Source organism: Pseudochaenichthys georgianus, chromosome 9, assembly GCF_902827115.2.
Source record: "Pseudochaenichthys georgianus chromosome 9, fPseGeo1.2, whole genome shotgun sequence".
Classification (NCBI taxonomy): Eukaryota; Metazoa; Chordata; class Actinopteri; order Perciformes; family Channichthyidae; genus Pseudochaenichthys; species Pseudochaenichthys georgianus.
Window position 1 is genome coordinate 36,542,318 of NC_047511.1, and position 221,363 is coordinate 36,763,680.

The window sequence follows — 221,363 nt, forward strand, 5'->3', positions numbered from 1 at the left end:
CCTCTTGGATTGATGTGTGTGTGTGTGTGTGTGTGTGTGTGTGTGTGTGTGTGTGTGTGTGTGTGTGTGTGTGTGTGTGTGTGTGTGTGTGTGTGTGTGTGTGTGTGTGTGTGTGTGTGTGTGTGTGTGTGTGTGTGTGTGTGTGTGTTGCAGCATCTGATATTTAAGAAGTGTGTTACATTTGAAATGGCAGAAAGTCTTGTTGCAATTTCCAGATATTAAAAGAGGTCCCTTGAGTTTCTCTGGTAATTATCAATAGTAGCAGTTAAGTGAATACTGTTCAAACAATACTGTTGACATGTGGTTTTGAGAACACAGGAAGATGGGGGAGGTGAGGGTTTGACTTACAGTCAACTCAGATCTAGGAGATAATGAAGCTAAGCTACTGTGATTGGGGAAACTTAAGAAGTGAGGTGTTGGTGATATTTGGGCAGCCAATCACGGAGGTCTGGAAGGGAGGCTCAGATAACTCCTCCCATTGTAAGCGATGTATTAGACAGGAACCACGCTGTGTTCAGTCTCTTTCCTCTGGCTGGATCATGTGAGTATCAGGTAAATATGGGATCCCAAAGATAACTGTATTGAATTTGTAGTGTATTGCATTGTCATATTACCATTAAAGTAGATTATTGTTAAACGGTTAATTGTATGCTCTGGATTCCTTCCTGTATGATACATACTATGTATTGTTAGGGACGCGCAGAGATTTGGAAAGCGGACTAGTAATCCCTTCAAATTTCTAACAGTGTGTGTGTGTGTGTGTGTGTGTGTGTGTGTGTGTGTGTGTGTGTGTGTGTGTGTGTGTGTGTGTGTGTGTGTGTGTGTGTGTGTGTGTGTGTGTGTGTGTGTGTGTGTGTGTCATAATTGCAAATGAGACACTTCCTGTAGCAGAACTACCACAGAAGAGGTTTTCAGGAATCAACCACATGTTTCTATATCTGATTGGCTGTGAGCAGTCACTGTTATAACGCCCCAACCGTGAAAGATGCAGTCACAAAACCTTATGTTTAAATAGTGTCAAAATTAAAGTTGACTTTAAAAGAGGTTGCATGATCAAAGTGAAGGCAGAGTTCGAAGATGGGTGTGGTGCCAGAAGTAGTGTGGGTGGTGTGATCTAATATCGAGATTGCCTCTATTTTTCTTTACCTTATCTAAATGCTTTTGTTGTTTTCTGTGAAAGCAAACAAACAAACGCCTCTCCTTCTTTTTACTGACGAAGTATACTGAGAGAGCGGCTGAGTATGTAGACAGATCTACGATGCTTTGTGTGTGTGTGTCTTTATCTAGTCTAAAAGTATTTAAATAAATGATACTTCATATTCATTAAGGTAATACATTTCCTTCTTCACTGGTTTGTGTTGTTGTTAAAACTGCATGGCCCTTTCTCCTCGAATCCTCGGTAGTGACCCGGAAATGGATTTCAGCCTGTCATGTTGAAGGACATCTAATTTCTCTAAATGCACTTCGAGGACCGAGGATTGAGCATCGAGGAGGCTCTATAATCGAGGATACACTGATGGGTCCTCCGCGCCAGTTGTATTTCCGGCAACAGAGATGTTTAAAAGAGTCGTGACGCACGGCCGGACTTATCTCAGCCAATGACAGCTCTGCAGCTCTGGATATTATTTTATTAACTGGTTTCATCACCACGGTGTTTACAGTGAGAACAGCTGTGAGGTCCGTGCAGAAAGCAGAGCAGTGTGTATAATATATATCACTCAGTATAACAGGCCTACATTACTCTCTTTATTTGTATGCTTTAGTTTAGTAGATATCTACAAAGAGTCGATATTTGTCTAAAACCATTTCGTGCTTCGCATAATAAAATACAGAACGGCTGTATCCTGATCCCTTAGAGAAATGAGAAAGGGCCCATGTCATCACACAACGAGGTGTTGTGTGATGACGTTGATGTGATGATGTTATGTTGACATGTTTCCCTACCCTCTGCGACAGCATTGCCATGGACTACACGCAGAATTAACTGCCAGTGTAAAGCTGAATCATGCAGCCTGTGCATGCCACCAACACATTCCTACAAATACCTATGGTCAATACCACAAACTATCTAAAGCTTTTAAAAGTACTAAACATTACATCCTTAAAATATGGCTGTAATTACTGAACAAAGAAAGAATTTTTTTTAGCGTTTGTCAAAGACATCGCTAAAGATAGAAACAAATTCACACACATGATATTTTTTAAACTCACAACATGTCTGTTTTTTCTGTATCATTTGTGACAGGCTCTGCTGGGTCATAGGTATCATCCAGCCCATCTGAAGCCACCACGGAGAAGCTGCCATCCTCCTCCTCTTCTTCTTCTTCTTCTTCCTCAGGGTCCACACGACATCTCTTTGATGGTCTCTCTGTAGGGGTGGATATAAAAGAGGGCGCTGCCTCGAGAACATTTGATGTCCATACATCAAAGTTGCTGGAATCTATAGTCTGGACAGCTGTAAGATAATTGCATTTTACAATTAATAAATAATAATAAAACAATCATTGTAATTGCAAGCACAACAACTCAAGGCAGCAACACCAAACTTAACCAAAACGTGCATATAAGACAGCTACTAACCAGTACTTCGATATGGATGACTAAAGGTACGCAAAGACAACTGTGTGCGAACTGTACGTTTGTGTAGAATGTCGGTCTGACAAGCAGCATCCCTCCTTCTAGGTAACTTTTGAAATTGGCTGACCTGTTACAAGGAAACAACAACATCATCTCAATTTTGTATTCATGATTAGTAACTGCAATGTGAAAATCACTTGTATTCTGACGTCCCAAAATGTTTCACAACATAGATGCAAAAACTGATATTTCCCTGAAAATCTGTGTTGTTGGTTGTTGTTGCTGGCGTTAGTCCTCACCCTTCCTCTCAAAAAAAGCCCGGTCTTTGTTTACATAATCTGGATGCTTGGTCTCGAGGTGCCTCTTCAATTTGGCAGGCTTCATCGCCTCATTGGCAAGACACCGCAGGCATATCAGACATTTCGGTTTCCCTTCCACTTTAATAAATCCATATTGGAGATACTCCTCATCGTATTTCCTTACTTTTGTTTTTCATTTACTTCATTTGTAGCCGTAACCGGTCGTTTTAAAAATCTGTCCATCTTCCTAGTATGCTAGCCGTGTTATATCTCTATGATGCTTGCAGCGGCGCTCTCTGACTGACGTAACAGTTATTGTTGTTTCCACGGTAATGGGTGACACGCTTGATTTTTAAATGTATCTATTTGTTAGATTAGAACGTAATCTATGAACTATTTTAGATTAAAAAAAATATATATTATTTGTTGAAAAAAAAAAATGGAAAAAAAATGATATGATAATTTAAATGAATGAATCTGAAAACTTTTCACGGACCCCCTGGCAGAGTGACACGGACCCCACTTTGAGAACCACTGCTCTAATGTACAGAGTAGTGTTAGCTCGGAGTGTAAGGGATACTTGCTAATGTCAATACACGCCAACCGTGGTAAATTTGGTTTTATATTGGACGTTGGATATTCGACACATTCGAAAAATCTATTTAACACTGGCTTCGATGGACGAATTTTTGTCAAACCAACTTTGATGTGTTAATACAAGGCCCGCCTATATAACACAAAGCTTTATTTTTCAAAAAACCCACCTTTTGATTTTATACTATTTTTTTGTGTTAAAAAATCCTATAAATCTATTATGCGGCTTGACCTTTTCACCTACCCATGTCAAAACACATCTGATGAACTCAGCTAACTGCCCTACACTTAACACAAAGCTTTTTTTTCAAAAAACCCACCTTTTGATTTTATATTATTTTTGTTGTGTTAAAAAATGCTATAAATCTATTATGCGGCTTGGCCTTTTCACCTACCCATGTCAAAACACATCTGATGAACTCAGCTAACTGCCCTACACTTAACACAAAGCTTTTTTTTTCAAAAAAAACCCACCTTTTGATTTTATACTATTCTTTTAATGTTAAAAAATGCTATAAATCTATTATGCGGCTTGGCCTTTTCACCTACCCATGTCAAAACACATCTGATGAACTCAGCTAACTGCCCTACACTTAACACAAAGCTTTTTTTTTCAAAAAACCCACCTTTTGATTTTATATTATTTTTGTTGTGTTAAAAAATGCTATAAATCTATTATGCGGCTTGGCCTTTTCACCTACCCATGTCAAAACACATCTGATGAACTCAGCTAACTGCCCTACACTTAACACAAAGCTTTTTTTTCAAAAAACCCACCTTTTGATTTTATATTATTTTTGTTGTGTTAAAAAATGCTATAAATCTATTATGCGGCTTGGCCTTTTCACCTACACATGTCATAACACATCCGATGAACAAAGAAAAGTACCCTCTGCATGAGAAAAAGCAAACACTCTGATTGTTAAAATGTTCCTCATCATCAAAATTGATAACAGTTCTTTGTTTTTGTCTTTTTGACCATGTTGCAATATAGGACATATACAGTGTTTTCAACTGTCAGTTAAAAATATCCTCTTGCCTACTATTTCTGAAGTCCTTATATTATATGGAAGCGATTTAGTAATATCCGAATTATTGTCGTCCTGAGGTGCCTTTCTGTTGGCATATCCTTGAAAATGCTTAAATAATAATTAAAAAAAGTAACTTTCATTACTATTGCCTGTGTTAACCTTTGGTTGTTTTATGTGAAGATGTATATTTAGCTATTGTAAGTCATTTAAAGAATTCCATGTAGCCTAATCACCTTCAAAAATGTTAAGATGAAAAGGCCAAGCCGCATAATAGATTTATAGCATTTTTAACATTAAAAAAATAGTATAAAATCAAAAGGTGGGTTTTTTGAAAAAAAAAGCTTTGTGTTAAGTGTAGGGCAGTTAGCTGAGTTCATCAGATGTGTTTTGACATGGGTAGGTGAAAAGGCCAAGCCGCATAATAGATTTATAGCATTTTTTAACACAAAAAAAATAGTATAAAATCAAAAGGTAGGTTTTTTGAAAAAAAAAAACGTTGTGTTATATAGGCGGGCCTTGTATTAACACATCGAAGTTGGTTTGACAAAAAATCGTCCATCGAAGCCAGTGTTAAATAGATTTTTCGAATGTGTCGAAACATCATCATCATCATCTTTATTTAAAGAGACTCTTGGTCCATTATTACAAAACATACAACACTCAAATACAAACTAATATCCAATATATCCAACGTCCAATATAAAACCAAATGTACCACGGTTACACGCCATACTACTGCCAAAACAGGTGGCGCATTGTTTCTGATACAGCACATAACTTGTCTCTTCAGTGTTTAGAACAAAAACAGTGCCATAATATATCAAAACTAAACTCAAAGTCCCTCCCATAGAACATATGGTCTGAGTGTTAGCGATGCATGCTAACGTAAACAAAAGCCACACTGTGCCAAGTCATATAATGATATAGTCATAATGTGCATATATCCAGCGTTGATTCTGAAATAAAGTATAGCATGAACATCGTATCTTTCTCGCGGGCGTGCCACATCAACAGTATTATTACCAGTAACTTTACTGAAGCTGCCCTCCATGTATCTTGTGAAGGCAACTTACATCTGCTGGCTCTGAAGCTTCTAACACATGCCAAACAACATTACGTCTCACAAAGGCAACATGAACACAACGTTATACATATCCAGCACACTATTGTCACACAACGCTAGCAACTTAGTTAGCCCGGTTAGCACTGTGGCAATGGCTTAGCAGCCCGAAAAACGTTTACACATTTAAACAGTCGTGGTAGATACTTTGTTTGTTTTAAACATCACAAATACACAAATAACAATGCATACTTACAGGTTGTGTAACCAAATCTCCCGCTGGTCCAGACAAAGTAGGAACAGCATCGCCCTTCAGTACTAGACGCATTGCATATCTGGCTTCAACCTGTGCAAGGTTTGTGAAGCTATCGTCCGAGAAATGCCGAGCACACAGTACAGTGTGATTTCGAACCGTTGAAGGAACATTGTTAAAAATAAATTTCAACCACTGACTTCTTCGTGGTTCTGCATTCGGTAAGGTAAACAATCGACATTTCCCCTCACATTTCAGGACACAGCCTCTTCTAGTTGGCATGACTGGGGTTGCAGTCGAATGGTCCTATAAACTATTCCTTGATCTCTGTGTGAAACGTCACGGGGTTAAGGAACAGTGGATATGAGAATTCAAAAGGATTTAGGAAAAGAGACTGCAGTGCTTTGAGAATCCGACTGCATTTACACTATCGCACACAGCGGACGTCATAACTGTGCGTCTGTTGTGGGGAAACTACAGTTTTTTATACCACGAACTACATGGATGCATAATAAGAACTAGTTCAAATACCAATTTCTGATTGTTACGACTTACGAGTTACAATTGCATTTGAACTAGTCAGAATACCCATTTCTGATATCAAGAATTCAATTTCAACAACTAGTCGAAATGCCAATTGTTAATATCAGGAAATACAATTTGAACTAATTCCAAATCCTTTTTTGATATCAGGAATTCAGTGGTTACTAGTTATAAATAAAAATTGAATTATAACAATTGTAACAGAAATACACATGAGTAAGAATTTAATTTTTGATATCAAGAATTTGCGTTCTTACTAGTAGAATTTCTTTTTTGATATCCTCCAGAAATGAATAATCTAAATCGGCTTGCCATATCTAGACACATAGAACACTTTGCACCGTGCTCTTATGATGTTGTGTTATGCTTCTTGAGCGTGGACAACAGAGAAACATATACTGTATTCTTCATGACCAAGCAAGTTTGGAATTGAAATAAAAAAGTAAAGTGAAACTTAAGTTTGTCACCCTCACCCTCCGGTCCAAACATATTAATCCACATGAATCATCCTCTACTGATGGTATATAATAATAATAATAATAATAATAATAATACATTTATTTTGGAGGGCGCCTTTCATAACACCCAAGGACACCTTACTATCACCTTCCCCTTATAGGGGAAATATAGGGAACAATTAAAACAGTGGATTTAGTGAAGTATCAGCCGGGGTAAGACAAGACAAACAACAGGAAATGGACTATAGAAGGACACAGGGTAACAGGTTATAACGATATTGCCCCTATGCTCCGTAAGGTGTCCTTGGGTAGTTATGAAAGGCGCCCCCCAAAATAAATGTATTATTATTATATACCATCAGTAGAGGATGATTCATGTGGATTAATATGTTTGGACCGGAGGGTGAGGGTGACAAACTTAAGTTTCACTTTACTTTTTTATTTCAATTCCAAACTTGCTTGGTCATGAAGAATACAGTGGGGCAAAAAAGTATTTAGTCAGCCACCAATTGTGAAAGTTCTCCCACTTAAAAAGATGAGAGAGGCCTGTAATTTTCATTCTAGGTATACCTCAACTATGAGAGACAAAATGAGAAAAAAAATCCAGAAAATCACATTGTCTGATTTTTAAAGAATTTATTTGCAAATTATGGTGGAAAATAAGTATTTGGTCAATAACAAAAGTTAATCTCAATACTTTGTTATATACCCTTTGTTGGCAATGACAGAGTTCAAACGTTTTCTGTAAGTCTTCACAAGGTTTTCACACACTGTTGCTGGTATTTTGGCCCATTCCTCCATGCAGATCTCCTCTAGAGCAGTGATGTTTTGGGGCTGTCGCTGGGCAACACGGACTTTCAACTCCCTCCAAAGATTTTCTATGGGGTTGAGATCTGGAGACTGGCTAGGCCACTCCAGGACCTTGAAATGCTTCTTACGAAGCCACTCCTTCGTTGCCCGGGTGGTGGGGTTGGGATCATTGTCATGCTGAAAGACCCAGCCACGTTTCATCTTCAATGCCCTTGCTGATGGAAGGAGGTTGTCACTCAAAATCTCACGATACATGGCCCCATTCATTCTTTCCTTTACACGGATCAGTCGTCCTGGTCCCTTTGCAGAAAAACAGCCCCAAAGCATGATGTTTCCACACACATGTTTCACAGTAGGTATGGTGTTCTTTGGATGAAACTCAGCATTCTTTCTCCTCCAAACACGTCTAGTTGAGTTTTTACCAAAAAGTTCTATTTTGGTTTCATCTGACCATATGACATTCTCCCAATCCTCTTCTGGATCATCTAAATGCTCTCTAGCAAACTTCAGACGGGCCTGGACATGTACTGGCTTAAGCAGGGGGACACGTCTGGCACTGCAGGATTTGAGTCCCTGGCGGCGTGGTGTGTTACTGATGGTAGCCTTTGTTACTTTGGTCCCAGCTCTCTGCAGGTCATTGACTAGGTCCCCTCCGTGTGGTTCTGGGATTTTTGCTCACCGTTCTTGTGATCATTTTGACCCCACAGGGTGAGATCTTGCGTGGAGCCCCAGATCGAGGGAGATTATCAGTGGTCTTGTATGTCTTCCATTTTCTAATAATTGCCCCCACAGTTGATTTCTTCACACCAAGCTACTTACCTATTGCAGATTCAGTCTTCCCAGCCTGGTGCAGGTCTACAATTTTGTTTATGGTGTCCTCTGACAGCTCTTTGGTCTTGGCCATAGTGGAGTTTGGAGTGTGACTGTTTGAGGTTGTGGACAGGTGTCTTTTATACTGATAACGAGTTCAAAGAGGTGCCATTAATACAGTTAACAAGTGGAGGACAGAGGAGGCTCTTAAAGAAGAAGTTACAGGTCTGTGAGAGCCAGAAATCTTGTTTGTTTGTAGGTGACCAAATACTTATTTTACCGAGGAATTTACCAATTAATTCATTAAAAATCCTACAATGTGATTTCCTGGATTCTTTCCCCCCATTCTGTCTCTCATAGTTGAAGTGTACCAACGATGAAAATTACAGGCCTCTCTCATATTTTTAAGTGGGAGAACTTGCACAATTGGTGGCTGACTAAATACCTTTTTGCCCCACTGTATATGATGAATAGGAGTGGACCCAGTACTGACCCCTGGGGGACATCCAGTGAAATAGATATTTATTGTGACTTGCAGATAGGCAGGGCTTTGTCTGGATGTTTGCGATCAACCACCACACAGCGTTTGGTGATAAAATAGAGTTTATCAGGACATGCTGGACACTGTCCAGTATTCCACAGTGTACACATTTGGTGTAAAAAAACTGCTCGCCAGTCGATAATGACCCAGCTATAGTCTTGGTAATTTGATGTCATCCTTTAGTTTAAACTCTGCCAGTGCCGCCTGATTTAATTGACGGTTGAATGTTGTAGAATTGACCTCCTATGCTGTCATATCCCATTGTTGTTGGCACTGGAAATAAATTATTTCCTTCATGATGCTACAACATTCCAATAAAACACATGGCATTGGCAACCCTGGCTTTCGCTTGATTATTTAAAGTGCACATTTTAGCAAACAGTGAAGCAAAAACGTGAACTGCTCAGTATTTAATCATTCATTCACAGTTCAACATAAATAGAAAATAATACATTTTCTAAAATCTTCAAATAAAAGACAAAAAATGCATGGTCAGGGGAAATCACCATGTGTGCATTTTCTACTACCTACGCAACAAACACCCTCTGTAAAAAATGACAAATAAAAACAGTGATTTATATTGTGAGACATTATATTTAGAGCCAGGTTGTCGAATTCTTTTTTTCCTTCAATGAGAAAACCATTTGGAAACAAGTCTGTATTTAAAAGGAAATAAAGAAGAATGTCCACTGTTGGGTTTTTTCCTCGTAGAAAGCATTTTTTTCTAAATATAAGAGATAGCTAAGATAAGATAACCTTAACAAGATGCCTGTGTGCTTAGTACCAGGCTGTTGAAGTCAATGGGGAGAGAAAGATTATCTTTCGATCCCGATTGAATTGTGCCACGAAATACACATATGATGTTTGTCAATTTAAAAGAAAATGTTGCTAGTCAAAAAAATAAGAATGTGTCGTAAAACTGTGAAGTAACACAGTTTTTGTGTGAAACACTTAATGAACTACATCTCTGGTCTCGCAGACTCTCACAACAACACAAGTCACCAAGATGGCCGTCACTACTGTCTTGTCAAAAAAGTGATTGACTACCCTGACTACCCTCACTATCAACACGTCCAGAAGAATGTCATGCAAAGCTGCTTGCCTGCCTTCCTTTGATTCTCTCTGAACTGCCTGATCTTTTTAATGTTTAATGTCAACCATTTGTGCAGATAGCATGAAGTAGAACAGATCGCCGGTGCTAATGTAGCGTTAGCATTTCTCCCCCGGGCTTAAATGGTGTATGATAGAATGATCAACCCGGTGTGACAGTACTCTTCAAAGGGTTCACCAAATATGATGACTACTACTCTTACTGTTTAAAATGTTGGGTTACTTGATGTTATTTCATGTTAAGGCTAATAATAATGACAAGGCTAAGACTGTAATGCTAACTAACGTGCTTGCTAATAGTTAGGTAGCTAACTTGATCCAGCCACTCTGGTCCTTTCATCAGACAAGAAGCAAAAGAACGAGCAAGACCCATTGCTGGTATGATTGTGGCACAAATCAAACGGGATCGAAAGATAATCTTTCTCTCTCCATTGACTTCAATATATAATTTTTCCAAAATAAGGTCCCATTCTTTCACACACAGTGATGTCACGAGCTACCCACAATGCAACACGCGCCATATATATATAAATACGCCATTTTCCTGGAGGTGCTAATATCCTGAAGGTGCTAATATAAACAGCTAGCTAAAGTAGCAGGCAGAGCACACTAGGTTTTTTTTCTGAATTAACGACCGAAGAAATCGCTGCATGTCTTCGGATTACATCTCTGGACTTGAGGGGTGTGCTCTAGGTCGTTACCAGCGTAAACTAGAGCTGTGTGGGTTGTCGGATTGCCCTTACAAGTCTGCCTGCAGATGTATGGAAAAACGAAACTTGAAAGTGGCCTTCGTCGATTTTGGCTGCATCTACGTCTAATTTCTGGAAACACCAGGTGAATAGTACGGTGTCACACTCGGCCCAATACCCATATGTGTGTGTGAAAGAATGGTGCTCCCCCGGAAGGGGAGGGACTTCACCACTCTATTTGGTGGAGGAAAACAATTGTGCCATCAGTTATGACATTACTTACGCGACTCTGGGATTTGTAGTCTTTCTAGTTGCGTATTTGTCATAGTCTTATATTTCAACAGTTTTACGACAAACTGACTTTTTTGACATGGAAATGATTTTTTAAGATTGACAAACATCATATGTGTAATTCATGGCACAATTCAAACGGGATCGAAAGATAAGCTTTCTCTCTTCATTGACTTCAATTAGGGATGCTCCGATCGCCAATATTGGGGCCGATCGCCAGAATCAGTATCAGCCGATCCGAACAAGTGGGCGGGGCCTAAATGGAGGATTTAAACATAACTTTAAATCTTCCATTTAAAGTGATGTTTAAAACTCAGTTAATGGGCTCATTCACTGGAGCTTCCACAAACAATCAACTTAATTATTACATTCAAATGATGTACATTATTGAAGTTTACATTCACTTTGGTTAATAACACGGGAGAAATGAGCGGAAGCGCTCTCTTTTCCTCTCTCCCCCTCTCTGCCTCTCCTGACAGCCTGTCAGTATCTCATGCAGCTCACTGATCCAGTAACTAATGATGAGTGACCCGAAAGTGAAGAATACATATATTTATAACTAGTTTAGCTTGTTCCAGAGGTAGATAAAATAGCTAAGTGTGTTAGATCTAACTCTTGTGCGTTTCGCTCGCTCACCGGTCTGGCGGGCGGAGCTGCAGGAGTTCTGCTTCACACAGACACACACACGTTGCATACCGCTATTTTACTGTCTTTTTCAGACACCTTAAAATAATGCCAGAATGGTGAAGCCATTTTGGCGAGCTTGTTTTGCCGCGCACAGAGAAAAGTGTCATGTATTTTACGTAATGCGATTGGCTCTCGCAATCGGCATGTTTATAGAGCACCGATCGATCGGTAGAGAGCGAGTATCGGCCGATCTCGATCGGTGACCGATCGATCCGAGCATCCCTAACTTCAATACATAATTTTTCCGAAATAAGGTCCCATGGACCGGAAGTAGATTTCATTTCATTTCAAACCTTTATTTAACCAGATTGGTCCCATTGAGATCATAGATCTCTTTTTCAAGGGAGACCTGCAGCATATAGGTTCCACATGAAACCTAAAACAATAAAGGACATTATACATTATATTTACAGGATACATAGTTATAGACATTTACATGTGCCCATAGTATCAGCAAGCATTTCATTTAGCCTAGCTTTAAAAACATGCAGAGGAATGAGATTGCTCAGTTTCAATTCTTGCTGAAGATTGTTCCAAGCAAGTGGAGCTGCGCACATAAAAGCTGTCTTACCTAAAACAGTCCTTGCTCTTGGCACATCTATCAAGACTACATCATGTGACCTCAGACAATAGCTGCTTGCAACTCTCTGTGTTATCAGAGAGCAGATATAATACGGGAGTTTACCCAACAAAGCTTTATAGATAAACGTGTACCAATGACTGAGCCTCCGTACAGAGAGTGATGGTAAACCTGCCTTGGTATACAGTGTACAGTGATGTGTAACCGCTTTACAATTTGTGACAAATCTCAGAGCACTGTGATACGCAGCATCCAATTTGCTCAGGTAATTGGCAGGTGCATTCATATAGACCAGATCACCATAGTCCAGCACAGGTAAAAAGGTCACAGTGACTAGCCTTTTCCTGGCCTCAAGCGAGAAACAGGACTTGTTTCTGAAAAAGAAACCTAGCCTAACCCTCAGTTTTTTAAGCAGGTTATTGACATGAAGTTTAAAAGAGAGACAATCATCAAGCCAGATACCAAGGTATTTGTAACAGGCAACAACTTCAAGTTTTGTTCCTTGCGTAGTTACAATATCTAAAACAGGCTCTGGTGTCTTTTTTGCTTTTGAAAAGAGCATTACCTTGGTTTTATCCACATTTAAAAGAAGCTTTAATTCAGAGAACTGAGTCTGAATAGTGTTAAAAACAGCTTGTAATTTAACAACAGCCTCTTTAACGGAGGGACCTGCACAATACATCACAGTATCATCCGCATAAAAATGTAAAGTAGCTTCATCCACATTATCACCTACGCTGTTAATATATATGGAGAATAAAAGTGGTCCTAAAACAGAACCTTGTGGTACACCATTAGAAATGTTTAACCATTCAGAAGACAGTCCATCAAAATGAACACATTGGGACCTTTCAGAGAGGTAGTTCACAAACCACCCCACTGCATTGCTGGATATGCCAATACTGAGTAGCCTCTGCTTTAAAATGCGATGATCAACGGTGTCAAACTTTGGAAAGGTCAATAAACAGAGCTGCACAACTCTGCTTATTATCTAAAATAGTAGTAATGTCATTTATCACTTTCATTGTGGCAGTGATGGTGCTGTGTTGCTTTCTGAATCCTGACTGATGTTTAGACAGGATATCATTTATACATAAAAACTCCTTTACTTGTTCACTCACTAAGCGTTCGAGCACCTTAGCCAGAACTGACAATTTAGAGATTGGCCTATAGTTATTTAAAATAGTTGCCTCCCCTCCTTTCAGTAAAGGCAAGACATAAGCAGACTTCCATACTTTTGGAATTGTATTTGTGCTGAGGGAGAGGTTAAAAAGAGAAGTAAGAGGTGGAGCAATAAAAATCTGCAGCTATCTTTAAAAAGAAAGGTTCTACGTTGTCCGGGCCAGCCGGTTTCCTAGGATCTAACTTGGATAATGCTTCATGAACAATACCAATAGTTAAAGGAGTAAAACTGAAAGGGTTTTCCAGACCACATTGTTCAGAGTCAAGGATTGGAGCGTTCACAGGAGCCACACATCCAAACAGAGAGCCACAAGACACAAAATGCTCATGAAAGCAATTTAGCATAGTAGCCCTGTCTGATATAGTGCCAGATGCTGTGGTAAGGCACGGAGGTAGCTCATTTGGGATATCACCAGTGGAAATCGATTTTATGGCTTTCCAAAATTTCCTAGGATTATTCAGGTTTTCTGTGGTAACCGACAAATAGTACTTTGATTTAGCACTTTTTATTTGAGATGTGAAGCTATTTCTTAGCTGCCTAAAATGTAGCCATTCTACCTCCGAGCCTGATTTCCTAGCCTTAGCCCAAGCATTATTTCTCTCATGAAGGAGACTAGACAGCTCAGCAGAAAACCAGGGATTGTTTCGTCCCTTCACTCTAAATTTACGCAGAGGTGCATGTCTATCTATAATTTTCATAAAACCAAGATAAAAATAAGACCATGCAGTTTCTACATCAGCACACAGATTGATTTTACCCCAATCAAAATCAAACAGATCATGTAAAAAACCCTGCTCCACAAAGTGTTTTTTGTCTCTCTTTGTGATGATACGTGGTTTAACCTTTTGGACCTTAGTGTCCCTAATTGTGGCTACAACACAGTGGTCACTCACATCATTAGCAAATACTCCCACAGATGAGTATTTATGTGGAACATTTGTTAAAATTAGATCAATTAAGGATTTATTTGGGGACTTAATATTTGGATGGGCATCCGTTTGAGTTTTTCCCGTGTGAACGCAAACCGAACCTTCTGAAAAATGAAACAATGTAACAAACTGTGGTCTGGTGCGCACCAGAGAAGCAGACTATTAGGACCCTATGCACCCTAATGACTTTGCATGCTGCAGGGTAGCTTGTGAGTTTACTCCAGGTGTGACTAAAGTATTTTTAAGTGTTGATTATATTTATTATAGTATATATATATATCGCATCATTTAATCTGCAGCTGCTGAATCTATGAAACATAAATAATCATGACACATTTTATAGAAACTGTAAAGCCTTTATTGTCATAACTCCAAATGGAAGTTAAAACTGCACAGTGTTTTACCTCATTTGTCCCACTTTACAACGTGTCTCGGTCATCTACAAAAAAGGTTCCTTTAACCCATAAAAGAATACATGTAGCTTTAAACACATCAAAAGGTAGATGTTTTAGTGATCTTTTGACCGAGCAATTCTTGCAGGCGTAACCAGCAGTATCCAGCCTTAAAGGGTTTTATGAGCGGGTGCTATAAGGCTTCCTGAGACGCAGGATCAGAGTCATCATTCCTTCCTGTGTAGTACTCAGGATTTGCAGTTTCCTGAGCCCCAAAACCTTTATGCAGGATTCAGAAAGCCTCTGTCTTGACTTGGGTGACAAAGCTTTCAATGACCTCCTCCTTGACAGGCCGTTCGTCCTGAGCACACAGGTCCTCTGTGATGGTGACCTTCAAAATCTCCTCTTTGAATGGTGCCGGGTCCACAAAGTTTTCATCAAAGATGAGGGCCATCAAGTCATCAAGGCAACCTGTGCAAACGTTAAAAAAAAGGAATGTTTCGTTTACACATTGGATTTCTGTATTAAGGGTCAACGGTAGGGGTGTAACGGTTCTTTCGGTTCGTTACACGTGTGTACCGAACGAATATAACGGTAAGCGTAAAAAATTGAGAACGTGAACAACTTTTTGGAAGAAATCTCAGGTGCTGTGTCGCAGCATTCAGAGTAATTTGCTCACATTGGGTTCAACGTGTCATAGAGCGAGCAAGTAATTTCATTGGACGAGAGGCATACTATGAGTATGTATTTGTTCTTAAATGTCGTTTGCTTTGAATCTTTAAAGCACTTTGAATCGCCACGTGCTGAAAAGTGCTATTTAAATAAAATGGCCTTGCCTTGCCATGAGAGCTGGTCACAGGGATGCGTTCAAATGTAGTCAGTAATTTGAGGAACTGTCGAAATGGCGAACGCAGATAAAGTTGAGCTCGAAAATCCTCCAGCATCATTGAAGTCTCCAGTTTGGGAAAATGTTGGTTTCGCAGTTACGTACAAGGATGACGGACAAAGACAGGTGGACCGAACCAAACTGTTTGGCGGCATTGTTCAACTAAAATTGTATACGCGGCTGGCAATACATCAAACTTGCACACTCATTTGAAAAGGCATCACCCGAACGTGAATATCACCGGTACCAAAAGAAAAAAGACTGAAGTGCAAACCCAACTCCCACTTGCATTTAAGCCTCCACCACTCGCAAAAAGTTTAGACCGAGCCAAAGCTATTACAAACGCCAAATGTCCTTATGTTGCCATGTTAGCAAAGCGCTACCTCTGTCCCTAGCGAGAGGGTGTTCTCCACAGCAGGAGACATTGTTAGTGCCAGCAGATCTGCCCTTTGGACAAGTTAATTTTCTTTAAAAAAAACATGAAAATACAATGACAAGCAAGTCATAATGTCAAACTGGCTGCTTAGGTACTAGTAGGCTACAGTACAGTTCAAATACAGATTATTTCAGCTCGTCGAAATGCTGCACATTAATGTTTATTTTTATTATATTTTGTGTTTATTTGAGTGAATACATTATTCACAGTTTAATAATAATTAAAAAAAACAACAAATATTTTATGTTTTGTGATAATTTTTTCTGCTGTACCGAACCGTGACCTAAAAACCGAGGTACGTACCGAACAGAAATGTTTGTGAATCGTTACACCCCTAGTCAACGGTGAGTGATAATGCAAACCAGAGTCACACCATGCTCCTGCAACAACGCCAGACCCCTTTCCAGACCTTCTTTTTCCATCTGACAGCTTCCACCAACCTCATCGCTCTGTCAGAAAACATATACGAAATATACATAAATAAAGACATTTTATTGAAATGCATGACATGTGCAAACCGTGTGAAACTAAACATAAAAAAGGTTTATATTTAATTTTCCACTCACCTTAAACAACGGGATGTCAACAACATTGTTGGTCTTGAGGTCCATCGTGGTGTGGCTGCCTGACCTTTCAGAGTGGCCTGTGAAAATAATTGTACAATCTTTACATTACTCTGTATGATGAATACTATTTCTGATTGAAGTGTGGGGCATTTGACCTTTCCAATGTTTAGAATATAATTACCAGGAGAGTCTGACCTCAAGTCACCGCCAGGTATTATCTTGTCCTCTTCACTGAGCCGCCGAAGCATCATTTCCTGTGATGTCTTAAAGTTTGACACGATAGCTGGCTCGATGAACATTTTGGCATGCCTTAGGAAGGTGTCGTACTCGAAAAGCTGTAGGTTTATTGCTTTCAAGACCTAAAGGGGGTTTAAATAAAGGTTTCTGCAAAAGCAGTTCATGGATTTTCATAGAAACAAGTCTTTACATAATTCAACAACATTATTTGACATATTCAACTATTTAAAAAAAACGTATACCTGTTGTTTATTTACCTTTTCAAGTTTGAAGAAAGACTCTCCATTGATGTACACTGAAGTGGAAAGCTGTAGGTTCCCAGCTGGAGTACTCCGTACAATAGGCTGGCTATTCCACAGTCTTGAAAACTGACAATGAGGGCACAGCTGCTCCACTGATAGAAATGTACCCATCCTTCGAGTTTGAACATCACACACTCGCTGGCACACAGGACACATTTCGAAAAGCTCCATGATGCAGGTCTCATACACTATGTATGTCTTGATGTTATAGGGAATGTGTTCTTTACCACTGTAAAAAAAAAAAAAGAGATGTTATGCCCCATCACACAGCTTGGGCCCTATAGAGCAATGCACCTTACTTCCTCTTGCATTGATGGGTGTGTGTGTGTGTGTGTGTGTGTGTGTGTGTGTGTGTGTGTGTGTGTGTGTGTGTGTGTGTGTGTGTGTGTGTGTGTGTGTGTGTGTGTGTGTGTGTGTGTGTGTGTGTGTGTGTGTGTGTGTGTGTGTGTGTGTGTGTGTGTGTGTGTGTGTGTGTGTCATAATTGCAAATGAGACACTTCCTGTAGCAGAACTACCACAGAAGAGGTTTTCAGGAATCAACCACATGTTTCTATATCTGATTGGCTGTGAGCAGTCACTGTTATAATGCTCCAACCGTGAAAGATGCAGTCACAAAACCTTATGTTTAAATAGTGTCAAAATTAAAGTTGACTTTAAAAGAGGTTGCATGATCAAAGTGAAGGCAGAGTTCGAAGATGGGTGTGGTGCCAGAAGTAGTGTGGGTGGTGTGATCTAATATCAAGATTGCCTCTATTTTTCTTTACCTTATCTAAATGCTTTTGTTGTTTTCTGTGAAAGCAAACAAACAAACGCCTCTCCTTCTTTTTACTGACGAAGTATACTGAGAGAGCGGCTGAGTATGTAGACGGATCTACGATGCTGTGTGTGTGTGTGTGTGTGTGTTTTTATCTAGTCTAAAAGTATTTTAATACATTTCCTTCTTCACTGGTTTGTGGTGTTGTTAAAACTGCATGGCCCTTTCTCCTCGAATCCTCCGGTAGTGACCCGGAAATGGATTTCAGCCCGTCATGTTGAAGGACATCTCATTTCTCTAAATGCACTTCGAGGACCGAGGATTGAGCATCGAGGAGGCTCTATAATCGAGGATACACTGATGGGTCCTCCGCGCCAGTTGTATTTCCGGCAACAGAGATGTTTAAAAGAGTCGTGACGCACGGCCGGACTTATCTCAGCCAATGACAGCTCTGCAGCTCTGGATGTTATTTTATTAACTGGTTTCATCACCGCGGGGTTTACAGTGAGAACAGCTGTGAGGTCCGTGCAGAAAGCAGAGCAGTGTGTATAATATATATCACTCAATATAACAGGCCTACATTACTCTCTTTATTTGTATGCTTTAGTTTAGTAGATATCTACAAAGAGTCGATATTTGTCTAAAACCATTTCGTGCTTCGCATAATAAAATACAGAACGGCTGTATCCTGATTCCTTAGAGAAATGAGAAAGGGCCCATGTCATCACACAACGAGGTGTTTATGTTTCCCTACCCTCTGCGACAGCATTGCCATGGACTACACGCAGAATTAACTGCCAGTGTAAAGCTGAATCATGCAGCAGTGCAGCCTGTGCATGCCACCAAGACATTCCTACAAATACCTATGGTCAATACCACAAACTAGCTAAAGCTTTTAAAAGTACTAAATGAACAAAGAAAGAATTTTTTTTAGCGTTTGTCAAAGACATCGCTAAAGATAGAAATGAATTCACACACATGATATTTTTTAAACTCACAACATGTCTGTTTTTTCTGTATCATTTGTGACGGACTCTGCTGGGTCATAGGTATCATCCAGCCCGTCTGAAGCCACCACGGAGAAGCTGCCATCCTCCTCCTCTTCTTCTTTTTCCTCAGGGTCCACACGACGTCTCTTTGATGGTCTCTCTGTAGGGGTGGATATAAAAGAGGGCGCTGCCTCGAGAACATTTGATGTCCATACATCAAAGTTGCTGGAATCTATAGTCTGGACAGCTGTAAGATAATTGTATTCGACATTAAAACAAAAAAAATAAGATAAAACAAATAGACTTTACAAAAATTACAAGCACACAAATGCAAGGCTACAACATCATAATGTCAAGATGTATCCAAAGAACATTTTAAAAATGTGCTTCCAACCTGTACTTCGACGTGAACCTCGAAGAGTGCTCAATGATAGCTGTGTACGAACAGTACGGTGCTTCGGTGGGTCAGTCTGACATGCAGAATCTATCATCACAGGTAATCTGCAGCTAGTATGTGAGGTGCTGGCCTGTAAAGAAGAAAACATAGTTAGAAAAAAATCATCTCAACTTAGTATTCAGGATGAGAAAATACTATTTAGATAATTATAGTCTGAAATCCCAAAAGATGGGGGCTAAAACTGTCTATTTAGCAAAGCTCTTTGCTTATTCTTTTCCAATCTGAGTTAGTTTTGAACCGTAACGTGTTCTAGAGGGGCTGAGTTTACAGTGACTGTAATGAGTGCTAGCCACTAATTAGCCTGTTGCTGGAGGTAAGGCCCCGTCAACAACAACAAACCAACGGTGCTTTAGCTCGGTTTTACTCGTGGTGTCTCCCCCCCTTGCACACATACACACTGTTGTACACACTGTTGTATCCTAACAGTCGTGCGCGCGCGCGCGCGCACACACACACACACAAATTAATGTGCGCTGACAAGTATACACACAAACGTTTTTACATATAACGCTGCAAAAAACGGCGTGTTTCATTAGTAGCGTAGCTTACAGATCGATGATATCTGATCATTCTTACAGACTACAATCATAAAAGCTTGTACATAACGCTGCAAAAAAAGGAACTTAGCTACAGAAGATTACGTTTGTTATTATAAACTTGCTTTATATGATTTTAGAGGATACAAAATACTAATAAATACGAGAATAAATACTTGTATTATCTGCTATGGCGTGGCTTTACAGCCTTGACACAGATCGCCATTGCGGCAGTATGTCTGAGCATGTTAGCAAATGCCTGATAATTAAAATAAAAGCAAAGACTGCGGAGCGTACAAAATAAAATAAAATGTTACAAAAACATATAAACACCTAACCGATTACTGTTTGGGTTTTAGGCGACATTGATACGGCAATGCTACATGCTACAAGCTAGAATAGCTTTATCATGAAAAACACCGCTAAATAAAAACGTACAGCTTCCAAATTGGATGTGGCCTCACTGGCCTGGTCCTGGATGGTGGGTATTGCTCCCGGTTTTAGCCTTAGTCTGGAGGCATATCCTTCTTTGACTTGATTTAAGTTCATAAACATGTCCGGGGCAAAATGTTGTGAACACAGAAGCAGACATCTGCTGGAGTCTTCTGGCACATGTCCCTGGAAAATGAACTCTAGCCACAGATTCTTGTATTTTTCCAGGGATGGCATTGCATGCAGTACCTTGCCCTTGTCCCGATTTTTGCAACCAACAACAGCACAACGTTTAACTCCCTTAGACATCCTTGTTAGAGCAGGCAAAAACACAGATGTGACTGGGGGAGCTTTTGCCTGAAGCAGAGCCCTGAAGTAGATGGGCAAGTCACGCCCATCTACTTCCGGTCCATGGGACCTTATTTCGGAAAAATTATGTATTGAAGTCAATGTAGAGAGAAAACGTATATTTCGATCCCGTTTGAATTGTCCCACGAATTACACATATGATGTTTGTCAATCTTAAAAAATCATTTCCATGTCAAAAAAGTCACAGTTTGTCGTAAAACAACTCTTACTGAGACCTGGCATCAGCCAGAGGCCTTTTCAGTCCTAAATGAAACCTGTCCTCCTGGCTATAATTACCTGGAGAAAGCCCGCCGCACTGGTCGCGGTGGAGGCTTAGCCGTAATACACCGCAGTCAGGGCCGTATCCAGGATTTCCTAAATACCGAGGTCCAAACATGCTAGGGGGGTTCGGGGGTATACTTCCCCGAGATTTTTGGGATTTTCATGATCTAGTTAGGTGCTTTTTAAGTCCTGTGGGGGGTCACAAATTGGATACTATATTGATTTCAAACCATGTCAGTGGGCTGCAGCATCAATTCTTTTTAAAGTGTAATGCATAACAATCAGTTGAGTGTTACTATTAATGATCTGGACATGCAGAAGAGGCTAAAGTGATCACACAACATTGTCAACATTCATTTTCCATGTCTCCCTCCTTTCCATAACCTGCAGCCTCTCTTCCATCTTCTTTAGTCTCTCTGTCTTCTTCCTGTTCATTACTCTCTCTGTCCTCTACTCTTTCTCTTTGTTCAATCTCTCCCTTGTTGCTCACTTCTTGCTCCTCCTCACTTGTCGCTCCTGCCAGTGAATTAAAATCAATTCAGCAATTTAGTTCATTTCTACGGAGCCCCTAAAGGGACATGAAAAAAAAAAAAAAAAAACAGAGGGAGAAAAAAAAAAGTCAGGATAACGGGTTAGTATCTCGTGCGCACGAGAAACGAATCCGTTATCCTGACTTTATTTTTTTTTGAGAAAGTTACCGATGCACCAAGGAAGTGGAACACGAGACAACCATGTCATTGCAGACTGTTATGTTTACGTGGGGAAATGACAGTGCATACATTATTTGAGATATATATCGTACTTAGACTTCACTTTAAGGACATTTCGGCCAGGGGTGTGTGGTCACTCCAGGAGGCAGCGGGAGGTGTAACTCAGAGAAGAGCAGCACCAGCGCTCAAAGAGCTTTTACGCACCGCCTACACTGTGTTTACTTTCATTGAACAGCTATAAATCATGGGCGGACTGGGACTAAAAATCAGCCCGGGACTCGCACCCAGCCCAGCCCACGTAAACTGTCAACGGGCAGCCCACTTCGGTACCGGCCCAATGGGAAGTGTGTGTGTGTGTGCAACACGTTCTCACTCCCATCCCGTCACATATTGACGGACGGTCAGGGCCCCTCCCCGTCGCTATATTACGTACAGGGTACCCCTTTCCCGTCATTTTCTACGGGCAGGGCGTCCCATAGACCTTCATTGCGGACACAGCGGACCCCTTGCCCGTCAGGCTTCTACGGGCAGGGCGTCCCATGGACCTTCATAATGCCTATTTTAAGGTTCATTTGGCCATTAAAATGCGTTTTGATCTCATTTTATGCGAGTAATGAGTTTTTATTTCTGATTATTTGTGCATTATTTTTTTTTTCATGTCCCTTTAGGGGCTCCGTACATTTCACTTGTTTGTTTGCATTATTTTTTTTAACTTTAAATCAGTTTTGTTTGATTCTCAAAAGAGAACAAAGATGTAAGCAAATTGTGTTTTATACAATTGTATGTTATTATGACATCATAACAAAGATGTTGTTTTAAAATTATGCCTATTGTCTATATTCTAAATGAAGACTACGTTATAGATAGATAGATAGATAGATAGATAGATAGATAGATAGATAGATAGATAGATGGGGTTATTAAGCCTACATTCGTTTGTGTGACTATACCTGCAGTTCCTCCCTGGCTTCCATCACTTTCTCTCTCTCTCTTTCTCTCTGCCTGTCCTGTCTCTTCCTTACCAAAACTGAGCTTCGACTGACGTAGTCTTTTCATTATATCTGAGTCAGTGTGAAAAGAAAACAATACCATGTTATATCTTCAATGTTTTACTCAAATTGAAATGAAAGAAAAGCATTACAACGTTTGTTAAAAGGTAATTAAATAGCTCTCTAGCTAGTTTATTCACACAATTTAAACTAAAGTATAGCCTATAGCTGCAATATAAGTTAGTGTGCATGTTGTCGGACGTCCACTGACTAACGTAGAGCGTTCACACAGGATCTGCTGGTCATATGATGTCCTGATGAACAGAAACACAAGCAGCCCGCTGGACTCAGATCTCTAGATACCTCATCACTCCTCCTCTGCTCCGGTTCAAATCCGGGCTGCGGTGCGGTGGTTTGTTGATACATGTCGTCTTCTTCTGTTTGCTTTAATCGAGGCTATGTAGTTATGCAGCGCCCCCATCGGCAGTAAATGGAAGTACTACAAAGAATCCCTTTTACTGCAATTATATCACACATTTTTTGTATACACAGCTCGGAAAAGATTACCGAGGTCCGGACCTCGGTGACCTCAATGGTGGATACGGCCATGACCGCAGTGACCTGAAACTGACCCCCTTGTCTCTTCCTGACCTATCCTCCTTTGAATGCCTCGCATTCAAATGGAAACCCCCTTTCCCCATGACTATTATTCTCATACCGGCCACCCAAACCAAACCCAGCCTTCCTCTCAGAGATAAATGAACTTCTCTCTTCAGTCTGTACCACGTCTGCAAATACTGTCATACTGGGGGATTTGAACATCCATGTTGACACCCCCTCCCGCCAACCTGCAGCTGACTTCTTGCAACTACTGGATGTTCTCAACCTCAAACAGCATGTTGATGTCCCCACACACACCAGGGGGCACAAGCTTGACCTGGTTATCACTGACTCGGCCCCCATCACAAATCTGTTGGTGTACGATCTGGGAGTGTCGGATCACAAGGTTGTTTCAATGGAGTTCAAATTGTCTCACCACATCAAGCCCAAACGTCAAATCTATTTTAGAAATTTGAAACACATCGACACAGACATCATGACTTTGGACCTGCAGTAAATCCCCCCCTCTGCAAACTTCACTACAGTCAGTGAATCAGTGGAATACAACAAAACCTGTACTGTACTGAGTACTGTCCTGGATCTCCACGCCCCACTGAAATCACGAACAGTCAGCTTCTCCCGCTCAGCCCCTTGGTTCACTTCAGAGTTGCGTAGCATGAAGGCAGCTGGGCGTGTACTCGAGCGGCGTCTCGCACGATCTGGACTCACTGTTCACAGATTAGCATATCAGGAACATCAAAAAACCTACTCCAAGTCACTCAAAAAAAGCACAGTCACAATTCTACTCCGACATCATCAGTACAAATCCTGGAAACTCCAAGCAGCTTTGCTCTACTGTTGATCATCTCCTCAAGCCACAAACTCCCTCACACATCGACACTACAGAAGAGCAGTGCAATCATTTTGTTACTTTCTTCAGGACAAAAGTTGCCACTATTCACTCTCTTCTCTCCACCCCTTGCGCTGTGTCTGTCCCTACTGTTAACCCACAGCATGGGATTTTCCAACTGCTCTGCTGCTTCACGGAGATCTCTCAGCAATAGGTTGAGGACATCACCTGCAAGATGAAACCCTCCACCTGCACACTAGACCCTCTACCCACAGCCCTTGTCAAATCGAACATCTCGGCTATAAGTCCCATGATCACCTACGTCATCAACAGCTCCCTCAAGGCTGGTCATGTTCCATTGGCTCTTAAAACTGCCGTCATCAGTCCCCTTCTCAAAAAACCCACCCTAGACCCAGATATCCTCGCCAACTACAGGCCCATCTCCAACCTCCCATTTCTAGCCAAGGTGCTGGAAAAAGTAGTTGCCGCCCAGCTTCAGGACCATCTACAATTAAACGGCCTCTTTGAAAAATTCCAGTCCGGTTTCCGTTCCGCCCACAGCACTGAAACAGCTCTGGTCAGGGTCACAAACAACCTGTTGATGGCGGCTGATACTGGATCCCCATCTCTCCTCATCCTCCTGGATCTGACTGCAGCATTCGACACTGTCGACCATAACATCCTCCTTCAGCGCCTCGAACACACCATCGGACTCTCTGACTCCGCCCTGAGCTGGTTCTAGTCCTACCTGTCTGTATAGGAACAGAGTACGTCTCCTTGGGAGGTGCGAGGTCCCAGACACACACTGTCACTTGTGGTGTCCCTCAAGGGTCGGTCCTTGGGCCCACTCTGTTCACCCTGTACACTCTGCCCCTTGGCCGTGTCATCAGCAAGCATGGAATATCATTCCATTGCTACGCTGATGACACGCAGCTAAGACAGACTCTATCCCACATGCTTCCTCACAGTCACCATCATCGTCACTGCTCCCATCAACATCCCTTAACACCTGCATTGAGGAGATAAAGGCCTGGATGCGAGAAAACTTCCTGCAACTAAATAGCTCCAAAACAGAAGCTATTTTAGTTGGCACACCAAACCAGGTCCAGTCATCCCCCATAACCCACATTACCTTTTCTGGACAAAACATACCCCTCTCCACAGCAGTTACCAACCTGGGTGTAAGATTTGACAGACATCTAACCTTTGACACCCACATCAAACACCTGTGCAAAACCTCCTTCTACCACCTCAGGAACATTGCAAAACTCCGTCCCACACTCTCCCTGTCAGATGCTGAACAACTGGTCCATGCCTTCGTCTCCTCAAGGCTCGATTACTGCAACGCTCTCCTCATCGGGACTCCTAGTGGGAGCCTTCAGAAGCTCCAATATGTACAGAACAGTGCCGCTAGGATCCTGATGAGGGTGAGAAAATACAACCACATCACACCCGTTCTTCATTCCCTCCACTGGCTTCCTGTCTCTTTCAGGATCGAATACAAGATCGCACTACTGACCCATCAATGCATCCACGGGAACGCTCCTCCATACCTGAAGGAACTTCTCACATCTCAAACCTCCACACGCAACCTCCGCTCCAAAACTAACCATCGGCTTCGCCCCCCGAGGTCCAAACTCCGCACAATGGGGGATCGGGCTTTCTGTGCAGCTGCTCCTCGTCTGTGGAATTCTCTCCCAGACCACCTGAGGACTCCACAGACCACTGACGCCTTCAAGAAAGGCTTAAAAACCTTTCTTTTAAAAAAAGCTTTTGATTAAACTTTTGTTTATTTTGTTTGTTTTTATTATGCCTCCTGTAGCACCTTGCGATTGCTGTGAGCAATGAAAGGTGCTTTATAAATCGAATGTATTATTATTAAAACTGTTGAAATATAAGACTATGAAAAATACGCAACTAGAAAGACTACAAATCCCAGAGTCGCGTAAGTGATGTCATAACAGATGTCACAATTGTTTTCCTCTGCTAAATATAAGAGATAGCTAATATAAGATAACAAGATGCCTGTGTGCTTAGTACCAGGTTGTTATCATACCAGCAATGGGTCTTGTTCGTTCTTTCGCTTCCCGTCTGATGAAAGGACCAGGAGTGGCTGGCTGGATCAAGTTAGCTACCTAGCTAGTAGCAAGCACGTTAGTTAGCATTACAGTCTTAGCCTTGTCATTTGTATTAGCCTTAACATGAATTAACCCAAAATGTTAAACAGTAACTAAGAGTAGTAGTCATATTTCTTGAACCCTTGAACGGAAGAGTACTGTCACACCGGTGTGATCATTCTATCTATAATACACCATTTAAGCCCGGGGGAGAAATGCTAACGCTGCATTAGCGATCTTTTCTACTTCATGCCATCTGCACACATGGTTGACATTAAACATTAAAAAGATGTAGCCTTCCCTGCCCTGAAGAAGAAGTGATCCTTCCTAGTGCCTGACAAGTTTTAAGCTAATAGCCTATAAAGTTATGGATATTAGAAAGTTATTTTCATCGAAGCAGGCGCCACAAGCTGCAGCAGCAGCAGCAGCAGCAGTATCAGCAGCTGACAACAATGTCATCACCAGCAGTGAAGAAATGGATGATGTTTCAGGTTTGTGAATCTAATGGTGATATCTGCACTCTGGCTGACTGAGTAAGAAGTGAAAAAGAGTGATGTACTGCAGGGGTGGCCAACCCGCGGCTCTCGAGCCGCATGCGGCTCTTTGCCTAGTTTCATGTGGCTCTTCAGTTCATATCATAGACTGTATATATAAATGGACGTAGGGTCCGTGACGTCACCCATAGGATTCTGCAGAGTTGCCGTGAAGCCCTTAGTAGGCGGAGTCGGCCACTAACGGCTCGACAGCGACGTCAGAGTCTAACTCCCGCCTTCTCCCGCCTGCTCCAAATAAGGGCAAAGAGGCGGAGCTGAGGCGGAGCCGAGGTTGGACAGGGCGGGACTTGCTGCCACCGAGCGTGACGTTCCAGACCTAGCTCAGGCTAAGAAGCTAAGCTAACATGCTCTATTCAGTATTAAGCTAACAACCTATGCTAACAACCCAGCTTGAGGTCACTGCTCCTCGTTCCCGGCATATTCTGAAGGTAAGATACCCTGTAACTTTACAAAACTTGATTTAAATGTTCTTGAACCTACACTATACAATTGTTTTTTAAGTGCTTCACCGTTTTTCAAATATAAATGTCATTTGTAACTAAACTTTGTAAACTAGCAGAGATATGGCCAGTGTTGCGTGAATTAAATGTGATTAATGAAATATGACTGTAGAAAAAGAAAGGTGCTTTTATATTGATTAAACCATTTTTATTTATTTCAGCATTAAGAAAAATGAAGATGGCAACCTCCTCCACGCCAAACTGCACAACCTGTAAGTTGATGGTCCTGGCTTACTTTACATGACTTCAGATGGTTGACATTACACACAAACATACTATACATATACATGTGTGCACAATTGTAGATAAACAGCACACAGTATATACATATATATATATAAACTGTGTGCTGTTAATCTGTTTTTTGAGGTTTTGCTCTCTTGTTACTTTTAACCATACAGGTGTGATTTCATAGTTATTTTGCATGTTATTGTCAAAGGAACAAAATGAGAAACCCTTTATAATTGATTTGATATTCCTCATGATCTGAAGCATTTGTTGCTCTCATTTATTTTCCTCCCATAGTGACTGTATGGATAATCGGAGACAGCTATGTCCGGCGTGGAGCCCAGAGAGCTACAGAGACCATCAGCAGCAACCTTGGCCTCGACCTGAGGGTGTGCTGGTTCGGTTGGGGTGGACTGCGCTGGAGAGGTGTCCTCCCTTTCTTTTCCTACTCCCTGCGAGGAAGAGCAGTCCCGGATGTCCTCCTCATCCACTGTGGCGGCAATGACTTGGGGGATGTGCCCAGTGTTCAGTTGCTGAACCAGATGAAGGAGGACCTGCACCAGCTTCACCATCGGCACCCTGGCATGAAGATCATGCTCTCCCAGATGAACCAGAGGCGCCGGTGGAGGGCTGGTGCAAATCCTGTCAAAATGGACAAGGCCCGGAAGTTTGTTAACAGTGTTATGGCTACTTTTGTTCATAGCCTAAATGGTGCCATTGTTGACCACTCCAACATTAGACATGACAGTCCTGGGCTGTTTTTGCGAGATGGAGTTAATTTCACCCCTTGGGGAAATGATATTTTTTGTAAAGTCACTAGCCAATTGCCTGAAAGACCACCTCCAAAGACTGTGAACTGCTAAAATGTCAGTATCACTGTTTTTGGATTTGGCCTTTAGAGTGTGTATTCTAAGGCCCTTGCTAAGCCCAGACTGTCATGGCTAATGTTGAGTTAGATATTACATCTGTAGCCATAACACTGTTAACATGGCTGCTCTTCCTCTTCCCCACATCCCACCCCCCCCTCTTCCCCCAATGGACTCTGCAGCTCTCCAGGCCCATGCTGGGCATGGCTGTCTGTCAAACCTTTTATTTTGTATTTGTTATGATGTTTTTTGTTATTTTATTTGTTAAAATAATTATGTATTTATGTAAATATTGAAAATAAATTACATTCATATTTTCACTTCTTTTGTCTACTGCTTACTGAAAATGTTAGCTATCACATCCAAATGGGACTATCAAATGAAAGGATAAGCTTACCATACAATACAGAAAACATTACACATTAAGGCTCAAATCTTTTCCCAAGCCGGAGCAGTCTGAAAAGAGTCCCAAGTTTAAAAACACAAAATCTTGACAATGAATACTACACTGTCATTTGTCAGTGACAATGCAAACAACAGGAAGGTCTCCCCGAGTCCCATGTATGTTGGCATCAATGTCATAAGCATACCATAGAATGTAATTATGAAGTGCAATACCCACAATCCCTACAGGGTCGTACCGTCATAGAAGATAATACCTTTTAGAGTTTCTAAATTGTTCAGTATGCAGATAAATATTTGTTTTACAATAGAACATTTTTTCTCTATAAATGTTCCCACATGTTGTGAGCATCTACTTTAAATCTTTTGTCAACAAATAAAAAACATCTTAATTTCCTTTAGGACAACATTTTGTTCATAACACCACTACATTAACAATAAGCATAGGAAAATGATAACTGTCAACATTTAAAATTGTGCTTTTACTCTTTATTTAATCAGATCTATTTACATTGAAAATGTGATAAATACACAAGCCACATTGAAAGTTAAATCTTGCATTTTATGAAAAGTAAAGGTTTCGAATCATTGTATGACTTAAAGGGATAGTGGAAATCCGCAAATTTTGGGTTTAACTTATGTATTTTTATTAAAAATAAGCATAATAAACCATTTTTTTTTAATTTCATGCGCCTAGTTTCATTTTATTTTCAATTTTACTGCTCCCGACCACGCCCTCTCAATGAAACGAAATACTTGGGGAATCTTCGGGTGATGACGAAAACAAAGGAAGACGGGCACAAACATTGGACGAGGCACGAGTATTTTATTATGTTTTCTGGCTGATTTAATGCATCATTAGCCTGTACCATTGTGTACAACGCCATGTATTGCCTGTCGATTAGGCGACCGGAGGCCTCGTCATCCGATAATCCGGTACACAGTGTCGAATGTGTACACTACAGTCATCATATAGACATGATAGACTAACAGTACTGTGAGTACAGCCTACACTTGACAGGCAGCCTGGCTAGCCTAGGATTAGGACCATACTACGTCAAAAGACCGATTGGCTCTAGCTGTATATCATGCTAGTATACAATTCATTTAAATGTATTCATGTAATTAATGCCCATAAGGCTGTTACATATACAATAATAAATGTGACAAGATAATTTATGTGAACCTGACCCTGGTATGTTATGAAATGTACCCTACATGCAGTCATCCTCGGGCATAGCCATAGGCCTACAGTGCATGCATGCCAACTTTTGCAATATATAATATAGCGCCTAGCGTGAGCTATGCTTAGGGACCTACCAGTCAAGATTATTTGTGCGTAGGGGTGCATCATCTGGCGCCTGGTCCTGGTCATCCTCGCCATTGCCCATGCCGTGAACTAACTCCATCACCTCGGGCTCGAACAAATAAGGACGTAATGGTCCATCGTCTGGCTCAATATTCTCACCATCGTCGCTTACTGAACCGGATTCAGATTCAGTTCCTAAAACTACATTTTCGCAGGAAAGCCGAGAGGATGTTTCTGACTCGCTATCATCACTGGATACCTCGTACAATCCTTCTTCTTTGTCTGGTATATTTGCCCTTCCACGTTCATTCTGCATAGACGCCATGGTTTGTTATTGTTTCGTCTTCCTGAGTTTTCCTCACTTCCGGTTTGGCTGACTCGATCATTTCGTTTCTAAAAAAGTTCGGGGAAGCTGCAATAAAGTGCTTCTAACATGCGTAAGGCAATTATTATATTTTTTTAATCAGGTGTGATTGTTTTGGTACGTAATTATGCTTGTATATAAATTAAAACGAAACTATTTGGGGTTCAATTTCCACTATCCCTTTAAGTACACTACAAAATAAATTAAAGATGTGCAACAACTGTATCAGTAATTAAAATGATATAACTTATGCACAGGCTTGGGAGGGCTACTTGCCAAAAACACAACCAGTAACTTCATGTGAGTATCAAGATATAAAAGTAATGTAACCTGATAACTTTCTTTTTGTTTTGGATTACTTCAATATCAAATGTAATGCAAATAAACACAGGAGAGAAGAAATATGAATATGATTTTTTTTACTTAAAATGTATAATATAATACCATAAAGCAGATTCAGGCAGTAGGTGTAGAGATTCACAATTAAAGTATTATCCTCCAGAACAGTACGGCTTCCAGAGAAGAGATACCATTTGATCATTTTACAACAACCACTATCTGCTCTTTTTAGGTTTTGAATAAGATTGTAATCCTGAGTTTCCCTATTATTAAAAAAAGTAAAACTAATCCGATTACATCTCTTCCTATGTAACTAAGGATTACACTTTCATTTTTTTCTATACGATCTTGATTCGTGTTCGATGTAATCCATTACTATCTAAGCCAATACAAGTCATAACTTTTGGAAAATTGTCTCAAGTTATAAGTGATGCCTTCAATCTCTTTCACGTGGAGAAGACATCCCATTGGCCGAGGCGTTGCAACTTCCCTCAAGCGTCCTACATGAAAGAAAGATCACATGTTAGAAATGTGTGCACAAACTATTCAGTATGACCCGTCTTAGTTTAAAGCCCAAGTGTAAGAGTGAACAGAGGCGGAGTCTGCCTGTTTTCCAATTTGTTTTGTTTGTTGGCTGCTGCTGCCCAAACCAACACCCTCCTCACAAGCATTGACTGTTGGAATGTCATTATGCTCCACATGTGGAACAACAAAGGCTTCTTCAGGCATGCCTTGTATCATAATGATATTGCTCTGATCAGCAGCAAGACTGTTTTCACCACTACCATGGTCTACATCTGCAACCTCCTCATTGCTATTAACAGTCGAACTAGGAGTGTCACTGACCTCGTCATTGTTACTCACCCTGCTTTTCCTTCCAGGCTGTTGTTCTTTGCCATTGGTGAAATAGAAAATGGTGGGCACTGCAGTGTTTTTCAGGCATCTCCTTCCCTAATAAAAATAATAAACAAAAACACATAAAATAACTTTTTGAGGTCTGTAGATATTCAACTTTCTTTTGAATAATGTTGTTTTAAATGTAAGAGTGCATTATAAAAGACAATAGAGGGCCAACATGTTAACTATGCAGTTAATCCATTCAACAATTACGTGTTTCCAAGATTCAGATTCAAAGGATTTATGTCATAGCACATAGGCTACAGTGTGGGAATGGCAATGAAAATCATCTGTCCCGAGCTCCTCCAACAATGCAACAGTTATATAAGACATAAAACAATAAAAGAAATTCAAAATTAAATTAAGAATAATAAATTAGTGCAGGCAGAAATCTATATACACGTAAATATAATAAGACATATGCAAGAACAGAATGTAAAGATAAATATTGTATAGTAAAATTAAATTAAATCATTTTTTTTTTACAGTGATAGCTGTTAAGATAAATAAGTTATAAGATGACAACAGATGAATGAATGTTGCTATTAAAATAATGTAAAAAAAAGGTAATATAATTCATCTGTTTTTAACATAGAGTATGTGGGGGGAAATGGCAATTCTCTATCTATGATAAAGAGTCTTTGCATAAATTGAAGAGAAATGTGATGGTTTGCAAACAAATCGATTTCTATTTTTCTTTACTTAACTGGCAAAATCTTAATTTGGCCTTTAATAAAAAGAACATTACTCATCACTGATGTGCAAGCTGTGCCATAACAATTATTTAGCATTGTATAATGTATAACATGTATTTAATTAGTAACAACAATTTACACTCACAAATGGAACCAAGTTATTTTGATGGAAGGGATGACTCTCAAAGTGTGCACTGCACAGGCGAGAAGAAACGTTGGGGGTCCATGTATTCCTCCGGATGTTCAGCACCCACTGGTCCAGCCTGTCTGGATCACCGAAAGGAAACCTTTATTCAAAAATACATGAAAACCGACCCAAAGACAACAGGAGGGTTAATGCCATATTCACTTAGTAACGCATGAACAACTTTTACAAATATTTCTATATAGTCTGTGTTGGTAAATGTAATCTAGGTTGCACATTTCCTGCTGAAATACATGCATGGGCCTACCAAGTTACTGCGTGGCACTTTGGTTTTGATAAAACAGTGTAGTTCCACTATATAAACGTTACATTCATAATCAAACGAGATAATATGCAAGATAAATAGCTATTTGTTGTTATTCTTAATGCTTGTCATTCACACGTTAATAAAATAAAATAAGTACCGATACATAGCAGAACAATTGTGGCGATGTTCAGCTTAATAAGCCTTGTTCAACATCATTTCTTTAGCTAATACTATAGCGGGCTGCAGGCGAACCAAGTCCGCGTTTCGCTGCATTCCTTGATCTCTAGTTATAACGCCGGGCTCCGCCGCTGGCCGAAGCTAACGGAGCCGCAAAGGGCTAGCTACGGCTCCGGCTAGCTACGGCTCCGGTTAGCTCCGGCGGCGGACTCCGGCGGCCACCACTGGGATAATTGGGTCCCCTTTTAACATTTGCTCCCATTTAGCATTATGGGCGTCATAGCCATAGACTATAAAAGTCTTACCCAAGGCTGAATCATAAACTAAACTGTATATATATATACACATGCATAAAGGGTTACGTCCTTATCTAGCTACATAACAAGCTAAGCTAACAAGCACACAAACACCTGCTAATGGGGTTAACATGTATAATATTATCATTTTACTCACCGAAAAAAGCTGTGAGTAGACTTCTTGGAAGTTCTGTTAGTACATTCAAGCGCACAGCACGACATCTTAATTGTCTGGTATATCACCACGAACACGGCTAAAGCTAAAGGGTCAAGTACAGTACTATGACTAACTAACGTTGTAGCCTCTATGGTTGTAGCCTAGCAGAGTGGACAAGTTGCTGTTAGCTGACAGTGAGGCACGTATCTGTCAATCAAAGTGACCACGCCCTAATATATGCACAAACTTTAAGACCTAATATAAATAAAAGGGTCGCGTTAGAAAACAATTCACTCACAGATCCATAATCATGAAGGTGGAATCTAACTATATCGATAATAAAATGTATGGAGCCAGGGAGAGAAACATGTTTTTTTTCGCTGTAAAGTTGGGCAATTTAACATGGGGGTCTATGGAAATTGCTCCTTTCTGCAGCCATCGCCTATGGGCCAATATATGAACTGCAGTGTGTGGCACTTCCGTATTGGCTTCCCGGCTCTTCCCCAGAGTTTGCCGCTTGGTTCATATCGAATTTTATATGTGTGAGTTTGGGGGAGAGACACTGACTCCTGACTAGTGTTGCACGGTGTACCGATACTTGAAAGGTATAACGCGATACTCTGCCATTACAAACTTTACGATTCCTCCGTTTCATTAGTATCGGTACTTTAAGAATGACGGGGGAAAGTACTCCGGTGAGAAAGCGCCGTTTTAATAAGAGCTGTGTGTGTTCAGCGCTCTGCTTCCACTCCCTGCACTGCAGCGGTGCCTGCAGTCCCACCCCTCTCAAGCACGATCTAAGTGCCTCCCCTCTCTCGTGCACGCGCTAGCTGCCAGAGCATGTGAGAAAGCGAGAAGCATGGCTGCAAGTGGGAGTGCAACTGCCGCTGTGCCTCGGCTTGTTGACAAAAAAGACGCCAGAAGCGACATTTGGAAGTATTTTAGCTATATCTCTGACAGTGAGGGCAAGCCTACGGACACCACGAGGCCTTTCTGTCAGACATGTATTAATTTTATTTAATACGAATTCTTGTCATTTATTTTATTTATTGTTCTCATTGTTTAAAAGTTTGTGTTATGGTTCTGGTGTGAAATAAAGCACAATAATTACATTTAAGACCGTTTCCCTCTTTTTAAGAAAAGTATCGAAAAAGAATCGGAATCGCAATTCTTGACTTGGTATCGTGACAACACTACTCCTGACAGTTAAACCTGATGTTAAGTATTGCATGCTGATAATTCTGACATAATTTGGCCGGTCAAAGTTGTTGGATAAAATCGCTCTGTTACTTTCGTCCCGTGTTACTTTCGTCCCGTGTTACTTTCGTCCCGTGTTACTTTCGTCCCGGCTCCCGGTGTGTATATGTGTCGTGTCAGGTGTCAGTATGAGAGGATGACAGCGCATCTAATTTTGATGTGGCCCAAGAGCCAATCACAATAATACCTGCGATGCAGTGAAACACCTTTGAGGGGGGGAAAACCTATCATTGATTAAACACTATCCAGTGTTTGCCCTACCATTGTCTTGGATTGGAGGGGCGCTGCGCCCCGCCGACGGAGCCCCGCGCCCCCCCCTGAAATTCAAGGTGTTTAAAAAAAAATATATATATATATTATTATTATTTTTTAAATATATATGTAGCACCAAATTGCAAATAATCTATGACTACTGTCACTTTTCACATTGAATATGTGCTCTTTTATTAAATAAACTAAATTCGCTTTCATTTTAAGTTGTGAGTTTAGTGTTTTTGACCCTAACGGAGCGTCCACACTACAGCTTCAAAAATAGCTTGGAGCTGGGCGTGTCTGGAGCTTGGGGATTTTATTCAAGCAACACGACCAACAACCAATCACATGAATCGCCCGCCCCCGACATACAAAGCAAAAACCCCCGAGGATTTTATGCGAGCAATATATATATAAACTCCCCAAACAGGCGAAAACCTACCAGTTTCCCCCACTGTCTCTGCCACCTCCCTCCATGCCTGGTTCCTCCGGTTTGTATCCCGGTAGGTGAAGAGGGTCTGGTCATACAAACCGGGTGATTTGCTACGGCGATAGTTAGTTTCTCCTCCGACTTTTTTTGAAATATAGAAATGAACGGCGGGATATCTCTCCCAGCTTAGACGCGGTTTGATTGGCTACGGCTTCAGCTGTCAGATTTTGCTTTATATAGCACCTTTCAACACAAGGCAATTCAAGGTGCTTTACAAAAATGAAAGACATTCACAAAGGCATTTAAAAACAGTAAAAGATAATAAAAGAAACATTAAAAGAAAAAATACATGAATAAAAAGTTACAGTGCAGTTTAAGATATGAATAGTTCACACAGAAGTTCCCCTTTACTGATGAACACAACGGCTCAGTTTCAATTAAAAGCAGCGACAAAAAGATAAACCACACTAAGTCAATACCCTTATATGTTAGTATGTATACAGAACATGACTAAAAATTATTCTAAGATGTAACGTTAACCCTTCATACCTCAGTCTACTTTTAAGACACTAAAATAACGTATTCCAATTTTTATGTTGTTTTCGCGCGTGGAATTATACCGGCTCTCGTTTCAGTACACATAACAACGGAACCATAGCAACGGAACTGACAGGCAACACTCTGAATCCGATTGGCTGTGACTGCATCCACTCAGAGTGCCCGATTCAGAAACGTGACTCTTACACTCTTTACGTCACAAACAAAGATGGTGGATGAGAATAGATCTATAAAACGATAAGCAATGCACAGTGGATCGGAAGAGGACGGTGTGTCGGCGTTGTTCGATAGCGGTGCGGTAAGCTAATGGACACACGCCAAACATGCTAAATCATATCAGAAGGCATCACCCAGATTTGCCAATCACCGGAGCCCGGCAAAAGACAACAGCAGTTCAACAGCTGATCCCCGCTGTTTTTAAGAAGCCAATAGACATGAAAGCCGAGAGACCAAAATAAATAACGGAAGCTTTTGGCATATTTTTTCAACGACTTGAAACACTTTCTTATTATTTATGATGTAATATTTTCAAGACATTCTTTTTAGTTTTACAGCTTGATGAAACCTTTTTGTTTGACATCAGCCATTATAGATACTATGGCCATCTGAGTGTGTGTGGTACTGTTTGTGGTTTGTTTTTAACTGTTTAATACAGTTAATTATTCAAAATGTCAGAGTTCCTTATTTTTAAACTGAAACTTGCACTACTGTTCAAAAGTAAATAACAACAAACCTGGAATTATGCATTTGGGACTTTTTTTTGCTTTTTCTTGTTGTACCGAACCGTGACCCCCAAACCGAGGTACGAACCGAACCGTGACTTCTGTGAACCGTTACACCCCCCCGGTGTTCCAGGGAACTCACCAAGTGTCAGAAAACACAACCCTCTCTCTTTTCCTCCATACCCAAATCTCTAAAAACGGGGCTGCAACGGATCTGATACAGACTGATCTTGAATTATTTTCTACGTCACAGAAGTGGTGCTCCGCTTATTGGTCAATTCTCTACCTATCAAGGGAATGTGGGGTTGGGCCACGGCCGGCCATTGCGCTGGAGATGTTGTAGTACATATGCCAGGCCTGTAAGTGGCGCTGTAGTCTGCCACAAAAGCAGCGAAGAAGACTGTTGCTCTCAAAGTGCACCAGATTGATGCTTTTAACTTCAATATTTAAAAAAAATTCTTCCCGGGGGGAGCATGCCCCGGTGTTCCAGGGAACTCACCAAGTGTCAGAAAACACAACCCTCTCTCTTTTCCTCCATACCCAAATCTCTAAAAACGGGGCTGCAACGGATCTGATACAGACTGATCTTGAATTATTTTCTACGTCACAGAAGTGGTGCTCCGCTTATTGGTCAATTCTCTACCTATCAGGGGAATGTGGGGTTGGGCCACGGCCGGCCATTGTGCTGGAGATGCTGTAGTACATATGCCAGGCCTGTAAGTGGCGCTGTAGTCAGCCCCTGCAAAAACAGCGCTGGAAAGAGCAAATAGAGCGAAATGAGGCATGGCTAAAATGCAGGATCTGTTTGGTATTTTGAAAGAAAAACTATTTATATAGGTATGGCCAGTGTGAGAAAAAGTTTTTACAGAGTACTTGTCCATGGACAAGTGAGTTTGGCAATTTACTTGTCCGAATACATTTTTCACTTGTCCAGAATGGACAAAAATGTGGGGCCACTGGAATCTTCTTCTTCGCCATCGTATTTTACATTTTCCCACGGTTTTTACGACACCGCTAACGTAAGTGAGCGGTAAGCTTTTAATGCATCACACATAGGGTTGGGTATCGTTTGGATTTTAACGATTCCGGTTCTGCTTTTCGATTCCGGTTATTTTTGTTTCTCGATTCCGGTTATTTTTGTTTCTCGATTCCGGTTCTTTGAGAGGGTAAAAATAAGTCCCATGACAAACTGGGAGAAAAATATATTTATGAAAACATTAAGTAAAATCTGTATTCCTATTTACAAATCACTTCATACTGTTTAATTTCTTTCGGTTATTGAATACAATTATATAAAAATAATCTCTGCATTGTTTAGTTAGTTCTAAGTGGTGCAGTTTGAGAATGTACAGTTGGCCCAGTCTCCTCTGATGTTACACTGCAACCTGCCTGTGAGACAGAGTCCAACCACACATGTCCAACACATAGGACATATAATAATAATAATAATAATAATAATGACACATTAGATGTATAGCCTAGAGGCCTAGCGCTTTTCTACAACTCAAAGACGCTTGCACGCTTACACATGTCCTGCAATCAGGGCCGCTATTATTAATAGAAGTTGTTTATTTGCATTAATTATATTTTAATCTTTTTGAGAATAGTATTTGGCAGGAAATGCAGACGTATTCACCTGTAAACGCATACTGAACGACATACATGCACAACCATTTACCTCACTGCATAAAAAAGTGTTGATAATAATAATAAACAGGAATTATATTTATATTATTATATTAGCCTACTTTGTTTCGAAAAAAAAAAAGTTAACTCCTGTCGGTTGGGGGGGGGGGGGGGGGGCCTCATCTCACAATGTCACTTGGGGCCCCAAGTTGGCCAGGGGCGGCCCTGCCTGCAATACACATGCTGCAGCTGCTCACTGTTTGTAAAAGTAAATAAATAGTATTTTCATTTCAATAATGTACTTTCTATACCCTGCTTCATAAACAATACTGACATCCCTGTGCTCCTCCGAGTCTGGGGGTCCGGGAATGTGAGGACAGGGCGAGGACACAGACAGGGAGGCTACTTCATAAAGGAAATGGCGGGCAATATTAACAACATAGGAGTTAAAACGCTTAATAACCTTCATTATGTGTTAGAGAAAGAACATAAGAAAGTTTGACAAAGATTAGGCTGTTAAACGGGCAGAAAGAGTGTGTGTAGAAAGAGAGAGAAAGACGCTGAGCTGCACGCAGCGATCAGCTGATACGGAGCATAGAGAGAGAGAGCTGCGGTCCGCGGGGCTCGGCCTCGCCTCCTGTCCTCACAACTCTTATTAATCCCGGTACCGGACAATTGTTATTTGTTCCCACCCCGCTCCGCCCCGCCCCCGTCTAACTGTACAGAAAGCGGCGAGATGCATTTCCTTAGGAATCGACAAGCAGAACCGAAACTAACATTTCTAAACGAACAATGGCGGGCACGTACAATTTGCGAATGAGTTCTGCCTTTTGTAAACTGAATGTATCAATAATTTGTCAATAAATCAGGCCGAAAAGCGTCACTTGTCCGCCGGACAAGTCAATTGAAAGATCTACTTGTCCGATATTGTAAATAACACGTCCCGGACGGTGGGACGTGTACTTTTTCGCACACTGTATGGCCCTACAATATATTGTTCAAATATAGCATGATATGTCCCCTTTAAGGTATTATTAAGGTAGGGTTAATGTTGCTCTCAAAGTGCACCAGATTGATGCTTTTAACTTCAATATTTAAAAAAAATTCTTCCTGGGGGGAGCATGCCCCGGTGTTCCAGGGAACTCACCAAGTGTCAGAAAACACAACCCTCTCTCTTTTCCTCCATACCCAAATCTCTAAAAACGGGGCTGCAACGGATCTGATACAGACTGATCTTGAATTATTTTCTACGTCACAGAAGTGGTGCTCCGCTTATTGGTCAATTCTCTACCTATCAGGGGAATGTGGGGTCGGCCATTGCGCTGGAGATGCTGTAGTACATATGCCAGGCCTGTAAGTGGCGCTGTAGTCTGCCACAAAAGCAGCGAAGAAGACTTCCCGCGCATGGTTGCCCTTCTGTTTATACTCTGCTCTGGCTCTTTTTCTCCCTCCCTGAGGCAAGCGTTTGCTCCCACTGCTGTAATTCAATGCAATCCCTGCCTCGCTGTAATTCCCTCCGGTAGTCCACCAGCAGATGACAAACACCCTCCTCTCCGGCTCTTCCAAGGAACGAGGGGACCGTGCGGCAGAGTTTCAGTTATATTTTTATTTCGCCGGTCAACATGTCCGTTAAAGTTTAAATCTTCCGGACAAAATTTGAAAAGTGCCGGTCAAAGGTCTTCTTTGTTATTTATTGAGCTTTAAAACAAATGAATAACGACTCTATATAATAATATAAGAATAAAACGCGGAGGACGGAGATCTCTTTTTCTCCCCCTCTTCTCCCCGCTGCAGCCCAGCAGCTGATCTCAGAGCACGCGCCCCTCTCCTACAGGGGGGCGTGGTGCAGCTCACAGAATCAGCCCCCTGCAAAAACAGCGCTGGAAAGAGCAAATAGAGCGAAATGAAGCATGGCTAAAATGCAGGATCTGTTTGGTATTTTGAAAGAAAAACTATTTATATAGGTATGGCCCTACAATATATTGTTCAAATATAGCATGATATGTCCCCTTTAAGGTATTATTAAGGTAGGGTTAATGTTGCTCTCAAAGTGCACCAGATTGATGCTTTTAACTTCAATATTTAAAAAAAATTCTTCCCGGGGGGAGCATGCCCCCGGACCCCCCTAGAGGAGGCGACGACCCCCCTAAAGGATGTTTCGTCCACCCCCCACTTGTAAAAAATATAGCACTTTACCCCTGCACCCCCCCCCCCCCCCCCCCCAACAACTCCTGGGCTAAGCCCCGGATCTCCTACAATCCTAAATCCGCACACCATGTATACATCACTTCAGGGGACATTACATTGACTTACATGCATTTCCAAAATTAATGATTCCCCTCATGAGGACCTCCAATTTGTCCCCATAAGGGAGAAGAGTCCCCACACGTGACTGTGTAAACAGATGTAGGTCCCCACAAGTATAGTAATACACAAACACACACACACACACACACACACACACACACACACACACACACACACACACACACACACACACACACACACACACACACACACACACACACACACACACACACACACACACACACACACACACACACACACACACACACACACACACACACACACACACACACACACACACACACACACACACAGGACTCCAGTGCACTATAGAGCACGCACAAAAGCGCGAGCACATACACACACACACTACAAAGATGTAACATATTATTTTACCAACAATGTGGAATTTACAGTCATTGTTATAAGTAAGTTAAATCAATCAAATGTAGGTCAATTATGCTTTTTACTTGAATATGCTTTAAGAAAACAACCTCCATCACAGTCACAGGTCTCAATAGGGTTTCATTTGTTTAGTTGGCAGCTTATTCCTTAAAACAGGAGCCTCAGATTGCTTAATAAGAGGAAATATGAAGGGTATATTTCAAGTTTGTTATACAAATAAGTTATTGGGCTATTTTCTTATCAACTTAGATTTGTTAGAAATTGTTTTAAACTTTAATGACTGAATTTATTCAAAAAAAAATGGCTTATTAACACATGAGTAGCCTACTACAGAGTAATATATGTTTATATATATATATATATATATATTACATTTAAGAAGTACAATATATGACAAGCACAAGTTTAATTTGTGGGCCATATTTCATTATACTTTTTGAATTCGATGAGGGCCAATTATAAATGGCTCACGGGCCGCATTTTACGCCCGAGCCGTAGTTTGGACATCCCTGTTGTAGTAGTAAGTAGTAAGTATTATATTTCACATCACATCATCATTTAATCTGCAGCTGCTGAATCTATGAAACATAAATAATCATGACACATTTTATAGAAACTGTAAAGCCTTTATTGTCATAACTCCAAATGGAAGTTAAAACTGCACAGTGTTTTACCTTTTTTGTCTCTCTTTACAACTTGTCTCAGTCATTGTGACGCTGACAATTGAGCGGCCCGACCAAGCAAGGAGGCAGAGGCAGAACGTCCAAAAATATAACCCGGTGTGGGCATTTATTGAACTCGAGCACGGGACACAGCCTCAATCTTGCTGTTCCCGTGAGCACAGTCACCAGCCACAAGGATCTCACACACTCCCAGCCATCACAGACAGGGAAACAGAGCCTAAATACCACCCTAAATATCTGCTGTGCTCCGTGCGCTTTGAAATCTAATCAAAAGTTGTTTACCTCAATTCTTTGGCGTTTCTCCATCGCCCGGCTCTTTCGTTCTTTCAGTGGTTTGTTGTGCTGAAATATGGAGGGGACGGCTCCGGGTTTCAGCCTCCGATGTACTATTAATGCTTCTGCACCAACAGACTTGATGATAGCAGGATCAACGTCGTATGCATCACACGCGAAGTGGTCAGAGCACAACTTGCTCCATTTTGTCGGTTGCCAGCCAACACGATTCACTAAAATAATCCATTTTTGGCGGATGATTTGGTCTTTGGGAAATGCATGGAAAACTCTCCCAGATCCCGCACCGTTCGTACAACAAAAAGCACAACAATAACCCATGTTAATTCCGTTTTATTTTCGAAAAACATGTGACCGAGACTGCCGAGACATATTTGGTCCAGAGACTGTTTGGCAACAGTGACGTCACGCGCGCGGAGGCTGCTGGGAATGTCATGTCAGAAATTCAGACGGCTTTGGGTCGAGTTTTGCATCAATAAAAAGCTTTTTTTCGGGGGTATTATCTCGATTTAAATAAAATAAAAAATATAGGCAGTCTTAAAAACAACATTTCTATACAAATTTAGGATATTTGGAAGCTTTGCATTTGATCTTTAAAGGGTTTTGTGAGCTGGTGCTTCCTGAGACGCAGGATCAGAGTCATCATTCCTTCCCGTGGCGTGTAGTACTCAGGATCTGCAGTTTCCTGAGCCCCAAAACCTTTATGCAGGATTCAGAAAGCCTCTGTCTTGACGTGGGTGACAAAGCTTTCAATGACCTCCTCCTTGACAGGCCGTTCGTCCTGAGCACACAGGTCCTCTGCGATGGTGACCTTCAAAATCTCCTCTTTGAATGGTGCCGGGTCCACAAAGTTTTCATCAAAGATGAGGGCCATCAAGTCATCAAGGCAACCTGTACCAACGTTAAAAAAAGGAATGTTTCGTTTACACATTGAATTTCTGTATTAAGGGTCAACGGTGAGTGATAATGCAAACCAGAGTCACACCATGCTCCTGCAACAACGCCAGACCCCTTTCCAGATCTTCTTTTTCCATCTGACAGCTTCCACCAACCTCATCGCTCTGTCAGAAAACATATACGAAATATACATAAATAAAGACATTTTATTGAAATGCATGACATGTGCAAACCGTGTGAAACTAAACGTAAAAAAAGGTTTATATTTAATTTTCCACTCACCTTAAACAACGGGATGTCAACAACATTGTTGGTCTTGAGGTCCATCGTGGTGTGGCTGCCTGACCTTTCAGAGTGGCCTGTGAAAATAATTGTACAATCTTTACATTACTCTGTATGATGAATACTATTTCTGATTGAAGTGTGGGGCATTTGACCTTTCCAATGTTTAGAATATAATTACCAGGAGAGTCTGACCTCAAGTCACCCCCAGGTATTATCTTGTCCTCTTCACTGAGCCGCCGAAGCATCATTTCCTGTGATGTCTTAAAGTTTGACACGATAGCTGGCTCGATGAACATTTTGGCATGCCTTAGGAAGGTGTCGTACTCGAAAAGCTGTAGGTTTATTGCTTTCAAGACCTAAAGGGGGTTTAAATAAAGGTTTCTGCAAAAGCAGTTCATGGATTTTCATAGAAACAAGTCTTTACATAATTCAACAACATTATTTGACATATTCAACTATTTAAAAAAAACGTATACCTGTTGTTTATTTACCTTTTCAAGTTTGAAGAAAGACTCTCCATTGATGTACACTGAAGTGGAAAGCTGTAGGTTCCCAGCTGGAGTACTCCGTACAATAGGCTGGCTATTCCACAGTCTTGAAAACTGACAATGAGGGCACAGCTGCTCCACTGATAGAAATGTACCCATCCTTCGAGTTTGAACATCACACACTCGCTGGCACACAGGACACATTTCGAAAAGCTCCATGATGCAGGTCTCATACACTATGTATGTCTTGATGTTATAGGGAATGTGTTCTTTACCACTGTAAAAAAAAAAGAGAGATGTTATGCCCCATCACACAGCTTGGGCCCTATAGAGCAATGCACCTTACTTCCTCTTGCATTGATGGATGGGTGTGTGTGTGTGTGTGTGTGTGTGTGTGTGTGTGTGTGTGTGTGTGTGTGTGTGTGTGTGTGTGTGTGTGTGTGTGTGTGTGTGTGTGTGTGTGTGTGTGTGTGTGCGTGTGTCATAATTGCAAATGAGACACCTCCTGTAGCAGAACTACCACAGAAGAGGTTTTCAGGAATCAACCACATGTTTCTATATCCGATTGGCTGTGAGCAGTCACTGTTAGAACGCCCCAACCGTGAAAGATGCAGTCACAAAACCTTATGTTTAAATAGTGTCAAAATTAAAGTTGACTTTAAAAGAGGTTGCATGATCAAAGTGAAGGCAGAGTTCGAAGATGGGTGTGGTGCCAGAAGTAGTGTGGGTGGTGTGATCTAATATCGAGATTGCCTCTATTTTTCTTTACCTTATCTAAATGCTTTAGTTGTTTTCTGTGAAAGCAAACAAACACAAACGCCTCTCCTTCTTTTTACTGACGAAGTATACTGAGAGAGCGGCTGAGTATGTAGACGGATCTACGATGCTTTGTGTGTGTGTCTTTATCTAGTCTAAAAGTATTTAAATAAATGATACTTCATATTCATTAAGGTAATACATTTCCTTCTTCACTGGTTTGTGGTGTTGTTAAAACTGCATGGCCCTTTCTCCTCGAATCCTCGGTCCTCCGGTAGTGACCCGGAAATGGATTTCAGCCCGTCATGTTGAAGGACATCTGATTTCTCTAAATGCACTTCGAGGATCGAGCATCGAGGAGGCTCTCTGGAGGAGCTATAATCGAGGATACACTGATGGGTCCTCCGCGCCAGTCCGCGGATCCTCCGGATGTATTTCCGGCAACAGAGATGTTTAAAAGAGTCGTGACGCACGGCCGGACTTATCTCAGCCAATGACAGCTCTGCAGCTCTGGATATTATTGTATTAACTGGTTTCATCACCGCGGGGTTTACAGTGAGAACAGCTGTGAGGTCCGTGCAGAAAGCAGAGCAGTGTGTATAATATATATCACTCAATATAACAGGCCTACATTACTCTCTTTATTTGTATGCTTTAGTTTAGTAGATATCTACAAAGAGTCGATATTTGTCTAAAACCATTTAGTGCTTCACATAATAAAATACAGAACGGCTGTATCCTGATCCCTTAGAGAAATGAGAAAGGGCCCATGTCATCACACAACGAGGTGTTTGTTAGTTTCCCTACCCTCTGCGACAGCATTGCCATGGACTACACGCAGAATTAACTGCCAGTGTAAAGCTGAATCATGCAGCAGTGCAGCCTGTGCATGCCACCAAGATATTCGTACAAATACCTATGATCAATATCAAAAACTATCTAAAGCTTTTAAAAGTACTAAACATTACATCCTTAAAATATGGCTGTAATTACTGAACAAAGAAAGAATTTTTTTTAGCGTTTGTCAAAGACATCGCTAAAGATAGAAACGAATTCACACACATGATATTTTTTAAACTCACAACATGTCTGTTTTTTCTGTATCATTTGTGACAGGCTCTGCTGGGTCATAGGTATCATCCAGCCCGTCTGAAGCCACCACGGAGAAGCTGCCATCCTCCTCCTCTTCTTCTTCTTCCTCAGGGTCCACACGACGTCTCTTTGATGGTCTCTCTGTAGGGGTGGATATAAAAGAGGGCGCTGCCTCGAGAACATTTGATGTCCATACATCAAAGTTGCTGGAATCTATAGTCTGGACAGCTGTAAGATAATTGCATTTTACAATTAATAAATAATAATAAAACAATCATTGTAATTGCAAGCACAACAGCTCAAGGCAGCAACACCAAACTTAACCAAAACGTGCATATAAGACAGCTACTAACCAGTACTTCGATATGGATTACTAAAGGTACGCAAAGACAACTGTGTGCGAACTGTACGTTTGTGTAGAATGTCGGTCTGACAAGCAGCATCCCTCCTTCTAGGTAACTTTTGAAATTGGCTGACCTGTTACAAGGAAACAACAACATCATCTCAATTTTGTATTCATGATTAGTAACTGCAATGTGAAAATCACTTATATTCTGACGTCCCAAAATGTTTCACAACATAGATGCAAAAACTGATATTTCCCTGAAAATCTGTGTTGTTGGTTATTACATAGGAGAGTTATAACGTTGTCACTGAATCATAACTATTGTATTGGATCGCCTGTGCAGTGTTATGTCTGAGCAGAGGTGGAAGTACTCAAATGATCTACAACTTATTATCTATGTAAAGGTAGCAATACTACAATGTATCCGACTACTTTAAACATATTCTCTTCAGTACAGAGTTGTGTTAGCTCTGAGTGTAAGGGATACTTGCTAATGTAAATAAACGCCATACTACTGCCAAAACAGGTGGCGCATTGTTTCTGATACAGCACATAACTTGTCTCTTCAGTGTTTACAACAAAAACTGCCATAATATATAAAAACTAAATTCAAAGTCCCTCCCATAGAACATATGGTCTGAGTGTTAGCGATGCATGCTAACGTAAACAAAAGCCACACTGTGCCAAGTTTTATCCAAATATGCATATATCCAGCGTTGATTCTGAAATAAAGTATAGCATGAACATCGTATCTTTCTCGCGGGCGTGCCACATCAACAGTATTATTACCAGTAACTTTACTGAAGCTGCCCTCCATGTATCTTGTGAATGCAACTTACATCTGCTGGTTCTGAAGCTTCTAACACATGCCAAACAACATTACGTTTCACAAAAGCAACATGAACACAACGTTATACATATCCAGCACACTATTGTCTTAAAGTCCCATATTTTGGCCATCCTTCCTAACCCTAACAAAACGCCAGCAACTTATGTAGCTCAGTTAGCACTGTGTCAATGGCTTAGCAGCCCGAAACACGTTTAAACATTTAAACAGTTGTTGTGTTAGACACTTTGTTGGTTTTAAACATCACAAATACACAAATAACAATGCATACTTACAGGTTGTGTAACCAAATCTCCCGCTGGTCCAGACAAAGTAGGAACAGCATCGCCCTTCAGTACTAGACGCATTGCATATCTGGCTTCAACCTGTGCAAGGTTTGTGAAGCTGTCGTCCGAGAAATGCCGGGCACACAGTACAGTATTTCGAACCGTTGAAGGAACATTGTTAAAAATAAATTTCAACCACTGACTTCTTCGTGGTTCTGCCTTCGGTAAGGCAAACAATCGACATTTCCCCTCACATTTCAGGACACAGCCTTTTCTAGTTGGCATGACTGGGGTTGCAGTCGAATGGTCCGATCTACTATTCCTTGATCTCTGTGTGAAACGTCACGGGGTTAAGGAACAGTGGATATGAGAACTCAAAAGGATTTAGGAAAAGAGACTGCAGTGCTTTGAGAATCCGACTGCATTTACACTATCGGACACAGCGGACGTCATAACTGTGCGTCTGCTGTGGGGAAACTACAGTTTTTTATACAGCGAACTACATGGATGCAGAACTAGTAAAAATACCCATTTCTGATATCAAGAATTCAATTTCAACAACTAGTCGAAATGCCAATTGTTAATATCAGGAAACACAATTTGAACTAATTCAAAATCCTTTTTTGATATCAATGGTTAGTTATAAATAAAAATTGAATTATAACAATTGTAACAGAAATAAACATTATTATTAGTAAGAATTGAATTTTTGATATCAAGAATTTGCATTCTTACTAAAAGCTAAATCGGCTAAATGCATAGAAAACTTTGCACCGTGCTCTTATGGTGTTGTGTTATGCTTCTTGAGCGTGGACAGCAGAGAAACATATATTCTTCATGATCAAGAAAGTTGAAATTGAATGGAATTGAAATAAAAAAGTAAAGTGAAACTTAAGTTTGTCACCCTCACCCTCAGTCAACCTCTGGTCCAAACATATTAATCCACATGAATCATCCTCCACTGATGGTATATGCAGGGCTTTGTCAGGATTTTTGCGGTCAACCACCACACAGCGTTTGGTGATAAAAATAGAATTTATCAGGACATGCTGGACACTGTCCAGTATTCCACAGTGTACACATTTGGTGTAAAAAAAACTGCTTGCCAGTCGATAATGACCCAGCTAATTTGATGTCATCCTTTAGTTTATACTCTGCCAGTGCCGCTTGCTTTAATTGACGGTTGAATGTTGTAGAATTGACCTCCTATGCAGTCTTCATCCCATTGTTGTTGCCACTGGAAATAAATTATTTCCTTCATGATGCTACAACATTCCAAAAAAACACATGGCATTGGCAACCCTGGCTTTCGCTTGATTATTTAAAGTGCACATTTTAGCAAACAGTGAAGCAAAAACGTGAACTGCTCAGTATTTAATCATTCATTCACAGTTACAGTTCAACATAAATAGAAATAATACATTTTCTAAAATCTTCAAATAAAGACAAAAAATGCATGGTCAGGGGAAATCACCATGTGTACATTTTCTACTACCTACGCAACAAACACCCTCTGTAAAAAATGACAAATAAAAACAGTGATTTATATTGTGAGACATTATCTTTAGAGCCAGGTTGGAGAATTCTTTTTTTCCTTCAATGAGAAAACCATTTGGAAACAAGTCTGTATTTAAAGGAAATAAAGAAGAATGTCCACTGTTGGGTTTTTTCCTCGTAGAAAGCATTTTAAGAGGGGGTCGCGAACGGTTTGATGAGACCAAGATCCATAGCTTTGACCAGGCATGTGCGCGCCGCATCGATGGCCTGCTGCCTCTTGGGATTGTTCTCTGCCTTGCCAATCACTGACAAGATTTCCAGCAGCTCACACTCGATCAGCTTCTTGGCCAGCTCACTGTTGTCTGAGTCGAGCATGTTGTAGACAATAACAAGGGCACGATGCTGTACATTGGGGTTGGTGTGGATACACAACCTCTGCAGAATCTCAAGCCACTGCGTGGTCTGTCAGGAAAGAGCAATCAGTTACACTTGTAAATTATGCGAAATCTTTGTCAAAAATGTTGTTTAGTTTGGATATGATATATTTTGTGTAATTCTTAGCAATGGATTTATGTGTAAAATGGTGTGGTATGACTCAGCAAATGTTATTTTCCGTTGAGGGGATTTCCCCTGATTGACACTTCAGATACACCATCAGGGAGTAAACTCTGCATTCTGAGAAGTTTTGTAACGTGTGAGAAATGTCCCAGAGATTATGTCATCAGCTTTGTCTTAGCTTGGTCACGATGATGACACAACATGTGAAATTGAAGTTATACTTTTCTTTATCCTACAGTACTACTGAATGCTATGATACATACCACAAGGGTTATTTTGTTGCAGGCCTTCTTCTGAGCAGTAGTGAGCATGGCGAGAGCTCCAGCTGCAGCGATCTGAAGATTCTCGTCCTCCTCGCCACAAAGCAGTACCAGCAGCTTCAGTCTATCATTGCCATCGGACACAAAACGCTCTTGGACCTAAGAAACAAAAGTTGGAAACTGGTTTCCTACGTTGATGCAGCTATTTTACAATGAAAGGCTTTTAGCTATTTTTTCCGTCCTCACCTCTTTACATGAAATGAGGTTGCACATGCATTCAGTAGCAGCCTGTCTGATCTGGTCATGATCTTCAAACATGTAGTTTTCAATGTCACTGATAGCTTTCTCTTTTAAAATCTTCACTCTATAAAACAGATGAAGTCAAGGTTAAAGGTCAAAATAACACAAATTGTTCAAGCTGTAGGAAATTCACTTGTAGGAAATGAGCTAGTGACATCACAGTGAACATAATAACATGTTACCTTAGTTTTTCACTGAAACCAGCCAAGTTGGTGAGGCTTCGCAGAGCTTCATAGTTCTGCATCCCGTCTTTGTCTGTGTGAAGGAGGCCGACTAAAGGCCGCACCACCTCATACACCTGACAAACAAGAAAGTTGTATGATTGATTTTTAAAAAGTAATTTGTTGAACTACGTATAAAGGTCCCATGTCATGCTTTTCCGGTTATTACCCGTCCCCTTGTGTGTTATGAAGGTTTTTATGCATGTAAACCGTCTGCAGAGTCAAAAACCCTCAAAGTACACCCTGTAGGGAGTAAAACTCTAACACAGAAAAGACCTCCCCAAAACGCCTCGTTGGAGATTTCTCATTTTCCAATGTTTTCTTCCTGGGTACTCTGACGTGTGAATACCCAGAGGCCACACCCTCTGCCAGCCTTTCACGAAACAAAGCTTCCCAAACCTTTCAGCGATTCATGCCAGATATGTACAGCGTAGGGCACTGAAGAACGATGCTGTTCCCACTTTGTTTGGACCAGCGGGAGATTCGGGTACACAACCTGTAAGTATTAATTGTTGTTTGTGTATTTATGGTGTTTAAAACAAACAAGGTATCTACCACGACTGTTTAAATGCAAACCTTTTTCGGGCTACTACATTGGGATCGCGGAGAAATGCTCTCCGCAGACCCATTCTCACAGCGTTATAAACCTTTTTCTTACTCAATATCAAGCCACACTTATTGTTTTTACTTTGGCTGTGAGTGTTTGTGTGTGCTCAGGATGAGTTTCGCTTGTTCTCGCTGTATCGCCAACCCGGAAGCCTGTCTGCTCCTCGCAGCAGCCCGCAGCAGCCCGCAGCAGCTGCGAGCAGCAACGAGCAGCAACGAGCTTCAACGTCCCGACCAATCAGAGCACACTGGGCTCACAGGGAGGGGGGGGGGGGGGCAGGAGCTCCAACAAGCCGTTTAGGACAGAGAGTGAATACCGGTGAATACACATACTTTACAGAGATGCTGTATGAGAAACCAATGTGAGTTTGGAAAATTGCACAGTATAAATCTATTTTAGTATACCTCAACAATGGAATTATGATCAGTAGAAATGGCCATGACATGGGACCTTTAATACCAAATCATGCATAGTACATACTGAATGTTAGAACAAACAACTGTCATTAGTTATAATAAAATATACCACCAACAGCAAGGTTCAATATCCCAGTAATTGGAGAGACAAAGAATCATACAATGTCAAAAGTGTAAGAAGTGTGTAGTTAAGGGGAGACAATATAAAATGTTATCTCAAATTGTTGTTCCCTTTCCTTCACTATTATATCAAGGTGGACAAACAAGTAAATGTTGTTCTTACCCTCTCACCAGGGAAAGCAATTTCTGGGTTGGAAATAGCTGCAATCCTGGCAATGGCGTGGCTGGCCTTTGTCTTCCCAGCCTCTGTCCCTTCCAGAGCAAGTGGTATCAAAGCCTAGGGATAGAGTAAGAGGTGAACAACAGTGGGATGTTTTGCAACAAGCAGTTTATCCAATGCTCAGAAACATGCAAACATAAATTATTTCATGGTTTCGATTGATAAACCTATGACTCACCTTTCCACCACCTTGGGCTACAATAGCACCACGATCTTTGGGATCATCTGTCAAAGCCAAGAAAACTCTAAGGACGAACAAATATATAGAATTGGCTTAGTTATCATTTATTACAATATATCCATTTATGGAGGCATCAAGATGAATGTTAACACTTGTGTTGAAAAGTGCTATATAAATAAACTTGCCACCCACACACACACACACACACACACACACACACACACACACACCACACACACACACCACACACACACCCACACACACACACACACACACACACACACACACACACACACACACACACACACACACACACACACACACACACACACACACACACACACACACACACACACACACACACACACACACACACACACACACACACCTTGACAGCATCTCCTTGGTCTGGTCGGTCAGGATGGAGTTGTCTGCCTTTACCATGACAGCAAGAGCTGAAGTGATGCCAGCCTTCAGGAGCCTTTTCACTCTCTGATCAATAAAGTCCTTCTTGTCCTGGGAACAAAAAGTATGCAAAGTGTGTACATCTGTATTCATATGTGTTTCATAACCTGCTCTACATATGTCAAATGATATGTTCTGATCTTCTGTGTAAGACAATGGTTTAGTTGACTTTTCTCCCTCTTTTACCTTGGGGTGTTGCTCCGGCACATGTTGCTTTGAGAACTTTGCTAGTTGAACCAGCTCAGGTAGGATATCCTTCTTGTCATAGCAGTTGGTGCAGTTAACCAGGGTGCAAGCTACTGAATAGATGATTGTCTTGTCTGTAGACTAAAAACACAGTGAATGGAGAGAGGTTATTTATCTGTAATCTGATATACTGTATTTGTTTTTCTGTCTTTTTGTTTCAATTTGTTTACCTTTGACAGGTCAAACATGGCCTTCAGTGCAATCTCGTCCTCAACAAAGTCATCTTTCACGTCAGCATCATTGGTCAGATAAGCTAGACCCTCGATAGCCCACTTTCTTGTTTTGGTATCAATCTTGGGATTACAGAGCCACCTATAAAAGTTAAAAAAAGACAATTTAGTTGGTTTATTTTGTGAGTTTGTTAAGTTAAGCCCCGAGCCTGTTTTTCATTTCTAACAAATGACCATATCTTCCCTTCTAAAAGGGTTAAATTAATAATCTTTTTTCTCAAAGCAAGGTTACACCTGTGAGTTGGATGTAGAAGTGTCAGAATCAATATAGATGTTTTTATTTTAAAGTAAATTCAGATTGAACACAGTAAAAAAATTTAAATTATTGTGTCCGTCCAAACAAAAAAAATTACTTATAGTGAAAACCCCCCTTGAATGATGGGATGGTAGACTAAAAGCTTTAGGAATCCAAACTATAACATATAATAAGTACCCTGAATTAAGATTGATGCAAAACAAGTGAAATTTGACCTTTTTAGAGAGATTTAGCAACAAAAAAAACACTTCTGGGGTCATTTGGGTGGATTTTACCTATCTCTGACCTATTTTGCTGATTGACATCTCTTTCTAACCGTCAGAGCCAATGGAATCGAGGGGAACTCCCACATACTCCTTATTTGGTAATGTGTGTGTGTGAGACTGACGCATAGCCAAAACCGGAAGCTGCGATAACTCTGGTGGCTACCATTAGCAGCTCACTTTTACTCTCCGATTTGTACATACAAATTTAATTATGGATTATAAATAAATTAAAAAAAATTGTTCCAGAGAAACATTATCAACCTATGGATTAACCGATTCAGCCGCGTTTTTTCTCGTTTTAATGCCATTGAACAAGTCTTTTGATCAGATTGACAGCTACGGTGAGAGGATCTCCCGTAAAAGCTACGTAAAGGTACGTGTCGTGATGTCTGAGTTTGCTTCCCCTGTCGCAAATTCGGATCACTCAGTGATGATATATATACCTAAATAATCTGTGGAACCTCAGCTTTAATCGGATATCTTGTATGTGCAGCTACGATAAGTAATAAGGGTATCTTTTATCTTGAGTTCTGTGCCAAAGTGCGTTAGCATTTTTCGCTCAGGGGTCATTTAGATGCTTCTTATGAGACTTGTGTTTTGTTTTGGTAAAAATGGTTTGTATCGTCAGTTAGCTGAGATTCTTCCCGTTAATCTGGTATAACACATTAATAGGTTCTTAAATATTAAGATGCCCTGAGACACAGTGTCGTGAAAAAAAACAAAAAACAGGTGGGGCTTAACAGGTTCGATTGCAAGCTTGAATGACTTTCTGGTAGATACATATTGTAAGAATGTATTGCCATGAAAATGTGATCTTTAGGAATTTGGCATTTATTTGTAAGAGTTTAATATTCATTTCATCATCATCAACAGCCCAGTCACTTTAACAGTGTGTTTTTGAGTACTCACTTTCTGCATTGCTTGGCCAGTTTCTCTGTGGAGCCCTCAGCAAACTGCCTTAAACTGTAGTCATCTCCTCCAGCTGAACCCAGTTTACACAGACCCTGAGGGGACATGGACATGAGTATGCACCAAAACGCAAACAGACAAAGTCTATTCTCTAAAAGTCTAGTTATCTATCTAGGACTTCTGTCCTTTAATCAATAGTTTAGAGTTACAACTTACAAAGCCCTTCTGTTAAAGCTTTCAAATTACCTCACATCTCTTTTTCTCATTTAAATATAGAAGTATTAACTACTGTACCTTGCACGTTTTTTTTATTTAGCTGTTGCTTTTATCAAAAGCTACTTACAATAGGTTCAATCAACCAAGAAAATATTCATTCATAAAAATGTAATCCTGCAAGTACATGAGCCACATCTTTGATAGATTTAGGTAAACAGTAACTACAGATATCCTCCATGTATCCTCAAACTATGGTCTTCCAGGCTCCATTTCCTGATGTTTCTGAGGTTTCGCATGTGTCCTGTACAGTTTTTTCCCCTTGTGTTTCTGTTGTTGGGTTTTACTTTTTTATTGTTTGTGTCCGTGTGAAGGTTTAGTGTTCACAGTTCTCTCTTGGAAAAGTGATCTTAATCTCAATGAGACTAATGGAATAACTAAATAAATAAACTGTAGATGCTCCCTGTGTTTCTTTCACATTACTGTCTAGTATTGTTTATACTGTGATGTCTTGATGCTTGTGCTTTTAGAAAAGAAGAAAGGAAAAATAGAGTTTTTTTCTCTGTCCCAGGGCACACTCACCACCAGAGAACGGATTTTAATCTTCTCATTCTTGGTCTTCTTGTAGAGGTCCTTGAGAAGGGACACGCCGTTGGTGATGATGAAGGAAGCACGGCTCATCTTGGAGGCGGAGTGGATCAGCGCCTCCACAGCAACCATCTGGTCCACCTCACGTTCGGAGGCACACAGTGCCACCATCATCTCCATTATACCTTGTCGTCCAACAAGGGCGTTACCGACATCAAATGGACCCTGAAGCAGGCCTGAGATGACGTTGATAGCATGGATTGTCCTGTCCATGTCGTTGGGATCAATTTTGGAACTGGGAAAAAGGAAGACAGATGCAGAGATGGTGTGAGTTATGTTGGTTTGGTTTCCATTTACAAATGATTGGCTACAACACTGGTTTCTCTCTATGCTATGGTCGTACTTGATATATTCATTGCAAATCTCCCTGAAGTTGTCTCTCTCAGGGTCACATGAGAGCTCGTCGTAGAGCCTGGTGAGCAGCACGCTGGCAATCAGCTGTGTGTTCTCCGTCATGGGCAGCTGGTCGGGCAGTTCAGAAACCTGACCACACACCTTGAGGATCTTCTTCAGACCTGGAGAACAACCCCATATATATATATGATATAGACATATGTTGAATACACTTTATCGAGGAGTCTGGGATGCAGCAAAATATTTTAGCTCAAACTATGTAGTGACTGATGTAGCTGTGTGGCTCACCGTGATCAATAGTGAAGAGGGCCTTGGAGTTGTCTTTGGATTTCTTTACAATGCGAGGTACATTCTTGCTCAGGAGATTCAGTGCCTGGTCTCTGCCATGGCCAGAAACCTTCTTACTACCAACCATCTCCACCAGAGCGAGGAGAATGGTTTTCAGGTCTTTGGACGCATCTGCAGATATAAAAGAAAGTCTCAGTCAGAATTGCTAAGAGAATACTAACAGCAGCAGCATAGGCCCAGCCATTTTGTTTTTTTACATTCTACCATTGCTTTTTTAATCAAGCTTTGAGGATATATTTATAATAAAATCTACTTTTTGTTACAGATAAGGATGATTTGATTCTGTCTCACCCAGAACCAAGGCCTCTTCTTTGCCATAATCCTTTTTATCTTCACCAGTGAGGGAGTCGTTGATGCACTGGAAGAGGTTGCAGGTTGCAAGCACAATCTCCTCATTGTCGACAGCCATAATGCTGCACATCTTATCGACGCCCACCATCTGAATTATGGCCATGGCCTGTATAGTGGTAAGACATACACAATACACTTTGTTAAAGAAATTGAATAGCAGATCAAATGATTCTTATTTCAAATGGCAAAAGATACAGTATGTTGAAGATGTACTTTTGAAGTTTGAAGGCTACATAGTTCACTTTGAATATGCTTTTGTCTTGAATCATTTTTAGAGGTAAGCTTACCCGAGCTTTGTGTCCTGTGCACATTCCTGACAAAGTACGAACAGCAGCCAGGACCATCTCTTGTTTGCCCGTCTCTATCATGGTGAGCAGCAGAGGCACTCCGTTATTCTGGAAGATTCTCTCTGCTCCGGCGTCCTCTCTTGACAGCACAATCAGATTGTTGGCAGCCTATACATAAAAGAAGAAGTAGCAGAAGTGAAACCACAACTACAGTATGTGCATCTACATAAAGTGTTTTTTCACAGGGAGGATGCCTACCTTTTCCCTTTTGTCCTTTTCCATTTCCTCATCAAGGAGAATATCAACATGTTCTGCACTCTTGAATCTGTGGAGATGTTGTCTTGAGCTGTGGACAAATTTCAAAATGAAGCGTTCAACCTTTTCCAATGCTGACATGTCCAAATGAAAGATTCCCAAACTATCATAAAACTGTATTTCTAATGGCACAACCAAAGCTATATGCTGATTTTGATAACCAAGCAATTATTGTTGAATACATGTAGCACTGCTGAATTCATTTATGCAAAGTGTTTGCATTCTACATTAACTTGATAATGCCGACCTTGGCCTGGATTTCTGCTCCCAGTCTGCGGAGAGTCTCCAGGAAAGTCTGGTTCTTTGGTCGATGGTGGCACATCTCTGCACATCTTTGAAAGCCATGTCAAGCTTTCCTAATTTCTCCAGAGCTTGGCAACGCCGGTACAAGGCTTTAATATCTGCTGCGTCTACATCAATGGCTGTATAGGAAGAAGAACGGATTAGATTGTGAACCTTGTTTGCTGTTGTTTGGTTCGCGTATTACTCTACCTTTAGATGCATCGGACGCTGCGTTAGCATAGTTTTCCTTTTAGAAAAACAGAAACATCAAAATAAAAGTGTGAATTTCCCCAATAATTTTTAAAGAAATCTATTTGGTATGTGTTTATGTTTTATGCTGCTTAGCCAAACTGCTTACCTTCTTTAGGTAGCATGCAGATCTGTTCCTGTAGATGACAGCAAGCACTTTTTTGTCCTTGCATCCCTTAATGGCTTTGGTGTGTAGCACTCAATGGCATTTTCGATTTCTCCTGCCTGGAAGTGTTTGTTTCCCTCATCTTTTAACTGGATTGGGTCTCCCATCTGGTAAAATCAGGGGTTATCAGTTATGACATAGATTCTATGGGTCACATAACTTTGTAAATCAAACCTGACAGTCAATGCTTCAACACAACAATTTCAGAGGAAACCACTCAATCACATGTACATGCGGTATTGTAACTATAGTAAGATTCATACCAAGAGACACATTTGAATAATATAAACAATTCCCCAATTAAGGGTAGCTTACCTAATAATTCTAAATAGGTATAATTGATGCAAACACTAACATTTCAAATAAGCAACAAATTCAACAAATAAGCAGTTTTACACATTTCAAAAAGTAAAGAGAATTAAAAAAAAAAAAAAAACAGCCCCATATTTCACAATCAATCCCACAGATGACAATAGTCTGTCAGCATACTAATGTTATTGAAACTGCTGTAGCATTACAAATGTTTTTGTTCTTACCATTGTTAGTAATGAATGTCCTGCTGACCTGGGTCTTTCGTAGCAAATGGCCATGCACATGTTATCTCTAACTTTAAATGGCTTCCCCTCAAGCCTTATTTGGGCACAGTCTCGTACCCCAGTTGGAGCCTTCGAACATGCCACTTTCCCAATGGACAGACACTATCTCCAATCATGTAGGCACAATCTTCCTGCCTACCTATACCAAGTACTGTCTGCATACCAAAATCAAATAGATAATAAAAAACAAACAAGCTGTACAGTACCTTTAGGATTGTGTGCTGTGTCTCTTGTTCTGCTTAGATGATATAAATCTCTAGTCTGTAATTTTTGTGACAAACTTTTTTGTCTCACGAAACTTCCCCCCACGAACACTACATTTATATTTGAATCTCAATGAGGTGGGACAGAACCAAGGTGGACCATCCATCACACATAGGGGTTGAATGCTTGCACTCTAATACCTCAAAGAACAACTTTGATTCAAAAGTCATTATAAACCATGATGGCTTGGTTTGCAAAGAAATTATTGGTGTTTTTTAAATATCCGAGGCTCTATGAATAACAAATATTTTCCATTCAATACAATCTGTGAGAGGGACCCCCCTCAAAGGTGGTCTGCTCCTGATAAGGTCTATTTAGGGCACAGACAGCTGAGAAGTCACCAGCAAATGCCTGTTACCAAAGTGGCAGGAGGGGGTTTAAAGGAGGTGTGTGTATGGAGATAGTTAGGTGGGGGGGCTGACAGCTGCAGGACCACAGAAGAACCTGGTAGCTTCTAGAAAGAGAATGATCTCGAGCCCAATCATTTGGGTTCAGTAGTGTGTGTGTGTGTGTGTGTGTGGTGGTGTGTGTGTGTGTGTGTGTGTGTGTGTGTGTGTGTGTGTGTGTGTGTGTGTGTGTGTGTGTGTGTGTGTGTGTGTGTGTGTGGTGTGTGTGTGTGTGTGTGTGTGTGTGTGGTGTGTGTGTGTGTGTGTGTGTGTGTGTTGTGTGTGTGTGTGTGTCTGTAGTATAACACAGGAAATCAACCTTATACTGTGGAAACACGTTGACCCTACCAGATCTTCTACCAGACAAGCAGGGTAAGGTTGAAAACCATACAGTTTTGTTAATTTCGTCCTATTTCTGGTACGGTTATGATAAAGTAACACACACAAAATAAAGAGAGCCATTGGCCCTGGTGCCACCAGGTGGCATAAACCATCCACTACAATAAGAGCAACACTTAAAGTGCTGAAAGAAATGTTAAGATGATTTACTTATGGGGAAGTATTATCAGCAATGTATGAATTATATGTCCTTACACAAGCAATATTCCTCATAATTTATACCTGCTTTACAATCCCTATTTTTTAGACTGTTCGCTTTCTTTGGTTCTTCTTCTTCATGCAATGTAATTCAAGATTGCACATGTCAACTGGTTTTATTTTGAAAAATACCAGACCGGAAATGCTTTGCTCGTCTTGGTAGCTACTCAATGCTAGCTCATTCTGTTGCCTCTGCTGCATCTTCCTGCCCGACCAAAGACGGCCAAACACAAGAAGTAGCTGCATTTACCCGGTTCATAATAAGTATTTAGTCCTGTTTCTGATCATTTAAAGTAATGTAGAATGGCGTCGTGTTTTGGGAAGATCGTCGTTGGTACTTATGTGGAGATAAAGCGCAGTGATGGTAAGTTCCTTTTCTCCCGGTCGCACAAGTTGTTGGGATCTTTGTTGCTGTGTTGAATGCAGCAACCGTTGTTCCTGTGGAGCGTAACGTTAGCTGCACGAAAACATTAATATGAGCTGTCAGGGCGGAGGGCTTCAACATGGCCAAAGCCTTTGAATGAGCTCATACCTTTGTTAGCTAGCTTCTCTCGCCGTTTGTTTCCACTTCAAATGTTTATATAAAACCAAGTGCTTCCAATTTGAAATTAAAGAATTTCAAACACTAACATTACCGTTATGTTTTTCTCCATCATGGATTTGAAATGTAAGCTAAGCTAAATAGCTAACCAAGCTATCGTTAGTTCGATAGACAACAACATTAGCTTGCGGCTAGCTAAACGGCTAACAGTAGCGTTACCGGCTTTATTGCAACAGTGCCGCTGTAGTGAAACCATAGATTATATATAAAACCAAACAATTCTCATTTAGTTGGTAAACAGCTTCCCCGTTTGCCTGGTGTTAATGGCCAATGTAATGGATTTACTGAGGTTTTTAAATGTTTACTGAACTTACGCCAGTTGTGATGTAAACCCTGTAATGAGTGAGGAATATTTTTACATTGTTACTTTTTTACTTCACTACATTTTGTAGGGTAATGTTGTACTTTTAATTCCACTACATGTATTTTACATATTTAGTTGCTGAGCATACTTCATGTGTTAATTAATACAAAGTATACATTGACACACATTTGCAGTATTGCAGCTTTTACTAATAGTACTCTTCTACTTCTGCCTATAATTGTTCAAAATCAAGAATCGATAGTTATTCAGCATCTGACATGTTATGTATAACTAATAACACCATGGACTGACTGTCCCAGTATCTTATTCATTACAATGGTTATTTGTAGAGAATGGTCGTTTTTGACACTTTGGATCACCTTATATAACATCTTATAACAAATAAATTAGAGCATGTACATCATGCCAACATATTGTTAATTATGTAATAAAGTCAAACCATTATTAGTTAATGGAACAGCTCTGTGCCTACTTTCTTACACATGCATACATACAGGCATTGTGCACACTGTCATCAGGGAAGAGGCTGTGATTACAATACACTCACTTAATCTATTCCAAGGGTTAACAGAGAAGTAGACAGGGGAAGGGAGAGGAGGCTTGTTGTGTGACTCTTTCTATGTGAATGTCAGCTTTATTATGCCTGCTCTATGTAGCTACACAGCATTTCTTCAGGGCCATGCAGATGACAACAACAGTTTGAGCCACTCCTTCTGGCCCTTTACAGAGTTGAGCTACACCCAGTTTCGCACAACTTGAAAAATAAATACTTTGAACAAAGTACTTGATTGAAAAAAAAAAAAATGGTTCCAAGCTAGTGGGAAGGGTGTGTTTTTAACTGTTGAATTGGTTGTTGTTGATGATGATATCCTCAACGTTCTCATCCCGAGGGCCGAGGCATTAGATTACACAGTCCTCCTCAGTACTCTCAAGTCAGGGGTGAGATGTGAAAAAAACCGCTTGGGAGGCCTAGAGAGAGAGAGAGAAGCTGTTCAGTCGATCCATTTCCCTGCTGGTTGGTGTAGCATCCTGAGCAGGGATTGCCCTCTCTCTTGGGGGTTGGTGCCTGGGCTGGTTCAGACTCAACCCAGATTGAGGCCACCACCCCATCTGTTGCAGCTCCCTAGATGCTGCCAGGAGCTCCCCCTGCGTTTATCCTTTCCACAGTCAGTCCTGATGGGAGCCAAATCTCATAGAGAATTATGTTGTACTATTCTGTAGGTGAAATACATTTGTTTTGTATGCAATTTAATGCCATCTTTAATTCAATGTTTCATATTGGACTTAGATTTTCTGTTATTATCTGGCATGAATTGTTAGTGAAACATGGCAGTGTGCAGGAGAGACATATGTCACCTACATGCTTAGCGATTATGGACTGTCATATTTCTCAGTCTGTGACATGTCAACACAGTTTCTTTAGTTTTGTAGTGAAACAAGTTGTTTTTTTCTTGGACTTCGAGCACCCCCTCTTAAGCCCCTCAACTACTAGTAATGTCAGCCTCAGTCAGCCAGGTCTTTTGTATTAAAGTGGGACAATTAATTCAGTTACTGAATGTGTGTGTGAAAGTGAGGAAGAGGCGGGCAGGCCACTACTCCTTTGGATAGTGAAATGAAAGGTTTTTATCATCAGCAAAGTATACAGCTTCACACCATTGTGTGTTGTTCTTGTTGATAAAGTGTCTGCCACAAGACAAATGATCTTCCCTTTTTAAACTAATATAAATTATAATCTAAAGTGATCACTTTTTAATAATATAAGTGACTAACCAATTACTGACACCAAATATTTACTTACTTATTTGAGCTTGGACTTGGTAACTGTCATCAGGTTAATATATTTGAGAGGCTGAAATAAAGGTAGAAACCTTTTTTAAGAAGTTTAATTTCTAATACAACATCATTTTCAGTTTCATCCTGTCACATTATGACACTCTGCCTTCTCTGGGTTTGGAGGAAGAAAGTTATTTTTTATTGTTAAAAAATGCTGTGATGGTGTGGAGCTCCATCCCTGGCTCTCTCGGCCCTTGGCTGAAACACGCTACACATTAGCATTGTGGTGTAGGATGTTACTGTTGCCTCTATTCAGGGTATATCGTCTCTGTGCCACCGATAACTAAACATTAAATACAAGCAGCAACCTAGCTTAGAATGCCTTTCCATTTGGAAATTGAGAATTGCTGTTACTTTCACATTATACCATTATACCATTCAACCACAGTCAGTATTAGTTGGTGTGTCTCAGCATGTCAACCTGTCCTGGCATTCACATTCTCCACATCATTAGTCATGTGGCTTCCTTTAGCCAAAAGAAACAGCAGTGATTTGGAGGGACTTGCCTGTCTCTCTGTTTGGCTGCAAACCCTCTGCTGAGTGATGCACTTACTATTGCAGCATGGTGTGCTCTCAACACTGTCCTTCAGTCGAGGTGTAACCCCACACACTGCCACGGGCCTGTCCCCGCATCCTTCACCGTTGCCAAAGCAGTTGGTTCCCGACCATGTCACAGTTGAACAGACCAGACATATTCGCAAAATCATAATTGAAGTACACAGAAGTAATAAAAAAGGTCTGACTTTACAGTCAGAAGAAACTGAATAAGTGAGTTCAGAAACACAGCTATTGCAGATGTCCCCTGACTGAATGAGATATATAGTGAAGGGAATCATATGATCATGGAGTCAAGGTCACCAGATCTGCATCTGATGGGAGATGTTGGACTGGTTGCAGAGAATTAATGCCAAGCTAATTGAAGCTGTTTTGAGCAAAAATGTTTTTAAAGGAAACCAATCCTTTTGTAGTTTGTTGAAATGAACTGTTTTCATCTTTTAACGTTAGCCAGTTCAAGTCAATGGGTTTGAAAGGCTGCATGAGCTCCTCAGTGTTTTATTAACAAGAAGCCTATTTTTCAAACGCTTGTCTCTGTAACATGAGCTCTATAACAATGGCAGAGATGTATGGGGGCCATTTCTGATGGAGGGTAGAGCGAGATAGAAGATTGATGTCTTAATTGTTCATTACTTTTTTTATGGTAGTGTTATTTATTACATAATTGTTTATGTATGTACAATCTAAATTATTGTTGATTTTGGAATTTGTGACTATTTTAAGTCACAATAGTCACATTTTTAGTCAAATGTACAGTAATGTCATAATTAATCAATTTTCATCGTTTTAAATTAAATGCATATCATAATATATGGGATATGTCGACCTTTGTGCATCCAGAGAGGTTCTGATCTTCTGAGTAGCCAACATTTCCCGTGAACTCTGTTTCAAGCAATCTACATTTTCTTTTTGCATTTGCCAAATGAAAACATTATAAGGTAAAACCGTGAATTGTTCAGCAGCTGCGAACGCTAAAAGCATCTCTCCTCGCTAGCTGCCGGTTCTCTGAATAATGGATACAGGAACATGGCGTTTCCCTGGATTGTATTGGGAATTTACAGCCTGCAGTCGGATCCACATAGATGGGGGTCTGAGGCGTCTCTTTACAGCTGTGTTTATGACACTGCAGACAGGGAGGCGGAGAGAAACACAGACGCTCGCTGCAGCAGCAGTGCTTGTCTCCTTCACCAGTGATTCTCCCCAAACAGGTCATAATGAAACCTCGTGGACCGATCGGAAGATTAGCCTGACCTATTTGCTGCCGTCTGATTTTGTTTATTTGTTAATTTGAAAATAAAATGTGCTATTAGTTGGTGAATCTGTGAAAAGACATGATTTAAATGTTCATCTTTTTCATTGAAGTGTTTCAAACCAGGGTCCCTGCGGATCCTTAACAAGTCTTAAAAGTCTTACATTTATTTTTTGATATTCAAGGTCTAAAAAGGTCTGGAATTTTAGGAGGGCAGGTATTAAATTGTATCTGGGGCAGAATGAATGAGTGCAGGGGGGATATTGGTTTCCATTGGTCGACTGCTGCCATACAATTATTTTGTTGTTAATGCGAAGGCAACCATGTTGGGTAATGTGCACTGAATATTTCCCGTTATTCAAATGCAATTAAACTCAGTAACGGTTTATACTGTTGTCTAGTTCACCGATTGTTTTTGTATTGGTATTATTTTTTCCTTTTAGAGGTCTTAAAAAGGTCTTAAAAGTCATTACATTTGCACTTGAACAATGTGCAGATACCCTGGTTTAGTGCCAGGTGATTTGATGGGCCTTTGTAAACACTGCCCTCACCTCTCAGTGTTTGTCTGCCTATCTTATGCTTCCCTGTCTGTGCTACTTCCTCAGGACGTATACACCAGTCGATGGTGACCTCACTGAATGAGGACAATGAGAGCGTCACAGTGGAGTGGATAGAAAATGGAGACACTAAAGGGAAAGAGGTAAATTACGTTTTATTACCACTCGTAGCACAAGCACCAGCCGGAGTATTCTTTCCTTCCCCACGTCAATAAATAATGCATTCAAAAAGACATTCAGGCGCTGTGGTGATTACATAACCTTCCTGCATGAAATACAGTCGCAGCAGACATCGCCCTCTGTACACTGGTGACCTCACACAGCCTGCAGCACAGTGTGCAACAACACAGCAGACTTCTCTTGTTGCTTTTTTACATTTGTATTATATATTTGCTGTACATCCCACTTATATATTCTCTTACATTCTGATATTGCAGTCATTTGGATTTATTTGTAAATCAGTACTATTTTCCATCATCTCAATCTGTCTCTGTTTTCACTTTCATCCTGTGTTTTCGGTTTAAAAGACGAATGGGGTTGGATAATGCTAACGTACAGTTATAACACAAACATTATCCCATTACGCTGTTTTGGTATCTAAAAACCATTGTAGTGTTGACAGTAAGTTCACTCACTTAGTTAGGACTAGGATCTCTTGTGTGGTCGTTGAGAATCGATGCTTTAGATCCTGTATGGATAAATGACACAGTTTGATGCACAATGCTCACAGACAACAGTCATTGGTGCAGACAATCAAAGATGCCGGTCCAGTGTTTCCCCTACCATTGTCTTGGAGGGGCGCGACGCCCCGCCAACTGAGCCCCGTGCCCCCCCTGAAATTCAAGGTGTTTAAAAAATAAAATAATACTTTTTTTACATGTATATATAGCACCATATATATCTACTGTCACCTTTCACATTGAACATGTGCTCTTTTATTAAATAAACTAAACGCTTTCATTTTAAGTTGTGAGTTTAGTGTTTTTGACCCCAAGAAACAATAACAATCATCCACAGCTCCTTTCTCCTTTTAAAAAATACATATCCCAATGCCCCCCCCCCCAAGGCAGTAAACCTAGGGGAAACACTGAAGTCTGTTATATTTTATTTAATCAAGTCAACATTAAAGTCATTAGATTATGATTCAAGTCTGATTTGTGTCTAAATGACTCAATACTTCAGATTCACACTTAAAATAACACTTAGAACTGAGCTGTACTTTAAGGGTTCATATGCAGTATGAAAAGTAGTCACTTGATTCATGTAATTTCCACGTCTGGATAAGTATAATGTAAAGTTTACGGTTAAAATATATATCTTTTTGAACTCGGATGTCATTTACATTCTGAAAATAAGTTAAATTAGAGTTTTGAAAAAAAGATGCAAACCTTTTACTATGTCGAAGTAGTACTCTCCCATGTTTTACAACATTGAAAGGTGGATTTTATTCAGCTTCTTTGACTCTTCAGCGATCAATATATCCATCCATCTTACTTATTTGTTAGTTAATTGGTATTCATGTAATGTGTTGGTATTAATACTCTTCTGTTTCTGGACAGATCGACTTGGAGAGTGTATTTTCACTTAACCCAGATGTGGCTCCAGAAGAGGAAATTTCCCAAAGTCCAGAGACTCCGCCCCCCCCCTACACCCACATGTGTAAAGGTCAATAAAATCGCAAAGGTAAGAACCTGAATGCCAGCCTGTCTGCCAACTACTGTAACAAATGTTTGTTATATAATTTAAACAGTTTGAACAAAATAGTAATTTAATTGATTTTGGTTGGTTTCTATCCATGTGAGGGAAAGTCTGTAAAGTGCTCCGACTGGTTCAGGTGTTTATGATGCTGCAGTTTGCTGGACCTTCATATAGAACAGGGATCCTCCTAGGGAACCATCTAATTGGTCCTGTTAAGTACACAGTATATAAGACATTGGATTAGCAGGTTAACACTAGCATTCTTTTGGGTAAATATTCCAGGTTTGAATTCATCTGACTTACAGTAAAACATATAAAACATTTAACGTGGAAAAAAACGTCAGGCAATGTAAAACGAAATGTTTCTTGGATAAAAAATAGTGCAGTTTAATTGTTCAAATTTGGGCTAGGATGGTGTCATTTTGGCTTTTAACTATTTTAAGTTACTATTTAAGTTATTTTTGGTTGTGTACCTCTATCATCTGTAAAGTACACCCAGGGGTAAAGTAGACCCATAACCTGTACAGGAATTATCCTCACAAAAATGTAGAGTTACAGCCTTTTGTGATTTGGACAGGGTCTACTTTATTCCTTTTTTAAAGATACTTTGACATGAGTGCTTTGGCAGTGTCATGTCATCTGGGAGATTAGTGTTGATAAATGAGGCCTCTGTACTAATCTGACTCAGGCTTTGTCTATTTCTGTATCTCTACATTGGAGGCAGGCAGAGGAGGTTGAAAACTAAATACAAAAAAGGATGTTCCCTTTCTCAAGTCTCAGAGCGGCTATTGCATATGTAAAAGTGAAATTAGGAATCTTTGAACCCAATTCTCTTTTGATTTTTCTTGCAGAACCGTCGGACGATAGCGCCCATAAAGAATGACACTCCGTCCCGGGATAATCGAGGTTTGTTTCATGCATTTCCCTGGGAATAGATGCATTCTCTTCTCATGGCTTGCTCTTAAATCTTGAATATGAACAAAGGGAATCTTAGAAAAAGCACTGTTTCATACGTATAGGTGTCCAGTATTATCACATTACTTAGAATACCTAGATAAATGCTTTCTGGGGTAAAAGTCACTCAACATTAATCAGATTTCAAGTCATTTTAAGTTTAAAACAGTGGGTTCAGCTTTAATAGAAAGTCCAAACCCGTTTTGTGAGCAGCACGCGACTCAATCTTTTTTTCTAAAACATTGTGCTTTTGTATTTTCAGTGATTCCGACGCGGGCCAGACAAGCCCCGCCTCCACAACCAGAGCCGGCCCCCCCTCCCCCCCCCCTCTCTGCAGCCCGCTCAGCTCACTCAGGCTCAGACTGCACAGCAACTGCAGAACGGTAACATGATCCAAACTGTTTTTTAATTAACCTTGACTGTGATCTCACCTGCGACCTTTCTTCAGAAAATAGTTATTTTAGGGAACCAGTTTTAAGCAATTGGCTTTAAGTGAACTTATAGAGTGGTGCAGGGACGACGTGTTTTAACATGCTAACTCACGTCCGGGTTTTAGGACTCGTTCCTGCACCACTCTGTTCTCTAGCAGTTGAGCATCTGTTGAATTGTAATGTCTCATGTTTCTGTTGACCACGTGTTCATCACAGAATCCTCTCATCAGCCGATTTCCAGAAAGGATCTCGGACAGCTTTGTATGTATCACCTGCATGTTACCCGGCCCTCAATGTCTCATGGTGATTCGAATAGCAGTCCCCCAATAGAAACTGAGGGTCCTCTAGTCAAATTGTGTGTCCAATACAATTTGAAGCTGTGGTGGTAAAGTAGCACAACCACAATCCATCCAGCAGACAGGCTTTTCTGGGTATTAGACGGGGAGAACAAAATACTGTTGGGCTGCTGGTTGTCTGCGCTGTCTTCTTTCCTGTCTGATCTCTGCTGAGGCACACACATGCATTAGCCTGTTCCTCTGTGCGATGCTCCTCGAGGCTCAGGCAGCAACAATAACCCTTTTATTCATCCTCTATTCCCTCCAACTGTCATTTGAAGAACTCAGGAGGGGAAGGTCCTTGTTCCCCCCCCTCGTGTTAGAGAGGGTAACCCAGACACAGCGATGGATCCCTCTTATCTCGCCCTGTCCCGGTGCCGACCCAGCTCCTCTTCTCCTCCCAGATTAGAGCAGATTATTAATCCCTTTGCTCTGATATTCTGGGTCCTCGGGGAATGCAGCCAACAGGACTGTTTTAGAGAGCTTAGCTGTGCAGCGTGCCAGGGCCAATCAGGTGGCTCTGTTTCTGATCATCTCTGCAAGCAATCAGAACTTTTACTCACACGTTTGCTGATTTCTGTTCTTCTTAATATTGTAACTAAACCTTTGTGATTGACCTGGAACCAAACTAATGTGTGGGTGTGCTTTCCTGGGAGATTCGGAATAAGCTTCTGGTTGATTATTGATCACACCTGATTTGAAACCACCTCTAATTGTAATTGCAGTAAAGATCATATCTCAGATTGTGAGTGATGTGCATATCAGTTTTTGTGGTCCAGTTGTGTTGAGATGCAGATTGAAGGCATGTATGAATATTTGTAAACATACTGTGGAGGCCTTTTGTTTATATCTAGAGAAGGAAGCTAGTGTTGTCGTGGAGGGACTGTGTGCCAGCCGCTGCATCCTGCTCCGTGCCTCGGCACTTCTGTATTCGGCTTTGTAGGAAACAGCCTGAAGTCTCCCTTTTTGTTTGAAGGGTTACCATGAGACAGGAAAGACTCAGAGAGATACAGCTCAAGCCGCGGAAAAGGACTGAGGAAGTAGAAGAAAGAAAGAGGAAGAGACCCTTTTGCTGAGAAAGGCTTACCCTTTGAAAGGCAGTAGAGTGACTGTTCCTTCCGTTGTCTTGTCTTTATGGCAGCGAGGAGGAAGTCAAACTGCGTGAAGGAGGTGGAGAAGCTGCAGGAGAAGAGAGAGAGACGCCGGATTCAGCAGCAGGAGCTACGAGAGAAGAGAGCTCAGGTACATCTACATTCATGTTGATGACCTCTTAATGTAGTGGACATCGAGGAATGACTTGGCTATGGTTATTAAGCTGGCCCCTCACTGTTTAACTTCCTTCAGGAGGTGGATACCACCATCCCTAACTACGAGATCATGTACATGATCAGAGATTTCCGAGCCAGCCTGGACTACCGGCCCCTGACCACGGCAGATCTGGTGAGTGGATGAAGCTTCTCATTCTCTCTGGATTTGTAGACATCGACCCTTTAATAAAATGTCCGTCTTTGTTGCACCGTCCAGATTGAAGAGCACAGAATATGCGTTTGTGTGAGGAAACGTCCACTCAACAAGAAAGGTCAGCTCTTGATTCGGAAACCACATGTTTTGTTTATTGTTACGGTCTGAATGATATCGAACGTCTTGCCTCTGCTGTGTTCCAGAGTTGGCCATGAAGGATTTGGATGTGCTCACCGTCCCCAGTAAGGACGTGGTGATGGTTCACGAACCCAAACAGAAAGTGGACCTGACCCGCTACCTGGAGAACCAGACCTTCCGCTTTGACTACGCCTTCGACGACAGCACCACCAATGAGATGGTTTACAGGTTTGTAACAACGAACCAAGAGACACGGAGCCGTTTCATTTGCTTTGAAACATGGATGATGCAGAACTGAACTGACGTATTTATTAGATTGTGTGCATTATGTAATATCTTGCATTGGATCAGTGAATACATGTGTGTTCTGTCTCATCCTGCAGGTTCACAGCCAGACCGCTAGTGGAGACCATTTTTGAGAGGGGCATGGCCACATGCTTTGCCTATGGGCAGACGGGCAGTGGAAAAACACACGTGAGTTACACACCAAGAGGGGTTACTACGGATCAGACACGACAGCTACTGTTAAGAGTTGCACCCTTGGAAATGATTTGGAATTACCTATATAATATAATATTACATCAATGTACACAATATCTTGTTTTTTTATTGCTGCACATATTTTATTCCAAATCTATTTCAATCTAAATACTGCTATATTTTTTAATGTTATTATAGGTTTTTTTTTAAATAGTTTTCTATTTTGTGTTTTTAATTTTTGTTTTACTTTTATGTATGCACCACAACACCAAGTGAAATTCCTCCTACCTGGTAATAAACCTGTTTCTGTCTTTCAGACTATGGGGGGGGATTTCTCTGGGAAGAACCAGGACTGCTCTAAAGGAATTTATGCATTAGCTGGTAAGTCAGCGGTTGGGTTTCCCGCTGATTTAATGTTTTCTAGTTGATTTAATCGTTTATTTGGCGGGGACAATGCACAGTGGTGAACACCTAAAACATTCAAATGTATCGAGCGTAACAGTGCCAGATTTAGCTTTGAGCTCATTTCCATCCGCAGTCCCTCACATAAAACATTTTTAAAAATTTACATTTTACAAACATAGCAAAAACAAAATACATGATATGCAAAAAGTGCAAAAGCAGCATTCATGAGTATTTACCACATGGCAGTACAAAATAGCAACAACGACGTGTAAAGTGCAAGAGGAGATACCCCTGTGTTAAAGTGCACTTAGCGCTGATCGCATGTCTGTTTGTTTCTCAACCATTGTTTGAGTTGACCTTTAAAACTATTGAGTGGGACAACCCCGTATCTCAGTTGGGAGGCTGTTCCACAAAGAGCTGGCTTTAATGGAGAGTCCATTTTGTCCAAAAGTGGTCCGTTAGTTGGTAAAAGTGTAATATCTTTTATTATGATGGGTTTGACTTGCTCGGGTGACATGTAAGATCTCTTGTCTCTTCCATGCAGCTCGGGACGTATTTCTCATGTTGAAGAAACCCAACTACAAGAAGTTAGATCTTCAAGTGCACGCGACCTTCTTTGAAATCTACAGCGGAAAGGCAAGTGATGAGTCATCATTTGTTTGTGTTTTTTACCCCCAAAATAAAAACAATTCTGAAGATGTAAATGTTTTCTTAGGTGTTCGACCTGCTGAATCGTAAAACTAAGCTGAGGGTGTTGGAGGATGGGAAGCAGCAGGTGCAGGTTGTGGGACTTCAGGAGAAGGATGTCAAGTGCACAGAGGAGGTCCTGAAACTCATAGAAGTGGGCAACAGCTGCAGGTACCACAGCAGGAACTGTCCATCTGGTTGTTAGTGGTGTGAGACTTACTAGTTGGTCACTAGGCTGCAAATGTTTCTTAATCGTATATGTGACCTGCTCTATCGAGATCAGTCACATTGACCCGAAGACACATTTTGAGTTGTATACACTGCTGGAAAGAGGAGATTCCTAGCTTTCTAATGATATCAGGATTGTTGTTGTACTCCAAATATTAAGCAAAATATGTCACGTTATATAATGACTGTCACCGAGTCATCGTTTTGAGAAAAAGGACTTCAAAGTTTTCTCTTCTCTGGAATCCATCGATCTGATTCATTATTAGCAAATGATCAAAATACTACGGAGGGAAGATATTTTCGTTTGGATTGCTGGTCTGGGGGAAGCTTGCGAGTGTGTGTAATTTTGCGTTTGTGTGTATTGTGTTTGTTTCCCGGGGAAAACCCTCACGAGAAACACCGGCTGTTGTTGTGCCTGCTGTGACGTCAAGTTACTCCGTTCTCCGCTTGTAATTAAGCCGAAGCTTCAAAGTTGTATTTATCATCTGAATTTGCCGAAACAAGTTTAATATTCTGAAAGCCAAGACTTTGTTTATTTGAAATCAGATGAAAACAAACTGTAACGGACCCTGCCGTGTTATCTATGATTACTATAAGCCTTACATTCATAATGTCAGCCGGAGGGAGGGGGGGCGGCGCTGCGGAAGAGCAGATTGCGAGTGAGAGCTGTCATCTTCCCTTTACAAGTTTCAAAAATGTATTTATCGTGTGATTTTGGAAATAAAAGTTCCATATTCTGAAAGCCAAGACTTTGTTATTTAAAATCAAACAAAACACCCGAACCCCGGAAAAATAGTTTTTTACGCAAATCCACGTTTATTTTGAAATGAGCCGTTGCGACTTCCGACTGATTTCGATAGAGCGGGTCACATATGACATCATAGTCCATGATAACTGAAAAGAAAGTCAAGCGCATTTTTCACATTTTCCCTCTTCTACAATTATTATGTAGTGTGCGCTCTTCACTCTTCCTTGCGCCATGTTAATATGTCTGTATCCTTCCTCTCCCTTCCAGAACCTCAGGGCAGACATCAGCCAACGCCCACTCATCTCGCAGCCACGCCGTTTTCCAGATCATTCTCCGCAGGAAGGGCAAGATGCACGGCAAGTTCTCCCTCATCGACCTCGCCGGTAACGAGAGGGGGGCCGACACATCGAGTGCTGACCGCCAAACCCGTCTGGAGGGGGCGGAGATCAACAAGAGCCTGCTGGCCCTCAAGGTTTGTCGGTTAGACGGCTGCTGCAAAATTGCACTGATTCCAAAAAAGTGATACTTTCTTTACCAAACAATGTGTGTCTGCTTTTGCTTCAGGAGTGTATCAGGGCTCTGGGCCGCAACAAGCCGCACACTCCATTCAGAGCCAGTAAGCTCACCCAGGTCCTGAGGGACTCGTTCATCGGGGAGAACTCACGCACATGCATGGTCCGTTTGTTGCCCTTGATTCATATCCAAAGTCCGCGTGTCTTCTGGATGGGATTCATTTGAATAATTGGTTACGTTCTCTGCACAGATCGCAACAATCTCTCCTGGAATGACATCCTGTGAGAATACCCTCAACACACTACGCTACGCCAACAGGTGGGAATATTTACTGAGTCCAGTGATTCACACAAAGCTTTATTGTCACGGGAACAAACAGCAATGTTACGACATGATAGCTCCGTTGAATGCCTCTGGCTCCCAGAGGGTTTTGTATAGATAGTTGTAAAATGTTTTTTGTACATTTCTCTGCCTACTCTATTAGTTCTGTCTGACTCTCTTGTATCCCCTCTCTCCTCTCTGCTTCCTGCTTTGTTTCCCTCTGTGCCCTGGTGTGTAGAGTGAAGGAGTTTGGGATTAGTCCGTCGGACATCCCCTTCTCTCAGGGCGGTCGCTCTGAGCTCTCGCCTACCAATACCTTTGAATACGATGACTTTGCTGCTACCTCTCCCAGCAGGTCAAGAACCCCCCACAGCACTGCACACATAAACACACACACACACACAATGCATGCGCTCCCTCCAGGTATTTATCCCGCTCTGTACATCCATGAGCTCTTCTTAGCTGCTTTCATTCTCTTCATCTGCGGTTCACTGTCTCGTCCGTCTCTATTTCTCATCGGCATGCCTTTTCATCCTCCTCCCTTGCTTTGACTCCCACTCTTATCTTTGTCTTAGCTGTGTCAATGTTTTTCTTTTAAATCCTGTAGAAACAATACATCCGTCTGCCTGTCCATGTGGGTGTGTCTTTTATTTGCTCTGTGTAACTGTCACTGTGTAAGCTGTGTGCGATGACTCTCAAAGAATACATGGCATTACACAACGTGACCCAATAGGGTATTAGCTGCTGTCCATATTGACACTGCAACGTTCATAGCTGTGTGAAAGCACAAGAGGAGTTCAAACCCTCAGCAGGTAATCAAATAGTCCTGATTAATTAGCGCTGTAAGCATGTCTGTTATGAGAATACCACTTTTCTGAATTATATTAGGCTTCAAATCATCTTTCTACATGCATGATGTCACCGCTGTCATGTTGCTGCCATCCTGTGATCCTTTAAGCCCCAAGTTACCGTCATAACGCAGACTGGGTTGAAAGATACGCTCCAACCCGGCTCAAAGTCCTTTTCTCTGCAGGGTGAAGGAGCTGTCAGTGGACCCCAACCAAATGATGGACGGGGGCCGACCCAACATCCACGCTGTAAACCAGCTGGAGCTTTTAGACGACCACTGGTTGAGTATCTCGCCGCAGAGAGACGACCTCAAACTGCTCTGTGAGCAGAATGTAAGCTAACGGGGTTGTCTTTCTAACTCATTGCCATAGCAATATAGCACCTGTCAGCAAACGTTTTGGAAACGGATTACAAACCTGCTATTAAAGGGCTGTGTCCAACAATTCAGGTATACTTTACATAGACCTTGTTGCTTTTGAGAAATGTGCATTTAAATTGGATTTATGTTTTAGCTATTTCAGAAGTGTATTTGTGAATATTCGGTTTCTTTCTCTTGTTGACCCTGTAACTATGTTCCCAGGAGGAGGAGGTGTCCCCCCAGTTATTTACCTTCCACGAGGCGGTGTCTCAGTTAGTGGAGATGGAGGAGCAGGTCCTGGAGGACCATCGAGCTGTTTTCCAGGTCAGAACATCAAAGAAAAAACCCAAGACTCTTGCTCATCATTTTTATGTCATGTTCTGTTTAGGTTCATTTGAATGCTATGCAAATACAGTGATCTTCACACTGACAAGTTCTAAACAATAAATAAAATCAGTTTCCTGTAGGTAAAAGTCAAACTTGCATTGGTAACCTCTGAATGTGTGTGTCCTCTGCGAGCAGGAGTCTATCCGCTGGTTGGAAGATGAGAAGGTGCTGCTGGAGATGACGGAGGAGGTGGATTATGACGTGGAAACATACGCTACTCAACTGGAGCAGATCCTAGACCAGAAGATAGAAATCCTCACTGAGCTCCGGGGTATGGCAGAAACACGCGATGGCCCGATGAAGACTAAACGCCCTGCTCCAGTAAACACTAATCACTTTTTCATTTATTTCCCTCTCAGATAAAGTGAAGTCATTCCGCTCTACACTCCGAGAGGAGGAGCAAGCCAGTAAGCAGATCGTTCCCAAGAGGCCGCGTGCTCTCTAGAGACTGAAGATTTTTTTAGTGGCACCTTCGGAAGCATAACCACTTGATGTTCGGCACGACTACATGTAGTTTACAAACTCTTACTAAGTAATAAAGATGAATGTGCTTAATTTAAAGGACTTTTGTGATGATTAGAAATGAATAACTTCCAGCAAGAGCCATCTTCCAACACCTTTGAGTAGAAATGGTGTGTGTTATGAAACCCATGTACCCGTCACTAAAACATCACATATTTCCTCAGATATTGGGCTCGACATTTAAACATACTTACACACTGTTGTATTAGTTTTTCATTTACATAAAACCACAGTGACGACGGCTAGAGAAGCTATGTGTATTGTATCCATGGTGAAAGCTGCTACCGTTTTTATATAAAGTGACAAAGGAGGTTCACCTTTCAAAGGTGAGTCTGACAGGTTAAGGGTCTAAAATTAACTATCTGAAAATCACACAATGGTATCTGATCAACGGGTAGTGGTTGAAGTTGTAATACCCAGGGTGGCCGATAGAGGTCACCATTATATTTATGAAACACAGGATTATAAATGGCTACCTTTTTCCTCTTTATTGCATTTTAGCACCGGACGGACGTACATTTGAAAATATCGATGTTTTTTTGGGGCAAATTAAACTTTCCTTCCGCGTTATTTTTTGATAAATGCAAGCAGTTGTGTTTTGAAAGGGTCTCACCGGAAGCGCTAATACGGATCGAAAAATCGCTTTTCTAAAATGTGCTACTTGTCATTGTAAATGTAATTTATTTGATGTTTTGCGCTGATATTCATCACATAGGGCTACGGGAAATTGTAATTGTTTTTGTTCAATTATTTGACTTTCAAACGAAACTATATCCTATTAAAAAAAAAACGGATTGAAGAGAAAGTGATCAATCGTTGCAATCTGTAGCTACATTTAGTCTTAGTGAGTAAGAAAACATTGACACGGAAAGAAACGTGGACAACCTGAAATTATTTGTAATAGACTGCAGACACTCATAAACCTACACGGTTAAATATTTACCTTTTCCACAAGGAGGTAATTCTTTTCAAAACAAAATGTAGATTTAAGAATATTAGTATATAACAAACACACTGGCAGGCTCTAGTACAACCAAGAGGGCTCAAACAGCTTCCACCTGACAACACATGCCCAACTCATTAAGGCAGAATAACACACTCAATATGAGCTCTTAAAAAGTATCCTACAATAATCTTTGAACATTTCCTCAAACTATTTCAGCATTTGATGTTCAGGTCCTCCAAGCAAAGCACTTTCCACTCCTCTCGTTATAAAGGCAGGACATATGAGTCGTAGCACTAGTTCGCTCTGCCATTTAAGTAAAGTGGATCCCTGCTGAGTTGAATGCATGAAGCAGCCTGAGGATGAAGGAAAGTCATAATTAAAAACAGGTCAAAACATATATTTATTTCAGTAGATTAGATAAATAAGATGTTCGACTTACACCATGAAGTCATCGATGTCCATGGTCCGGGCTCTCTTCTCACCGAACTCAACCCCCTGCAAAACACTCTCAACCTTCTTGGTGATGCTGAAGTCAGCTGGGATTTCCTGTCAGGATTAAGAACAGGACTTTAGATTCAAAAGTGGCCGAGGCGTGGTTTTGGCAGAGATGGCAAAAGTACACACATCCTTTACTCAAGTAAAAGTAAAGAAATATGGGCTTTAAAATGTACTTAAGTAAAAAGTACCCATACCTAGTATCCCCAATAACTGACCTCCCTTTAGTTTAATTATATTAATAGAACAATAATGTCATTGTTAGATAGTTAATGTTTCGGCCACTAAACGCAGATTATAACTAAAGTAACGAACCCGTTTTGAAAATGTGAGAAGTATTTGTGTGAAAAATGTAAAAGTAAAAAGTCGTCAGAAAAAAGTATTTGTACTCCACTACTTCCCATCTCTGGATCTTGGACATTTTGAAAACTCTTGAGAGTACAACATGCGGGACAAAGGACACTATGACTCACCACATTGTTTACAGAGCAGTGAATCCTGTAGTTCTTTTCCAGCAGCTGTTCAACCGCACTGGACCTGGAAATATGAATCTATATGATTACACGTTGTTTTTGACAGAAAATAGATTTGGCCGGCGGGGCAGTGTGTGCAGAAAGCAGGTACTTACTTAAAAGCTGCATTGAGGGTTTTGTTCTTCCTCACAAAGGCTATCCTGACCAGGCCATCCCACTCCTATTCAAGAGAAGAGAAAACAGACTTTTAAGTATTTAGAACAAACAGCATTATCACATCATTAATTGTTAATAGAGCCAAACCTCACCTGGAAGTTGACTGGAGGAGGAGGATTCTTCGGTTCTATCCTGACAACACTTGACTCCACTTTTGGAGGGGGACGGAAATTATTCTTCCCTACCTGATAAAGGGAAACATATCATACAGACAGTTGTTTATTGGAATAACCTTGAATGAAAGCAAGACTTAATCAAAAGACTGAATCAAATACTTTGAATTTCCATTCATAACACTGACATTCACATTTTAAATCCTCATTCTGCGGCACAGCCTTTCTTTGTGGATTCGTTCCGTTTAAACCATTTTTCCAGCAAAGTAGCAGATAAAGATGAGGGTATGATACTATGATAAGTGTTATACTATTTGAGAATAGGATGAAGGGCTGGATGCGTAGGATTTTTTCTGACTTGTGTAATCCAACGATTTCCAGACAGTACAGAGCGTTTCTGAGTCCAAAGACATTAGCCGATTAGCACCATATCACCACATTAACAAACATATCCCCTATCCATTGTCTTAAGAGATGAGGTCATTCATTATGATAACAACTCATTAAAGGCTCATTACAAAAGATGATGGTTCTTACACCTTTTCCAAAGTCAAATTCAAGCACTTTTCAAGGTGCATTTTCCAGCTTTTCAAGCATCTTACAGCTGTTGTAAATTACATATTTATATACACATACTCAAATGATTATTTCCCTACCTCACATTAAATCAGATGTTCTTTATGCTATAAACAACCACATGTGTGTTTCGTGATAGCCTTCTTCACGAGGATGACAAATTAAAGAAAATAAAACTAAGTTCAATATTTCAAAATTAGTGATCTGTACGTAGACTGGGCCTCCCATATAACCTGGCTGAGCCGATATAAAACAATCAGCCAAATAACTTTTCAATACATTATTGATGACTATTGTTGAGGTACTTTTAGGTTGGCAGTAAACACAAGTCATAGGTAAATGGTGTACTTTTACTCCACTACATGTATTTAATCCCTTTAGTTACTTTACGGATGTGGATGATTGATGTGAAATATAATCAAGTGTTGAATCAGACTTTAGTTCCACCTGGAGTAAATCCACCAGCAGCTACCCTGCAGTATACAAAGTCATTCAGACTAGCTGCACCTTCACCAGCTTTGAGAACACTTTCATGATCAATCATTATAAAAATATCATATATATTATTCTGAAATGGACCAATCTGCACAACGACTACTTTTACTGTCGCTACTTTCACTATATTTTGATGAGAATACTTTTATACTTTCACTTGAGGAACATTTTGAATGCAGGACTTTTACTGTAACAGAGTATTCCTACACTCTGGTACTTCTACTAAGTACAAGATCTGAGTACTTCTACTTTTACTACAAGATCTGAGTACTTATTCCACCTCTGGTATAGTCTGAATTGTAGCCATAAAATCACGCAAAGCTGCGTAAAAATAGACTCACAATGGTAACAAGTGGAAAATAATATGTACAAATGTGTACAATGATTTTAGGTAATGTTGACTACTCAAGACACCTGACTTATACATCTTCAAAGGAAGACTGTTCATTCTACAATTACATGGGATTAAAGCAAAATGTAGTTTTACTTGTATAATACTTCAATTTTATATAAAAGACAGTTTGTTTGAATCTGTTTTCAAATGAACAAAGTATTGGCTTTCAGAATATTAAACTTGTTTCGTCAAATTCAGATGATAAATACAACTTTGAAGCTTCGGCATAATTACAAGCAGAGAACGGACTAATGTAACGTCACAGCAAGCATAACAACAGCCGGTGTTTCTTGTGAGTGTTTCCCCGGTACACAAACGCAAAAATACACAAACACACTCCCGAGCTTCCCCCAGACCAGTAATACAAACGAAAATGTGTCTTCGGGTCAATGCAACTGATTTCGATAGAGCAAGTCACATTTGGTTTAGGCACGAAACATACCACCAGTAGAAATACATTGCTCTCAAAATCGCTCTGTGTCGAATCAATAGATTATATTCCGTGACAATAACACAAAATGCCGTGAGTGCTTCATCCTCTGAACACCACAGGATGGCGACTGTAACGCACATAACATAGGTTCGCTCCTCTGAAATGATTGTCCCATGCAATTATTATTATCCCTCATCGAGTTCGCTATTCAGCTCGCTAACGTTAGCTTAAACAAACGTAACATGCAACTTTAGCCTAATCTAAAATGCTCTTCTACGGCGTACATTTCATGTGGCTCGTCAGCGCAGACTATCCCATCGTTATTTTTGCAGGAGGCTACTCGTGGGCTTGACCCTCGTCTTAGCCATGTATTTGTCTTCTGCTAGCCAACGCTCGTTGAAACGGCAACCTCCTGGCACACAGTCATCTATCAATCATCAGAATGCCCAGGTCACACGTAACTAGGGTTGGGTACCGAGAACCGGTTCCGGTTCGGAACCGGTTCCAACATTTCGATTCCAACGGTATCATTTAGAAATGTGAATTTCGGTTCCGCTTTTCGATTCCTGAGGAAATGTTTCTCGCCGCTCTCCGTAGCCTACTGCATGACTGCAGCGGGGCGGGAAATGTAGCGTTGTACCTACACTTCCTACAGTGTAACCTGAGACCAGGGCCGGCCCGTCGCACTGGCATTATAAATGTTCGCCTAGGGCGCCAGATCTGTGGAGGCGCTGCGCTGACAGCTCTGGGAGAAAAAATAAATGTTTTGACCGTTGGTGCTCATCCTAATTTTCGGCCTTGATGTAACAACATTCATAATTAAGTAAATGTAACACCCTTTTCATCCCGGTTACACTTTTCATTTGCCCTGTACGATGGGCGCTGCAAGTGATGAAAATGGGGGATGTTGGCTTATCTGGCAACCGCAGCTCACGAGGGTGCACTGGAACCGGCGCTGTTGTTATTAGCATCTGGTGCTAGCTGCTCTAACGGAAGAAGAAGAAGATGTTTCTACAATGATGTGGAGGGAGAGTCCTCTCCAGTCAGACTGAGAGGCTGATAACTTCAGCTCAGTGAGGTAAAGGACTCTGAGTGTTTAGATAGTTCACTTTAGTCTAAGTTATCTCAGTGGGTCTCAAACGTTTTGATCACAATTTATGTAAACACATATTTCCAAGGCACTCCTTTATAATTATTGGGATAAAACAGGTTTGAAATCATTCCAATGTAAACTATAGGACAGTAAACCAGACATATCGTTTTAAACTGGAGAGATAAAAAAATATGCATAAATAAAATAGTAAAATAAGATATGAATGAACAACAAAAATAAAATGCATTACATGTAGGCTATTTGTTATTTAATTATTCAAATGTAAACCGATCTTTTTCATATGGGTGTTTGGAGTTGTACCCCCTAGATCTAGTCTCTAGTAATTCTGCGTGTGCACCAGATTGAAGCATTTTACTTCAAAATGTTCAAACATTTCTTCCCGGTATGCCTGAGAGGCAGATATGCTTGTTTTTCTCAACAAGAACTGTTTTTAAAAGTTGGACTGTTGTAGCTTCAGGGGTTCTCAGGTTAAAGTTACATAGCAGTGAATATAAACAGACTGATTAATGTGAATATTACTTTAAACTAACCTGTGTAAAAGTTTCTCGAATAAATGTAATTTTTTTGGTGGAAGAAGCATGTATCATTTTTTTACCCTGCCCCTCAAAGAATCGGAATCGAGAACCGTTAAGAACCGGAATCGAAAAGTAGAATCGGAATCGGAATCGTGGAAATTCAAACGATACCCAACCCTACACGTAACACACTTGCAGGTTGCGCGCATAGTGCGGGAAGGCCGCAGCGGAGCTGTTTTATGTAGAAGCGAAGCAATTCTTTTCTTTTAATCTAAAAAGCGAACTATTCAGTCAGACAGCAATTTATTGTAAAAGTAAAGCATTTACATTTTCAAGCACTTTCTCAATTTCAAGCACCATTCCCAAAATTCAAGCACTTTCCCAACCTTGAAAACACCACGTCAAATTTCAAGCATTTTCAAGGATTTCAAGCACCCGTACGAACCCTGCTTTTTTAACAAATCAACTAAATCTGTAATTTGCTTTTAGACATCAGAGGTTACGCACTGACCTTCATGAGATGGTCCACACGGGCCAGTAGCTGTGTGTTGATGGACAACCTGCAGAACAGCTTGTCTCCAGGTTGGGCAACAAGTCGCATGGCAAACTCTCTCTGGAACATCAACACGGCACACCTGAGCAAAGGTGAAACACAAGAGAAATGCTGAACGCTCAACATGGACATACACAGTGTCCTCTCGGTAGCCATGGGTTATTTCTTACCTGAAGAAAGGTCGATGCAGAAGGAGCTTAAAGACAAATGGTGACGAAATCTGCAAATTGAGAAGAGTTGGGTTTAAAATCAAATGCAGGATTGTTTTTGAATGACTGATGATAAAGTGATGCAGAGTGGAAACATGTATTTACCTGGTAAGGTAAATTAGCCACACAGACGTCAAAGAAAGGCAATTCTGTTTTTAGCACATCTCCGATTAATATTTGAAGTTTGGCCTGCATGGGTCTGTAGGAAAACACAATGTTTTTATTAATAGATCATGTATTTACTTTTTATATATTGCAGATGCTTAGGTTTACATGTATATGTGGTGTAATCATGCCGCCCTCTCCACTCACGTGCACTGTACTCTTTTCTGAAGTTCAGCCACTAATCTGCCGTCCAACTCACAGGCCACCACCTGCAAAAATAGACATTTCTGTAATGACTGCACACTGAAACACAATTACTGTAACACTGCTGTGGACAAACACAAAGAAAACAGATAAAAGCAAAAGATGAAGGACAAATGTAAGCTGGAAGATGTGGTTAAAATGTCAGTTAGCTACATGTTAACCTTTCTAATGCACTGTCCAATTAGATTGTTAAAAGCTGTTGAATACCTCAAACCAAAGAAATAAAAGGTGATGGAAAACCACGTTTCTATGAGGCTTGGATACAAAAAAAAGGAATAACCCTGACAACATTCGATCCATGAAACACTGATGTAACATTCTGTTCAAATGCATAGAGCTGTGGTTCTCAAACTGTGGTCCGCCCCCCCTGCAGGTGGTCCGTGGAAAAAAACTAAATAAAATCCACTTTTTATTATCAAGGATTTTCGGGGACTTATTTGCAATGACGTAGCTCAAGCATTTATGCAACTTGATTTGAAGCCTGTGTGTGAGGGGCAGCACCCAGGGCTGTATCCACCATTGAGGTCACTCAAGTCCGGACCTCGGTAATTTTTTCCGAGCTGTGTGTTTAACTAAACTTGTGAAATAATTGCACTAAAAAGGGATTCTTTGTAGTACTTCCATTTACTGACGATGGGGGCGCTGCATAACTACGTAGCCTCGATTAAAGCAAACAGAAGAAGACGACATGTATCAACAAACCACCGCAGCCCGGACTTGAACCGGAGCAGCGAAGGAATGATGAGGTATCTAGAGATCTGAGTCCAGCGGGCTGCTTGTGTTTCTGTTCATCAGGACATCATATGACCAGCAGATCCTGTGTGAACGCTCTACGTTAGTCAGTGGACGTCCGACAACATGCACACTAACTTATATTGCAGCTATAGGCTATACTTTGGTTTAAATTGCGTGAATAAACTAGCTAGAGAGCTATTTAATTACATTCACCCAATGTCAGAAGGATTACCTTTTAACAAACGTTGTAATGCTTTTCTTTCATTTCAATTTGAGTAAAACATTGAAGATATAACATTGTATTGTTTTCTTTTTACACCGACTCAAATATAAAAAAAAGACTACGTCAGTCGAAGCTCAGCTTTGGTAAGGAAGAGATAGGACAAGCAGAGAGAAAGAGAGAGAGAGAAAGTGATGGAAGTCAGGGAGGAACTGCAGGTACAGTCACACAAACATAATGTACGCTTAATAACCCCATCTATCTCTATCTATATATATCCATCTATCTATCTATAACTTAGTCTTCATTTACAATATAGACAATAGGCAAACAAACAAACAAACAAAGAGAAAGAGTAGAGGACAGAGAGAGTAATGAACAGGAAGAAGACAGAGAGACTAAAGAAGACGGAAGAGAGGCTGCAGGTTATGGAAAGGAGAGAGACATGGGAAATTAATGCTGACAATGTTTTGTGATCACTTTAGCCTCTTCTGCATGTCCAGATCATTAATAGTAACACTCAACTGATTCTTATGATGTATTGCACTTTCAAAAATAATGTATGCTGCAGCCCACTGACATGGTTTGAAGTCAATATATTATCCAATTTGTGGCCCCCCCCACAGGACTTAAAAAGCGCCTAACTAGATCATGAAAATCCCAGAAATCTCAGCATGTTTGGACCTCGGTATTTAGGAAATCCTGGATACGGCCCGGGCAGGACCGTGTGTGTGTGTGTGTGTGTGTGTGTGTGTGTGTGTGTGAGAGAGTGAGAGAAAGAGAGAGTGCGTGCGTACTTGTGGCATTGTTTGGGATGACCTAATTAAAATAGCGTCCGCCGTCCTCTTTGAGAAACATACACAACGCAGACAGACACCGGTCACACGTGCGACAAAAGTATCAGATAGGCTTTAATTTACTTTTGATTGTCTATAATTAACTATAACAAAATATCGGTGTTTTAACACTACGTTTATATATGTACTTATTTTTACGGTTTGAATATGAGGTGGTCCTCGAAAATCCTTGATAATAAATAGTGGTCCGCATAAACAAAACGTTTCAGAACCCCTGGCATAGAGGCACATGGCTAAATTAATGATATTGAGTTGACTCCTTCATGCTCTCACCTTCTTGGCTTTTTCCAGCAGCTTCACGGTCATGTTACCAGTACCGGGTCCCACCTCCAGAACCACATCCGTTGGCCTCAGGGCAGCCTGAACATCATGAACCAAGAGTAGGGTTTAACAACACTGTATATCGTGATCATCTTTGTAACATTAGAGTCTTTGTTCACAAATAGTCGTGTATGTGTGTACAAAAGTAACTGTACGTTGCACCAGTACCTTCTCAATTATCCCATTGACAACCAGTGGATTCTTCAGGATGTGCTGACCGATGCCGGTGTTAAACATAATCCCTGCAACAGACAAGATGAGACACGTTGTACTGGGTATGTGTGATGTAGATTATATATAGGTATATATTTACATCCAATTCTAACTGAAGGGCTCTTGCATAATTTAATAACATTAAAATGCTTTGTCCGAAGAGTCAGACTCTCATAAAACGTGGCGAGGCTGTGAGTCGTTGTGTGAGCACATACACAAACTCCCAGCCAGGCTGCGGGTGTGTGTGTTTGGGCTGGGTTTCGCTGGCCACTGGGCTCATAGGGAGGGAGGGAGCAGGAGCTCCAACATGCCATTTAGGACAATACACATAGTACTATACAGAGATGCTGTATGAGAAACCAATGTGAGTTTGGAAAATTGCACAATATAACTATTTTAGTAGACCTCAATAATGGAATTATGATCAGTAGAAATGGCCATGACATGGGACCTTTAAGAAGCCAAATAACATGAACATATGATTTGGTGTTAATATAATGTAAGAGCTTATGTAACTATGACAGAAATGTACATAACATTACTTTTGCGACTGAGAACTTAATTGGCATTTCCCCAAAAATGAACTGGTTAATTGGGGTACATCTCTATGATAAGATGGACCTTTATTGATCCCTGCAGTGTAGGGAAATCAGGAGTTATAGCAGAATAAGAGAAGAACACAGGTAGTACCCATGAGAATATAGAGGGGGACAATGACAATTAAAGTTAAGAAACGAATAAACATGTGAAACAACTAAAAGGCACTCGAAATGTTTAAAGTATTTTTACAACACTGTCTGTGAATTTACATTGACAAATGTTGCCACGTTAAATAGCGATTCACTTTGGTGTGAGTCTCACAAAATGTATTGAGCGTTAGTAAACAGATGTGTACTGTAAACACATGCGGAAGATTTGACAACCCCAAATACCAACAATGTGTTGTTTATAAACCGGTACTGGAGTAGTAAACTGCTCAGTATGTGTTGCAGGGATATGAAACAAAGAGGACATTTAAAGCCCATTCCCTCCATCAGCTGACAGTAATGTTTGCTAATTGCTCTCGTGCTAACGCTAACTCCACCTGGAGAAACATACCTTGGTTTTTCACCTCTTGGTGCTGCCTGCTCCTCCTCTCCGGCTTGACTTTCGGCATTTTTTATTAGTTGTATTCGAGTTAGAGATCCAGAAAACCAAATGTTAAACAGTTATTCAAAGTATATTCGTCTTGGGGGCTGTAAACACGTGTAGCCTCACTTTCTTCTTCACTGACAGGATGTGCAGAGTGAGGCGCATCTATCTTTGCTTCCGGTTTCGCCCTCTAGTGGCTGCTGGACGTCTCTACATTACCTTTACCATAAATCACAAGAGTGGTTTGAGTACTTTTATTGATTCTTTATTTGACAATACAATACAGACACGTATAAATATAAGATACATTGATTTGTTTTTTAGTCAGAGAAGGGCAAGTCCTCCAGCGTCATGGCGATGTCTCGAAGTTTGGGATCTTCCATCCAGTTGACTCTGCAGGCCAAGATGATGCCCTGAAGAGAAACATTTACTTAATACAAAAGCTGCATATACTATTGAAGTCATTGTTATTGTAGGGACAGATAGTGTATTTTCTTATTTTATATTGAATACAAATTGTTAAATGGTTTCTGTATCCTGGGGGACAGGCTTTGTCCATGTGTAAAATGTATGTCATTACCATGGTCATTACATTGTAAATACGGCATAATATACATTGGTTTAATATTGGTCTTATAACAGTGCAATATGTTTGTAATAACAGTGTAGCATGGGTGTAATACGGGTGTCATAATGGTGTGACATGGATGTAATGTAACATGGGGCATAATAACATGGGAGTAATAATATTGTAATAACAGTGTAATATTGCTTTTATATGGAGTGTAATATGGGTATAATAACAGTGTAATATTGCTTTTGTATGGAGTGTAATATGGGTATAATAACAGTGTAATATTGCTTTTATATGGAGTGTAATATGGGTGTAATAACGGAGTACTAGTGGTGTATAAGGGTTTATTCATGTACAATAAGGGTGTAATAACAGTGTAAATAGTGAATGCCCATTTAAGAGTTAATATAAGTCTGGTGTGATTTGTTTACCCTGAGGACGTTTTGTGTCATGACGCTCAACTTTCTGTATTTCTCCAGGTTCTCCTGTCCTTTCTCCATCGCAGCTTTGTACTTCTCTGTAATCCCATGCTCTTCCTTGGACTTCAAGTCTTCCATCTCTTTCATTTTCTCATCAATGAGCCGCTTCATTTCTACACACAAAACAATGATTGCTAAAAAGCTGCGGAAAAACTCTAATTCCAAATATAGTTGTAATTGTTTTAATCGTAAACCATCATAAGTACCAAGCCTTTTCTTCAGTACTTCGGTAACTTCATCTTGAAGATCTTTTGACTCCTGTTAAGAAAACAGAGGGAATCTGGTTCAGAATGAATCATCTCAATTTCAATAATCACTGTTGATGCTGTACTTTCAGGTCAATCTTTATTGTGTTGTGTATAAAGGAAAACAACCTCCTAGACCCATCCTCTAGTCCCAGAAAACAACCTCCTAGACCCATGCTCTAGTCCCAGACAACAACCTCCTAGACCCATCCTCTAGTCCCAGACAACAACCTCCTGGATAACAAGGTCATAAAGAGGGGCGGTTATAACTACTGTCAGCTTTAGTATCTAAAACCAGCCAGTTCCAGTTTTCTCTCCCCTGCTTATCAAGTTATTAGGGTTTAATTTAACATTGTTTGGTCTGGGGTTGTATGAGAGACTTATCTATAGTCAGTGTATTCCCTACACTAGATGACACCAGTTTGGACAAACAGACAGGAGTACGAGCAAGGAAGCAAATGAGTGAACTGCTGTATCCATTTAACACAACTAAAAGGAAGGTTCATGTTTGAGTGTAGTCTTACACTTTTTCACTTTGCGCTCAAACAGAAAACACACTTTATCTATGCTCTTTATATAAACACCAGACTCCATTTACAGTAACAGATCATGGACGTTTCTGGTATTTTTCAACATCTATCTGTTAGTTTGAGTTATTGTGCGAGTTTGGCGAGTCTAAACTGACCCGTTAAAACCCCAAAGTGGCTTTGAAGAGAGCATTGATTAATATGACATCTCCACCACCCTGTAAGGATGGGCTGTCCGACAAGAAGGCAAAGCAGTGAAAATATTAAAAATATATAGCGAATACTTGATTTTTCTGGTGCCTAAAATAAGTTTTTACAATTTCCTGCTATAATTAATTCATACATCTCAACTTGTGGCAGTAAACATGTACGAGTCGATCCGTTCTCTCAAATCTGAACATCATTTGAAAGACATCTTCCTTAAAAGCATCAAGAACACAGTGATATTGTAACATGTATTAGGTCAGTGCTTCTCAAACTTTTTTCAGTAATGTACTCCCTTTGAAACATTTTCTCAGCCAAGTACCCTCTGACCGACCCCGAACATTTTTGATATAAAAAGCCTATAAATAATTATAATATAGTGATGTTCCATCAGTGTGGATTTATTAACTCCTTCATGCATGAATTACAACAAACTAAGCATATTTTCATCTTTATGCATGAGAACGAAAACATTTGATTTTTTTAAATATCCAAGGAGTTTTTCAATTGAAGTAATATATGTTTAACAAACCAATGAACAAATTGATTATGCAAAAACTATAAAATACAATACATACACACATTTGACATATGAGGACCCCCTTAGTGGTTCTAGGAATATTTTATATACAATTGTGTTTTCTATTTAACTTATTGTACTAAGATTATTTTTGTAATCATGCATGGTGTTTTTTAATTAACCTTTTTCTTTTGAATCTCACGTACCCCCTGCAGTACCCCAACGTACCCTTAGGGGTCCGCGTACCCCCATTTGAGAATCACTGTATTAGAGGAAGGGATAATAAAAACTGATTAGATCATACAAACGCACTGTACTTAAAGCAAAGTAACATTAACAGGAAGTATATTTCCAGTGCCTTTTCAAGTCCAAAGTGGGGATTTCTTTGTGGAAACTTTTTGGAAGTGAGCGGTTGGCAGTGGTGTTGTTATTACTTACTCAAATTATTTTACAAAAACCAAATATTGCTTTCCAAATAGTTTTACGAGGTAATTCGCCACCATATACCTGTCTGACCAACATTCAATAACTCTCCTGCTCAAACAAGTCTCCAACAACATCAAGGAAATACAAAGTACCATTTTATCCAATTGAATATTGTATACACAATGATTAGGGTGCTTACTTGCTGACATTGTTTTATTTGTGAGCAAAGAGCCATGCAGCGATCATTCCCAGCTTTCAGGGCACTGAGAGAAACATAAAGACACAGTCGTTCAAATAATCAAACATAGTTGTATACGAGTTGTTTTAACATGTTGTAAATGTACTTACACCGCCCCTGAATAATTCCGTTTCACTGTTTCTCCAATAGCGTGCCACATCTGCATTCTGAAAGAACCAGTTCAATCATTGATTGATCAAAGTTTACTGCTTCTTTATTCAACTTGTTTGTGCATTATATCGTGGACATTGTAAATGATAAGGCGTCGGTTTACCTGTGCAGTGTTAACGTGCTGTTAAAGTTAAGGGTCTTGACTCCTTCCAGCTCTTTGACATAAACTGGCCTGCAACATTTCATTAGAAAAAGACATGGCAACAGTAAATGTTGAAATGAACACTCATCTTAAATGTGGCTAACATTCTAGGTACACTTAAAAATGTATATTTCAAATACTCACAAATCTCTTTCAGCTTCAGATGTGCTGCATGATCTCTTACTTTTTCCTGTGACAATAAACAATGTTAGGCAAGGCAATTTTATTTATATAGCACTTTTCAGCACGTGGCGATTCAAAGTGCTTTACAAAATAAAAACAAAAGACATTTAAGAACAAATACAGCATAAATACATTATTAAATGGCATTTAAAAACAGGCATAAAAAGCAAAGATAATGAAATAAAATAAACACAGCATCAGGTACAGAAGACATGACTAAAAGGCATACTGTAGTGTGAGTATGGGCAGCTCAATTAAAAGCAGCGGAAAATAGGTGCGTTTTTAGCAAATAGGTGCGTTTTTAGTCTGGATTTAAAAATAGGAAGTGTTTCGGCGGACGTGCATGATTTAGGCAGTTTGTTCCAAATTGTTGGGGCATAATAACTAAAAACTGCTTTTCCATGTTTAGTTATTCTCGGAACAGAGAGCAGACCCGACCCAGAAGACCTGAGACTCCTGGATGCTTCATAGTGATGGAGTAGGTCGTCTATATACCTCGGTCCTAAGCCATTTAGTGATTTAAAAACTAGCAGTAGTATTTTAAAATCAATTATTTGGCAGACTGGAAGCCAGTGTAATGATCTCAGAACCGGAGTGATGTGATCCACTTTTCTAATGTCAGTGAGGACTCGAGCAGCGGCGTTCTGAATCAGCTGCAGCTTTCTGATCGATTTTTTAGTGAGACCTGTGAATACACTATTGCAGTAGTCGAGTCTACTGAAAATAAAAGCATGGACAAGTTTTTCTAAATCCTGTTGCGACATTAGTTTTTTAATCCTTGATATATTCTTCAGGTGGTAGTATGCAGACCTAATAACTGTTGTAATGTGACTGTTAAAATTCAGGTCTGAGTCCATCACTACACCCAGATTTCTTGCTTTGTGAGTTACTTTGTAGTCTGCCGACTGAAGCTCTGTGATTACTTTTAATCGGTCCTTCTTTGCTCCAAAAACAATGTTAAGCCTTTTTTTTTTTTTTATTCTACACTTCATTGAAACTCAACATGATGGAACAAACACACAGTTGTATTTGGTACCTGCTTGGAGCTGTACGGCCATCTCAAAGCACTGGTTGGACATCTGTTGATTCATTCTGAAAACAGTACATGTAACAACTTTAAAGATTCTAGTCATTGTTTTATGATAAGAGGTAATAGAGGTGGGGTGTAATACATTGTTAAATGATGAATGATAGACGTGTTAAAGCAGAGGTGGAGGGAGAACCTCAGCATGTCTGTAGGCGGGGTGTCTTTCTGTGCGTTGGAGCTGTCCGCAGCAGGATTCAGGGCCACAGCCTCCACCATGAGGTTCAGGTTCCCCTTGCCATCAGACAGGTCCATCGCAGAAGAGGGAAGGTGCCTGGAGAGACAAGTCACCTCAGAGATATCAGATCATCTGGGTTTAATCCAAGGAGATTAACCAATGTAGTAGCAGACAGTGATTGAAAATAATGAATTTAAGAGCTATTGAATTTACTAATAAATGCAACTTAAATGCAAGCATCATGCAGACACATTACTGAATATTAACCCTCCTATTGTCTTCATGTTCCCCCCCTTACTTTGGTGTTCGCGGTCAAAATTTACCGGTCCTGTTTTAACTGCTATTACATTAACACAAAAACCATTAAATCATCACCAAAGTCCATTTAACACCCTTTCAAACTACTGGTCTGGTATACATGCAAACCTGCAGTAAATATACAAAGAATAGACACTGAACATGTAATGCGTGTGCCAGGTGAGATCCATGTGGGGGGACGGGCACATAAAAGCGGGAAATGTGTCAAATTGTTCCGTGTGTGCGTGTGTTTTGAGTGTGATTCACATGGGGGGATTGGGCACATAAGGGGACACACACATCTAGAGTATGTGTGTGTGTGTGTGTTTTATCTGATCCGGATGGTTACTAATTCCAAGTTTTCTTTATGGACCGGGAACACCATGGGTGTTACAAAGTTGACTAAATCATCCAAAATTCAATGAAAGTGCTGATCAGCAATTTGATATGTTCAAATGTCTACTGTGAAGGATATCATAACGCCTTAATGCAATCGAATGTAAAACAAAAAGGTTATGATTGATGAAAGTAGTAAATCGGTCAGATTTGACCCGAAGACAACAGCAGGGTTAAATGATAGGCTAAATATGATTCTTACAACAAGATTAATATGCAAACAAGTGTAAATATAATTGTCAGCAAGTAATGCACTAGTCTTTGTAAAACGCAATAGTGACTCACCGGGTAAAAGTAATAAAACAGCTGGAGAAACAGTTTAATAATAGGTTTATAATCCAGCCGATTTACAGTTATTCTTGCTTTCCTCTGACAAGGAAAAATGGTTTAGTTTAGGATTAGTATGTTTTCCCAAAACTCAACGCAGCAGTGTATGGGACTATGAGACAACAGCACACAATACAGTGTATCGTTAGTTTTATTTTGTCTTTTGGTACACTGGTTGACATTCTTGTTTGTACAGCATATAAATAGACTACGATCAACAACATTCATATACTCTTTATATCCAAACATCACTCATAATAAATAAAGTGCTTCAAATACAGGAGTCAAACTCCAACCTCAGCATATTTCTATATAGCAATACTGGTATAGCAATTAAAACAGGAGTTTATAAACATATGTTACCTTATTTATGAAGCGTATCGTTGCCAGTTAAACAAAGTGTAATAAAGATACCGTTTCGTTACCGTAGTACGACTCTAATTATATGTTATTTGACATAAGAAGCATTGTTTACAAAAAAAACCGTGTCTCTCAATATTTCGGTCACTTGTTTTGTTTATATCCGTTTTTAAAATCCCGCCAGGAAGTGACGTCAGATTGATTCTACCAACACTCTGAGCAGCGCCCTCTTCAGGCCAATGGCAGGAGGTGCAAGATAAGATACAGCTTTCTTTGTAATGCACTGTAAACCTCCAGACAAAAGTGCTGTATAGAGGAATAAAATACAAAAATCACACAGCTCACCTCTCAAACCATAAAATAAGTAAAAAAATACGAATAAAAAGGCAAACACAAACAAGAATAAAAACAATAACAGCCATATAGTAAAAACAATAGACCATTTAAAAGCAATTATTTTGATAGCACCAGTTTAGTGGCCGAAAGCACGGTCCCCTCTGAGCTTGGACTTTATTCAGGGCACATTCAGGACTCAGGAGTACAGATATTTTATGTGGAAAAATCAAGTTGTGCCAATGTAGTTTTTTTGGTCTTATTTTGAAAATGATTAACTAACCAGATGCATAGCTCAAGGTTAGATAATGCTGTTTTCGAGGTTAATAGTGTCCAAAGGTGAATTGATTGGTTATATTAGTGCCAGTGTCCAAACCTTTTGTTTGGTAGGCTAGATGGCACCAACAAAAACATATATATATATTAAGTGTTAGTCTTAATGTAAAGAAAATATAAATAACTGTTAATACAGTATGTTATGAAGATTGACTTAGTCACTTTTCTGCAATTACAGCATCTTCAATTCTGAATAGTCAAAACATTTAATAACACACCTGACACAAGTACACGTTTGTCAAGTTCAACCAGGATAACCGGTCCAGTATTATTATTTAGGCTATCATTAAACGTATACATAATAATAATACGTTGAATTAATGCTATAAAGTATTATAAATATTTTTATTTTTTTGATGAAAAGAAAAACAGACACCAAGATGTGTTCAACACAGTCTTCTTTTATATGGCTGGAGGAGGCTATGTTGAGAATTGTTCATCAGTCTGCTGGATCTTTTGACGAAAACCCAATTTATTCAAAACTAAAATACATTTGAATTACATCGAATTATGCTCTCCTTTTAAGCGGAGGGCCAGCAGTCTGTAATGCATGAGACCTCACTGCTCACTGTAGTATGTGGTTTCCTGAATCTCGTGAGAAGAGATTACAGTGTTCTCTGTGACGCTGCTCTGAGGATTGCGCAGGGGCCGGCCCCCACACACGGCGGCGTGCGTTGCCGCTTCAACGCTTCAACGCTTCTGCCCATTCACTTTGAATGGGGTGACGTCACGATTCGCCGAACTGCATTGTGTGAGCAAAGCGTAGCTTCTCTCGCGGCCCCTACACACGGCGGCGTGCGTTGCCGCTTGGCGGTGGGCGTGTCTTGAGCTTGGGGAGTCAACGCGAGCAGCCCGACCAACAACCAACCACATGAATGTCCCGCCCCGGACATACAAAGCAAAGCATTCATGCTACATCCATGCTGGCTAAATATACTGTCTATGCTTGCTAGCTGTCCATTCAAACGAAATACACTGGATATAAACTCCCCAAACAAGGCGAAAACCAACATACACCCGGTCCCGCGTATGCACATCTGACAGTACAAGCGCTAGCCAATCAAACCGCGTGTATGTTGGGAGAGCCAGACCGCAGTTATTTCCCATATGTCAAAAAATGGAGGAGAAAATGATCGTGGCGGTAGGGAATCCCCCGGTACTATATGACCAGTCCCTCTTTACATACAGGGATACAAACCGGAGGAGCCAGGCATGGGGGGAGGTGGCAGAGACAGTGGGGGAAACTGGTAGGTTTTCGCCTGTTTTGGGGAGTTTATATCCAGTCTACTTCGTTTGAATGGATAGCTAGCAAGCATAGACAGTATATTTAGCCAGCATGGATGTGGCATGAATGCTTTGCTTTGTATGTCCGGGGCGGGACATTCATGTGATTGGTTGTTGGTCGCGTTGACTCCCCAAGCTCAAGACACGCCCACCGCCAAGCGGCAACGCCCACCGCCAAGCGGCAACGCACGCCGCCGTGTGTAGGGGCCACTCTCGCATTTCAGCGGGGGGTGCACGGAGAACTGCGCGGAGAACTGCGCACAGTAGCTGAGGCCCTCTGGGCACGGCGGCGTGCGTTGCCGCTTGACTTCGAACATGGAGAGCAAGAAGAGAAGGGTGAGTCAGTTTGCACAGCCTTATCGGTCTATTTGTCTAATTTCCATTTCAAATATTGTCTTAACACTGAAAGAGTGTGGGCTCTTCTCAACTGTACTATACCTGGTATATTATTACTTGCACTCTATTGTGTGTTGCACTGTTGGAGGAGCCTGTGACCTATGCATTTCATTGTCATAACTACACTGTATGTACAAATGACAATAAAAGCCTTGGACCTGAACTTGAACTTGAGCTACATAAATGAGGATGTCCTCAAGCAGGGTGCGAACTGGAGGGGAGCAGGGGGAGCTATGGCTCCCCTAGTGGTGACATGAGCTCCCCTGGGAACATGGTTTGTGACATTTGGGGGGAGCTCTCTAAAATACTGATATGATGACCAAATAAATTCCATTTTGGGCATGTTTTTTTTTTTCAAAGGTGTAAAATAAGTGAAATAAAATTATATTTGGAGTTTATGATTCATGAAAAAAGTGTCGCCTGCTTGCACGCTGCCGGCAGCTCCACCCACTACCCACTCACTCGTTTAGTTAGCACTGCATGTTTACCAGGCATTGTTGCTGCTGTCGAAAAGAAAAAAACAACGTACCTTGGGCAATTTCTTTAAAAAGACGGCTAAACAACCTGATCAAGAAGACCAACCGAATGTAGCTGGTGGTAGCACATACGTTGTGACTGCTGCTACAACAGAACCGAGAGAGGAAGGAGCTAACGTCAGTGCTAGTGCTAACTTGACAGCTAACGTTAATTTGGGGGCTGAAGACACAAGAAGACGAGTCGTTGTGTGTGTGGCGTCGCGTTTCTCCAGGCAGTGAGAGGGTTGTGTTGTGCTATAGCTGTATTATTAATATTAATATTGTTCATGGTTGGTGCCGCTGGCTGCTCTTATCGCGTGTGTTCGGCTCTGTGTAGGCTACAGCCATAATAGGCTATAGCCCATGTGAAACAATGTAGCCTGTCTTTGAGTCATTTTAAATTGATTTAATTAAACAGTCAAACGTTACATTGGTGGTTCGTGGATTATTTATTATCAAGTTGATTGAAGTTTGCGTAGCCCATACATGCTCTGGAAATCTGTTGACATGAACATGATCCATCGGGACGTTTCATGTAAATGTAGACCTGTGGCACCACCCCGTGTGCAACAGATGTTCTCTTTATAATAGGCCTATGTCTGTGCTGTTGCTATTAATGCACGGATCAGCATTTACCCCCCCACCGCAAAAAAAACAAAAATCCCGGCTCCCCCGGAGACCGTGGTATAGTTCGCACACTGTCCTCAAGGCCATATTTAATTTGAGAGAAGAACTAAGATGTATTTTTATTAGTGCTGTCAAAATTATCGCGTTAACGGCGGTAATGAATTTTTTGAATTAATTGCGTTAAAATATTTAACGCATTTAACGCATGTGCAGAATGGCCCGCCCCTACGTGCCACCAGTGGCAGCGCCAGGGTATGGCTGGGGTAGGCTACACCCATACCAAGAAATGGCTTAGCCCCACCATGAAAAATGATGATAAAGTAAGCAAAATAAAGTCTGCCAACTCGCGCGGAGTAAATTGCACAGACAGCAGTTAGTAAGATTGATTTCAGTAGCCACGGTTTTGAAAACTTTTGTCACGTAGTGATCGTCTTCTCAATAGAACATCTTTGATAACGGCGTGGTGTTGTTGCAGGAAGTCCCGACGCAGAATACTTTTGCTGTAGTACAGGGCAGAGCCATATCATAGTAATAATATGGCTCTGGTACAGGGGTGCACATAACTGGTACGCAGGTTATGTGCGTAATCTGAAATGCGTACCGTCACTTGTGTCACAAAGCGCATTTGCGTACCGACGTACTTGTGAAGCTTTTCCAGAAGGCGGTTAGATCACCGGACGACAGAGTCGGTCTCCGTGTGCACAGACAGGCTGCTGTTAACGTCGGTCTGTACAACGGAACTGTGCCAAAACTACGGCAACCGGCTGCGGAGGGAGACTCCCCCCTTCACTGGAGAACTGCGCTAAAACAGCTGATCACAACGTTCACACTCTGTGGTCACGAAGTACTCCACTAGCCCCCCCCCTCTGTCGACTTTCCTGAAGTACTCCCCCGTTGATAGAAATCTACACGTAATGAATTAAGACCCCACGGTTTGATGATTGATAGGTGTGTGGGTTGTCTTTCATTTTGACATGCAGAACAATGTTATAATAAACATAGATACTGTATGTTAAATGGATATATCCGCCTTTTTCATTTATCTTTCCATTCCCACAACAATATACATAAATAAATGGCATATTTTGGACATAGTTCGAATGGTGATTAATCATGATTAATTAATTTTTAAACTGTGATTAATCTGATTAAAAATTGTAATCGTTTGACAGCCCTAATTTTTATATATCATATACTATGAATATCTCTCTGCACTTTACTGCTTGTTTTGCACTTCTCTGCACTTCGTTGTACTTGTACTCTGTGCAATGACAATAAAGTTGAATCTTATCTAATCTAATTATGTTAGCCTTGGATAATTCAGACTTTTTATTCACTTCAAGGCCGTCCAGTGCATGCCCAGCTAGCGGGGAACGTTCTCACAACTTTGACTAACGTTACCTACAGGTTCTAATAAGGTTTTAAAGAAACGTTTTAATCTGATGTTTAAAGAAACTTTTTAGGATGTTTATTTTTTCAAATAATGTTCCTATAAGGTTTAAGGTTAACTAAGACATAACGTTTTAACTGCAACATTCAGAGGATGTTCTGAGAATGTTATTAAGGCCTGAGATGACAGAACGTTTTTTTATAAAATGTTCCTTTAATGTGATATGTTAACAAAGATGGAACGTTTTAACTCCAACATTCTACGGATGTGTTTTGGACGTTGCTGGGTAACACATTAAAGATGTTCTTTTTATAAAATAGTCCCTCAATGTTACATGATAACCAAAGAAGAACATTTTGAAAGCAACATTTGGATAATGTTTTCAGGAGGTTATTCTTTTTTTTATAAAACGTTCCTGTAATACGAAATATTAACACGGTCATGGTCAACGTCAGATTTATTTGTAGTGTGCTTTAAAAAATAAACTTGTTGCATTTGTTTGAAAAGGATGTTTAAAACAAATCTGATGTCACCACATTTTCCTTTTTAAAATGTTGTAGCCTGAGAAAGGCTCAACCATATCAAAGAATACATTTATTAACTACATTATCTCAGTTAGCTGTAGCTTTTATAAACAACAAAAAATACATAGGCCAATTGACCAGTTGTTGAACCAGGGACCCTGCGGTCATGAGTCAACTGCTTTCCAGCTGAGCGACAGCACACACACTAAATCTCCCTGAAAACACTGCACGATATTTATTCCTGTATTTATTCATTTATTTATTCATGTTTTTATTCCTACATTTATTTATGCTTGTATCTATTTATACTTATGACATGTTCCGACCTCTATATAAGTGAGGGTCTGAGCTCTCTTGATTCCATCGTGTCACCGGGCCCGGGTACAGGAGGGGTAATATGGTTCTTATTATACATCCATGGGTATTATGAGCGTTGTGGTTCAACGGTTCAACCGATCTGAATCGCTTCCTGAAGCAGTCACGTGGTATCGACAGGCAGCGAGGCTTCGTTTGTCATCGATGACGTCACTGGCCCAAAACGATACAAGCCTCGATACAGGCTTCACAAAAAGCTTCGGGGATTACTCGACACACGCTCCGAAGCCTCGGCGCAATACGTAACATCATACTGTTTCCCACTGCTGCCATAACCAACCTCCACTCCCAGCTCCCCTTTTCTCATAAACAAATGTTACGCTCACCAACTGATTCCGAGTCATCCTTTTACATGTGTTAATAGTCAAATTCTAATAGTTAAGTAAACTATCAAAATCATCCTAATGACCACAGTGGTCAGTCTACTTATCAGGAATTTTGAGTTGAACAATTACAGGAATATTATGTCTTTATGTTCTAATAATGTAAACATATTTTAGTAAATTGTTACCACAGAACATTTGCATAATGTTTTAAACAAAGCATGTTATCCTTCACTAAAATAATAACATTCTGGCAACATAACAAATCTAACTTGCAGGTGAAAACATTGTAAGAACAGTATAGGCATAATGTTCTAACAATGTTATCACCAAGCATTTAAAGAATGTGTTTAGAGAACGTTATCCTACCTTTCAGAAGAACGTTCTGGAAACCAAAAGAAAACTTCCCGCTGAAAACATTCCTAGAACAATGAATGTAACATTCTGAGAATGTTTTTAGAACCAAACATTTCTAGCTGGGTGCCTGTCACTCTCTTGGCAGGCTAATTAACAAGCTCCCAGACACAACAGACAACACAGACAACACAATATGTTTCATGCATTACATTGAGTAAAAGTTTTAACCAAGTTTTCTTGCCCCATGTTTTTTGACTGCATTGTATGTACGAACTAAATATATAGCTGATTATGTGTCAGTTCATGGAATCAGGCACTAAATGCTCAGAATACATTTTGTGAATTAATTAAACAAAGAAGCCTGATAATGGTTCATTTCAATTCAGCAAAATGTATTTGGCATCATGTGTGTGTGTGTGTGTGCGTGCGTGTGTGTGTGTGTGTGTGTGTGTGTGTGTGTGTGTGTGTGTGTGTGTGTGTGTGTGTGTGTGTGTGTGTGTGTGTGTGTGTGTGTGTGTGTGTGTGTGTGTGTGTGTGTGTGTGTGTGTGTGTGTGTGTGTGTGCGTACATTCAGGGTATCTTGGAGCGCCTGGATGCTGGCGAGGTGGTTGTAGGAGATGGAGGTTATGTGATGCAGCTGGATCGCCGTGGTTACGTGAAGGCTGGGCACTGGACACCTGAAGCAGGTACATACAGCATGTGTTACCTACCCTGGTGGACAATGTATTCCAGTCCCAAAAGTACTAATACCACCGTGAATAAATACTCTCTCACTGTGTTATCACATTTTGTAGCGTAGTAAAGTACAACATTTGCCTCTTGTATGCACATTCCTCCTGTAGTTTGTCGATCATGTGGAGGAGGCGGTGTGGGCAGTGGAGGTGCTGAAGACGAGCGGTAAACCAGTGGGTGCAACACTGTGCATCTCGCCTCACGGAGACATGGACGGAGTCCCACCTGGAGAGTGTGCTGTCGGGCTGGTCAAAGCAGGTACACTGACCCTCTGGGATGTGGCACAGAGGACAAGTCTGACACGTTACAGCTCCCTCATCTTATTTTTTTGATGTGTTCCCGTGCAGGAGCGGACATTGTCGGGATAAATTGCCACTTGGATCCTCTGACGTGCGTCCGTACGGTGAAGTTGATGAAAGCAGGATTAGAGAAAGCTGGACTGAAAGCTCATCTCATGATCCAGCCGCTGGGCTTCCACACACCTGAGTGCAACCTGGGGGGATACACCAGCCTTCCTGAGTTCCCCTTTGGTCAGCATTATTATATAATCCTTTTGAGCAGAACAAAAAGAAAACACTCATTCAATAACATTCCATTATTTTACATTGATTTAATGATGTAATCTATATGTTGTTTTGCACTATACAACAAACTACAGATGTGTTTAAGGAGATCAAAACAGCATGCAATTGTAAAAAAAAAAAAAGGAGTAAGGTGACGATCACTTAAATCCTTCATCCTCTTAAAATATATTAATTTGAAAGACTTTGTGGCCTAAAACTGTTTTAGTCAGAAACTCATTTTGCTGACGCTGCACAAATGCAGTCAGGGCCATCACAGGTGACCAAACAAAACGTTGCCCTAATTACATTTACTGATTTCTTTAGGTTTAAACATTTTTGGAAACATGAACAATTGTTCAAAACTTAACAAAACATATAACATCTACACGTATTTAGACATTTTCTAGGGAAAGATTAAATGTTATAACTTTAAATATGTAATTTGTTGCCTAAAAAAGACAATATATACCAATTTGACCAAACTGCCTCTGGAATTAAATAACTCAACCATGAGTGAAGCAAACTGTAAGCAGAGTAATTGGAAACCAAAAGAAGCTGCAGGAGACCGACTTCATGTCCCACCCTGGAAGATATGGGAGCTTGGCCAAGGAGAAAGAGCATGAGAAAATCAGCTGGATAACAGAGATGTAGTGTCCACCACCATCTACCCTAAAGGTCTGGCTTTTCCAGGGTATTTGTATTGCACTAAATGTACTACATATACTGTTAGGGATTAATTTAGTCTTAACTTAAGATATTTGACCTTTCGGCCTGTTGACATTTACGACGAAGCCTAAGTCTGTTATCTGTCTTAAGGAATGGGAAGTCTCAGCTATTGCTGACATTATCAGAGTGTAACTCTCGGTCACAAGAGCCATAGAGTCAAATAAAGTGATTCAGTGTCTCCAGGTGTTCACGTATACCTTCCCCCAATATGCTGATTAGCTCTCGGTAAACTAGTTAAAGGGGCTACCAAGATGCGAGGCTGATCAGAATTGACATGACAACCCACCCATGCAGTCAGAACATTTTGCTGCTGTGACTTGTGATATGAATCCTCCGGCCGATGCTTGTAATAAACTACCAGTGTTTGACATCAGAACTCCTGCTCGTCCTGTGTCTCCTTCATGAGTCGGTGACTCCCACTGCATTGCTACACAGAAGTTTCCCTTACATCTACCAGATACAGCCATCTTCAGGTGGCATGAGGACATTGAACCGTAAGTAAAAGTGTTCCTACTGGCACAGACAAGCCAGCAGTATCATCTGCTGCTGAATTAAAGCAAAGGGCTTAATGTCATCCAATAAGGTCTAAATGCTCTCATAGTATGTTGTTAAGGTGTATGTCTGCTCTCCCTTTTGGATCCACTGTAACTCGTATCTAACAGCTGTTCTCAGTGGGCCACTCTGTTGTGTCTCATAACTTAATGGGAGGAAACTAGAAATCTTACTATGTGGTGCTTGAAAAGGAAATAAATCAATTATTCCTAATCCCCATGCACTAACGTAGGGTGAGTGTAGAGTGTACAATTCGTGTTAGCTTATTCAACTCCCTGTATATGAAATGTCAAGATCATTATAACAAAATGCTGACATTTTACTCTCCTCTCAGCACTGGAGACCAGAGCAATGACCCGCTGGGACATACATAAATATGCGAGGGAGGCTTACAATGCTGGGATTCGTTATATTGGTGGCTGCTGTGGATTCGAGGCCTACCACATCAGAGCTATAGCAGAAGAGTTGGCCGCAGAGAGAGGATTCCTGCCTCCAGCCTCGGAGAAGCACGGACTGTGGGGAGCTGCTCTGGAGATGCACAGTAAGCCCTGGGTCAGAGCCAGGTAAGACTGAACACAACAGTTGCCGCTCTTTTCAAGTCAAACCTCACTGATTTACAACCAACTAATCTACCAAAATCCTATAGGGCTCGTCGGGAGTACTGGGACAACCTTTTGCCTGCTTCTGGACGTCCAAAATGCCCCTCCATGGCCACACCAGCTGATGAATAAGAGGGAAGATCACCAATAGCTCAAACTTAACAACACAATCGCCTGTCTTTATTGTGCAAAATCATGAATGGTAGAATTTGTCTCTGCTGTCTTCTGATCAGATGTTTAAATCTGTCTGCTGTTTGCTATGACTGAAAATATTAACACCTTATATATATTGCCTTCATACTTTGTAAAATATTCTCACAAGTTTGTCCTATTTGTTGTTAGAATGCTGAAATGTGCTATACAATTGTTCATGTTTAATAAAAAAAAAATCTCATGTTTTTATCATTTTAATTTGAAACAAAGTAATAATAACATATGCTTTTTCTGTTTGTGATTACCGGCCTCACTAAGGGCAATGCAGACACATTTTAACATTTAGGAAAGCAAAGGGCAAAGTCTTCCTCTCCTGCTGTGCCTCACACATGGATTATTTCACGTGGTAATCATTATCAGCTGTCATTGTAACACTGAATCAGGGTGAAAGTCAGTGTGGCGGCTCAATCCCCATTACGTTTGAGTCGCCGAGAGGCTAAAATTGGCTATAAACTGTGACGCGTTTTCGAAGAAAAAGTCCATAGTGAAGCAAGATAGTTTTAGGATATTTAATAAACAAAATCACAACATAGTAACTATGGACAAAACGGTCAACAGAAAAAATGACCCTCTGTCATCCGCACTCGACATCAAACAGGTGACTTATATAACCAAACCACACCCATGTGACAATTACCGGAAGTAATCAACAAACAAATAAAAGTGACGGAAACAAATAATAATAATACAAATAATGAACTTGGGCTAAGCGTTATGGCACCTAAAGTCAGGTTATGTCAAGAGACAGACACCGGCCTCATGAATCTGAGTTCAAAGTCAGGTCAGGTGAGGAGATAGTCACATTACTTTTATTCCGATATTGCCATAGAAATGTAATACAAATTAATATAATAGTTATGATTACGTTAACATTTTGAAATGGTGCCACTGCATGTTGTAGCCCTCATTTGCTCCTTCCTTTTTTTGTGATCACATTTTTATTGAGATTAATGCACAACATGTACAACCAAAAGCACAACAAAATGTTCTTTAATTAAATTAACTAAAAGTAAACAAGAAAAAGAAAATTAGACAACAGCAATTACTTACAAAATGTACAAAATGCAGAATAATCAGTCATTTGTTCCTTCCTCCATTTCACAACCCCTCCTCTCCAGGCTTGACGAAAGGTTGTCTAACCTGTTAAACATTTACGAATTATGTAAAAGCAAAGAAATGCAGGATGATCGCGGAAAACCAACTGTGTTTATAACACCCAGACTCTCTTATCGGCTTCAGTTTTCTGTTTTGCGGATCTAATATTTTTGGCCATAACTTCTGTTAATTCTGAAAACCTGCGTGACCCCAGTTAGATTTGGTCTGGTTACTTTAGTCTGAGTTTGATACTAGTTTCAACTTGTTCATGACAATCCACAGTAGTGTTTTTGTAGACATATTGTAGTTTGATGATTATGTATTCATTCAGAGCTTTGTCTAATTGTAATGACATACTGTGGATCACTCTATACTTACCAACAAATGCAGATTCTTCTCAAAATCACGAGGTTCCACCGAGACTTGAACTCGGATCGCTGGATTCAAAGTCCAGAGTGCTAACCATTACACCATGGAACCACATAAATCTGTCACATAAAATTAATACAATCAAATACATTTAAAATCAAATCAGACACAGAAAAAGAGTAGGAGCTCTCTGGAAGGTTTATTGAGAGAGAGAGTTCATTAAAGTTATGCAAATTTCAAGCAATGTGTAGAGACCATTTGTAGGAGCCAGTTTATGGGTGTTGTTGGTGTGTCAGTTTATTTAAGTTATATGTATAGTGCAATATTATTTTTGAACACTTGGTGGCGGGGTTTAGCTGCACCGGGTGTATATAAAGAGGTCATAGGTGACAGGAGAGGGGAGGCCGGCAGATGCTCATCACAACAACTGGAACTGTATAATTAACCATGGTATGTAAAGCTGAATAAACCTCATTATAAACTGCAACAAAGGACCGGAAACTCATCTGTTTGTGTCTGCGTCTGGATCACTCTTCAGCCCTTCTGTGACGTAATGACAACAATATATTGGACATAGGAACAGGAAATTGCCATTACACCATTAATGTATGAAGTGTTTTTGATAGCATTTTATTTACAGTAGACATATTGAAAATTTACAAAAAGAAGTGAAGGAATTTTGGTAGAACTTTACTTGACAGGGAAATCTTTTTAATTAAGTTATTGTTTAAATATAAAGCTCCATTTATTTCCTCAAAATATGACCGTGAGGTTTAACTATAGCTAATTTAGATTTATGAAAGTCAAACTGTTCTAAAGTATATTGATGTGGATTAAAAAAAAACGTTTTAAAAAAAAAATTGTTTTAATTGAGTGACAAGAGAAACATCTTTCCCCAGTGAACGGGTATGTGTATATTTACAAAACAGACAATGGTGTAAAGTAACTAAATATATTTACTCAAATACTTGTCAGTGTCATTTTTATATTTAAAGGTCACCTATTATGCAAAATCCACTTTTCATGTCTTTTATACATTAACATGTGTCTGTGTACAGAGATTCTGAAAGTTTCAGGAAAATTAAAAAGAAAAAACTTCGAAACAAAACGGTTATCTCGATTGGGAAATTCGGGCTATGATCATTTCTGAACAACAGCCCAATGCTGTGGCTGAGAGGAAGAGCTGCTGTCTTTGAGTCAGAAGGTGGTGGGTTCAATCCCAGCCATGCAGTTATCATGTTGATTTATCCTAGTGTGTAGTGTGCTGCTTGTTACATGTGTGTGTTATCTCACTGCTGGAGAAGAGCTTCAAAATCAAAGACCTCAAACCTGTTAGAAATCCCATCCCTTACACTCCTGTTACTGAGTTTTATCTAGTAGAAAAAATATTTAATAGCAACACAATTTTTGAGGCTAAAACATATTTATATCTGGCTCTGGGGGGCCTGAAGTGTACTTCTTACGCCAAAGACATCAATAAAAGTAAATATAAGTTTATGTAATTAGCCCAATATCATAAATTGTACTTTTGACTCAGGGGGATTTACAGTTTATACAGAACATGAATACACATATTTCCGGTGCTGTAAGCTTTTAAAATATGTATAGAAGAGAGAAGAGTCACTTTGTTTCTCCTTGCACTGTGTACAACTTAAAAGTGGGACGGGTCAGAGGAAGTGAAATAAAATCTTATAGCAACCCAAAGATATTGTTAAAGACACGTGCATTTGTTGAAACTTTCAGAACAATTGAAAGTACATTTGTTATAAATGTTGCTATATCCACATAATACAAGGCTACCAAGCAAAACAACATTATGTTAAACACACCCAGACATTAATAAATATATGTATTATATACATTAATACATATCTTTATTATATACATTAATACAAATATTTATTAATGTCTATATTATTATTTTATGTTTTTCTGGTATTTATTGATGTATTCCTGTATTCATTTATTTGTTCTTGTGTTTATTTATTCCTGTATTTATTTCCACATACATTTTTTTATTTCAATTTTGTTCCCATTCTTTCCATTCTTGTATTTTTGTATTCCTGTATTTATTCTGTATTTATTTATTTGTTATCTGTCATGTTCTGCCCTACTCAAGCTGAGACACTAATGTTGCCTTTAAATGTTCCTCGGACTTAAACAACCTCGATCTGCTCTTTGCAGTGTTTCGCAAGACTACATGCAGCTTAATTGTAGCTAACTTTTTGTTTAGCCAGTGATGATACCGTTTTCTAAACCGTTGTATAGCAAGAAAAAAGGTGAAGGCTATTAGAAATGTATAAAACTGTCGCACTAAACTTTGATTGCTGTTTCTTGCAAGCTGCATGGAAATTCCGATCTTTTTTGCAGCACTTGAAGCCAACGTTATTATTTTGCGTATGTGGTCTTGTTTGGCGAACGATGGAGATGTGATGTTATGAGTTTGGAGACGATGCTAAGCTTTCTGAAGAGACAGTGCCTTGTCACAATTATTAATCGCCTCCGTCTGTTGTATGTAAACGAATCGATGCTGTTTTTGGATCCGGCTGGTAGCATACTCTGTGATGAGAAAGGATGTCTGGAGCCGAGGTATGGAGAATAATGGGGCACAGCTGACGTTGTAAACACTGTCGCATGTTATGTGTCACACTCGAGGCTAATATGCTCGCAAAGCTTAGGATACAACTATCGGGTTGCAGGAGGATGAAATAGGAAGTCAGATATCTGAGTTTGTAGCCAGGTGGGCCAGAGATGGGAAGTGACATCGCACTGCTCCAAATTCATCCGCTTGTTGTGCAAAGGAGGATAGCCCTCCAGGCAAAAAATATCCTCAGAAGACAAACACTTTTTGGTGATTTTAACAACGTAAAAAACGGCGTTATACTAAGTTGCATCCACAGTACCGACGCAGGTTTAGCTGGATCCAGCATTGTTGTTATTGTTGTGCCCTCACTTTGCAAACATGTCCTTCACAATGGAGGATAATTTCGAGTCGGGCTGGGTAGCTGTCCGCCCGAACGCCTTTGATGATAAGGAAAAGCACAAATTTGTTTTTATTGTTGCATGGAATGAAGTGGAGGACAAATTTGCCATTACGTGTCACAACAGGACGGTGCAGAGGAGAAGCTTTGGTAGGGACCCACTGGCCGAGGCCACTGGCCAGGATGGAGACAAAACAAAATGGCCCGAAAGTCCCACCAGAGATAAAGTCTGGAGTCCAAGCAAAGGAGTCTGCAGCCCTAAAACCAAATCCGTCATGGCACCAGCAATGAGTCCTGTCAAAATCCCTTCAGTCAGTCGTGACACTGAGGTGTTAAAACCTCTCAGAGAGGACCAGCTGTCCCCCTCTCTGGACCTCTTGGATCTGGAGGAGCTGGACAGTCTGAGCCGGGAGGACTGCAGCTGGGCCGGGCTTTTCTCCTTCCAGGACCTGCGGTCGGTCCACCAGCAGCTGTGCTCGGTGAACTCGGACCTGGAGCCTTGCCTCCCGGTGTTTCCGGAGGAACCAGCCGGGATGTGGACAGTGCTGTTCGGCATGGCAGAAGTACCCGAGACAGAAACGGATAAGCTTTGTTACAGTTTGCAGAGGTACCTGAGCCACTCACTCGATATCTGTGGATGGAAGATCCTGTCGCAGGTTCTGTTCACGGAAAAAGACGACCCAGATGAGTACTACGAGAGCCTGAGCGAGCTGAGGCAGTCTGGGTACGAAGAGGCACTCAACCGGGCAACAAAACATCTGCAAGAGGTGAGAGTTTTGTCCATGACTTAATCAGCTTCAAAACTGAAACAACTGAAACGTTAACTTTAATTAAATGTATCATGTCAACAGATTTCACATGACTGTATGAGGTTAGTTCAAAAGCAATACGTTGAACCTAATATTACCGAATAGTATTGCTTTCAATTAACCTCATACTTATGGGAAATCTGTTGACATAATGCATCTAATTAAAGTCAAAGTTTCATTTATTTCAGTGTGGTTTTTGTCTGCCACTCGGAAGAAGTACTCACATCTTATACTTAAGAAAAAGCAAGTACTATTATAAGTAAAAGTCCTGCAATCAAAATTATACTCAAGTAAAAGTACAACAGTATTACCATCAAAATATACTTAAATTACCAAAAGTACTAATTAAGCAGATTGGCCCATTTAAGAATAATAACAAAATGTTTTGATCATAATTGTTGATGCATTAGAGTGTTTTCAAAGCTGTTAAAGGTGAATTACTTTGTATGCTGCATGGTTGAATTTGACCCCAGGTGTAACTAAAGTCTTATTTTAGTGTTGCTAGTAAGTAAAGTACAAGAACCAGAAAATGGTCAGAACATTTAAAGAAAATAATTAATGTCTGGAAGAAAAAGAGGTCACAGTCTGAAACAAGGCATACCACGATCTAACATCCAAAAGCGTTGAGGTGTTACAAAAATAAACAGGCCTTCCCTAATAGCACAGCGGCGAGACAGCTGAGGTATTATCATTTTATTACTATGAAAAAAGTACCTTGAGTTAAAAGAGGACTTGTAAAAAAGTCCTGTGTGGAATATTATACACTCAGAAAAGCTGCTGTCTTCTGTTTACACAGCTGTGACGGTCAAGTGAACACACACATAAACACATTTCAAGCACTTCTTAAGAATGACCCTGTTGATGTAATGAGAAAAGTCATGGTTTGTGAATGCTCTCAGACAGAGGTGGGGCGTTTAACCAAACATGCATTTCCTAAACCAACCAGTTAGTCTGCCGTCTATTTTACCACCAAAGAATACTGCTTGAAAACACCTCTGATCAAGCATATATCTCATTTTCTCCATGGTACAACCCAAGACCAACACATTGCATCCAAAAGGTCTGGGTGATCAGACTTTGCCATGAGGATCGCTGTTTTTAGTGGGCCTTTCTTGGTTACTTATATATTTAAAGACTGTACTAACTTGCTATGGTGCCATTTTTAATGATGCAGAGTCACTTGCTTTAATATCAGAATTCATGAATCCCATTCCTTTTTGTGTCATTCTTACAATGTTAATGTCACACCTTGTGGCAGGAAATAAAGAAATACACACAATAGTATGGATAACATGGTTATAAACCAGCCAGACATGTGTATGGATTTGAAAAAAAAGACAATTATTGATTTTTGATCTGTGTTATTGAATATAAAGTCAACCTGTCTTTAAAAAAATATTTTACAAAAGATGTTAGAATATTAAAAGAAGTTATAATATAAACACTAACAGACATTTCCGGGAAACTATTCTGTATGTATAACACATAACCAAAGACCAGCGCCAATATTTTACACGATAGACTCAGTTCTGCTTTGTGTCTATGACTTGGCAGAGTGGAGATAAACCAGACACTCCTGGTCGGCTCCTTTTACACATCAGCAGCAGCTAGTGATTGATTAACTGCTCTTAATATAAACAGACATGTTATTGATAGTCACTGGCTCTCACTTTGTGCTGCTAATCAATGGGGTTATATTAATGCAGCCTTGACTCATAGAGCTGGAGAGTGCAAGTCCTCTGAAAGACGGTGAGAAAGAGCATTAATGGAAGAGAGACATTTTAATAACATCACAGTGTTACTCCGGTCCATTATCGTGCGTCAAATTCCACTGTTACCTGTATTTACATAATATATATATTTTAAATACATTCAATACTGACCAAGATGGATATGCCATTACAGTTGAACCAATTCCCTAATACACACATATTCCTTGTGATTATAATTGTTATTAAGATGGTGAACTTTAAAGATTAATCAGATTTGCAGTGTCAATGGTAAGATATATAACATTTTATATTATTATTTATACATCTAAATCAGCAATTATTTGGTTTAAATTATTGTGATTGAACAAAATCTAAATATTAACAAAAAAATTGGAAGTAAAGTATATTTTACATATTATACTGTTAGTATGTTTACTGTTAGAAAAATATCACCCATAATTCCTGTTACGTACACAGCTACGTAGGGCCTTTGTTATCATGTGCTAATCTGATATTAGAAGAGTACATTCAGTATTTTCCCAACATTTACTATCTTTGCAAAAGTAAGACTCTATATTAGTCAAGATCTATGTATAATGCTGTGTTTGACCAGAAGGCTAAGGCGTTTCCCCTTTATGCAGTGAGACTATGAGAACAGCAGAGTCACACATGTCAGTCCCACCCACGCACGCACGCACGCACGCACGCCAAGTAAAGCATACAGAAAAGCAGACACAGGAAACGTTGGCTTACTGCCCTTCCTGAGCAAGTAAAAGTCAAACAGCAGAGCCATCAGTTTCACAAAAATGCTCACACAACCATCCCAAACTGCACCACTCTGACTAATTAAATGCCTGTCGCTGTATGTGATATATAGTTTACTAAAGGTGTATTCAACCTGAAAATAGAGGAAGAGCGCTGTACAGAAGTTCACAGACACACACACACACACACACACACACACACACACACACACACACACACACACACACACACACACACACACACACACACACACACACACACACACACACACACACACACACACACACACACACACACACACACACACACACACACACACACACACACACACACACACACACACACACACACACACACACACACACACTGGTTTATTGATCCTTTCACTCCATTTGAGGGCTTAATGGGTATTTCAGTGCTTGCTGGTAGCCTGTAGGATTGCTCAGTCTGCCAACAATGTGTGTATTGATCTTATTCCCAGCAGCAGCAGCAGCAGCAGCAGCAGCAGCAGCAGCAGCAGCAGCAGCAGGGAAGGCCTCTGCCTGCTCTGCCATAGTCTGTGCAAAGCTCCTATTATTTATAGTTACACTAAGTATCCTCAGAGATTCATTTTTGAGTGCCCCTTAAAGATGTTTTTAAGTATGTTCTTCTGGCTTCTGTATACATGTAATGGGTTCACAGACTTTCTGACATGCATTACACTACACAGATAATTACAACAGATAACAAACAATTACGGTATACACACATGTTACATCAACATTGCAGCCATCTATAGTATGTTAAATGGGTGTTTGACCATTTTTCAATAAACTTGCTTTCCACTGTATTAATATTAGGAATTTTCGTGGGTTTTGTCTTCTTTTGAAACCAGTTTACAACTTTTAATATGGATACTGCAAATGCCTCATTAGCAAGGCCTTGCCGAGATTTTAAAAGGAGCTATATATGTTTAACTGTTTTAATATTCTGAAAGTTGTTTGTGTGTTGATGACAATATCATCCTGTGTGTCTTTGTGATGCAGCTGCTGGACAAGCACAAGACCATTGACAATATGGTGGAGCTGTTGAAGGTTTATGAGGAGGAAGACGAGGCATATGGAGGACTGCTGGAGGCCTCCACCCAGCTGTACCAGTACCTGCTGCAGCCCTTCAGAGACATGAGGGAACTGGCAATGCTACGCAGACAGCAGATCAAGGTAAAAAGTTAAAGTCTGCAGTTTGAATGTACAGTATATACATGTGTGCAGAAGATTGTAAGATGTCTTTCATACTTGTTAGCGGAAATTGTCTTATTAAATTACATTATATTACATTACATTGCATTTAGCTGACGCTTTTATCCAAAGCGACTTACAATAAGTGCATTCGACCAGGAAGACACAACCTTGAAGAAAACAGAATCATATAAGTACATCAGGTTTCATAGAGCCAAACATTTCAAGTGCTACTCAACTGGCTTTAGATAAGCCAGTCCTTTATTAGTATATAAGTGCTCTGTTAGCAGTTCTTTGTTAGTAATTCTATCATTCGAGGTGGAGTCGAAAGAGATGAGTTTTCAGTCTGCGCCGGAAGATGTGCAGGCTTTCTGCTGTCCTGATGTCAATGGGGAGCTCATTCCACCATTTTGGAGCCAGGATAGCAAACCCACGTGATTTTGCTGATGGGAACTTGGGTCCCCCTCGCAGCGAGGGTGCAGCGAGTCGTTTGGCTGATGCAGAGCGTAGTGCACACGCTGGGGTGTACGGTTTAACCATGTCCTGGATGTAGGAAGGGCCAGATCCATTCGCAGCATGGTAAGCAAGTACCAGTGTCTTGAAGTGGAATCTAGCAGTTACCGGAAGCCAGTGAAGGGAGCGGAGGAGCGGCGTGGTGTGGGAAAATGTAGGAAGGTTGAAGACCAGACGAGCCGCTGCATTCTGGATGAGCTGCAGAGGTCGGATGGCACATGCAGGTAGCCCAGCCAGGAGGGAGTTGCAGTAGTCTAGGCGTGAGATGACGAGAGCCTGGACCAGAACCTGCGTCGCTTTCTGGGTCAGCTGGGGACGTATCTTCCTGATGTTGTAAAGCGTGTATCTGCAGCAACGGGTTGTAGCAGCGATGTTTGCAGTGAAGGACAGGTTGTTATCTAGGATCACACCCAGATTCCTTGCAGTCTGAGTCGGGGAAACAACAGAGGTGCCGATGTTGATTGTCAGGTCAAGAGTGGGACAATCTTTTCCCGGAAGGAAAAGCAGTTCAGTCTTGTCAAGGTTGAGCTTGAGGTGATGAGCAGACATCCACTGAGAGATGTCAGCTAGACAAGCAGAGATGCGTGCGACGACCTGAGTCTCTGAGCGGGGAAAGGACAGAATTAATTGGGTGTCATCAGCGTAGCAGTGGTATGAAAAACCATGCGGGCTAATGACTGATCCGAGCGAGTTTGTGTAGAGGGAGAAGAGGAGGGGACCAAGAACAGAGCCCTGAGGGACCCCTGTAGTTAATTGACAAGGGTTGGACTCGGACCTTCTCCAAGTTACCCTGTAGGTACGGTCTTTGAGGTATGAGGTGAGGAGGGAAAGTGCAGAGCCTGAAACTCCAAGTTCTTGGAGAGTGCGAAGGAATATCTGATGATTCACCGTGTCGAATGCAGCAGACAGGTCCAACAGGATGATGACAGAGGAGAGAGATGCTGCTTTGGCAGTGTGCAGTTCCTCAGTTCCAGCAATGAGAGCAGTTTCTGTGGAGTGACCTGCCTTGAAACCAGACTGGTGCGGATCCAGAAGGTTGTTCTGATGGAGATAGCAGGAGAGTTGTTTAAAGACAGCGCGTTCAAGTGTTTTAGACAGGAACGGGAGGGGAGAGACAGGCCTGTAGTTTATAACATCAGACGGGTTGAGAGTGGGTTTCTTTAGGAGAGGGTTTACTCTTGCCTCCTTGAGTCTGTTTGGAAAGTGACCAGAAGTTAGAGAAGTGTTCATGAAATGGGTGAGAAACGGTAGAATATCAGGAGCGATAGTCTGAAGGAGGTTTGAGGGGATAGGGTCCAGAGGACAGGTGGTAGGGCGGGCAGAGGTAATGAGGGTAAGAACCTCACGTGGAGAGAGAGGGGAAAAGGAGGTTAGTGTGTGGGTGAAAGGAGGGTCTGGTGACCCAGCGGTGAGTAAAGGTGAGTCAGAAAAAGAAGAGCAAATATCATCAACCTTTTTTTCAAAGTGGTTAACAAAGTCGCTTGACAGAAGGGAGGAGGGGGGAGGGGCTTTGGGAGGGTCCAAGAGGGTGGAGAAGATGGAAAATTGTTTTTTGGGATTGGAATATGAAGATTGGATCTTATCTTGAAAGAAAGTCCTTTTTGCCTGAGAGATCGAAGCAGAGAAAGAGGAGAGGAGAGCCTGATAGGTTAGGAGGTCGTCACGGTGTTTGGATTTCCACCGTTTCCGCTCTGCTGCCCTAAGGACGGTTCTATTAGCATGCAGGGCGTCATTTAGCGAGGGAGCAGGAGGGGACTGACAAGCCTGCCGAGATGTGAGAGGACAGAGAGAGTCCAGAGAGGATGAGAGAGTAGAGAGGAGAGTTTCTGCAGCAGCGTTTGGAGGCAGGAGTTGGAACGAGTCAGAGGAAGGGAGGGCTGAGAGCACCGATGAGGCAAAGGTAGAGGGGGAGAGGGAACGGAGGTTACGGCGGACAAGTGCAGGATGCGAAGAGATTAGTTTGTTATGTGTGGAAAGGGGTAAAGAGAATGAAATGAAGAAGTGATCGGATGTGTGGAGCGGGTTTACAGAGAGGTTAGAAGTAGCGCAGTTCCTTGAGAATATGAGATCAAGGACATTGCCAGCTTTATGAGTCTGTGGGGATGGAGTCAGTGAGAAAGCAAAGGCGGTTAACAGAGATGTTAGTTCGTCTATCTTCCCTGTCTGGAGGTTGAAGTCTCCGAGAAATCCAGGTTAATACAGAACTTGGGCCCAAATATGTTGACCCAGCAATTTGCAACAACTTCTTTGGTGGGAATCAATGCAGATGTGGAACGGTCATAAAACACAATGGAAAGTCACAGGAAATGATCATGGCTCATAGAATAGAGTTTGGTGTGTGTGTGTGTGTGTGTGTGTGTGTGTGTGTGTGTGTGTGTGTGTGTGTGTGTGTGTGTGTGTGTGTGTGTGTGTGTGTGTGTGTGTGTGTGTGTGTGTGTGTGTGTGTGTGTGTGTGTGTGTGTGTGTGTGTGTGTGTGTGTTATTTATATATATTTATGATTAGCAAAGCAATATGAGGGTGGTGAGATGTATCTTATTCCAAAGAGAAGATGGAGGCTGGTGAATGGATAAATGGTGGAAATTATTATTTTAGTGCCTATTTATATTTAGCTCAATGACTCACATCAGTAAATGACTGCAGTATCACATTACTACAGAACATTCACCAATACAAAAGCAAAAATATACATCTATTGACAACCTTGAAACACCTTCCTGTCAGTGATGTCCTTCTCCACAGTTTCTGGAACACTTGGGATGTGGCTGTTGGGCGTTGAGTGACATATTGTGAGCTGGAGCGGCATGGATCTCAAATTTCCTGCAGTCTCACAGAGACATGAATAAGTCATGTTGTGTGCGGTCCTGTAGGTTTACTGCGGGTTCATGGTGACTCCGATACACTGGGATCCGCAGCCATGCAGCAGAGATGAAAAGATGGAGTGGGGGGGGGGGGCTGAAAAAAACTAGATTTGATAAAGATAAGTGCAATTACTAAAGCTAATTAAGTCCAAATTACGCAGACTGACCCAACCCAAAATGTGTTAATATTTTGAATTATTTGTGATAACTGATTATTTTCTTGCATTTTATTTATTTGAAGGGGATAATTTTTGAAAGAGCCTACAAGAATAACATCTGAACTGCTGGACTATGTGAAACATGTGTTGGTAATCAAATACTACTAGTTGTTATCGTTAAATAAATCAAAACTATTTAATTTGGAGCCAATTTGATTCCAAATAGACTATTCAATTCCTTATATTGCCTTATCTCCCATTTTGCATTGCTTAAGACATCTGCTCTGTTCTGTGGAGTTAGTAGATTTAAGAATCTAAATGAATATGAAATCAACTTTTTTTTATCTAGCATCTTTCAAACAAAGTTGCAAGGTGCTTTACATAAAGACAGAACACATTCTACACATTTAAAGAATGACATTAACAAAATAAATCCCTTTTTAAAACATAGAAAGTAAAACAAATCTTATTGAGTAATTAAATGTGAAACAATCACATAAAAGCAATTCTAAAAAGCACTCCTCTGCCCCGACAGCAAAGGCTCTGTCTCCTTTGTGTTTGCACCTGGACCTTGGAATGACCATGAGAGACGCTTTTGAGGATCTCAGGGTGAGGGAGGGTGAATAAGGCAATAAAAGGTTGGATAAATAGCTCCGACAAGGGCTCTCAGGGCTTTGTAAGTAATCAGTAACATTGACCTGGTTGACATGGATTGAGGGGTAACACTTTATGGTCAGGGTATATGAATCATGCATGACTTAATGCATGAAAAAGCATTCATTCATGTAGTACTTCATGAACATATCAGTAATGTACAAGGATTAATAGTATCTCATGCATGACTTAATGCAGGAACACTACCTTAATTAATGCATCAACTCAGGTATCTCAATCATCATGACTTCTGAGTTATTAATGATGTTCATGTCTTCTTCATCTGCAGTTAAAGTGACAGGCCAAACAATTGACCAGTCACAGCAATTCCAAGTGTTGTAATCATGATTAATTATTTTGTCATTACTTCATCATGTTTGTGCCCCTTCAAATAAAGTCTGTCGGTCACAGCAGTGCATGTATTCTGTTGAATTAAAAGTGTTGTAATCATGATGAACTACAAATCAATAATTTGGCGGCTTAGGGGAAACCGAACTGAGAAACTTTTGAAAGAACATCTTGCAGTTATAGAATGGACTTACTGGCTTGGAAACAGGCATAAGAAAGGACCTCTCGGTCGTTGGCTGAAGGACATTCGGGTCATGTTTCCCTGAACCACCAAGAGCTCACGGACTTCAGATATGAAGAAGATGGACGTTTCAAGATAGCCCCTGTTCGTGCCTCACATCTGTTATCATCACATATGAGTCAGGAGTTTTTTTCTGAAAGATAAATCCCTGATGATCTATAAGTAATTTCAGTGCATTTGATCTGTTGTGGTTAAGTTAAAATCACAAATAATTCAACAACATAAACATGGTATGATTTACTATTGACTTACTATTGCCATGTATCTTGTGTCTTTGCCGACATTTTTTATTGCTTTGTTATGTGAAAATGTGATCTTGTTGTCTAATTTGTAATATTGCCAAATACATGATGCCTAAATAAACATAAGGGCTGACTTTATTTGAGGGATCACAAAGATGGTTGATGCATGAGCACCACATGGTTAATAAGGTGATTTCACATGGGCCATTCATCATGTTATTTATCGGTGTAAACCACGGAACAGGTCACCACTTTATTTGAAGGGGCACAAACATGATGAAGTAATGACACAATAATGCTTCGTTAATCATGATTACAACACTTGGAATTGCTGTGACTGGTCAATGGTTTGGTCTGTCCCTTTAACTGCAGATCTGTATGAAGAAGACATGAACATCATTAATAACTCAGAAGTCATGATGATTGAGATACCTGAGTCGATGCATGAATGAAGGTATTGTTCCTGCATTAAGTCATGATGATTCATGTACCCTTACCAAGTGTTACCGATTGAGGTAGCCAGAGTGAGAAAGTGAGGATCGGTGTGATATTGTCATATCTCTAGACTCACTTCACAGTTCAGAAAGCTGCAAAGATAAACCTGCACACTGTACATGTAAGTTTATAGTATGTTATAGAAGTCAGGATAACCTTTACCTCTAAACCTCAGCATACTTATTAGGTCAAAGTTCAGACCAAATCCTGTCTTCATAGCCCAGTTTGTTGTGTCGAGCTATTTTCCTTTCCGTCGTTATTGTTAGTGCAGTTCTAGTTATAGCTACATTACAGTGGACCCCTGAGAGAGTACCAGAAGAACTCAGGTCCCACCGAGATTTGAACTCAGATCGCTGGATCCAGAGTGCTAACCATTACACCATGGCACCTTGTACAATCGCATGTTATTGGGGGGAGGGGGCGATTCTTGAATGAACTGATACAACCGGGTCTATTTATAGCCTTCAGTGTCTGTAGGTCCAGCACAGCATGGCTCAATGTGGCTCTTCATCTGAATTCCTGTGGTTGTGCTGGTCCTTTTTTAAACGTTTGTATTCATTTGGCATCATTTTTCACTGTTTCTGTTTTTGAAATACTCTGAGCTACAAATTGTTCTATTGAACGGTAAGAGGGAGCGGTGTAACGTAGTTTTTTCTCACTTTACAGCGATATGTCACATAAAAAATACACAAATCTAATGAATAGTTTAAGTGAAAAAGGATGATATGGGGAAAGAGAAAATACTAAGAGAAACAAGATTACAGTATTGTATGAGTTGGAAAACAGTCATTGTGGTCACTGAATACAAAGAAAGGACACAATTGTTCTAACATAGCTTTAAATATTGATAATACACTTTAAAATACAAAGAACAAATATTTGTCATCCTATTTATTAGTCATGAATCCTACACACATACATGAGTCTCAATGTCTCCTCTAATGTTGTGCATTCAGAAGGGCAAAACAAGGCCATACAGTAAATCTACATCGTTGATACATGTGTGACTAGTATGTTTCAGATGGCAGGTTTTCAGGTCAACTATATCTCACTAAGATACACAGTAATATAATCATACAATGTGAAGCCAACAGGTATTAAATTACACTATGTAGGGCAATGCAGGAACAAATCAAAAGAGTGAGCACTGGCAACCAGACAGCAGGAAATTGCAGTGTTAGATGATACTGGTGCACTGCTGAGTAGTGCCGATCAGTACGGCCAGACTGAGGTGCTGCTCTGTAACCTTTGCTGCTCACCCAATGCTGCACAGAAAATGCTGTGTTTCCTCTAGGAAACAAGGGAGTTGTCTGCGCAGGGAGACTTAGCAGTATCATACTACAATTATTTTGTATTTCTACAAATGGGTATGTGTGTATACTGCTGGATTATTATGGGTTTTAATAGCTTTTTAGGTGGTTATAAATGGAGAAATGATTAGCAATATTCCTTCTAATGAAAAAAGTGAGAAGGCATTTTCACGGTGTTCAATTGTCTGCACTATTAATTAAAAGGTTCCATCTAAATGGTGATTATGCTGTTTTGAGCAGTTGAAATAGCCTTTTATTAAATAATTGTGTTTGCACAGGTGCATGTGTGTTTGTGAATCACATGGTACAAATACTGCGTATTGTCATTGCTGGCATGTGTGGGAGTTTGGCTCCCTCTCCAGGCTGGCTTTCTCTGGTGAAGCCATCGAGAAGGACTGCACATTTTGTACCTATATTAAAGGGGCCCTATTATTCTCCTCTTCAGGTTCATATGTGTATGTTGTGCCTCGACTGTGACATGTTTACATGCTTTAATGTTCAAAAAGCTCTTTATTTTCAGCACCTCTTTTCACCCTCTGTCTGAAACCAGAGTCCTGTCTGCTCTGATTGGTTTGCTGGCCGGCTCTGTTGTGATTGGTCAACCGCTTAGAGATTGGGAGAGAAACTCCCTCTGGCGTGAACTTTTGGATTTTAGCCTTTGCAGACCATTTACATGCACACAAACCTTTAACATTACAGGAAAGGGAAAATCAGAAAAAAGCACAACAGGGCCTCTTTAATCCTCACAGCATGCCGCCATTTAAGACAGACACTCTTGCACTACAATATGTGTAGGGTAGGTTCCCTGTTCTTTCATGTAAATCACAACCAACTGTCTCTTAATTATCACAAACATGTCCTTCTTTTAGTTGACCAACTTTACTGTTGCCCCTTTATGGCATTGATGTATGACATTTGGAGTTCCCACCACCTCTGGAACTCAAGTAATGCCACTTTTCCTCTGTTTGTATAAAATGTTGTATCATATGTTTCTTCAGAATATATTATTCACCGTTAACATCTCTCTCGTAGTTCTGAGCCTTGCTGACAAAAATGTGTTCATTCTCCCTCGACAGATTTCCTTGGAGAATGACTACCTGGGGCCGAGGCGGATTGAAGCTCTAAAAAAGGAGGACTCTGACTGGCAGAAAAAAGCTCAAGAGGCCGTCCTCAACATACAGGAGTTTACTATAAAATACTTTGAGATCACGGCCAAAGCCCAGAAAGGTACAGTCTACCGTCACTGTCACTGTCAAGTCAATAAAGCAGCAGACGAATGACTTTGAATAATCACACACACACACACACACACACACACACACACACACACACACACACACACACACACACACACACACACACACACACACACACACACACACACACACACACACACACACACACACACACACACACACACACACACACACACACACACACACACACACACACACACACACACACACACACACACACACAGGGGTCTGCTATTGACCTGTGTGTGGCTCTGAACACCAGGGCTAATGTGATTTGGTGTTAATGAGGCAGCACACACAGCCATGGTTTGACAGGACAGGAAGAAACGAGAACAAGCTATCGATCACAGCGCCCTGCCAGCAGCGTGTCTGTGCGGGGTTACTCCACAACGGGTCCCTGCTTAGCCACGTTTTTCCTCCACTGCTGATTGGTCCATTTATTATCTGACACTTATTAGATCAAACTCGACATAAGTGAGTGGCTTCAAGTACAAACTGGGATGTTATGTGTAATGTGCACATGTGGCCAATAGATGTCTCCCTTTACATTATAGTAATAACTTAGTCATCACATTCAAAGAAAAGACAGTGGGTGAAAACAACTCTTGATCGTGTCGGTGACTCACTTTTACCAAAAGAACACCTAACTATAAGATATGTGCAGTGGGGTTAAGTAACTAAGTACATTCACTTAAGTACTGTACTTAAGTACAATTGTGAGGTCATTGTACTTTACTTGAGTATTTCCATGTTATGTTACTTTGTACTTCTACTCCAGTACAATTCAGAGGTAAATATTTTACTTTTGTACTTTTACTTGAGTAACATTTTAAATGCAGGACTTTTACTTGTAACAGAGTATTCCTACACTCTGGTACTTCTACTTTTACTTAAGTACAGGATCTGAGTACTTCTTCCACCTCTTGACATGTTGAGGTGTCATTGCCCTTTGTTTGTTTTTGTGGACAGGGGTGTATGAGCGTATGAAGGTGGACCAGCGCAAGTTTGGTAAATCCTCTTGGACGACTGCGGTGGAGCGCATGGAGAGACTCCGCTACTCTGTGGCAAAGGAAACTCTGCAGCTCCAGAGAGCCCGGGAGATCTGTCTGGAGCAGAGGAAGCACACACTACGAGAGGAGGTGTGGAAGGAACACTCAACAACACCATACAAAAAACACATATAGACCTTTTTATCACCCTTTTATTTATTTTTTATTTTTGTATTGCTTTTTTATTAATTCTACCGTGTTGTGTAATGTTTATTTATACTGTTCATGCTCACTACTTGTAGCACTTCTGGATTTGAATTCAAATATGAAGTGCTTTATAAATGGAACCCATTATTATTATTATTATTACATATGCACAGACATAGAGATACGCAGATTTGTTTTGTCTAAGTTTTTGTATCTTGTCCCCTCAGATGCAGAGTCTGTGTAGCAGTGAGAACGCCATGGCCCTCTTAGACCACATGGAGACACAGTACTATGAGCGGCAGCTGCAACTGTACGACATCCAGGCGGAGATATTACAGTGTGAAGAGCTGCTTCTCATCGCGCAACTAGACAGCATTCACAGGCAGATTTCTGGTATTTTGGCACAAGAAACAACAGCATAGAAAACAGACGGTTAAACACACGGACAGGTTGTACTACAAAACAAAAACAAAATCATGTTTTGTTGATGATCTAGTGGAGTAAAGTTATTTGAAATGTTTGGTTTAGTCTACTACCTCCCGCAGAAGAGGAAGAGGATACAAACTTACCACGATACTCCTCTCTTTCTTCCTCATTCTTCCATAAAAAGTTCTGTCGAGGGTTTTTGCTTGCTTGCAAAATCCTACAGTTCCAGACTGAAGGGTGAAAAAGTTAAAACACTCATACATTGTTTTCTTTGCAAGGTTTATGTTGGCTGACACAGAGGCCACTAAGTTACCTCAAATATAAAATTACTGTGAGTAAAAAATATACTTTTTCTCATCTTAGAGTCCAGAAGATATTTAAATGAGTATTTTTAGTATGTCAAATATTCCTTACAACACACTACATTTTACAGACTGTTCTGTACTGTTGGCTGTGCATGGACCCGCTACATGACAGTCTGAATAAACACTATGAAGTGTCCTTCAAAAACATGAAGTGTGTGTGTGTGTGTGTGTGTGTGTGTGTGTGTGTGTGTGTGTGTGTGTGTGTGTGTGTGTGTGTGTGTGTGTGTGTGTGTGTATCAGAGCGTCAGGAGGAGGTGGTGTACTATGACACCTTTCAAAGTACAGATGATATAAAGCAGGATGATCCTGCCGAGAGGGAAGAGCTGCGCAGACTTCAGGTCAGCGCTCGACAGCTGGAGGCAAGAAGGGGGCGCATCACTGCCAAGCGCTCCTATCTGAGGAACAAAAAGGTGTGTAAACACCACAGTCACACTTGTTTTCATGACTGAGGTGTATCCTTGATTATACATACTTCTGCTGCATACTATTCAATGTCTAGAATGGAGTGTGTATTCCATTTAATTGGACTTTATAGTTATTCTTGAAAAAGTGTCCTGTTGTGTTTTTTTTCTTTACCCGAATCCTATTTATTAAAATGAAATGCATTGTAATTGGTTGTAGTATGATGGATTCTGTGGGGATGAGTGTGTTATGTTTTGTTTTCCTCTCATCTTTCTACAGGAGATCTGTGTATCTAATCACACTCAGACACAGCAGACACATCTAGCCCTCCACCAGGACTCCCATCAGGTCTTACAGGTAGATGCTCTATTATAATAATGGCTGATATTATATCACGGTACAGTTTTGTTGTCAACTCTCTCCTCCCGTCACTTCTACTTTTTCAGCTAAAAGATGAAGAAGAGGAAGACGAGGAGAGGAAGAATAGCAGAGTTAGTCAGGAGAGGCAGAGAACTCTGGACAGACTACGCACTTTCAAGCAGGTATGTGCCCTCCTATAAAAGTAAATGTGTTGCCAGTCTTTTATTTTTTATTTTTTAAAAGGCCAAATATTGTCACCTAATCGTGACCTCTGTAGTCAAGGAAGTATAAAAGACTACAATTCCCATGGTGCCAGTCTCTTAAGAGATGGGCACCCTGTGCGAAAGACGTGGTTGAGACACAGTTTTAACCATTAAGTTATATTATCCTACACAACGTAAAGAAATAAAGACGATCTAAGATGTTTATAATTTTATTTGAGTTTTGTTTTGATTTGTTTGACTATTTTCTTGCTTGAATGTGTTTGGAACGTTTTTTATTTAATTTTGATTGAACGTTAGTCGCACAACATCAACACGTGATCGGGAGCCAAACAAGTCATCACAACTCTCAGCAAAACGAATAAACGAAAGATAACGTGTTAGAACGGTCTGTTTAGGGCAGCTAATTGGCTTGATGGAAACAAAGGAAGGAAGTCGCGACATATGTCAACATTTTTCTTTTCAACCATCTAACTGTTCGTCTCCCGTCTCGCTGTGTCTCTCTCCAGCGGAACCCAGGTCAGGTGATTCTGAAGTCCATCCGGCTGCGCGTCACCAGAAGAAAAGGGCACGGCAGGAGCATGGAGATGAGTAGTGTGTGTGAGAGGGAGGGGCGGGTGCCCTCGGTGTGTGTGCAGGCGCAGGGCCACCCGCTGTTTCTCAGCACCAGCGTGCAGACGGACCCCAGCTCCACCCTCACCACCCAGCCCGTCACGGCCCTCACAGCCTCCCTCCCTCCGCTGCCTGTGCACAGTCCTGCAGACTCCTACTGCTCCCCCTGCTCCCTGTCCTCCCTACTGTCCTCCCCCATGTCCCCTCCTCCTCCCCCTCCACCTCCGCCTCCCCTGCCAACAAAGGAGGAGTTGTCACCTACTGCTAGCCCAGGTCCGCAGAAGGTCAAGGTGAAGATGGGAGCAGCAGAACAGCTCTCCCCCCTCGGGCCGTTCATCCCTCGCTTCTTTGACAGCAGCCAACTGTTGAGCGCCCGCAAAAAGCTGAGGAAGACTCCGGAGTTTGACTCTGCCAGCAGAAGAGGTACTGACACCATTTAGCAGCATAGTAGTTTCTATTAGATTACACACTTACAGTAGCCTATCTTACTTACTTACTTCCTTCCTTCCTTACCTCCTTACTTACTTACCTACTTACTTACTTACTTACTTACTTACTTACCTCCTTACTTACTTACCTACTTACTTACTTACTTACTTCCTTACCTCCTTACTTACTTACTTACTTACTTACTTACCTACTTTCTTCCTTACCTCCTTACTTACGTACTTACTACTTACTTACTTACTTACCTACTTACTTACTTACTTACTTACTTCCTTACTTCCTTACCTCCTTACTTACTTACCTACTTACTTACTTCCTTACCTCCTTACTTACTTACCTACTTACTTCCTTACCTCCTTACTTACTTACCTACTTACTTACTTCCTTACCTCCTTACTTACTTACCTACTTACTTACTTCCTTACCTCCTTACTTACTTACCTACTTACTTACTTACTTACTTCCTTCCTTACCTCCTTACTTACTTACTTACCTACTTTCTTCCTTACCTCCTTACTTACATACTTACCTACTTACTTACTTACTTACTTCCTTACCTCCTTACTTACCTACTTACTTACTTACTTCATTACCTCCTTACTTACTTACCTACTTACTTACTTCCTTACCTCCTTACTTACTTACCTAATTACTTCCTTACCTCCTTACTTACTTACCTACTTACTTCCTTACCTCCTTACTTACTTACCTACTTACTTACTTCCTTACCTCCTTACTTACTTACCTACTTAATTACTTCCTTACCTCCTTACTTACTTACCTACCTACTTACTTACTTACTTCCTTACCTCCTTACTTACTTACTTACCTATTTACTTACTTACTGTTGTCCCTGGACAGATGTTTTAAGGAACCCTAAATACAATTTATTTCAAAATAACAACTATATACACACGGTACAAACATGCAACATGGCTTAAAATACTGAAAATGCTAATAAAAAACAATAAAAGGTAAATCACAATCTCCCTTTTTGTCTTCCTGTATGCAGAGAGCTCGCCCATGGACGAAGTGCTAGCCTCCCTGAAGAGAGGCAGCTTCCATCTGAGGAAGGTCGACCAGCGGGCTCTTCCTCCCTCTACGGACGACGACGAACCCAACACCATCCTGGCTCAGATTCGCAAAGGGGTCAAACTGAAGCGCATCCCCAGGACAGAGCGAAAGGACCAGGGGGAGCTGCCGGCTTCCACCGACCCCCTGACCAGGAGCATCTATGAGGCGCTGCGCCGCATAAAGGAGGCCTCGCCGGAGTCCGACTCGGATGAGGACGGGAACGACTCGTGGGATAGCTAGGGCTCGGCTCAGACGCAAGAAATACAAAGCACACAGACGCCTGCACCTTCTGGCACTGCACGCACCGTACTGTACTGTATAAAGCTGCGTGGCACTGTACACTTATAAACAGTTACTCATTCACACACACACACACACACACACACACACACACACACACACACACACACACACACACACACACACGCACACACACGCACGCACGCACGCACGCACACACACAGCCCAGTCACACATGTACCTACCTCGTGACTATGCCGGGGCCTGAGTCATGCTGAAGACCACCAAATGCTCTAACATTCAACATCATGAAGGACTTCTGTGTTTTTATCACTAAATATGTTACTGTGGTTTTACTTCAGTAATCAGATCATAATGTTGAATAGCCATGCACTGGCATTTTGCGGCTACATTAACTTTTAGAAGTTGCAAATAGCACATTTGACACCAAAACAATGCAATGACAGTTATTTGTGAAAACCTCATCGTGCTGTGAGGTGTGTGGTTGTATTCCACACGCCCCGTAGCATTAGAAGTGACTGTCACACACATATGTAAAGGGTATGTTTGATTATTTGTGGTGTCATGTGAGGGATTGAAAACAAGAGTCGATGGTGAACTATTACACGATCACGTCTGCTGACACTCTCTATTACTGTTACCAAACCAGTGTACCGTGAAGGAATCCCACGACTGTGTTCTGCACAGTTGGTTTTCTCTCGTCACATGTGGGTGTGTTCGTGTCCGGCTGTATGATGACCGCTGCTCGTCTCATCTGACATTGCACAAAGACCATAAATCCTTAGTCTGTCGCACCATTTCCGATCCCCACCCCCGCTTCTGTCCTCTTCCGACCTTCACTACCCCCAATTCTCAGCCCATCTCTGGGTGAGGGAATATATATCGACCCATCTGTTCCACTGCAGCATGTGGCCAGGCTGGTGGGAGATACGGAGGTTTATCATTTGGTTCTGAAACTACCAACGTTTCTGAGCAGAAGCTGGTCACCTAGCGTGGGGGGGGACCGGTTGAAGGGTCCCCTGCAGAGTTTCATTAGCGAGGTGGAGGTCGTGCTTAGTGTCAGTCATTGTTGTAAAGTGAGGGCGGACGTGGGTTGGTGGTTTGCGAACTTCGTATGTGGGATAGTCACGGCAGAGCTGAGAAACCGTTTGCACTTGTTCTTATGATGGATGGTCTGGGGGAGGCTGGGTTCTCTCCGCGGGGAGTCACTGTGGGCTGTGATGGATGTGGTTTCGCCTGCCATCTTATTCACGTTCTCTCTTCTAATTTCTTTTCTCTGCACTCAGTGGGCAGAAGCACACAGTAGGAGGCCTGTTACTCACAGAGCTGGAAGTGAAAACATGCTCATGCACGCATGGACTCACTCACTAATAGCCAACATGTGCACCAACGTTTTACTGGCGAGTGATTTTTCAGATTTTACTTCCATTTTTTTCTTTCCTTAAAATATGTTTTCAGCACTTTCATGATATATAGTATGACTTATGTATCACTTTTTATGTACAGTAACAACTTGTTTTATAATCACTGGTGAAACATTGTGTCTGTAGTAGATGAGTATGTTTTAAAGCACTGAACAACATGTATAGAAGTCATGGAAGGTCGGCAAGAGAGGACCATGGGATACTTCAGAGGAATTCACGCTAAGAAGAAGCAAAGCTATGTGAATGTATTTGTGCTCTTGTTCTTGTGTTGAGAGCAGGCGCCAATGTAGAAAAAAGCAGACTGCAAGTATATGTCACTTCATGCAAGTATATGTCACTTCATGCAAGTATATGTCACTTCATGCAAGTATATGTCACTTCATGCAAGTATATGTCACTTCATGCAAGTATATGTCACTTCATGCAAGTATATGTCACTTCATGCAAGTATATGTCACTTCATGCAGCTTGAAATTAGTTCAATGCCGAGGAGTTTTTTATTTTCCTGGCAGAGCTAACCTGAGGCACATCTCTTCTTCTCACACTGTTCGTTCATGGTGCTCCCATCATGTAGCATGAGACAGAACTAACTCTAACTCTTAAATTAAGCTTAGCCTACACTTCACCTGACTTGATGTGACTTTTATCGACCGGGGCAGTTTCCCAAACTATGTTAGCGCAAAGGTTTAAGTGGCTTCACGAAACAATCAGTAGCAATGTGCTTAACACTTTTGGGAAACTGGGCTCAGAATGTGACACGTTTGCCGCGAATCACCTATCCATCACCGTACTGATGTTTAACACTGATCTATGTCTATAAATAACCTCAACACGTGTTTTTCCAGCAAACTGTAATTTTACATTTCATTCTATGGCTTCGTTTGTATCCTGTTTTTATTGTTTCAGAACGATTTCCAGCCAAATGTGTGTTTGCTTCTGAGTTCCCGATGCAGACGGGCCACAGGCTGACAATATGACCCGCTGTCTGAATAAGGCAGTCAGACACTTGAGAAGTGCAATATCAAAAAGGGAAATTCAAGAGACAAATTAAACAAGTGAATGGGGGATAATGGGTTCAGAGGAATTGCCTAAAAATAAAGGACGTATTAAAGTTGCAGTTGTTTTAACACAGTAGCATGTACACATACTATTCCAGGAATATCTCTCAGCCTTTAGTCCTATCGTTTTCATGAATCAAACCTTTCTTTTGTATTATTATTCACAGCCTTGCCCCTGCATTTGAATAAAACCTTGTAAAGCAAATTATTAGATTGTCTGTTTCATTGTTTAATGATTTGGTAAATATTGTCTTTGTTCAAAAAGCAACAACTGAACAAAAGCGATGTGCAAAAACTGAATTCTGCCGTCACTGTATTTGAATATAAAACATAGCATTTCTCATTCACAGAGACCTGGTCGGGCTTTCTTTGTTCGAACCCAACAAAGGATTACATTTGGCTGAAGCACCAACAGGTGTCTCTCCTGATCGCTTTTCACCAACATTTGGTAAATCCTTTCACCTGCAAACACACAAGTCTCACCAATCTGCACACATCATTAGCCTGAGGTACCTCTTTAATATCATGAGTTCAAAATTACTTTAAATAGTCAAAAATATTGCCAGTCTTCTCATACCTCTAAATACAATAGTAATACCTACATTTAAATACCATAAGTTACAAAACAGGAGAATGAAAAGCTTCTTATCCACTACTGTACAAAGGCATTCATTAACAATAGCATTAATATCAAGGTTTTCCATCTCGGTCTCCATTCGCCTGTCAAAGTGCAACCAAAAGAAAGACAAATGGGTAACTTCCTTTACATGGGTCTTATTCCCGTGTATTAACCTGTGTAACTACTTACTATATTTTAAGTACAGAATTATGCTGTGCTAGTATTTAATGCAAATCTCTTGATATATAATGTAGTTACAACAGTGTAATAACATAGTGCAAACAGGGTGCTCAATTAAAAAATACCATAAGCAGCATTTCATGTGAGAATATAGCTTTTTAGAAATGTTATGATTTTTGAAGAAAGCGATTTAAAGATGCGGTTTTGGATTTTACCGGTACAGGAGCTGCTTCAGAAGTTTTGGTACACTATGTGTTTACATTGTGTTGTATGCATTTAAAAAATATATTGAAGAGGTTTCATTGTTTACCTACATACTGGATACTCTATAATAGTAACTAAGCAATACTTTTCCGTGGGTTAATACACAACAATAAGCCGTTGCAGGGCGTTACTGCGTTTGAGTTATCCATCCATTCATTTACGATGTCATGAGTAGAAAGTTGTCTTATGCAGTTCAATTATATCATTAGTGTTATATATCCTGTGTACAAAAAAAAGGATAGAAACTGAGTACAGTTCTATATTCACCCGTGAGGAGTGAAAATCTGTGGCCAGCTTCACTGAGGGTGGAGATTTACGAACACGTGGATGACACTCTGTAAGCCCTTCACGATGTCGTCTTCCACCAGACAGGGCTGCCACACAGGATCGCGGTCAACAGTAGTTCACTTTCCGTCGGACAGGGGGGATCAGCTGAGCTGCGTTTTGACCTATCTGCATGAGTCCACTGAGTAGAGTACCTGATAGAGTTAGATAGAGGTGTCATAAAGAGCCTGTCTGGTATTGCTCAGTGTGTGTGTGTGTGTGTGTGTGTGTGTGTGTGTGTGTGTGTTGTGTGTGTGTGTGCCTTGATGTCCAAAAAACAGGGCCTTTCTCTCACAGCACAAATCACACACACATATTATATACAAACATGTGTCCACGCATATGTGCTTTGAAGGCACACGTTATGTCGAAGGTCAGGCCTTGTTGGGGAACACACACCACACTGAGTTTGGCAGGAAGACAGGTCAGGTGTAACGGTGGAAGCAGTCTGGATACAATAATTTCTCTAATGTAACATGGGTGCAAGCCCTCTAAAATTTCTGTGTGGCATAAGCAATGCCTCTGGAAGATCCAATAACCATCTATCATGTGGGGTTTTTAAATAGGGTGTGGATATACAGCTGTCATTGCGGGTTGGTAGACCAAACTTCATTTCCCAGCAGCCCTGTGTGTCCTGGCCAATAGGTAAGAGTGACGACTTTGTTGAGAGCCGTCCTTTAATTCTCTGTTTCCATTGATGCTCCGCTGGCAGCCCGAGCTCCAACTCTCTGTTTCTCTGTTCAGCACTTCTCTGTACAGTAAGTCACTTTGGATCAAAGCATCTGCGAGTTTTAGAGGACAATATTTTGGGGGGATTTGGCAGCTTTGGCGCAGTTCTCTGAGTCTTAACAGCAATTATTTCCACATGAAGTTCAACATTCCCCTTGGGGGGGCAGTTTAGAGAGGAAGGAAAGGGGCTTGTGTGTGTGTGTGTGTGTGTGTGTGTGTGTGTGTGTGTGTGTGTGTGTGTGTGTGTGTGTGTGTGTGTGTGTGTGTGTGTGTGTGTGTGTGTGTGTGTGTGTGTGTGTGTGTGTGTGTGTGTGTGTGTGTGTGTGTGTGTGTGTGTGTGAGATGCTGCAAGCTGTGATGCTGCCCTCCCGGTCAAACAGCAGATGGCACTGAGGCACAGATCTTTAGTTTCACTCCTTTTAGAACGTGTGTGGGTGGGTGGGTTCAGGGGGCAGTTGCTGAATGCCAAGACAGGCATCCAGAGAGATCAATACAACCAAGGTCACGCCTACACCAGCCAATCAGAAGGCAGGACGAGGTAGTCCCTGTGTTGTGTCATGAACTACAGGAGTGCCTGCGGTGGCATGGAGTTGCTGCCTGCAAGGTAAATCTGGGGAGTTAGCTGCCCTTTTTGATCAGAATCAGAATTGGGGCAGTGTGGTGTCTCAGTTTGGATGTGTGTGGGGTAAGGAGGAAGGTGGGGCATTGTGGGTAGAATCTGTGTGGGTGAGATGGGCGTTTAAATTATCATATGGCTCTGTCTGTGGAGGTGAGGCAGCTCCGCCTCTAGCTGGCCTCCTCTATGAGCCGGGCCAAGGTGTCTCTGAGCTCCGTCAGCTCAAAGATCTTCCCGTCCAGCAGCTCCAGCATCGTCCGCAGGCTCTTCCTGAAGCTCTCCTGCTCCTCCTGGTTCTCCTCCAGCCGCTGCTCGGCCCCCGACAGCTGCTCCTCCAGCACCCGGCTGCGCAGCTCTGTCTCCTGCAGGACCACAAATCAAATCAAGTTTTATTTATATAGCACATTTATAAACGATTTTTGGTCGAGCCAAAGTGCTGTACATATAATAAAAATAGCCTACAGTAGAGCAGTGTGCAGGTTTGTGTCATCAGAGGGGGATCAATCAGTGGTGGAATGTCACCAAGTACATTTACTGGAGTATTGTACGTTTAAAAGCTAATTTGTGGTACTCACTTTATACTTCTACTATTCACGATTGAAAAATAAATGTTGTTCTTTTTACTGCACTAAATGAATGTACAGGTTTGGCTTCTAACTACTTAACACATTAAGATGTTAAAAAACAAAAGAGATACAAATTTGTTTTATTATACATTAAACTACAAAATAGTTTATATCTGATTGGGAGAAAATAAATTGGCATCAATCAAAAAATTCAGTAATTCTTTAATTTATTACATTTATTTTGAGGATTGTTTGTAATCTTTTAAAGATTGTTTTGCATTGGGTTCTTTTAGATTCAATACTTCAACTATGTGGCTGATCATACTTACACATTCTGAAGTAACCCTTTGAAATGCAGGACTTTTACTTGGAACAGAGTATTTTCACAGTTTGGTGGTAGTAAAGTAAAGTAAAGGATCTGAATACTTATACCACCATCAATAATACTACTACGATTGAAGTAGGCGTGTTGATAACCATGTCAACAGTAATAGCTTTTTGTATCACTCACCTCAAGTTTCTGGGTTAGGGTGTCTTTCTGCTCCATTAGGTCATTCATGTTTTCCAATTCCTCTTTCAACCTTTCCATTTCCTGGAAGACATCAAAACAGATGTATAGGCTTTGCAGAATACACATAGGGCATTGAACATAGACGTATAGACACAAATACACACCTCTTCTTTATCCCTTAGCGTGTTCTCCAGCTCCTCTATGGTTTGGTTGAGTTCAGTCTTCTGGGATTTGATCACTGGGCTTTGGTTGCTCTGGCACTCGAGCTCTGTCACCTGAAAGGAAACGATGAAGTACTAAAATGAAGATCCATGGTGAGAGACGGACTCAACAGAATCCTGATCTTCTATCACCAACAATAATCTCTCCTCTCATCCTTACTCCACATCATCCCTTCTCAAACATCTGTCCTGTCTGAGATGAATGAATAAAAGCCCCGTCCCTCACCCGTTTGTGTAGTCTCTCGGCCTCCTCCTGGTAGGCAGCCAGTTGTTGTTTCCACTGTTTGACGTTGGCTGTGGACTCCAGAAGAGCTGCCGTTAGCTTGGCATTGTTTCCCTTTAGTGCCTCCAGCTCAGCCTCCCAGTGTTTTGTCATGACGGGGCTGCAGAACAAAAGGATGTTCAGACTGTCACTTTACAATGACGGCACATCAAATGGTTTTTGTTTTCATGCTATAAATGTAAGATGTGTCCGTCTAAAAACTCACAATGGCAGATTCTTCAAAATCAAGCAAGCACTGAATCTGTATTTGTTCACAACAAATCAGAATCAATATTGTTTGTAAGCGAGCATTTATACATTTATAGGATCAAGACCTCCAGTTTGTGGGTCTCTTTGTGGTCTTCTGAGTGTTGCTCTGGTTGTGTATTGTCTCTTCGAGTTTGTTTTGTTGCACTGTGTGGTTGTTTGAGTCTCGAAATGGATATCTTTTTGATCATTTTGATTCTCTTGAAAGCTTTTGAGTTTCTTAGTGGTCTAATTTAGAAGAAGAAGATAGAAGATGGGCGTTTATTAATCCCCCGAGGGGGAAATTCAGTTTCCACTCTGTCGTACACACATGCGTTTTTATACAGGTACATACAGTACACACAGTACACACTTTTTACATCATGCACATACATATACAAATACACATACAGTTATATGCACACATGCACATGCAGTTGAGAGGTCAGAGCGGAGGCAGCCAGTCTAGCCGGCGCCAGTGAGCAGTTGGGGGTTAGGTGCCTTGCTCAAGGGCACTTCGGCAGTGGCCCAGGAGGTGAACTGGCTCCTCTCCAGTCCACACTCCGTATTTTTGGTCCGATCCGGACGTGAACCGGCGACCCTTCGGTCCAAAATCCAATCCCCTACAGACTGACCAATTTGGGTCTATACTGTATGTGTCTCCTAGTTGTTATTTTAAGACATGTTTTGTCTGTTTCTGGTCATTTTGAGTCATATTTTGAGTCTCTTTATTTTTATGATGTTGGTTATTTTGCATCTATTTTCTGTAGGTTTTTGAGTTTCTTTGTTTTCATTTGAAGTCAATTTGTGTCTCTTTGATTGACATTTCGCAGGTGAAGCCAAATGCCCTCTGGACACATGGGCTTGTCCTGATGGAGCCCTTTTAAAAACTCCTACTTGTTTCCATGCATCCAATCATGAAAGCTGACAAAGGCTTCAGTGGGCACTCAAACTGGAGCTTGTCACTTCCTGACATGAAGCTGTGAAACCAGCTGTCTGCAACACGAGTTGTAATCCAGGATTATATCCTCTGGCTGGCCGGAGCCTAATCTGGTCCAGCTACTCAGAGAAGATGAGATGAGAGATAAGGGAGAAGTGATTCAATTGCTAATGGGTGTGAGGGAGGAACGGGCTGGTGGAGGGTCAGGATGAAAGTGTAATATAAGATGTTTGAAGGAAGTCTTTGTGGAGGGGAAACACTTCCGCTGTATATCTCCTATCTGTATATGAGCACTGCAGGCATTCATTTGAGCTTTACATAATGCCCACTCTCTGTCTCTCACATCATTTCCGGCTTGCGCGGGAGAATATATGAGAGACCTAACAGTTGTCAAGTACCGACATCAAGTCAAGTACCTTTGAAAAGCAGCTCCTACGCCTACATACTTCACAGTAATTCCTCCCAGCGTTGGAAACACAGAAAAGCACAAAAGGAAGCTAAGCTCGCTCAAGGAGGGATGAGGTTCTCTGAGTGACCCGTAATAATGTTGTCTTTAGTTTTGTTCTACCCCCTCACACACACACACACACACACACACACACGCGCACACGCACGCACGCACGCACGCACGCACGCACGCACGCACGCACACACACACACACACACACACACACACACACACACACACACACACACACACACATAGGCTCACACTGCAGCAGTACTCCATTATGCCATTACACCCACTCTGTGAAATGTAAAAGAGAGAAAACCCAGATCGTATTCACGCAGGACTCCCACGGCGCCTTCTTACACAACAGCCACCCCCTCTGTGAGTGTGTCTGCGTGTGTGATGCATAGGAGGGAGACGACACCTCATCCTACACATGCACATATCAACTGGCACACAACCACTCACACACACATGGAGCGATGCTGTCACCAAGGCACACAAAGCCCGCCGATGTATAAACCCCACACAGCAGCTCGCAGAGCAGGAGAGCAGGAGAGACGTCAAGAAGTGAAGATGGAGACAGACGGAGAGAGCATGGGAGATCGATGGAGGGACAGAAGAGCAGAGAAAAGAGTGCAAGGTGTTTTGACACTGGTGTTCGTCTTCATTAAATAAGTCTGAAGGGGGAGCACATATCTGGCTGAGGACAGCAGAGCAGATCTGGAGGTGTGTGAGACACATGGAGGGTAAGTTAGCGGCGACTGTGTCAACGGAGATGATGTGTGTATTTACATCATGATTATTTTAGTAGCTAATGATACTTTCCAGTTGCTTATCATAATGTAATTGTGTTATAATTCAATTTGTTGTCATGCATGGGACCATTGTAATTTTAAAACTGAACCTTTTTTTCTTCCTGTTTGTATATATTGTACTTAAAATTGTAAGCCAATTTTTGCACAGTTTTTGAACACAGAAATCCTTTAATAAAATCATAAAAAATCACAGACTCTTTTGTATATTGTAGAGAAGATTGCATCAGTGCTACAGAGTTTTATTTTGATCTGTTTTTCGTCTTTTCCATGTGAACAATATTTCAACTTAGACAAGAAACACCAGAGGAAACATTTTGTGGTGCGATTTTTGTATTTTTGTATCACATTTTATACTGTTTTATTCTTTCACTTGTTTTTTTAAACATAATTTCTTTGGAATTTTGAATGTTTTTTGTTGTTGTACACAATGCATATCCCCTCATGACCTCAATACAACATCAGGCCACTGTTTTGTGGTTTACTCTTTCACAAAGTTGGTATAATTCTCCTCCCAGGCTCAATAAAGCTGCCAGACACACAACATAAACTCAGTTTCTCCTTCTCCCTCTCCTGTGTCTGCTGTGTCCTGACTGCGGTGCGTCGTCAGGTAGGTTCTTCTTCCCCACAGAGCACTTCAAGAAGCAGGGAGCCAGAGCGGTTGCCATGGCAGCACTGGAGGAACGGAGGCGCTCGTGGCAACCTGACATATGATATGACATCGGCTCCATCTCACAAAAGCCTACCACAAAAACCCACCGAAAGACGCCTACACCCTCCAACATGAGGAGACCATGCCCATACAGCCAAGGCAGTCCCAACTAAAGCTCTTCCAATATTCAGTAACCCATTCAACACGACTCCACGCCTACATCCTGCGATATAAAAAACCCTCTCACAACCATGGAAACAGCTACATCTCATCCTGCTCTCTCTTCCTCTGCCCTATGCGCTCCTACAAACCCTCCTACACATCCGCGCTATGCTGCTGCAGGGTGTATATGTTATGGAGATAAGTCATCATCTAATTGCTGTCACATGACAAACCAAGAGAAAAAAGACCGCAAAGTGCAGGTGTGTTTTATATGTATGTCTGAACCCTCGTGAAATAATAAAGTTACATTTAAAATATAATGATTATTTTCTGTTCCATCCACTGTTTAAAGGAATTAACCACAGCTTGAGGCAAATGAGAGGCTGATTTAAAAGGTGGTAAGACAAGTGAGATGATATTAAATTAAAGACATTTTAATCATCGAGAATACTGAAAAATAGAGGGTTATGTGGTCAAATCATGGACGGTCCTAACATCAACCCTATCTGCATGTCCCTCTGAGAAATGTGAGACTGAGGTTTGCTTGCTGAGTCCATGCTTGCCACGGTGAATGCTGGGAGTCGACCCGGTCTCCCACGCATGCAGCATTAATAGAAACATCAGCAGAGCTGCAGCAGGCAGTGGGTGTCCTCTCTACGCTCTCACTGCACACTCAGATCTGTGTAGCCTCACAGAGTTCATGATGGATTTCTAAGCATTTGCACTTGAGCTTGTCACAGCTTTACAGACTTAAACACACTAATACAAAAAAACCTGTGTCTCTTTCGATCCCTGTAGTGATATCTCAAAGTCGAAAAGACGTGTTAAGCCTCCTCTCAGACACCCATCGTCAAGCAAAAAAAAAGAACGATAATACATTAAGCGATTGATTGATATCTTTAATTAATAGGAATCGCAGCCAGAGAAATAATGAAACGAGTGGCACAGGATTACAGAGATGTTACAAATGAAAAGACCCGTGTACAGTCGATTTCAGTTGACAGGAGAAAACAGGGATATCTTCTCTGCTGAGAAAGAAACACTTCACCGACTCAAATGGTCCAAACTCATCGTGCATGCCCTCCTGTTCAGTTTATTGAGTGTTTGCAGTTGGTGGGTGCTTATGTATCAGTGACTCATGCACAGACTTTATACAATGCGCCTCTCTCTCTCTCTCCAGCTTCTGACAAACACACTCTCTCTCTGTGTGTCTGTCTGTCTTGCTCTTTCTCTGCCTCCCACCACCCACAGAACGTTATATAAGTCTTACATAAACGCTTCATCGACACCTTTTTGGTGAACCTCACAGTCGCACCTCTTCAGGACGCCATTATACAAATCAAACATATTTACATGGAACTGTGACCGCTTTGTCTTACATAATCTATTGTATATAAACCAGTATTAACAATCACAACAAATATGAATTTCAATATTTAGTCTGCTAACAGGACACAAACACATCAGGAATGTATACAGTGTAACAGTAGTGCTGCATGCATAGAGGTGACGCCGCCACATAGTCCGTAATGCACCAAACATATCAGATTTTAATTTGATATTATTGCATTGCAGTAGGCAAACACAGAACTATAGATATATGTACGTTTCTGTACCAAGCATGCTCAGATTGGTTAAAGTCTCTTGCTGGTCCATGTGAAGTGACAGCGTGTGAGTCAGATGATATAATTCATCGCACCATTATTCCTCCCGACTGGAGTGATGTCGTGCTGCTTTACCTTATTAGTTAGCCGTTAGTAAACAAGTAGAGCACCAGGGTTGTAACGAGGACCCTCCCTGTTGCTGACCTGCAAGGCTCTAACTTTTGGGAAAGTTTGTGCCTGATTTTTTTTTAAATGCGTAGTTATGGTGTCGCAGTAGTCAGGACTTGAAATGACATCCCTATCAGAAAGAGCAGACCCGACAAGTCTTAAACTGCTCCCTAGAGAGGAAAAACACGAGAGGGCAGCATGAATAGAGGGAGTTCACTACCATGCTGACATGCAACATATATAGGCGCACGCAGACGTAGAAGAAGTCAGGTACAACTTCAGTGTTTCAGACAAATAGAGTAACAGAGACAAAATCTGAATAATTCATCTATTTTAGAATTGTTTGAGTGTATGTATTCTGTGACAGTGAATGTGTGGTCAGACTGATACGTTTGTGTTGTGGTAAACATGACAACACGGGACAGGGAACACATCACGCTGTGGGGTGTACCTGTGTGCGAAGGCCAGGGCGTTCTGAGACGGCTCTGGACGGGAGTCTGAGTTTGGAGTCGAGTCGCAGAGGTCATCTGTGCCGTTGATGGTTTCCATGGGCGGGGTCACCGGGGTCAAAGGTGACGAGAGCTCGCCTCCTGGAGACTCCTACATGAAAAAATAAAGGTATATAACTATGACTGCTAGTTAGACATAGAATAATCAATCAAACACTATTAAATGTTTTTAATAAGTGTATATTTCACACAGTTAAGATGAGGCACATAACAACAATCCTTAAAAAACGGACCAAATTGCTTTTCAGATAAAGCAATTTGAGACATTTCCCTATAAATGGACATGTGTATGATGCCTCCTATTTACGTTTCAATTTCCAAAAAATGTAGATAGAAAAAACAGCCTGATTTGCTACGTTTTAAGTTTTTAATGGTGCCTGGTTGTTTCCCCCAAGACACAGCCTTAATCATACAAGAAATACTTTGTTTAGCTTTTCTAAAAAAAGGAACAGTCATTTGTTTGGATTAAATAAAGGCAAACTGCTATCTGAAGTCAGCATGTGCTAAAATAGAGAATCTTTTTAAGGCTGCAATTTACAACCATTTTCATTGATTTTCTACAATTATTTCCTATTATCAACTAATTCAGTTATTACACGTTACTTGGTAGACGCTTTTATCCAAAGCGACTTACATACTCAATACTGTGGACAATCCCCACAGGAGCACTTTGGGGTGAAGTGTCTCAGGGACACAACGACATGCTGACTGCAGTGGGGTTTGAACCTGCAACCCTCTGATACCAACACCAAGGCTCTATCCACTGCGTCACACGCCTTTATATTCATAAAATGTCCCCACCACAGTCCCAGGTCATGTCTGTACATTTATTTTCTTGTCAGCACAAATGCTCAAAATAAATAGTAATATAGTGAAATTATTATCTTTGAGAGAATTAATTAACATTGATTTAAATAATAACAGATTATCAACCTTGATAAATGACTACAATTAAACAATTTATCAAAACCGTTAGCAATTATTTTACTACTCATTTCAGTCCTACAACACTTACTGAAAGTGATTTATAATTACTAACATTATGATGAATTTATATACAGTAAAATAAAATGAATTATAATTAACGTGAGAGATTTTGACAACTTGTTATTACAAGAGATGCCGACTAGATAAAAAGCCTCATGCATTTACATTGCATTTAAGGAGTTTACATGATGGAGGTGTGTGGTGTGTGTGTGTGTGTGTGTGTGTGTGTGTGTGTGTGTGTGTGTGTGTGTGTGTGTGTGTGTGTGTGTGTGTGTGTGTGTGTGTGTGTGTGTGTGTTGTGTGTGCAAGCTGTTTAGTAACATACTCATACTCAAAAAATGAGTATGTGCACATCTGCATCAACCCCGTGAAGCTCAAAAGGCGCTATAAGCAACACCTGTTGGGACTCTGTGATTGTGTGTGTGTGTGTGTGTGTGTGTGTGTGTGTGTGTGTGTGTGTGTGTGTGTGTGTGTGTGTGTGTGTGTGTGTGTTTAGGGGTGATGGAAGTGGAGGTGCTGCCTCTCACTCTGGAAGCTCTTGCTGCGTCCTAGTGAATAGCCCTACGTCCCTATAGGCCATTAAATAGCTTATATAGCACTGGGACATGGCAGAATTACACATGAAAGCTTATCTTTATATCCCATACAACCACACAATTATACGAGGGACAAATCATTTAGCTGCTGCTCGTACATAAAACAAAGCTATTAAGACTCAGGGCTCGGGCACAATGCAGCGGCACGATGGCACCGCCTGTACGTCTCTAATGGAGGAGAAGGAAGTGAGAGATAACAGGGAGATTATGACTAGCGTTACATTTTGCGCTGCACATTCATTAATATACCATTTTGTATCTCTTCTTGATGCTCGTCTACTGGGCTCTGGCCTATTGGGGCCAGCATATAGCTTTAGCGCTTTGTTTTTCTCATCTTGTTTTAGCAGAATTCAATTCCTCTCCTGTTTTCTAGTTTATTTAGAGCAGTGTTTTTGTCGTCTTATTCAGCATATGATCATTTAATGACAAGTCTCTCAATTTGTAGCTAGTTTTGAGAGCTCTCTCTTTGTGTTTTTTCTCATAAAGGTTACCAGTTTCTCAGTTTGTTAAAGCAGGCGACAAAATAGACCATGTTCTTGTTTTAAGTGATTTGTGTTTCGTTTGGAGAGGACGTGTAAGTGTGCTTGGGACCATGGCATTGTTGGATTGTATTGGCAGCAACTAAATCATATTTTTTGGAGCGATTAAGTGAAGTTGGAACATTTCCCACGGCACACCTGACGAGCTCTCACGGCACACGGGTGGGTGTTAATCACTGATTTAAAGGAGAGAACAGAGGAAGAGTAAGGGCTGAAACAGAAATGTTCAGCAGTGAAACAGAGCAGCTTGGGTAGAGGCAGCTCTGCAGGCCGCAGCCTCTACAGTGTGGAGGGTAGGGGGGGGGGCACGCACATGCAGCCTTCAACCCCTGATGAGAGTGAAGCTGTCCACTTGGCTTCATTAAAAAACGAAAGGGACTGTAGCATTTCTGCACACGGGGGCCGCAGCATTCATCGGACGAGTAATAGAGCGCAGAACAGAATAGAGCCTCCATAATGAACAGCCAAGGACATGAAGCCTGCTAAGAGCCTTTCTTTTAAAGAACAGATTTCTCTGGGGATTCTTCCCAGTCACACATGCCCGTAAACACAGCATTATTAGATATCTCACACAACATACTAATTATACTCTCCAGATTGAAGGGGAGCCCACGGACAACATTTTCTTTTGATGTTCTTTTAATGTTTAAGAGAAAATACCATATTGGTGTATATAATATATCTATGGAGAAGTGGAAGGTAACGTTAATTTACTGCATAGTACGGCATTCAATCACAATTTTGAGACACTTTTATGCTACTTTTTACATTTAAGAAATAGTGTGAATTTAACATTTATTTGACAAAAGTAAATATTGGTTATTCTTTGGCTTCAGTGTTTATGTTTGTGTGTACCTTTACACAAAAGCAGTTTCTGGTTGGGACCTGTTTTCTATTTTCAGATGTCTATGAGGTTTTAGCAGTTCCACCAAAAACACATTTACCCTTCTCGTGTCCTTACCCGTAAAATAATCTATTATCTCACCAAAAAGCAAGGACTCGTAAAAATCTCTAACACAAATGTCTGTAGCCCTTGACCAGTTACAATGGAAACATGTGACACGTGTGTGTACACATTGATGCATAAGCTATCAGTCACAGGACTTCCCACTGTTCTGTGGAACAAATATTTCCACTTTTGATACTTTAAGCACATTGTATTGAAAATACTGTACTATGACTTGAGAGGAAGGAAGATTTTATGGGAAGGACTTGTGCATAGGTTACTTTGAACACTCTTCATTCATCAAGTGTCAACTTAAAAACTTAAACATATTTGGGCATCTAGTTCCTCTCAAATATTTTAATTTGTTTCCTAAATTTGGTTCTATAACTTCAACCTGTCGTTATTCAAACTAAACAACAACAAAGAAACACAATCCTTCTTTGTTGACCTGTTCACCAGCTGCTCATCTTCACACACAGCATGCCGTGGCAGGAGGTCATGAGTCGGCTCACAGAAAGGTTAAGACTTGTGTGTGGGGGGGGGGGGGGCGGGTTTGGACAGTGTGTGTGCTGATCGTACCTGAGAGGGAGACATGGCCATATCCATCTTCTCTTGACTCTTCTCTTTAGCGAGCCGCGCCGCTTCTTTATACTCCCCGAACTTCTCTGCAAACTGGACACAGAGGACGGCCATCAGTATGGACAGTAATTATACTATACTGTGTTTAATCTGTTCGGTAAAGCCATATGTTCACACACACACACACACACACACACACACACACACCACACACACACGCACGCGCGCGCGGCACACACACACACACACACACACACACACACACACACACACACCACACACACACACACACACACACACACACACACAGAGAGAGAGACAGAGATCAGTGTGTAATAGGTCAGCCGTGAAGCCAGAGGAGGGAGAGGCAGAGGCGTTGCCAATAACAACCGACAGTTGAACTTAGAAAAGAAGGCCCTTACCCACAATGCCTCAGTCGAAACATGAGCTATATAGGTCACAGTTAGTAACCTCTCTATATGGACATCTACATAGAACTGTACACACACACACACACCCACAACACACACACACACACACACACACACACACACACACACACACACCACACACACAGATCAAAGTAGACTGTGTCATTGTGTTTTCCTGTAGAGTTTTTGTGTTTAATCAGAAGTGGTCGGTGTCTGAATTTGATCTCCAGGGTTATTTTAGTCGAGAGCAAGGATGTATTCAGCCCAAAGCAGTAAGGTGAGCTCAACAAATATAAACACCCTGGCGCACAAACACACAGATAAATATCCCCTATGTCGCTTAGGGCGTGCTGATTCCCCGACAGTACTCCTACAGAGTATTATTTTATATTCTGTACTGCAGAGAGTGGAGAGGAAATCAAATTGACGACTCTGCTGGAGCCAGTCTTGTGCATGCGATTAGTGGAGTTGCAATGAGTAACTTAATATCATTTCACTTCGGTGCAGTATAATAGTTCTGCTCCAGCGATCTAAATGCAGTTCTCAGTGTAAGTGCTGCAGGAGTGTTGGCAACGCAGTTATCTGAGAGGAGAATCTGATTATTTTTACTTCTGGCCGCAGAAAGTACTTCTAAATGTCTGCTGAGTGTCTGTTAAAACTGCTCTTCAGACACATTTCTCTCAAGGTGTAACATCAACTGTAAATCAATAACACCATACTTGCTCTAAAGTCTCCAAGAAGTTAGGGAATTAACAACTATCTTTGGAAATGTTTTTTTTTTACTTTCATGATTTATTATCTTTGATTAGTGTCAATAATATTTGATTGATAATTCACAGAAAATAAATCAAATGTATCATGTTACTGTAAGCTTTAATACTTCACAAATTGTAAATTAGATTAAGAGAATAGAATATTATTGTAAGTTTTAACAATAGATGTTAAAAGGAGGAACATCTGATTAATTGTTATAGAAAGAATGGCAAAGGTATCTGCTTCTTCAATGAGATTATTTTGCAGTTTTCTTTACTTCACTTTGACAGTCAATTGATATCTTGTGGATGATACAAGATACTTGAGCATGTCATCTTATAAACAAATATAATATATAAATAATCTACAATGAAAATAGTCCTTAGTTGCAGTCATGTGGTTGAGCTGTGAGCCGCCCCTGTTCACGACGGAGCTGAATTCATACTGCAGAGGAGCGGAAATTCACTACCTACTCAAACACACCACACACACACACACACACACACACACACACACACACACACACACACACACACACACACACACACACACACACACACACACACACACCACACACACACACACACACACCACACACACACACAGAAAAAAGCCTCATAAGGGCTTACTGCCAAAAGATTCTACACGTGCTATAGCAGTTAGAGCAAATAAATTTGAAATATCATCCACTCTTGGGGTCCAGAGAAACCCCAAGAGTGGTTGATGCTAAAAGGTTTAAAGTGGATACTGTGTGATGTGTGTGTGTGTGTGGTGTGTGTGTGTGTGTGTGTGGTGTGTGTGTGTGTGTGGTGTGTGTGTGTGTGTGTGTGTGTGTGTGTGTGTGTGTGTGTGCTGTGTGTGTGTGTGTGTGTGTGTGTGTGTGTGTGGTGTGTGTGTGTGTGTGTGTGGGCAGGGGTGATACCTTGGCTAGATGATGCTCCGTGGAGAATCCCAGGCCGTACACCGTGTTGGCTCGACTGTCCGCCCACTGGCCAAACTTCTGTGAGGGTCTTTGTGAACGTCATGTTGGGACTGATGGTGCTGTTGATTATTGCCTGCAGGATAGAAGCAACCCACTTAATACTCATTACATTAATGTTATTACCACAGTGTGTTTTAATATGTGTGTGTAAGACAGATAGTGGTGGTGAGGAGAATTTGGACACAAGTATGTGCTTTTTTTTCCATTTCCGAATGAGGAAGATTATTCACATTACAATTTAGGAATATATATGACAACAGCAATGAGACATTATTTAGTTAGAACACAAAATGTACACATCAAAAGCTGAAGCAGTTGGTCTTAATGCCTTAAACGTGGGTCTCTCAGACATTTCTAACAGTATTGAAGTAGTGCCAGAGCAATTAGCCAATTCAGCCATTAGTCGATTGATGAAAAGAAAAAGTCAGTTATTTAACAAGGAATAATCTTTAAGCTTCTCAAATGTAAGGATTTGTTTCCGATTTATGTATTCGTAAGTTGAATGTGTTTGATTAAACAACGTCTTTCAAGTCATCACCTTGGCTCCTGGGGAATTTGGAAAATGTATTTGAGAAATGACTGCTAACAGGGTGCTGCTGCATTGCACTTAAAACACCAAGGATTCAGTGGTCCACCAGTAGTTGAAAGTGCAATACAAAAGCAAGAGTGATTGATCTTATGGTGAGAAACTGGGAAAGTGTGTTAATCGAAAACGTAAACCACAGAGTCTGAAAGCAAAGTAAAGGGTGAGTCTGGCTATATTTTAAATGTTTCTTTGTGTCAATTAAAAGCATGAAAAGACCAACACCGAGAATAACATTTCTGTGTGCTATAGACCAGTGTTGTTGTCCGAAAACTATTTATATCATAACTATAATGATCAAATTGGGCAGATTAATATGAGTCAATACATACACCCTCCAACTGCCAGAAATAATATCGTGCACCAAAGCCGCTGGCAAAAAATATTTCCTTCTGTCTGTCTGCCTGCCTGCCTGCCTGCCTGCCTGCCTGCCTGTCTGTCTGTCTGTCTGTCTTAATAGAAGGCTAGATCTTATTTAACCTCCATTGTTAAATAACTGTTATGGAAAACAAATGAATGGATGACCAATTAGCAGTGTTGTGTCACAGTGTGCATCAATACATAACGACGAGTTAGAAGGGGCAGGAGTCACTCATTTGTGTGTGTGTGTGTGTGTGTGTGTGTGTGTGTGTGTGTGTGTGTGTGTGTGTGTGTGTGTGTGGTGTGTGTGTGTGTGTGTGTTTGTGTGTGTGTGTTGTGTGTGTGTGTGTGGTGTGTGTGTGAAATTGAAGAGTTGAATTTAGACATCCCTGTGGGTTGAGGGCTGTGATTTCTAAATGCATTATTTTCTTCTCATTTGACCATCAGCGGAGGTTCCCACACCTGATTTGAGATAATTAAATCTGAACTCTGGGACATGGCTTTGCTGCCACTGGTCAATGGATTCACACTTTTCCGTCTTTACCGCTCTGGATATTTGTCTACCTCCAATTCTTCTCAGTATGTCATCTGTTTCTCTCATTAAACGTCCCCCCTCCTCTGTCCATAACTGGCGGGGAGTGTGCATGCTGGTGACTGGTCCCCTCCCTATAAATCAGACCATGCCCGGCAGAAATATCCCTTCTGGATGTCTAACAAGAATATCCTGCACACACAAATACGGTAGTTGCATGCAAACACACAATGAAACATGAGCTGTCATCCTCGGGACGGTCTGCCACATCGAGCTCTTTTAAGATGTGTCTGAACATTAAATCGCAGTGCAGAGCTTATAACATCATTAACACTCGGTAGATCACAGTGGCACTAAAATCCCCTGGAAGGCTGTTTGACATCTTAATAAAACATGTCAGCTAGCAGAAATTAAAATTAACAATGGATGCAGTCTGGGAGGTATCAAGAGTTGTGTGTGTGACAAAGTGTGTTAGGCATTCAGTCACAATCCCTCACCTTGGTGCCATCCAGGCTGATGATGCGGTAGACGTTGCGCGTACTGTCGTAGAAGTACGAGACGGTGACGGCGTGCTTGCTGGTGGGCAGCCAGTTCTTCTTGGTGTTGGGGTCAATCTGGAAGACGTGGGCCCTCGTGCTGTAGATGGGCTGCTCCCTGAAGGGGACGAAGAAGAAGTGGTGAACCTCTTTGTGCTGCAACACCAACGTCTCCCCAAACCCACCGCCAGCAGCGAAACTCCTGCTGGACTCAGACCGCCCTGGCACACGAATGACCAACTCGCCATCCTCCATCGTTACGCCACAGAAAGAGAGGCTGCCAAAAGACTACTACATATACACATTGTCTACACCTGGATAACAAGCTGCTGTCAACCTAAAGCAGAGTTCCCACATAACCCTAAAGTCTACACTTCTTCTCGTACATTGTCTCTCTACTTGTAAACCGATGCATTAAACTCAAACAGCTAACATAAACTCTCTGTCTTTCACTTCCTGTAAGTCAGCTCCGTCTCTCCGTGCTCTGATATGGAAATGCCTGCAGCACTGAGCGAGGGTCACACAGGGGAGCACAGAAGGGGAAAGGAGAGGGTTCAAAGCTAAATATAGACAGTAGGCCACGGTTAACCAAGAAAGACACACCCCACCAGGCCCGGTTCCAGAACAAAATGACTAAGGGTGCATCTGAGATTAGAGAGGGCGCAGTGGTAAAGTGCTATTTTTATAAGTGGGCAGTGTACCTAACACCCTCTATGGGGGTCCTCACCTCCTCTGGGGGGGGGGGGGGTCCGGGGGCATGCTCCCCCGTGAAGATTTTTTTTTAAATATTGAAGTTAAAAGCATCAATCTGGTGCACTTTGAGAGCAACATTAAGAGATCTATGGATCTATGTGCTCTTTGCTTGATTATGGCTTCCCAGTCCCTTATCACGTAGCCTATAAGAGCATGGCGCCAGTTGTTGTAGCCAGTTGTGGTGAAGACATCTGACTTACTTGAACCGAAATGTCTACATGCATAGCAGAAGATGGCATATTTTTTACATGAATATTCCAGCCAATCTCTGTTTTGAAACCATGAGCTGCCTTACCCCACTGTACAGGCGAGTTGGGTACTTGTTTAAATATACCTGGGCAGGCTCTGTTTTGCAGAGGTCCTCTGGCACTTGCGGGCCGCCGAGGGGTGGCGGTGTTTGGGGTAACGAAGACGGCTGTGGCTGCTCCGCCTCTGTGGGCGAGGCGGGCAAAGCCGGCGAGTCGGGCAAGAGGACGTTAGTGTCCACGACAGTAACGTAATGTCCCCATGATCTGAACTGTTATTACCTGCAGTAGATGCAGTGTATGCTGGCGATAAGGGCTGGTTGTTTTAACCATTTTCTGATCCATCATTGACTGCTGTGTCAGCACCTTGCAGATGATGAATGTGCAGCGGCACAGGTCACGCGCACCTGACATAATAACGCTACTTACCGTTTAAATTGATCAAATAAATGCAGCAGACAATGCTATTCAACCACAATTACAATTTATTTTATTTCAACTAATATTTCTTCTTCTTCTTCTTCTTCTTCTTCTTCTTCTTCTTCTTCTTCTTCTTCTCTTCTGCTTCTTCTTCTTCTTCTTCTTCTTTACTACTATTGTTAGTAATAGTAGGCAAAATGTAATATTTTTCACTTTTAATTTTTTTCACTTTTTTTTTACTTTTCATTTTTCAACTGAGGGTGCAATGCACCCTTATGCACCCCCGTAGAACCGGGCCTGCACCCCCCACTGAACTACAGTTTCCACACAGACACACATAATGCATATATCTAAACATGAGCAGACTATGAAACAGAAGTGGTGGAATCATAAATCTGATTGTAAGTGTGCCTCTGTGGCTTGGATCAAAACTCCATTGTGGTTTAAGATGAGTTAATTCCTTATTGACGCCTGGATGACGCTCATAACAGAGTTAGGATTCACCCCACTGTATATTGTTGGGGATTATATAAAAGTCATATTTGTTTTTTGACCATTAACTCATCTGTCAGTAATGCACCACCTTCACTCTTTGTCCATTTATCCTTCGACTCCTCGGTATGCTCTTAACATGCCCTTGTATATTTCAGCATTGTTGGGGCTTTTTGGGTAATATCTACAGTCAGTACACACACACACACACACACACACACACACACACACACACACACACACACACACACACACACACACACACGCACGCACGCACGCACGCACACACACGCACGCACACACAGTGCAGGGTGCAGAGGGAGATATTCTGGGCTGGCAGTGCTGGTGCTGGCAGAGCAGGAGATAGAGAAGTGCTTACACTGCACTGGGGGGGTGATGGGGGACATCAAAGGCTTGCTGTATAAATGAATATAAAAATTCAGCAGCAGCACCCCTCCTGTGTGTGATTAGCCAAGACTGGGAAAGAAAGAAAAACATGGAGACAGGGAAAGGGGAGAGAGGGAAGTCAGACAGGAAGAGAAAGATGGGGAATGTGGAGAGTAAGGGAAGTCGGAGAGTGCATCTGGGATGATTAATGCCGCTTCATAAAGCTGCTTGTGCGCAAATTATCATAATCATCGACAGCAGTGTAAGTGGCAGAACTGTGAGTCACTTCTACTCCCTCCAATCACACATCACACAACCACAGCCTGTCCGTATGATCCGTGCAATAGCCGCTTGGCAACCGGTATCGTTTTTCATTGCATAATGTGATGGAGCTGTGTCAAGTTTAGTGATTCTTGTTGCTCGATTGTGTTTGGACCAAACACAGCAACTTACTTGTGCTTTGATTTTTACATATGAGCGCCTGAGCCAAAGAGTTTTATTCCAGAACAACACCCACCAGTTGTAAAAAAAAAAAGACAAGAGAAAGCAATAGGCCTACTTACTCCTACAACCAGACTTTTGAAAGGCAAAGAATAAATGATCGATTGAATGTTACAAAATATATCGGACATTTAATTATATTTGTATATTTTTCTCTCCTAAAACGCAGGCATATCCACAACACAAAAGGCACCAGGCCCATTATCAATGCTCCCACTTTATTCTACAGTGATTCTGGTCTGAGCCAAATAGCCTGTCAGAATGACTTGTTATGGGATTGCATCGAGGTCAATTAAGAACACGTTGATCCTCTTGAACTCAGCGAGAGGTGAACTCAGGCGCTAGCAGTGAGCTGCACAGATTTAGCATCTGGGAGGAACAAAAGCGGCAGATAAAGCCTTACAATGCTGTCTATCTTCCAAAAGAGCATACAAAGAGAGTGCATGTGAAAACAAAATCTGCCCATGGCACTATAACAAGGGAAACATGGTCTGAACAATTCAAAATGATGAGGAAAAAGAGAGTGAGGAGGGGTCATTTCAGTGTAATGCGCAGGCTTGGGGTGGTTTCTTCTTTTCTAAGGACACATTGTTCTGTCGTCTTTTTATCCATGTATTTTTTCTTTTAATGTTTATTTTATTAGCTTTTCTTTTTGAATGCTTAATGTCTTTCATTTTTTGTAAAGCACTTTACTTTACTTTGCCTTGCCTTGCCTTTTATAATTACACCTCGGTAAAACATCTTATTGATATTTCTTTTCGCTTGTATTTATTTGGATTGCATTTGATATTGAGGAAATCTAAAAAATAACTTACATTACTACATTACATTACTTACATTACTCAGGTTACATTACTTTTATATTGTTATACTCAGTTTACGTTACTGATTACTTTCTTTTACAAGTAACTATTAATTGTAACGGAATACATTTTTTAAAGTAACCCTCCCAACCCCGGTAATGCGTATAAGTGGTAAAGGAGAATGTGGAAAGCACAGAGGAGGAATAGGAGGAGGAGGTGTGTAGCACGCAGAGTGTAGGCATGACACAAGGGCAGGTGATGGAACGTGAATGTTAAAACAGAGAGAGAAGGGGGCAGAACGAGAGAGGGAGGCAGACTGATGAAGTGAGAGAAGAAGGCCGGGATGAGGAAAATGTGGAGGAGGTGATGAATGTAGGAGAGGATGAGAAGAAGATGAAGGAAGTGGGATGCTCTAAATTGCAGCTTGTGTGATATAAACAATTATGTGCGCCGCTCATATGAACTTTCAGGAACCTAATAACAGTTTTTAAAGGAAAAGCTTCAAAGTGTCAAACAGCTGCATGAGTAGGATGTGGGACACTTTGTTGTGGGAGGATGATGATGATGATGATAAATGGATAGATGGATTGTGTAAGAGTTGCATCAAGAAAAGCAAGTTGCAGTACGTCCTGTTAATATTATATATAATACAACATAATAAATGATTACTCATATGTGATACAAATTCCTTGTATGTGTAAACCAACGTGTCAAACTTTACTCTGATGTGATCTGGGCAAGTGAGTACTGAAATATTTTATTTTTGAAAGTAAACCTTTCATTTCATGTCAAATTAAAGTTATGGCTTTAGGCTTTGAGTCAGCAGTGGTACGTTTTAGAAAACAGAGACGAGTGAAACAAAAGGTAGACTGATATAGGCAGGGTGATTGCTCTGGGGTAGGTTGTGATTTAAAGGGTCATCAAATCAAATCTAGGCTAAATAGTTTTGATTTTATTTGCCACGGTTTTGAAACCTTTCTGTCTTCTTCACTCAAGTAGAATGGAGGTGAATAAGAAAGTCGTTTGATTATTAAACGGAAACAAGCCTCAGTCAGTCTTGACTATCCAAATGTGAACCGTTTCTATTGGACAAATTTACTTCCAAATAAATAGTCCCCGTGAGAACTTTTCAAATGGATGTTGGATGATTTGTATTTGAATAGATGTAAACTATTATGTAAAACACACACTTCCTGAATGGCTAGATTGTATTGAATTTTGCAATCAGAATGACCCTTTCAAATATGTCAAACTGTGGCACACATATCAACCCAGCACATGTTGACATAGGTATTGATTGGCAAACAACACTGTACCAATACCCACAAGGCATTTCACATGAGTACACACACACACACACACACACACACACACACACACACACACACACACACACACACACACACACACACACACACACACACACACACACACACACACACACACACACACACACACACACACACACACACACACACACACCACACACACACACACACACACACACACACACACACACACACACACACACACAGGTTCTTCCCAGGAGGTTTCGCTTTCCCTTGCCAGCTCTATGTTCATCCCCGTCTCTGAAGAAATTGTCCTTATTTCCAGATTTCTTCATTAACTCAACTGAGTAGCGCTTGGAGGCAAGTGGATCTTATTTAAGGTAGAGAGAGATCATTAATGAGAGAGCTCCCTGTTGCTATATCTACTGGGAGCGGCTTCGATGACCTGAGTTGTGCCTATGAACACACACTCTCTCTCTTTCATACACACACACACACCCACACAAACAGGCAAAGACAGGCAGAGAAACTCAGTCCGTCAGTGCATTAATTGTATTTGCCCAAGGAAGTGAGAGCGCATCAGAGAGTGCTGATAAGCATCTCCAGTTCTCGTCCAACTCTAATGTTCTTCTCTGTGCCATTACCATAGAGCTGTAAGTGGCTTGGTGTTCAGCCATGAGGCCGGAAGTGAAATATGACTCTATCTGTGTGCCATTACCACCAGATTGGCAGCCAGACAACATATCTGTAACCGTGAACGATCACATCTCGTCTGTGGTATTCAGACTTTAACACACACTGCATGCAGCATAGTGCTCTGGATTACAATGTATTCCACTGCTGGTATCAATTGAGTCATTGGGTCAGTTGCATAACAGTAACTTAGTCACCAGTGTGGCAGAGCCCAGTGGAGAGCTGCAGCTGAGTGGGAGACTGCTGAATGATGTGCTGCCCACACTGTAGGAGGGCCTCCAGTGTATTGTAAATAGTTAATGCAGAAGTTTCGGCTGATGCCTTGAAATCGCACCGTGCTTGTGCCATATTGTTAACCTCCTGCCGTGCAATTAATCACCATGAACTGCAGGAGACAGCTGTTAATGAACGACAGGCTTGGTGTGGGGAAATGAACCGCTGAGCTCAGGGTTAGGGGACATGCAAATGAGCGGCGCTGCGCACTGGGCGGATATTTCACCGATGGGTGCCTGGTGTTGAGGATGTGTAAGGTGGCGGTCACTGTGCTGCCATAGAGACAGGAAGCCACTTTCTGTCACTGGAGCCTTGTGAAGCACACTGACATTCCCCTGCTTCTGATATTATAATGTTCCCAGACCTTGTTTTTTATCAAGACCGGGAACATGATGCACATCACACCCCAGATCTCTGAGAATATTGGAGAAGAAATGCTGTTGTTATACATGCCTTCTTTCAGTATTACATAACTGTCTGTAATGTAGGGGAGTTAACAGCAGAACAGACACCTAGAAAAAAACCTGTATTCACTCTCATTGTTCTTGTGCAATAAGAGTGAATTAAAGCCTTGCTTCATGTCTGTGAGAACACCCAATCACTTCTACTTTGGGAATCATTGCAGATTTACCCACTATATCTTGATCCTAAAAGTTTGATGATGGAGACACTTATGCACCAGTATATGAGTGACAGCATGTTGGGCCCAACGCATATTTCTGTTTCACTAAACAGAGCATATTCAAAGGAGAGAGAAAATAAATGTCCTTCATTAAATGACTGAAAATACATTGTTTTAGTGTGCAGCATATCAAGGCCCTGCAAATATAACCTACTCCACCACACATGCACAGCCTATGAGCTATTTAGGCTATAAAACGTCATGTAAGACACAGAGATACATTTTAAAGCACACGCCCGGGTCATTATTGTGGTGTGGTTTCTAATAGAGGAGAAGTTCTACCCTGTGAAGCAGCCGTAGCTGATATGAATGCAGGAGGGAGCGAAAGGGGGTCTCAGTCAACCCACTGCATAATAATCACACTTACCCCATTGTTATGGTCGACATTGCAGCGATCTATGTGTTCACTCTGGCAATAAAAACGTATATATCTCGGATTGGCCGCTGCGTATCAAAGTCTTCTCTCTACACGACAGGCTTCAATGTATCACCGTCGGTGCGTCTGCAGGAATTTGATGACAACTGGTCCATTCCCCTGCGCTGTCACTGCATGAAATCACACATACATGTCGCTCTGCACATGGCACGGAAGTCAGACCTTCTACTCCTGCTTTGGCGCTGAGGGCTTGGTGATGGAGCAGCTGATCCAGCGCAGAGTCCTTTATGGAGATCCGAGATAATTGTCGCGTAAATTACAGATCCTCGCTGGAAGGGTGGAGAAGCCTTGCTGCCTGAACTGGGAAAGACAACCCTCATTTAGCCACTAGATAACGCACAGCATCCCACCGTCCACCCGCCTCCCTCTATCTCTCTTTCTCTCTCTAATTACCATAGGCTCACACCCCCACTCTCTCATCCAGACTATTTCACACCCTTACCAGTGCATTTCTAGAATAAAGCCAATTTCCGATTTTTCTCTATGACTAAACCTGCAGTATATTCTACTTATGCAACATCGATTTTATTTTTAACTGATTAACAGCGCTCCTGGTCAATACTGATATGTGGAGAGTCGTTTGCATAGAATGAACTATCCTTCCGTTTGGCTGTAAGAGTGATTTATTGATCGTTCGTAAGCCTATCCGCACACCCCGATGTGTACCTCGCCCCCAAACCCGCTCCACATCTGGCTGATGAGTCCCCGCTTCCCTCCCACTCAGATCACTGTCAGTATTGAACTGCCTACGTCACGACACTGTCCTCCGCAGTGACGTCACTCGATGCTCGAGGGACTGATACCATTTGACGCGTTATTGTTTTATAAGAAGTTTATAGGAAGTGGCCTACTCACCACATACTCTAAGAAAAATGTTACTCCCTGGCTGTATATGCAGTGTGGAAGATTCAGGTATTTTACTAAAAGCAGAACAATATATAATCTATAAAATAAAATGCTGTGCAATATATAGGCTACTATAACAGTACCAGCTACTTATATATTTTGATATGGTTATTTTTTTTAACTATACTGCTACTTATTTTTATTTTTATTTGACCATGGAGCACAATGTAGGCTACGTGTTATTTGTTTTTTGCTTATTGTGTTTTTTATTATTAATAATATGTGACTTTTTTATATCAGAATGTAAGTATACTCTTTTTAATGAATCTGCACTCTTGCTGTTGTAATACCCTTCGTTTCCCTGTTGCAGGACAAATAAAGGAATTCTGATTCTGATAAAAGTTATTAAAAAAACAAAAAAGTCCTTCTTCCAAATTGCTACTTAAATACAGAAGTATTATTAGCTAAATAAAAGCACATAAAGTATCGAATTAAAATATCTCATTTGCTGAAAGGCTCTGTCTTAATATATTAAAGAACACAGTCCATTTTAAGGCTTGGGATTGTTTATCAAAAAATCTATTGTTGTTGGCATCCTCTAAACAAAAGATAAATCAAATTGCTAGATCTGGATATTGCTTTTAAAATGACTGAATTATGCATGCACTATTGTGTATGAACTGTAAACATTGTTGGGATCTGATATGATTTATTTTTCATATTATAATAATATACACTGTCAGGTAAACTATAGATTTCCTCCATTACAAATGTATGGGATGCTGCTAGACAAAGTAAGAGAAGACCAAAAAACGTCAATAATTTGTTAAATGCGCAGATTAAGTGCTCGTAACATTAATGTCAGTCGTCTTCTCATCGCTCTTATCTTTATCTCATCATTGATGAAACATCTAAACCATGAAAAGCAAAAACACACCCTAAAATAGAAACCATACGTTGCATCATTACCTATTTTTGTAATCTTACAGGATAAAGACATATTGTATTCAGGTGTGAACATACAGAGCCTTTTTCTAAACAGCCTCTACCTGTATAAAAAGTATGCAATTTGAACAATAAAACGGCAATTATTATAATGGCCAGTCATTAGGGAGAAGATCTAATGCAGACAGAGAATTGTAATGAAAAGTTCCTAAATAATATTAAGACAACTGATCTCTGATGCCCTGTTGAGAGGAAACTATCCGCTGAAAATGTATCCATATTGCTAATTTTACACAAACCTTCCGCAGTTATTGATAAAATATGTTACAGAAAATAGATCATGCCCAACCTGACCACAGCCAGTCGTGGTAGTTTATTTTTTGGAGTCAAAGTAACAATACAAATTGTAAAAAAATAAAACTCTGTTACAAGTAAACATTCTTTGTTACAAGTAAAAATCCTGCATTCAAAAAACAAAGAATCTTGGCATCAAAACGAACTTAAAAGTACTTGTTAAGGGTTATGGCCTATTTCCTAATCAACTATTGCATTACTGAATTATTATTATTGAGGCATTCATGTGTCTTTCACAGCTTGTAAAGGGGAGCACATTTTAATAACTTCTTAACCTATACATGTCAGTGTTTATTTACAAAAACATTGAGATGTATTACATATTTGTTTTAGCTCATAATCTTAATGTGAAAAGTAACTATTTCTTAAAGATGTCAGATATAGGTAGTTGAATAAAAAGTTCCATATTTGCTTTCAAAATATAGTGGAGTAAAAGTATAAAGTAGTATACAATGGACACACTCAAGTAGTAAGTAGGCTTATTTGTTTACACTGTCTTTAACTCAACATCAAATAAGCCTTATCTGTTAATGTAACTTTTATGGCCACTGGCCCTTTAAATCGAAATCCATTACGTCATGGCATCAATGCGGAAGTGTATAGGAAACACATTACGTTTTGTTTACATGTGACATGCATTTGGTAAGTGTTACAGAGTTAGTTTTTGGAGTAAAATGTGCTTAACATTTTGTTACACGTCTCTATAAATATAGTCTTCACACCAACCTATACATACTCCGATTTAATTAAGAGATAATAGTTGTTACCGTTTTTGGATTAGCTAGCTGGGCAGTGCTAGCGTCAGTTAGCTCACCATTTTGACTGATAGTCTAGTTTCGGTTTCCTCAGAATACTTGTTTTGACATTAAGTTTCGGTTATGTGTTCCGTATCGGTGGTAGCCACAGTTCTACATTAATTGCGGACACTACCAGCCGTGTTGTGGCTCAGTTGTTTTCTTTCTTTCAGGAGGTCTTTTGAGTTGATGCTGGAGCTCAGTGAAGATCCAGCAACATGTTCCCCCGCAGCGCCTTACCGAGGGACCTGTCAGCCTTTCGTCACGGCCCGTACACTCCCCCGGGCCCCCAAACCTACAATTACAACCACGGGAGCCGGGCTGCTGTCAACAAGTAAGCCTGGCTAAATACTCACTGCTCTGATCTGTTAGACATCAACAACATCACTGAAATAGTCGTGAATGTTCAAGTACATTTACTCAAGTACTGTACACATTTGAGTGACTCATGTGTTTGAGTAAAGTTCATGTTTTTTTATTTTATTCTATAAACTACTGACAACATTTCTCTGTGTTGGAATTCAACAGACACTGACATGTTATGGCTGTCATACATGTAGAGATCGAGATTTAAGAAAAATGCGTGTGGTCTCTTAATTATTTTCAGAGCTGTACATTTAGTTAGTTTACAGATTTTGATTAATAATGTGAAATATAATCAACTCTTAAATAAGACTTTAGTTACACCTTGAGTACATTTAACAATCTACTCTGCAGCATACAAAGTCATTAAAACTAGCTGCACCTTTACCAACTTTGATAACACTTTAATGCGTCAATAATTATAATCAACACATATCATACATATTGTTCTGAAATGTGCCAATCTGCATAATGAGTACTTTTACTTTTGGTACTTTTAAGTATATTTTGATGCTAATACTTTTGTCCTTTTGCGTATTGTTTTGATGCAGGACTTTTACCTTGAAACAGAGTATTCCCACACTCTGGTACTTGTACTTGTACACAAGTACAAGATCTGAGTACTTCTCCCACCTCTGAGTTTGGGTTACTTGTTTGCTTATGTATGTGTGAACATGTCTTTCTGGTAGCTTCCATGGTCCTGGACCACAGAGGTTACCACCATATGAATGGAAAGCGAGGCCACTTCCTCCAGCCCCTCATCCAGTCCATCATCCCTACGCACCAAACATGACCAACAGTCGCAAGTATGTCATTTTACCATTTAATCATGGTTGGACAATCTGTGTTTCCTTTTATTATTTCTTAAACCTTCCTTTTGTGTTTCTTCCAGGAGGCAGAATAGCGAATACAGCCCCAATGTTGTAAAGCGCCAACGCATTGAGTCCCATCCCCACCCATCCTTAGCCTCTCCTCTACCTCGAACCCCTCCCCCCCGTCGTCCTGACCGGGCGGTGGCAGGGTCATCGAGACCTCCTTTCGTTGGTCATAATCATTCCTTTCCGAGTCCACCTGCCCTCATCCATCCTCAGGGGGTAGATGTCCCTGAGAACTTCAACAGCCTGCAGGCCTATGCCAGGGACAAGGTATTGTATATTCAAATGGCATTAACCTGCAGTTTACATCACATCTGAGCAATGCTTAGTTCTTAGTGTGCATGTGTTTGTGTCCTCAGTTGAGCTGTCAGATGGTGGAGATGTTCGAGGCGTGCCAGCAGCAAGCTTCGGATTTGGACCGGAAGGAGTTGTGCCGAACTCGGCTGCAGGACGACATACAGGGTCAATATCCAGGTGTGTATGAAATCCACAATCATGCCCAGACTTCCTGTCGTGGTCCCTTTTCACTCGGTGCGTTTCTCACAGTGGCACGGCTTTACCTGACTGGATCCTCGATAAATGGATTGGGCTGCAGGAGCAGTGATGCTGATATGTGTCTGATCATCAAAGGAAATGTGAGTTGCTTTGACTGTATACTATGTTTGTCATCCAGAATGTGTTTGTACAATCAGAGATGCCCACTTCCTTTTAAACACCTACATGTTTTTCCTTTTCTTTTCTTTTTTATAGAAAAAACACGATCCTATTAGCGTACTCAGTGTCCTCCAAAGGTTGTTCAAGTCACTACGTGAGTCATAATGAATAAATACAAAATGTAGAACATATTGTGATTATGTTGACATACTTATGTTTTCCACATAGTCCACCAGGTGGAGCTATTATCCTTTTGGAGAGAGAGTTTCAAGTGAACATGAAATGAAACCAAAACAACCATAACTGTCATGATGTTTATTTTGATTGATAGCATATGTGGAGAGGACTCAGCTGATCAGAGCCAAAGTGCCGATCCTCAGGTTCAGAGAGAGAGGCAGGTAGGAACAAAACAGATATTAAACCTCTTTTTCTTTTATATAACTATTCTTTTACCTTCGCAAAGCCAGAAAGCATTGTTAAAAGGACTCCTTCCCTCTTTAGTGATCTGGAGTTTGATCTGAATTTCAACAACACAGTGGGCATCAGAAACACATTCCTTCTGAGGAGTTATGCCTTTGGTGGGTGAGATCTTTTTAAATTCCTGCCGAATTCTAAGTCTGCTCCAACTGTCCTTCCCAAGCAGCGCTTTTAATGCTTCTTGTTTTGACCCGCTGCCTGTGTGTGATGTCTCTCAGCTGATCTCAGGATAAGACCCCTGATCCTCGTTGTCAAGAAATGGGCCCAACACAATCAAATCAATGATGCCAGCAAAGGAACGTTGAGCAGCTACACACTCGTGCTGTTGGTGCTGCACTACCTCCAGAGTCAGTACACTCGCACGCAGGCAAAGACCTTTCTGTTTCCATTTGTTACTTAATGTGAAACTTATCTTGTTGCTTTTTCTACAGCTCTCAATGTACCCGTCCTTCCCTCTCTACAGATGGACTACCCCGTAAGTGTCTCCATTGTTGGTCAATTCATTGTAACTTATTGTAACCTGTGTACTCCAGGTTCATTACCAGAAGTGCAAATTGGCAAATGATAGAAAATACAAAACAAAACACCTTGCGCACACGCCTTACAATTCGTATCACATATTGACTTTTCTGTACTCATCACAAATAAATCACATTATGTGCTTGGTTTTAAGTCTTTGTTTTTTGTCCCGTGCCTTGATTTTAAGGACTCTTTTTTCCCCCTCATGGACATTGACATGGTCCCAGAGGGGCCCAAACACGTCCCTCCCTACATATCGAGCAACCAGTCCTCTCTGGGGGAGCTTCTTCTGGGCTTTCTCGGATACTATGCCACGGTCTTCAGGTAGACACCACATTTCTGAGTCTAGTGTTTCACATTCACCCATACCTTGGTTCTTTGGCCTCCTCCTTTTCTTGCTCCCTTTCCTTATCTCCTGTCTTCTTGCTAACTTCTCCCACCTCTCCAGTCCCCCATCTCTTCTCTCCCTCCTCTATCCTGCATCCTCTTCCCTGGTTTCATGTTTCTGGGTGAGGGGCAGGAGCAGGTGGGACCTCTGGCCTTACACAGCACTAACATGACATACCAGTATCCCTGTGTTTGCGATATATGTGTTACCGTAACACGCATAGGGTTGCACTATGCAGGAGTATTTAAGATGGGGAGTTAAGTGGAAGTGACACAAAATAATATATAATATAAAATGTTAGGTTAAAAAAACTTTAAAAAATACGAAAACCTTAAAATTAGGCAAACTTTTTGGGAAGTTCTGGTTAACTTGGTCACGCTCACGAGGCTGAACTAAAACTCACAAAAACACACTGATTTTTTTATTTCACAAACAAACAGGTTTGATTTACAAACTGTATGTGCTTTATGTTACTGCACGTTTTTACAGGGATCAACACATGTTCCTACTTCATTCCAAACCAACTCCACATTCTGTACCTATTAATCATCAGGTTTAATTTGCAGTAACGGAAATCTCTTCATTTGATGTTTGCAGAAAAACGAACTGTGTTTGTACCTTTCATCTGATGCATTAAGTGAAGCTTCGACATTTAAAACTTTAGTTAAATGACAGATAATATGAGGACAAGACACACTATATTTCGACTCAGGACTAGGATTAATTGTATTCTTTTTGAAGATTTACTTTGCCGAAACCACATGAGAATCTCCTATCTTTGATAGAAATAGGAATGTTTTATGTTCAAATGATCTTTGCTCGACGAGGTTTCATTTGTTTGTTGCATTGAATGACCGTAAAACCAACTGAGCCTGAGGTACAGATCTATCCTTGTTAGTTGGCAGGAAAGTTTGCATATGTTGCAGCTGATTAGCTCAACTTGAGGCCATTGAGGACCTTTTTCATTGTGTCATTTTAATTCTAATAACAATGAAATAATTCCCCTGCTTTTGCATTGTCTTGCAGTTGGGATAGGAAGGTGATCTCTGTTCGAGAGGCCAAAGCTTTTCCCAAGAACAACTCTCCGACATGGAGAAACAAATTCATTTGTGTGGAAGGTAAACATTTGCACCACCGTGCGTCTAAAACATGAGCCTAAATGCTACATGTCCAGTGTACTGTTTTATCCCCGCGTGTTGTGCAAATTAACACATCATAGGAGTATCACACAGATGCCTATTTTTATTTATTTATTTAATTATGAATTTTGAATGTCCATGTTTGTACTAGTGTTTTCCTTCTTAAAATGTTTCTGAAATATTTTGAGATTTGGTTGAGCAGGGTATTCTCGTGCTTTTTACTAGTCCTTTTATTAGAGATGTGTCCGTTGTTTGTGTTTGTTCTTAGTGTCAGGATGGACCCCTTGTCTTTTTCTCTGCAAACAAAATCTACCTACGGGTACAAATAAATAACCTGAACCTGGTCACAGCAATGCTTTGTATTGCAGAGCCGTTTGAAAGGAACAACGTGGCCAGGGCAGTCCATGAGAAGATCAAGTTTGACGCCATCAAAGCGGAGTTTGCTGTGGTCAGTCCGAAGAACTACGCTGTATGTTCTCCTCTTTACTCCAAGTCAGCCATGAGTTATTCATAATCCTCTGCTTCTCATCTGTGTGTCTGCGCAGTCATACCGGATACTAGAGGACGTGCAGGACCTGAACTCCATCCTCCCAGTCAGAGAAGTCATTAATAAGGAGTCCTCCAGGAGATGAGGGGTTCCTCTCATTAGACGAGCGGACCGGAGTCTTCTCCCTCAGGAGAGGCCTGTCCCCGGAAAGAGAAACCCATTTGGATGTGCTCACAGCCAGGAAACAAAAGTCTCTGAATGCTCTCGCTGCCTTGATATGGGTTAACCACATAGGGTGTTTCCAGTGACAGTACTTGTACTTGGAAATACTCGGCTCACTTTCAAATGCTTCTCTAACTTCAAATAATTGAAACTAAATGTAAAAATATAATATTTCTGAAGTGACACCAGAGGGCTCTGAAATCCTAATTATTATTAAGGATGGTTATAGCTGCTACATAACACTCTTTACCAACTCGATTGGCATTACTGGAAAGTAGTTAGGAATATACTGCAGTCTGTTAGAATCTGAAGTGTTATTAAATGGATGCGGCAACGTTTTGTTTCGACTGTTCTGGACCAGGTTCATCTAATTACATTTGTATCCACATTGTTAGAGCCATAGTTTTAAAGAAGGTGCCAATCATTTGCTTTTGCATCATATGTACAGTATGTAGTCTACTGCCGGTATGGACCAACTTGTAATATCAGAACCTTTCGTTCTATTTTTTTAGGTCAGTGGTGAAGCTATCGTGGGTTTAAACATCCATAGACATTGTTTTCTACATCTATCCTCGTCTTTTTCCATAATTCATCATCTTTAAGTTGCTAAAATGAGCTTGTTTAAGTTAGTGTTATATTATAAGTGACTCTGGGAATCATTAGAGGGCTGCGGGGGGCCACACTCTGGATGTTGACACTTCTTCATCATTGCTCCTGATGAGCTGTATTCATTTCCCTTGATAGACCGCCGTGTCATTTGAGTTCACCTACTTGATTTATTTGGACATAAGTTCATGCTATTCATTTATTATTCTGTTCATTCAATGCATAAGTTATTTAAAGAATCTACACTTTGACGTGACTTTTTTTCCGTCTTCTCCAGATTATATTTTCTCTTTTTGTACATTTTGTTCAAAGCTGAACTTTTAAATGTTTATTAAAAAAAATTACATATCTGAGGATGCCGAGTGTCTATTTCATATTTTTGAGCTTGATGTTAAGCACGTTGAATTATTTGCTACAGACAAGTTGGAGCTGATCGAAGTTCAAAAATAAATAGTACATAATTATATTTGATCACCTTGGAAATAAGAATCAGGGTTAGAGATGTTATTCACAGAAACGATGTTTAAAGGGGCCCTATTGTGATTTTGGGGGTTTTCCATTTCCTGTAGTGCGTTATAAAGGTGTGTGTGCATGTCAAAGACTAAAATCCCAAAGATAACGAAAGAGGGAGGTTCTCTCCCAAAGTCTTTATTAGGCTCCTTTGTTTATTTCTGAGACAGTGACATCACTACGTAACACTCACACTTCTATTGGCTAGCTAGCACTCCAACACCTTGTATGTGATAGAATAAGGGGCGGGACATCTCTAAGCGATTGACAGGGCCAGCTGTGCTGCAGCACAGGCAGCATGAGAAAAATAAAGCACTTTTTGAACATTAAAGCATGTAAACATCTCGAAGTAGAGGAACAAAATACAAATACGAACCTGAAAATGAGCAGAATAGTTCCCCTTTAACCTGAAACATATATTAACCATAAGCACAATTACCCTCCCGTTCACCTGGTATTTCATGTAATTTTGTTTCCTCGAGGTAATGCCGACTAGACCATCATTCTGAAGGCATTTAGGATGATGTTTTATGTGCTGATTATTGGCTCCTGAATATCCACATTCTAAGTTAAAAGGTTCTCTGACGGCAGCTCGTGCACAAGTTCGTTTTTGTTGTGTGGTTTGACACCTTATTAGACTTGTTTTATGGTTTTGGTATAGTGTCAGCGCTGGTAGGGGGTAGATAACTCACCCGATGCATGCATGTGTGTCAGTGTGTGTGTGCGTCTCTGTTTAGTGATGCCACCGGCAGCAGGGGGACCAGCGGGTACTGTTTCAGCACACGGCCTATATTTAACTCAGCGAGGGGATTTTGTTCTTAAAGTCCCACTGGCTAATTCATCTTGCACTGACCAAAATACTGAGGATTTCCCCAAATGCATAAGAATCTTTTCACGGCAACTTCGTCACCTAACTTCTTTTGTTAATTTCACTAACAACAAACTCCCAGACCCAGTGGGACCCACCCTCTCTCGCTGCTCCCCTCTCCAGCTCCACACCCCTCTTCTCGTTCCTCTCTCAGCCTATTTTTGTCCCGGGCTGAGTCAGATGGACTGCTCCCAACTTAGAATGACACAAACAGGCAGACCAACTCCTCCGAAATCAGGGTGGCTGAAAACTCCCAGGCGAGTCTGAAATTCACTGAAAAAATCGTGGGGGCTACAAAGGGAAGAGCTGGAGGATATTACCAAGATGGAGGAGTGTGAGAGTCTGGACTCGGAGATGACCGAGCTGCAGGAGGTTCAGAGCGAAGCTTCGGAGGCCCTCAGCCAGGACGATGAAGACGAGGAGGAGGAACTGCGGAACAGGTGCTTTACACATCTTACAAGCTGAAATACCTCAATTGTCACTCACTTTATCTTAGTGTGAACTGGTGTCTTTTTTGCTGAGAGATCCTATCAAAAATATGGAATGAAGGCTATAAGAAACCACTTGTTTCTGGGCTTCTTAGCTCCAAAAAATGTGTCAGTCTGAAGAGCGTATCAAAGTAAAACAAGGCAGCAGTGGCACTCATGTCATCTAACATTAAAATATCATCTGTTCCTCGGCTCATACAGGGAGCTGTCTGGCATTGCAAACAGCTCTATTCTATCATTTGATATGATTCACCGTCCCATATTTTACATCTCATTTATCATGTTTCATACTGGCTGGCTGCTCTAGTTTTTCTTGTCATAAATAGTGGAGGACACTGATATGTTGGATGTATTTGGGAAGGCCAGGCATCTCGTCTCTAATATTACAGAAATGACGCTTTGGGACGTCACCTTTCTGTAACCCTGCAGGGGCTGAGCTGTATTGATAGCAGGAGCAACAGCTCGGAGCACATCTGATCATTTATGTTCAGCACGTCACTCACATCTGGCAGCCTGGCACCCAGCACATGGTTTTAATCCCGGAGATCTACACTCCTCAAGTCAACATTTTAAGGGTTAGCGGGTGTTAATGCGTTTTCAGTTTAGTTGCCTCAGGTGCAAAAACTGAATTGGTGTTGGTTGTTTCCATGCTGGCACATCTTGTACAAATATGTTTTGCTATGATTCATTGGTCTGTCCTCAGCTTGGGTTTCAAAAGCTGTGGCAACAGGATCTCCTCTTGCATACTGTTTACTCATTCCCTTCCTCTTCCTGCACCAACCCCTTGCTCTCTTTCTCTAACTCTATACATTTCTCTGACTTCTAGTCTGCGAGAGGCTGTCCAGGACCAGTCTGTGAAGCCACAACTCCAGTGCCTGATGGTGGATCAATCGTTCTCTATGGTGACCGTTCAGAGCGAGGACAGCGGTATTGTTTGGGAGACGGCCTCGAGCCGCTGCTCTACGCCATGGGCCTCTGAGACCAGCTCCACCTCTGAAGCCTACAGCATGGAGGGGGCTGGAGCCGCGGGAAAGATCACCATCGTCTTTGATGAGGAGAAAGTAATCCGCAGGAGGACGAGGTCCGGAGGAAGGAGCCGGCTGGGGGACAGGCTGAGCCGACCTGGTAGTTCGAGGTCGGCTTCGGTCCTGGGAGCGGAGCGACCTGAGATGGCGGGGGTTTCTCTGCCTAACGTCAAAAAGGAGAAAAGCGAAACAGAGCCCGACTTGGACGAAATCAAAAACAAAGATCAGCAGCTGTTTAGTTTGATTTCAGAGGGTTACGAGATTCTCAACATCAGAGTCCCCTCCAAACTTCCCACTGTGGATGAGGAAGAGAGCACAGAGTTGAAGGACAATTTGTCCTATTTGGACCAGACACCAATGATCAGGTCCCGAAACAACCATGACTGGACACAGAATCCAGCCCTGCAGGAGGAGGGGGAAGTACTGGATCCCCATGAGGTATGAGTTGATTTGTTTTATTATTAGGTATCTCAATCCAGCACTACCATGCATTTCGTTTTGATTGCCTTTCTCTGCTATTCAAGTCAAATTCAATCATAAAATACTGTTTAAAACAATGAATTGTCCTCTATCGATGAACTTACTGACTGTGATCTTTTCTCAGCACTCAAAGCAAGACTCTCCTCAGCTGTTAGAGGACACGGAGCACAGACATGCACTCACTCAGAAAGAGAGCACAGTGGACATAGATTACTTCGAGCCGTTCACCATGATTGATGTGGCGGTTCCTGAGGAAGACGATCCAGAGCAGGAGGAGGAGGAAGAACAGCCTGCAGCAAAGCCCAACGTCGAGGAGCAAAAGGAGACAGCCACAGACAGCCTGTCTGCATCGGAGGACTCCTTTGACTTTGTTACAGATGTGGATATAGCTGGGGAACACCTGGATGAGGTCTTTTACGGAGAAGGAGCTTCTGCTGATGCGCTGCAGCGGAGCAATGAAGATGAGGCTGAGGGTAGGACGGGAATGAGACTAGAAAGCCAGAGATCTGTGAAGGAGAAAGGCTCGGTGTTGTTTGGGGGTGAAGACACCATCCTCACGCCCATTTTTATCTCCTCTGGACCCCCTAAGATCATCGACCAAATCCTGTTGGATGAGCCCACCGCCATGTCCTTCATGTACTCTGACCTTTACGAGGATGCTGTGGGCGAGAGGACAAGGAGCGATGAGGAACACTCTGAGGCAGAGAGCGTTTCATCAGAGAAGACCTACAGGAGACGTTATTCAGATTCAGAGGAGGACGGGTACCTGGAGAAGTTTACTTTGAAGGACGACATTCCCTCGGTGGAGGTTCAACCTGAGTCAGAGGAGGGTCAGAAGGAGGGAAGGGTGATATGGTCGCAGAGTAGGTTTGACATGACAGGATGTCTTACAAAAGTGGACATAGAGGAAGAGAAGGACAAGACGGAGGAACAACAGACACAGGAGGTTGTTGAAGATAAAAGTGAAGATTTACAATCAGCAACATTTGAAGAGAAAGGAGAAATAGTTGCAGTGGCAGGAAAGGAAGAGGAAATACAACTCTCTGCTGTGACTGAAGAGCAGGCGGTCAGAGAAGCTTCAGAGGAATGGATTCAGGATATGAAACCTGGAGATGATCAGATGGAGGACCAGGAGGTGAAACATGAGGTAAAAGAAGACCAGACCCAACCCACCGAGAGCCACACTGAAAAACCACCTCCTGAAACTCAACAGGTGGACAGTAAAGTAGAGAAAGCAAAGGAAAGCGAGGAACATGAGAGGGATTTGCCATCAGAAACAACTAGCATTGTTGAAGCCGGGCAGCCGTGTCAGACAGGAAGAGGAGTAGAGGAAACAGCTCAGGTGGAGGTAAACGCTGCAGAGGAGACAGCTGCTGCAGCGCCTGTAGACAGTGAGGAGCTTCACATCATCACTGAGAAGACTACTGACACTAAGATGGCTGCCACTAGTGAGAAAGTAGAAACCGAGGCCATAGCCGAAGCTCCTGCCGAAGAAGAAGAACCTGACACTGAAAGACAGGAAATGCACACCTCGACTGAAATAGAGACATCCGCTGAAACATCGATCTGTGGGAAACAAGAAGCAGCAGAAGGGGTTCCTGAGGACGGTGCGCCCGTAGAGGTCCTCGCTGACTGTGATTCTGCAGTACATGCGTTGGTGGAGGTAACTGACAAAGCAGTGGATGAAAAAGAGATCCAAACTCAAGTTCAGATTGATCTTCAGGAATTAACAAGTACTGAGACAAAAGACATTCAAACAGCAGCTCCTGAAGGGGAAGACAGCGCTCTAACAGATGAAACCGCAGTCAAGGGCCAGTCCCCTGAGTTAATTATCGATATCGCAGATCAGGAGCCAGAGGTTAAAGCAGAGATTTCAAGTGAAGTAATAGAACCTGAGATGCCAGAAGAAGTCCAGCTCACACCTGAAGCCAACGACGAAACACACGCTGAGGTAACTGGGAGTGTTGCTCAGGAGAAGGTTAATGTAGATGATGAGTTTATCCTCCTTGTTCCCAAAGGACAAGCTGTAGAGGTGGACATAGAGTTCAGTCAGACATCAGAGAAGTCTCCACGTGATACAGAAGCTCTTTCTGAACCTGATGGCACATGTGAAGCAATAATTGCTCCTGAACCCACTGCAGTATGCCAAGAGACTTGTCAGGCTCCTGATGAAGAAACAACGGCCGAGCATCGTCTGGAAGTCAAACCAGAAGTCGTAGATATAGAAACACTACCCAGAAACGAGTTAGATGCTAAGTACTCTCCTCCAGCAACTGCAGAGGAGCATACCAACAAATCTGAACCCACCACAACATGCCCAGAGACTCTCAATGAAGAGACAATGGCAGAACTGGAAACGAACGTTGCGCAGCCGGAAGATGTTCTACCCAGAAACGAGTTAGACACTACGTACTCTCCTCCAGCAACTACGGAGGAGCATACCAACGAATCTGAACCCACCACAACATGCCCAGAGACTCTCAATGAAGAGACAATGGCGGAACTGGAAACAAAGGTTGCGCAGCAGGAAGATGTTCTACCCAGAAACGAGTTAGACTCTACGTACTCTCCTCCAGCAACTACGGAGGAGGGCAACGCAGAGCAGCAGAAGATGGAGTTGGACTTTCTAGAAGACGAGGGTGTTGTTTCCACTCTGAGGAGCTTTACTCCCCAGGAGGATTTGTCTGAGCTACAGCCAGAGGAAAGACAGTCAGAAGCAGCAGATGTAGAACAAAAGGTAGAAATGCCAACAGTGGAAGAGGCCCCAGAAACAAGCCCTGTTAACGAGGATTTCGTTCCAGAAATGGATCTGCACAAAGAGGATGTCGACCAAAAGATCGAGCAAGATGTGGAAGTTGCAGAGGCTCAAGAGGACATTGTTGAGGAGCTTGGATATGAGATCATTTCTAAACAGGATGTCAAAAAGATGCTCGAACCTGAGATACACAGAGATGCAGAGGAACCAAAACTGGAGTCTGGTCAGGAGAAAGAACAGAAGATGGAGATGGAGGCGGAGGAGATAGTCCTTGATGTGTCCCCAGAAGAAGAGGTCATTGAAGATGATTATGACATCATTGACGCAGAGGAGCAGAGTCAGGCCCAGCTGGCGGCAGAGCTGCAGGGGATGGACTGGTTCTGTCCGACCTGTGGCGGTCTGCTGGCAGAGGACGCCTGCAGCTCGGGGGAGCATCACGACCACGAAGTGACTGCTGTGGACCAGGCCTATGAGGACATCAAGGTAATGTACTGTGTAAATAGGAAAAGGTTGTATATTTAACAGCAGTTCACTACAGAAAATGACGTGTGTGTAGTGACTGCAGCTATACATCTTTAATACAATGGATATTCATCTCTTATATATCTGAGAGTTTTAAAAAATGTTTATTTAGAGGAAGAGATAAAGATTGACCCCAGTTGTGTAATTAAACTTAAACATAATTGATGTATAACTAGTAGTAAAAATAATGTAGACCATCAATAACTACTGAAAGTAAGTCAAAAGTATGACTTATACATACATGTACAGGTTTCCCAGCATCTCCCAGGTTTTTCTGTTTTTTTAACATACTTGCAGGCTGTTACCACGGAAACAACTCGGATGCAGTTCTGATGTCTGATGGCACACTGTTATTAAAGAGCAGCTCATCATCATATACTCCATCAGCATTATTACAACACAGGGTTATGATCATCGCACACTTTGCTGGCATTAGTTTGAGTCTCTGTAGAATAAAGTCATTTTATTATTTATTTATTTTATTAATGCTGGCAGAGCTCACACTGCTGTCAGGCTGCAGCCAAGCACATTGAACTGCCCTGATGTAATGCTCCGCTTTAAAATGGGGAAAGGTCCAGTGTGACATCATAAAGCGGGGACTGCTATGTGATCTGTTAACACACACACGCACACAGAGACACACACACTATTCTCCCTGCCTATCCCTATGGGTCAGCAGGTCAGCACAGGGTCAGACATTTGCTTTTTAATAGCAATCAACATTGTTTGGGTCTTTTACAAGCCATCGGTCCAGTTTTCAACCTGCAGGTTCATACCTTAAGACATTTATTCACAGATACGATGTATGCATATGTTTTCTATTGTTATTCTGTAATCAGTGAGGATACTTTAGAGAACAAGTGTGACTTGACGATGTGCATTCGGTAAATAATCACAGCTTTTTGCATCTAAAGATTTAGGAAATTACCTGCAACACATTGAAGATGATCAAATGTCATTTCTAAATTATATTCTAGATGATATTTGAGACAAATATCAAAGCTTAGTTTGCAATTATGACCTCAGCACCAAGGTGTGCAGTCTGTTCAGATTTTCCACAAAGGGAGAAACTTGATCAAAGTTTACCTTTCCAGTCCAATCCTAAACTAATATGTGCAATGCCCGACTGCTAGATCTCTTCAGACATGGATGTGTGCAAGTATGCTCAAACATTCTTCCTCACACACACACACACACACACACACACACACACACACACACACACACACACACACGCACGCACGCACGCACGCACGCACGCACGCACGCACGCACGCACGCACACACACACACACACACCATGTATACATCACTTCGGGGGACATTACATTGACTTACATGCATTTCCTGGAGACTTATCCTAACCTTAACCATAACCAACACATGCCTAACCCTAACCCTTACCCTTAACCTTACCCTTACCTTAACCCTAATCCTAACCCTTACCCTTAACCTTACCCTAATCCTAACCCTAACCAAGTCTTCACCCTAAAATTAATGATTCCCCTTATGGGGACCTCCAATTTGTCCCCATAAGGGAAGCCAGTCCCCACACGTGACTATGTAAACAGAGGTCCCCACAAGTATAGTAATACTAGACCACACACACACACACACACACACACACACACACACACACACACACACACACACACACACACACACACACACACACACACCTGTCTCTTGACCCTTAGAGGAGTGGCGGTCAGCCTTTAATGTGAGCTGTCAGTGTTTGGGTGGGGATCACACTGCTGTTTCTCCTAGAATATCCTTCCTCTACACTAAAAGCTACAGTAGGCAACATTTAACCCAAAATATCAAACTGTTTTATCAATCTAAAAACAGAAAGCATCCATCTCCTGTTAACTTGGACTGTACAGAGCCATTAGATTGCCTTAATACAATTCATACTTTCATACACTTGACGACTTAGTTTGTCATGAAATGTCACTTCTACAAACTTGCAATGAACATATCTTTCTTCACTGAATAGGTTCACTTTGTTCAAATTTCTTTCTGATAATATTAATTTGCACATATTTTCAGTAGTTAATCTGTACTGTAATTATTTTTTGTAGGGGCTTTGAATGGTGCAGGAGTACAGCAGACGAATGAATACTAATACAAAAAAATAGTCATAGTAAATATTGATAAACAATGAATAAATACAAGAATAATAACAAAACAACGAAAGCAATTTTAATTTAAACATGTAAATGAAAGTATTCTTTTTGATTTGGAGTTGTGAACATGTCTATAATCCCAGCTGTGTCTTGTTGTCAGACGCTTTGGGATGTAAACATGACATGTTACCCTCACGTGTGTGTTTCATCAGGAGAAGCTGAGCGACTGGATCTCAGAGCTTCAGGGCAGGTCGGAGAACATCGAGGACCTGGTGTCTGAGCTCGAGCTGGCCTACAACTCTGTAGAGGTAAACCAAAGTTACTCCACATTTAATACTAAAAGGTACAATACCTTTTTGGAATATTTAAGATAAGATAAGATGGACCTCTATTGATCCCCGTAGGGAAATTCAGGTGTTATAGCATCAACAGAATAAGAAAGAAAGAAAGATAGTACACATGAAAATAATCACAAGGATAATAATATTAATACAAATAATATAGAATAAGAATAAACATGTAGTAACTGTATGAATGTACATATATACAGATATGTAGGCTTGGTTAAATATATAAACATTTAAATGTGCAGGTACCAGTGCGGGTGCAATTATTATTAATATGTATTGCAGGTTATTTTTGATGGGTTACTCGGTTAACCCTTGGTTGTGGAGCCTGATGGCTAAAAGCACAACTTATTGTATTTGCCATTAGACAAATACATATAATACGTCATAATACATAGTATTTCATTTGTAAATATTTGTAAATATAATATCTCTGTTTTCCGACCCTCTTTTCTCGACTAGGACCAGTTTGTGGAAAGCGAGGCCGCGATGCAGGCGCAGAATGAGGGGATGATGGCTCTGGTGATGGAGCAGTACAACAACATGTCTGTCAGCATGGAGGAGGAGAAGAAAGCCAAATTGGAGCAGCTTTACGACCAGATTGTGTCGTTCCAGGAGAGCATGGACTCAGCCAAGGCCACTCTGGAGACCACGGCCCGAGAGGCTGAGACTGGCGCTCGGGTGAGTCCTGAAGCTGGTTGATTTGTGTATCATTTTCAGCCAATGAAGGTTTTTGACATATCTGATAAAACCCTCTTTTATCTGTTTTCCCACCAGTCACCTGATGAAATTCATGCAAGGTAATGTGCTTTTTAGTGAATGGAGGATGAGCTAATGTGGCTTTGTATACCGTTAATACCAACATTTGACTAGAAAGTGATTCACAATACAATCTGCTGCTTGATCTGCAGTCAGAATTTCACTTTTGCTCTGCTCAGGATACACAACATATATGTTGTGTCACTGAGTTGTAGTTGTGGCTAAATGCTGTGGTTGTGTGGTCAGTCTCAAGGCAGCTCTGGACTCAGCCATGTCACTGGAGCTGGGTCCCAAGGGCCTGCTGGTGTTCGAGGATTACACCAAGGGCAACACTTCCAGCTCTAACCTCGCACAGCGCAAAGGAATCCCAGGTTGGTCTGATGGAAACATATCTCTGCAGATACATCTGACATATTTATTGTGCTTTTTTTCTCATTATATGTAGCAGTTGTGAATGTTGAGTTGCTGTGCTCCTCAGTGCCTCAGAGGCCCACGCTGCAGGCTCAGGAGCCGGGCTCAGCCTCCAGCACCAGCGTCACTGTCTACTGGAAGGTCAACCCTGGAGACATCATAGACTGCTTCCAGGTCTACTGCATGGAGGATCCACAAGGAGGTATTTACACTTGAATATGCTGACGGAAGTGCTCCCATCTTTTATGTATAACACCACCTACTGATGTACCATCTTCTAAACGGATTAACAGACATTAAGTTCATGTATCATTTTCATTAAAATTCCAATTAATTCATACTTTTTGTTAATGGGAAGGTTCCGAAATATGTTCTGCTTATAGATATAAGGATTTTCTTAAGTAGCTAAGCCAGGTCATGATTTCTGGAAATATTTTGTTACGGCTTTGAGCACCATAAGCAAAGGCCCATCTACTGGAGTTCCATTGTATTGTAGAGAAAGCAGACACAGTATCTCTAACACTTACTTCTCAGACAAAAAAAAAAATCAAGATGAATAAATTGCACTACACACAGACGGAACATACATGTATTCTCTCGTTTGGTGTTTAACTCCCTCTATTTATTTAGAATAGGTAAATTCACACAAAACCTATGAGGTCTAAATGACTTTCTGATGGAATAAACACTGTGCATGTGTTGTGTCTGCAGCGGTGTCAGAGGAGTACCGTGTGACGGTGAAGGAGAGTTACTGTGTGCTGGAGGAGCTGGAGCCCGACAAGACCTACAAAGTGTGGGTGATGGCCGTCAACTACACAGGCTGCTCCCTGCCCAGCGAGAGACTCACCTTCAGAACCGGTCAGTACACACACTGAAGCTAAAAGTCACAACAACATTGGTCTTTTTTTTACTGGCATTGTGGGGAAGATATATTACATCTATGACATTTCTGTTATATTTCTATATTTGTGGGGGTCCAGAAAGACTTTCAAAGGTCATTTGAAGTTGTCAATGACATCTTGTTCTCTTTGTGGCAGCTCCATCAGTGCCAGTGATCGACACGGAGCGCTGCACTGTCATGTGGGACTCAGCCACGCTGCGATGGAGCTCAACAAATCTGACTCCAGAGCAGAGTTACACCCTGGAGTACTGTCGCCAGTATGAGCTGGAGGGAGAGGGGCTCAGGTGGGTGTACAGATAGGTTCATGTATATAAAGAGGTGGAAAAGACAGAAATGTGCAATAATACAATAAATGGAAAGTCGGTCAATTTTGTACGAAACATACTCATAAGAAACTATATCTGATATGAAAATGTAAGGACATGCATATAGTGCTTGCTGTAGTTATTTCTGTCTTTCTGCTTATGCAACACCTGAAATTACCCTAAATCAATTACCCTAAATCAATTACCCTAAATCAATATCAATAAAGGCTTAAAGGTGGGGTAGCTAATTCACTTCAGAAACACTTTTTGTTATATTCCATGGAATGCTCTTAACATCCCGATAGCAATGAATATAGCTAAAATAACTGGATGGCCTACCTGCCTGTCAGCCTTCCATCTCGTGCCCTCATTGGTCATGGTCCTGTGTGTTGGAGGAGGGGCTCTGTGAGGAAGTCTGAAATAAGGGGCAGATTTTTTGGCTGCGTACTTTCAAATTCTAGCGCACTCGAGCTGCTTTCTCCATTCTTACCTACCCTGCCTTTAACTAATCATTTTTTTAAAACATTTTTCTTTTAATCTATGTTTGCATGTGTGTGTTGCAACTTAGGTCCATCTCAGCGATCAGAAGCTGTGAACAGAAGGTTCTCCTGCAGCCCAATGAGAACTATCTGTTTTACATCAAAGCTGTGAATGAGTCTGGAGCCAGCGAACAGAGCGAGGCGGCCCTCATTTCCAGCAAAGGTAACTAAACACACGCTTTAACTGTAAGTCTGTCTGGATGTAACATTCCACAAATAGGGAAACAGAACATAATTCACTCATGATATTGTCCTCTTATGTTTCTGTCTTCAGGGACGAGGTTCCACCTGCTGAAGGCCTCGGCCCACCCTGCTCTGGAGCTGTCAGTGGATCAGACCACTGTGCACTACTCTCAGGACGCACACGAAAACACACAATCTCCAGACACACAGTGAGTTTCAGACAGCTTTGGCCACTCCAACAGGAGTTTACATATATAGGTAAATGTGTGAGCTTTAGCATGGTTAGCACACATCTGGAAAACAAATGTATAACACAAACATCTTTATTTGAGTCGGTTTTTAAAAGATCTTAAGGAATCAGTTGCTACAACAATATGTTAAAGCCTTAATATCTTTAATGGTTGGCGACTTCTAAACTAGTAACTCTACTCTAATATTAATTACAAATTGTACTTTTACTCCCATTTGCTAAACATCTCTATTTTTTGTATTGTACCTGTTGTATTATACCAATGCTAGGACTGATGTTATACATATTTTAGAACCATATAGTTTGGTAGTCAGGGTTAGTAAAGTAAGTTTTGTAGGTAGAATGTCTAATATATTTATTTTTTTAAACAACATGATAACAAACAACACTGTATATTTTAAATACTATATGATAGTGTCTGGGCCCCTATTCTCAAGCTTCAGAATGCTCATCATGGTGTTCCATTTCACGTATCTCTATTATGTCTTAGGATTGTTCCTGTTCTTTTTAATTGTTTTTATATCAAATTGAAAGTGAACTGAGAGTGTGTGTGTTTTCCAGGTGTCCATCCATCCTGGGAGAGCTGTTGCCGGCACACGGACATTACTACTGGGAGACCGTGGTGTCGGGGAGCACAGCTTACAGGATCGGAGTGGCAGACAGCACAGCCAATAGAAACAGCCCACTGGGAGAAAACAGCTTGTCATGGTGTTTGCAGTGTGTCCCAACACCATCAGGGTATGCATAAAGAACTCCCTGACTGCCTTATTTATTGCACTTCCCATCACTGTGTTGGTCTAGAACAGGGGCGTCCAAACTTTTTTCACCGAGGGCCACATATAGAAAAATATATGAAGGGCTGGGCCCCTCACTAGAGGTGAGGTATTTTGCCTCATATGCTAAGTTATAAGTTAGCAAAATCAATCAAATGTAGGTAAATTAATCTTGATACTTCAAAATGCTGTAAGAAACACAACAGCCTCCATCACAGATCTCCATAGCGTTTCATTTATTTAGTTTGCAGCTCATGGCTTAAAACAGAAGCTTCAGATTGCTTATACAAATATGTATTAGGCAAATAAGTGATTGGGCTTTTTATATCAACTAAGATTAGTTTGAAAATGTTTCCAACTTTAATTGATTGAATTAATTTGAAAAGTGGGCACACATGAATACTTTGATATATATTTGTACATATATATTTGATTAGTACAATATATGACAAGCATTAGTTTAATTTGTGTGCCATATTTCATTATACTATTTGAATTAGCTGAGGGCCGTTTCAAAATGGGCCGTAGTTTACACACCCCTGGTCTAAACCTCTTGTTCGTCCTCTCTCTCTCTGTCCAGCTGCAGTTATCAGCTGCTGCACAATGACGTCCAGTCCAGTGTGTTTGTGATGGAGATGCCTGAGCGGGTGGGCACTCTCCTGGATTACAAGCTTGGTCGTCTGTCTTTCTACAACGCTCAGAGTGGGCAGGTGTTGGGCTCTTTCTGCCAGCGCTTCCCCCAGCCGTGCCACCCTGCTCTGGGCCTGGAGGTGCCGGGCAGCCTGGAGGTCAGCATGGTGCTGGAGGTGCCGGAGTTTACCAAGGACAGCTAGCTCTCACTCTCTGACGAGTTTACAGTTCATGTTGGACATCATTTGATTTGAAGGATCTCATCGTATAACAATTGAAATGAAACTGCAGATGTGAAGACAGAGGACTAACTTGTTCCCATTCTTCTCCAATTATTGGTTTGTGTGTTTTTTTGTTTACCTCAACAACACGCCGTCTCTGATAAACAGGAAACAAACCCAACATGTATCTCTTTTTTAAGCAGAAGCTGTCTTGTAAAATCAGTGAAAATATGACAGTCTGGAAAACAACTCGATTGAAATTGAGTGCCTTGCATTTTTTTCCACAGTTGAGTGTCTTCCTTTGTTTGGTCAATGGCATGTTTTGGATCATTTTGTAAATTTGACCATAATATTTGCTGATTTGTTTTTTTTTACTGTAAATGTTTAGGATTGACTCATTTAAAGTGTCCATTCATCATTGAAGTGAAACACACATTGTACTCAGACAATAGTAAAGCCTTTTATTTTGGAGTTTATAGCTCCAAGAAACACTGTGGCACTTTTGAACTGTATTTCGTATTGTGAATTTGTGTAAATAACCTTTGTAAACAGATGTGACCTCTTCTATATTTTGTTATGTGAGACTGGTTGCAAGAGGAGATTCATTGTTTCTCTCTCTTTGACTTGTAAACTGATGTTAACATCTGAGCTGAATTAACATGTTTATTTTTCTATTTGCACAACTGGACTACTTGTTTGTTTTCAGCTCATAACACACACCTACCACCAGGGGGCCTCATCTCTCCATTGGCTGTGATATCGGCTCAAAATGTGTTCCTAACAACTCCTGCAAAATCTATCATGCACTTAATAGCCGTCTCGATTGATGTTGATAATTTACAGCTACTGATGTGGGAGCCATACACCTCACAGACAGGCTACATGGTTCTCCAGAGGACATGTCTTTTAACAATTATTACAAAACTATTTTTCCAGGCATTTCCCCCTAATTCCTGTGGAACCAGAGAGAGGGGAGTGAAAGGGATTGTGGTGTAAATGCATAATGACTGCCAGGGAACAGCTGATGGCTTCCATCTGATTTGTTGGACTGCTTTTTATAATTGTCAGCCTCATTTCACCGAGAATAGGACTGGTAACACTGCGAAGTTGAATATTTGTAGTTTAACTCAGGAAGATATTTTTCTCTTGTAGAGGAAAGTTAGGCTCCAATCTCACTGCTGAAGACTACTGTTCGTGTGACTCAGACATGGTTTATTGTACACATAACTGAGAAAAGGGATGATAAAAGTGGCATTAAATCACTGCATTAAAGAGATGCTCACACAAAACATTTTAATATCTTTAGCACAACATTGACAACAGATCCAGATGTGCTAATTATTTCCCCTTGCCACACCTATTCAACGCCAGTCAAGATAAGACTCAAGATTCTCCCTCACAGGACCGATGATTTAGAGAATATGTGATGTTCAGCATGCTCACCCTACAGCTTAAACATTCTCATGTTTTCCAAGTCTAAGGCCAACACCAAACAAAGAGCTCTCTGTGCTCCAAACATCACTCAGGAGGCATGGGGAGCAGTGAAATCTGGAAAAGCACCCAATAGCATGCCTTGCAAACAGCTCATCAATGTAATCAGGCTCCATGTTGACTGTTTCAAGGGAAATTATATTAAGCGTTAATTGTCTTGGGAGAAAAAAAGACAGTGATCATAGTTGGATTATCTTATTTGTATTTCAATAATATGATGACAGTCGTTACCAGCCGCCCACAGAGAATGAACAGAAACAAAAAGGATGAAGATAATTTACGGGAATGTATCAAAAATGATGAAGGGCACTGTTAACATGTTGACAATTGTACAAAGACACTCGCAGTCGTGTAGGCACACACACCCACATGTTCCTCACCAGCCTGTTTGTTGTGGCTAAGATTTGTTATTGGAAACACACTCACACTTTTGTTTCAGAATACAGTGCTTTACCGAGAATGGAACCATGAAGGGATTTTAGGGAATTAGCATGAGCCAAACTATCTTTACAAGAGTTATTTCCTTTGGACTGACACCAGGGAAGCTATGAACGTGTTGGAGTAAACATGCATTAGGCTGTGAGAAAATTAGGGAACAAAACAGTAAAGAAAAGTGGCAACTCGTTTTACTGTCCAATTTCAGAAATGCAGACGGTTAAAGTAAGACAAAAAGGCAACTAATGAGACATTACCAAATGGGACAGACACCTCAGTTTTAACACGATAAACGTTAAATAGGCACAACATACAACATAGCAGAAAATCTAAACAAACAAAGACTGCAACAAAGTGGAGAACCATGGCAACAACAGTACGTTGTTTGTTAATGATACAGAGCATCTTGCATAAACAATACATTATAATTAAAAGACACACACTGGTTTCTCATACACACAAACACAGATTAGTGCCACATATTGTGAATGACTTACTGCAGCAAGTATAAGTCCTCCGTGTATCTAGCAGAGTGGGAAGGAGCTATTCGGCTCTAATAGAGGGACCATTGCATTGATTTCAATCATGAACATATTTACAACTATACATCTTTACAAAGCAGAGGCGGCGAGAGCAACGAAAGCTAATGTTAGGATATTGCGATAGCCACCATACCATACCATACATACACCATACCTACTGTATATTAGTCTAACTGAATGTCATTAGAAATCACAGGTTTTTCTTTTTGCCAGCAGATGGGAGGATGTGAGCTCAGAGTGGCACTAATGTTTTCCATGGTGAAACACAGATTTATAAACTGGAATAACATCAGATATCTAAACAAATCTAGGTGCTTTAGCACAGATTTCATATTTTAGTGACGTCTTGAAAGGCATACTATGCAGGAATTGTTGATTGACGTTTGTAAAAGTGCAGATGTCCCCCCCCCCCAGCTCATATACTGTACACCAGAAGTGGGAGACCACATGCTGCGTCACATACAGCAAGCTAAAAGCCAACCTCAGACTGGAATGAGCTTTGTCCACTTAGGGATGTTGGCTGTGTCCACCATGACCCTTAGAAACAACCTGGACACGGAAAAAGGAGAAAATACTCTGATAAATCTCCACACACCATTCGAGTCATTAGTGGTGATTAAAAGGGAGTTTATGCATCGGTTTTTTTGGGAAAAACGGCATAATATACCTTTAAATATGTTAAATATAAAAGGGTTGTAGAGAAAGTACATACTTCAAATCAAAAGGAAGAAGAGGTTCCAGGGCCATTATGTGGAATGAAGGGGATTTATGGCGTTTGCTTTATCAATAGCGATCACATTTGCTTTTCTTTTAACTACACCAAGGTTTTTTGAATAAATGGCAGCCGGCAAAACTAAACTGAACACCAAGGAATGCAGACTTTCTTCGGTGTTGTTGCAGTTGAAATGATTCAGCAAGTCTCCCATTTACACGGCAGTATCAAGGATCGCACCTTAGCTTATCACCCAGGCTACAGTTGTTCGATACCCTACGCATTGGAGAAGAATCGAGTAGAGCCGCACTAAAAAACGTGGCCTTATTGGCAGTAATGGAATATGTTATGTATAAATATAACTTCTAACTGATAGATGCCACAAACTCCTACACTGCTCCTTTAAGTGGTCCACTCTCAGGTCAAACAGGGCCACCGCTTCCCTGCTGGACTTTTCATTTCCTTCAGCTTTCATTTAGACTTTGTGTGTCTTTCTCATTAAACACCACTTCTTAGCATTCCATCCATAACCACATACATGCGCCTAACCTTTTTAAAAACCTCACACATGCACTTTTCCTTCTCTCTCAGACTAGCATCTTTGTAATCTATCATCATTAGGTCTGTTAAATAGTCTCTTTTATAATCATAACTCCATTATTGGGTTTCTTTCCATTCAAACTGTAGTTCAGCTGGAGGATACTTTTGGGGGATTTTAGGATGTCGAGTCGGATTCAGAGCTGCACCTTTCCTTTCTTTCGGCTGGATCAGGGTGGAGAGGTCGGGGGTCACGCAGGAGTGGAGCTCTTCTCGCTGGCCAGGCTGGGTTTGGGGTCTACTCTGTGGGGTTTGTGCTGAGGGCTGCTGCGGAGGTTGTCATCCATCTACAGTACAGGATGTCAAAGTTAGTAAGAGCACATCATATTATGATAATGAGTGAGAGAGAGAGAATTTACTGTATATACTTTCATTACAGCTGAGACTGGATCTGCCAAACGCAACAATGAACTCATGCAAAGAGACGACAAAAGGAAAGCAGAAGCACCTTCTCTATCAAGTTGGACTCTTTGTTTACAAGCTGAGTTAGTTTCTGGAGGTTGGCATCCATTGTTTCCTGAACAGGTGGGGGAGGACCTGGAGAGAAGAGGCGTAAGGGGCCCCCAGAGGAGAAGATAGCAGAGTCAATGGAGAGTGTTAGACCAATAAAGCAGAAGAAACAGAGGTGTGAGAAGAAGGACAATGAAAATGATGTTAGTTGTGCATGTGCTGTGTTTTTTGATATAAATATCCTCTCCACCAAGTGTGTGAGCATCTCCAGTGGGTGCAGCGATCTTACATGGACGGTCGGCGTTGAAGTAGAGAGCGAGGATGTTGTCACAGAAGCTGGTGAGGTTGTGCAGCTGCTGGAGGTGGCTCTGCAGCGGGCTGCTGGGGAGACCCGCTTTGTAAAGTGGAGACAAAAAGCCAAACACAAAGGCGTCCAGACTGGTTGGCCTACAAACACAAACAAAAAGGGAGATGTATTGGGCTATTAGATATCTAAACAGTATTACTCGTATTGACAGTGTTTTAAACAAAATGATTTACAATGAATCATTTTGAAATACTAACACTAAGAGTAAACTAACACCAGTATAAACTCCTAACCTCACATCTAAAAAACAAGACAATATTTCCATCTCAACTTGTGTGTGTCCAATAGCTTTGCACCTACATGTAATATACATAAACCTGCACTTTTCTGACTTTTTTTGTTGGATAATATACAACGAAATGTAAAGATATTTGTTGGTGACATGGTACACTCTTAGGAGGATTTAATGACTTTTCTGATCACATTCTATTATATTACTTTTTATCACATAGTATATGTTTTTTCTGTGATAACAAATAATAAAACTGTACTCAGTACTAATTTCCAAAGCTACATTTATGTTCCTTTAAATGACATTAAAGAACTCACGAGTTGCCAAAGAAGTAGCTTGCAGTTCCCAATCTGTATGAGAGGAGATTCAGGCACTCTTTAGCATCACTGTAGAGCTGAGGCAGACAATGAGAGGTGTACAGTGTGAAAAAGAGTCCTTAACACATTAACACAGAGTTGAAACAAATGGTCAACATGTACCTTCCCCTCCACCTCAGTGATTCGGTGTAGTGGCGCCTCTCCTTTGGTTAGCAGGATGCGGGACAGGGCGGTGCTGGCAAGGCGACCCGGGACGATGAAGTTGAGAGGGAAGGGTGAGCGTGAAGCAAACCACGGCCGTGTCAGATTGACGTAGTTGTCTGCATCCACCCAGAAAGTGTGCATCTGCGGGAGACAAAGCATCCTTTTGAGTATAAACAGAAGTCACAGGTTAGTTCTCGTCAGGACACAAGCAGAGAGAGGGAGTTACCAGAGCTGGTCGTAGTTTCTCCTCCAGCAGAGCGATGTAAGCCATGGTGTCGGCTCCTTGTCTGGCTGACAGCTCATAGTCTGCATTAAACCTCTGAAATTGAGAGTACACAAACAATACAGTCAATATTATGAATCTGCTTAATGAGTGTGGGGATGTATTGAGCAGGTGATAAGAAACCTTGGCATTTATTCTCACCTGTTTCCTCAGGAAATTGAGAATTTGAGATGGTTGTTGAACTGCAACATCTCCACACAGCAACTCTGGGACTGTCGCTGCAGGTTGAATAACAGGAAGAAGACTTTGAGAAAAGATCTGGTGTCAAAATCCTCATGTTATTGTTAGTGTCTGGTAATAAGCAATGTATTCTCTACCTACAATTGACATGTATTCACTATTTTTAAACAAATTCTGACAAATAAAAACATTGTTGTGTGATTTGAAGTATGCATGTACTTACTAATGAAATACTCCCTTATCAGTCAAATAATTCACAGTTCATGCGGTGTCTGAACAACAACGTTATGTCATGCTAGTTTATGGAAAGGTGCAGCCCACCTGTTAGAGTCTTCCATGTCCAGTCTATCGGAGAAACTGTGACTTTTGCCCCTGAAAACTTGACGTATGCCTGAAAGAAAAAACTGCAAATCAGGAAAGATGATATAAAGAGAAAACCTTTACTGCAGTAAGGATTTCAAAGTCTGTCATAAATGTTATGCTGGGACTGTACTTACTGTTTATACTATCAGTGAAGGACTGTAATACAATCAACACTAACTTTTGTAAAATAGTTGTAATGCAGCTAAATGTTTGAAACTGGAACTGGAAAACAATTCAAATACAAAGAAATATGACCAATTAAATCAAGAAGAGCTGCCACTAAAATGTATTTTCTTAATCAAATGTTTCATTTCGTTGTACTGATACTAACCATACAAGACTGCTGTCAATAAACTAAAACAACTACATTAGTATAACCATCTAAATGCTTTATAAGGAAAGCATCATATTGTTCATAAATCAGTCAAAGTGTCACCTTGTGGCAGGAGTTGTAACTGCAGTGATTCACTGACATACATCACTGACATCCAGAAAAGTACTCAATGTTCATTTTCCTGACAAAGTTAGGACTACATCTAAAGATAACGTTAGCCAGCGAGACACAGGTGAATCCATATAAATGAAAACCGGAGCTTCAACAAGCTGACCTTGAAGGACCACATTTCTGTGACAAAAGAGAGATATCTGAGCGCCAGTCCTTCGCGAATGACAGACCATGCAGTAAGCAAAGATATGTTACATCTTTGCAAACATTAAACCGGAAATATTGTTTTCTATCCTGCAGAGTCTGAAACTGCAGCAGGCAAGGTAGCATGGGAGCTAACCAGAGAAACACAGAGAAGACGCAAAGAAACCACGTGAAGAAACATGTTGTCTTAAAAGAAATGCTGGATATAATAACCGTGTATTTTGTTAAAGAAGCGTAGGGTAACTTTACCAGGACTATGAGTGACTCGGTGTGGACAGAAGGCAAACCCCAGTCTCCTCCCCAGCATCTCAGCTCCATGGCAGCCGCCATGTTTGCTTCATGGAAGGAGATCTGCGGGTGACGTCACGATATACCTGTCATATCAGGGTGAACAAAATCAATGTTTTCTATATCAATATTATTTAATACACACCTTTTTATTTTGTTATTAATATAAACATTGTCACATTTTAGTAAATACATACACATTGAATAGGAATTAACACAAATAAAATGTATATTCCCACATGAATATTACAAGCAACACAATAGTTATCCGACACCAGAGACACAGTCAATTACAATAATTATTAATTTATTAGGATCGCCATTAGTAAACTTGATACAGATACATCTGCCACTCATCGTGGGTTAATTCTTATAACAAAACATATATAACAGATCTTTTTATTTTAATTTACATGTAGATAGTATAGGCATTATAGGGTAACTTTAGGTAAGTGTAACAGTCAGCAAGTCTGGCGCCCCAAAAAAACAACAACATAAATTGTATCTGTGTATATCTCCTCACAGCACTGCACCTTGTTTCAGAGTTTGTAAAGTGTGTGCTGTGGACTTGAGTATATGTAGGGAGACCAGGGACAGTTGCAACACTTTTTGGGTTTTTCCCCAATAAGTAAAAAACATTTACAATAGGAAAGCCATTTTTCTATATTATACATTATCAATATGTCAGCTACTGAAACAATGTATTTAAGATGTTTTTATGAAATAAGTACAGCTTGGAAAATGTATATATTTTTTTTAACTCAACTGTTACTGTTGTCTTTGTTTACAGGGACAGCTGTAACACATGCCAGGCACGGTTGTAACATGTTAATAACGGTTACCTTTTTTCACGCTACATGACAACAAATAGGGAAAGCTGTCAAATTCTAAGGCAACAAGATTTGAATGGGGTTTCACACATTCTCCAACAAACAATGAGCAATGAACAGGATCACAGATAACACACACAGCATCACCCTCTGTGAAGGATTAAACTGTTCTCTGAGAGGTGCTTCTACCTTAACTATGTGGACCTACCTCCTTTGAGCTGAGACCATATAGATATAGACCAATACAACTGTATGCTTGAATGAACAATTGATCATTCAAGCAAATGAGCCATCATTGTAAATGTGCCATGTTACAACCGTCCCGTTACAACCGTCCCAGGACCACCAGTCTTGCTTCCACCCCCGTGAACCTGCCTGGTTGCTAGCTTGACCCATATTTAGCTAGTTATATTTGTAGCTTACAAAACAGTGATTCTAATAATACTAGTTTGGATTCCTAGACATTTGAACTCAAGACAGTATCCAAAAAATACATCATATAATTTTAGTTAATATTTTACCTCAGAAACACACTTTTGCTGATATCTTACGCGAGAAATTCAAACGTGGCTCCTTTTTTTCTCAGCGATCTTACCATCTAACTGCGCATGTGCAGAGTGAGTTTCATCACTAGCTTGTTTGTGATTGGAGATATTGAAGGTGTTACAACTGTCCCTGGTCTCCTACATTGTGTGTGCTTTACATTTTAAGATTTGTCCACATTAGCATTGTGTTTAAAGAAGACTCTCCACACAATATTTCCCAGCTATCCTTAAAGCTGAAAGAAATGTGTTTGTGTGATGCCACTTCTGCCAACTCTGTGAACCTTTCCTAAAAAGAGGGCTCATCTGGGTTTCTCCAGTTTCTCATTATAATTTGATTTCCCACCATCGTACGCTTCTTAATAAAATCCACGGCTCCACGGAGAGATGATTTGTGGATCAACGGCGAAAATGTAGCCTCGGGCAGAAATAGAAGTTGGTCCTTGTAATGCTTTCTTATACTTTCATGAACCTTTAGCCAATAGCACTGACACTTTGGCCAGAGAAGGTGAAGCTGCAGCACTTCCAGCAATCATTGGAATCTGAGTTCACATGTTGTCACGTGAATTTTAAGATCAATCGTCATTCAGAAATGTGAAGTATTTTCACATTAGGATTGAAAGGAACAGTATACATTCAGCATCCATTATTATGAAGACTGACTTAATTTATATCAGGAATGGAAATGCCCATTTCACTTTAGATTTTTATGTCAAAAAATGTCAAATAGTCATTTCGATTTTTCTGTTGACATTTCACTTATCTTCAGAAACAATGGCATGACGTATGTCCACCGGCTGACAGTCAGACGGTTGAAGGCTGCCAGGTGTTTGGTTGGAGACCAGACAGCCAGACACCGACGGATGTGTGCTGATAATGCTCAGAGGGATGGTAAATGTCGCTTTTTGGCACTTGAGGTTTGTAGAGAAAGCTTTAAGATGAGTACCAGACTTATATCATGAAATGTTTCCAGGGTCTCAAGTCTAGCCCTCTGTGTCTTCCCTTTCCCACACTCTCCAACAGATGGAATTTAGAAAAGGTTTGCAGAGGCATGTACAACCAGTGAAATTACATTAAATTCAATAAAAAACATCTGGCACGCAGTTATATAATTTAATAACTGGCTTACGGGAGCCAGGTAATCAAATCCACATTTATAACACAGGTTTGTGATGTTTATGAAAAACAAAGGCCAGCTGGGATCAGCCTTTCCCTTTTAGATCCAGGCACAATCCATTTTTACATTACATTGCATTTAGCTGACGCTTTTATCCAAAGCGACTTACAATAAGTGCTTTCGACCAACAAAATACAACCTTGAAGAAAACAGAATCATATAAGTACATCAGGCTTCATAGAGCCAAAACATTTCAAGTGCTACTCAACTGGCTTTAGGTAAGCCAGTCCTTTATTAGTATATAAGTGCTTTGTTAGTAGTTCTATCGCTCGAAGTGGAGTCCAAAGAGATGAGTTTTCAGTCTGCGCCGGAAGGCATTTCAGACATTTTAGATTTGGCTGTACTAGCTGATATACAGAAGGGTTTAATGCTGTTATATTACGAAACCCCAAAAGATAGTATGAATATTCAAGGAATAAAAGCTTTCTCTTCACTCTTAAAAATAGTAAAATAATAACAGCTCATATAGTATAAGTAATCCAGTATTTTGACAATTCCCTTTGGAATACTTTACATAGGGACATCAAACACTTTATATGTTGTTGGAACAGTAGCTGCAAGGGGACACTCCCTCTAACTATTAAACTGGTCCCTACACTGTGCCACTTCTGCAGCAGTCGAGTGCAAGGACCCTCCCCTCTGCTTTAAAAGCTGTGCCTGCGTCCACAAAACCATGTTGCTTCAACACCTGGGTTCTTCCACCATGCTGTGTTAAAATAGGTGAATCATATTTGATATTCCTACTGATCCAAAAGTGGAAACAGACACTTCTTTTTTTTTTACGGGAACATAGCTTCTCCTGAGGTGTGTCCCACATTCGGGCACTAAAGATGGGTGTGTGGGCCAGAGCAGCGGCTCTGTCTCTGCTGCTGCAACAGCTGCTGCTCACTGTCACAGCTCAAGGCATTAGTAAGTACTCTTCAGCATCCATGCTCTTCTGGAAAACCACATATTTCTGTCTATAGATCAGTACAATGTAGAGTCTTTTCAGTTCCTAACTATCTGTTGTCTTCTAAACTTTTAATCTGCATCAACCTGGTAAAACGTTGAACTATGCTAATTAGTTTGGATTTTCTTGTGATTATCAGAGTTTGTCATTCCCGGATCTATTAACAATCCGACCTAAATAAGTACATCTTTTTTAAATGTTAAAACAACCCTTAACTGCCAGCTGAGAAAGTGCTTGTGCAAAACGTTGATTTGCCTGGAGTCTACACGCACATTTTTCCATATAAGTGTCGGTCACTTTGTATTTACTTGAAGCTTCTGGCTGTGTGCATGTGTTTTTGTGCGTTGATGTGTACGTGCATGTGAGGCAGCTGGTTTGTTCCAGTGGAAAGACTTTACTGCTGCTCCTTTCTTTCTGCACCTCCAGTCTACCACTCTATAAAACACAGCAGGATACGAACAAGAACGTGCACTGACACACACACACGCATGTGCACACTCCCACAGGTACACTGTCACACATAATAAAGCACCATGACTCTAGCAATCTGTGGTACACTGCGAACGGTAGCCATCGAGACACAAGCTCAGAAAGCTCTCCATTAATAATGTTTGTTTTTTACAGTGTACCAGATTGAGTGAGTGCTTAAAGCTGACTATTTTCTAAGCTCTTTACAAACTATAAACAGTCCCTGTAGGGTCTGTATTTAACTGTGTTCACGGCAGTCTAATGCAGCTTTTTAACAACCCTCTCCTGTGTTAGTATACGACCTGCTGGTGTCTCCAGACTGCCTGCCAGACCTGTTACAGGGAAGTCTGAAGAACAAAGGGCGAGATGAGGCGTTTCTCCTCTCTTCCTTCAGCCTCCACAGCAAGGCGCCCACCTCGCTCTACAGTGTCATCAACCCCAAAGACCTCACCAAGTACCTGGAGCTCAGCGTGCAGGCCAAACTCAGCAAGGGTGAAATAACCCCCCAACACACCTCTATTGCAACAGACCACTTTATCTGCTTGATTGTAATAACTTCTCCTGCTGCTTCTCTCTGTCTCTCTCTCTCCCTTCTCTCCATCTCCAGTGACCCTTCGTTACCAGAAGACAGACGGCAGATTTGCCACAACCAGTTTCAACCACGCGTCCCTGGCAGACGGGCGGGATCACCATGTGATGCTGCATGCCAGAGGCCTTCAGGGCGGCACACCTAGCCTCAACATTTATGTGGACTGCAGACTGGCACACACTTTGAATGATCTGCCAGCTGCCTTTGGGTCTCTGCCCCCCGGGCCCAACAAGGTGGCACTGAGAACCCTGCAGTCCAGAGGACAGGTGAGAGCAATCACACATTTAAAGGCAGAGAAATGCTGCATGGAAAACTATTTTAAAATGATATGAATACGGCTTCATTGCAACAACTTCAGAGAAGTATGCCACATGCATTTCATTTTATAACCCTATCTGTTATTCCTTTGTTAGGATGAACTGACAGACTTGAAGTTGGTGTTAGAGGACACCATAGACAATGTGGCGACTCTGCAGGACTGCAGCGTGGATCAGCGAGAAACTTTGCAGCTGCTAAGTGAGAAAAGACCGCTGAGAAAATCACCTGATAAACACATTCAGACATTCTTACCTATCAGGATAGTAGTTGTTGTTTATCCAGCTCTCTAATTGTGATTAGTGGAATTCCCCCAGGTATCCAGGGAGGCAGCACAACACACGACCAGGTCAGCATGCTGGAGCTGAAGAGCATGTTATCTGACATGAAGGTGCTGCTCAACCAGCAGGTAACCCGCTCTGTGTTCTTCACATTCTCACACGGGTAACTCTTGATGGAAAGGTAACCTTAAAAACCTTAAAATTGTTCAAGATTTATTTAAAAGTCCAACAACTTCTTAACTTGTTTCTTTAAAATAGGTTAATGCTGAGATGAAGTGAAATAGATGAAATAAAACAAAAGCTATTTGGAAAGCTGTGGGTAGCAGTATATGTCGAGAGGTCCTCGGTTGTTTAAAAAGGGTTTTAAAGTGGAATCATGTGGGCTGATTCACAACTATTTGCCATTTCCTTTTTCTTTCTGATACAATTGTTTTTTCAATAGAAAAAGAGCGATTTGTTGTGAAAATTGAGAATCCAGACTCTGAGGAAGGACGCTGTAACTCCAGCAGCAGAGAGCTGAGGAAAAGTGAAAAGGAGCTCAGCATAGAGGAGTTGGTGATTTCAGAAGCTCATTTAAATAAATAACTGGGAGCCTGAGGCAATATACGTTTTCTTTTTAAGTTTAGCATCTCACCCTTGTCCAACAAAAGTGAATCCTTTGCATAGAGAACCAGATCAATATAGCTGGCCTTATCAGACACACATTATACAGCCTTTTACATGAGATTCTGATTCGCCCCCATTGATATGAGCTGAAAGCTACACAGCGTGTGCTGACTAACGGACCTTTCTTTCTGGTTCAGATTAAGGAGACAACCTCTCTGAGGAACACCATTGCAGAGTGTCTTGCCTGTGGTAAGCAGTACAAAAACAGTGTTCCTTTATAAAGTATTTGCATAAGTCTGACTGAGGGATAATTCAATGAGGTGCTTTCCTATCTGCCCACAGGCCTCGGAGTCAACCCAAACACCAACACAGGTCCGACTCCTGCACCATTTCTCATGAAGCCTAAGTCCCCCCCCTCAACCTCAACCTAAGCCTCAACCTAAGCCTCAGCCTCAGCCCCCCCAGCCTCCTCAGCCTCAGCCTCAGTGCCCACCTGGGACCTGTTTCAGACAGAACATGTGCATCCCATCAGAGTCAGGTCGCTACCAGTGCGCCCCCTGTCCGGAAGGATATACAGGAGACGGGGTGCGCTGTGACGACGTAGACGAGGTATTGATAAGTTACTCAGTTTGCATGCAACTCTGCAACCAGTCAAAGTACACTTATTATCATTGAGTGTCTTTGTGTGTCTCAGTGCCAGTTCCAGCCATGCCACCCGGGGGTCCGGTGCGTGAACACTGCTCCTGGTTTCCGCTGTGAGAAATGTCCTCTGGGATTCAGCGGTCCGGAGATAAATGGAGTTGGAGTGTCTTATGCTAAGTCCCACAAACAGGTACAACAAACTCAATTGATACGCTGTATGAAATACATTCTTTCTGTCTTTGTTTATCTCTGCCTGCTCTTCTTTCAATTCAATTTAAAATACTTGCAGATGTGCGTGCACACAGAAATTCACATTGACAATTGTTCTGCACATTTAAAAACAAATATCTAATAAACACATATGACCTTAATTTTTTTCAGTGTTTTTTAATTGCAGTTCAATTGCACTATTTAAATCAATTAACTTCTACTTAACATGCAGTATGCGGTAGAAATGTTGCTGAGCCTTTTTCCACAATGACATCTGCATTTTCTCAATTTGTCATTAAACCATTTTTCCAAGTATTTGAAGGTCTGATAAGAATGTAAGAAAGAAAAAGATTGTTTTTTTAACACATTTCTTTAGTTTGGATACATTCAAATCCCAAAAATGATCTGTCCGAACAGTCCACAATGTCTTGCAATGACTATCTGTTATTTTCAGGTGTGTGAGGATATAGACGAGTGTCTGGGCCCGCCGCAGAATGGAGGATGCACTGCCAACTCGCACTGCCTCAACACTATAGTGAGACCATTGAAAAAGTTACTATATCACTCTCTTATAGCAGGAGGCCATGGTTGTTGACGCAGCATTGTCCTCATCAGGGATCCTTCCGCTGTGGAGATTGTAAAACTGGCTTCACAGGAGACGAGAGGAGAGGCTGCCAGGCAACCAGGCTCTGCCCCAACGGGAAACCCAGCCCGTGTGACGCCAATGGAGAGTGTGTGGTGGAGAGAGATGGCAGCATCAGCTGTAGGGTGAGCAATAAGACCACCCTTAGACATTAAATATATGAATCACTTACTGTTTCTCATTATATCATTTACACAATAAAGATATTCCATCTGGTGTGTTTGTGTGTGTGTTAGTGTGGCGTTGGTTGGGCAGGTAATGGCTATGTGTGTGGAAAAGACACCGATATTGACGGGTATCCAGACACTAAGCTCCCGTGCGGAGACATCAACTGTAAGCAGGTACGTATTTCTCCCCACCCAGCCCTGTTTATGCCTTTAATTCATTCTCGTATTATCTCATGTTGAGTGTTCACTTGTGTTGTTTCCAGGATAACTGTGTGTTTGTGCCAAACTCTGGCCAAGAGGATGCAGACGGCGACGGGAAGGGGGACTCCTGTGACGAGGACGCAGACAGTGATGGCATTCTTAACGATGATGTAGGTAGCTTCACTCAACTCATACAATTGTGATTGTGATGTGCTATATGTGACATGTACTGTATGTAGTAACGTGTGTTGTTTATTGTTCTCTTTTATCCTTTCTGCTGTTTCTACTTGTCTTTCATCCTTTTTTATAACTAATGCTGTTGATATATTGTGATTTGAAGGGTGTCTATTATCATCTGGCCAGGGACAACAGCTGGGAATTAGCCATGTTGGCTAAAGCTGCCCCATTTACTGTTTTTTGTGACAGTTGATCAATGGGGACTGTCCACAATACTAGAAACTAAACTAAACAAACAAGTCTTTACAAACCCTCTCACTTGAGACGATGCACTTTACAGTATACATTTATTTATTCTGTTGTAGGACAACTGCTGGCTCGTTCATAACGTGAAACAAAAGAACAGCGATAAGGATCTCCATGGCGACGCCTGTGACAACTGCAAAACAGTTGAAAATCCGTTACAGAGGGACACGGATCAGGACGGGCTGGGGGACGAGTGTGATGATGATATGGACGGGGACGGTAAGTGTGTATGTTGAACAGATGGGATAATATAGGAGTGTATCGTATAATTCAATACAAAACACTCACAGCAAGGTGATGGTAGTGAATTCACTATCCAATATTACTATTGGGATAATCTCGACAATTATCTCGTGAGTGACTTGAAAAAGCTGTCGGTTGAGACATTTAAAAAGAGCCTGATTTTAAAAATTAGAGGAATTTATATGTAAGAAAAAACCAACTCTGACATCAGAATCAGGATTATTGCCAAGTAGGTTTGCACATACGAGGAAATTGTAATGATCTTTTATAATGTATTCGGAAAAAAAGATGTGGGTCCTATCTGTGATGAATTAATATGTTTTTCTTAAATTAATGAAAGGCAAAATTATTAATGTAATCGGTGTCATTGAGAGTTTTAAGCACATTTTGATGATTCAATTAATTGAAATGTTCTTCCCCAAAAAACACATTACATAAAGATATTATATCATCCCATGCCTAGTGTATGTGTGTTATATAACGGGTCAATAATTATTAAGTTGGCTATAAACTGCGTGTAATTATAAAGTCAATTATTGTAAATGGTCACATTGGCGGAAACGGTTGGATGGTCATTACTGTGGGAGGTGTAGTTACTGGACCAGTTTGGCGTTTATTGCATCAATTAGAGGTAATAGATTTTGAAACACAAACCCAAATGGCTAATAATTACATTTAACCACCAGCGTGTCTGTGAGTGTTCTCCAAACCGCAGAGCGTCTAGACAGAAATAAAATAAATAGGAAGTGTGGGCTCTTTTTTTCCCTGGACTGGCAACACTTTATCAGTTCAAAACATCCTCCGGCCTTTTGTGTCTGTTTCCAATTCACATCCTGTAGCAGTCAGATCACGGGCTGTGAGGGAAACAATTCAAGCCTTATTTCGAAACCTTAGTCGAAAACAGTGATCAGTGTTAAAATGTTCCAACTAAAATCGTATGTGCTGTTTTCACAAAATGTTCTCAAATACTTGTTTGCAATTTAGAGCACCTCTCATTTATTCCATTGGAAAACTATTTTAACTTCTCACCTTAATGTGTAACTTTACATGCCTCACACATTTGATCTGTGTTCGTTGACCCTTGTCCATTCAGTCTGGCAGAGCTCCAAGCTCTTGATCATTTGGTTATGTCTTTAACTTCAAGGCTGGATTGCTAAGCGCTTGGTCATGTCTGTCTCCTCTCTAAAAAGCGTTTTCCATGGTGAGCCTCCGCCAGGCATTAAAGGCCACTGGAAACTATTTAACCCCCGTCTTCAACAAACAGTGCCATCTGGTGATGCGTTTGACGGACCGTGTCTGACTTTGGGCTGCGTCCTATCATGCTTTTTGATTTTCCTCTCTGCGTCACGGGTTTTGAACATGACGCAGAAATAAAGGAGTTGAGGTGAATGTGTCCGCAGGCTTGAAGAATATCCTCGACAACTGCCAGCGAGTCCCCAACACAGACCAGGAGGACAAAGACAACGATGGGGTGGGAGATGCCTGCGACAGCTGTCCTGATATGTTCAACCCTAGCCAGGTAACAAACCAAAAAACACCTGAAAAGTAATAACCTGCTGCCATAAGATTCAAGATATGTTATTGTCATGTGTACAGTATAACAGGCTCCACACGCTCAGCTCTCCGCACCAACATTTTAAGAAACTATACATATGAACAAACATATAAGATAAAAACTAGCATAAGAAAAATTGTAAAATATGAACTGACGTACATTAAAAAGTCTCAGAATAAAAGTACATAATGTGCTGCATGATAAAAATAAATATGATATATATACAGCAGGGTAGAGTATGGTGTATACATACAGTATATAAATATGCATAAGAATAAGAAAGATAGACATAGCAGTATGAATATGAATATGAATGATATCGGATGGGTATGGTGCAGTGTGCAAATCAATAAAGTGACTAGTGTTAGTGCTGATGGTCATGACTGGGATAATGAGATGGGAGGGGGCAAAGTCTGAGAGATGATTCACAAGTCTGATGGCCTCTGGGTAAAAGCTGTTGGAAAGATCGGTAGTCCGGGTAACGCTGACCAACAGTATTTGTTTTGTATTTCTGCAGTCTGACTCCGATGATGACCTCGTAGGAGATACCTGTGATGACAACGTAGACAGGTACAGCCCACTGCTATGACCTGTGGTATGAAGATGTGTAAAGTGTTGCCATTTGTTTGACATGCCCTCCCTCCTCTTCCTCAGTGATGGTGATGGCCACCAGGACTCAAAAGACAACTGTCCCACAGTCATCAACTCCTCTCAGCTGGACACCGACAAGGATGGAATGGTTTTAATCTCCTTGTTCATACTTCACTTTTTATTTTTGATTATTCGAATGTATGCTGAAATAAAGATGGCTCTTTGTTTAAAATACTACAAATGTGCTACTTCTTCTCGATAGGGAGATGAATGTGACGATGACGATGATAATGACGGCATCCTGGACGATGACGACAACTGCAGACTTGTTCCCAACCCAGACCAACTGGACACAGATGGTAAGTGTCATACAGTACAATATTTATAGTATATTGTTCACATTAACACAACAACACGAGGAAGTAGAAAACATTTTAATACAGGACAGTTGTCAAGATTTTGTTAGGGAAAAGGAAAACAAGTATAAGAAAGTTAGAAAAAAACGTATTTATCATGAATACCATATATTACATTTAGTTTTGTATATATATATTATTTAATTATTACTATTTATGTATTAATTTATTTACTTTTTGTTGTAATTTCTGTTTTATAAAATATGAGGGTCCAGCTTCTGGGTCTTTATAGACATCATATTAGTTCCTGAGTACGTACATGCATGTGAACAGGAGCGTGTGATACTGTATGTGTGTGTACAGTACAGTATGTGTGTTGGTCCCTGATCTGTGTCTGTGCGTTTCAGAAAACAATGTCGGAGACGCATGCGAAGGAGATTTTGACCAAGACAACGTCATTGACATAATCGACCACTGCCCAGAGAACGCAGAGGTCACGCTGACCGACTTCAGAGCCTATCAGACCGTAGTGCTGGATCCAGAGGGGGACTCTCAGATCGACCCCAACTGGGTGGTCCTCAACCAGGTAAACAACCTGGATAACTAGCCTCTGTTTCAGTGTGTAAGCATTCAGGGTTGCACTTTACATTCAAACTTGCAAATAACTTCTAATTGTATGGTAATAATTGTATGTAAAATAAGTATTAATCAAGTAACACTAAAGTAAGTAAGAAGCCAAGTAATAAAGTACATTTCAGGCTCGATCTGTCAATAAAGTATTATCGTATCGTCTTGTATAATAACCTGGAATTAACAATGGCTGTATGTGGATAATAGTAGACTGGAATTATTGTAACAGTCTATTAAGGGGAATACTAATAGGGAAATACATTTAAAGATAACAACAAGACAAACCTATTTAGTAATAGTAAAGTAATGTTCGGATATCAACATCATTACATGCTATAATAACATGATCACTCCAGTTAGGATGAAGAAAATATAATCTTAACGGTGTGATAACATAATACTAAAGAGGCTTGACGTTTTCACAATATGATGGTTCTAGCAGCACAATCCCTTTCAAAATCACAATCAATCAATCAATCAATCAATCAATCAATCAATCAATGTTTATTTATATAGCCCAATATCACAAATGTTACATTTGTCTCAGTGGTCTTCACAGTGTGTACAGAATATCAGTATGACAATACGACACCCTCTGTCCTTAGACCCTCACATCGTACAAGGAAAAACTTCCAAAGAAAACCCAGTTTAAAGGGAAAAATGGGAGAAACCTCAGGGAGAGCAACAGAGGAGGGATCCCTCTCCCAGGACGGACAGACGTGCAATAGATGCCGTGTGTAAATTGAAAAGATAATACATTTGCAACATAGGTAGTCCAAATGTTTGGAAATGCATGTGTGTATATAATAGGAAGATGAATCCACGAGGATATCCATCCAGGACCTATGATCCAGGACCACAGCCACGACTCAAGATCCAGCGCTCGTGATCCAGGACACAGGACCGCAGGATCATCCATGACTCCGGATCCCAGCGTATATAGACACCAAAAAAGAAAGACATTTGGGGAAGCTGGGTTAATCGGAACATGAGTGTACACGGGTATAGACAGAGAGAAGGAAGAAGTAAGATGTCCCCCGACAAACTAAGCCTATATCAGCAAAACTAGGGGCTGAATCTAATCAGCCCTAACTATAAGCTTTATCAAAAAGGAAGGTCTTAAGCGCACTCTTAAAAACGGATAGGGTGTCTGCCGCCCGAACACAAACTGGAAGCTGATTCCACAAATGTGGAGCTTGATAAGAAAAGGCTCTGGCTCCCATTGTACTTTTAAAGATTCTAGGAACAACCAACAACCCTGCATTCTTGGAACGCAATGCCCTAGTAGGACAGTAGGGTATAATGAGTTATTTAAGGTAAGATGGCGCCTGCCCATTAAGGGCTTTGTAGGCGAGAAGAAGAATTTTAAATTCTATCCTGTGTTCTATAGGGAGCCAGTGTAAGGCAGCCAGAACCGGAGTAATGTGGTCCCTTTTCCTAACTCTGGTTAGTACACGAGCTGCAGCATTTTGAATCAGCTGAAGCGACTTGATTGACTTCTTGGTACTCCCTGATAATAAAGAGTTACAATAATCCAGCCTAGAAGTAACAAATGCATGGACTAGTTTCTCTGCATCGTTTTGAGGCAAGATATGCCTGATCTTTGCAATGTTACGTAGATGGAAGTAGGCGGTCCTTGAAATTGATTTTATGTGGGCGTTAAAGGATAAATCCTGATCAAATATAACACCAAGATTCCTTACAGTCTCACTGGAGGCCAAATTAATGCCATCCATAGTTAGTATGTCTTTAGATAATTTGTTTCGTAGATTCTTCGGGCCAAGTACAATAACTTCAGTTTTGGTCGTGTTTAACATCAAAAAGTTTAAGGTCATCCACGTTTTTAAGTCCTTAAGGCAGTCTTGAATTTTATTTAGATGATTAATTTCATCAGGCTTGATTGATAAATATAGTTGAGTATCATCCGCATAACAATGAAAGTTTACAGAATGATTCCTTATAATATTGCCTAACGGAAGCATATATAATGTGAACAAAATAGGTCCGAGCACTGAGCCCTGTGGCACTCCATAGCTAACTTTGGTTTGCGTGGAAGATTCATCGTTAACACGTACAAACTGAGAGCGTTCAGATAGATAGGACCTAAACCAGCCTAAAGCAGTTCCCTGTATGCCAACTAAGTGCTCTAGTCTTTGCAATAGGATATCATGGTCGATAGTATCAAATGCAGCACTGAGATCGAGCAAAACAAGAATAGAGACAAGCCCCTTTTCTGAGGCTATTAGAATATCATTTGTGACTTTAACCAGAGCTGTCTCTGTGCTATGATGTGTTCTAAAGCCAGACTGAAAATCTTCAAATAAATCATTGTTTTTTAAGTAATCACACAACTGTTTTGCGACCGCTTTCTCAAGAATTTTTGAGAGGAACGGAAGATTAGAAATAGGTCTATAGTTGGCTAAAACCTCTGGATCGAGGTTGTGCTTTTTAAGAAGCGGTTTTATCACTGCTACTTTGAATGATTGTGAAACATAGCCTGATAATAAAGACATATTCATAATATTTAATAAAGAAGTGCTAATTAATGGAAAAACTTCCTTCAACAGCTTAGTTGGAATTGGGTCTAACATGCACGTTGATGGTTTAGAAGAGAGAATCATTGAATGTAATTGTTCAAAGTCACAGTGTCATAATAGGGCAAACAAAGTGAAGCTACTCTCTGTTGTCCTCACAGGGCATGGAGATCGTTCAGACAATGAACTCTGACCCTGGCCTTGCTGTAGGTAAGAAGAATCGTCACATCCCCACCTAAAACAGAACATTTCCCATCTAATTCAGTGTGCAGCCTTTCCCTAACATGTTATTTATGTCTTCTCATCTCTTGCATTTGTAGGCTACAAAGCGTTCAGTGGTGTTGACTTTGAGGGAACCTTCCACGTAAACACGATGACTGATGATGACTATGCAGGCTTCATCTTCGGCTACCAGGACTCCTCCTCCTTCTACGTGGTGATGTGGAAACAGACCGAGCAAACGTACTGGCAGGCTGCGCCCTTCAGAGCCGTCGCTGACCCGGGAATACAACTCAAGGTGAATGGCTGCTCCCTCTACACAATCACACTATGATGGGAGCCAGCTATGCGGAGCAATTATGAGTTCAATTTCTGGCCCAAGGACATTTTGGCAGGATCATGGATGGATTATGCTATGGCTATGGGCAAAGACATGCAAAAGGAGTTTAAGGATCTGGGGCCACATTCGCATAAAGGTTGCACTCAAAGGGCCGGTTGTAACTATATAAATATATAATATATATATATATAAAATAATGTATTATATTACATTATTGCCTCTGAATTAGATTATTATTGGATAGGATAATAACTTAGTAATTAACTACGTCTGAAAGCAGAAGCAAATAATTGCAAGTCTCTTCAGTGCATGTCACAAAACAAGATGCATTGTGGGACATGTAGTTCATGGGCAACCTGCTTCTGTAAAGTGGCATGTAACTGTATAATAAACGTATTATATTCTTTGCAAGCTCTTGCGGGGCCACATAAAATGAAGTCGCGGGCCGGATTTGGCCCCCGGGCCTTGAGTTTGAGACCCCTGAATTCTAGACCCACAAACTTTATAGTTGTTAAGACAGTTTTTGGTGTGTTTTTGTCTTTTTTTGTCCGTTTTTTCTTTCTTTTGCCTCTGTACTAAGTTCGTCCTGAACATGTTGTGTCTCTTTGTGGTCATATCAAATGCTTTTAGTCTCTTTTGGTTTGTTGTAGCTCTTTTCATAGTCGTTGTGAGTCTCTTCGTCCTTTTGTCGCTGTTATGCATCTCTTTGTAGTTTGTTTGTTTCTTTTGTGCGTTTTGTTGTTGTAATTTTGAGTCTCTTCCTGGATGGTACATTTCTCTTTGAGTGAGATCATGTTGGTGGAAGCCAGAGTGGCCCCTGACACTTAAATCACCTGGGCCTGTGCAGGTGAACAAGAGGCTTTTGGGATTGATCTGGCACCCTGTGATTAGCGGCAGCCCACTCTACCTCCGGAGTTACTGCTGGGGAAATGTTCTTACTCTCATCAACAGTTTTGTGTCTTCTTCTATGCTCTCTGTCTCTTTATCGATACTAGGTTGTGAAGTCAAAGACGGGTCCTGGTGAGTATCTGAGGAACTCCCTGTGGCACACAGGAGACACCCCCGGCCAGGTGCGCCTGCTGTGGAAGGACCCGAGGAACGTTGGCTGGAAGGACAAGGTCTCTTACCGCTGGTTCCTCCAGCACAGACCACAGGTCGGATACATCAGGTACACACTTCCAGACACCAGCGGTGATACATAACATACTTATACCACACTGTTCTAACACTCTGTTAGATCCTGCATTAAAAGTAGTACTTAAGTAAAATGATTTATGTTTTATCAGGAAAAATGTACATCAGTGTAAAAAATTGAAATGCCCTATGCGATACAATCCTCCTGATGATATGATTATAATTGTGCATTGATGTAAAAGCAGGATTTTGGTTGTTCTATTTGGTATCAGACTGAAACTAATGATTATTTTCATTTTAGATGTATCTGCTGTTGTTTGATCTCCATTAGTTGATCTATTGTTTTGATCTATTGTTTTAGTTTGTATACAACTTTTTTTTTTTAAAAGCCTTCATTGATTTCAATATGTTTCTTTCAACAGGAAAAAAAAATAAAGGAACATCTGAAAGAATTCTTTTATGAGAAGTTGAAAAAAGTTACTCTTATAGTCAAACTCTTTATAAATGTTTCTGTATACAAATCTTAATTTGTTAGGACACAATTAACTGAAGCTGTCAGATGAATGCAGTATAACGCACAATAGTTGTGTCTACAATGTAGTGGAGCAAAAGTGTTAAGTGGCATGAAATGAGAAGACTTGAGTCAAATACCTCAGGATTGTTCTTAAGTGCATTAATTCATAACATTATCCCCACTGCAGTTCACACATCGACACTTAAATACATTCACAATCATACAGTGTGAGCTGACTTAGTTTCACCTTGTGTGAACCAGGGCTCGATTCTTTGAGGGTCCAAAGCTGGTGGCGGACACCGAGGGGATCATTGACACCAGCATGAGAGGAGGGAGACTGGGCGTGTTCTGCTTCTCTCAGGAAAACATCATCTGGTCCAACCTGAAGTACCGTTGCAATGGTGAGTATCATCCAGGTAAACAAAGCTAAATCAGCCACTTTAACTGTAAGTACGCTGTGAGTTCATTTTCTTTCTCATCCCCACAGAGACTATTCCTGCTGACTACGAGGATCTCAATGCCCAGAACACAGAGTGAAGCGCAGAGATCCATCAGAGAAACTATTAGAGCTGCACTGTTGAGAACAAAGAGGTAGTGAGGTCAAATGAAAAGTGAGAGGAAACATGATGGACTGGGTTGGTTAAAGATTATTTTAACGTGGTAATTTGAGTGAGAGGGTTTTAGGAAAGCTTACAAATTGGGCATTATATACTTTATTTGTGTGTAACTGAAGCCAGTACATTATTGTATAAAAAACAGGTCCTGTGTATTTTGATCTCAAAGCAATTGTACCAACATTTTTTTAGTACGTAAATACTGTAATAGATTACGTTGCTAAAACAAAAAATAATCTGAGCATTTAAGAAGGAAATCAAGGCAGGTTGTATGTGGTATTTTACATCAGATCATTTGTCTGTATGAAGGAACATATCAGTAAATAAAAGACACCACATGGCATTCAATGTATGTTTTATTGAAAGAATGTGAACAATGAAGTGCATGGCACCCACATCTCAGATGATATAGTAAAACATACTACTAAAGTGGTCCTGTGTGTTATGGTAGGCTTCACAGTAGCTCCTGCTATCAGATTTGTTTTGATTGATATCAAAGCCAAGAGCACCATTTATCTTCTACATTCATACCGAGAGTTAAAAAGCAGTTTTTCAACAGAAGATGAGTCGCATGACAATATTTGCAGGTATATAAAGCATACATTGAAAGAAAGAGTCAACAGGACTTAAGCCAAAATGTACATATTAAAAAACATGTTAGCAATACAGTCAGACAAAATGACATACTGATGTATTGATGAATGAGGAGCATAAAAGATTTGCAGTTGACAATGTGTAATACATTGTATTTATATACAAACAAAATCTGTTACACTGGCAACAAACAGGTCTTTGTGTGAATTTTAATTCGGCAGTAAACTCAACATCCAGTGTTGAATAACTCACTAATAAAACGATAGTTACGGCTGTAACTACGGTTCTATGAGTCCCGGATGACCGCCAGAGGCGGTGCTTTAGCACTGGATATGTCCATCGCGCGCATGCGCAGCTCGAGTACCAATAACAACAAAGTCACCTGTGACCCACGTGACACCGGCTACATCAGCCGGTGTCGACAGAGGATCTGTTCCCAGAATCTTCTCGCGAGCACACAAGAATTCTGAGTGACAGGAAACTCTGGCGGTCATCCGGGACTCATAGAACCGTAGTTACAGCCGTAACTATCGTTCTATTTCGTCCCTACTGACCGCCAGAGGCGGTGCTTTAGCACTGGATGACCTATACCAACCATGTCATGAAGAATCCAAGCACTTACTCACCTAGTTGGAAGCAGCGGAGCTTGGCCACAAGACCACCCCCAGGGGGTGAGGAGTGGCGACATTGACCCGGTAGAACCTGGAGAATGTGCCCGAAGTCCATGTCCATGTCCATGTCCATGACGCCGCGGCGCAGATGGTCTCCAGGGGCACCCCTCTTAGGGCAGCCCACGATGTTGAGACGCCTCTTGTAGAGTGGCATCTGGCCCCTGATGGCGGGGGGCGGCCACTGGCCCCATAGGCACATGTGATGGTATCCACCACCCAGTGGGACAGCCGCTGCTTCGAGAGAGCACGACCCTTCCTAGTGCCGCCATGGCAAACGAAGAGCTGCTCTGACTGTCGTATACAGGCCGTAGCATCAATATACGCCCTCAGGGCACGCACAGGACACCGCAACTCAGGTGTGCCGTTCTCCTGTGGAATGTTAAAGCGTGCCAGCTGGATAGGCCGATTGGAGTGGGCTAGTGGAAGCACCTTGGGCAAGAACGCCACATTCGGCCAGAGGGTGACACCCGAGCCATCGGAGTTCCACCTCAGGCATGTACTGCTTACGGAGAGGGCATGAAGCTCTCCGACTCGCTTCCCTGAGGTTATGGCAAGCAGAAATGCTGCCTTCAGGGACAGCCATTTAAGCCCGACCTGGGCCAAGGGTTCGAAGGAAGGAGATGATAGTGCATCCAACACTAGGGGCAGGTCCCAAGCCGGGGCCCTTGGGGTGCTAGGGGGGCGCTGCCGTAGAGCCCCTCTTAGAAAGAGGGACACCAACCTGTGGCGCCCCACTGTGGCGCCATCGACTCCGACATGTCGGGCAGAGATAGCAGCCATATACACCTTCAAAGTGGAGTGAGAACGTCCACTATCCAGAAGGGACTGCAGAAACTCTAAAATGGTGGCCACGGAGCAATGTCCCGGATTCTCAGCCTTACTCACACACCAGTGGGAGAAGAGCCTCCATTTGCACTCATACTGTGCCCGAGTGGATGGAGCTCTGGCATTCAGGATAGTTTCCCTGACAGATGCCGTGACACCGCTCAACAGTGGGTTGGGCCCTGCAGAGGCCAAACCCAGAGCTGAAGGCGGCGAGGGTCGGGATGCCAGATCTGACCCTTGAGCTGTGACAGGAGGTCCTTCCTGTCGGGGAGACGCCACGGTGGGCTGCCGCAGAGACTGCGTAGCAGTGGGAACCAGACTCTCCCCGGCCAGCGGGGGGCGACTAGAAGGAGCCTGTGCCCCTGGGTAAGGACCCTCTGAAGCGTCTGAAGTATCAGAGGCAACGGCGGGAAGGCATACAGGAGAGTGTTCGGCCAGTCGTGCGCCAGGGCATCCTGACCCAATGGGCTGGTCACCTCCGACCAGGAGAACCAGAGGGGGCAGTGCCTCGACTCTTCCGAGGCAAAGAGGTCCACCTCGGCCCTGCCGAAGAGGCTCCAAATTATCTCCACCACCTCCGGGTGAAGCCTCCACTCCCCCGGTGGAGGCTTGCGCCGTGAGAGGAAATCTGAGACCTGATTCAGGTCCCCTGGCAGAAAAACTGCCCGCAGACTGGTGAGGCGGGGGAGCGCCCAAGGCAAGAGGCTCTGCGAAACGCGGAGCAGCTGTGCGGACCTGGCGCCCCCCTGGTGGTTGATTTGGGCAACTGCGGACATGTTGTCCGAACGAACGAGCACATGCCTGCCCGCCAGTTGGGGTAAAAAGTGCATGAGTGCGAGCAACACCGCTCGAAGCTCCAGCACATTGATATGGCGTGCACCTTCCTGGGCAGACCACTGACCCTGCACAGTCCTGCCCTGCCACACCGCCCCCCACCCCGAGAGACACGCATCCACAGTGACAGTCTCCCGGCGGGATGGGATGGTGCCCATGGGCACACCCCTCAGGAGATAGGCCCTGTCCCTCCAGCGGGACATAGAGTGGAGGCACCGCTGAGACACCCTGACTCTCTTGTGCCTGTGCCGCTTGGCGTCCAAGTGACGGCTGTTCAGCCACATCTGCATGGGGCGCAGTGACAACAGGCCCAAGGGCACACCGGCTGAGGCAGCTGTCAGTCTGCCTAAGAGCCGGAGGAACTGTATGTAAGGCACCCTCTTGCCTAGTCTGAAGATGCGAAGATGGTGGGAAATGTCGTCCACACGACGAGGTGTCAAGTAGGCCCTCATGGTGACCGAATCTAGGACCATCCCCAGATAAGTGACCTGCTGGGAAGGGTCCAGGCAACTCTTCCCGGTGTTCACTGTAGGGCTGTACCCGAATATTCGACTATTCGTTCGTTGGCCAACTATTCGGGTTTCAATTTCATTATTCGGATATTCGTCTTTTTTTTTTTTTCAAACAAAAAATATTTTTCAAACAAATTAATATATTTTTCTAAATGTATGCTATTAATAAAGGCGAATTGCCATATTCTTATACTATATTTATACTTTTGAATTGCACTGTTAAAATGCGGAAATATATACAATCTCAGCCTGTGCTCCTGACATTGCGTTCACTGTTCACAGTCACGAACGCAAATGGCACGCTTCACCTCGCTTCACCTCGTTTCACCCATAAAATGCCGAAGACTTCAGCTGTGTGGGACCATTTTAAATTGGACGACGGTAAAAAGAAGGCAGTGTGCCAAATATGTGATAAGAAACTGGCCTACCACGGTGGCACAACAACTCTGAAAAGTCACCTGGATGCTGTAACCTAGCTTAGCTTAGCTGTTGTGAAGTTGCCATGATGAAGCTGCTTTATCCGCCGTTTAAACAGTAACGTTAAACATGATAAAAACGTGCACTTACTTTGCTTGGAAAATAGTTGCAAGCAAGCAACCGAATTATTTTTTTATATTAGTTTTTTAATTTTATCAGCATAGTGAAAATAATAGGAGTAATGTGGGAACATCTGGGGCTAAGGCAATTATTGGCATAAAGTTGAGTAGCTCAGCCTAATAATACATTGTGGCCATAGGTGCATCCCCACGCATCCCAGCCATCAACATCCTCAACAATACAGCAGACCCTACAGTTAAAAAAAACGATAACGGAGAAAAGAAAGATAGAGATAACAGATGCCATAGTACATTTCATCGCTATGGATATGAGACCCATTTACATAGTCGAAGGCGAAGGCTTCAGAAGATTAATGAAGAAGATGGAGCCCGGCTACACTGTCCCCAAACGCTCCAGTATTTTAGATGCCATGTCTCTGAAGTACAGCGATCACCGAGACCAAATTGTAACTCAGATTGAAAACTCAACTGCCGTAAGTTTTACAACGGACATTTGGACCACCTCGATGCGTATGGAGGCGTATATGGCTGTCACCTGTCATTTCATAACTCGCGAGTGGAAACTCTGTAACTTTGTTTTGGAAACCAAAGTAATGGAAGTAAACCATACGGGAGTAAATATTGCAGAACAGCTTGGAGAAGTGGCGGACGCCTTTGCCATTCCGAATTATAAGCGAGTAGCCGTTGTCCACGACAATGCCAGCAACATGAAGCTGGCAGCTGAAATATGTGTTTTGTATCTTTGTTTGACTGTTCAGGTTGTAAAATGTTATAGACGGAATGTGGAACCAGATTTGGTCCCCGGGTGCTGCGCTGGGTTAAATGCAGAGGACACATTTAGTTTTAATGTTTGCGAGTACTGATACAATAAATACATATAAATCGTAATAGTATGCTCTATCTGCGCTTCTGCTTAACAGCGTGTTGTCAGGTGTCTCGGATTCGGAGCGTGTTATGAAACCTTTTGGGGAAAAAAAAAAAATGTGAAAAAAAAAAAAGTGAAAAAAAAAAATGTATTAAAAAAAAAATACAAATCTCTCCGCACCGAATATTCGAATATTCGCTGCTGATTACTACCGAATATCCGGAGCCCGAAAAATGGTATTCGGGACAGCCCTAGTTCACTGTCAGGCCCAACCGGGCAACGTGGGATGAGAGGCGCGCCGTATCCTGGGCCCCTTGGGCCCGGGACGGCGCGCAAACCAGCCAGTCGTCCAGGTATGGCAGGACCTTCATGCCCTGTGCCTGCAGGGGAGCGAGTGCTGCCGCAACAACCCTGGTGAACACCCTTGGGGAGAGGGAGAGACCAAAGGGAAGCACCCGAAACTGATAATGTCGACCCTGAAAGGCGAACCTCAAGAACCTCCGGTGATGGGATGCAATTGGCACGTGGAAGTAGGCGTCCCTCAAGTCCACGGTTGTGAACCACTCCCCCTGTGTGACAACACGAAGGGTGTCTGCTGTGGTTAGCATATGGAAGGGTAGTACCCTCAGGAATCTGTTGATTCCTCTGAGGTCCAGAACTGGACGGAATCCGCCAACTTTCTTGCTCACAAGAAAGTACGTCGAGTAGAACCCCCCGCTCTGACGCAGGGGGTCCACTGGCTCGATTGCGCCTTTGGCCAAGAGGACGGACAACTCTTGGGCTAGCGCTAAGGCCTTCGCCGGGTCCTTGACAACTGTCATTCTGACCCGGCCGAAGGCTAGGGGCCGGCGTCGGAACTGCAACTCGTAGCCCCGGGTTAGTGTGGAAACCACCCAGGGGTCGGAAATACGGGCAGCCCAGTAGCTGAGCTGCTGCTGGGAAAACCAGCCGACGACCGGCCCCGGGACTTCAGGGCCTTCAGCGCCGGTAAGGCTCTGAAGCGCGAGGCCGCCTGGAAGCCAGGCGACCTGGGGCACGAAAGTCATTGGCCGGTTGAGTGGGCCGCTGGGAACTCTGCCGACCACCCCAGTAAGCCGGTGGCTGAGCGCGGCTGCTAGAGCGGCCCCTGGGCCTGCCGGGAGCGGCCGCGGGACTGCGAAGACCCGAGAGCTGCTGCCTGGTCTGCCTCGCTTGGGCAGCGCGCTCCAGTGTCTCCAGGGCAGCTGACCCAAACAGCTCCCCTGGCTCGACTGGCACGCTACGTAGGACCCTCCTACATGTCTCCGTCAGTGGTGACTGGGCCAGCCAAACCTGGCGACGAGTCTGTACCAGAAAAGACATAACTCGTCCCAATTCCCTAGTCATTAGGGCAAAGGCCTGCAGTGATGCATCGCTGAGGCCCAGCAAAGAAGGCTCGGCCGGAGCCTGCTGCAGCGAGGCGGAGACGGCCAGCATTAGATGGGAGAGGGAGTTCCCGATACGACCCATGCGTGCCGCTGCGTCGTAGGCCCTACAGAGCAGCCCATCCGTGACCCTGCACTGAGGCTGAGGGCACCTGACCTCAGGCCTTAAAGCCTCGTCAGGAGCCAGAATCAGGGAGGCGATGGCAGGCTCAATGGGTGGCATGCCACCCAGCCCTCGCCAGGTCCTGCATGGCAGCCAAGGTCCGGGCATCGGAACCAGTGCGGCTAAAGGCCCTGGTGTCCCTCCAGCATGCCTGGAGCTCCCTCAGGTACTCCTCTGAAGGAGGAACGGTGAGGGGGACACGGGCTGGGTTACGCCTGAAGAAGGCACTAGCCGGAGCCAAGTTGGCCTGCGGAACCGGAATCTGCAGGTGCGCCAAGGCTGTACGAATGATGGCCGCCATGGAGCCGTCCTCCCCGTCCTGCAGAGACCCCTGAGCAGAGGAGAGGGAAAACTCCTCGAGCGGGACCTCGTCCTCCGTCTCTTCATTGAAGAGGTTAGCCGAAGCCGCTAGCGACAAGGCATCCTCGTACAGAGGTGCGGCAACCGAAGGAGGGGCGGCAACCGAAGGAGGGGCAGCAACCGAAGGAGGGGCAGGCGGCCCGCTAGCAGCCCCTATACCGGGCCCCGGCTGAAGGGCCACGAGGAGCGACTTCATCGTGTCCATGTCGGTAGCTAGCTGATCCACTCTAGAGGACAGCCTGTTCCTAGTCCTCTTATTGGGGGGTGCACCCATGGCCATCGCTCCCTCAAGTCGCCAGGGACGGTCGAACTGATCTGGGGGAGGATGTGACCAAGAGAGGTGTCCGTTGGCTGCCGCCAGACGTTCCACCTCAGTGATTCTAGCCACTCTGAGTGCCCGGGGCATGCAGCTACAGTTCATGCAGGCCCCTACTGTGAGAGCTTCCCTTAGATGCTCGAGGCCGAGGCAAGAGGGTTTAGCTCAATGCTAATGACGTTTGGCTCAGCGCCGCGGCCAAAACAGTACAAAAGCACAGCAATACTCCTGGGAGAGGGAGCGAAAACACCTCCGTCACCAAAAGACTCAGCAAACAGACAGAAATCAGGACAACTAGGCTGGGAGAGGGAGTAGAAACACTGCCGTCGCCAACCAAGCCGACACCAACCTGTCCGAACGAAGTCTCTGCGCAGCCAGCCGCAGCTCCTGGAGGACGGGTAATCCCGCGGCCCCGACTGGATGAGTCGCGAAGCTACACGCAGCCAGCTGTTTGCAGAGAATCCTTAACAAATGTTCCGAACGAACGAACGCTGTAGGCTACAAAAAATGTAGCCAAGGTACTCTCGCGCAGCGAGAAGATGAAAAGGAACAGATCCTCTGTCGACACCGGCTGATGTAGCCGGTGTCACGTGGGTCACAGGTGACTTTGTTGTTATTGGTACTCGAGCTGCGCATGCGCGCGATGGACATATCCAGTGCTAAAGCACCGCCTCTGGCGGTCAGTAGGGACGAAATAGAACCCTCATGCTACTTTATTTTGACCTCCACTATGAGCTGACACATGTAACAAAAGCCTTTAAAACTGTACAGAAAATAGCTGATTTAAGTGTGCATGCAAATACATGTGTTTTTTTTTGTGTTAACCGGCTAAACAATTTAGATGTATTAGGTTGTTTTCTGACATCTACCTTTGGCAAACATTCCTCACGGTGTCACTGCAGCTCTTCCAGAGAGGCGGCGCTCCACTAACGTCACTCTTATGTAAGGCAGGTTGATTTGAAGAGCACTGCCCTGGACAGCAACAACGATGACTGGAAATGTTGAAGAGTGGACATGGATTTTCCTAAGAAATAATCTGGCTCAAAGGGAGCACGGACAATAATAAAATCTTTGTGGAAACTTCACAACACTGGGTGTAATATCTAAAAGACTTTGTTCTGTTGCATAGAAAACTTCTACAAAAAGAGAGCGATATAACACAAACACAAACAGCTTACATGTGAGCCTGAGAGATGAGATTGTAAACAGAGTCAGGGACAATTGTAATTCAATTCATACCACACCTTCACAAAATTATTCCTGATAACTGAATATGCACTTAAATAAATACAATTTATCTTGTAACATCTTTAACCTTAAATACATTTGTCCCAAAACTTTGCTACAACTTTATGGTCCAACTACACAGAACTGAAATGCCTGGCTGAGAGTAAAAGCACAAACAAACCTGAAAAAACGGACACACAGTAAATACAAAATACACTTTCAAATCTGAAATCATGAAGGAATCTATGGGGGTCGGGGGCTTATTATGTTTCACAATGCACTCCCATGATTCTTTATGTCATTTCAAATGTGCAAGCAATACAAAACTCCATGAGTAAGTGGTAGTAAAAGATAGCAACATTACCATCAAGGTATTAACATTGTGAAACAAAGTAAAATAGACACTAGCATATAAAACAAAAGGCAACAGATAATCCTCAATTTCCACGCTGAGTGTAGGGTTGTGTTTTAAGGTAAAGGGGGGGGCTGGTCCCTGGCTCAGCGTGAGAGCTTCTGCCTGAGTAGCCTGACCCTCAGTGTGGGGGGAGGGGTGTCCTAGGCCTCAAAGCGCTTCGGGAACACCATGGGAGCAACGAGGGTCCACATGTAGAGGACGAGACAGACCCAGCAGGAGACCATCTTGATCCAGAACACTGACCAGCTCCCGTCCAGGAGATTCTCAATCTTATGGTTATCATAACTGTAAACAACAAGCACAGAGTGAGTAACCCCACCGACAATCAACATCAACATTGTAGATCGGCAAGTTGCAAAATGTCTGGCTGCTTTTTGAGGTTTGGCAGGGAGCAGTTGGTTCTGCCTGTTAGGGCAAAGTTGGGTACAAATCCCTATTGGTTCGTCACAACCAGTTATGCTTTATTATAAGTTGATTCAATGCTATTATAACAATATGGACTATAGAGACTTTACCACCAGACTCAGGGAAGGCTTTATCCCACAAGCCATACATATGCTAAACTCCTGAACTTGCACACTTTTTTTAATTGTTTTTTGTATTTGTTTTTTATGTCTTATATACATTTATGTTGCATTGTTGGAGGAGCCTGTGACTTAAGTCTTTCAGAGCATATCTACACTGTATCTGTGCATATAACAATGAAGCCCTTTGAACCAGAAAACTAATGACCTTCTGTGATCCTTTATCTGATCTGTAATCTTGATTAAATGCAATTTCCTTGCCTGACATTTCTACTTGAGAAAGCAGGAAAAGCACAGGCTTAACTGACTGATTTACATTTAGTGTTCCAGGAAGCCAAACTGGGAACCTGAGAAATCGCTTCTTAGAAAAACAGGAAGAACTTATTTAATTACATGCCCAAACAACAGAACAATTAAAGCATGACTTACTGGAACCAGTTGGTGACGGTCATCATGACGTAAAGCGATCCGAGGAAGAAGACAGAGTGGAAGCAGGCGTAGCCATAGATGGTTCCCTCTCTCTCGTCATAATTCACGTTCTGGCCTCCACCAGTGTTCTCATCATCATAGTCGTCTAACAATAACAAACAGGGTGTGGGTGAGCGACACTTTTCAACTAAGTAAGTAATAAAGTAAAGGCCTAAGCTTTATCTTAATGTGATGTACTACAAAGACCGAACATAAGAAATGATTATAAATACATGTGACTTGCTCCATTTGGAGTGACAACCAGGAAGTGGGGGTTGATAGAGAGTCACGTTTGGGAATCAAAGTGTCTCAATTCTACGATGTCGCATGTAAACAGTGGAGAAGGGTCGATCTCTGTGCTAAAGTGACAACATTCGTTATTTTTTAGTATAGTTAATTACTCCTTTTCCAAAAACGGTCATCATAGGATCCTGCTGAATTACATGTATATTCAGGCAAATAACACCCAAACCTGTTTTGAAGATTGGCATAAGTTAGTGGACACATTGGGAAAATACCGTAAACACATGAGGTCTTAAAGGATGTAAAAATGTAAATCACAATAAACTCAAGAGAAGAATATGTGTACAAGTGGTGAGACATTTGCACTATTTTTATTTGTATATCATTATTGTTATTTTGCAGTGTTTCCCCTACCATTGTCTTGGAGGGGCGCCAACGAGCCCCCCCTGAAGGTCAAGGTTTAAAAAAAAAAAATTATATATATATTTATATATATATAGCACCAAATTGCAAATAATCTATATCTACTGTCACTTTTCGCATTGGACATGTGCTCTTTTATTAAATAAACTAAACGCTTTCATTTTAAGTTGTGAGTTTAGTGTTTTTAACCCTAAGAAACAGATGCATCAATCAATAACAATAATGTTGCATTGTTGGAGGAGCTCGGGGTACGATTTTCATTGCCATAACTACACTGTAGCTACTGTGCAGCATATGATAATAAAACCCTGGTTCTATTTGCCAACACTTGACTTGTTTCTTGTATTTCCAGCAGGGGGCAGTGTCACTCCATACACATTGTCTTGTTGCTGCTCGTCCTGCTTCACTGTGTCATACTACTCTCCTAGTAACAGTGACATCATCCATGTTTGCTGACCAATACTTTCTCACCATCCTGAATGTGGCTGAGGAATAGCAATGAGTTATCCCCTCTGTGTGCAAACACTATCGTACACACTGAGCAAAATGGAGAGGCAGGGGGAGAGAGGGGGGGATGCAGTAGGGATGGACACTATTTTACTTTCCTCACCTGTGTTATCACCACAACAGAAGCAGCAGCGAGCTCTCTGCAGGATAAAGAAAAACACACGTTACCACCAACACTCACTATGTCTCTCGGGCCTACTTTGTTTAATTTGATAAAGACGTGTAATTGCGATTGTCTGATCCTGTTCATCTGATTCATTAGTCCATATCTTTTATTAACCCACACACTTAGTGGGATGTGAATAATTGTGCATTTACCTCAATCTCTGGCTCACTGTTCCCATACACTCTAAGCGCTGCAGAGCTTCGTCTGGTGGTGGAAGTCAAGCTAAAGGGAGGGTGGAGAAGGAGAAACAATTACAGACGGAGGGAGAGAAAGGTAGTCATTTTGTAACTACGTATTTTTCCATTCATTTGCACAGCGTAATTCGCTCTCCTTCAGGGAACAAGCGTAGGAGACATGATGCCTCCGCTTGATGGGAAACACATGTTAACAAACACACAAATACTTTAGCTATCTCTCACACGCCGAGCCACGCCAGAGCCAATCATGCACTGCCTCTGCTGAGTCACGGCCAATCAAAACGACCCTGTCTCTGTCGCTATAGCCTGCCATGAAACACTATTATTTCACATTGCTTGGAACAGAACTGCAGATAATGTGTTTGGATTGTGGCCTTCTCGTTAAATATAAACTCTTTAAATGTAATGATATACAACTAAAAAGATACAGTATATATATTATATGGAAACTTGGCTTGCAATTGAGTAGATATTGAGATCATAAAAATAGAAAAGCAAGAGGTGTGTGTGTGTATGTGTGTGTGTGTGTGTGTGTGTGTGTGTGTGTGTGTGTGTGTGTGTGTGTGTGTGTGTGTGTGTGTGTGTGTGTGTGTGTGTGTGTGTGTGTGTGTGTGTTACCAAGAGTAAAGCACACAACCAAACAGGATAATGGCTCCAACAGCGGTCACGATCTGCTTGTCGCTCTCCGTCCTCGAGTTGATGGGAAACACACACACGGTGGTGTTCACACCATTTCTTTCCACGGCTAGATAGAAAGAAAGTGAAGACAGAGATGGATGAGGGCAAAGGAGAAGTTGAGTGAGTGAGGAGTAGGATTATTGAGAAATATGCAGTGTGTATTTTGGCACAGTGTCAGTGGGAGAGCAGGGGGGGAAATGGAGACTTCGCTATAGATACAATCATAGGCGCCAACAACCCCACAGTGTGTACTACACTTGTTGTGTTACTTAGCGAGCATGTGCTGATATTAAATATTTATGGTAAGATTATCTTTACAATAGTATGGCAGCATAGAATATTATCTTGACAGCAGCAGTGGAAACAGGAGCCCTGTAGGGATGGATTCCTCAGGCTCTGCAGAGTCATTCCTTTAAGATTCACAACGTCCCATACATCTCACACTTTACCCTTTAGCAGCTATTATAGAGATTGTAAAGCCTTATCTTAGACAGGCTTCACTATGTGGTGTTGGGTGTATGTTTCTTCCTTTTCAGTGAACTAACACTTTTCACTGAACAGATGCGCAGGAATCCTTATCTGTTATGATAACATTGAACACTTCACAGTCAAATCTGTGTTTTCAACTGGAACAAAACATTACAAATTGTATACCCTGTTTATCTAGGCCCTTTTTGTTTTATGTTTATATGTCACACTGTGGGACCGCGGGAAACGGTATCTCGAGATTTCTGGATGTATAACACATGTAGTAATTCTGACAATAAAGCTGACTTTGACTTTGAAAGTATTAGTTGTTTGGGAGGGATGATCCTCTTTCCCTTGTTAATTAATTAATTTTAACCAAGGGTTAGGGGGTTAGGGTTAAGGGCTATTTATTAATTAAAAGTGATATGAGCATATAATGTCATTTTTCAAAATGTTTTTTTCATTTCATTTTAAATGACTACAAATACAATACATGCTAATATTTAAGTTAAAGTAAAACATATGTTAGAGTGACTTCAGCTTTTTTACTGTAACTTATTTCCCAATTAAACTGAATATTAAAGTTTTTCTGTCTCATTCAAACAAAATGCTGTTCATGTTTGCAGTGGAAAGTGTCCTTAAATCCAATAAAACTATATTTTTAAATCCCAGGTGCAGATGTGTGTCTGCTGATACTCACTTTCTTTTGGTTTGCTGGAGAAGGCTGAGAAGGTGAGGTACATGACGTACACACTGATGACTCCGGGCTGCAGCAGGCCTGATGTGGGCTGCACTGCGGGGACACAACATTACACAAAGTATTCATTACTTACTGCTAGATTCTTGAATTCTACCACCTATTGTAAGTATTATAGCCATCAGTCTTTATTATCTGTCTTATATTTCCTATGGGTCCCAAATGTGAAATGTGTGAAATACCCTTTGTGATATATCAAGTCGCTTTCAAAAAAACAAAAGCATCCGATGCAAATACTTGTATATTTTGTATTTGACAGTCAAATGAGACAAGTACAGGTCCTCACTGTGGAGCAAATTATAATTCCCTTAAGAGAAACTGATGAATGATTTATGGACAAAGTTTGTCTTTTGTTATATTTAATAAAGCAATAAAGAAAGTCTGTATACAATTGAAATCGATCTCAAATGCAGGAACAGAGCAGCTTCACACTCAAAGGATCAAACGGCTTTGCATCCAGAAAACAGCTGACAGTAACACTGGTCCCACCCATCAACTGTCTTAGGCATTATCTAAACATCCCCCCCATTAAACCATAAAACCCCCCAGTCCTTAACCATTTGCAATCCTAAACATATGTCTCTGTTACACACATGTAGGACTAAAAATGCTATTTAAACGAGTAAAAGGCAATCAGAGTACAAGACATCATCTACATATATTATGTAAATGATTATATGAACATTTGACACGACACTCACGCTTCTGTATGCAGGGGGAGATGGCCAGCAGGGAGACGAAGAGGCACAGGCTGCCGTTGATGCCCAGGAATACCTTGTTCAGTAAACAGGCCTCGGAGTCAGTGTAGAAAACTCCCATGAAGACCAAGGCCCCGACCGCAGCACTGAACAGCATCAGGGTCACAAAGGCCAGGGCCGCGTACCACAAGCGATTATGCGTCACTCCTGAACTCCTGCAGACAGAAAGAGAGCGGTAGAGGAAGAGAAAGCAGAACGCAAAAGCTTAAAATCAGTTTTGCCATGGCTGGAAATCCAAGATTTGAATAAAAAACACATTCTATTACAAATTGAAAGGTTAGGGTTTACTGTAATGGTTACCGACACATCTACATATTTCAAAACAATCAGCTGTGGTATGTGTGTCTGTGTGAAACTGAGCACACACACTCCTAAACCACATGCATCCTGGGAAATGTCGGCCAAGCCACGCCTCCATCCACAAAAAGCAAAGAAACACGACTTCTTCTTTCCAAACGTACTTAATACCCCCAGGGGAATACGTGTCACCCCAGCTTTCACACGATCAAACAAATAGCAGTCCACAGGTCGCTCGTATTAACTTAAAAGAGCTGGAGACTTTGGAGACAAGAGCAGATAGAAGACATGTTGCTCACCAGTTTGTGTTCCATCTGTGTGCAAACTTCACCAAAAGCATGAGCTGGATCAGCAGGAAAATGAAGCCACCACCCGCTCCTATGCAGCGCCACGCTGTGTGGACACGGGGAGAGAAAAGCTTGAGAGGTGAGAAGACCTTACAGCAGATATCTTTGACTTGATGCACTTTCATGCTGCAAGATTATATTAAAACCAAAGATAAGATGGCAGGGTAATTTTCAGAAGTGTGTGTGAAAGGCAATGTAGTTGAGTGAGCTTGGATAATGATGCATAATTAGAAAACTGCAAACGTTTCTGATATGTTTTATCAATTCCTCTTACTCTTGTTGTGGAAACTTTCACTCGTCAACAATCTGGAGATGTAATACAAATAATAAAGGTGGTTCGATGCAAATCAAAGTTGTCTAAGTAGTTCTTTACTCAAGCTGGAAGGTACAGAGTACAGAGTAGTCTGCAGGAGTGGACACAGAGGCAAATGTGTGTGTGTGATTTAGAGAGGACTGTTGCTGTGCAGACACAAAGAGATAACACTTTCTCCTGGCTGTTATCTTGCAATGCTCTCATAAGGAACAAGAGCCGCATTGTACAAGTACGACCTTGGCAGGAAGCTACCTGTTGGATATAACAGGTCGAATTGACCAAACATTTCTCAGTATAATATCATCATTTGGTTTTACCATATAAAGTAATATAAGAAATTGCCACTACACTCTTTACTTTGCTAATTATGTGGGATTATATGAATATGTTCTCAATGAAAATACAGCATGAAAACCAGCTTTGAAGGCAGTCCTTTTGAGGGACCTCTCTTTACCTTCCAGAAAGACTTCCTCATTCGGGATGAAGAAGCCTCCAACGCAGCACGCCACCAGCACGATGAACTTCACCAACCAGAACCTGACATTTAAAACAGTGATATTGTTAAAGCTTCTACGTGGAAAAAGTAAATACAGCTGACACAATAGATCTGTTTCCCATACACCTCCCAGCAGAAAAAAGATGAAACAGAAAAGAACACCTGGCTGTCTTATCTTTCCTCCTCCCTCCAGAGAGCTTCCAGTTTTAGTTTTTGTATCTCTTAAGGCGTAAAGATAAGACCCTCTCACAGGAAAGGGAGGGATGATTAGTTCTAAAGCAGAGGTGCCCAGTACGTCGGCTGCTACATGCAGCAACACACGGCGGGGATGGCGGAGAGAAGCGCTCCAAGGGCAAGGTGTGGTTAGATGTTACCCGTCTCGATGTGGACAATGCTACTTGACAAGAGTGTTTAGCATGTCAGGGCGGTAACACGAGCAATTTGTCTAAACATTTAGCAAAAGTTCTCCTCATCCAGACGGAGGAATGCACCGGGTTGGACTGTCTTTCTTGTAGCTCTGTAGCCCCGTCCACGAGGAACGTTTCCACGTCAGGTCTTATTATGTATGCTAGCAGCAACACACGGAGTTAACTCAATTATACAAACATGGGTTAATGATTAGAGGTAACAGAGTTATTTATTTTGTTAAAGTTTCAGCTATTCTGTTTACAGTTCTGTCATCAGATCATTTAGTACAATTTGTTAAAACATTGTTGTTTCTTTTGATGTGAAATATTATTGATTTAATTAATAAAAAGCAATGTTAGTTTTGTTCACAATTTGTTAAGTTCCATCCATCCATCCATCTTCTCCCGCTTATCCGTGGTCGGGTCGCGGGGGTAGCAGTTCCAGCAGAGAGCCCCAAACTTTCTTTTCCCTGGCGACATCAACCAGCTCTGACTGGGGGATCCCAAGACGCTCCCAGGCCAGCGAAGAGATATAATCCCTCCACCTGGTCCTAGGTCTACCCCTTGGTCTCTTCCCAGCTGGATTTGTTAAGTTAATTTAATAATATATGCATTTTTGAATCAAGTATTCATCTTTATTGTCCTCATTGTTAGTTTCCACATGCCTAAAAACAACCTCAAGCTAAATCTAAAAGTTGATGGCTAAATAAGAGCGTTTGAGAAATTGTGCAAGACATACAGTAATAGTCCGAATAGTCGATTAATCGTTTCATTAATCGATAGATTAATCGATTATCAAATTAGTCGTTTGTTGCAGCCTAGTTGTCCCATGTATAAATAAAACGTGTTTTTCAGCAACCCTTGCAATTTGGGATTTTATTTTTGGTTGGTAGACCCCGGTGAGCTGGTCATTTCAAAAGTAGCTCACCAGCCAAAAGAGTGTGGGCACCCCTGCTCTAAAGTCTCTGCACATTGATGGTCAAACGAACCTGAAAGCTGACCTGAACACTCAGAGGTAAGACACACGCCTTCAACATTGCATATAAAATATTCAAGGTAAACATTGGAATAACAGAGGCGGTAAATACTGAATGTCTGCCTAAGTTAGGATTTTGAAACTCAAAAAATGTATGTGTCAACACAAAGCATACAGTTTAGAAAAGTTACAAATACTAAGCAACACTCAATGATATGCTCTGCATGATAAGGTAACAGGTGTCTATGTTTATGTCATAGTTGATATATAAGCGTATTAAATTATGTTCAGGAAAACTGTTTCGAGATCCCCTCTCATGTTGCAGCATTAAATAGTTTGGACACAATATCTTATGATTTCTAGTATTTGCAGAGATACTGAATGAACCTACCTAATGGCCGAATCAATAAAAACATAAGCACTAAGAAATAACAAACAACTCCACCTTTCACATTGCATAGAACATATAAGAAATAAACATGGGAAAATGCATGTGCCAACACAAAGCATATAGTGTAGGAAATACAGAATACTTAGAAATAAGTCATCTTAGATAACAAGTAAATAATACTAAGCAACACATTTTGGAGGATCTGCATGATAAGGTAACAGGTGTTTATGTCATAATGAATATAAGACTATTCAATTATGTTCAGGAAAACTGTTTCGAGATCATGTTGTAGGATTAAATTTTTGCACACTATATCTTGTGATATGTGAACTAATAGCAGAATGAATAAAAACCTGGCTGCTTGCAATTTGCATACCTTCCATCAAGTGATGTATTTGTGTTTACCTTTGTTTTCAGAGATCAACACATTTAGGGTGCCAGGCCAGCAAGACATTACCGATGGATGTAAATTGTTTAATAAATGACAGGATGCAAAGTGGACAGAAAGGGGGGGGAAGGCCTTTCTCACCCGTTGTGCACGGCCGCCCTCCAGCCTGTGCTGTTGTGGATGCGGATGGTGAAGATGGCGAAGAAGAGGAAGAAGCAGGCCATGCCGAAGCACACCTTGTAGACGGCCGAGTAGCCCACCAGAGTTTGGCAGTTCTCCTCTGACTTCTCACACATCTGATCGTAGAACGGGATCTGATTGACACAATTACAAACACTTTGATTAGATCATTATGGTGTTGAACCCCCCCACCTCTGCTCATGTTTGTCTAGAAGGCTGCTTCACAGAAAAGGCTGGAGAACGTCTATTCTGAGCGTCACGCCTCTAAAGAGCAGAAAGAGAAAACAGGCGGCAACAACAACCGCTCTTTCTCTCCATGTGGCCCTCTTTCATCCCCCGCTCTTTGCGCGCTGTTAGAGGGGCCTTACAACTAACTGTCGGTGTACAGAAACAAAAGGCGCAGATGAATAAATTAACCGCCTTCTATCAGCAAGGGATTGGGAAGAGCGAAGAGCAGAGAGAGATGGAGCAAAGGGAAAAGATTGGCAGATCCGTCTTAAGGGAAAAAAAATTTCAACCTACAGTGAGCAACGTAATAAAAGTTTTAAAACACAAAGCAAAACACTGGAATCAGTAAAGTAGATAAGGACGTTGCTGTGGCCTTCTGCAGGACATTGTGAGTGCTTCAGTGGCTCGGTGCCAACAGAAGAGACGGCCTGCGAAATGAGAACCAGAGGATGAAGTCTTGAATTCATTTCCTTTCTCTGAAGCCCCCTGACATTAGAGATGTGAATCAAAGTCAAATACAAGTTCTGCTTTTCAAACAGGGGTCAAGCTTTGAGAGACCCACAGATATTTACATTCAGATACCGCTTTGAGTCGGCTTTACTAGTTATTGGCAGAGTTTTTGTTCCTTGAGGTTATACACATGGGTTAGACGCCGGGGGATTGAGTTGTCATCACCTCGGTGTGGAGCACAGTCCAGAGCCAGATCACAAGAGTAAAAAGGCCAGTTGGGAGCTTTTGTCTCACGTCGAGGACCATATTAGCATGTCCATGGTGTCGTGATTAAGAGGGAAGGGGGCCGGCTGTTTCGGACAGCTGTAAATCTCTTAAGAAAAGACCAGCACTCCCGTACGCACAATGGCTGCTCTCTTAGCCGGGACTTCCCACTGTGCTCAGTGTGTGACTGGCAGTGTGCGTGTAAATGTGCATGTATGTGTGTGTAACCCAGCAGGCTCTGCGTGGGGCTATCAGAGGCCATTTTGTGCCTGGATGAGTCTTTTACAGGGCTGCCCTCTCACAAGGAGACACACAGTAGGGAGTCATTTCAATACTGTACAGTAGACACTGGCTGGGAAAGAGAGAAGAAAGAAGATTGTTGGAAAAATACAGAGTGTTCAAATAGCATCTTGATTCCAGTGATTGCCATAGTAGCACTGTCAGCTCCTAGTAATCATCCGAGTCTAGTAAATGCTTATTCAGCAACTAAACCTTAAATATTAGAGGATTCCTTAAAGAGGGACATTAACTCTAAAGTTCAGATGATTCCTAACTCAGAAAAAAGAGAAGGGAGGATGAAACGAAGATGTATTTTCATTTAATTTCAAACCTTTATTTATGCAGGTGAATCCCATTGAGATCTGTTTCAAGGGTTGACCTGCTGCAAGTAGGTTCCACATGAATACATATAAACATAACAGAAAAACAAAAAGGACATCATACAGCATATTTACAGCGACTACAGTTTACATAGCTAGTAACATTTACAGGTTCCAACAGTTTCCGATTGGATAGCATCTATCCTTGCTTTAAAAACATTTAGTGGAACCAAATTGCTCAGCTTCCATTCCTTTTGCAGACTGTTCGAAGACAGAGCAGCTGCGCATCTAAAAGCTGTCTTCCCTAAGACAGTCCTAGCAGTTGGCACATTTAATAAAACCACAGCATGCGATCTCAGGCAGTAGCCACTTACAATTCGCCGTGAGATCAGGGAGCAGATATAAGATGGAACTTTCCCTAACATGGCTTTGTATATTAATGTACCAGTGACTGAGCCTCCGTACAGTTAGTGAAAGCAAACCAGCCCTTGCATACAGGGTACAGTGATGAGTTAATGCTTTACAGTTTGTCTCGAATCTCAGTGCACAGGTGCATTCATATAGATCAGATCACCATAGTCCAGCACAGGTAAAAAGGTCACAGCCTTTTCCTGGCCTCAAGCGAGAAGCAGGACTTGTTCCTGTAGAAGAAACCTAGCCTAGCCCTCAGTTTTTTAAGCAGGTTATTGACATGACGTTTAAAAGAGAGACAATCATCAAGCCAGATACCAAGGTATTTGTAACAGGTAACCACTTCAAGATTTATTCCTTGCGTAGTTACAATATCTAAAACAGGCTCTGGTGTCTTTTTAGCTTTTGCAAAGAGCATTACCTTGGTTTTATCCACATTTAAAAGAAGCTTAAGCTCAGCGAGCTGAGTCTGAATAATTTTAAAAACAGCTTTCAATTCAATAACAGCCAGGAGGGACCTGCACACAGTACATCACTACAGTCTGACTCACTGTATTGTAACAGATGCTAAAGCCTCACAGTTCTGTAGATATTTCTCAGAAACACAGAAAGAGTCAATCTTATAATAATCCTGCGTAATAATGAGGGGAAAACACATGAGAGCAATAAGGATCAAATGAGAGGGCAGCTCCTGTGTATCTTCTCACAACTTCAGAGGCTAGGGGCAAAAAACTAAAAGCTACCAGCCTGAACTCCTGCCTGCTCCACTATGGCCTTAGTTCTGCCATGATATACAAGGGATATTAAGGTATAACAGAGGGATATCTTATTTGCCTGTTGCAGGATAACATTTCTAAGAATCTATTTACACCACAGAGTTAAAGGTGGGGTAGGTTTTGGAGAAACCAGCTGGAGTGCGCTAGAATTTTAAAAATACACAGCCGAAAAAAATCTGCCACTTCCTCACAGAGCCCCTCCTCCAACACACACGAACGCTCACATGACCAATGAGGGCACGAGATAAGTTTGTGCACAGATGGAAGGCTGACAGGCAGGTAGGCCATCCAGTTACTTTAGCCGGGCCGGCTAAAATGATTGGTCGTGCTTTTTAAAGCGCTACAGCTTCCACAGATGACATTTCTTTATGGATTTTTTGTCAAAGCACTTCAGATATTCATTGCTATCGGGATGTTAAGAGCATTCCATGGAACATAACAAAAAGTGTATCTCGAGCCGGTTTCTCAAACTTACCTACCCCACCTTTAAACACCAAAGGTGTCTCACTCGAACAGACAACATCTAGTAAAAAAATGAGTGGAGTTTGTATATCCTCTTTCCTTTTCACTTCTGCTCCTTGGTAGACATTTGCATTTTAGATGATCAGAGAGCAGAGAGGAATTTAACAAATCATAAAAGTTGTCCAAAGAGAGCCCAAATTCCCATACATTAGTGTAGAACAACCAATTCACAGCCATCAATGCTCTTTGTGCCTTGCTCACCTATGCAGAAGTTTGCTCCAAAAATCTAAATAAAAGGTGGGTTAACTACCTTGAGGATTTATAAATTGTTACGGAACTTTTTCATTCTTTAATTATATACCTCTGTGTATGCAAGTTTATATTAAAAGCATGTACATGTGTGTTTGTGCTGTATAGTGATACTTTGCTTTGGTGATTTATGCACTTACATTCTCTCTCATCTCCTTCTCCACCTTGGGGGACATCATGATGACACAGACGATGGTGACCAGCAGGAAGTAGAAGGCGTACATGATGCGGGTCCCAGTGGACTGTTTGATGTTGGGGCAGCAGTTACAGCAGCAGACGCAGGCCGCTGATCCGCAGCAGCAGGCCAGCTGCACACAGAACAATGGAGAAAAGAGGGAGGGAGAACATGACCATATCAGTTTCAGGACTTTCCACATCATTATAACCCATCAGATACAGACATAATGTATTTATCGGGATCTTGGATAAGGAATGACCGGGGTTTCAATGTGCACGTTGAAAACAATGCTGTCGTCTACAGAAGCTTCACTTGAAAGGAGGGAATGAAGCAAAATCCCCCACTCTTATGGCTGAAGAAGTTTACCATTCACTAATTGCAACTAATCAAACATTAAAATGACAAGAGGAGTATACAAAAGAGTTACAATGAGAAGCCTCTATCCTTAGACCCTCAAGCAGAGCTAGAAGAAAAACGAGAGAACATAATGGAGGAACCCAAAGCAGAAGGGCAGGGATTCCTCTTTCAGGATGGCCACACATGCAATGTACCGAATATGGACAGAAATAGCAGTAGTAAATTACTACAGTCGGTTAAACCTTAGAAACCAAAACCGATGAACTACACACAGTAAAGGTGGCCCTACAAGGTGTCTCCTCGAACAGACTGCTATTCATTCAAGTTCTGTGTTACAGTATCATGTATTTGTTTGTTTATTTGGCAGGGACATTGCACATTAATGAACACTTCAAACTTGAAATATGCCAAGTGTAAATATGCAGGATTTAGCTTTGAGCTAATTTCCATCCGCAGTCCCTCACAGAAAAACGAAAATTACAAACCAGGGCTCGACAGTAACGGTTGTCATTGGCAACCATTCAGAAAAAATGTCAACCACTTCTTGGCCTTTGGTTGCCATCAGTGGCAACCAGTTTTTAACATAAAGAAATAACGACAGCAGACAGCAAAATGTGCACCCCAAAATAGATAAATGTTAATTATTGTTGTGAACAGTCGGAACCTGATACTTAACATGCACGTGCATTGGTGTGGTTACGGAGCCAGAAAGCGATGCATGTTTACTCGCGTGCGCGGTGCGCCGTGTGTTTGTTTTACAAGAAATGGCGACGCAAATTAAGTTGTTGGCTGTGAGGTAAAAGGTCCGGCCAACACGTCAACATCTCAAACGAATGTTCAAAGTGATTCAACTGATAAAGCGGAAGGTGAACCCGAACGAAAGCAAAGAGGAAACGTGTAAAGTCTTGGGAGGCGAAACATTCTGCTCCGTTGTCCATTCACTTCCGGTAAAATATATAATCACTTCTATAAAAAGGTAACACATTTTAAATATAGTTAGACATATTAAAGGTAATTTACAGCATTAATAATTAATATCTAATTCTTAACTGTGAATGGTTTTCATTTATTTAACATTAGAAATGTATTAGTCTGGCCAATCCAACGGATCTATGCTGGGGGTCAGCACAAAGGTCAAGAAAACCCAAATCTGAAAGGAAAACAACGGATGACCAAGAAACTAGTGACTTGCTCAATTCATTTGTGGATCTGTGAAGAACAACCGCACTACTGGTATTTACTATGCCAGCAATTAAGGGTGGACATATTCATTATTAAGTTGATGTATACCTGTATAGTATCTTAATTATTTAACATATAAGGTGACTAAAAATGGCAACCGTATTTTCAGTTTTGGCAACCAAAAGCTGATGCCTGGTTGCCAGCCTGGCAACCACTTTTAAAAGTTAGCGTTGAGCCCTAACATAGCAGTACAAATACATAAAATGCAAGAAAGGTGCAAGAGTAAGAGTAGAATACCCAAGTATTTAGGACATGGTAATACAAAATAGCAGCATCGATACATAAAGTGCAAGAGGAAATACCCCTGTATTAAAGTGCATTTAGCGGTGATCGCACGTCTGTTTGTTTCTCAACCATTGTTTGAGTTGACCTTTAAAGCTATTGAGAGTGGGACAACCCCGTATCTCAGTTGGGAGGCTGTTCCACAATGAGCTGCCTTTTATGGAAAGAACATTTTGTCCAAAAGTGGTCCGTCAGCAGTGGACTTCACAGACTCCTCTGGTTTCTGACCTCGTGCAACGTCCAGTGGTTTTTTGTGTGTGGATGAATTCCCCTAAGGGGGGGGGGGTCCATGTAAACATTTGGTAAATCAGACGTACATAGCGATACTGATAATGGATAAACAAAACAAAATACATTCATAACCCTTTCATTGCCAGACCATTTCAGTAAAGTGTGCGTTAAAGTAATTGTATCTTAATCCATCCAACATTTTTTATAAAGATTATTCAAAGGTTGCAGCTATAGTAGCGAAATGCGATGGGGGGCAGAATTTTGGGCCTTCGGATACACTTTTGTCGAAATTAAGCTTGCACCATGCTGAAACAGCTACTTCTTACTGCAGAAGTACGGCAACTACTGGGCTATAGAAGAGATACCCGCCTGACTATCTCTTTACTCATTCATGGTTTCCATCACATGAGACAAATCCCTTCCTATCCTTCATAGTGGCAACTCTTGGTCAGCGCAGACAGTGAAGTCTTGTCTGAAAACACACACACACACACACACACACACACACACACACACACACACACACACACACACACACACACACACA

General features: G+C 41.5%; 15 protein-coding genes, 1 long non-coding RNA gene and 1 other non-coding gene across 26 annotated transcripts in view; 6 read left to right on the forward strand and 11 right to left on the reverse strand.

Annotated features, from left to right (window-relative positions):
• LOC117452616 (uncharacterized) overlaps nucleotides 1-6,253 on the reverse strand; it is a 17,925-nt gene extending 11,672 nt beyond the window's left edge. Inside the window, exons 1-3 of one of the 2 annotated variants that reach the window (XM_034091326.2) lie at nucleotides 5,818-6,253; nucleotides 2,581-2,704; nucleotides 2,212-2,455 (exon numbers count right to left, since the gene is read on the reverse strand). In XM_034091326.2, the coding sequence (XP_033947217.2) occupies nucleotides 2,212-2,425 (214 nt within the window). In that variant the 5' untranslated portion in view covers nucleotides 2,426-2,455; nucleotides 2,581-2,704; nucleotides 5,818-6,253. The remainder of the gene's footprint in view (nucleotides 1-2,211; nucleotides 2,456-2,580; nucleotides 2,705-5,817) is intronic. The other variant, XM_071204275.1, reaches the window with a different exon arrangement.
• Nucleotides 6,254-14,780: 8,527 nt separating this feature from the next.
• LOC139432838 (uncharacterized) lies at nucleotides 14,781-42,416 on the reverse strand. 5 transcript variants are annotated; one of them, XM_034091674.2, is made up of 8 exons: nucleotides 42,087-42,416; nucleotides 19,402-19,534; nucleotides 19,017-19,254; nucleotides 17,220-17,493; nucleotides 16,907-17,084; nucleotides 16,726-16,802; nucleotides 16,533-16,608; nucleotides 14,781-15,308 (listed from the first exon to the last, which is right to left on the reverse strand). In XM_034091674.2, the coding sequence occupies exons 1-8, from the start codon at nucleotides 42,414-42,416 to the stop codon at nucleotides 15,130-15,132; spliced, it is 1,485 nt and encodes a 494-aa protein (XP_033947565.1). In that variant the 3' UTR covers nucleotides 14,781-15,129. The 5 variants fall into 5 exon arrangements, with proteins under 5 accessions (XP_033947565.1, XP_033947569.1, XP_033947566.1 ...); XM_034091678.2 differs by lacking the exon at nucleotides 42,087-42,416 and adding an exon at nucleotides 20,682-20,803; XM_034091675.2 differs by lacking the exon at nucleotides 42,087-42,416 and adding an exon at nucleotides 20,439-20,803.
• On the reverse strand, nucleotides 30,954-31,859 carry LOC139434439 (uncharacterized). Its single transcript, XR_011643791.1, has 2 exons — nucleotides 31,755-31,859; nucleotides 30,954-31,390 (listed from the first exon to the last, which is right to left on the reverse strand). It is a non-coding gene; the product is annotated as an uncharacterized lncRNA (long non-coding RNA).
• On the reverse strand, nucleotides 42,413-47,166 carry LOC117452877 (uncharacterized). Its single transcript, XM_071204402.1, has 7 exons — nucleotides 47,082-47,166; nucleotides 45,604-45,841; nucleotides 43,769-44,042; nucleotides 43,456-43,633; nucleotides 43,275-43,351; nucleotides 43,081-43,156; nucleotides 42,413-42,986 (listed from the first exon to the last, which is right to left on the reverse strand). The coding sequence occupies exons 2-7, from the start codon at nucleotides 45,606-45,608 to the stop codon at nucleotides 42,808-42,810; spliced, it is 789 nt and encodes a 262-aa protein (XP_071060503.1). The 5' UTR covers nucleotides 45,609-45,841; nucleotides 47,082-47,166; the 3' UTR covers nucleotides 42,413-42,807.
• Nucleotides 47,167-48,431: 1,265 nt separating this feature from the next.
• Nucleotides 48,432-57,648, reverse strand: LOC117453185 (protein unc-45 homolog B-like). Its single transcript, XM_034092083.2, is given in 24 exon segments — nucleotides 48,432-49,031; nucleotides 49,391-49,546; nucleotides 49,634-49,751; nucleotides 49,870-49,985; nucleotides 51,215-51,328; nucleotides 51,450-51,516; nucleotides 51,841-51,968; nucleotides 52,104-52,244; nucleotides 52,334-52,475; nucleotides 53,825-53,919; nucleotides 54,620-54,920; nucleotides 55,029-55,200; nucleotides 55,328-55,498; nucleotides 55,679-55,844; nucleotides 56,026-56,193; nucleotides 56,284-56,330; nucleotides 56,333-56,359; nucleotides 56,362-56,371; nucleotides 56,588-56,649; nucleotides 56,652-56,762; nucleotides 56,833-56,869; nucleotides 56,981-57,061; nucleotides 57,064-57,144; nucleotides 57,574-57,648. Coding segments are annotated over 24 exon segments (2,844 nt in total). The 5' UTR covers nucleotides 57,634-57,648; the 3' UTR covers nucleotides 48,432-48,758.
• A 1,370-nt stretch (nucleotides 57,649-59,018) lies between these two features.
• Nucleotides 59,019-74,554, forward strand: LOC117452334 (kinesin-like protein KIF2A). The gene is given in 22 exon segments (XM_034090893.2): nucleotides 59,019-59,244; nucleotides 64,049-64,143; nucleotides 65,560-65,646; nucleotides 65,648-65,683; nucleotides 66,550-66,604; nucleotides 66,915-66,946; nucleotides 66,948-67,035; nucleotides 68,560-68,660; nucleotides 68,763-68,858; nucleotides 68,943-68,997; nucleotides 69,083-69,245; nucleotides 69,401-69,491; nucleotides 69,815-69,878; nucleotides 70,447-70,538; nucleotides 70,618-70,760; nucleotides 71,833-72,037; nucleotides 72,130-72,240; nucleotides 72,329-72,396; nucleotides 73,433-73,580; nucleotides 73,829-73,930; nucleotides 74,129-74,264; nucleotides 74,353-74,554. Coding segments are annotated over 22 exon segments (2,115 nt in total). The 5' UTR covers nucleotides 59,019-59,183; the 3' UTR covers nucleotides 74,439-74,554.
• A 772-nt stretch (nucleotides 74,555-75,326) lies between these two features.
• Nucleotides 75,327-85,078, reverse strand: dimt1l (DIM1 dimethyladenosine transferase 1-like (S. cerevisiae)). Its single transcript, XM_034090892.2, has 12 exons — nucleotides 84,861-85,078; nucleotides 83,718-83,791; nucleotides 83,502-83,588; nucleotides 81,360-81,421; nucleotides 81,153-81,246; nucleotides 81,009-81,058; nucleotides 80,797-80,920; nucleotides 76,738-76,830; nucleotides 76,585-76,649; nucleotides 76,430-76,493; nucleotides 75,901-76,007; nucleotides 75,327-75,814 (listed from the first exon to the last, which is right to left on the reverse strand). Exons 1-12 carry the CDS (start codon nucleotides 84,916-84,918, stop codon nucleotides 75,772-75,774), a joined length of 921 nt encoding a protein of 306 aa, XP_033946783.1. The 5' UTR covers nucleotides 84,919-85,078; the 3' UTR covers nucleotides 75,327-75,771.
• Nucleotides 85,079-85,148: 70 nt separating this feature from the next.
• Nucleotides 85,149-91,419, reverse strand: cenph (centromere protein H). Of its 2 annotated transcripts, none has more exons than XM_034091576.2 (10): nucleotides 91,248-91,419; nucleotides 89,826-89,996; nucleotides 89,639-89,694; nucleotides 88,564-88,609; nucleotides 88,381-88,449; nucleotides 88,217-88,273; nucleotides 88,068-88,131; nucleotides 86,153-86,204; nucleotides 85,899-86,059; nucleotides 85,149-85,306 (listed from the first exon to the last, which is right to left on the reverse strand). In XM_034091576.2, exons 2-10 carry the CDS (start codon nucleotides 89,939-89,941, stop codon nucleotides 85,214-85,216), a joined length of 714 nt encoding a protein of 237 aa, XP_033947467.1. In that variant the 5' UTR covers nucleotides 89,942-89,996; nucleotides 91,248-91,419; the 3' UTR covers nucleotides 85,149-85,213. The 2 variants fall into 2 exon arrangements, with proteins under 2 accessions (XP_033947467.1, XP_033947466.1); XM_034091575.2 differs by having other exon boundaries at nucleotides 89,826-89,960; nucleotides 91,248-91,418.
• Nucleotides 91,420-98,308: 6,889 nt separating this feature from the next.
• Nucleotides 98,309-101,198, forward strand: LOC117452866 (betaine--homocysteine S-methyltransferase 1-like). 2 transcript variants are annotated; one of them, XM_071204277.1, is made up of 6 exons: nucleotides 98,309-98,390; nucleotides 98,547-98,694; nucleotides 98,784-98,966; nucleotides 100,100-100,219; nucleotides 100,612-100,840; nucleotides 100,924-101,198. In XM_071204277.1, the coding sequence occupies exons 2-6, from the start codon at nucleotides 98,646-98,648 to the stop codon at nucleotides 101,006-101,008; spliced, it is 666 nt and encodes a 221-aa protein (XP_071060378.1). In that variant the 5' UTR covers nucleotides 98,309-98,390; nucleotides 98,547-98,645; the 3' UTR covers nucleotides 101,009-101,198. The 2 variants fall into 2 exon arrangements, with proteins under 2 accessions (XP_071060378.1, XP_033947554.1); XM_034091663.2 differs by lacking the exon at nucleotides 100,100-100,219.
• Nucleotides 101,199-102,592: 1,394 nt separating this feature from the next.
• Nucleotides 102,593-102,664, reverse strand: trnaq-uug (transfer RNA glutamine (anticodon UUG)). Its single transcript has one exon. It is a non-coding gene; the product is annotated as a tRNA-Gln (tRNA).
• Nucleotides 102,665-104,968: 2,304 nt separating this feature from the next.
• LOC117452134 (junction-mediating and -regulatory protein-like) lies at nucleotides 104,969-126,164 on the forward strand. The gene is made up of 10 exons (XM_034090614.1): nucleotides 104,969-106,301; nucleotides 109,846-110,019; nucleotides 117,934-118,084; nucleotides 119,083-119,252; nucleotides 119,537-119,702; nucleotides 120,341-120,510; nucleotides 120,782-120,859; nucleotides 120,949-121,044; nucleotides 121,593-122,118; nucleotides 123,155-126,164. Exons 1-10 carry the CDS (start codon nucleotides 105,516-105,518, stop codon nucleotides 123,454-123,456), a joined length of 2,619 nt encoding a protein of 872 aa, XP_033946505.1. The 5' UTR covers nucleotides 104,969-105,515; the 3' UTR covers nucleotides 123,457-126,164.
• A 94-nt stretch (nucleotides 126,165-126,258) lies between these two features.
• On the reverse strand, nucleotides 126,259-151,222 carry homer1b (homer scaffold protein 1b). Its single transcript, XM_034090615.2, is given in 11 exon segments — nucleotides 126,259-129,053; nucleotides 129,769-129,849; nucleotides 129,933-130,043; nucleotides 130,216-130,372; nucleotides 130,478-130,513; nucleotides 135,741-135,889; nucleotides 139,446-139,538; nucleotides 141,552-141,635; nucleotides 141,637-141,684; nucleotides 143,584-143,740; nucleotides 150,528-151,222. Coding segments are annotated over 11 exon segments (1,128 nt in total). The 5' UTR covers nucleotides 150,548-151,222; the 3' UTR covers nucleotides 126,259-128,861.
• Nucleotides 151,223-153,301: 2,079 nt separating this feature from the next.
• On the forward strand, nucleotides 153,302-159,618 carry tent2 (terminal nucleotidyltransferase 2). Of its 2 annotated transcripts, XM_034091573.2 has the most exons (15): nucleotides 153,302-153,383; nucleotides 153,709-153,869; nucleotides 154,588-154,704; nucleotides 154,791-155,043; nucleotides 155,133-155,247; nucleotides 155,320-155,408; nucleotides 155,524-155,581; nucleotides 155,759-155,825; nucleotides 155,929-156,005; nucleotides 156,123-156,251; nucleotides 156,336-156,379; nucleotides 156,611-156,747; nucleotides 157,838-157,929; nucleotides 158,319-158,398; nucleotides 158,496-159,618. In XM_034091573.2, exons 2-15 carry the CDS (start codon nucleotides 153,754-153,756, stop codon nucleotides 158,580-158,582), a joined length of 1,461 nt encoding a protein of 486 aa, XP_033947464.1. In that variant the 5' UTR covers nucleotides 153,302-153,383; nucleotides 153,709-153,753; the 3' UTR covers nucleotides 158,583-159,618. The 2 variants fall into 2 exon arrangements, with proteins under 2 accessions (XP_033947464.1, XP_033947463.1); XM_034091572.2 differs by lacking the exon at nucleotides 153,302-153,383 and having other exon boundaries at nucleotides 153,439-153,869.
• A 1,130-nt stretch (nucleotides 159,619-160,748) lies between these two features.
• Nucleotides 160,749-174,041, forward strand: cmya5 (cardiomyopathy associated 5). The gene is made up of 14 exons (XM_034091978.2): nucleotides 160,749-161,083; nucleotides 161,958-162,594; nucleotides 162,761-165,874; nucleotides 168,252-168,347; nucleotides 168,849-169,067; nucleotides 169,164-169,186; nucleotides 169,392-169,516; nucleotides 169,624-169,758; nucleotides 170,268-170,414; nucleotides 170,594-170,741; nucleotides 171,331-171,464; nucleotides 171,576-171,693; nucleotides 172,296-172,472; nucleotides 173,088-174,041. Exons 1-14 carry the CDS (start codon nucleotides 160,968-160,970, stop codon nucleotides 173,338-173,340), a joined length of 5,442 nt encoding a protein of 1,813 aa, XP_033947869.1. The 5' UTR covers nucleotides 160,749-160,967; the 3' UTR covers nucleotides 173,341-174,041.
• A 596-nt stretch (nucleotides 174,042-174,637) lies between these two features.
• mtx3 (metaxin 3) lies at nucleotides 174,638-181,865 on the reverse strand. Of its 2 annotated transcripts, XM_034091979.2 has the most exons (10): nucleotides 181,820-181,864; nucleotides 180,430-180,554; nucleotides 179,490-179,559; nucleotides 179,130-179,206; nucleotides 178,932-179,024; nucleotides 178,664-178,846; nucleotides 178,502-178,578; nucleotides 177,875-178,032; nucleotides 177,584-177,672; nucleotides 174,638-177,422 (listed from the first exon to the last, which is right to left on the reverse strand). In XM_034091979.2, exons 2-10 carry the CDS (start codon nucleotides 180,508-180,510, stop codon nucleotides 177,327-177,329), a joined length of 924 nt encoding a protein of 307 aa, XP_033947870.1. In that variant the 5' UTR covers nucleotides 180,511-180,554; nucleotides 181,820-181,864; the 3' UTR covers nucleotides 174,638-177,326. The 2 variants fall into 2 exon arrangements, with proteins under 2 accessions (XP_033947870.1, XP_033947871.1); XM_034091980.2 differs by lacking the exon at nucleotides 177,584-177,672 and having other exon boundaries at nucleotides 177,332-177,422; nucleotides 181,820-181,865.
• A 1,899-nt stretch (nucleotides 181,866-183,764) lies between these two features.
• Nucleotides 183,765-197,644, forward strand: thbs4a (thrombospondin 4a). Its single transcript, XM_034091922.2, is given in 24 exon segments — nucleotides 183,765-183,926; nucleotides 184,729-184,926; nucleotides 185,042-185,289; nucleotides 185,437-185,539; nucleotides 185,656-185,747; nucleotides 186,423-186,474; nucleotides 186,568-186,623; nucleotides 186,625-186,834; nucleotides 186,920-187,057; nucleotides 187,532-187,612; nucleotides 187,693-187,845; nucleotides 187,957-188,061; nucleotides 188,151-188,258; nucleotides 188,631-188,790; nucleotides 190,215-190,333; nucleotides 190,887-190,939; nucleotides 191,024-191,108; nucleotides 191,223-191,319; nucleotides 191,724-191,902; nucleotides 194,642-194,690; nucleotides 194,801-194,997; nucleotides 196,035-196,207; nucleotides 196,949-197,088; nucleotides 197,175-197,644. Coding segments are annotated over 24 exon segments (2,925 nt in total). The 5' UTR covers nucleotides 183,765-183,847; the 3' UTR covers nucleotides 197,225-197,644.
• Nucleotides 197,645-205,051: 7,407 nt separating this feature from the next.
• On the reverse strand, nucleotides 205,052-219,582 carry serinc5 (serine incorporator 5). The gene is made up of 12 exons (XM_034091327.2): nucleotides 219,547-219,582; nucleotides 218,667-218,834; nucleotides 214,989-215,161; nucleotides 212,644-212,726; nucleotides 211,829-211,922; nucleotides 211,176-211,387; nucleotides 210,418-210,510; nucleotides 209,190-209,316; nucleotides 208,527-208,596; nucleotides 208,312-208,348; nucleotides 206,997-207,141; nucleotides 205,052-206,328 (listed from the first exon to the last, which is right to left on the reverse strand). Exons 1-12 carry the CDS (start codon nucleotides 219,580-219,582, stop codon nucleotides 206,184-206,186), a joined length of 1,383 nt encoding a protein of 460 aa, XP_033947218.1. The 3' UTR covers nucleotides 205,052-206,183.
• Between the last annotated feature and the right edge of the window lie 1,781 nt (nucleotides 219,583-221,363).

Bases quoted from the DNA above. Each gene is read 5' to 3' on its own strand.
- LOC117452134 (XM_034090614.1), top strand. From the start codon at position 105,516: ATGTCCTTCACAATGGAGGATAATTTCGAGTCGGGCTGGGTAGCTGTC. The intron at 119,253-119,536 runs GTGTGGAAGGAA...TTGTCCCCTCAG, and splicing joins AGCACACACTACGAGAGGAG to ATGCAGAGTCTGTGTAGCAG. The intron at 119,703-120,340 runs GTATTTTGGCAC...TGTGTGTATCAG, and splicing joins CATTCACAGGCAGATTTCTG to AGCGTCAGGAGGAGGTGGTG.
- serinc5 (XM_034091327.2), bottom strand. From the start codon at position 219,582: ATGGTTGCCAATGACAACCGTTACTGTCGAGCCCTG. The intron at 215,162-218,666 runs GTAAGTGCATAA...TGTGTCAATCAG, and splicing joins AGAAGGAGATGAGAGAGAAT to ATCCCGTTCTACGATCAGAT. The intron at 206,329-206,996 runs GTAAGTCATGCT...TGTTGTTTACAG, and splicing joins ACCGTCACCAACTGGTTCCA to TTATGATAACCATAAGATTG.
- dimt1l (XM_034090892.2), bottom strand. From the start codon at position 84,918: ATGCCGAAAGTCAAGCCGGAGAGGAGGAGCAGGCAGCACCAAGAGGTG. The intron at 81,422-83,501 runs GTGAGAGCATGA...CTATTTTTGCAG, and splicing joins TGCTGGAAAAAGCCAAGAAG to GTGGTGGCCTGTGAGTTGGA. The intron at 76,008-76,429 runs GTGAGTCATAGT...TAATCCTGACAG, and splicing joins ACTGCTCTGTAAACAATGTG to GAAATCCCAGCTGACTTCAG.
- cmya5 (XM_034091978.2), top strand. From the start codon at position 160,968: ATGGAGGAGTGTGAGAGTCTGGACTCGGAGATGACCGAGCTGCAGGAG. The intron at 169,187-169,391 runs GTAATGTGCTTT...TTGTGTGGTCAG, and splicing joins CCTGATGAAATTCATGCAAG to TCTCAAGGCAGCTCTGGACT. The intron at 170,742-171,330 runs GTGGGTGTACAG...GTTGCAACTTAG, and splicing joins CTGGAGGGAGAGGGGCTCAG to GTCCATCTCAGCGATCAGAA.
- mtx3 (XM_034091979.2), bottom strand. From the start codon at position 180,510: ATGGCGGCTGCCATGGAGCTGAGATGCTGGGGAGGAGACTGGGGTTTG. The intron at 179,560-180,429 runs GTAAAGTTACCC...TTTTTCTTTCAG, and splicing joins CCGAGTCACTCATAGTCCTG to GCATACGTCAAGTTTTCAGG. The intron at 178,033-178,501 runs GTGAGTTCTTTA...TTGTGTTTGTAG, and splicing joins AGCTACTTCTTTGGCAACTC to GCCAACCAGTCTGGACGCCT.
- LOC117452866 (XM_071204277.1), top strand. From the start codon at position 98,646: ATGGACGGAGTCCCACCTGGAGAGTGTGCTGTCGGGCTGGTCAAAGCA. The intron at 98,967-100,099 runs GTCAGCATTATT...GTTTGACATCAG, and splicing joins CCTTCCTGAGTTCCCCTTTG to AACTCCTGCTCGTCCTGTGT. The intron at 100,841-100,923 runs GTAAGACTGAAC...AAAATCCTATAG, and splicing joins AAGCCCTGGGTCAGAGCCAG to GGCTCGTCGGGAGTACTGGG.
- cenph (XM_034091576.2), bottom strand. From the start codon at position 89,941: ATGGACCTGTCTGATGGCAAGGGGAACCTGAACCTCATGGTGGAGGCT. The intron at 88,132-88,216 runs GTAAGTACATTT...TGTTTCTCTCAG, and splicing joins CGGAATTATTCAGGGGCGGT to TGCCCTGAAAGCTGGGAATG. The intron at 86,205-88,067 runs GTAAGCACCCTA...TTTTCTTAACAG, and splicing joins AAATAAAACAATGTCAGCAA to GAGTCAAAAGATCTTCAAGA.
- LOC139432838 (XM_034091674.2), bottom strand. From the start codon at position 42,416: ATGGGTTATTGTTGTGCTTTTTGTTGTACGAACGGTGCGGGATCTGGG. The intron at 19,255-19,401 runs GTTGGAAGCACA...ATTATCTTACAG, and splicing joins AGGTTCACGTCGAAGTACAG to CTGTCCAGACTATAGATTCC. The intron at 16,803-16,906 runs GTAATTATATTC...TTATTTTCACAG, and splicing joins CTTGAGGTCAGACTCTCCTG to GCCACTCTGAAAGGTCAGGC.
- tent2 (XM_034091573.2), top strand. From the start codon at position 153,754: ATGTTCCCCCGCAGCGCCTTACCGAGGGACCTGTCAGCCTTTCGTCAC. The intron at 155,409-155,523 runs GTGAGTTGCTTT...TCTTTTTTATAG, and splicing joins GTCTGATCATCAAAGGAAAT to AAAAAACACGATCCTATTAG. The intron at 156,380-156,610 runs GTAAGTGTCTCC...CTTGATTTTAAG, and splicing joins CTCTACAGATGGACTACCCC to GACTCTTTTTTCCCCCTCAT.
- LOC117452877 (XM_071204402.1), bottom strand. The intron at 43,352-43,455 runs GTAATTATATTC...TTATTTTCACAG, and splicing joins CTTGAGGTCAGACTCTCCTG to GCCACTCTGAAAGGTCAGGC. The intron at 43,157-43,274 runs GTGAGTGGAAAA...GTTTTCTGACAG, and splicing joins TTGACATCCCGTTGTTTAAG to AGCGATGAGGTTGGTGGAAG.